At 43.4% G+C, this 288358-nt stretch overlaps 3 protein-coding genes and 1 long non-coding RNA gene across 9 annotated transcripts; 3 read left to right on the top strand and 1 right to left on the bottom strand.

Annotated features, from left to right (window-relative positions):
• The first annotated feature begins 27963 nt into the window (after positions 1–27963).
• CDADC1 (cytidine and dCMP deaminase domain containing 1) lies at positions 27964–55328 on the top strand. 4 transcript variants are annotated; one of them, XM_030564848.1, is made up of 10 exons: positions 27964–28223; positions 35873–35967; positions 38850–39027; positions 40045–40623; positions 44745–44794; positions 46392–46558; positions 47088–47277; positions 48505–48556; positions 50840–50937; positions 55158–55328. In XM_030564848.1, the coding sequence occupies exons 1-9, from the start codon at positions 28094–28096 to the stop codon at positions 50911–50913; spliced, it is 1515 nt and encodes a 504-aa protein (XP_030420708.1). In that variant the 5' UTR covers positions 27964–28093; the 3' UTR covers positions 50914–50937; positions 55158–55328. The 4 variants fall into 4 exon arrangements, with proteins under 4 accessions (XP_030420708.1, XP_030420719.1, XP_030420698.1 ...); XM_030564868.1 differs by lacking the exon at positions 55158–55328 and adding an exon at positions 33929–33976 and having other exon boundaries at positions 28101–28181; positions 50840–54871; XM_030564859.1 differs by lacking the exon at positions 55158–55328 and having other exon boundaries at positions 27964–28181; positions 50840–54871.
• Positions 55329–67654: 12326 nt separating this feature from the next.
• CAB39L (calcium binding protein 39 like) lies at positions 67655–181269 on the bottom strand. 3 transcript variants are annotated; one of them, XM_030564806.1, is made up of 10 exons: positions 181142–181269; positions 136217–136436; positions 126519–126665; positions 107344–107508; positions 102248–102366; positions 93362–93530; positions 84180–84239; positions 77215–77280; positions 76559–76702; positions 67655–69763 (listed from the first exon to the last, which is right to left on the bottom strand). In XM_030564806.1, exons 3-10 carry the CDS (start codon positions 126618–126620, stop codon positions 69584–69586), a joined length of 1005 nt encoding a protein of 334 aa, XP_030420666.1. In that variant the 5' UTR covers positions 126621–126665; positions 136217–136436; positions 181142–181269; the 3' UTR covers positions 67655–69583. The 3 variants fall into 3 exon arrangements, with proteins under 3 accessions (XP_030420666.1, XP_030420675.1, XP_030420681.1); XM_030564815.1 differs by lacking the exon at positions 181142–181269 and adding an exon at positions 136539–136625; XM_030564821.1 differs by lacking the exons at positions 136217–136436; positions 181142–181269 and adding an exon at positions 136491–136635.
• A 261-nt stretch (positions 181270–181530) lies between these two features.
• Positions 181531–273512, top strand: LOC115641366 (histone-lysine N-methyltransferase SETDB2-like). The gene is made up of 27 exons (XM_030544485.1): positions 181531–181685; positions 183311–183666; positions 184566–184643; positions 187172–187294; positions 200636–200701; positions 203153–203243; positions 203881–204444; positions 205210–205329; positions 206721–206890; positions 207350–207578; positions 209650–209796; positions 211852–211948; positions 213028–213136; positions 213931–214265; positions 216095–216183; positions 217353–217462; positions 230927–231446; positions 239266–239398; positions 243311–243418; positions 244208–244341; positions 249022–249068; positions 251734–251796; positions 259910–259968; positions 266711–266777; positions 269438–269560; positions 271247–271318; positions 272051–273512. The coding sequence occupies exons 2-27, from the start codon at positions 183651–183653 to the stop codon at positions 272185–272187; spliced, it is 3807 nt and encodes a 1268-aa protein (XP_030400345.1). The 5' UTR covers positions 181531–181685; positions 183311–183650; the 3' UTR covers positions 272188–273512.
• Positions 188758–196774, top strand: LOC115652589. The gene is made up of 3 exons (XR_004000692.1): positions 188758–190817; positions 192359–192456; positions 195267–196774. It is a non-coding gene; the product is annotated as an uncharacterized LOC115652589 (long non-coding RNA).
• Positions 273513–288358: the final 14846 nt, after the last annotated feature.

The raw sequence follows: 288358 nt of genomic DNA, 5'->3' as shown, positions 1-288358 counted from the left end.
ATCTTTAGAGACTGAACTCTGCGTCTCCAGCTACTTTCTACTGGAGTTGAGGGTTTTAGGCATTGAAGGGCAATGAGATGAATTCTAGCCCACCCAAAGGTTACACAGGTACAGGTGTTCTAAGCAAATCAGCCTGAAAAGAGGGCTCAGGCTAGTGACTAAATGTGAGAACATCATATAAGAACAGCCATACTGGGTCAGAGCAAAGGCCAGTCTAGCCCAGTATCCTGTCTTCCGACTGTGGCCAATGCCAGATGCTTCAGAGGGAATGAGGGTAATCATCAAGTGATCCATCCCGTCACCTATTCCCAGCTTCTGGCAAACAGAGGCTAGGGACACCATTCCTGCCCACCCTGGTTAATAGCCATTAATGGACCTATCCTCCATTAACTTATCTAGTTCTTTTTTGAATCCTGTTATAGTCTGGCCTTGACAACATCCTCTGGTCAGGGCTGGCTCCAGGTTTTCTGCCACCCTAAGCAGCCCAAAAAAAAAAAAAAAAAGCCACTTCAGCACGATCGCGCCGCTCCACTCTTCAGTGGCAGTTCAGCTGCAGGTCCTTTGCTCTGAGAGGGACTGAGGGATCCGCCACTGAATTGCCACTGAACACCCGGACATGCCGCCCCAATAGCGGCAGGAATGCTGTCCCTTGGTATTGGCCACCTCAAGCACCTGCTTCTTTAGCTTGTGCCTGGAGCCAGCCCCGCCTGTGGTAAGGAGTTCCACAGGTTGACTGTGTGTTGTGTGAAGAAATACTTCCTTTTTTTCGTTTTTAAACTTGCTGCCTATTAATTTCATTTGGTGACCCCTAGTTCTTGTATTTTGAGAAGGAATAAATAACACTTCCTTATTTACTTTCTCCACACCAGTCATGAGTTTATAGACTTCTATCATATCCTGCCTTAGTCTTCTCTTTTCCAAGCTGAAAAGTCCCAGTCTTATTAATCTCCCCTCTTATGGAAGCCATTCCATACCCATAATCATTTCTGTTGCCCTTTTTTGTACCTTTTCCAATTCCAACATATCTTTTTTGAGATGGGGCGACCACATCTGCATGCAGTATTCAAGGTGTAGGCGTACCATGGATTTATATAGAGGCAATGTGATATTTTCTGTCTTATCTATCCCTTTCTTAATGATTCCCAACATTCTGTTAGCTTTTTTGACTGCCATTGCACTTTGAGTGGATGTTTTCAGAGAACTATCCACAATGATTCCAAATCTTTCTTGAATGGTAACAGCTAATTTAGACCTCATCATTTTTATGTATAGTTGGGATTTTGTTTTTCAATGTACATTACTTTGCATTTATGTACATTGAATTTCATCTGCCATTTTGAGCCCTCAGTGGTGATCAGTTCATGGATCTCATCAGGAAATATAGTAGAAAGAGACACTGCAAAGGACAGACTTTCAGGAAAACTAGATAGTGCTGATTCATATAGCCAGCCACCATCAAAATGATCTAGCAGAATAACTGAAGTAAATAATTACTGTATCAAAGATTAATACTTTGTCAACCTACAAAATACTGCTGTATTTTGTATCAGCGATTTATGAGCCAGGTAACCCACACACTTTTGGAGGAAAGTTATACATGGGTAATTTACAACCAAAAACATCAATGGGGAGATCTAAGTAAATGCTAAGAGAAATGCAGCTCACCTGATGAATTAGACTGAATTCAGAATGGGTTTTCCCAGTACATTTCAACACAGGAAGTTTTAGAAACACACTCTGTAATCCATCAGATCAAAAACTGGAGACAATCACTTTTCTTCTGCTGGGGTGAGAGTACCAGTGGTTGTTTTTAAAAGGGGAAAAAGTGCAAGATATGGGACTGCCATCTGAGATCTTTGGTCATCTGTTCTACTCAGAAACAACAATGAGTCTGGTGGCACCTTAAAGACTAACCAATTTATTTGGGCATAAGCTTTCCTGGGTTAAAAAAACCTCACTTCTTCAGATGGTGCCACTGGACTCCTTGTTGTTTTCGTGGATACAGACTAACATGACTACCCCCTTATACTGGTCTACTCAGCACTCACAGCTGCTGCAAGACAGATGGAGTGGAATCTCAACTCGTTTACAAGTAAGAGAAGTTCCAACTTTCCAAGACTCTCTGAAACAGAATTCACTGTAGGGGTTCTGTTAAGTAAAACAGGTTCCAATGGAGAATATAGGGTTTGGTGATCCATCTATTGGAGTGGTCTCTCAGGGACAAACTGCAGCCCTGAATAGAGTAGTAAGCTTTCTGTAGGACTCCTGCACTGAAGCATATCTAGGGTCAAGACCTAGGAATGGACTTAACTTGCCTTTAAGCAAAGCTGCTGTTTCAGCTATGTGACAACTAGAAGTTTTGTTGGTCAAATGTAGAAGCAGTGAGCTGTAAGTAAAAGGAATAATAACCAAGGTGTGAGTCTATGTATTTCCACAGTACCAATCAAAGTAGAATTTACATTTCTTATACATAAGATTCAGATACATTCTGCCAAAAGAACAATGCCTTCCTCTGCTCCCTTGACTTCATTGTTCTCTGCAGGCTTGTTTTTGATAGCCATCTTCTGGAAGATGTTGCCATAGCATTCTGAAGCATCATTACAGGGACAAACCTTGTGGGGGGAGTTAGCTCAGTGGTTTGAGCAGTGCTAAACCCAGGGTTGTGAGTTCAATGCTTGAGGGGGCCATTTAGGGATCTGGGGCAAAAATCTATCTGGGGATTGGTCCTCCTTCAAGTAGGGGGTTGGACTAGATGATCTCCTGAGGTCCCTTCCAACCCTGATATTCTATGAAATGAGTGTTTAGCTTTATATATTAGAGATGACAATAGTCAGGCTTATCCTGAAGGTTCAGCCAGGGAACCAGCAATTGGAATGCATCTTTTAATCACTTTTTGCTGTGGGACATACTGGAGAAGCAGATAGTGAGTCAGCTTGGTCCTAGCCCCTTGAGGGCTTTCAGATTCAGGACCAGAAAAAACCTGGATCCAGAACTGGATGAGGATGCTGTAAAGAACGGGAGAACACCTATAAAGTAGGCTGTCTCCACTTCATCCTGCTTAGGATCCACGTGTCCTTTTGTGGTGAGGTTTGACTAGCAATGGGCCTTGTGGTCCAAGTCATATAGGCACTTTTGACAATCCCATCCTGTTCCTGTGCTTTAGGACCATAACTGTGGAGACCCAGGTTGGAATATTTTGATTTGGATCAACAAACTAGTAATAGGTATCCATTCCTCATCATGGCTAAAACACTAGATGAACTTAATAGAGCAATATTTTTCATGAGTTTTGATGTGGTTACAAGATATCACTAAAAGATCATACAGAAGATGGACCAGGCATATTTGGTTTACCCTATGCCTGTTTTTAATATATAGCATCTCCCATTTGGTCTTAACACTACACCTTTATAGAGAGTAAACAACCCAGAGGGGTGATGAAGATGTATTTGTTAACCTGAATGATTTTATTTGCATCCATAAAGAGTACCCAGAGCTTTCAGAAATGTTTAGAAAGTAATTTTTATTGTATGCAGAGGAGCTCGTCTTAAAAGGTCTGATAGTATGTGCTGCTTTGCATGGTAGAGAGAGAGGTTTTCGGTAGTGAAGCAGGATTGGAGTTCTAAAGAGAAGAAATATAAGTGTAATGCAGAACTGCAGGAACGCAGCCAGTTCCTACACTGAAATAGATTTTATCTGAAATTCCTAAAAGATTTTGCAGAAATAACTACTTTGATCACATCACCAGAGGGATCTTTGCTTATTCTGCAGCAAATTCTAGTCTTTCAAGAGGTTCAGCTGTGATGCCTTAAATATGCAACTTTAAAACCACAGAGCCAAATAATCCAGTTGTTTCCTTATATGACAATGGTCTTTGTATTTAGACACCAAAAGGGCTTGACAACCTCAGGTGGAAGTAACAAATTAAAAGCAAGAGGCCAAATCCTTACTTCATTCAGTGTTACAATGCCTAGTCCCTAGGAGTTGGACTGCTAAGCACTAGAGTTTTCAGCCCCAGGGTAGGTGTCCAGGCTCCCCATACAATGCAGAGGAAGAGGGGAATGGGAAGAGGAGACGTGCCTAAGTGACTGCTTTGGTGCGCCTCACTTGGGTATCCCACCACTCAGGAACCTCAGTTGTGAATCCTCTCCTAGAGTTAGACTCCTAATCAAGATCAGCTGTTTAGGTAGCCCATGTCCTAGCAACCAAAAATGTCCGTATGTGTCTGTCTCTCTCTGGGAACGTTTACACTACGGGATTATTCCGATTTTACATAAACCGGTTTTGTAAAACAGATTGTATAAAGTTGAGTCAGGGCCGTCCTTAGGATTTATGGGGCCCTAGGCAGTATTATTTAACTGATGCCCCTATGCCAGATGGCAGCCCAAGCTCACAGCCTGGTGGGGGAGGGGGAGGAGGGACTTGACAGCAAAGGATAATGAGATGCCCAGCCTGCCTCATGGTGGCGGAGAGTCACAGTTCCCTGCAGAAACTTCCATGCACTCTCCCTCATGCAGAATGGACATGAAGAAAGTACCTAATTAAAAGCACTAAAATTTGGGAATAAAAAATGTCAGTCACAGGTTTTTTGATATGCCCTGAAGTTTGTCAGAGATTTATTTGCAAAAACTTCATAGTAAGGGTGAGTCAGCTGTCCTGCTGAATACAACATTACATATAATGGAATACATGATGCAGCTCTTCTCTGTTTTATATTTTCTTCATCAGTATTTCTAAGTTGAATTTATATTTTAAATGTACTCAAATCTTAAACCAGCATTCCAGATTACTACATATTTAACTCACTGAAACAAAGACATTCTTTTAAATTAATCAGAGAGATTTAGTGTGTTCATAACAATGTTCATTGCTTTTAGAAAAAGGGAACAGTAATTTACTTTGTGTGATCTCCATAACAGGAGACATGGTTATGAAATTTCACCAACTTTAAAAAAATATGTTTCCAAAGATTTTAGGTATAACAAGGATTTTGTCTTACTAAGGTACTGATTTTGCTGGAGGGTTCTTTTAAAACTAGTTTGTCGGATAGTCAGAAGTAAAGAAAGGGAACTCTTTGTCCAGTTATCTGGAAGGGAAGGACTGTTGTCCCTTTAAGGGCTCTCTTCAGTGGGGAGTGAGGGGAGAGGTGGTGAAGGGATGGACGGAAAGGACAGGAAGACTTGGAAGCACTTTTTTTTTTAACTATAGTAATTAAAATGTGTATTTTAGATAAGGGAGGTCTTTTGAAGGATTTATTTAAAAAACTATGTGTGAAGTTCCACACATTTAAGGCTAAAGATGATTGTGCATCTAAAACTCTATGCAAGCATTTTTTAGAAATGTGATTTTATAATCTTCACCAGCTCACTAATGAAATATTTTTAAAGCAAATTTTAAACTAAGGTCCTGTAGACTGACATGTTCTGTGTAAATATTACATTAATGCACAACTGTTTTTGTCAGTAAAGTCAGAAACTGACAGTATAAAAATTTATTTGGGCATAAGCTTTCGTAGACATCTGATTAAATGGGTCCTATTCCACAAAAGCTTATGCCCAAATAATTTGTTAGTCTTTGCGGTGACACAAGGACTCATCCTTGTTTTTGCTGATACAGACTAACAGGACTACCCCTCTGAAACCTGTCAGTATATACCTTGGGGTTGGCAAATGCCTGTTAAATGACTTTATTACCCCTTGAATATCTCTTTAACAGTTTCAATGTTGTGCTAATAGGTCTGGCAGGCTGGAGGTTTTTTCACTTTTAACTACTAGATTCCCTCCCAAGGAAGACTCACCAGGCTAGAGCAGCCATCTGTGGGAGCCTGCAGGAAGGGTCAAAACAGGGATAGGAAAACAAGTGGGTGGACACTAAGACCCAGTGGTGCCCCAAATTTTCAGGTGCCCTACGCAGCTGCCTATCTTGCCTATGCCTAAGGACGGCCCTAAGTTGAGTGTATGCAGCCACACTAAGCACATTAATTCGGCAGTGTGCGTCCTTGGTCCGAGGCTAGCATCGATTTCCGGAGTGTTGTGCTGTGGGTAGCTATTCTGTAGCTATCCCATAGTTCCCACAGTCTCCCCCGCCCCTTGGAATTCTGGGTTGAGAGCCCATTGCCTGATGGGGCAAAAATCATTGTCGCGGGTGGTTCTGGATAAATGTTGTCACTCATTCCTTCCTCCAGGAAAACAACGGCAGACAATCATTTCGCGCCCTTTTTCCCTGGATTGCCCTGGCAGACACCATAGCATGGCAACCATGGAGCCCATTCAGTTTTTTTTTTACTGTCACAGTATGTGTACTGGATGCCACTAACAGAGGCGTTACTGCAGCGCTACACAGCAGCATTCATATGCTTTTGCATGATAGCAGAGATGGTTATCAGTCATTCTGTACTGCCTGCTACCATTGTAAATTGGCAGTAAGATGACGGTTATTTGTCATTCTGTACTGTCTGCTGCTATCATGGGTGCCCCTGGCTGAGGTCGACCGGGGACACAAAGGCAAAACTGGGAATGATGCCCTGAATTAATCTCTCCTTTATGGTTTCTAAAAATAGTCAATCCTGCCTAGAATATGGGGCAAGTGTACTAGAGAACCAGTGTATCAGAGAGCACAGCTGCTCTGTGTCAGATCCTGCAGAAATGATGAGCTGTGTGCCATTCACAGGGGGTGCCCCTGCAACAACCCCACCTGTTGCTTCCCTCCTCCCTCAACCTTCCTGGGCTACCGTGGCAGTGTCCCCCCCCCAGTTTGTGTCATGAAGTTATAAAGGATGCAGGAATAAGAAACAGTGACTTGTTAGTGAGATAAAATGAGGGGGAGGCAGCCTCCCGCTGCTATGACAGTCCAGGCAGGACATTAAGTGGTGCGGAGGAGAAAAGCCCAGCATCCCGCTGCTATGATAATCCAGGCAGTACAGAATCTTTTCTTTACACAGGAAAGGAAGGGGGCTGATAGAGCTCAGCCCCCAGTTGCTGTGATGAGGATGGTTACCAGCCGTTCTGTACCATCTACTGGGAATGACCAGGAATCATTCCTATTTTTACCCAGGCACCCCCAGCCGACCTCACCTGAGGCCAGCCAGGAGCACTCACAGGCTGCTGGTGACAACAGATATCAGTCATATTGTACCATCTGCCACCAGGAAGGGGAGAAGAGCGGATACTGCTCTTCACTGCTGCAGCATTGCGTCTACCACCAGCATTCAGTAGACATAGGGTGACATTGAAAAAAGTCAAGAAACGATTTCTTTCCCTTTTCTTTCACGTGGTGGGGGAAGGGAGTAAATTGACGAGCTATACCCTGAACCACGCCAGACAATGTGTTTGAACCTACAGGCACTGTGAGCTCAGCCAAGAATGCAAATCGTTTTCGGAGACTGCTGTGGACTGTGGAATAGCTGAAGTCCTCAGTACCCCCTCCCTCCCTCCATGAGCGTCCATTTGATTCTTTGGCTTTCCGTTACACTTGTCACGCAACACTGTGTAGCCTGGAGATTTTTTTCAAAGGTTTTGGCATTTCGTCTTCTGTAACGGAGTTCTGATAGAACAGATTTGTCTCCCCATACAGTGATCAGATCCAGTATCTCCCGTACGGTTCATGCTGGAGCTCTTTTTGGATTTGGGACTGCATCGCCACCCGTGCTGATCACAGCTCCACGCTGGGCAAACAGGAAATGTAATTCAAAAGTTCGCAGGGCTTTTCCTGTTTACTTGGCTGCTGCATCCGAGTTCAGATTGCTGTCCAGAGCGGTCACAGTGGTGCACTGTGGGATACCACCCGGAGGCCAATACCATCGATTTGTGGCCACACTAACCCTAATCCAATATGGTAATACCGATTTTAGCGCTACTCCTCTCATTGGGGAGGAGTACAGAAACCGATTTAAAGAGCCCTTTATCTCAATATAAAGGGCCTCACAGTGTGGACGGGTGCGCCGTTAAATCAGTTTAACGCTGCTAAAATTGGTTTAAACGCGTAGTGTAGACCAGGTCTCTGACTCCTGTTCCAGCTTGATACCTCTCATGCTTTCCCTGCATCTCCCTGTGCTATGCTGTCTCTTGCACAAGCCCTCTGCTGCCACCTACTGGCAGGTAACAGGTATTGGTTGTACTCAGTAGTGCAAGCAGGGTGGTACTGTCCAGGACACAGTACCAGCAAGAGATTTTTCGGGTGTATGGGGTACCGAAAAGACTTGGGGCTAGCTCCCCTGCTCAAGGGGTAGGGTGGGGCGGGGCTTTGCTCTACACAGCTAGGGAGGGCATTCATTCTTTATATGGCTTTAACAGCACAATTTATATGCTAACAAAGCCTTTAATTTTGTTAGCATATGTATTGTGCTGTGAAATTGGCCAGGAGTCCTCAAGAGGGTAGGGATGGGGGACAGAAGGTGTTGAAACAGTGTTTTTTTTATTCTGTTTCTCCCCATTGGTCTGAATTATCCATGACATTCATACTGCATCACATCAAGTCCAAATCATTAGAGGAATGCCTCTGCTTCAACTGACCAGAGGATGTTTGGATTCTGATCTTAGCCCAGTTGTGCAACCTGACAGGAATCCGGTGTTGTGGCCAGTGTACATAAAATTCTTCTTTGCAGCCAGACTAGTCTAACATGCATGTTACTAACTGGAACTGGAGCAGCAAAACAAAGAAAACCAATGCCTCACTTTCCAGATTTGTGGGTGAGCGAGCTCTAAGTGAGGATTACAATGCCTGACACTGATGACCTTAAACCAGCTGCCTCAGGAATCTGCCAAGAACTTTGCTGAAAATATGTTCCTCATCTTAGCAACGGAGCTAAGACTTATCACACATCTGCCCGCCTTTATTCAAATGATGCTCCTTCTGATCTGACAGCTCAGGCATTGTCAGTTTCTTCTAGAACTATTTACAAATTTTGAACCTAATCCTGTAAACCCTTAGGCCTGTTCTACACTACAAGGTTAGATCGAATTTAGCCGCATTAGGTCGATTTTAAAAATGACCACGTCCACAAAACCAACCCCATTCCATCAACCTAAAGGGCTCTTAAAATTGACTTCTGTACTCCTCCCCAGCAAGGGGAGTAGTGCTAAAATCAACCTTGCTGGGTTGAATTTGGGGTAATGGGGATGCAAATTGACGGTATTGGCCTCCGGAAGCTATCCCAGAGTGCTCCATTGTGACCGCTCTGGACAGCACTTTGAACTCCAATGCACTAGCCAGGTACATAGGAAAAGCCCCGGGAACTTTTGAATTTCACTTCCTGTTTGGTCAGCATGGCAAACTCGGCAGCACAGGTGACCATGCAGTCCTAGAATCACAAACAAGCTCCAGCATGGACTGAAAGGGAGACGTTGGATCTGATTGCTGTATGGGAGAAGAATCTGTGCAAGCAGAACTCTGATCCAAAAGAAGAAATGCTAATATATTTGCCAAAATCTCACTAGGCATGTTGGACAGAGGCTACACCAGGGACACACAGCAGTGCTGCATGAAAGTTAAGGAGCTCAGGCAAGCCTACCAAAAGAAAAAGAAGCAAATGGTTGTTCCCGGTCAGAGCCTCATACATGCCGTTTATATGAACAGCGGCATGCCATTTGGGAGGGAGGGGACCCTACCACTATCCCACCACTCCTTGTGGACACCTGCAAGGGGGGAGTCTCATGGAACACAGAGGAAGATTTTGTGGAGGAGGAGGAGAATGCACAACAGGCAAGCGGTGAATCCATTCTCCTCAGTAGCCAGGAACTTTTCATCACCCTGGAGCCAATACCCTCCCAAGGCAGGATCCCCGACCCTGAAGCCAGAGAAGGCACCTCTGGTGAGTGCACATTTGTAACTACAGTACAGGTTTTAAAAGCTATAGTGTTCATGGTCACCTGGTTGAAATAGGGGAATTTTTGTAAGGGAACAGTAAAAAGACCCCATTCATGCTGGGCTGTTTGCACTTGCAACAGAAGGCTGTCATTCAAACAGTTTGATGTTTATTGTAGTCACACTAAAAAATGTGGCCTTGTCCTTCCCTCCTCCCCCACCCTACCCGGGCTACCTTGTCTATTATCTAATTTTTTTTAATAAAGAAAGAATGCATGGTTTCAAAACAATAGCTACTTTATTTTGAAGGTGGGAGGGTGGTTAGCTTACAGGGAATTAAAATCAACAAAGGGGGGTGGGTTTTCATCAAGGAGAAACACACACAATTGTCACACCAAAGCCTGGCCAGTCATGAAACTGGTTTTCAAAGCCTCTCTGATGTGCAGCGCACCTAGCTGTGCTCTTCTAATAGCCCTGGTGTCTGGCTACTCAAAATCAGATCCCAGGTGATTTGCCTCAGCCCCCCACCCCACCATAAACATATCCCCCTTACTCTCACAGATATTATGGAACATGCAACAAGCAGCAATAATAATGGAAACATTGGTTGCGCTGAGGTCTGACCTAGTCAGCAAACAGCACCAGCGAGCTTTTAAATGTCCAAAGGCGCATTCTACCACCATTCTGCGCTTGCTCAGCCTATAGTTGAACTGCTCCTTTCTACTGTCCAGGCTGCCTGTGTAAGGCTTCATGAGCCATGGGAGCAAGGGTTCGGCTGGGTACCCAAGGATAACTATTGGCATTTCAACATCCCCAATGGTAACTTTGTGGTCTGGGAAGTAAGTCCCTTCTTGCAGCTGCTCAAAAAGCCCGGAGTTCCTAAAGATGCAAGCGTTGTGCACTTTTCGCAGCCATCCCAGGTTGATGTTGGTGAAACATCCCTTGTGATCCACCTGTGCTTGCAGCGCTACTGAGAAGTACCCCTTGCGGTTTATGTACTGGTTGGCAAGGTGGTCCGGTGCCAAGATGAGGATATGCGTTCTATCACTCCACAACAGTTAGGGAACCCATTGCAGGAAAGCCATCCGCTATGACCTGCACATTTCCCAGAGTCACTACCCTTGATAACAGAATGTCAATGATTGCATTGCCTACTTGGATCACAGCAGCCCCCACAGTAGACTTGCCCACTCCAAACTGATTCCCGACTGACCGGTAGGAGTCAGGCATTGCAAGCTTCAACAGGGCTATCGCCACTCGCTTCTCAACTGTCAGGGCAATGCTCTTCAGTATGGGTGTTCCTGCGCTTCAGGGTGGGGGAAAGCAACTCGGAGTTCCAGGAAAGTGGCCTTACACAAGCAAAAGTTTCGCAGCAACTGTGAATCATCCCATACCCAAAACACTATGCAGTCCCACCACTCTGTGCTTGTTTGCCTGGCCCAGAATTGGTGTTCCAAATGTATTCACCAGCCCCACTGTCGCCATGATGTCCCAATTGCCACAGCCTGTGCTTTCAGGAACATCTGTGTCCATGTCCTCATCAAAATCCTCCTCATTCTGCCATCTCTTAGTCCAGTTCTGCATATACTCCTGGATAATGTGTAAGGTGTTTACAATGCTCACAACAGCAGCAGTGTAACATTCCAATAAGCCACATATAATACATTAGAGTTTAGAACCACTTCTGCAGCATTAGTCATCAGATGGCAACTGCCTCTTTTAAAGAGGGACAATTTAAAAGTTTAAGATCTATTTAACTGATGTGATAAATAGTGGATAGTTTTAATTTGACACATTACACTTTTTACACTCAACTGCTTACTATCTTTGAGTTGCCTGGAGGGATCAGAACAGTTTCTATAATTAATATAGGGGTGCAGGTTTTCAGTAATACAATTTAATCCCCAGAGTATTTCCTTTTTTCAAGGTAGATAGAGAAATAATAGTTTCACTGACTGCTCCTGTGGATCAATAGGAGCAAGCTCAGACCTTGTTTCTCTCCATCATTGGTAAAGAACTGATGCAGCAATAATGTCAGATGATTTGTTAGCACTAATCGTCATATTTTGCTGCACATTTCCCAAGTGCAGCTACATTTGTCCTAGGAAATTAATTTACCTTTATTTCTCTGATTTGGGCTCTGTCAGTTACTCATGCTACTACTTCAGTAGTTTACTGTGAAGTGTGAAAGTTCAGTATATTTTAAGACCATATTCTCAGCTCAGTACTGGTTTCCATAGTCTCAACTAAGTACTGTTGTTCTTTTATTAAGTAGGTCACATAATGTACAGAGAAGACTGGATTTAAAATTATCTGCCCGGAGAGAGGACCTCTATAAACAAAAACCTCCACCAGGAGTCTCCTGCCCTAAACTAGCAGGCTTAGCCATTTGGCATAGCTAGTCCTCACCTAGAGAGTCCTAAATCATCCATACCACTGAAGTCAATCAGAGTGCAGTCTGGCAGAGAGAAGACTGCATGATCAGCCCTTTATTACCTCTCAAAACAATAGCCAACAATTGTTTCTTATAATTTAGTACTTAACTTATAGTTCCCCCTGGTGGTCCTTCACATCACTACAAAAAACACTTTAAAAGGGACTGGGAGGCGTTTTTTTGTGCCAACATAAAGTAAGCTACAGAAATGTGAGAAGCATAAGCAAAGAAATAAGAAAACTCAGCATGTACTTTTGTTCCCCAAAATTAAAGTGGATTACTAGGCACATATAGTACAAATATTTCTTTTTTTAGACAGTCCATTTAATGTTCCATAGGCCATACTGGTTTAAAAAAAATGTGGTTTTGGTGGAAGTGAAGGTAACTATAACGCATTTTTTAAAATATAACAAATGAAAGAAAGGGGAAGTGGATAGTACTAAATATAAATCAGAAGCTAGGACTTGCAGAAATTTGATAAGGAACCAAAGGGACACAAGGTGAAAACTATGGCCACTAAAGTTAAGGACAATAAGGAGGAGTTTTTTTAAGTATATTAGCAACAAAGAGACCTCTAACAATGGTATTAGTTGATTACTAGATGGAAATGGTAGAATTACCCGTACTGATGCACAAAAAGCATAAGTGTTCAATATATATTTTTGTTTTGTATTTGGGGAAAAAACAGATGATGCAGTCATATCATATGGTAACACACTTTCCATTCCACCTGTGTCTCAGGAGGATATTAAATAGAAGCTACTAAAGTTAAACATTTTAAATCAGCAGGTCCAGATAACTGACATCCAACAGTTTTTAAAGAGCTGGCCGATGAGCTCACTGGACCATTAACTCTCATTTTCAATAAGTCTTTGAACACTGGGGAAGTTCCAGAACATTGGAAGAAAGCTAATATTGTGCCAAACAATATAGAAGTGTAAATGGGATAACCCAGGTAATTATAGGCCTGTCAGTTTGATGCTGATCCTGGCTGGGCAAGATAATGGAGCAACTGATATAGTATTTATAAAGAATTAAAAGGAAGGTAAGATAAATAATGCCAATCAACATGGAAAATAGATCCTGTCAAACTAACTTGATATCTCTTTTTGATTCAATTACAAGTTTGGTTGATAAAGGTAATAGTGTTTATGTAATATGCATAGATTTCTATAAATCATTTAACTTGGTACCACATAACAGTTTAAGTAAAAAACTACAAAGATATAAAATTAACTCAGCACACATTAAATGGATTAAAAGCTGGTTAACTGACAGGTCTCAAAATATAACTGTAAATGGGGTATCATCATTGAATGGGTGTGTTTCTAGTAGGAACCTGTAGGATCAGTTCTTGGCTCTATACTATTTAGCATTTTTATCAATGACGTGGGAGAAAACATAAAATCACTAAGTGTGCACATGACACAAATTAGAGGAGTGCTAAATAATGAAGAGAACAGGTCACTGATTCAGAGCAATCCAGATTGCTTGGTGAACTGAGCTCAAGAAAATATGTATTTTAGTATGGCTAAACATACACATAGGAACAAATAATATAGGCCAAACATAGAATCATAGAATATCAAGGTTGGAAGAGTCCTCAGAAGGTCATCTAGTCCAACCCCCTGCTCAAAGCAGGACCAAGCCCCAACTAAATCATCCCAGCCAAGGCTTTGTCAAGCCTAACCTTAAAAACCTTTAAGGAAGGAGATTCCACCACCTCCCTGCGTAACCCATTCCAGTGCTTCACCAACCTCCTAGTAAAAAAGTTTTTCCTAACATCCAATCTAAATCTCCCTCACTGCAACTTGGGACCATTACTCCTTGTTCTGTCATCTGGCAACACTGAGAACAGTCTAGATCCATCCTTTTTGGAACCCTCTTTCAGGTAGTTGAAAGCAGCTATCGAATACCCCCTCATTCTTCTCTTCTGCAGACTAAACAATCCCAATTCCCTCAGCCTCTCCTCATAAATCATGTACTCCAGCCCCCTAATCATTTTTGTTGCCTTCTGCTGGACTCTTTCCCATATTTCCACATCCTTCCTGTAGTGTGGGGCCCAAAACTGGACACACTACTCCAGATGAGGCCTCACCAATGCCGAATAGAGGGAAATGATCACGTCCCTCAATCTGCTGGCAATGCCCTTACGTATACAGCCAAAAATGCCTTTAACCTTCTTGGCAACAAGGGCACACTCTTGACTCATATCCAGCTTCTTGTCCACTGTAACCCCTAGGTCCTTTTCTGCAGAACTGCCACCTAGCCACTTGGTTCCTAGTCTGTAGCAGTGCATTGGATTCTTCCATCCTTAGTGCAGGACTCTGCACTTGTCCTTGTTGAACCTCATCAGATTTCTTTTGACCCAATCCTCTAATTTGTCTAGGTCCCTCTGTATCCTATCCCTACCCTCCAGCATCTACCACTCCTCCCAGTTTAGTGTTATCTGGAAACTTGCTGAGGGTACAGTCCATGTCATCCTCCAGATCATTAATGAAGATATTGAACAAAACTGGCCCCAGGACTGACCCTTGAGGCACTCCGCTTGATACCAGCTGCCAACTAGACATGGAGCCATTGATCACTACCTGTTGAGACTGATGATCTAGCCAGCTTTCTATACACCTTATAGTCCATTCATCCAGCCCATACTTCTTTAACTTGCTGGCAAAAACACTGTGGAAAACCTTATCAAAAGCTTTGCTAAAGTCAAGGAATAACACATCCACTTCTTTCCCCTCATCCACAGAGCCAGTTATCTCATCACAGAAGACAATTAGATTAGTCAGGCATGACTTGCCGTTGGTGAATCCATGCTGACTTTTCCTGATCACTTTCCTCTCCTCGAAGTGCTTCAGAATAAACATACACAAGAGGGGACTCCTATCTAGGAAGCAGTGACTCTGAAAAAGATTTTGAGGTCATGGTGGGAATCAGCTGAACATGACAGCTCACAGTGACATGCTGTGGCCAAAAGGACTAGTGCATTCTTTGGATTATGTGATGAAGTGTCCACCCCACACAGGACTGGAAGGGGTTAATGTGGGTAGGTAGGCCTATTAACTCCACAGGCTGCACCTGGAGGAAGAGTCAGGGAATAAACATTCATTACAACCAGGTTTAGCTCTGCAGGAATAGACTCATAGACTCATAGACTCTAGGACTGGAAGGGACCTCGAGAGGTCATCGAGTCCAGTCCCCTGCCCTCATGGCAGGACCAAATACTGTCTAGACCATCCTTGATAGACATTTATCTAACCTACTCTTAAATATCTCCAGCGATGGAGATTCCACAACTTCCCTAGGCAATCTATTCCAGTGTTTAACTACCCTGACAGTTAGGAACTTTTTCCTAATGTCCAACCTAAATCTCCCTTGCTGCAGTTTAAGTCCATTGCTTCTTGTTCTACCATTGGAGGCCAAGGTGAACAAGTTTTCTCCCTCCTCCTGATGACACCCTTTTAGATACCTGAAAATGGTATGAGGCTCCCATTAAGCCAGGAAGCTGGCCACAGATGGGGGTTGCTGCTGGGAAAGGGCACTCACTCTTTGGGAGAAGGGAAATGTGTTTGGGGCCTATAAACAGATTTAGCCCATGGTTACTCCCTGGGAGGAGGGAGTAGAGAGGCTGGCAAACCCCCGAGTGGGGGAGTGCTGGGATGGGAAGCAGCCCAGAGAGTAAGCAGTAAGGTTGGGGACTGAGCAGACTTTGGCTGCTCGGTTGAGGGTCCTGGACTGGAACCCAGAGTAGAGAGCGGGCCCAGGTTCCCTTACCCACCACTGGGGAAGTCCTGCCCTGCTGGTGCCAAACTGGAAGACTGTTCAAGTCACTGTGGGAGTGACACAAGATTTGAGAGACTGAACCCCAGAAGTGGGAAACATATAGTAACCGGCCAAAGGGCTGAGTCACTATAACACTGTAGGGAGAGGGGCAGATTGACCTGGGAATGTTGTCTAGTTTTGCTGGGATTGTTTGCATGGGGGATGGGAGAGCAGGGGATGACTCCACTTGAGTGAGGATACCTGAGCTGTGAGGGAGTTGGACCCAGGTGACACCTTTGCCCGAGAAACTGGACAAAGGCGGGGGGGAGGAGCCGGGGGGAGAAGGAGTGAGACTGCTGCAGTTGAGTTTCAGTCTTAGGCTGGCTAGGGAATCATAGGGAACCCCGAGGTTGGGGTGTAAGCTCCCTACTCCCCAGAAGGACCTGACTGAGGGGTCCTGTTTATGCCTACAAGCTCTGTGTTCCTGTCATCTAATAAATCTTCCTGGCTGAGAGTCAGAGTGAATCGCAGGAAGCCAGGGGTCGCAGGGCCTTGTCTCCCCAACTCTGTGACAATTGGTGGCAGAAGTGGGATCTATTGCACCCCATGGACAGCGCTTGCTGCAGTAAGTGACTGGGGAGCAGAAAAATGAAGGGGATTGATGGGGACCAGGCATGCTGAAGAGTCAGTGAGGAATGGTTTCAGGGGGCGGAGGAGCTACACTTAACCCCAAGAGATGGTTACCTGGAGAAGGCCTGGCACACAAGGGTCTCCCTCCGGAAACTGTGGGGAGCAGCGAGCACACAGGCCTGCGAGTGGCAAGGAGATGCATAGCAAGCACCTTAAGAGTGACCTAGTAGACTAGAGCTATGAAAACAGAGGGGACTGCACATTGGGAGGATCACCAAAGAACAGCTGATTGCGCAGCTGGAGGTGGGAGATCACTTGACTGAACCAATCCCTGTCTCTGAGGGCAGCAGCTTGATGGATGCAGTGCAGGCACCAGTGTCTGTTCCAGGTAGGAGTGGTCAGCTGGCTGCTGAGGGCTTCCCAAGACCCCTTCTACCTACGCCTATCGGAAGGCCTGGGAGGAGCCCAGCAAATACTAAGAGCACCAAGACTCCCCTGGCCAGCAGGGGATCTTCCCGGCAGAGCTCCCCATTGCTGGAGTTGAGGTGGCTGGAATGGGAGAAGGAGCTAAAACTGAGAGAGTTGGAGCTGAGGCAGCAGGAACTGCAGGAGGAGTGGGAAGAATAGGAAAAGCAGTGTCATCGTGAACTGGAGGAGGAGAAACAGCATCAGCATGAGCTGGAGGAGAAAGAGAAACAGAAACAGCATGAGCTGGAGTTGGTAAGACTGAGGAGCAGCAAGCCCCTGGCTGCGGTGAGTGATGGGGGACCCAGGACTGCATGGATATTTGATAAGGGCATCCTGGCCTGGTGTAAGGGTACATCTGAAATGGGTGACTAAGGAGGGCCCCAAGAACGTGGGGGTGCACCACCACTTGTCCACTGAAGTGTTGATGGGGGGGGGACCTAGAGGACTGGCCAAGCAACCCCCAGAATGCCCTGGTCATGACCTGTAGCCAGAGCCGGTGAGGGGCACGACACCCTGACCTTCGGGAGGGTACCTTACCTGAGGCGCAGGACCCCAGAGGGGAGGGAGTGCCCAGGGACAAGGCTCAGAGGGGCTACAGCCTCAGACCCAGCCAGCTAGAGGGAGCAGGTTGCCATCCCTTCCCCAGCCACTGAGTTCCAGGCCGAGTTGCAGAAAGATCCCTCCTTGCGGAAGCTAAGGGTCCTGGCCAACCTCAGTGCGGTACAGACCATGGGGAGAGATTTCTGTGGGAGAAGGGGTTCCTATACCAAGAATGAGCTCCCCCAAGGGAAATGAAGTCATGGGGGATCAGGAGGCAGCTGGTGGTCTCCCAGAAGTATCGCCACAAGCTACTGTACCTGGCCCATGACACCCCTATCGCAGGGCAACAGGGAATCCAGTGCACCAGGCAGAGGCTGCTACAGAACTTTTACTGGCCTGGGGTCTTTATTACTGTCCGACAGTACTGCCGATCCTGTGACCCCTGCCAGGGGATGGGGAAGGCCCAGGACAAGGGGAAAGCAGCTTTGAGACTCTTGCCCATCATAGAGGAGACTTTCCAGAAGGTGGCTATGGATATAGTGGGACCTCTCAGAAAGACGACCTGGTCAGGGAAGAAATACATTCTAAGAGTGGTAGATTTCACCACCCGCTACCCCGAGGCAGTGCCCTTAGCTTCCATTGAAGCAGACACTGTTGCAGATGCACTGCTGACCATTTTCAGCCAAGTGGGGTTCCCCAAGGAAGTCTTGACAGACCAAGGGTCCAACTTCATGTCAGCCCTGCTCCGGTGCTTGTGGGAGAAATGTGGGGTCCAGCACAGCTGGGCCTCAGCATATCACCCCCAGTCCAACAGGCTGATGGAGAGGTTTAATGGAACGCTAAAGATGATGCTGAAAACCTTCATGAACCAGCACCTGCAGGAGTGGGACAAGAACTTACCTCACCTGCTGTTTATGTACAGGGAAGTACTCCAGGAATCTACGGGGTTTTTGCCTTTTGAACTGTTATATGGCCAGAGGGTAAGGGGGCCCCTAGATCTGATGAGAGACAAATGGGAGGGGAAGGCCACTTCCGACGGAGAGTCAGTGGTTGAGTATGTCCTGACCTTCCAGGAAAGACTTGCTGAGCTAATGGGCCTGGCCAGGGAGAATCTGGCCAGAGTTCAGAGGAAGCAGAAGGTCTGGTATGACCACACGGCACAGGCCCACGCCTACGCCACTGGGGATCAGGTGATGGTTCTCATCCCCATGAGGAAAAACAAACTACAGGCCACCTAGGAAGGTCCCTTCAAGGTTCTCAATCAACTAAATGAGGTAAACTATATGGTGGAGCTGTTGAACCAGGCACACCACCGCCGGGTGTACCATGTGAATACGATGAAGCCATATTATGACAGGGGGAATGTGGTGTTGGCCATGTGTGGACATTGAGAAGAGCAAGGAGATGACCCTTTAGTAGTTCTATTTCCTGGGACAAGAGCTGGCTCACCCCTGGAAACAATTCCCCTCTCTGATCAGCTCACCGCTGCCCAGCAAGCTGAGATCAGAGGGGTGTTGCATCTGTACCAACAGCTGTTTTCCAACCAGCCTGGATGCACTAATCTGACTGTCCACTGGGTGCAGACAGGATCACACCCACCTATAAAATGCTCCCCCTTCCTAGTCACAGGGAAAACTGCGCAGGACCTGGAAAGAGAGGTCAGTGACATGCTGGCTTTGGGCGTGATCCAGCCATGTTCCAAAGCCCTTGGGCCTCACCGGTAGTGCTGGTCCCCAAAAGGATGGGTCGATCTGGTTCTGTGTGGACTATCAGAAGCTTAATGCCATCACTGTATCTGATGCCTACCCCATGCCCAGGAGTGACGAGCTCCTAGATAAATTGGGAGGAGCTTAGTACCTTACCACCATGGATCTTACAAAGGGCTACTGGCAAGTGCCACTGGATGCAGATGCCAGGCTGAAATCAGCCTTTATCACTCTGAGTTCCTGACCCTGCCTTTCGGCCTCAAAGGAGCGCCTGTTACCTTTCAGCGCCTGGTGGATCAGCTACTAATGAGAGTTTTGCCGTGGCGTATATTGATAACATCTGCGTCTTTAGCCAGACCTGGGAGGACCATCTGTCCCAGGTTAGACAAGTGCTGGATCAACTCCAGGAAGCTGGGCTGACCGTAAAAGCTGAAAAGTGCAAGGGGGGGATGGCTGAAGAATCTTACCAGTAGGAACAAAGCATAACATAAGAGAAAAAGGATTTTTAAAAGTCTACAGTAATGTCTCTCTTTCTGAGAATTTTCGGCAGATGTATCTTATCCCAAACCTCCACCTGGTAGGAGTCAAAAGTCTCAAAAAACTTCTCTCTTTGGAGCAAAGAATCCTGTGGCACCTTATAGACTAACAGACGTTTTGGAGCATGAGCTTTCGTGAGTGAATACCCACTTCGTCAGATGCATGTTGTGGAAATATCCAGGGGCAGGTATATATATGCAGGCAAGCTAGAGATAATGAGGTTAGTTCAATCAGGGAGGATGAGGCCCTGTTCTAGCAGTTGAGGTGTGAAAACCAAGGGAGGAGAAACTGGTTTTGTAGTTAAACAAAGACTGTGAATGGCTTGCCAACTACAAAACCAGTTTCTCCTCCCTTGGTTTTCACACCTCAACTGCTAGAACACGGCCTCATCCTCCCTGATTGAACTAACCTCATTATCTCTAGCTTGCCTGCATATATATACCTGCCCCTGGATATTTCCACTACATGCATCTGACGAAGTGGGTATTCACTCACGAAAGCTCATGCTCCAAAACGTCTGTTAGTCTATAAGGTGCCACAGGATTCTTTGCTGCTTTTACAGATCCAGACTAACACGGCTACCCCTCTGATACTTCTCTCTTTGGGTGTCTCTTTAAATCCACCCAGATCCTTTGATTTCCTCCTCCCCCTCACCACATGGATTGAATCATTCCTGGGAAGCTTGTCTGGCAGGCCCAGCAGGGGACCAAGTCAGGATATCAGAGTGAATGCCTTTGTGTGGTCCCTCAAGTGTTTGCTGAGAAGTATACATCAGGATCCATCTTGCCCTTTCTGGGTACATATACAAAATTGTGTCCCTCAAATGGATAATTTTCATACATACTAGTACCACACACAGATTTTGTACCTGTATTCATAAACTGCCTAAAACTTTCTAAGTCTATCACTCCCCATCCATATATAGTCACAATACATTGCTTTACAAGTCTAACTTTATACTGCACAATACTGTACCTATGAATTTTTTTTATTTTCCCACTAGGTAAAACAGTTTCCAATTTCCAAAAGACATTTCTGCAGCACTTCTCTTACACCATTGCACAGTAGAATTCTGACTTCCAACTGGCCCTACACGTATACACTTACTTAGGAAGGATAGCTGTCTGCAGGAAGCACACAGGGGTTCTCGGAAATAGTGCAGAGGAACTTATCTCTTCAAATAATCCAGCCCTCCATGGATATCTTGAGATCTGAAGGATTTGTTTGTGGATCTCAGTATATTTGCAGGTTTGGAGGGTCTATTTCTGCCTACCCAAGCTGACAGAAAAAATACAACAGAACCTCTGTGAGATAGTGTCTTAACCCCTCAGTTTTCCCATCTCTGATACAACTTTGGATACAGTCTTTAGCCCAAATATAGGTTAATAGATTCCAAAGCTGGAACAATAATGAGGAGTCCTTGTGGCACCCTAGAGACTAACAAATTCATTTAGGCATAAGTTTTCGTGGGCTATAACCCACTTTATCAGATGCATGGAATGAAAAATACAATAGGCAGGTATAAATATACAGCACATGAAAAGGTAGGAGTTGCCTTACTAAGAGGAGGGGTCAGTGCTAACAAGGCCAATTCAAGCAGGGTGGATGTGGCCCATTCCCAACAGTTGACAAAAAAGTGTGAGTATCAACAGAGAGAAAATTACTTTTTGCAGTGACTCAGCCACTCCCAGTCTTTATTCAGGCCTAATTTGATGGTGTCAAGTTTGCAAATTAATTCCAGTTCCGCAGTTTCTCACTGAATTCTGTTTTTGAAGGGGTTTTTTTGTTGAAGAATGGCCACTTTTAAGTCTGTTATTGAGCGTCCAGGGAGACTGACGTGCTCTCCTACTGGTTTTTGAATGTTACAATTCCTGATGTTTGATTTGTGTCCATTTGTTCTGTTGCATCGAGACTGTCCGGTCTGGCCAATGTACATAGTAGAGGGGCATTGCTGGCCCATGGTGCCATATATCACATAGGTAGATGTGCAGGTGAACAAGCCCCCAATAGTGTGGCTGATATAGTTATGATGGTGTCCCTTGACTAGATATGCAGACAGAGTGGCAACAGGATTTGTTGCAGAGATTGGTTCCTGGGTTAGTGTTTCGGTTGTGTGGTGTGTAGTTGCTGGTGAGTATTTGCTTCAGGTTGGGAGGCTGTCTGTAAGCGAGGACTGGCCAGTCTCCCAAAGTCTGTGAGAGTGAGGGATCATCCTCCATGATAGGTTGTAGATGCGCTGGAGAGGTTTTAGTTGGGGGGCTGTAGGTGATGGCTAGTGGCATTCTGTTTCTTTGTTGGGCATGTCCTGTAGTAGGTGACTTCTGGGTACCCTTCTGGCTCTGTAAATCTGTTTCTTCACTTCCCCAGGTGGGTACTGTAGTTCTAAGAAGGCTTGATAGAGATTCTGTAGGTGTTTGTCTCTGTCTGAGGGATTGGAACAAATGCGGTTGTATTTTAGGGCTTGGCTGTAGACAATGGATCGTGTGATGTGCTCTGGATGAAAGCTGGAGGCATGTAGGTAAGTATAGTGGTCAGTAGGTTTCCGGTATGGGGTGGAGTTTATGTGACCATTGCTTATTTGCACTGTAGTGTTTAGGAAGTGGATCTCTTGTGTGGACTGGTCCAGGCTGAGGTTGATGGTGGGATAGAAATTGTTGAAATCCTGGTGGAATTCCTCCAGTGCCTCCTTCCCATGGGTCCAAGTAGAGTAGGGGCGCTAGGGAATGAGAGCTGAGGAAGCGTTGCTCTAAGTCAGCCATAAAAAGTTGGCATACTGTGAGGCCATGCGGGAACCCATAGCAGTGCTGCTGACTTGAAGGTATAAATCGTCCCCAAATCTGAAACAGTTGTGAGTGAGGACAAAGTCACAAAGCTCACCCACCAGGTCTGCCATGACATTATCAGGGATACTGTTCCTGACAGCTTGTAGTCCATCTTTGTGTGGAATGTTGGTGTAGAGAGCTTCTCCATCCATAGTGGCTAGGATGGTGTTTTCTGGAAGATCACCAATGGATTGTAGTCTCCTCAGGAAGTCAATGGTGTCTCGAAGATAACTGGGAATGCTGGTAGCGTAGGGCCTGAGGAGAGAGTCCACATAGCCAGACAATCCTGCTGTCAGAGTGCCAATGCCTAAGATGGGGCATCCAGGATTCCCAGGTTTATGGATCTTGGGTAGCAGATAGAATACCCCTGGCCAGGGCTCTAGGGGTGTCTGTGTAGATTTGTTCCTGTGCTTCTTCAGGGACAGATGGTTTCTTTTGGTACCCCTCAGTGAGATCAAAGGGTAATGGCCTGTAGAATGTGTCAGAGAATTGCCTAGCAGCCTCTCGTTCATACTCTGACCTATTCATGATGACTACTACACCTCCTTTGTCAGCCTTTTTTATTAAAATGTAAGAATTGATTCTGAGGCTGTGGATGGCATTGTGTTTTGCACAGCTGAGGTTATGGGACAAGTGATACCGCTTTTCCACAATTTCAGCCCATGCACATCGGCAGAAGCACTCTATGTAGAAGTCCAGTCTGTTGTTTCAACTGTCAGGAGTCAATGCAGTATCTTTCTTCTTGTAGCGTTGGTAGGAAGGTTTCTGTGGATTAGTGTGCTGTTCAGTGGTGTGGTGGAAATATTCCTTGAGCTGGATACAGCGAAAGTAGGATCCCATCCATCTATACTCTTAGCCCGGCAGAAGAGTCTGTCCTATCTCAGAGTCTCTCCTTCTGCCCCCCACCTTCATGAACATGATACAGTTCTGTGGTGACCTGGAATCTTACTTTTGCCAGGAAGCTGAGTTTGAACAGCCAGAGACCAGGGCTATTAGAGAGGTGCAGTACAGAGGCATAAGAATGAGGGATGCCTTAAGGCAGCAATTTGAAGCTGAAAGCCACTAATATTTATTGTTATGCTTGGGAGTGCAGTGCTTGTAATGCTAGGAGGTGCTTGATTGGTGCAGACAATGCAATATGAAGGTTTAACATAATTATCTGTTGCTTTGCCAGGCTCTATTTGCTTTCAATTAATGGAATAAAGATAGCTTTCAAACAAACACAATTCTTTTATTAAAAAACAACCACCGGAGGAGAGAGTGAAACAAAAAAGCCCATCAGCACTGAGGGGGATGGGGGAAGAGAAGGTCGCAGGACGAGATGGGGTCCCAGACAGCTAAAGATTTGTGTATGTCCAGGGATCATATCCAATCTTCTCCTTTGGACTACACTGCAGTAGACACTGTAGTTCAGCAGGGCCAAACTGCAGAAGGTTGAATGTTGAGTGCAGTGGGTAGTGTGACTCTGCAGTGCTGGACTATGACAGGAAAGGAGTGGAATGCCGCAGGTACAGACTGGAGCAAGGAGGTTGATAAGAGTGTGTTGGCAGTATCTTGGGAGCATGGGAGTTTTGTGACAGCCGTTGGAGGGGAAGGCGGGTGTACAACTGCTCGGTTTGCAGTGCTAGTATTGCCTGGAGCATGTTCGCTTGGTGCTCCATAACATTTAAGAGCCACTCCGTGGCTTCACTCTGGCGTGCCGCATTGTCCTTTTGGTCCCTCTTCTCGCTGTCGCACCACTCCTTCAATTCCTGTTTCTTGGCCCTGGAGCGCATCATAATATCATGCAGAAAGTCCTCCTTACTTCTTCGTGGTTGCTTTCTAATTCTGCGCAGCCATTCAGCCACCAATAACAAAGAGGGAGGCTGGGCTCCCAAGGTCATCTCTGTGAAGTTTAAAAGCAACATTTTACAGAAACAGTATTGTTTGCAACACACAGAACACTGATTCAGCGATTTAAAACACAGCCAGTATTCACACACCTGTCACTAACTGGCTGACTCCAGGCAAGCACCCATGAGCCACAAGACCTCCAAAATGGTGAGTAGCCACAGAGGCAGGGTAAATCAGTCTTCCCTGACCCTGCTGCTCACTGGGCACTTGGCTCTTGGGGCAAGCCAGCACTGTAGGGGGTGCCTGATAATCCTGTCTCCTCATTTTCCATAGGATGTGATCATTATGGAAGATATCTTGCTGCTGAAGTTGAGCAGAGAATCAAAGGAGGGTCTTCTCCAAGACTGCGGCTTCCACCCTGGCCCTTATGCAGCTTGCCTGTGTGGTTTCCTCTTCCCCCTCCCCATCCCCCTGTGATGGCACAGTGGCATGGGAAAGTTACCGTTAATGGGGCAAGAAACAAAGCAGCTCTGCCAAAGAACCTGCGGCAGTGGATTGCCCAGTATCTCCATAAGAGTTTCCTGGAGATCTCTGAGGCAGATTCCCGTGAAGTGAGGGAGTGAATCAACAGCCTGTTCTGCCGCTCAGACTAGGCAGGTGGTGGGACATGCATTATACAGAGACAAGCCTGCTTTCCGAAACCCTCCTGCCCACAACTCGCTTCAGTGATTCCCAAAATCAAATCCACTTACCAGGGGCCTCCTCTCCTGTTTTTTGAGCTTCATCAACATCCAACAGCTGTGACTGGCTTGCCTCCTACAGGGTACAAAAGAGCTCCTGGCTTCACGCATCTCTGACCTCCGAGTCATTCTCTGCGTCTGGATCCCCCTCCCCCGCCCCATCCAAGGTATCCTCCCCCTGGCTGAGTCCACTCTCAACTGGCACGCAAGCCACCACAGTATTCGCAGTGGAGGTGGAGTCACCACCGAGTATTGCACCCAGCTCTTTGAAGAACCGTCAGTTCATGGGCGCAGCACCGGAGCAGCAGTTTGCTTCCCATGCCTTGTGGTAGACATTCTGCAGCTCCTTCACTTTGACCCTGCACTGCAGTGTGTCCTAGTCATGGCCCCTTTCTGTCATGCATCGTGAAATCTGTCTGTAGGCATCATAATTCCTGTCTGGAGCGCAGCCTCCTCTCCTCAAATGCTGATGAGGCCCAGCAGTTCAGCATAGCTCCAAGCAGGGTATCGCCTGGTGCATGGAGCAGGCATGGGCACCTGGAAAGATGTGCTGAGACCTCTGTACACATCACTGAGCAATCAGGAAGGGGACTTTCAAATTCCAATGGAATTTATGGGGTGGGGATGACGGTTGATCACCTGTAGGCAGGGCAGTGGAGTTCAAACTGATGACCAGAGAGGTGAGAACAGGCATTGCGGGACACCTCCCAGAGGCCAATCACAGTGCTGTAATCAACCACAGTGTCTACACTGGCACCGCAGTGCTGTACCCCGGCACAGAAAGCTGTATGCCTCTCATGGGGGTGGTGTTGTTTTTTTTCACAGCGCTACAACTGCGCACTAAGTAGGTTGTCAGTGTGTACACCTCGGGACTTACAATGCAGAAAGCAGCTTTATTGCACAGAAACTTGCCACAGTAGACAGGGCCAATAATGATGCCCCAGGCAAGGAGCATCTTTGACATCTCCCTCTCATTTGTTAAACTTTTGACTACCTTATTTTTTTGCAGTTGTAGCCCATTTCACCACTTTGATGCATGATTTGCATGCGTGATTTATCTGTCATATACGATGATAAACGTGCACATTAGGATCTGTAAATCTGTGATCCCAGTGCCTCCCTAAGCCTGGCACTCTAGGCAGTTGCCTGGATCACCTGCCCTTAAATCCAGTCCTGTCCATTTGTCAAGCCCTGTGCAGATACAAAAATGTGGATCCACATCCAATAGGATCAACTCATGATCAGACCTGTGATCCACTAGCTGTCCTCTACCCAGGGCCTGCTCCAGGGTTTTTGCCGCCCCAAGTGGAGGGGAAGAAAAAAAAACCTGCGATTGTGATCAGCAGCAGCTCCACCGCGCCACTTTTTTCTTCGGCAGCGGGTCCTTCCCTCCAAGAGGGACCCACCGCCGAATAGCCTGACGTGCCGCCCCTTCCCCTTAGCTGCCCCAAGCACCTGCTTGCTCGGCTGGTGCCTGGAGCCACCCCACCTCTACCTGTATCTGCATCTGCAGCAGCAAGCCCTCTCACAAGGGCTGGCACGGGGGAGGGGGGATTTGCAAGGAAGAAGGGGGAATAAGGGGCAGCAGAGGCGGGTCTCAATGAGGAGTGGCACAGAAGGGGGACTGGTGGAAGTGGCATCACACTGCGTGCTGCTCCCGGGGGCTCGTGAGCAATGGCACATGGCAACAGCAGTGTGTTGTATCACAGTGGGTGGGGCACTAGGGCCCCACCTGCTTCAATCCCTGTGGCCAGGATGGGCCCTGCTGCCCAGGAGCTGGCAGACCGGGGCTGGAAGTGCAGCCAGTGCTGCCGGGATAGGCATGGTGGGGATGGTGGTGCTGCCCAAAGGGCCCGAGCAGCTGGCCAGAAAGCAGTGCAGCGATCAGATGCTGGACAGCCCCAACTCTGACCTGCTGCCCAGCCCCTGGCCCCAAGTGTGTTGCGCCACCTGTGCTGCCTGAGCCAGATGCTGCAGGCCAGGCGTTGCCGGGAGTAGCACGCAGCATAGTTGTATCTCCATCCCATCCACTATCTGCAAAAATGGTCCATGGCTGTGAAGCGGGCATCTGCGGATTTGCAGGGCTCTAGCAGCCATTGGAGAGTTCTGTGCCTCGAACAGCGCAGGTGGCACACGAGCCTGGGGCCACACGTCCCAGGCTCCCTAAAAACAAACCCTCTGAGTGAAAAGTAAATACTGTCCTGACCCCCAGGGCGAGGTCAGAGCTCCTGGGGCTGCTTCTCCCCCCCTGCCCCAGCAGTGCTGCTTCCAGCCCGACTCCCCGATATGCCCGGGGGCCGGGCCCTCCAACGGCTCAGGACAGCCGTTATATGCCCGCAAAAGGGTCGAGTTTACGCAGAAAACCATCGCACCGCAAACTGCGCATCCCGCCCAGCCAGCGCGGCGCCAAAACTTCCCTGCGTGGCCGGTGCGCGAGTAGTTCGGCTCGCCGGGCCCACGCGCCCTCGCTGAAGGGAGCATGAGAAACCGCCAACCGCCCACTTCCCACAGCAGCCCGCTCCGCTCCGCTCCCTCATGCCCCGCCCCACACTGAGCCAACCAACCGACGCTCATCGGAGTGACCTGACCTGACCTCCCCCTCCCCCTCCCCCTCCCCCTCCCAAGCGCCTGAACCAGCCGGCCACGCCCCTTCGCCGTTAAGGCAGTAGCTCCGTGATGACGTAAAGATGCTGACGCAAGAGCTCGCGCCGCGCTAGCTAGTTGACGGGGGTTTGTTGCCACAGCAGTTATGTGGGGCGGAGCTGAGTCGCCGGAGCCGCTCGAGCCGCTAACGGGCGGGTGAGGCCAGCGAGACCGATGCAAAGTGCGGAGGGTCCGGGCGATGGACAAGTGGCGGCCGGGCGGAGAGTCAGCACCGCGGGCACCCAGACCGACAGCGTGTCAGGTGAGCGCCCCTCCCCCACCCCCGAGACCGACAGCGTGTCGGGTGAGCGCCCCTCCCCCACCCCACGACCGGCAGCGTGTCGGGTGAGCGCCCACCCCCCAGACCGGCAGCGTGCCGGGTGAGCGCCCCTCCCCCCCCCCCACGACCGGCAGCGTGCCGGGTGAGCGCCCCTCCCCCACCCCCCACGACCGGCAGCGTGCCGGGTGAGCGCCCCTCCCCCACCCCCCACGACCGGCAGCGTGCCGGGTGAGCGCCCCTCCCCCACCCCCCACGACCGGCAGCGTGCCGGGTGAGCGCCCCTCCCCCACCCCCAGACCGGCAGCGTGCCGGGTGAGCGCCCCTCAGTGTCCTTTCTTCTGGGACTGCCCCACCCCTAGTCCCAGACCGACAGCATGTGAGGTGAGAGCTTCTCTGTTCTGTATCCCCAGAGGACAGCCCGCCCCCGATATCCAGGTTGACAGATAAGTGGGATCTTTCCATGCCTCCAGGACTGAGCCTGGCAGCAGATCCGGCAAGAGTCCCCTTCTGTCCCACTTGCCTGCCCTCCCCAAATTGGAACCTACTCCGCAGCTCCTTGGTGTCCTCCATCACTAGAAGTGGATCAGCTAGGGTTGTGTGCCTTTCTAACAGATGTGCTGAAGTCAGTGGTGAAAGTAAAGCGGTATGGTCTGATGTGCCGTACTGGTAAAAAGTGGCTGCCGGTACTGGCCCCTGCCCCTGACACCTTCCTTTAAGGGTGCTGCCACTTTTGCGTCCCCACCCCCTGTCATTGACACTTCCAAGTCCCTAGCTGCAGCGTTTTATCGTCCTTGCTGCTTTTATCCCCCCCCCCCCCCCCGGCTGCCAATGTGGGGGGAAAAAGGAGCAGCTGCCCCAGAGCCAGCAATTTAAAAGGCCCCTGAGCTCCGGCTGCTGCTGCAGTAGTGGCAGCAACATGTGGAGCCCTGGGCCTTTTAAATCACCGCTGGAGCCCTGGGTGGCATGGGCCAGGCAGCCTGGGAAGGGTTGTCTAGGGGATGCTGACCCTCAGCCCTTATGGGGGGGCAGAGCCGACCCCACCCCTTCTGGGGCCCCCATACTGGTAAGTTTTTCAATTTTACTTTTACCCCTGGCTGTAGTTCAAACAGCAGTTTTAGGCTTGGTGGAGAAATCATTGGGTGAGGTTCTTGGCTTGTGTTAAGCAGGTCACTCTAGTGGTCCTTAAAATCTGTGACTACAGTGGAGGAGGCTCCCCCAGCTGGGACATGGACAGCATGTTAACTGAGTCCCATTTTCAAAAAGCTTACCGTTCAATATGTAAATACGTAGAAGACAGAAGAATACCCTGGAAAACAAGATCTGTGGATGACTGTGTTCTCTCTTTCCCTCCGCTCCCTTATCTCTTTGCCATCTTTTCTAATTATAATCTCATTTTAGTTTACACTATGGTAAAATCTTTTCTAGGTAACTGGTCCTAATTTGCTATTGCAAGATCTTTAAGTGTAGGAGTATATATTCTCACATATGTTAGCGGATCTTCCTTTGTAGTTCTTTTTTTACATGATAAATACACTTAAATTATTTTTTGATTAGAAATGTCACTTAGCCATCTATTGTCTTTTGAGACACTCATTAGGGAGTTTGTAAGTCTATTTCTGCCTGCTGATTGCTCCTCTGGCAGGATGGCTCAGAGATTTTTCCCATCATTCTTCTTGAAGTTTTCCTAGCATTACTAACAATGGGTGTTTCCCACTAAATGTTATTTATATGGTTTCCTGCTAAGCCAGTACTACTTACTTGAGTTTGGAATCTAGTTTTATTTTTTTCCTTGTATTGTATGTCTTAACTGGGTTTTATAGCCAGTGTACTTAATTATGAAGTGTTCCTTTTCTTAAAAGTAACACTGTTGGAATTATTATTAATACAGGATATTACCATGACACCAATTCAATCATAAATGCCTTTATTAAATCCAAAGACCAAATGATACCTGAACACTTACTCTAACCATGTGTAAAAATCTAAATATGCCTTTATATGCCTACAGGCATGATTCACCTATAACAGGGCCTAAATAGAGGTTTTGCAAAATAATCTTGCAAGAGTATTATGAAATTCTAACTGAAACTAATTTTGATTGGCTTCAAATTTTCCCTTACAGTGTTTGTGACCCAAATGTAGCAGGGGGAATAAGGTGTATATGCAGACTGCCCATGAATACCACACTAACGCTGCCTGAGCACCATGGGAGATAAAGATGGTGCTGCTAAAGCTCTGCTTAAGAAGAGAACCAGTCTGCCTTCTGCTTGAATTCCTCCCAGAAACCCAGTCTTTATGATGGGTACAGATGGGAAGAAAACTTTCTGTCCATCCTTGGTTCTCTTTCTGCTAGTGTAATCCCTGGGAATTAAATAACAAGCATTTGTTTTCCCTGCTGTTGAGTGATACGGAAATGAAGGATAGTGTTACTTCCTGGATGTCATTTTATGTGACTCAGAGCTTGGCTCCTATCATTCCTAAAACTAATATTCTAGCCAGGAATTGCCCTTTGACACTGCTTTTGCTGAATCTTGTAGTGGGGATGAGATCAGCATCCTCAGGATTATTTGGGAGGATGATGGTGCTTTGATACACCTACAAAGTTCTCTTTCAATAAATATACATTGGCAGCAGTTACAAAAAAAAAAAAGTGGTTTGATTTTTCAAAGGTTCTGAACTCTTGCAAAAAAGGAAGAAGGAGGATCCGGGGAACTACAGGCTAGTCAGCCTTACCTCAGTCCCTGGGAAAATCATGCAGCAGGTCCTCAAGGAATCAATTTTGAAGCACTTCGAGGAGAGGAAAGTGATTAGGAACAGTCAGCATGGATTCACCAAGGGCAAGCCATGCCTAACTAATCTAATTGCCTTCTATGATGAGATAACTGACTCTGTGGATGAGGAGAAAGCAGTGGGCATGTTATTCCTTGATTTTAGCAAAGTTTTTGATACGGTCTCCCACAGTATTCTTGTCAGCAAGTTAAAGTAGTATGGGCTGGATGAACAGATTATAAAATGGATAGAAAGCTGGCTAGATCATCAGGCTCAGTAGGTAGTGATCAATGACTCCATGTTTAGTTGGCAGCTGGTATCAAGCGGAGTGCCCCAAGAGTCAGACTTGGGGCTGGTTTTGTTCAATATCTTCATTAACGATCTGGAGGATGGTGTGGACTGCACCCTCAGCAAGTTTCCAGATGATACTAAACTGGGAGGAGTGGTAAACGCTGGAGGGTAGGGATAGCATACAGAGGAACCTAGACAAATTAGAGGATTGGGCCAAAAGAAATCTGATGAGGTTCAACAAGTGCAGCGTCCTACACTTAGGATGGAAGAATCTCATGCACTGCTACAGACCATGGACTGAGTGGCTAGGCGGCAGTTCTGCAGAAAAGGACCTAGGGGTTATAGTGGCCAAGAAGCTGGATATAAGTCAAGAGTGTGCCCTTGTTGCCAAGAAGACTAACAGCATTTTGGGCTGTATAAGTAGGGGCGTTGCCAACAGATTGAGGGACATGATCATTCCCTTCTATTCGGCATTGGTGAGGCCTCATCTGGAGTAGTGTGTCCAGTTTTGGGCCCCACACTACAAGAAAGATGTGGAAAAATTGGAAAGAGTCCAGTGGAAGGCAACAACAATGATTGGGGGCTGGAGCACATGACTTATGAGGAGAGGCTGAGGGAACTGGGATTATTTAGTCTACAGAAGAGAAGAATGAGGGGGAATTTGATAGCTGCTTTCAACTACCTGAAAGGGGGTTCCAAAGAGGATGGATCTAGACTGTTCTCAGTGGTAGCAGATGACAGAACAAGGAGTAATGGTCTCAAGTTGCAGTGGGGGAGGTTTAGGTTGAATATTAGGAAAAACTTTTTCACTAGAAGGGTGGTGAAGCTCTGGAATGGGTTACCTAAGGTGGTGATAGAATCTCCTTCCTTAAAGGTTTTTAAGTTCAAGCTTGACAAAGCCCTGGCTGGGATGATTTAGTTGGAGATTGGTCCTGCCTTGTGCAGGGGGTTGGACTAGATGACCTCCTGAGGTCCCTTTCATCTCTGATATTCTATGATTCTAACTGACATTAACTTAGGTGGGTTGCAAGTGTTCAGCACCTCTGAAAATCAGGTCACAATATGTTTAAGGTGCCTTTCAAACATGTAATACAAGCTATCCATTGTGCTACACAGTTTTGTTTACCATCTGTACGGAATATATATAATCTGGCCACAAGAGGGCTCTGAAATTCATAAATGCAATAGAAATATCGATTAATGGGATAAACTCTACAAGCCAAAATTACATAAAGAGTAGACCTATTGTACTGTTTTGTTTTTCTTTAGAAAATGTGAGAACAGGAATTTCCTCACACTTGTTATACATTTCATAACAATTGGGGTCCCTCAGGGATCAGTTCTGGGTCCAGTTCTGTTAAATATTTTTAATGATTTAGATAATGGCATAGAGAGTATGCTTATAAAGTTTGTGTATGATACCACCTGGGAGAGGTTACAAATACTTTGGAGGATAGGATTAAAATCCAAAATGATCTGGAGAAACGGTCTGAAGTAAATAGGATAAAATTCAATAAGGACCAATGCAAAGTACTCCATTTAGGAAGGAACAATCAGTTGCACACATACAAAATGGGAAATGACTACCTAGGATGAAGTACTGCAGAAAGGGATCTGGAGGTCATAGTGGATCACAGGCTAAATATGAGTCAACAATGTAACACTGTTGCCAAAAAAGTGAACGTTATTCTGGGATGTATTAGCAGGAGTATTGTAAGCAAGACATGAGAAGGAAGTAATTCTGCTCTACTCTGCGCTGATTAGGCCTCAACTGGAGTATTGTATCCAGTTGTGGGCACCACATTTCATGAGAGATTTGGACAAATTGGAGAGAGTCCAGAGAAGAGCAACAAAAATGATTAAAGGTCTAGAAAACATGACCTGTGAGGGAAGATTGAAAAAATGGGGTTAGTTTAGTCTGGAAAAGAGAAGACTGAGAGGGGACATGATAACAATTTTCAAGTACGTAAAAGGTTATCACGAGGAGGAGGGAGAAAAATTGTTCTTTTGAACCTCTGAGGATAGGACAAGAAGCAATGGGCTTAAATTGCAGTAAGGGCAGGTTAGGTTGGACATTAGGAGAAACTTACTAACTGTCAGGGTGGTTAAGCACTGAAATAAATTGCCTGGGAAGGTTGTGGACTCTCCATTATTGGGGCTTTTTAAGAACAGATTAGACAAACACCTGTCAGCAATGGGTAGATTATATAGTCCTGTCATGAATGCAGGGACTAGACTAAATGACCTCTCGAGGTCCCTTCCAGTCCTGTGATTCTGTGATTGTTGCTGTAAGTAACATATTACTTGTGTTTGCATTGATTCTAATTAGCTGTGATGCAATTTGTGATTCTTCTATGGAGAGAACTCTAAAAATAAACTGTTGTTTAAAAGGTCAGTTACATTGGATTGTATGCAAACACATTTCTTTACCTACTTGTCTCTCTATCTAGATTCACATAACAGCACCTATCGCTACAATATCCAAATGCCCACATTCCTCTTCTCTCCTCCCCCCAACCCCCGAAATAATCAACATAAAAATAGGCCACTGGTCTAATTGTTCTTCCTACTTTCCCTGAGACAGTTAGGGCTGTTTTTAAAATAAATACATACAAATTCCCTTTTCTATCCCTTCTTGCTTTCATTTTTTTTCACCTTCCTTCCTGTAGGTGTTAAAAAAGATGGGAGAAAGGATTGAGCATTGTGGGACTTCACAGGTGACTGCTCTGAAGCGTAGAGGAGCATTTACTCATCACAGCTCTCCAAGCATCCTTAAAGGAGGGAATGGAAGCATATCAGTTATTGTTTCTGAGGCAAAATAGTAGTATTCTGTGCCAACTGCATAAATGCTATAGACCAGGAGTTGGCAACCTATGGCACACATGACGAAGACAGAACGCGAGCTGATTTTCAGTGGCACTCACACTGTCCAGGTCCTGGCCACTGGTCTGGAGCCCTCTGCATTTTAATTTAATTTTAAATGAAGTGTCTTAAACATTAAAAACCTTATTTACTTTACATACAACTATAGTTTAGTTATAGATTATAGACTTCTAGAAAGAGACCTTCTAAAAACATTATAATGCATCACTGACACGCAAAACCTTCTATTAGAGTGCATAAATGAAGACTCGGCACGCCACTTCTGAAATGTTGCCAACTCCTGCTATAGACAGTCCCAAGACATCCTCCTGTCTGTGTATAGGGGGAGGTCATCCATCAGCACTACCAGAACTGTATGTTCCAAGACCAGGTCTGGATACTGAATAGAGGGAGTCCCAGATATTGGTGGTGGATAGGTGTGTTTGAGGGTGACTCTTTCCTAATTTCATGGTTATCTTGATCAGAAATTGAATATTCCACACCAGGCTGTAGTTTGTAAGATCTGCTAGACCCAAAAATGATTTCTTGAGAATTGGCCAAGCTGTGTGGTACATTTTATTAGTTTCATTGGTGGTGGTGATGATGGTAACAGTCTGTTACCCAAGAGCACCTAGCAACTTCGCTATGTTTCACCACTTGTTAAAGGCATGTGTCTGACTCACAGGAGGTGACTTGGATTTCTTTCAGCACATTAAATGTGCATTTCTCCGTGAATGTGCCAAATATAGTGGGACTCAATGTGTGGTTGCTGCTTTCCCCCCACAAGTGGGATGACTTCTGTGAAAAGTATGTTACCAGTTCCTCACATTATACACAGCTGGGTAGACAATGCAATTTGTGTTCCAGAAAAGTTCTGTGTAGTGGGATTTACCACAGCAATAGTAGAAGCAAAAGATCCGCTAGGCTCTGCCATGGCTGGTGTAGAATTTCTAGGAAATCTTTGTAGTTTATTTGCATCTGATCATATTTTCTGCCAAAATTTGTTTCATTTCCTCCTTGCTTCATTTGATGGAAATACCAGAAAAACATGGTGATCTGTGGGGCTGGTGTTGGGGAGAGATGAATGTAGGCACTAATATTACTATTGGCCATCGTGTGGTTATAATGCCTCACTAGCTCTTCCATTGCTTGGTCTACAGGACTAGGGAAAGTTTTTTCATGGTAGATGCTTAAAGTAACGTTTAGGTCATTGAAAGTGTGAAGGAATTCTTGATTTTGAAAACAAAAGTCACAATTTTTGCTTGTTCTTTTCTTTTCAGTTTTGGTAATAAAATTAGGGGAAATCACTGATTTTGTTTTCACTTTCAAGATCATACTGTTGCAGTGTTTGAATTTTAAATTCTGCATATTTATTTTACTATTTTTACTTATATTAATGGAACTGTTTCTTTGTATTTATTACGCTTTATGTAAATACACATTTGCATTTGAATTACATGTGTGTAAATTTAGAAAAATTATATATTGAGTACATGCTAGTGTAAAACAACTTACTACATTTTCTGTAGAGGAAACATCAATATTAGTCATTTGGCTTTATAAATGCTTGTTTTTACAAAATTTAATTTAGGGGCCAAATTAAGCTACACTACCGTCCAGTGTGTATTAAGCAAGGTATTCCATCTTTTTCTACCTACACTACAGAACACCAGTTATGAGTCTTAGTCATTAAAGCAATACATGATTTTTATCAGTTAATATTTATCTTTCATCTTTTTTTCTGATAACAGGTCAAACACCAAGGCTTTCCAAAGTCAATCTTTTCACTTTGTTCAGTCTCCTGATGGAACTATTTCCCCCAGTTGAACAGCAAAAGAAATCGCAGGTAAAATATATTGCTTGCAGTTTTGTTGTCCTTCCTGAACAAGATGCTAACACTTTGTGAATACACTTAACCAGACTATTGTGTGTTATCATTTACACATATAATAAATACTTTCCAGGTACTTTTTAAAAGTACAAAAATTGTATTGATTGTATTTCTGACCATTTTTTCTTCTGTAATAAATGGCAGGAGGAATAAAAGCAGAACCTGAGAGCAAAAATTTAAGAATGCTATCTATTTACCATCTAAACTTAAATGTAGTTACATACTTTTGTTTATATCCAAACCTTGTTCAAACAATAGGATTATTGTAAATGCTCTTCGGTCTAAGGTACTATAAATGGTATAGCAGAAAAGAATTGAGATGTCCTATATACTACAATAGATAAGTAATTCCAGTCAGCAACATTAACTTTGGTCGTATGATCTCAAAAGAGGCTTGGTATTTGCTGACATATTAAATTACAAAGATAGGAATGCAGTTATAAATGTGACAGAATGATGGCCCAGATCTAAAAAATTGGGCTGAAATGCTAAAGAATCTCTTGAGACTGGTGGCTTCCTGTATTTTCAGCACATGTTCTGATGTGTTGCCATGTGACGATTTCTTGAACTGTCTATACCTTACTCAGATGGTAAGAGGGTGTATGCTGATGTAGTGCTATGGAAAACATTATGGTTTTGTTTTGGAGTCTACATCCATGGATTTTCCTGTAGTCCACCAAGTTGGCCAGTGGTTCACACAACTGGGGCTTAAAAACATGGATCCTATCGACAGAGCAGACTCTTCTTTAAAACACAAACCTTCTTGTATAGTTATAGGAAACTGTCATTTAAAAACCAAACTCTTGAGTGAATAGTAGGTGCATGGAGCCATTTGAAATGTCCATTGCACCTTTTTAAGGCTAGAATATCTGGGTGTTAGTGAAAAGGGTATTTATCTGTGTCAGCTGGTCTCCTGGATAACTGAAAGACAGTGATGCTTCAAATTTGAGGTGTTTTTTGTAAGCACCTTGTTACAGGGTTCTCTCTAAGTGATCCCTTTGGGATCAAGGACTTTGTTACTCTTCTTTAAAAATAATTAACTTTTTATACATTGCATACCTATATACCACCTGATGGAGTCTAAGATAAATCTTAATGTACTCCTCTAGTCTAGTGCCAATACTTTCACACAAGTGTAAATGTTGTTTCTTCATTTAAACTGCTTGAAGGGGAAACGGCAATACAGCTCATGTATAAATTAGAACAAGAAAAGGAGGGTAAAATAAAAATTGGTGGTAATTAGAAATCTGACCCAAGCCTCAAAGATAGGTTCCAAATTTAACTAACTTGTTGTTCTAGGGTATTCAAACCCACTCTTCTGATTCTGCCTATGATGGAGATATGGGCTCCTTCCTTATGAAGTTTGAACCCAAAGTCAAACTTAGACAAAGTGGCTAGGAGAGAGCAGGTGGTAGGCAGCTACATGGGGCTATACAAAAATCCCAGATACATAACTATCACTAACAATGGAATTTCTTCATAAATCTTAAGCAACTGTAGTCTTTCAGTTCTCACTCTTAGTAGCTGTAAAACCATGATGGCCATTATTAGAAAAATTTCATTGGGCTAGGCTGTGTCCTATTTTTCCACAAACACAGATGATCCAGATGTAGCAAATGTTGCCTGCAATGTACAAAGGGAGGATTTGTCTTCCTGATTCCCCAGGAAGCCTCTATGGAGATTAGCCTGTACAAATGAGGAGAGGCAGAACTAGTGCTGGAAGCTCAGATGTTCTCTAGCATAACTTCATCCTCAGTCCTGGGAGAGTGAATAAGTGTGTTGAACTCTTCAACATTCTTACATGGAGGGTTCACTGTGCAACAGAGAGGATTCAAGAATGTAGGCAATGACTAGGATTGGAGGCTGTACCCTGGCCTTTCCATACACATCCCTTGAGCCATGGTTTTAGCTTCTGTGGCTGGAAGGGAAGGAGATGAACCTCACTCAGATGGAATGATTCAGAAGATACTGACTGGAAATTTGTGGGATGTCCCATCCTCTGTGGATTTTCAGGGGATAATCTGCCCCAGAAAAAAAGACAGTAAGATTTCATGTGTTTTGACTGGAAGTTTGTTACAGGATCTGTAGATGAGTAGAATGACTAAAAAAGATTAGCATGTACTTCCAAGACCCATAATGAACGGCACTGCCTAAAGGAAATGTAACCAAGAGATGTATCTGCTGATTAATCTCTGAGAGACAAGGTGGGTGAGGTACTATCTTTTATTGGACCAACTTCTGTTGGTGAAAGAGACAAACTGTCAAGCTGCACAGCGTCACAGCTAAATACAAGATGGAACAGATTGTTTAGCATAAGTAGTCTTCCTTGTATTTCATAGACAATCATAGAATATCAGGGTTGGAAGGGACCTCAGGAGATCATCTAGTCCAACCCCCTGCTCAAAGCAGGACAAATCTCCAGGTTTTTTTGTTGTTGTGTGTTTTTGTTTTTTTTTAACCCCAGTTCCCTAAGTGGCCCCCTCAAGGATTGAATTCACAACCCTGGGTTTAGAAGGCCAATGCTCAAACCACTGAGCTATACTTCCCCCCGTGACACTCTGCATATCTTTCCTAGACCTGAAGAAGAGCTCTGTGCAGCTCAAAAGCTTGTCTCTTTCATCAGTGGAGTTTGGTCTGATAAATCCACTTTCTCTCTCCAATATCCTGGGATCATGAAACATGTTTTGACCATCACTGCACTATCATAGCCCAAAATGCAAAGAAGTGCAATGCTGTGTGTAGTTAAGTCCGTGCTTTGTGGAACACTCTGAGTGAGCTATGGCATCATTATGAACTTTTAATTTGTAACAAAAATTAATAATGTACTTTTTATATAGGTAAAGAAGACTGGCCTGGTCGTAGTGAAAAATATAAAAATGGTTGGTCTACATTGCTCCAGTGCAGACTTACATGCTGGTCAAATTGCTCTGATTAAACATGGATCAAGGCTTAAAAACTGTGATCTTTATTTTTCCAGAAAACCATGTTCAACTTGTTTAAAAATGATTGTAAATGGTAAGTTACAGACTGTAGTATGGAAAGGGTAAACATGTTAATTTCGATGTTTTGCTGCTTATGACTGACAGTATACAGAAAACTCATACTCCCTGGGGATTGCCCCAGTTCTGTATGTAAATGTTTACCTCATTGGTTTGCATAGTAAGCCTTGATATTTTCAATAGGGAAAACCAGTATTAAATGTCTCTATTCTGCAGCTGGTGATTCGGGAAGTGGGACTCTTTTCACTGAGCCAGTAGCCACTCAGTGTCTCGGGTACTGTTAGGTGGCAGTACTGTGTTCATTGCTTGAACATAAAACTGAGGCCTTTGACCACTGTCATTCTCATGACACTTTGCAAGGGTAGCAGTGTTAACCTGGGAGTCCTGGTTAGTTTTATCCCAGGTAGTTACATTCTGCTTGCCTACCTGTAATTTTCCCAGAAGATCCAATTGCATGCTAAGTATTAACTGCAGCAAAGAGGAATGTGAGTTGGTGTGGAATTCAGATGCAGTTCTTTGAAATTCCTTTTCCATTTAAGATGAAGACCAAGTGCATTTCACAGGTCATATTCTTCGTCTTTGTGTGGTGTGGACTGACTGCACTGTTCTTCAGCAACCCTTGCTTTTCACTATCTAGGGCACCAGTATAAGAATCTGTTTTTTGTTATGCAGTGGCAATGTGGTCAGGTGGTACAAGACATAAAAGTAAGGAGTCCCTGCCCTGACAAGCTTTCAATCTAGAAAACAATTAGCTTCAGTGTATTGGAGATGGTGCATCTTGGCCTTTTGGTTGCCAGAAATGTAAAAGCATAATAGAAGCGAAACTAGCTAATTTAAGACACAATAACCCCTTGATGCTGATATTTGCCAGCACATATGATGCTCAAATGCAGTTTGAAGAACACCCACTCCTTGTTGTTAAGAGTCAAAATGCAATATTCTATGATAATGTTTTAAAGTTAAGGTTATGAAAAATGTTTTTAACACCAGTGTTTGCACACTTCCTGTTAACCATGTGTATCTTCTGTTTCAGCTGGAGTGAACAGAATTTCTTATTGGCCTGCAGATCCTGAAATAAGTTTGCAGAATGAAGCTTCCAACCCTACCAGTACTGAAGATGCAAAGCTAGATGCCAAAGCAGTAGAAAGATTGAAATCAAATAGTCGAGCTCGTGTGTGTCTCTTGCTTCAGCCTTTAGTGTGTGATATGGTGCAGTTTGTAGAGGAAACCACCTACAAGTGTGATTTCATTCAAAAAATTGCAAAAACTCTGTCTGGGTGTAACACTGACTTTTATACTGAGTGTAGACAAGAAAGAATAAAGGAGTATGAAAGTTTATTCCTAATTTCAAATGAAGAAATGCACAAGCAAATATTGATGACTATGGGTCTGGAGAACCTCTGCGAAAATCCGTATTTTAGCAATCTTAGGCAAAATATGAAAGATCTCATCCTGCTTTTGGCCACAGTAGCTGCCAGTGTCCCTACCTTCGGCCATTTTGGATTTTATTGTAATGGATCACAACAAACAAATGACATGCACCATCAAAGCTTGCCCCAAGAAATTGCAAGGCACTGTATGATACAAGCCAGGTTACTGGCGTACCGAACTGGTGAGTTTCATGTGAATAGGAGAAAAGCCAGTCTTGTGGTGATCATGGGACTGGAAGTCAGGAGCCCTGGTTAAATTCCTGGCAGTGCCAAACACTTCCCATCTGACCTTGAGCAAGGTACTTACCTGCTCTGTGCGTCAGTTCCTACATGTGTAAAGTGGGGGTACCACTTAGAGTACCTCACAAGGGGCCTTCATTAATGTTTGTAAGGGGTTTTGAGCTCTTCAGATGGAAGGAGCTTTCACAGTACAATTATTCTACACTGGCAAAGCCTCAGCCAGCATGTGCACCCCCTATCTGAAAGATTACAGCATTATTTAATTTATTGGAGCCCCTGCAAGATCTTTTATATAAGAACACTAGGTGTCACTTGTTGACAAAAAGGTGATCAGTTGGCATTGTGGTAAGCATGGTATACACGCTTAAATAGAAAATAATAAACAGAAATAGAGGTGCTCTTCCATATCTGTTCATTACCCACTAGCAGAATACTAGTTAGTTTCGTGTAACAGCATTTTCCTATTCCCATTGTTTAGTAGCGATAGTCACTACACACTTGACAACTGACCATTCGACTTGAAAAGATTCTGGAGTTTTGAAGAACAAGATAACTTTTTTTTTTTTTTTAGTAGAGGACAGAGGCTATGAATTGACTTTGGCCTACTTTTGATACCAATGATTTCTAATCCCCTTATTCTCTAGCTAATTAAATAATGGCAGACTTGTGCAAATTGCCCAATTAGAGACTAAAATTCTTTGCAATATTATTCAGGACTCAGAAAAAATATATACTCTACGTTATAACCCTTAGGAAGCTTAAAATTAACAATACTTTACTTACTCATTTTTTGCTTCCTCCATGTTGGTTAGTTACTATGTTTGCCAGTGTTATTTTTTTATTTTTTCATTAATAAATAGTAAAGCATTTGTTTGAAAAATCCATCCAAAATTGGTTAGATTGATTTTTTTTCAACTACTTTAAAATAGGTCAAATATAAATTGTTCTGTCGAAAAGGGATGTAAATATATCCCTTATATTAATATATCCTTTTCCTTGGCCTGCACATTTAAAGTATTGTATGTGTCACGTCCCCTAGGACATACCTGGCAATAAGAAACTTTTACATCTTGTGTTTTGTGAAGAGATCTCATCGCATTTAGAATTCTTTCTCTGACACCTATCACATCATTAGTCCCCATGAGTCACTGATGTGATTAAGAAAATCAGTTTGACTGACTCAGATGTTTGGTTTTCTGGAGCAAAGTATGGTTGGTTTTTTGTTTTTTCTTTTTTTCCTTCCATCTTTTTTTCTATAGGACAAGGGGGGAAAATAACAAATGGCAGTAGGGTAACTTCTAGAGAGAGCCAAGTACCTAGAGAGCTGCACACTTTAGGGTTATTTCATAGTGTGTATGAGTGCATAGTGTGCATTGGTACTAGATAGCCTAAGTGTCTCCTAGGACTTAGAGAATGTTTGTTGGACAAAGGGCGCAGGAAAACTTTCTTATATTAAGTCATACCACCTTTAACCTGTGGATCTTTCATCCAGCCTCCTGTTCCTTGCCATTTCTAAGTTTGCTTAGTGTGCAAGAGACCTTGGCATAAGTCTTTGGGTTTTTACATAAGATTGGCTTCAAGAAGCACAAACTATTTATTCTTCATGGTATCATACACCATAAGCCCCTAAACCCTCTACATCCTGCCACCTGCACAGTTGAGAGCCACAAAACATACAGTTTATGCATTAATGTATTTGTGAAAGTCCTGGAAATGGTGTAACCATCAGAGGTCTTGATAATGTCATAATTAAAGTGTTATATTAAATAAATGACATGCAAACCACAGGAAGATCAGTGGAGAAGGACGTAGATGCCCTGGCTGGCACTATATAATTTTTACGGGAAGGGTAGTTCCCATACTTCCTTCTGCAGGTAAACCACTGCTCCCCAAAACCAAATGCAGCACTGACATAAGCTAGTGTAACCTCCATCTAAGTTATTGGGCACTCCACCCATGTACAGGTGGGCAAAATTTGGTTCATTATTCCAGCCTCTCTTCCAGGGAATCTGAGGTAGATTTCTGGTATTTGCATGTAATTGGGCACAGGAAGGTTTAGAAAGTTCTTTTGTCTAGTTCCTAATTATCCTCAAGGCTTTTGTGCCTCCAGAACAGCAGGAGGAATTCCTTCCGGAAATCTGTCTTTTCTTTCAAATGACTCTGGTGGCACTTATGCAAAAGCAAAGGAATTCCATTCAATTCGGATTGGTAAATCAACTCTTCCTACACTTCCAGCACCAATTTTTGAATTGATGAGTGATGAACATATAGTGGTTTGGGCTTGGGATGCTGTTCAGGTCTGGCATCCGTCTGCATGTTCCTCAATAACCATAAAATAGGAAAATATCTGAGAATGATAGGTATTGGCTAACAGGAACTCTCCATCCCTATGCCCACAGCATATGTGGCACCCATGTGTCTTGTATCCTTTCAACCTGCTCTAGAGCCGTAATGAAGAATTTTCTTTAAATTACATATTTTTAAAACTCCTACTCTAGCTCTCTTGCCTCTCTCTGAAAAATTTTATTTGTTTAAAGTTCCAGTTCTGCCCTCAGTTACAGTTGCAACTTTAAGTCAAAAGAAGCTGCTGGGTGCTAAGCACTTTGAAAACCGCACCATTTATTTAGATGCCTAAACATAGGTTTTCTAGCCTGGCTTTATGCTTTTCTGCAAATTGTGCCCTTTGACAGAATACTCATTTTGGAAAGTTAGGAGGCAGGGTTGGCACAGAATCGAGAGAGAAAAGGATCAAAGTAGGGAGCACATGCCAGGATAAGTTGAGGCAACTCCCTGTAACCTGGTGATGACTCAAGCCTGGGCTGCATAGCCCTTTGGACTCAGTTTTAGACCACAATATGATAACTATCTTATAAACCAGAGAACATCATCCAAATTATCTAAACAAAGAACACTGATTGATTCAGGTAAGGGGGGATATAAAACTTGAGGAAGAAGGTTTACAGCCACAAATCGTTCTTCTGTTTTACCTTTATTAACTGCAGATATTTGTCTGGATAAGTGTTTATGTCCAACCCAGCTTGTCCTATTTAGGCCTGCAGTGACATCCTAATCCTGTGTTAACTGATATTGAAATAGACCTGTAGCATTAGTTATACCATGTGGTAAAAAGGGGATAAAAGGAAGGAGAACAATTCATGCTGGCTAATATATAGGAATAACTGAGAAAAACATGTCAATAATTTGTAAGACCTGGTAAAAACATTTCTTTGGCAGGAAAGTCCCCCTGTAAGTGCTGAATTCTGCATGGCACCAAGAATGCTGGGAGATAGTTAATTGAAACAGCACTGGTTGAAGCGTTGTGTACTGAAAGCCATATTGTTCTTTACCACCATAGCACACTCCATTTTTAACCAGTTAAAATGCCTCCCATCAGAAATAGCTTGGAAGACTTTTAAATAACTTAAATGAAAGTTCTGTTCAAACTCCTGCATAGTGTGTAAGAGAGAGCCTACAAAACTCTACTGTACTTGAGCTTGATTCTGTATGTGGCTATTTAAAAAGTTTGTCTTTTAAATAAATTTTGATTAATTCTTTTTTCTTTTTTAAGTTTCCAAGTGATCTTCTGCCATCCATTAAACTCCTTGGTGCTATGAGCTAGATTCCCAGCACAAAGTCCTTTGCTTTGTGTAGGGTGGCCAAAGCCAATAATCACAAAGCACCTAGTGTTTCTAGGTAGCTATCTTCTTAGCACACTTTGCCTTAGTAGTATCTAATAACTGTCAAAAGAGACCCAATGCTTATATCTCTCCACACTGTAAAGTAATTACATTATTTAGTCAGCTAAGGTGTTGGGGAAAAGACACAGGCCTGAGTCAGGAGGGCTGCATTCTGTTCTTGTCTTTGTCATAGATTTGCAAACCTTTGGTAAGTTTCTTAATCTTTCTGTGCCTCATTTTCCCTATCAGCAAAGTGGAGCTAATACGTCTCAATGTGCCATGAGGTGTCATTCATTAATTGTTAGGTAATGCTGTCAGATTTCCAAATGGAAGTTTTCTACAAAAGTGCCTATTACTTATTACTTCTTATACATTCTATATTTTAGAGGATCACAAAACAGGTGTTGGAGCTGTTATTTGGGCAGAAGGAAAATCTGTGAGTATGGAAAAATTGTCACTTTGTCTCACACTGGCAGTTTGTACTTCAATTTTGCTCAGCATTGACTATATTACTTTGCAAAAGAGAGGTGTTTATGCATTATGTTACTAAAAACTGCATTTTTTTATTCTCTGGTAACTAAATTAACTTTTGGTTGATAATTAGGCTGTCAGAATGGATTAGTATGATTGAGTTGGTAAATGCCACAATGTTTGTGCCTCGCTTCTCATCTGTTAGACTCCATGGTAACAGAATTACGGTCATTCCAAGTGTCCCAGCTACAAAGCTTTGCCAGTACTACTAATCCAGCAACATGTGCTGTTCAACAATGTCACCATTCAGTTCTTCTCCCCTAGAGAAGTCAAAGGGCAACAGTTTACCTGACAAATCCTTGTTTGATGCAACTGTAGTGTTATGCCACACTGGGCTTTTTGCAGCAAATGTCTGGGGAGCGTACCTTCTTTGGCTCAGAGTAGGGTTTGAGAGAATGGAAAAATGCCAAAACAAGGCATATGCTAATGTGCAGCATTGACTCACAAATGGTAAACCTAGACAAAATGCATTCGTGTACTGAACTATACTGTTGTGATGCAACAACAAATAACTCTAGCAGTGCTGGAAGTATCAGAAATGACAGGTTATTTTACTTCTGTGGAAAAGGATCTTAACTAATCGTAGATATGTCTCTCTGCTGTTTCTCCTGCTTCAGTTTGCTTTCTTGGTTCTAGCTGCTCTTCAGTGGAGCAGTACTTTTTGAGAACCCCATCTATTTAGTGACTAATTAATTTGCAGAGCAAAATAAGGACTGGAGCCTCAACTTGAGTCACAGAACTTTAGCCTCAGATTTTATGCCTTGGTTCCTCACATGGCACTAGAAAGATAAATGTAGAATGTTATTACTCTCCTTTTCTTTTCATGCCCAGGCATAAACTTCCTTGTGCTAGAGCTCATTTCATAGGTCTTTTCCATTTTTGATTATTCTTACTCTATTAAAAGAGGTAGTGAGTCCTCCTGCAAGTACAAGATTATTCCATGATGTATTTTCTAGCACTCAGTTTGGATTATTTCGTTCTGGTCATCAGTTGTACCACAAACTATTCTAATTTCAGCCGTAACTTCTTTACTATTATCAACATGTTTGCCATCTGATAGATCTCCATGTAATGGCCAAATAAAGGCTTTTGCATCTCGAGCTCATCCTGTAGCTGCTCTTTCCTGCTCTTACATATTGGCTTAATGACTTAGTCATTCATACTTTTTGTTGCCTCTATCAGTGCTGCTTACAAGAAGTAGCCAATGAGGGTAACTTGCATTTTTTATTTTGTTTGTGTTATAATGTGACCATCCAGTGCCATGGATGGATATGGAGATAGATGGCACTGGATGGTCACATTATAACACAAACAGAAAAATTATATATGAACCCCCACCAGTACACACGCACAATATACTGCTAGTGAAAGCCCAGCTTTAACTCATAGTTTCTACAACTCAGAATTTGAACACTGAATTAAATATAGGTATATTGGGCAGCCCCCTGCAGATGTTCAAATAGACTGAATATTAAATCAATCTTGATGGTTCACTTTTGCAGAGCTGTGATGGAACAGGAGCCATGTATTTTGTGGGCTGTGGTTATAATGCCTTTCCTGTTGGATCTGAATATGCTGATTTTCCACACATGGATGATAAACAAAAAGACAGAGAAATCAGAAAGTTCAGATACATCATACATGCTGAACAGAACGCCTTGACGTTCAGGTATATGAATCTATTATTTTAATATCAGAAAAGAAAAAAGCAGTTCAGAGATGAACAACTGATAGATGCAGACATGATGTGATTATGAAAGGTGCTATGTACAATCAAACTACACATTTAAACATAATGTAAAATTTGAACATTCACAGATAAAGTAAGTTCTGTGAATTCTTCAAAACTGTGAAAGACTTGGCTTAATTGTTCATTCTTGTGTTGTGTGATGGGTACCATTAAATCTCAACAGTCACCATCTCTGCCACCTGTCATAACCACGTTGTCCTGAAATGAAACACTGAAGAATGGTAAATACTGAGTCTTTAACAGTGCTGTGTTTGTCATTCAGATAGCAAATCCTAACCAAATGTGTCCTCTTGTTCCCATGTGGTTTGGTAGGAATAACAATCCTGCTCCGAAGAGCAGATTATAATATGATTAACAGAATTTCTTTGCTCGCCCACATAAGCCTAAATCACCACCATTCAGAATGGTCGAGTTTTTAATTTCAGAATCTTTTTCTGACTACTTGTAGGTGTCAAGAAATAAAACCAGAAGAGAGAAGCATGATTTTTGTGACAAAATGTCCCTGTGATGAATGTGTGCCTTTAATCAAAGGTGCTGGCATCAAGCAAATCTATGTAGGAGATGTAGATGTTGGAAAGAAGAAAGCAGACATATCATACATGAAGTTTCGTGAACTTGAAGGCGTTAGCAAATTTACGGTAAATGATAGAACCTACAGAATTTTTAAAAAAAAATCTTCAAGTGTACAGGAATGTTAGGAGAGCTGTGAAGACAAGATGCAGAAGTTCTACCATCATGTTGCCTAATCCTGCTTGGAGAAGGGTTCAAAGAGATGGGAGTAAAAATGCCTGCATTCTGTCTACACTGGTATTTGCAACATTTCTGTGCTAGTGTGAGACCCGTGATGGGAAAAGTGCTAGTGTAGACAAGCCTTCCGATACAGTTTTTTCAATAGGAGCATTTTGCTATTAATAGGCCATTTTTAAAAACTCTCCTGCCACTTGACCAGATTCAACAAGCTCAGACAGAATCCTCTCCTGCCTTCGGTAGCTTGGAAGATCAGTTTCCAATGTAAATGCTTCCAGGTGCTTCTGGGAGATTAAAATGGGACCTTCCTAACTATATAAAGTCCTGTCTTCAACCCTCCCCACAAAATCTGGGTTTTTGGTAACAGGCTGGGAGCTGAGGAAAATATATATGACACACTCTCCCCAAGATTCTAATCTTCAGTATTTCGTTATGAGTGCAACTGTCCCCTCTGCTACCATGTGGGGAGGCCAGGGCATATGCACACAGAGTAGATGTAGAGAAGAAAGAGAAGGGCTCTATGGCATACTCCCCTGATCCTTTGGAAGCCCATCTAAAGGGACAGTATATGGTGCATACCCTGCAAAGTGAAAAGGGGCAGACCAAAGACAGAGCTGGGAGTATCTCCATGGTATCTCCCTACAAAGTTTTCCCTTAAATAAGATTGCTAACTCAGCTGGTATTTTTGTATGAAGTGACCTCCTCCAAACCCTCCTCTTCATATACTGGGGTGGGGTTGGAGGTATCCACTGGAAGGGCCCATTTGAGAACATAGTTCTTGGAGGAGTCACAGTGCATAGCATGGAAGGTGGATCTAGGCGCCTGTTCTGAGGCACTGGGTCTTGTAGGTGTTCAAGATCATGGATGTTGGTGCAACTCTCCCATTCTGGCAGGCAATTCCACCTCATAAGTGGAAGTTGTGGCCATACGGTTTTAACAGAGCAATAGTTTTTTCCTTCAAAAGGTGACGTGTGAAAAGAAAGCAAACCTTGTTTGTAGTTTTATAGTGTCAGAGGAGCTCACTTCCTTAAAATGAAGTAATATCCCAAACGTCCTCTTCCTCCCATTCTTTGTTTTTGTCCTCTAAAATAAATGAAACTTTTTTTTCTTTTTCACAGTGGCAACTAAGCCCATCCCACATTGATGTTCATGAGCCCACAGCCAGAGAAAGTAAGTGTTTGTAGTAACAGATTGTAAGTAATTACATACAATTACATACAAGCAATAAATACAACAGATTTTGAAAACAAACCCTGAATACTTGCAAGGTTATAGCTCACTTTTCAAATTCTGACAGAGACAACATGCCTATATAAACTTTCAGCTAGATACTAGTGATGAGTATAAAACTTCTGTATTCATTAAAAAAAACCAAACCTGGTACCCACCACGCAACATAAATATCCAGTAGTGCTTTATTCAGGTATGTAAGTTATCCATAGTATCCTAGTTTTTGCACTGATGAATCCATCCTATTGGGAGAGTGTTTGGAAAGCCTTCAAGTGACTTGGAGCACAAGTACCAATGACTTTCAGTGAGATGTGGGCTCTGAAGTCACTTTATGCTTTCAAAACTTCAAACCACTGTCCACGCTTTATAAATAAAAAAATGCACCAATACTTTTAATCACTTTTTCTCAGGCAACTCTCATTTCCATTGCATTTAATGGCAGTTGGTCCCCCGATCACTGAATATGAGCTGTTTCCCACTCCTTCAACCCCAAGCAAGTGTATGTGCCAAGCGAGCTGTCACTTTCCAAAGACAAGAATTAAGTCAGTGTAATGCTAAGGCCTTTTCTGCGCTAGGGGAAATGATTCACTGCAACAAACTAGCATCAACTGTTAGCCCTTGGAATGCCTCTGAATCAGGTTTGGAAATGGTGTAAACAGAGCCAAAATACTTGTAACACACAATGCAGAAGGCATGCTAGATATCTTGTTCCAGCAGGTAACTGGGATCACCTTGACTTAAAGTGCTGAGTCTGCATACTATATACACAGTTAGGAGTTTCACTGTTTGTTTCTGGTCTGTGAGAGGCCACAGAGCACTGACTAAACTCCAGCATGCAGTGAGGTCTATGTGAAATTTGAGATCGATTCTCAGGGGCACTCTCTTCTTCAGTTGTTTGATCAGGAATTCTGAGGGTATTTCATCAGATATTACATGGGTGTTTGCTAACCACTGCAGAATTCCAATAACTAAACCAGGAGTAGGCAACCTATGGCACGCGTGCCGAAGGCAGCACACAAGATGATTTTCAGTGGCACTCATACTGCCTGGGTCCTGGCCACTGGTCCAGGGGGCTCTGCATTTTAATTTAATTTTAAATGAAGCTTATTTACTTGACATACAACAATAGTTTAGTTATATATTATAGACTTCTAGAAAGAGACCTTCTAAAAACATTAAAATGTATTACTGGCACACGAAACCTTAAATTAGAGTGAATAAATGAAGACTCGGCACACCACTTCTGAAAGGTTGCTGACCCCTAAACTAAACTATTTTCAACCCTAGCTGAGGAGGTGCATAAGGTCCCAGTGCTTGACAGCTGTTGTCAACAGGTCATTTTCCAAATATTAATTCCTTTAATGTGGTGCCCTTGAGTTTTTAACCATCTACATTCTGGGCCACTCAGTATACTTACCTCCAGAGCTTTGGAGCAGAGCCCGGAGCTGGAGCACGGACCAGTAGGTTTTTGCCCGGAGCTGGAGCGGAGCAGTTCAAAAATTTGATTGCTCCAAATCCCTGCTTACCTCACAATGGCTGTGCTTAAGTGGAGTAAGCTCCTCCATCTGGGGAAAGGTGCTCCCTTATCCTTGCTGAAACTGAATGTGCTATCTCTGTTTTCAGCCCAAGGTATGAGAATCCTAAAATGCTGTGTGCACACACAATGCTGTGCCTGCGTAGAGTGTCTGTCTATCCTAAAGTAGATTAAATATTTTAATTAATGGATTGCAGTTTTAAACCCACTCTAATCTGTGAACAAGTATTCATAGTTGGGAATGTGGCATTGACCTGTGCCTTCCCTGGGAACTTGGAGTACATATGAAAGAAGAAGATCTGTGTAGGTCCTGGATCCAGACTCAGACCCATGTGTTATAGCAAATAAAAAAGGATTGACTTTGATCTAGAGCTCTCAACTCCCATCACTGTGTGCTAATGACTATACGAACAGCATGTGCTGGCATGTCACCAGCATTCTTTCAGTGGACCAATAGCTGCATAATTCTCAGTTGCCTGATACTTTATATAGGTATCTCTTAGGGCTTGAGTCTGCTTAATTATCCCCAGAAAGAAGGGGATGAACTAATATCTGTTATTGGACCCACTTCACCATCTTTTCTCTCTAATATACTGAGACCAACATGGCACAAAAGCACTGATATGGTCACAATACATTTGAGTGTTTAATGTATATTTAATATTCTTTTAAAACATCTTGTGTTTTAGATGGCATACAGAAAACACAATCACTAGATGAACAGCAGCACCAGAGCAAGAAGCTCTGCCTTGGAAACCATTGAGCAACTAAGTACGAAACAAGCAAGGTCTCTGCAGATTCTCCATAGCACTTTTATGATCCAGCCTGTTTGTGCTAGCAAATAAGGTTGGGTTCTATTTATTGATTGCTTGAAAAGAGATTTTTTAGAATAAGTTTATTTATGATGTCTTAAATGTTTTATAGCATTTTTAATTTAGATGTTTATGAAAAGAATTTCTGGAAAAATGCTGCTTATATCATATACAAAATGAATTTGGTGGCCACCACTAAGATTGCTTTGCTGGCTGGTCATTGTTAATAAAAATTCAGATCAGAGGACTGGAAACTAGCTCATTGCTCATAGGACAGAAGAATTTTGGGGGAAAATAGCAAATGGCATCTGCGTGGCTTGCAGGAATGGATTGCCATGCTTCAGGCAGTCAGAACACAGCTTTGCAGAAATGATAAGGCCTGATTGTTCACGTGTTCTGCTTGTGGAAATACCACAGCATACATGGTTTGTAGACAGTAACTGTAATTGTGTTGCACTAAAGTAGGTTTAATTTTGATTTTCAATCCTCTGGTATGAGGGCTATAAAGTCACTGAATGTCCTCACTAGATAAATGACTCCCAGATAAACCTTAGTGTTTTTCATAAATTTCTCTCTACAATAGTAGTAGGAGTTGCTATTCTGTGACAGCATTCTCTTGCATTGAATTTATTTGTTATGGATGCTTTTAAAAATGGACTTCAGTTGAATACTCCTGTATGGGGATCAGTTAGTCACTCTTTTAAAAACTGGAGCTAGCTGACTTCAAATGTGACACACTCTTTACCTTGTGTACAACACACAGGGATGCTTGGCTTTTAGATCACATAGGAAGAATTTTTTAAGACATCATTAACAATATCTTAGAACAGTCATTGTCCTATAGGAAACTCACTGGCTAAATTACCAGATTTCCTTATGTCCCTTGTTAGACAGGAAGACATGGACCAGTGAGACAGAATGGTTTCTCATAGAGACCAATACTATACTGATAATTAAAACAGGAGAATGGAAAGTGTATTAGAAACCAGACTGAACTTACAAACCCATCTCATTAATGGCTCTGAGGTGGCACTGTGTACAGTTACCAAGTGACAGGTGTTTGTACTCTGTCAAAATACAAGGGCATCCTCAATTTTTTTGGTCAGAGGTTAATTCCACCACCCATCCAAGCTACATTTGCTGGTTTTGAACATGACTTGACTGACAGTTGATCCAGATGTCCCAGGAATCCTTCTCCCTTCACTCCCCCATGCCAAGCTCCCAAGTGTAAACTCCTAAAACCTCTCCCTCCTCTATTGCTAGCAAGGTATACATTTTGGCAGAAGCCACTTGTAACAGCAATTCACTAACTAGTAGCTCCTCTTCCTCCTCGTTCTCCTGCAAACCCAGCAGGAGGGCAGGTTCCCAGGCTGGGAATCCAAATTTGAGTCTGTCTCCCCCATGATGATGCTGATCATGACTAGACCCTGGGGGCAGCCAAGGCTTTTAGAAAAAATGTAATACTGGAAACATAGGTGCTTGTTAACAGAGAATTTTCTCGCCCAGCAGTAGCACTACAATCTCCACTATAACTACACACATTACACCTGATAAAAACCATGGTATGCTTTTAAATAGCAGTGAAACTGCAAAGCAGAGCAAGGCATGCCAGTAATTTCAATACTGTCTGTATCTGCTCTTTTCTGTTACTCGTTTCCAGCTGCCCTGGTGAACTGTAGAATATACAGGACCTTCAGCTTTCATTTTTCCTACAATGGCAGCCATATATGGAGTCTCAAATTCTTGGTCTTTCTAAAAAGTTAGCATGCTGGTAGACAGGGCTCACCAGACAGTAGGTTGTTTAGCAGACATCTGTCATGTAACATATCTTTTACTGAGAGGCTTTTGTGTCATTGTTACATGGTTTGGCAGAGGGTCTCAAGTCTTAATCTTCATGGTCTCTGGTTAAAGTCTCTAGGTTCTGGTTCTAGATGCGCAGAGTTGCTGCCTGTGTATTCCTGAGATGCAACATGTTGCTGTGATTCTTATGGGCTTGTGGTGCCTGCTTACTCCTAAATGCTTGGGACCTATGGTCTGGGTAGCTGGTACAGAGCCTTTACAGGAGCTTTTATTCCCTTGAGTCACAATGTAGCCCTCAGTGGAATAGCAGGAGCTGCTGTTTCCCTTCAGCCTGTTTAAATTTCTTTAAAAAAATATTCTGGAAACTGTCTGATGCCAGATGATGTAAGTGTGTTTTGGGTGGAGAACATTCTGCCACTAACATCTGTGTGTTGAGTAATGTCCATGTGATGCTGCAAGTGTTAGTGCATTTCAGGATTAAGATGTTTACAGCTTCATTTCATCGGGCCAGACTCTTGGCAAGTGATCCTATTGAAGCCAACTTCATTGTAAATAATGGTGGCAGAATCTAGGGCTTAATGAGAACTTTGTTGTACTAGCTCCTTAGCATGGTTTCAGTGACGCAGAAGGAAGTCCATGACCTGAAATAACTTGCCTGTCATTGTGCCACTAACTATGTGCACTTTCATGCACTAGGTAAAACAGAGGCCTTGCTCTTGTACCTGGATCGCACAGATGGATCTCTGTGCCTGCGTCTAGCCCCTTTGGCTTCAGGGGCCTGCACAGATCCAGTTGCAGCATTAGAGCTAAATGAAGACAGCAGAATGTGACCCAAACTGTTAAGCCATCTTTAAAGCATACAATGCTGTACTAAAATATTCTGAGAGCAGTAGCAGGCCAGTATTCCAGTGAAAATAGATTCTCTTTTAAACCATGGGTAGTCAATTTTAAATTAGTCTTGGGACATTCTTTCCCCTTTTGACATTTATTAAATTAATCTTAAGTATCCTTATGTATTAAAGGGACACTGTCAAGGTTAATACAGTAAACAAAGAAATTTGAACCACCCTTTTCCCTAATCTATTTGCAAACTTCATGTAATTCTTTACATGCATTTTTTTCTGTAGCTAACGGTCTGATGTTCCTTCAGGTTTTCTACAGACTGCACAAGTAGCTGAGGATTTATTAGTAACCCTACAATAATAAACTAGTATGTTTATCGGATGACTTATATATTTTTGTAAGTAAACAGATTTTGTGTCTACCATTGAAGCGGCTGTTATAAACTGTAAGGAACAAGGGTCTGATAGTTATCACAATAGAGGCAAAGAGAAAATGCATGAGAAGATACGTTCTTTGACAGTTCTTTTAAAATAAAACTTCAAAGTCTGAATCATGGTGGAGGTTTGTACTTCAGTTCTTTTAAATTTGAAACCTTTATTTTTGTAAAAATTGCTTTTAAAAAGGGGAATTATTTTGGATTATTTGTACAGATTTTGTTGTGCAGAGGTTGATGGTGACATTTTATAATTGCTTTTAACACAGAGTGTGTGGGGTCTGCATTTCTACAGAGTTCTATCATATTATTGCTACAGCTCAGACTCACCTTCTGAAACTCTCAAAGTTTTGAAGAGTCTGGTCTTGCACATGTAACTCCATTAAAGTTCTGTGCATAGGACTGGACCCTTACCTTAGCTTGTAGCTACATTGTGTCCCCAGGTCACTGTGCCTCTCAAATCATGGCCAATTTAGATGCTGCTGTGTGCTTTATCCATTGAAAGATGCAAGGAACACGTCCATGTTTTCTACAGCATTTATTTGAGCATGTGTGTGAAGAATTTTCTGTCATCCTATGTAAAGATACCACTTTAGCACACCTGCTCTTTAAATTTAAAAAAATGTTATTTTACATTTTATATTAAAGTGTCAAATTTCTACATATGGGGGTTTTGTTTGGTCTGTTCAGCTCATGTGAGAACAAGTATATCGGAAATGGTAAATATCAGTAACTTGTCTCTGATGTGATAAGAATTACAGAAATGATCATTCTTGGTGTCTGTCTTATAGCAATACATGTTTTTTGGTAATAAATTACTCTAAAGATAAGTACTGAAGTGTTTTCAAGTGGCTTTGGCTTATTAAGAGTAGTATTAATGTTTTGAAATACATGCACTTCTTCATTTGCTAAATATAAAGCTACATTGGTGAAATATTGTTCATCCACAAAACCTGGCTCTAGTGCCATCTTGTGGTATGAGTGAGGCATTTATCACATCATAATGACATTGGGTTGCTGACACAACTTAGTGGTTCAGCTCTGTGTGTGTGTGTGCGCATATTTTATACACCGATGCCTCCACCTCCCGAGATGTTAACATTCTCCATTTCATTCTAGACATCACACTGGAGAGCTTAAAATTCTTTCCTCTGTTCCGTCCGTTCTGACCAAGTGGGGTGACCTCCCTTGTTCAGCATGTGAAGTCCACAGCTGTGATGAAGAGCAAAATAATAGAAGCAGCATTGGCTTGATTGCAGAAGTGTGATTTAATCCCAGTATAATGACATTTTAAATTTAAAAAATACACTTGTATAACAAAAGCCAGAAAGAACAAACCAAGAGGCAATTTCATTTTTAAATAAACATATTGATATAGTCGGGGAGACTGTTGGTAAAAGACGGATTCTCACACTAAGGCTCATTTGCTTCACTTTGGCAACAGAAAGAGGCCTTGAAGTGAATGTAAATGTAATGACACTGACTCTTTACACTACCAGAGTCGGAGTCTCATTTACATTAACTTTTTTGAAAATACAGGTTCTGATGCTGCTCTTGTTCACACGGATGCAACTCAAGAGTCTAAAAGCAGTGAAATCTGTGGGGATACACAGGTGTGAGAACAGAATCAGGTCACTGAGGAAGTCTATTTTGCCCTTTGCACATATAAGCTGAAGAAAATCAAACGTGTGCGATTTCACAGAGGGATACAAACATGGGGAGAGCACAGGCACTGCAGTCTGTTCCTTCCCTGCCCCCCAGAATTCCACAGAAATCCCTTCCAGGTGGTTTGAGGGGAAGGGGTAAAGGTGGTGCACCTAGGAAGCAGCTGTCCTCTTTCCCTGCAAGCAAGAGTCCTTCTGCATCTCTTCAGCTGTTATTGTTCATCACTTGGTTGAAAAGGGAGCCTGGCGCTTCCAGATAGCACCACAGTCGGCAGTGCAGCAAGGCTAAGGCAGACTCCCAGTCTGCCCCAGCTCTGCACAGCTCCTGGAAGCGGCAGCATGTCCCCTTTCTGGCTTCTAGGCACAGGGGCCAGGGGGCGCTGCGTACTGCCCCCGCCCCAAGTGCCGGCTTCGCAGCTCCCATTGGCTGGGAACTGTGGCCAATGAGAGTTGTAAGGGTGGCGCCTGTCAGGGCGGGCAGCACGCAGAGCTAGGAGCCAGCCATGTCGGCCGCTTCTGGGAGTCACATGAAGTAAGCGTTGCCCAGAGCCCAAACCAACTCCTGCACCCCACCCTCCTGCCCCAGGTTGGAAGCACCTCCCACACTCTAACTCCCTCCCAGAGTGCACACATCCCCTCCTGCACCTAGCCCTGAACCCACTCCTGCAACCTAACTCCCTCCCAGAGCCCACACCCCCTCCTACACCCCAACTCTGTGCCCCAGCCCTGAGCCCACTCCCAGGGCCGGCTTTATGAACTGAGGGGCCCAATTCAAATACCTGGCAGTGGTGCAGGGATTTGGCGGCACTTCGGCGGCGGGGGGGGGTCTGCTCCGGGTCTTCCACGGCACCGAAGGACCCCCTGCTGCCGAAATGCTGCCAAAGACCCGGAGTGGACCCCCCAACCGAGCTCCCAGCCACTGAAATGGCGCCGAAGACCCAGACCCGCCCCCCGCGGGTGCTGGATGAGTAAAAAAAAAACCTTTAAAACGCCTAAGGCGTGGGGCCCTTTTAGGCACAGGGCCAAATTCCCGGGAATTGGCCTAAAGCTGGCGCTGACCACTCCTGCAACCTAACTCTCTCCCAGAGGCCCTGCCTGAACCTGTGCCCCAGCCCGGAGCCCCCTCCTGCACCCTAAACCCCTCATTTCCGCCCTCACCCCAGAGCTCTCACCCTCAGCCAGAACCCACACCCCCAGCCCAGTGAAAGTGAATGGGGGTGGGGGAGTGTGAGTGATGGAGGGAGGGGTGATGGAGTCACCTGGGGGACAGGAGCAGGGCAAGGATGTTTGTTTTTATGTGATTAGAAAGTTGGCAACCCTAATTGTGCACCACGCAGGAGGCAGCCAATGGCAGGCTAGATTTTTTTAGGAACAATGGGGAGCTGGCAGTACTGGCTTCTGTGAGTATTGAAATGGCATATGGGATGTGAACTCTTCTCTATATAAGAAACAATAACCAAACCAGGAAGAAGAAGACGTAGATGAGGCTTTTATAAACTAACAAAGTCATCCAAAGCACAGGACTTGGTGGTGATGAGGCACTGCAACTACCCAGACAGCTGCTGGGAAATAATACAGCAGTACATGTTATCCAACAAATTCTTAGAATACACTGGAGACAATTTTTTATTTCAGAAGGTGGAAAAAGCCGTTGGGGAGAAGCTATTCTAGATTTGATTTTGATAACTAGAGAAAACTGGTTGATATTTGAAAGTGGTAGCTTACGTAAAAGTGATCATGAAACGGTAGAGTTCAGGATTCTAAGGAATGATAGGAGGTAAAACAGCACAGTAAAGAAAATGGGTTTCAAGAAGGCAGACATTAGCAAACTCAGGGAGGTGGGAGGTAAGAGCTCTTGAGAAGCAAGTCTAAGGGGAAAAACAGTTAAAGTGAGTTGACAGTTTTTCAGAGAGTCATTATTAATGGCACAAGAGCAAATTATCCCCCTGTGTAAGAAAGATAGGAAGTATGGCAAGAGACCACTCTGGCTTAACCAGGAGATCTTCAGTGATCTGAAACTCAAAAAAGAGTCCTACAAAAAGTGGAAACTAGGTCAAATTACTAAGGATGAATATAAATAAATAACACAAGTATATAGGGAAGAGAAAGGCCAAGGCACAAGGCCAGGATTAAGCTAGCTAGAGCCATTAAAGAGTAACAAGAAAGCATTCTATAAATACATTAGAAGCAAGAGAAAGACCAAGGACAGGGTAGGCCCATTACTCAATGGGGGCCGGAGAGGGGGAACAATTACAGAAAATGTGGAAATGGCAGAAGTGCTAAATGACTTTTTTCTTTCAGTTTTCACCAAAAAGTTTAGTAGCATTTGAACAGCTACCTTAAATGAATGCCAGTGAAAATGAGGTAGGATCAGAGGCTAAAATAGGAAAAGAACAAGTGAAAAATCACTTAGACAAGTTAGATATCTTGAAGTCACCAGGACCTGATGTAATACATCCTAGAATACTCAAGGAGCTGACTGAGGAGATATCTGAGCCATTAGCGATTAGCCTTGAAAAGTCATGGACAATGAGTGAGCTTCCAAAAGACTGGAAAAGGGCAAATATTTTGCCCATCTACAAAAAGGGAACTAAGGACAACCTGGAGAATTACAGCCCAGTCAGCTTAACTTCTGTACCCAGAAAGATAATGTAGCAAATAATTAAGCAATCAATTTGCAAACACCTAGAAGATAATGCAGTGATAAGTAACAGTCAGCATGGATTTGTCAAGAACAAATCGTGTCAAACCAACCTGATAACTTTTTTTTTACAAGATAACGAGCTTTGTGGATGGGGGGAGAGGGGGAGCAGTAGACATGGTATATCTTGACTTGCATAAGGCTTTTGATATTGTGTGGCATGACCTCATAAACAAACTAGGGAAATGCAACTTAGATGGAGCTATGATAAGGTGGGTGCATAACTGATTGGGAAACCGTAATTATCAGTGGTTCACAGTGGTTAAACTGGAAGGGCATATCAAGTGGGGTCCTGCAGGGATTAGTTCTGGGTCCAGTTCTGTTCAATATCTTCATCAATTATTTAGATAATGGCCCAGAGAGTACACTTATAACATTTGTGGACATTCCCAAACTGGGAGGGGTTGCAAGTGCTTTAGAGGATAGGATTAAAATTCAAAATGATCTGAACAAACTGGAGAAATGGTCTGAAGTAAAGAGGATGGAATTCAATGAGGCCAAATGCAAAATACTCCACTTAGGAAGTAGTTGGTAGCACAAAACCTAGGTGTGCTAGGGAAGACAGCCCTGAAAAGTAAAATGCCAGTTTGATAACGTGGTTGCAAGTGTGATTGATTTATTTATTGGTACAGGTCTAGCCTCAAGTTGGCTAAAGCCTAGCATCTTCCTGTAATCTTGTCTGACTAGCTGCCATGTGATGGTAAACTAGATCCCCGCTTCTGTAATACAGGTGTAGACAGCAGTAATAACACAGATAGTGCTATGCCTGGGTAGGGCCCTAGTGAGAGGCCCACAAGCAAGTAGCCACATGATTGAAGTGCAAAAGTCTGACCCTGGCTTGCACAGTAGTTGCTTGGTTTAGGCTGCAGGCAGTCAGAGTATCATCCAGGGGACAGCAGGATTATTGGGTATATAAATGCACAGATTTGATGCTGTACAAGGGGGGGCAGGGAGAGGCAGAGAAATGCTTGGTGATGCTTACAGCTACATGGCTGGTTGAGTGAGTGCAAATCTGCTAAGGAACTTTAGGCATCTTTACTGCAAACTGATGCCTTCATGTCGTAGCAGGCACAAAAGGCCGCACGTGTTAATTAGCCGACTCACCAAAAGGCTGAATGCAAAGCTGCATGCTGCTATTTGGCATGGCCACCAGAGGGCAGTGTTACCAGATCATTAAGTTGCTGGTTGCTAAACTTCACTCGATTCACAGCAAGCGTGTCTGGTGAAGCATTTTCCCCAAGCCCTGTGGCCTTGCGTTCTCATGTGTGGTTTCTCTGCACGGGGAGTGCACACATGCATATTGCAGCAGCAGGTCTCTAGCAATATGGCAGCTAGATAGAAAATTCCACTGCAGCAGACTGTGAAGGACAAAGTGATGGCTGACAAATGCCACAACAGTTGAGCCAGCACAAACTAATAACCATGGAGGGTAATGAATGACCCTAGCCTGAATGTAATGTAGGGGCCAGGCTCTCCTTGAATTCCCCAAGCACAGCCAGCACTGTGTCTGGGCGCTGAGCAGCAGGCTTCTGAGTGCTAGTTACTTTTTAGTATAAAATTGTGTTTTCTTTACTGTGCCCATCTTAAAATCCATTTAACTTGGGCAAGCCCTGGCCTTCCTGCTCTCTCCCCTTTTGCAGCTCATGAATTGTCTGGCTCATATTTGATGGCTTGTGCAGCGTGTGGCCACATTTTCCCACCATTACCACTGAACCGGCTGAGTCATTTAAAACCCAGGGATTATGATTAGGGCTGCGAGTCTGTCACAGAGGTCTCGGAAGTCATGGATTCCATGACTTTCTGGGGCCTCCATGACTTCTGCAGCTGGCAGATGTGACTGACTCCAGGGTCGCCAAAGCAGCTAAGGAGGCTCCAGGGCCAGCTGCACCGTCCCCCCACCCCAGCAAGGGCAGCAGCAATCCCAGGCCGCCCCCCCCCCCGCCAGCAGCAGAAGTAGCGGCGGCCCCAGGTCACCTCCCCAACCCACAGCAGTGGCAGCAGTCCCAGCGTGTCTCCCCACCCCCACCCCCCAGCAGCAGCAGTCCTGGGCCGCCCCTCCACCAGCAGCAGTGGCAGCACTTCCAGGCTGTTTCCCCCCTACCTCCCCCTGCAGCAGCAACAGCAGTCCCAGGTCACCCACCCCCCCATCTCTACCAGCCGCAGTGGCAGCAGTCCCAGGCCTCTCCCCACCGCCACCCGCCAGCAGTAGCAGCGGCAGTCCTGGGCTGCCCACACCAGCAGCGGTGGCAGCAGTCCCAGCCAGCAGCAGCAGTGGCGGCGGTCCTGGCCCCCCCAGCAGCAGCGGCGGTGGCAGTCTTGGGCCAGCAGAGCTGTCCCCCACCAGCAGCAGGGGTCCCAGGCTGCCCCTTGCCAGCAGTGGTAGGAGCAGTCCTGGGCCACCCCCATCCCAAGCACCAGCGGGCACCCAGGAGCCTCCCCCGACTACCAGCAGGTGCCCTGGCTGCCCCCCCCAAGAGCCTACCAGAGCACTCATCATTTATATATAGTACATGTCATGGACAGGTCACAGGGATGTGAATTTTTGTTTATTGCCTGTGACCTGTCCATGACTTTTACTAAAAATACCCATGACTAAATTGTAGCCTTAATTATGATGCTGAACTAACAATTTCTGAACGGAATTTGGTGAATTGTCAGCAGAACTGGGTGACTTAACTTAAAAGGAATTTTTTTAAGGGTGGGAGGACTTATGCCCTGCTTTTCTTTCTGAAGTTTAAAGGTGACCTGAGACATGTGACAGCCTCTCCCCCTCCCACTCCATGAGAACACCAGAAAAAGGACTCGCTCTTCCTTTTTTTTAAATCAGATATTAGCAATGGGGGGAGAGAGAGAGTCAACTTTTGCCGTTTTAATTTAAAAAAGGGGTGGAGGGGCTCATTTTTCTACAGTGTGTTTTGTGAACCATGTGCCACTTTTCTTCAGCCAGCTCAGTCAGGAGCCTAATGTCTGGTTTTGCTGGCAGGGCATGGCCTGCTACTCTGCGCTGAATATTGAAAACTCTTCCACTGGCACTGACCGGGTAGGGACTGGTGAAGGTGAAGCCAGGCTGGCTGCAGACTGTCAGGCAGTGATGGTAAACAGCTGGTAACAGATGAAAACCCGGCTGACTAAACTTCCTTCCACCTCAGTGACTTAGCTCGCTCCTGCCTCTTGGGACACGGCGTGGCCAGTTTGGTCAGTAGGTGCTTTGGGACGGGGTGGGCTGGCCTACAGAAGGGAGCACGGCCTATAGCTTTGGCAGAGAAGACAGGTGCGGAGATGGCAGCCGGTTCCTTAGGTAGGGGAGGGAGAGGTACTGAAAAAGGGCGACACTAAGGGCTTGGAGTTAAAATTTGGCATAACTGTGGCTGTGTGTGTAGTGTTTGGCCAGACCTAGTGACCGTGCTCTGGGCCTGAGTGTTGGAGTGCAGCTGACGAGGGCTAAACAAACCCGCCGTTCGTCTCACTGAGAAGTGTAAGCACAGTGCTGCAGCAGTTCCTTTTCCAGCCAGCACAACCCAACAAAGTTGCAGAGAAAAAAATCCCCCATCTGATGGCAGAGATGGGGGGGGGAGGGCAGCCACCACCTCCTCCCTGACCTGAGCTGAACAGTAGGCCAGGCCTGAGGCTTTAAAGAAGCTCATCATCAGGCACCATGGCTAAGTAGCCAGCATCACTGCCGCATTGATTTTCAATGTGCTATCAAGGCCCCGTGGCACAAGAGCACTAGACAGACACCCTCTCCCATGTGTGTTTGTGCAGCCTGTACTTGGCACCACGGCCCCATACCCAAATGGGCAACATAGTCCCTTCTGGTAATGCGTGACCCCATGGGAATGTACAGCAGGCTGAGAGAGAAGGATCATTATAATGTGGACTCCGGAGTCTCAGACAGGCTGATTGGATCGCTCCGTAGCTCCGAGCTACTCACAGGCTGCTTACCTGTCAATTGCTTGCATTACACCTAGAAAAACCCGCTGCTTTCCTTTTTGTCTTTAATGAATGTGCCAGGATTTATACTGGTCCCTTTCTCAGCAGGGATTTTTCTTGTTCTTGGCTCCCCCCATGCAATGTTGCATTACTGTGCCTGGCCCCAACCCACAGTAAAGGGTGAGATTGTGCATCAGCGGGGTCACACCGAGGTTCGGCTACACACAGTCCTATTCTAAAGCTAGCTCTGACAGTGACCTTACGCAAATCACCAATCTTCTTTCCGTAAGTTTCTCCATGCGCAGCTTTAAAATGGGAAGACAGTTGGTTCTGCTACCTTTCCTATCTTTGTGGGGGTAGTGCAAGAACATACAAACAGCATTTTGCCTTTGCTGTGCCCGCTTGCAGGCATATGCATATGTGTACACGTGGCCAGGTCGCCATCCTGCCATGTGCATCAGCAAATGGCTGGCGTGTGTTGGTTCGCTGGATATTTGCATATGAAAACCAGGTGCGTGCAGCAATGCAGCTAAGTGTGCCTCATGGTAAAAGACTGGCTCCAATTAGTTCATGTTTGCCCAAAACTTTGAACAAATGCAAAGTGCTAGGGCCTGATAAGTATTTTTGTTAAGCAAGTTCAAAGCCTTGTCAAGGCAGCTGTTCTCAAAGTGAGTTCAAGGTCACTGTTACAGTTGTCACAACTACATGAATATAGATAAGGTCCCCACTAGTTTGCAAAGAATGGGCCTTCGTCATAAATGGTGTAAAGGTCAGTTCCATGTAAATGTCAGAGTCTCCAGCACGCAAATGTGCCAATCTGTCTTCTTTCCGAGAAGGAAGAACCAAGTCATTAATTGATTAGCCTCTTTCCTCACCAGAATGAGTTTTTTTAATTCTACAAAGCAGAGATTGCATAAAGAGTCCATGACTGTGGCACTGAACAGACAATGCTAGACGTGGGAGAAGATCTAGCTGAAGGGTTTCTATAGCACCCACCTCTTTAGGAGTCAAGTGCTTGGCACTGGCCAGTTATTTATGTATTAAATGTGCAAGTGTCCACTAACATGTCATCTCAGTGTGATTAAAATAGTAAAATAAGTGGCAGCATGGTCCTCTGGAGGAGATGGACTGGTGCGTCTTTGCTCTCTACTCTCTTGGCTGCTGAGACTGCTCCTGTTCTACTCTTGGTTGGTTGTTTCTGCTGGGTTTAAATCAGTCCTGACTCATGCCCACAGGAAATTCTTCCCATTCGCATCCCTGGAAGAAGCCCAGCAGGAAGGAGGGGGATGCAGTTAAGGCACAGGACTGCTAGTCAGGAGAGCTGTGTGATCTTGGGCAAGTCATTTCCCTGGGAGCTGCATAGCACAATGATGAGCACAACAGACTCCTGACAATGACTCCCGAATGTTTAGCAACACATTGCCTTTTGCGTAATATAGCATATGTCTACACAGCACCTGGGAGCAAGGCTCCCAGCCCGGGGCCACAGAGTCACATTAGCGCTCTAAAAATAGCTAGGTAGGCAATGTTTTTACATTGTGTAGCTCAGGCTGTAGCCTGGGCTCTCACACTAACCCTGCTCCCTAGGACTGAGCACCTGGGCATAACAGGAAAGCACTGTCTACATAACTGTTTAGAGCAATACGTGAGCCCTGCCAGCGTGACTCTGGGGACTTGGGCTGAGCACTCTCTGATGCTCCGTAGACACACCCACAGAGAAGGTGCAGGCACATGCCATTCCTTGCTTTCAAGGGGAGCTGCTGGTAATGTGAGAAGGGGAGACAGGAACATGCCCAGCTTTCCTGACCATGGATGAACCTCAAGGAGAAATCCTTAGAATACACAGAATGTTTCTCGTCATTTTGTGCACTGTAGCCTGTGCACATAAAAATATTTGACGTGTCTTGCTTCCTTAGGTTGATCTCACATTTGCTACTCAGAAAATTTCATCCCTTACTTGTGTATGTGGCATCAGAGAGACATGCTGTCCCTAGGAAAACACTATAGCACTTCAAAACTACAGTAGAACCTCAGAGTTACAAACACCTCAGGAATGGAGGTTGTCCGTAACTCTAAAATGATGGTAACGAAACGTTATGGTTCTTCTTTCAAAAGTTTACAAATGAACATGGACTTAATACAGCTTCGTAACTTTACTGTGCAGAAGAAAAATGCTGGTTTCCCTTTATATTTTAGTAGTTTATATTGAACACAGCACTGTATTGTATTTGCTTCTTTTTTGTCTCTGCTGCTGCCTGATCACATACTTCTGGTTCCAAGTGAGGTGTATGGTTGACTGGTCAGTTCGGAACTCTGAGGTTTTATTGTAATCACAACTGGGCACTAAAGGTCTGGTCATGCTCCCAGTGACCTCAGTAGCAAACCCCTCACTGACTTGAATAGAAGCAGTTTCAGAGCCGCTGTGCTGATGGAGGCTGCCTTGTTCTTGACAAAGCAGAGTTCAGGATACCAGAGATTCAGGAACCAGCATGCTTTCCTTTAAGTCCATGCGGAACCATTAGTAGGGATATCCTACTACCATTCCTCCCTACATGCTTTGTGAAGTGAGAAGGGTCTGGGGGACTTACCCACACCCCCTTTCAACTCCAAAAGGAAGGCAGAGATTTGAAATCCTGACTCACTGAAGTGTATTCAGATGTGTATGACAAGTAATGGGCCAGTAACATTCCCCAGGGCACACCAACCTTGTATATAAAACACAGATACACAAGCTTAAGTCATCAGCTATTTCAAAATACACCCCTCCTAGCTACTCATCATGGACTCCAAGGTAGAGTGGCTAAAGTCAGTGATGCGCACAGCAGCCTTCCAAATGGTTTGACTTGGGTTCAATTGCCAGCCTGAATATTTCAGACGTGGTACAGTCTAGCAGACAGGGTCCTTGACTGCAAATCAGGGGCTTTGGCTTCTAGATCCTGGGTTCTACTGGTCTGCTGTGTGACCGTGAACAAGTCACTTCACCTTTCTCTGCTAGTGTCTTCTCCCACTTTGTCCATCTTGTGAGCCCATGGGGGCGGGGCTGTCATGTGTTTGTACAGAGTATGTGGCCTGGAGCTCAACTGGTGTCACTAGGTGCTATTGTAATATAAATATTCAGTAATAAATATTGATCTATCATTTAAGTGCTATCAGCAATAGATTAGGGGTGGAATCCTGGCCCCACAAGTTTTGCCATTTACTCCAGTGGAGCCAGGATGTCACCCTAGATGAACGTCATTTTGATGGGTAGCGAAGACTTGTGGTTTAGTGTTGAAATTACTTAAGGCATGTGGAATCATGGTGCCAGTCTCTCTCTCTCATAGTTGGCTTTAATTACTGTATGAAGCATCTAGATACTACAGAGAAGACTGCTTTCCAAATATACTTGATGGGTGTAGGGCAAACTGAGCAGAACTGTTTACTGTAACACTCAGATGGAAACAGAGTGCCAAATTCTATAATTAGTGAAGGCTCAAGTTCCCCATCAGACAACTTTCCCCATTTGTTGAAGTAGATTGAGGATGGATAGCTCATCATTTTTCATTACAGAGGAAGGACTGTGATACCTGTTTTAGTCAAATTCTTCATATTTGAATAAACTGTCTAAAAACTCAGTTAAATGGGTTGGTTTGTAATTTCCAGGCACTTGTCTGTATGAAAGGTTTCTATGTACAGATGTAACAGCATTCTGCAAGTTGCCACAAACCAAGTCTCTACATCCAAACATCCCTTGACCTTTGGGTGGGATTTGGAATCTGGATTCTGCAGCTCAAGCCTCATTTCTTTTTTCCTCCTCCCTACAAGTGTTCTTTTCACCTCTCGCACTGATAAATTGCATCTTGGAATCACACAGCTCCCACTGATATTAATTTTAGTCCCTGGGAGAAATTGCGATTTCCTGTCCGGAGCTGTTTCTGAGACAAAACAGGAGCCCTGGTTGAAGCACAAAAGGAAATTAAAAAGTCTATCTTTACTCCAGGATGAATCAGAGAAGACCTCATCTTTCAACTAATTAGAAATGTGTCCCCCAGCCTGCTGTGAAATATTATTATGAAGCCTAATGGGCTCCTCAAGCTTAATTTAATCACTATCATTTCTGGTGCTCTCTCCTTTTACAAATGCGAAACAAGTTTGGGAAAGATTTTGAATTGCCCTCAGTGTGCTGGAAATAACTTCATACTAGACTGAAAACACTGAGCCAGCCCTATGTGCAATAAACTGGAAGGAGGTGGATGGGTCTGGCTCTGTACAGGGCCACGTTAACAGTCTGGAATTCTTGGCACACCAGTGCATGGGTCCCCTTAGCCCTGATCCCAGCCCCATGCTGTGGTCCCATTTCTGCTTGTGGTGGCAGTGGCCACCCTTATAAGAACTGGCTTCTGGAGTGCTCAGCTTCACTTTTTGGGTCAGTCTGGGGCCTCTCTGCTCTTTGCACCACTTTGGGCAGGCTGGGGTATGTTCAAGATGACAGATGATGCAGCTCCACTTACTCCGATGCAGGCATGGGATTCTCTGTATGGGTCCCTCTTCCCCTCTGGAGCCACAATGCGGGAGAACAGCTAGACCATCTGCCCACACTGAGTCTTCTGCTGGGGCCCCTCAGAGCAGTGGGTTTCAGAGTTAACAACCCACTAAGATGGAGGAGGCTGTTCACACCTTTCAGAGCTACTGTTTCTGGCTGCCTGCAGCCTAAGGCAGGCATCACTGCATTGGTTATACCTGGCTCGCTTCACAAACATGAGAGCTAGAACATTTTTTGTAGATGAAAGCTGAGATTCTGACGTTATCACGACTCCAGGAGCTGAGGCCCTATGCTGCCTATGTGTTAATGCAGTCCCTGATATGGGCCCCACCTAGGAGGTCCTGAGCACATCTTGAGGTATTGAATGCCCCAACTCCCACTGGTTTCAGCAGCTTGCAGGAGACTTTCCACAGCTCAGAGGATCAGACCCTTTAGTGAATAGCTCTGAAGCTTTTCCATACAAAAAAGCCCCTCACTACTCTAGAAAGGCTCCCTTATCAGCAGTGAAGCACAGTGTGTCAGTGCCAGCCATGTGGCATGGCACTGAAGGTCACAGGAAGGCCAAATTGGATTGTGGCCTGGGACTGTCAGGCCCCGTGCCAGCGAAGGCTGCAAATGTGATGTTTGCAAAGCACATTGGCTCTGAAGGAAGTGATCATCTGTCCTCCTCCATCTGTGGAAGTTGTGGCTGGTGGAGGAGAGAGAGAATTTAGGAATGAAAAGATTCTAAGTGAAGGTGTTTTTTGAGAAGGTGGGGGAGGGGAAGTGAGGGAAGGAAATAAACAGTGATTAAAAAGCGTAAATTAGTAACCATGCCTTTAATAACTTGTAAATATAATTTTAAAATTTCAAGCAGCTAAGATATACATTTTTTGTCTATGCCTGACACCTTCAACGTAAACCAAGTGTTGATGACCTATTTGTTTCGGTTCACCCCTTTTCTAAAGCATACAAATTAAATTCTCAATCACCTTAATATACAACAGTTTTATGGACAAAAATCTCACCTGATTTCTATCCTTTCACTGAAGTATTTGCTATGCAATTATAGCTGGAGAACAATGTTTCATTCAACAAACAGAAAAACTCAGATTTAAGCTAACAGAAGAAATACTTCAAGATATTCTCTCCCCACTCTCAAACTCCTCCACCAAACAAAATACCCAGAATCACAGTGCTTATTTCCAAGAAAAGAAAAAGAAGAAAAAATGGCAATAATGTCTAGGCAACTCTTTTTGGACCCAAGGCTTTATTTATCTTAAACATCACAGTGCAATGATTTCCACTTCCACGATGTTCAGCCTCTAACAAAGAAACTGCATTCACATCTGAACAAATCAAATGGAACATGCTAACCCTGCGAGCCCAAAGTTACATTCCTAGAACCATGTTCAAGCTTCTACAAGAAGTGGCTTGATTTTCAGAGGGGCTGAGCCTCTGCAGGTCCCATTGACTCCAGGGGAGCTGGTGTTGCTCAGCTGCTCGGAGTTAGGCCATTTCTATTTAGATGCCTAAATAAGAATTTCAGAGTCTGATTTAGGTCCCCAGGTTTGAATGTTTTGGGCATGATGTTCCCAGCACAGGCAAGTATGAAGGAGCAGTAACTGAACCATTACAGAATCCACATCAGAGGGTTCCCAACCATGGCACAGGTACTGTATTGGCACAGGTATTGGTACTTTAGGCTTGTATCACTGATACTCTACCTGGGCTTCCCTTAGGACTCAGCTTAGGGTTCACTTCTGTGAAGTGCTGAGTACCCCCACTGACACTGAAGCCAATGGGAGATGCACGCTTCAGGACTGTGCCCAGAATAAGAAGTGCTGAATAAGGCCCAATTCTGTTTCCACTGAAGTTAATGATAAAATTTCTACTTATTTCAATGGGAGCAGGAGCAGGTCCTTAGCCATGCACCTCTGCCCTTAGCCCTGATGTATTGCCTGGCTCCCATTCAAAGTGCATGTTCTAATTCCCAGTGGAGCTAGGACTTCTCCTGATCAGTCTTATTACAAAGACTGGGGTCTGGGGCAGCCTTGGCTGCATTGTAGGGTTAGATCAGATATAGAGGGATGGGAGGCAGTGGGCACTGGCTGCCCCACCCAAAGTATTAGCCTAGTTCCCAGGTTCAGTTGGCCAAACTGGTGGGAAAGCTCTGAGCTTGAGTGAAATCAAAAAGACTGAAGGAAGGAACGAACATAAAAATAAAGTGAAAATGTGAACCTTATTTTTTCAAATCTATCTCCCACTGCTTTAGCTAACAAATCTACTACCTAAGTGCAGATAAGTCAGTCGCCCAAAACCCTCTTTCACAGTCCTCATGTGCACGCAGAACTAAAACAAATTCACAACTACAAGTGCAAAGAAAAAGATAAAGTTACAATCTTCCGAGCTCCTACTTTGTGCATTTATGGGGAGCTCAAGTTTGCTGATAAAAGCAAGAGCAAAGAGGTTCATTCTCCTGGAGTGCACATATGAAAATCTACCTTACCAGCTTCTAATACAGAGGGTGTCTAAACTGACATAAATAATCACAGACTTGATTAGAAATAATATATTATTCTAGACTTTTTTTTTTTTAGTTTTCATGTAAGACCTTTATACTCTTGACATCTATGTGAACAAAGAATCAAACAGGCACTTCTCAAGCGCTATTGTGTTGTTAAATGACACATGGGAGGAACTGAACAAATATGATTTAATGCCTACGATGGGAAATTAGGGGAGATCTTCATGGTGTTGGCTTTTTCAAGTCTCGGATCTGTTTAATCAAGTAGTTCTTCTCATCGGTGAACTGTTCATCATCTGTCCTCTCTTTCTGGAAATTGCTCAGAAACTCAATTAGCTTGGGTTGGTTTTTCAATAGAATCTCCACGATAGGCTGCGTTTTGTTTGGACTGGCCACAAATACCTAATATGCAAACAAAACCACACACACACACACACACACAGAAAGAGAGGGATGAACAATCAGAGTCATGATACTGCCCATCATCATTCTCTGTTGAGGCAACTGAATGCTGGTGGCCACATTCTCTGGTGCCTACTCTGTATCCACTGAGCACAGTATCCAGTGAGGGGGAGAGGGAAGGGGCTGCATATTTGTTGGTTGCAGCTACCTGACCCTCTGGCCAGTTCTACACTGACCTCAGGCCCAGCATACTTTATAGTAGCCTCTAAGATCCTTTCGTCTAAAGTATGACAGCTGGCTATGGCTCCCAAGAGGTTGTCTGCCAGCTGGGGATTAGTGCAGTTGCACTCTGACCATGACCCTTCCATTTCTGACAAGCATCTGTGTCTCCGGAGCTGCAGGGAAGGCATAGGAACAGACTGTGCTAGCCACATATTAGCTGGGAAGATCCAACAGCTTTCCTGGCCCTTTAGTGGCACAAAGCAGCCAAAACAAGAAAGAAAATCTATCCCTGTATCTTAAACATATGTTAAAGCTTCCCATAATCTTGCTCATTAGCAGCTGGAAGTGAAGTTACACTTGACCTTATCATCACTCTCCCTTATTCTGTTCCTTTTATTGACGGATGGTTTGATTGTAATGCTGAAAGTTGGCTATAAATCCCTGATCGCTTCCACATATGCAGCCCTCCAACATGAAATGTCTTAGAACCATATTTATTGGGAGAACAGGCGAGTCTTGTGTTGGTGATAGAATTTCCATAATAAATTGAAATAGCCTAAAATTAGACCAAGAGAATTGTTTTGATTTGTGAACTTAAGTCACATCCTCCACTTCGCCCTAGTCCATTTTAGCAAGCAGTCTGTGAATGGAAATTTACAGGAGCAGGCTCCACAGACATTTCAATCTGTTTGCTAAGCTCACAAGGACACAGCAGTGAGGCAGAGCAGAAAGATAGTGTAACACGCTTACATACGCAGCTCACTGCCAGCCCAGTGCCTTGGAGGTGCTGTCTGTGGGTCACCCAAGTGAGAAGCTGGGATCTTCCCTTTGTAGCAATCCCGCACTTGGGAGGCACTTGCCTTTTGTCCTCCCTGTAACTCTCTTTTGGCTCCTCGTTAGTCTGAATGTGAGGGCTTCTCCTGCTTACAGCTGCAGCCTCCTTCAAAGTGAGGTTCCGCAGCAGGAAGCTGTAGCCTGAGTAGTACTATAGCCTGTAGCACTGATGCCTGAGCACGTCTCCCCAGCCTAGATCTCAGCCCCTGTGCAGATTCCCACATCCTAGGGAGGACAAGGCCACTGAAGCAGCTCCTCCACCATACCACAAGGTGCAGATTTGCACCCACAGGTGTCCTCTTTTCAACAATCTGACCCTTTGTTCAGAACTTTTAAAGTCATGGACTTCTTTTAATTCCTGGTGACCTCTAGATGTCCACAAGCAATGGCAACTGACTCAGTAGCGCAAGACTTCACCACGACCCCTATAGAGCAACCTCCTTGCCAGATGCTTCAAGTTCTCAAAAAGTGGCATCAGTTATTAGAGGCACATTCCTTGTTCTGAGAGGTAGTCAGCTCATGGCCCTCTTGAGTGCACTGAGAGGTACAGATAATTTGTTCAGCCACTGCTTTGACCATTTAATCATTTTAAAAACATTCCTTCCATTACAAATAACCCTATTATACAAACTGCATGTTGTTTCCCACAGTTCAAATAAATAAAAATTGTTTGTGAGAGCACAATGCAAATATATTTGCAATGTCTTGATTTTCAGAAGTATCTAGTGATTTGGGTGCCCAATCCGAGACAGCTTAAAGGAACCTGACATGCAAAAAGCACCCATCCACAGAAAATCAGGCCCTGTTAAGATGTCTCAAATAGGCCACCCAAAAATTAAAGCACCAAAAATGATTAATCAATTTGAACATTTAGACCACCACTGTAGCTACACAGTGTGAAAGGAACAGCCTGTGAACATTCTTGAAAGGATTTAATTTTAACACTGGCTCTAGCCTAAAATATGCATTAGCATAGCAAATGATTAAAAGTGAGATGATGTCTCCTATTAGACTGAATTCTTTAGCTTCTTGTCTGATTGCTTATAGGTTATAATCCTCCCCCTGAAAAACGGGCATAAAAGATAGAAAACTCAAATGTAAATCATCTTTTGACTACTAGACCTACTGCAGGACTCAATTTCAACTCACAAATACTTTTTTCAAACCCTGGGATCATAAAAGGATTATAAAACTGAATGACCAGCTCCCTCAATCAACTACAGTAGCACAATGTCACAGTATTGAAACAAAGAAACTTTACACATATCTACAACAAAGAATCTTTATACCTTGAGGCTAGATACAGTATGAGGTTTTATTTTTTAAAGTCTCCTGCTAATGCTTCGCTTGAAGACAATTGAAAAAAAAAGATATATCCCTGCAAACAACATCAGTATTCCAGCTAGTTGGAATATTTCTGAAAAAATAATTTTGTGGAGATATATTGGTTTCAACGACATATCTGTCAGGAAGGGTTTTGTGACTGAGAGTTCTCTGGTCACCTCTGAGGAGTTTCGACACAACTCCACTTTGTGAAAATGTTTGAAAGGTTGTTTTTTTTTCATTCCAACACGGAATGAAAACAAATGTCAAAACTCAAAAGTTGCCATGAAATAGAACTGTTGTCCTCTAGCTGGCTTTAAATCGGTATTGTCCATCCAAATTGATAAACTGTACACTCCCTATCCACTCATAAAGTATTTGATCAGAGTGTTCTGGAATCTGACCTTGGTTCTCACAATAAATGACAACACGTCATCATCATCCCAAGGAAACACAACAGGGATAAAGATACTAAAATGGTCTGATACTCGATGCGTCATTGTGTGGTCACTGATAATCTTTGCTTTTTTTAAGCACGGAGGCCAAGGCTACTGAATGTCACAGGATCTTGATGAGAATAGTTCACTGTAACCTCTGACCTACTTTTAAATGTTTAGAGATTATGGTCCAAATCCGGTATGCATAACTCTATACATCAACCGGCCAATTGACCCACCAGGGCTGAAACTGGCCCCAAGATTTTCTCATATGCATCGCAGGGGGATTACCACCTTGCTGGAAGTGCATGAAAGCTCACGTAGCTGCACCTACAACATCCCCCACAGACCAAAGTATTATCAAGTCTATAGCTCAGAAATAACACTGTGGGCGTGTAAACACAAACTCGGCTTCTGCCCCATGCTGAGTGGAAACTGTCAGTATTGTCAAGTTATGCAGAACCATTTGCAGAGTGAGCGACAGGAGGTAGCTTTCTGATGTGCATGAAAGAGAATGGAAAAATGAAGCTAAGGTCAATCTATTTTTAGATTTAAACACTCAAACCTATCTTGCTACATCTCTGCTTAAGAAAAACGTTATATTATCCTGAACCACCACTGTGGGGTGAGTTCACAAAGTAACTGAATTGTTTAACATGATAGTCAAAAGAGGCTGATACTATTCTATATTTGTATGTGCATTGAGTGCAATATACTGCAGTGTGCTTTACTTTTGATTGCCTGCAAGAGAACAAAGAAGCAAAAATCACATACTTGGATGGACGAATAATGGTAACAAATATATTTGTCAAAAGAAAACACATGAGTATTCAGAAAGACCTTTCAAACCAGATATTGATTCTGCTGCTGGAACGGAGAGGAAGAAAAGGTGTGGGTGGGGGGAGGATTTATTAACACTTAAGATACTCACTAATCCCCTTGTTTTTGTTACCTGGGGGCTACCTATATTCCCCAGGCTTTTAGGTGGCCATGAGTGGGTGACTGGTTGCGTAGGGTGGAGGCGAAGGGTTGAGATCTCATTTTGTTCGAGCAAGGGTAAGGGAGGGAGCAGGGATGATGAGGGAGGCAGAGGTCATGCTGGTGAGGGAACAGTTAGATGGGAGGAAGTACTGAAAATAAGACCTCGTTACTTATCTTCTGTATCTCTGGGCAGAGTGCTCTGGATGAGTACCACAGGCCTCAGTGCTTGAAGAGTTAATTGCATTTTTAATTACCATCAAATTTAACTGTAAAATATTTAGAATTATAGATGCTCATGGTTCTAGTTAAAATATTGCAGCTTCAAACTCTTTAATAATCAGATACTGCCTCAAGGAGCTGAGAGTCATATGCCTTCTTCAGGGTCAACTGGGGCATGGGAGAGCTGGAATCTGGATACTTACTTAACAAGCACTTTTTTCAGTTCAAATGTGCCTAGCTGCAAAAACATCTAAGTCAGGTAATTTAAACCCAAATCTTTTGGCAGCTCGCAGTAAGTAGCAAGTATCAGCCACTTGGCAAATCTTTGATTTCATATCGGTATTGGCAATCTGTGGTAATTTAAAACAGGACTAACTGGATACTTTCAGCACAGTTTGAAGTTATGGGAAAATAAAGACAGAGAGACCGACTTCCTCCCCACCCTCGGTTACACCAGCATACAGCTAGAGTAACCAGGGGGAGAATCAGGCCCAAGGACTCTGCACCCAGAGCAGCAAGGCACATCACTGCCTTTCGCCTGCCAGAAAGGGCGTTGGGACAGGGCAGTAGTTGTTTTTCTATGAAGCGTACATTCTCTTTCATGTTTAGGGATTTCCTGGATTGGTTCCCATCATCAGCATAGAATGTATTAATAAAGGAAAACTCAGGACAAAATGCTCAGTGCCCTTCCCCCCTGCGTATTCTAAACTTGTTCTGCACATGTGGAACAAGAACTGAATATATGAGAGCGCGCTATACTGTGGACTGGAGAGGGGGATTTTGCTGCAACTATGGGCTACATCATGCTCTCAGTTAGAAATGTGCAACTTCCACTGGATGAGATTCTGCTTTGAATTACACGGTGCAACTCCCATAGAAAACTGTAGGATGAATACTGTGCATACTACATTCATGTCTAACTGCTGCCATATGATATTATCATAAAAATATTATTGAGTCTCATGGAAGCTGGAAGAATTTGGCCCACTGACATCAACGAGGGTTGCAATATCATTCACTATTTGTTTCACATCATGCCAAAAGTCCCAATCAGGATCAGGGCCCCATGGCATTAGGCACTGCACAGAATACATGGGTAGGCACTGTCCCTGCACTGAACAACCTACGAACTGGATACTCCAGGCATGAGAAACAAAAGCACGGTGGACACTGGGAGGGAGGATGAGGGTGACAGTAATGATATCATATGGTTACATAGATACCTATGATTACAAATCACTCCAAATCCTCAAATTTCTATTTTAAACAAAATAGATAAATAAAATCATCTATTCACCACTGTCTGATTTCTTGGAACAGCCCAGCAGAACTGGGTGCTTAAGAGGAATCTGAAACAATAGATGGTAGTGGCTTATGGATTAATTCAGGGACTGCATTTCATGCATAAAAGTTCCATGCATAAGAACGTGACCATTAGCAACTATGAAAAAGTAGCTAACAGAGACCAATTCTCTCTCTCCTCTTCCCTCCCCTGACATTTGAGCTCTTAAAGATTGCAAGTATTTGGGATTTGCTCTCCCCAACTTATGTTTGAGCTGCATACCTCCTGATAAGGGGTAAGAGCAGAAGCTACTCACAGTAGTTTGGCTGTCAAGAATAAGTCAGAGGCTTACACAAGTAATTAAGTGCATCACTGAGGCTTATTATGCAGGAAGCAAAATACTGAAATATGTTGGGAATCCCTGTGGTTACTTTACGTAGATGAAAGATTGTATGGAGCAGCCATACCATCCTTCAAGCCGCATGCTAGAGATGTGAACGCCTGCTGAAAGATCTTTTGCACAATAGAAATGGCAGAATCAAAGACCTCAAAAAGTCTTTTTGCACATTCTGAGGGTGATGTAATTTTTTAAAATACTTGCCATTTGGTGCAATGTGGTCTGTTTTATAAATATCTCCCAGAGAAGGACATTTCCCCCCCCCATAGGTTTTAATCCCTCTTCTCTGCAAATTAATCTGTTCAAACTATGAAAAATACAGCCATACATATTTATGAGTTAATTTTGCATTATAGTAGCTCTGCATAATAATAATTCTACTCATCTTCTTGCTCAGGGCAAAAAACGTTTTTGATGGGTAAATAAAATTTAAAAAAATTAATCAAATCATGATGATAAAAGAAAGCAGTGTATGTGCCTGGGCTGATAATATTTTTATGACAATTTTGTACAGCTGCATTAGTGATCAGTGCAAAACAGAACCAGAAAGAGGCAGATTAAGCATATGCTGGTCTCAAACTTATTAAAGGCAAATCTCTTAAAATAATATAAAAATTCTCACTTGCTTCTGCCTCACCCAGAGAGCCAACACTGTCTGTCTGTTTAGGTTCTTACCCAGCACTGTAATATCTGATTGGTGGGTGCCATCCATATCAAATATTTTGGAATCACATGACTCCCCCAATTCTCACCCAGAGTCACTATGACATGACCTAAGGAGGCTGAGGAGAGCACCATCGACCCCAGCAAGTACTTAGTCTGCAGCAATCAGCCAGGCAATTTGTCACCCCTTGCTAATAATGCATTGCTGTAACAAGGGCCCCTTAGATCATTAGGCCCAGATCCAAATGACCCTGCCTTAGACATCACCTAGAGAGGGCAAGCAAGCAAGCGAGAGAACTGACTGTCAGGGAGAAATTTCTTATTAAAACATTTTCAAATGTTTGAAATGGTTTGTAAAACCCCACATTTTTCTGTGTTCTCCTCCCTCCCATAGTGAAAGAGAGGCTCCTTTGTCTCTGAAGGCCACGCTGAGTTACCTTAAAAACATGGAATGCCTCAAACTGAATGTTGGGGCTTTTATCTCGCAGCAGGTTCATCATTAGCTTCAAGTTTTCTGGTTTGCTGATGTATTTTGTCATGATGGCAAAGTTGTGTCGGTCCAGAATCAGTTCACCCAGCAGCTACAGGAACATTTACAAAAACAAAGGCCTTGTGACTCATCATAGAATGTATGACTCAGATGAAAGCACCATATTTTTATCTTCATCCCCAGAGGGTTCAATAGAGTCTTATCTTGGGCCAAGATGGCTTCAAAAACGGAGGGCCTTTAAAAAAATTGAGGTAAATTTGCTGTACCTGTAAGTGAGATAACTGTCCAATAGCACTGATCATGCAAATAGTGCAGAGCTAGATACCATATTAAGGCACAGAGTAACAGTTGTATTGAGCCAGATAAAATAAAAGCAAGTACAACCACCCCACATTGTTCTGCTAATTCACCTCAGTCCTTACATGCCCCACACTTTCCTGTTCTAGTCATGAGGAGACTGCAGATATTATCAAATTGCTTGGTGCATGGAAAAATGGGGACTACAACGAACCTACCAAACTCACTCCCACTCTGTGACAGTTGTTTAATAGTCCGAGCATGTTATGGCTATTAAAAGAAAGGTGTTCAGGAATTTTACATTACCTTTAAAGACTGTCTCTTTGTGACATAATTCTCAGAATGAAGCAGTTTTTCATAGTCCTCAAAGATCTAAGGGTACAAGAAAAAAATCAGTGTAGCCATATTCTTCCTTCTCCCCATCCCCCTGTGCTGGTCCTTCCTGTACTAAGCTTTGCAGTGGCAGCAGCACAGCGCTGGCACTTCTTTATGATGCCAGAGCTCAGCCCAGACTGACCACTGATTAGCAACGTCCAATCAGTGTTTGCTTGCACATGTGAATCCACCAGAGAATCAGGAACGTAGTGCCTTTGTGATTCACACCTTATGCCATCATCTTATACAAGATTATGAATTTGCTGCCAAAATAGAGCACACAAATATAACATTAGTAACCAGAGACCATCTGAGGTAACTCTTATAGCAACATAGGGTTATATAAGTAGAGTGCCACCTATGTCCCTGGAAAGACAGACAGAGGAGGCTGGTGGAAGTCTGGCTTGTTAGAGTGACATTGCTATTTTTAAGTGGGTTTCTACGCATGCATCTAACTTGCCCATTTTCCTTTTTGCTTCACTTCAGTTATCCTCATTGTCATTACTATTCGCTATACCTTGGAGGCTTAAAGATCAAAATGAAGGCACTGCAAACACAGCATGGGGCAGTGACACAGAGAAATGTAATGGAGTCATGCAATGTTTATAATGCCTCTTCTTAATGTTACAGTTTCTGGGCCTCACTAGGTTCTGAGGACTTTGAAAGTCCCATTGACTTAGTGGGAGTTGAGGGCTGCTCAGCACCATCCAGGAACAGATCTCTTGTGCTACGACATTTTGCAGTTCTTGTTCATTAAATGTAGACAGAGCCATAGGGGGGCATGGTGATTTACAAACAGATACTCAGTGCTGAAAAAAAATATGAATTTGGAAAGAGACAACATGTTATCCCAACTGGTTAGAATGGGAGGAAAAGGTAATGAGACTACTATTTTGTGTAGTGCTTGCATAGTTTCATTTTATTTTATAAAAAATGTAATGGGCCAAATCTTAACAAACACTAAAATCAATGTAGCTCCGTTTATTCATCAGTATAGCTCCATTGGCATATGACCCAAAGACCGGGTAAAATGGGGCAAGACTCAGGGCCAGAAACCTGAGGCCAAGGGTTTTAATGATTGTGGGAAGCAAGAGCCAATCACTCAGGCAGCTAGACTGTGCCACTGTCTATGCTGCCAGGCCATACTGCTATTTTTAGCAAACTAGCTCACGCAGAGCTAGCGTGTGTAAGGCTGCCTGTGGTGAGAAGCAGACACTCAGCTGCGATGTAGATGTACTCTAAGACTCCAGTCCTGCACTGAGTACCAGATGGGTGGAGCTCTGTGTTTGCACAGAGCCCCGGGGAGTCAGGGCTCCATGCAGGGATTGGCTCATACGATTCATATGTTTGTTCAAATGAAAAGGAGCTGTGTCAATGAACCAGTCCCTGGCTGTCTCATCATTCAAAGAGTGAACACGGAGTGACACTTACCTCCCATCTCACTACATGTCAATGGTGGGCATTTGTCAGCATTGCCACAAACCTCATTCTCAAAGCCAAATCTGCCCTCAGATGTATATATTCAACACACCCTGATTTCAGTGGGAGTTGTTCATTTGTATCTCAGGGCACAATTTGTCCTTTATTGTTTAGGATATAATGGGAACGTCTATACAGCAAAGAAAACCCTGCAGCAGCGAGTCTCAGAATCCAGGTCAACTGACATGGGTTGTGATATAGGGCTAAAAATGGCAGTATATACTCCTGAGGGAATTCTGTGCCAAAATATTAAAAATTCTAGAAGTTTTATTTGTCAATAAATAAATGCAGAGGCTCCAGCATGGCAGTGGGGCGCACAGGCCACTGGCTGCATGAAGGTGAGAGATCACCCTGTAACTTCCTCACTCTCCACCCCCAGGACACAGACTCAGTGGTAAGGCTGCACCTGACCCTGAAACAGCACAAGGCCTGGGCCTGCCCTAGAAATACCCTAGGGCTCTGCCCCTTTATGCCAGGCGCACCATGTGTGGGGCAAGCAGGCTCAACCAGGCAGGATCCAAGTGTGGAGGGGTTTAGTGGGGGGAGATCCAGGTATGGGGTGAAAAGAGTCTGTGTGGGACAATCTGGGTGCAGGCAGCTCAGTGGGGGGGTCTAAGTGTGGGAGGATCTGGATGCACAGAGGCTCATTGGGAGGGTTCCAGGTGCAGGGGCAAAGCGACTCTGCAGGGGCTTCCAGGTGAAAGTGGTTGGGGCTCAGAGGAGGAGTCTTGGTGTGGGGGTCTCAGCTGGGGGGTCTGGGTGCTGGGAGAATAGGGCTTGTTTGGGTGGGGGTCTGGGTACAGCTAGCTGGGAGTCAGTGGGAGTTTGGTGCAGCTAGTTGGGGGATGGTGGCATGGGGGTCTGGATGTGGAGGCTCAGGGTGGTGGGGCTCATCAGGGTGCGGGTTTGAGTGCAGGGAGCTCCATGGGGGGTGGTCTGGGTGCAGGGGTCCGGAGGCAAGGGGTCTGGATGCAGGGAGTGAGGCTTGACAGAGGTATCTGGGTATAGGTGGCCCAGATGCATGGGGGTTGGGAGGATGGAGGAGCAGGTCCTTGTACAGTGACCCCTCCTCCTGCATCTGGGGAGCAACGGGGGCAGGAAGCAGGGGAGGATGTTGAGCTTCCTGCCGCTGGGGGCGGTTTCTGGGGGCGGGTCAGACACAGCCCCAGCCACTTCTTGCAGGGGAATGGGAAATCCTGTTCTCTCCTGCCTCCAGCCCAGCTGGGACTAGCTGATCCCAGCTCAGGGTAGGAGCCACTGGCTGGGGTGTCCACAGCTCTGTGGTGATTTACCTCTCTGCCAGCTGCTCCAAGTGCCTGAAATGGTGTACCTGCGCAGCTAGGGAGTGGTGTCTGGCTGCTCTTGCAGGTCCCCTTTGCTTCCCTGTCAGAAAGTCATTTTTCTGCAGGGAAGCATGCACAGTATTCCTCGAGGAGTAAATACAGATGTTCCGGCTTGGGCTGGATCCTGGGCTCTGAAACCTGGGAAGGATAACAGAGCCAAGGCTCCAGCACAAGCCAGAATACACTGCTATTTTAGCCACAGCAAGCCTGAGTCAGTTGACCCAGGCTCTGAGACTCACTTCTGCGAGAGTTTTTTTCCCCCTTGCGGTGTAGACATACCCAATGTCTCCATTTGCTGGGGAAAAAAAGAGTGAGCCCAATCTTGCAAAGTGGTGTGGGTGCCTCCTGCAAGGTGCTGCGTGACCCCAGCTCCACTGGCTTCAACACACCTCACAGGCTCAGGCCAAACAGGAACAGATTATGCTTTGAGTCTCCAGGTCTCTTATTCTTATGGGGGAATTCAATCACCCTAACATCTGCTGGGAGAACAATACAGTAGTGCACAGACAATCCAGGAAGTTTTTAGAGAGTGTTGGGGACAACTTGCTGGGGCAAGTGCTAGAGGAACCAACTAGGAGCTATGCTCCTCTTAACCTGCTCTCACAAAACAGGGAAGAATTGGTAGGGGAAGTAGAAGTGGTGACCTGGGCAGCAGTGACCATGAGATGGTCGAGTTCAGGATCCTGACAAAAGGAAGAAAGGAGAGCAGCAGAATATGGATCCTGGATGGCAGAAAAGCAGACTAAGACTCCCTCAGGGAACTGATGGGCGGGATACCCTGGGAGACTAACATGAGGGGAAAAGGAGTCCAGGAGATCTGGCTGTATTTTAAAAAAGCCTTATTGAAGGTGCAGGAACAACCCATCCCGATATGCAGAAAGAATAGCAAATATGGCAGCTGATCAGCTTGGCTTACCAGAGAAATCTTCGGTGAGCTTAAACACAAACAGGAAGCTTACAAGAAGTGGAAACTTGGACAGATGACTAGGGAGGAGTATAAAATTGTATTGCTCAAGCATGCAGGGGTGTAATCAGGAAGGCCAAAGCACAATTGGAGTTGCAGCTAGCAAGGGATGTGAAGGTAACAAGAAGGGTTTCTACAGGTATGTTAGCAACAAGAAGGTGGTCTGGGAAAGTGTGGGAGCCTTACTGAATGGGCGAGGCAACCTAGTGATAGATGATGTGGAAAAAGCTGAAGCACTCAATGCTTTTTTTGGCCTCAGTCTTCACAGACAGACAAAGTTGCTCCCAGACTGCTGCACTAGTCAGCACAGTATGGGAAGGAGATGAGCAGCCCTCAGTGGCGAAATAGTTTAAGGACTATTTAGAAAAGCTGGACATGCACAAGTCCCTGGGTCCGGATCTAATGCATCCGAGGGTGCTGAGGGAGTTGGATGATGTAACTGCAAAGCCATTGGCCATTATCTTTGAAAACTTGTGGTGATCAGGGGAGGTCCCGGACGATTGGAAAAAGGCAAATATAGTGTCCATCTTTAAAAAAGGAAAGAAGAATCTGGGGAACTAGAGACCAAATCAGCCTCACCTCAGTCCCTGGAAAAATCATGAAGCAGGTCCTCAAGAAATCCATTTTGAAGCACTTGGAGGAGAGGAAGGTGATCAGAAACAGTCAACATGGATTCACCAAGGGCAAAGGATGCCTGACCAACCCATGACTGCCTTCTACAATGAGATAACTGGCTCTTCAGATATAGGGAAAGTGTGGACGTGATACATCTTGACTTTAGCAAAGCTTTTGATACCGTCTCCCACAGTAGTCTTGCCAGCAAGTTAAAAAAGTATGGCTGGATGAATGGACTATAAGATGGATAGAAAGCTGCCTAGATCGTCAGTTCAACAGGTAGTGATCAACGGTTCCATGTCCAGTTGGCAGCTGGTATCAAGCAGAGTACCCCAGAGGTCAGTCCTGGGGCCGGTTTTGTTCAACATCATCATTAATGATCTGGATGATGGGATGGATTGCACCCTCAGCAAGTTCGTGGATGACACTAAGCTGGGGAGAGAGGTAGATATACTTGAGGGTAGCAGTAGGGTCCAGAGTGACCTAGACAAATTGGAAGATTGGGCCAAAAGAAATCTGATGAGGCTCAACAAGGACAAGTGCAGAGTCCTGCACTTAGGACAGAAGAATCCCATGCACTGCTACAGGCTGGGGATTGACTGGCTAAGCAGCATTTCTGCAGAAAAAGACTTGGGGATTACAGTGGATGAGAAGCTGGATATGAGTTAACTGTGCGCCCTTGTTGCCAAGAAAGCTAACGGCATACTGGGCTGCATTAGTAGGAGCATTGCCAGCACAGCGAGGGAAGTCATTATTCCTCTCTATTAGACAGTGGTGAGGCCACATCTGGAGTATTGTGTCTAGTTTTGGGGCCCCCACTACAGAAAGGATGTGGACAAATTGGAGCAAGTCCAGCACAGGGCAACAAAAATTATTAGGGGGCTGGGGCACATGATTTACGAGGAGAGGCTAAAGGAACTTGGCTTATTTAGTTTGCCGAAGAGAAGAGTGAGGGGCGATTTGATAGCAGCCTTCAACTACCTGAAGGGGAGTTCCAAAGAGGATGGAGCTAGGCTGCTGTCAGTAATGGCAGATGACAGAACAAGCAGCAATGGTCTCAAGTTGCAGTAGGGGAGGTCTAGATTGGATATTAGGAAAACCTATTTCACTAGGAGGGTGGTGAAGCACTGGAATGAGTTACCTGGGAGTTGGTGGAATCTCCATCTCTAGAGGTTTTTAAGGTCAGGCTTGACAAAGCCCTGACCAGGACGATTTAGTTGGGGTTGATCCTGCTTTGAGCAGGGGGCTGGACTAGATGACCTCCTGAGGTTCTCTTCCAACCTTAATCTTCTATGATTCTACGATTCAAAGAGGTACCAGTGATAGTTTTGAACATGTAGCAGTCTGTCTAGCTGATAAAACAGATTTCTGTTTGTTGATTGGGAGTCCTTTAAAGAACATTATTCTCCACTACATGAACTTCGAGCATTAGTGCTACACAAACTCAAGACAGTCATTTTATCACAGTCCTTTAGTACAGAGATATAGAGAGTAAGTGAAGATATACAAATTGCCTGAGTCACACTGCATTTGTGACTCAGCAGCATGCAAGCTTGAAGGTAACATGACCACTTAAATCTTCTGTCAAATTCCACCACCCATGTCAGCCCAATTTCAGTTGATTCCAACAGAATTTTTCTGACCTACACTTGATTTTCAGAGACAAAGGGCAATATACCAATAGACTAACTAACTTAGGATGATAACAAGTATATTCACATCTCAAAATCCCTTGGGATTTACAGAGACAATTTCCAGTAACACTAAAATAAGGTTTTGTAACTCTTGTCCTCTATCCTGAAGCATTAATGGGGCATGAATGACCAATAGCTATTCCCTAACACTGACCAGGTGGCACCAAACTGTAGCAAAAGGTAAATATTTTAAAAATAAAATTGGTCTAATATCTGTACACACGTGTAGCTCCCACTAGTGTTAATGTAGTTATGTTGTGTGCAATGAAGCGAGAATAGATTCTTCCACATCCTAAACAAGATTTGCTTTTGGCATGGAGTTGTACTAGAAATCTGGAAGCCTGTAAACAGGATATAAGCATTATTTCTACAGATGGCTAAGAAGGGTTCTCCCTTGGTAAAACTAATTATTTTGGCTTATAGGGTGCGATGCTTGGTTCTAAGTAAAAGTTTTAGGTGGGACATGTAGCCCTCAGCTGCACATGCTCTGTTTATGAGCAGATTAGAAAGTAGGATTCAAATAGCTGCTGAAAAATAGGCATCTTCCCTGAAGTCCCACTGCTGCTATCCCAATTGGATCCCTCGCCTGGGAAGTGGAGGAACTGTGCTGTTGAACGAACAGTTCTGATTGACACAAAGAATCAAGAAGATCCACCCATTTTTAATGTTTTTTTTCTGAGTGGAGCCGAAATGCCTCTACAAAAGGTTTCCAGTTCAGATCCATGTGAGGGTGGACTCCTCAAAATAACGTTTGCAGGAACATGTATGAAACTGTTAAGGCTGGAAATTATTTGTACTTACTGTGTCATAATTTTGTTCTAGGAAATCTGCTACCAACAATTTGTGTCTCGTTAGCAGGTCCTGGAAAAGAAACAACCAGGGGAAAAAAATCACTATCTGAAGCATTTCAAACTCAGCCAGCTTTTTCCCCCCCACTAGTTTGATCATCCCTTTAATCTTCAGTTGTAATGGCTTGGGGAACATTTTAAGCAGCTCTTCTCCTTAAAAATAATTTCCAGCATTATCTCAATAACAGAATATGTAAAAAGAGTGACAGTGCACCATTTAATAATCAGTTGCTGAATCATGATTACTAGTTCAGTGAATAAAAACAAAACATATTATATTTAGAAAATATGTATATTTATAGATTTTTGCGCCTATCATATAATCTGTGGGCACATGTGCATATATTAATTTTTAACATACCAATTGTAAGTTGGAGCTATTTTACCTTTATAGAAACTACCTTTCAGAATACAGTGTATAGCTCAGGGACAGCCAGAGATTGTGGCCTGAAGTCCAAATGTGACCCATGAAACCTAAAACATGCCCCACAGATGCTCACTGTCACTCTCCTTCTGTAGCTGCAAAGTGATGACAACGTTAATCAACTCCAGTTTTTATGGTTTATGGAGGCAAATAGGCAATTTCAATTAATTGATCACAGCAAAAACAATTACCAATCGCCCTATCTCAAAAAAGATGTATTGGAATTGGAAAAGGTTCAGAAAAGAGCAACAAAAATGATTAGGGGTATGAAATGGCTTCTGTATGAGGAGAGATTAGTAAGACTGGAACTTTTCAACTTGGAAAAAGAGACGACTAAGGGGAGCTATGATTAAGGTCTATAAAATCATGACCGGTGTAGAGAAAGTAGATAAGGAAGTGCTGTTTACTACTTCTGATAACACAAGAACTAGGGGTCACCAAATGAAATTAATAGGCAGCAGGTTTAAAACAAACAAAAAGGAAATATTTTTTCACACAACGCACAGTCAACCTGTGGAACTTTTTGCCAGAGGATGTTGTGAAGGCCAAGACCATAACAGGGTTCAAAAAAGAACTAGATAAATTCCTGGAGGACAGGCCCCTCAATGGCTATTAGCCAGGATGGGCAGGGATGGTGTCCCTAGCCTCTGTTTTCCAGAAGCTGGGAATGAGTGACAGAGGATGGAACACTTGATGATTACCTGTTCTGTTCATTCTCTCTGGGGCACCTGGTACTGGCTACTGTCGGAAGACTGGCTACTGGGCTAGATGGACCTTTGGTCTGACCCAGTAGGGCCATTCTTATGTTCTAATAAATATTGGGGTTGCCTACATTTATTTATTTAAAAATAAATTTCTATTTGAAGGAGTTTGAACCTGAGAGGTTTTAAGTGCCACAATTCCTATTTGGAGTTAAGAGAAGACCAGGACCATAGATTTCACTGAAAGTTTATGTTGCTGAACATCTCTTTGGCTCAAGAGTAGCCCTCTGGCTCCTGGCAAATGCTAGTGTGGCCCTTGGCATCATAGAGTTTGGGCCCCTGGGACCTGACTCTCCTCTCAGGCTGTTTTAAATAAATAGTGTAACTCTATTGCCTTCAAAAGGGTTACTTTCCATAGGAGTAAAACAGGAGTGAGAAGAGAATCAAACTCCTCATCTAGTAAATTGACCTAAGCCAATTTTTTCAAATGTGGGTGCCTAAAAGTTAGCCACTTAAATCCATATTTAGATACCTAAAGGGAAAAAAATGGCCTGATTTCCATACAGACTGAGCACCCACCTTCCCTATTGAAGTGTATGGGAGCTGCAGGTACTTGGCACCTCTGAAAATCAGGTCACTTATTTAGGAGTCTAAATATGGATTTATGTGGCTAATTTGAGGCATCCAAATTTGAAAAAAAATTTGTTCTACTGCTCTCTTGGACTCGAACAGAAAGGGCTTTGAATCAGGCCCTGTATCTTTTTCTTTAAAAGATCTCTCTTCTTTTAACAGCTTTGTTACTCACTGTCAGAAGCTGAGGCACATGCAATTGTCTTTACACAGACGTGTTCTCAATAGCTCCAAAAATATATTTCATCTGATGGTTCTTCAGTTTTTAAATTTGATTTACAATGAATTATATTGAAAGGATTAGTATTTAAAGGATTTGTATTTATCAGCTATTGAGAAGGGGGAAGAAGAGGTCCTCATAAACATAGTTGCTATAAAAACTAGTATACTATATAGTTAGTATATTCTTTTGTTCAGCAGGCATGTGACGAATTCAGGTTAATTTCTGAGTGGGCTTCAGCTACTTCATATGCAGGGCACTTAAGCAACCAAGCACAGCATTTTTCATTGTGTCCAACAAACTGCATATAGTCCAAAAATTAGTTTTGTTTTTATTCATAGAAAATCACAGGACAGAGTGATGCAGCAACATTTGACCAGCATTCTTCCCACCTCCTAGCTCCTCCTGGTACGTCCAGAGCAGATTAGGTCTCTAAATACAAGTCCATTTTCCCTGTTCCCCTTGCATTGCTTGGCAGCTCAATCACCCTCTGCCATGCACCTGGCTGAATTTAATTAAAAAGTATATCTTAATATCAAAAATTCCAATATTTCCCTACTATAAATATCCTTAGATATAAATGCAAATTTAATTAAGCCCTTTTCTGGGCCCCTGCAACAGACAAGTCTTTCTTCTCTGCACCAAACACCCATGTGATTACATTATACAACCCAACAAGGGGGTGGCAAAACCCAGATCAACAGGTGCAGTAATCCACCGAATGAAAAACTGCAATACTTGTTTTTGCAGTCTTAGTAGTCAAGATATAGCTATATGTTTTACAATTCCTGTTGCTTTCTCATCACTTATTGCTATTCCAACATAACAGTGATACCAGGATCAACCAACGTTTATCTAGGCCAATACCAGATGCTTCAGAAAAAGGGGCCAAAAAACCAAAAACAACAACAACAACAAAAACCAACAACCCATAATGGACAATTATGGAGCAAACTGCTCACAGAGGAAAAGTTTCTCTTAACTTCAGGCAGCTAGTAGCTAACTTATGCCCTGAGCCATGAGGGTTTATGTTCTTTATAATTTTTTTGTCTATTTAATGTATCTACGGATGTTACTATTCATACAGATATATAATTCTATTTTTAAATCCTACCATGCTCTCAGCTGGTGGGTCCCCATGACTATATAGGTCCATTGGTTATACATGGCAGGGTCCAGCAGTCTGCAGTCCTTAATACAGCTCAAAAGTGCTTTGTTCCATGCCCTGCCTTGTGGCTGGGTGAAAAGGAGATTGTTACCCACCTCCACCCATATTTTTCCCTTTCTTAAAGCCTGATTACTCTGATATTGTGCAAAAGATATGAATTTCTTCCAAAGTAAATTAATGGCAGAGCTGGAAATAGAATCCAGGAAATCTTACTCCCATCCCCATGCCTGATCAAAGGACAATACTTCCTCTTTGAATACAGAGAGGGTCATTGACCATCAAAAACGTGAGTCACGTGTACATCTTTATAAAATAATATTGCTGTACATATTTTAACTTGGAATTCTCTATATTTATGTATTAGTTCAAGTATCACGATATTTAGCTGGAGATAACAAAGATGGATAGCAACTTCAAGTCTTCTTTATTGTTTAACAGAGCTGGTTTGTACTGGAAATCTGGTGTCACTGACCACTTAGGAACAAGAGGTTACTCCCATTAAGCAAATCTTTACTCCACTCAATATTTCAAGGATGACAGTAAAAATTAAGACCAGGTTTCGCAATGTGCCTTACACTGGTGAGCTGAATTTTCTATTAGACTTCTAATTATATCTGAGGTTTCTCTCATCATGTTTCTAATTAGCTTTTCAAGAGGAAAGAAATAACTTGTTTCTATGACAGCAAAAACCTACTGACAAGAAAAAGAAAAAAAAAGAGCCATATCTATATTTAGAAGAATCTCTTGTTGCGAAGATTTTTCCCCAGCTTTTTTAGGTGGTTTTTACAGAGAATAATCAAACTGTTCCTACGCATTAAACCTAACAGGCAAACAATTTTTGCTCAACGACTACACTGGCTATTATTGCAAGTCACATATACATTACAGTCACATATACATTGCATAAAGTAAAGCACATTGCAGCCAACATCCTCTTTAATATGGAGATATGGCCTGTGGAGACTGTAGGTACCATCATGCAGTGCTGCAACAGGAGCTGAGCAGCAACCACAGACCATAGAAGTTAATTCTGCATCTTGCATTTGGTCCACCTTAGCCCTCCCATTAGAGGAAGATTTAACAGGGAGATAGCAGAGCAAATCCCAGTCATGCCCTTCTTCTTGCTTTGAGGGACATGTAAATAAAAAGGTTGCAGTGCTTCAGTTAGTGCTGAAATGGTTTGATCTAACCTGTTGCTCTCCCATCTCTCTCCCCTTGGCCTACCTCTCCAATTTCTCAGTACTGCTATCCCCCAAATTCCCAAAATAATGAAAATTGGCATAAAAGGTCATACCATTTTCTAAAAACAACAGATTCGGGATTCTTTTTAGCTGCCTTTTGAGCCCTTAAGGTGTGATCAAGTCATGTTTTCAAGCTTTTTCCTGCAACCACAATGGCTAGATACTTCAAAAAAATGAAAGCAGAAATTCTAACAATCACATGAAATCAGGAGCTGAGACTTTAAAAAACTAAAACTATCACAGGACTCTCAATAACATTGTGAGAGTTAGCAACACTGGTTTCCACTTGTCACAGTGGTTGCTTCAGCTGACCTTCATGTTGCCTCTCCAGCTCCACATCACCCTTCTCCTGACCCGAGTGCCATTAGGAACAAATCAGTTGCACACACAGAAAATGGGAAATGACTGCCTAGGAAGGAGTACTGAGGAAAGGGATCCGGGGGTCATAGTGGATCACAAGCTAAATATGAGTCAACAGTGTAACACTGTTGCAAAAAAAGCAAACATAATTCGGGGATGTATTAGCAGGAATATTGTAAGCAAGACACGAGAAGTAATTCTTCCACTCTACTCTGCGCTGATTAGGCCTCAATGGAGTATTGTGTCCAGTTCTGGGTGCCACATTTCAGGAAAGATGTGGACAAATTGGAGAAAGCCCAGAGAAGAGCAACAAAAATGATTAAAGGTCTAGAAAACATGACCTATGAGGGAAGACTGAAAAAAATGGGGTTTGTTCAGTCTGGAGAAGAGAAGACTTGAGAGGGGACATGATAACAGTTTTCAAATACATAAAAGGTTGTTATAAGGAGGAGGGAGAAAAATTGTTGTTCTTAACTTCTGAGGATAAGACAAGAAGCAATGGGCTTCCATTGCTTAAACTGCAAGGGCACTTTAGGTTGGACATCAGGAAAAACCTCCTAACTGTCAGAGTGGTTAAGCACTGGAATAAATTGCCTAGGAAGTTGTGGAATCTCCATCACTGGGGATTTTTAAGAGCAGGTTGGATGAACACCTGTCAGGGATGGTCTAGATAATACTTAGTCCTGCCTTGAGTGCAGGAGACTGAACTAGATGACCTCTTGAGGTCCCTTCCAGTTCTATGATTACCATCTAGCCTTGCCTGTCACTGCTCTATTCCCACATCCATACTCACTGTGGCTCTACTCCCCCCACATCTAAATCCATCTAGAGACTTACCATTACTTCCCTACTGAGTTCATCTGCCAACTTGACCTTTATCCTAAAACCTTCATGTAATGTAAGATGCAGCACTAGTCCCATTTCCAGAATTATGGGAAGAGATTTTTTTATGCACTGCTACAAATGTGCATTGTGAAGTATCATTAAACACTGAGGAAAAGGGATGAAAAAATACTGAGGTAAAATGAGACTGAAATTACACCTACGATTTTGCATGAATTTCTCTATTTTACAACCCTCACCTAACATACAAAGTAAATATAGACCTACATGGTAAGTACTGTGTAATCACAGGGTAATTATTTTCACCAGCTTATTTCTCTATTCTAAACTAGTCTCATGAACTACAAGTTTACAGAGCCATCAGTTAAAATTTGCCGCATTGCTGTACTGCAGTCCTAGGACCGTATGACCAGTACAGGTGCATGTGGCGCCTTTGATCCAGTCAGGGTGTATTGGAAATGTTTTCAAGTTACATGGATCTGCTGGTTACACACTGGAGGCAAAGCAGCCTGCAGTCCCTAATACAGCTCAAAGGTGCTTTGTTGCGTTGTCTGGCACCAACTCCATGATCACAGTGCTGGGGCTGGGAACAGCAGTAATGCAATTAGTCATTCTTCTTTTTAAATGATTGGAATACTATTAAGGAAGTAGGAACAAAGGGAACCTTTTGTGGACAAAGCAGCGGAGGAAATAAGCATGGGAAACCCCTATTATGGGGTGAGAGACACGTGATTGCAGCTGGCACCCTCTTCAGGGATTCTTATATTTCTTCTAATGATATACTAAATGGGCATTGGCTATAAGTTTGCAGACTCCTACATGGTATTGCTGGATCTACCAGTTGTTTTTTTGTTTAAAAAGGACTACACTGACCCAAGTACTCTCTTGTCCATAGTACACATTATAGCAACTTATGCAAGTTCTCCATCCTTTTAAGATGGCAACATACATAAGGACTAATCTCTGAATTACTTGTCAGCCAAAATTCTTACATTATCTATTAGTGGACAGTACAAAGCCAGACCTGAAGTGGAGCTCTGTGTAGCTTGAAAGCTTGTCCCCCTCACCAACAGAAGTTGGTCCAATAAAAGACATTACCTCACAGGCTCTCTCTCTCTAAACTGAGTAACAGGCAGCATGGTAAAATAACACAGCATTTCCTACTTCACAACCATTCCATGGACATGGAGATGCCAGGCCTGTCAAAGCCAGCGACAACCTTGTTTAGGAAGGTCCAAAAAAATACCTAGTGGAGAAGGCATTGCTTTCCAGTGAGTCTTCCTAATGCTATCAGAGTTCACAACTGACATTGCAAAACCAAGACAAGCTGTGGGAGGCAGCACCCCAGAATTGCTTAGAAGAAAGATTTAGGCAAAGGTGGTCAGACGAAATAGCTGACTGATTGGAAATTATTAGTACATGGTACCATACTGATCTGATGAAAAGCTGATATTAAGCCAAGTGGCAGAGATGTCAATCAGAGGGGAGATGTTTCAAGTCCTCCCTCTTGTTTGTTCTTATTCTCACTTGTGCAGTGTCTAAAATTGACAATTTAAAGTCCTTAGGGCAATGACCTTGTTCAACTACTCATGCTACCAATCTCCTAGCTCATCTTTAAAAGTGGTATTAATAATCACGTCAGCCTTTTGTCCAGGATGGTTAAGCAAAAAAAGAGGTTTTTTTGTTTGGTTAATTATGTGTTTAGCATGTCACTCACTTCAGGCATGGAATGAGTGCATTTTGTTTGGGCTGACGCTGGCAAAATCTGCTTTATTATGGGATTGGTATTATTTTTCTGCACAAGTGTCTGTAATCCTGTTGCAGTCACAGAGCCAGGTTTGAAGGTGTCTGGCAGTCACTCTTTCAGTCTGTTTTTACTGATGTTTCAAATATGTGGTGATGTCTTTTCTATTGATTAAGATTTACATTACTCATCTCGGCAGAAGCATAAGTTCACAAGGACTAAGTGAGGATAAACTTCCACGTATAATGTCAGCACTCAGTTCCCTGAAACAATAATGAACTCAACTGTGCCATTTAAACACAGCCTACGGTAGAAAGTGGTGTGTGGCCACACCTGCCCATGGAGACCACTGGGAGATATTCTGTGTCATGGAGGCAGAATACCTCTTTGAACGATGCAGTACATAGAGGACTCAAAACCACTACTACACTCCTTTCAGCAGTGTGCCTTGCCAGCTTTTTCTTCTGTGTGTGCCAGACCCACTCCATGGAATGGCGCCGAGAAGCAGAACAGTCTTGATTCCATCTCCCTGCTCCTCCAAGATATGGAAGCAGTGCAGATACAGCAGTTACATCTGGCACTTACATAGGCCTCCCAAGGTGGGGAAGGTCCTTGCCCCTTCTCAGTTTGTAGAATGTCTGTGCACCGATTAAGGAAGTCATATATTTTATTCATTCATCAAAATTATTCAAGAAAACTTTCAATAATTTTGTTGACTCTGTAGCTTGCTATTTGAATTGTGTTATTGCATTGTGATTGATCACATCAATCATATGATTTACATCTGTTCTGTGATTGGATCAATGTAACAACCAATTTGCAAACGTACTCCAAAAAGCATGCTGATGTTTTGGTTTTGTGATTATTTTAAATTTAGCACCTAGAGCCCAGACAGGATTTCTTGTAAGTTGTACTTAGATCTGGATACAAACAAAATAAAGAATTGTGAATACTGTGAAAGGTAGTTCATGTAACTATTCACACATATATTCATGGAATTTATTTTAAATATTTGCCTAACTCTGCTTCTGAAGAATAAAAACCTAAAGGCTGCTGCATTCTCTTTGTTTTAAATTACCTAAGAACAAGACACCTGAGTCTGCACAGCAATTATTCTCTTAGGACATAATCCTGAAATTCATTGTATGTTCCAGACTGCTGCACCCATGCAAAGGCCCAGTGACTTCATTAGGGTTCTGTGTAGGTGTAGTAGCATGTCTTCATGCAAGAAATTGCAGTGATCAAGGCCTTAAAATCTGACCCTGCTTGGTCCTCCAAGGCCACAGATCCCCAGGAAGAAGGCCATATAGGACTGGACTGTATAACTGCCAATATTTTAAGATGAATCTATGAGAAAAGCTTAGCCACAGTTATAGATAGGACAAGCAGCGTGGTGTGTAAGGACCAAATTCAGAGCAGTAAGATGAAGTAATGAACATTGTGAATGACTAAAATGATTCATCCCAAATATTATTTTTAAGGGATTATATGTGATACATGGCTAATTTTAGTTTTAAATGGTTATACAAAATGTCTTGGAACATCAGGATGCAGGACATCAAAGAAACAGAAATCTGGATTAAATTAAAGACTCGACTGACAGTATCCCTGCTGTAAATCCAGTCACAATCAGACCAGAGATGAATTTAGTCCTCTCTGTCTAACAGTTAAAAAAGCAGTCTACTAGAAAAAAACCCCCCAATCCCTGTGTACTATACAGCATCCAACAGTCTAAAGCCAGTGAGGGAGGAGTGCTGTTTTAAACACAACATTGTAAAGTTCCCATGGACATCAAATAATTTACCTTAAATGTAGCAAAGGCATCAGAAGCGATGTCAAACGTTGACATTTCCACATATTTGAAAAAGTCTCTGAACTGTTCTGAGAAAAGGATGATTTTGGCAAGTGGCTCATGCCGGATACATTCTCTCAGCATAATTCCACAGCGTAAGGCAATATGTGGTGCTTCGTACCTAGAGTATGAAAAAGCACCAAAGAGGGTTATTTTAAGCATAAATGGGCAATTGCCTACCACGTATAAGATGCATCTATCAACAGAAACACATACTAGAAGGCCCTAATACAGAACACTGGATCCAACCTTCATGGCTTGGACCCATACTTCAGAAACATCAGCTGTATCAGTGGGTCTCAAATTTTTTTTTTTTTTTACTGGTGACCCCTTTCACATCACAAGCCTCTGAGTGTGACCCCCCCTCATAAATTAAACACACTTTTTAATATATTTAACATCATTATAAATGCTGGAGGCAAGCGGGTTTTGAGGTGGAGGCTGACAGTTCAGGACTCCCCATGTAATGGCCTCAGGACACCCTGAGGGGTCCCGACCCCCAGTTTGAGAACCCTGAGTTATATAATTAAGGTTGCTAATAGTACAAAAAAAAAGGAGGGGAGTGGAATGAAAATTAAAATTTCTGAAATACTTACATTTCCATTGAAATTTTTATGCTTGGTCTCTGCTGGTGATTTTGGGGTGTTTTTGAAAATTTTGACCAGAATTCCTTCACCATTTTGGAATTGAGAGGGTAAATCAAATACAGTATATTCCAATCTCCTTTTATATTAATTCTGAGACCCTTAACTTTTATAAGTAAAATATATACCGCCTCATAAACCATGTTTTTTCCCCTTTCCACTCTGCAATAAGAAAAGACTCCACTGGAACACTAATCTCTAACAAGCAAGAGAGGAAGAGTTTATCCATGCAGCCTCTTTAGTGTCTGTCTCTCTGCAGTTCTGATGACCTATTCTGTAGCCTGGGAGTTTGGGCAGAATTTTGTTCATCTCAGTCTCTGTGGAGATTTGTTCAGAAGACCAGCATCTGGCCCTCAAGTTGTAACCACCTTATGGCAAACATACTGTATTGTACAGCAGCAAGCACACTTGACTTCCCTCCCTCCCATCCCTCAGGGTTTACATCTCTCTCTAATTCCTATGTAACACATTGCATCTCCTTTAAGTCAAAGTGCATACTGAGATAAATCATGCAAGGTTTGAAGAAAAAAATAGATGCGATTTAGCCAATCAAAAATACCAAACCTCCTCCCCCTGCAACATTTAAATTACTACGCAATGAACATGCTTTAACAACGTTCATTTAGCTGAAAGTGACAGGGCCCAAATGAATAGAGAGGAAACTCTGCTTCAATAGGTTGACTACAGTCTATCAAAACTGCCTGTTAGCCAAAGCTTATTTGCCTTATTGTTTCTCTGCACAATTAATTTCTACTGTCAGGCTAAAATATAAGACAGACTGCCATCTGTGCTATGAGTGAGTAGGCCTTTCAAATTCACCACCAGCTTCCACGTTAAAAGAATGGTAGTGTTTCCAGAGCATACTAAGGCTGCATATTTCCACATGATGACTACAATAGCTGGCCTAGTGAAAAATAAACCACTGATTCAAAAGTCAAATGAAGGTCCTCTTGCCTCAAACGAAAATAAATCCCAAGCAGCTGATGACAATCAAGCATCTCTCTATCATTTGGGGGGCCATTTGCAACTAAACATCTGACTCTTTATATAGTAAATGTCCACAGATGTTTTCTGTTAAGAGTTTCCTCTTCTCTACTGCATCAGGTCACATTAGTACAAATGCACCTTTTCAAACAGAAGAGGCAGTCACTTCTAGGAGTGTGGCCAGGAAATGTTTAATGGGTGGGCTAGGGAACATTTTAGGAGGAATATAAATAAATTATATTTTTACCAACACAATACACTTCCAAAACCACAAGTATCATTGTAAGTAAATGCAGCAGAACCCTTAAGTCAAACGCTTCATTATTCAGAATTTGGTATGTCACTGGAGCTACATAAGTAAGGCAAGTTGTACTTGGCTCCTGAAATGTACCTGAAAGAAGATTACCAGCTGTCTGGCCATAATTAGCACTTTGTCTGCATCAGCAGTTCCATTCAGAGCCACTGAAAATTTAACAGAGAACCAGGAGGGAAAGTAATCCATTACCAGATGCTAATACAGCATTGTTAGTGATAATTATTAGTTATTATTAGCTGATAATGTGCTCAGTGGTGTAAAGACACAAAATGGAGATCCTACCTGCTCTGAAGAACTTACAACCTAAAAGTTAGACACTGAACACAGGATGCACTGGGAAACTCAGAAGAAGAAATCACTTTAATATTTAAAACTCATTTTTGTGGACACTGTGAAATCAGCAAGTCAAACAGAGACTTGCAGGAGAATAGAAGTCACTTGGAATGGGGGGCGGGGGCAGGAGAGAAAAAGGACAGAAATCAAGGCGGAAGAAGGAGACAAGCAGGGCTGGACTGGAGGGGCACAAGAAGAGACTTCTTGACAAATTGCAACATCCCCCTCAGCTTCTTAGGCCTGATCCTACATCACTAAAGTCAATGAGAGTTTTGCTACTAACTTTAATGAGCACAGGATCAAGCCTTTAGTGATGCTCTAATAGTATAGATATTATCCCTGTTCAGAAAGGAGGCAGCAGTGGAATACAGCACAGAAACACAGCATGGCAAGGTGGCCCATGGAGATTTTGAACTCTGATTTCTTTCATGCACAGAACGCCATCCTAGCATCTGAACTGAAGTCTGCTGTAATTTTCTCTGGTACAAAGTTATATATTATTTTACATCACAGGGGACTGAATTCATCCCTAGACTAACACCATCAAATGCAATGGATTCCAGTGGACATCAGGGATTAATTTATCCCAAGGATATCTGCTAATTTATATACCAAAAGCTACATTCATTTGAAGTCCTATTTGCACTCTGCAAATCATACTGAGCCTCCATAAAGGGAAAATAAAAGACCATTAAAGTTAGTCCCCTTGGCAGCACATACGTCAATTATCCTATTATCTTTACATTACATTACATTACACACACACACACACACACACCATTTCCAGAGTGTTTTTGTGAAACTGACAATTTGGGAGGGATTAACTGAGAAGTAAAATGAGGACGGAAAAGAATAGTTATCTCAAGCTGGCAGTGACACTGCAGTATTACACAGGAAACGCTGAGAAATTTCGGGAATCTTCCCACTTAACAACAGAGCTCACATTATGCAGTGAAAATAGTGACCTTTTGTTGTTGCTGCTGGGAACTGACTGTCAGGTGGCAATGGAAATTTTTCATTCAATACTATGCAAACAATGACTTGCCTTCATGACAGTTCTGTGCTGTTTTTTCTACAATTGTGTGTAAAACATACATCCTGATTGACTTATTTTTTAAATAAAATGTATGTCAGAGACAGCATCCTATAATTTTACAACAGAGATGCAGGGAGAGATTACTTGTAGCATTACTTCGGGTTTAGTTTTTCTTCCTTTTTTAAATGAATTTTATAATGAAATATATTATTATATTCACAAGAAAATACATAATCAATAAAAAAAAGTAAACAAAGGAAATACAGGGCTAAGTTAAGCACATAGACCCAATCTTGCAATTTATGGCACATGAGCACAGAAGACTGGTCACCTGCTACAAACTGTATGATTGGGGCCCTGCCCCTACGTTAGGCACTTATAATAAGTTGTGGAAGTTGGAACTCAACCCTGAAGTTGGATCCATGCAGACAGGTGCCCCTGTGTTTGCTCAAATGTATTACAGGCTCAAGGCACCTTATTAAGATCCCTTGTATAAAAAAGTTCTATCAATCAAGAGAGAGCACAAAGAGTTCTATAAAGGAACAGAAAGCTGTGTTGGAGTCAAAGGCAGATACATGGTATGGTTTCCTATCTCCATGGGAGTTCAACAGGGCTGCATTCTGTCACTGTCTTTGTTCAATACTGGTATTGATTGGTTGATAGATAATCATAGAATATCAGGGTTGGAGGGAACCTCAGGAGGCCATCTAGTCCAATCCCCTGCTCAAAGCAGAACCAATTCCCAACAAAATCATCTCAGCCAGGGCTTTGTCAAGCCTGACCTTAAAAACCTCTAAGGAAGGAGATTCCACCACCTCCCTAGGTAACCCATTCCAGTGCTTCACCACCCTCCTAGTGAAAAAGTTTTTCCTAATATCCAACCTAAACCTCCCCCACTGCAACTTGAGACTGTTACTCCTTGTTCTGTCAAGGAGGCAGTCATCGGTGGCATTGAACTGAACGCTATTCTGCTTCGAGATCTTGAATACACCAATAACATTGTCTTGTTGGCTTAGTGTGGTGAATTACTGCAGCTAACGGCTGATCTGGTCGGGAAAGAAGCAGTGCATGTTGATCTGGTAATTAATCTGGATAAAACTAAGACTCTGGCCATTCCCATCAAGCAGCTCCCAGATCCAGATTACAACCAGCTCAGTAAAAATCTGTCCAGGTAGCAACTGTCAAATACTTGGGCAGTGTCAGACAGCACTGGAGAATACTCAAAAGATGTAGATACTTGGATAGGTGCTGACTGGAGCACCCATGGAGAAAAATTAGCAGGTGCTTAGCACCCAGCGGGAGCCAAGCTCCCCCCCCCCCACTCCCGCCTGCTGGTGGCCCAAGCTGATCATCTCCTCCCCTTCCCAACACCTCTTGCACACTATGGCTTGCAAGCTTGGGGGAGGGAGCGGAAAGAGGTGGGGAAGAAACCAGTGGGGTGAGGCCTTGGGGGAGGGGGTGGAATGGAGGCATGACCGGGGGTGGAGTGGGGACAGGAAGAAGCTGGGTGGAGTGGGGGTGGATCCTGGGGCTGAGTGGGGGTTGAGCACCCTCGGGGAAAATGAGAAGCCAGCGCCCGTGGATGCTTGTATGGCAGCAGCTGCTGTCATGTTTCATGCCGTTCAGCAGCCTCTGAGGGGACATCAAGCTTGCTATGAAGCTGTGGATCTATGGAACCATGACTACATCAGCTCCATTGTATGGAAGTGGTGCTGAGGAAGGCTGAAGAACATCAGATTAATGTTTTTGACTGTCATCATCTTTGTCAGTTGTTCCATATTAAGTGGCAGGGCAAGATCAGAAATGAGGATCTTCAGAGCCAATAAACCCAGCAGCCACCTCCATCAGCAATGGTTCAGTTTCAGCTGCTTTCTTGGTATGGACATGTTATAAGAATTGAAGACCAATGAATTCTGAAGTGTGTATACTACTCCACGGCCAGTGATCACATGGATGCCACAAACTTCAGTGGTGTAAGAAGATTGCTAATGAGGGCCATAAGCTGAATGTGCAGCTAGACCACATTAAGCACCTTGACAGAGATCAATTCAGGTGGTGCTTGATTTACAAGGGGGCCATGTACCTTTGGGATTTCCCACAATGATGATGAATATATAAAAGTTACATTCAGCATTCAGCAGCAATCCCCAAATATTGCTGTAATATTGTAAAAGTGAGAGTTTTGGACCATTCCAGTAGAATTCTTTAGTTCTTTCTTATAAGGTTCTCCAGGACTGACATCCATTAATATTTTGGCACAGTTAATAGTGCTACTCCCACTGATGCTACAATATACATTATAAGCTTCCATATTACTTTTTTTTTTTCCTATTTATTTCCAGAGAGTCCCAAGAATACATGGGACACGATCCAAAAATATTTTACAGAATTGCACCACACTGTATAAAACCAGGCAATGTGCCAAAGAAAATTGGAAGGGGAAGGAAAGAAGAATCCAAAAGAGAAAGCTAGTAAAAAGTGGTAAAAAAATGGTTTAAAAAACTGACTTGAAGATTATACAAATATTTATTTTTTACTTAATCAACAGAAAATTTTATGAAATTTACCTAAGCAGTGATTAAAGGAGCTATTATCACTGTCACATGACAAGGCAAAAGGGTCACAGAGAATTGTTTTCCTCTAACTCTGAACAAGAAATTTAATCAGCATAAGAAAAACATTATTTCTTCAGCTATTCTGCCTTTCTGCCTTTCTCTACTTCATTGTCAAGTTTCTGCATGGAACCTTGCCTAGCCCCTCCTACCTGGATTCCTGCTAGAAATTTAAAGGAACAGCGTACATATCTTCACAGCCATTTGAAGCTGCGCTGCAAAACGGTAGATTGAAGAAATCCTTAGCCCCAGAAGCTGTTTACAGACAACTACTACTGATGCTATATCTACACTTAAAAACGCTGCTGCAGCTGTGTTGCTGTAGCACTTCAGTGTAGACATTCACTACAGCACCATGTGGAGTTCTCTTATTGCGGTAATTAATACATTTCCCTGAGAGGCGGTAGCTAGGTTGATGGAAGAATACTTCCATTAACCTAGTGCTGTTTACACCCGTGGTTAGGTCAGCATAGTTACATCTCTTGAGACATACCTATGCCAATGTACCTTTTCAATGTAGACCTGCCTGAAGTATTCGAGATTGGGGAGCAGCAGAGATGGTCTTCAAATGCCCCTTTCTGTAGGATTTGACCCATGCAAATCCATGCTGAGCACAAATTACATTTGTAGGAGATACTCACTTTCTTACTGCCTATGTTCTCCTGAGACCTGCCAGAGAAGTCACATCTACAGCCAGCAGAGAAAAACAGAAATCCTTCACACAAATCTCCGCAGACTAGTCTCAATGCAACAAAAATGTAGCTTTTCATTTGAGCAATGTATTCACAGGCAGGGCACTTCAGGATTTGACCACATATACATTAAATAGGCAGTACTTTGAATGTATCAAAATGACGCAACTATATAAGTGAGCTGTAAAGTATTTCCTTCGGGAATTTTGTTTAACTTATTAGCAACCAACTCACTTCGTAGTTGATGCCCAAAATCTGTGTGCATTTTTGCACACCTTTTGTATATGCAATCATTACAACTAGACATGAAAAGTCACATGCAAATGCCAAATTTGTGCCGACAAATGCGTTCTTGATACAAATAAGTGAATGGACCTCATACCTTGCTTTATTAAAATTTGCTATATATATATATATTAAATTTTTTTAAATGCTAATATTTTATAGAGAAACAAATTGGCATAATCATTAAGACTAGTTTTCTGAAATAGAGTATTCACCCAATACATAATCCGTAGCTTGACATTAATTAATTAAAATTCAGCAACAACAAAAATCCATATAGCTGGCTAGCTGGCATCCTTTTGAGAATTTGCTGCCTCCGTGACTTAGAAAAACAGACATAAAACAAATCTGAGCTTCAAGGTTAAGGATAAATTAAAGTTAAACTATTAAATCCGATGATATCTTAAGACCAATGAGTGGCTCAGTTTCTGTATTTATCCCGCAAATTTATCAAAAATGGTGGGCTCAATCCTGCCCCCATTGAAGTCAACCAGAATTTTGCCACCAATTTCAACAGGAGCAGGCTCCTAATTTGGAAAATCAGGAAAAAAAATCCCAACTAGTAATACAGTCAAAGTCCAATTATTATTATTATTTTTTAAATCATTACCAGAGCTGTGAGCATTTTGCCAGCTCTTGTGATTTCATTGTGAGCCCCGCAATGTTTGCGATTTTTCTTTAAATCCCAGCCCATGGAGCTATGTTGTTATATGAAAATCCCAGAGTGCATTTTTTGTAAACAGTAAGTTGCTATTCATGGTTGCAGAGAAAAGCTTGAAAATTAAAACTGTAAAGGCTCAAAAAAGGTAATTAAAGATCCCCAGATGTATTTTTTTAATCTCAATTTTGGGGGCCCATCTCATGATTTTTGAATGCCTGGGTTTAACAGTACTGCTATTTTATGGTTAAGCAAGATATTATACTGGTTATATTTATTAACTGATCAATATAACATCTTATGTTTACACAGTAACTTTCATCCAAAACAATCCTAAAGCTCTTTATAAACAATGGCCTATATTCACCCTCCCCCAGAAAAAAAAAAATGAAAGAGTGATAAGAAAATAGCTGCTTTCAAATGATGGAAAAGCTAAGATTCTCAATATAAGGGCAGGGAGAACAGAAGCCTCAGAGAAGTTTGGTCTCACTCATGCATTCCCATGCATCAATGCAGTTAACATCTCCTCTGTGCAGCTGCCTAGCCTCCTTTCATGGCAGCATAGCTCATCTTAGAGACCTCTGAGCTGAGCACTAATTATGAGACAGAAACCAGAGGGAGAATTCATGCTGAAAAGAGCAGCGTTAACTTCTGCATTGATCTGCACTTGGAAATATGCTGGCTGTTGAGGGGAACATGTTCCCTGATTCCATCCCCCTTTCTGACGTCAGTCCAAAACTCACAGAGCCCCAACCGTGCAAAGTCCATGTGGTCACGAGGGGTTGTAGAACATGTCTTTCAGACACCACTACCTTTCTTGTAGTCATTTGTTTCTCTACACAACATGCAACAGTCCAGAATTTGGCCAAATATTTATAGGAATCATTTTGCTCACTACCAAAATGCAGTCACCTGTGAAAGGAACTCAGCAGTTACTTAGCTGTACCCATCAATCCTACACAACAGTTTAGGGCAGGAACGGAAGACAGTATCTCATGGAAAATAGAGGTGGAAAGCAGTCAGAATATAATTACCCCAATATGGAGTTTGGCCAAGAAATCATGGCCAAATAAATAATGCAGGTAAAGTCCTGAAATGTGTACAAGTGTCCACTTAAGTAGTAGCAAGTCAACAGAAGCCAAGAAATCTGAAATTAAGGCTGAAATTTCATCCACTTTTTTTAAAAACCATCATATAAGGTAGATCAAATGTAATATAAGCATTCGCCAGACAATCATGCTTAATGGAAATCAAACTCAGATCAAAATGAACACCCACCCTTTTAGAAGCATAAATAGGATATGTGGATGGGCACTAATATATTCCACAGTAGGGCTTCGAGTGCCAATCTGTCTTCTCAAGATGTTGTTAAATATCTGGGACACATCCTTTTTGCCCTATTAAAGAAACAAAACATAGTTGCAAGTGTGAAAACATGAAAGAATTTGATTATTCATTAGCATCTTTATTTACAATGGGAAAAGAAACCCAAAACAGAACAAGTCAACACCAACTTGCCCTAGCTGTCTTTCTTTGCTGTTGATTCCCCCACATCTTATTGCTCGAAAGATGGGTGCATCTCCAATGGCTCAACAGGATCCTGTGGTTCCCCCATCTATTTGTTCTGGACAATACCAATTCCACCATTTGCATTTTCTTTTGCCAAAAGTGAAGACAAAAACCAAATCTTTTGTTCTGTTAATTAGCAACATGTCTCGCCAGTGACGCACAGCTGCTCCCTTAGCCCCCAATTTCTGAGTCTTCACAGCAGCACTCAAATCGAGCTCCCAATGGGGCAGTGCAATGCATGGTTTTGACCCACTTGGTCGGACTAGACATTTTTCCTTTTATTACTATCACAATCAAAATAATAGCTCAAACTCAGCTAACTCTTGTTCTTAAAAACTCCTAATATACAGCAACGTGCCTGGTGTACTGAAGGACAGGACTACCATTCCTCTTATAATCTTTATGTTAACCTTAAGTATAAGACAAATGTTATTGTCATTATCTGTGCTCTGGTTTTTTGTTGTTGTTGACTCTGCTTTATTCCCCCAAAACTGGATGAGATTGGTCCCTAACTTCACTGAAGCCCTGAGGAACCCTCCCATTTTCTCCTGCTGTTACCCCCCACATATACATCTTCTGAATCTTGTACCGCATTAGTCGTCATCATTCCAGTTAAAGACTTCTGAGAAGGCTCTTCTGAGCCATTTTATAATCACCCAGAGAGGTTGCTGTTGCAAAAGTGGAGAGAGTTGCATTAAAGGTCTTGCAGCAGACAAATATTGGGTCATAACACTTTCCTATGGTTTGCACTGTCCATTATTTATAATCTGTATAATATTCATAGAAGCATTACAAGAAGACAAACACATTCCTTGGCTGGGAAATTAATGAAGGTCTCAAGGCAAAGGGCAGATAGTTTCACACAGAGGAGAATTTTCCTAGCTTCATCCTTGCAAATAAATCACTCTCGAGAAGGACTGAATATTCTGCCTTCCTAGTTGTTCCAGCCCAGCTGGCCTGGAGAGTAAGAGACTAAGAAAGGGAATCAAATCAGTAGGATGGCCCATCTGCTGTTATTTGAGATATTCTTGACACTTGGACATTCCTGTAATTAAGCCAACTTCTTTTTTAAAATTTTCCCTTTTAAACTGTAACACTCTCCACATAAATCCAGAATGCTGCACAATTAAATCCGTAAGTCATGAGACACGTTCCCAGGAGTTCCAAAAGTAAGTACACAATGAAAATAATCCAGAAAAGAAGAGCTGTTGAAAAGGGGAGACAACATTGGCCAGAAATGTAAATGATCTTAGCTGCATAAGCACAGGATTTGGGGAGAGATTTCACAGACCCTTGGGACTGCCTCTCGAGTGTCTGGACTCCCAGTGACATCAGTGAACACTGAAAAGACTACAGAAGAAAACAGATATGAGGCTTGTCCCAAAGACGACACATCCTGAGCCCCACCAGCATCCAGATTCCAGCTGAGTGCAGGATATTATTTTCTTGATTTAAAATAAATCTATTATGTTCAAATGTCAGACAGAAACCCATGTATGATGGTGGTAGTGGGGGAGGTCGCCTGAAAGAAAAACCTCATACTTTTAAATTTCCCATTGTAGGTAGGTAAGTGCCAAAACAAAAAGGCCTTACACAAAGTCCTGAAGTCAGCCTCAGAGGGACTCTGGAAGACTCATTTAGCAAAAAGAATTTTCATATAGAATAGGGGGTCCTGAACAGACAAAGCAATGGCACTATCCAGTCTGAACTTCAGGAAAGTCAGCAAGGACAGGCTGGTCAATCACAACTGCTTTATGGGCTCACAGCAGAGGAATAATCACTCAAGTTCCTTAGGCCTAAATTATTAAGGGCTTTACAAATATCAGCCACATAGTTTACCACACTCTCATTTTAAATTTTGGCATCACCACCACCTCTGGCCAAGAAAGAGGAAGGAGTGCCAAAAACATCATATTAAGTTTTAAACACTAGGTGCACTACAATTATGTGTTTTAAAATGGCACATCCCCTAGAGGCTAAAGGCAGGCACCCATCAAAAACGTATGCAAGAATTATGTGATTTTGCAATGCTTCCTTTATGTGGAATTTGCAATGCAAGTTCTCTTTACAATGAAAAATGCAAAATATAATAGAAGCAGAGTAGAGGAGGGGCAAAACTGTAGCCAAAGCACAGTGACTAGATATGAGCAAGGGATAATAAGCTCATTCTGTGGATAATAATTTACCAGATTCCTCCACCATAAAACAACCCAAGCCAATATGATATTTTAAAGGAATCACAAACAAGAAAATGAATGTAGGATCTCTGTAATGTAGCAGTTTTATGTTATAATTTGTTCTGGGCTACTGGCTATTTCTCACCCCCCCTTTATTAGCCAACTAAGAGAGTTTTTTATAGCTACTGGCCCTAGTTATAAAGTTCAGATATGAATTCAAATTAGAACCTCCCAAAGTTCAATTCTGTTTGGGTTCATGATTCCTGCTCAGGGCCATCTCCACTGTTTTATAACAGCATCAATCCTCAAAAAAAAAAGCCAGATTTTAACATGATTTATAATGGTACAAATGGAGATTAAACACAGAAAACGCATTTGCATGCTGACAAGTAATGAATTGCACAGACAATCAATCAGTTATATGTGGGTAACAACTGGAAGACAGCAAAATAAGGGTCAAATGCGGTCAGGAAAGTTTAGAAGCTCAAAAAATTATGTGAACCTGAAGACACAGTGGGCATACACTGTTACCAAACTCCTTTTCAATTACATTTTACTGATGCAGTATATGTTTCATCCGCTTGATTTGTCTAAACAGTAACACCTGTGGCAAAGCAGAGAGTTTTGATGTGTGATTATATAACTTGGTCATGGATGAGGCTAATTTCACAGGTGAAGTATTTAGAGTTCTGTTCACAGTAATAATAAATACCACATAGTTGCTGGTGCACAGTTGACACACCAGACAGAGTCCTGGCTTGAAAGACTGTACTCTGGAGAAATATGCCAAGGAATATTTCCTACTTGATATAAACTATACAGAATACCATGTTTTTAAAGCAGTAGTTATCCCATGATTTGAGATGTCATATGATGATGGTGCCTTTTATTTTTTTACAGTTTTCAAACTATGGGATTATTTTTCTGATTTTAAAGAAAACATTTAGAGACTGACACACTTAGCAATTGCAAGAGAACAACAAACAACTGAAGAAAGTCTATGATCAAAAAACCTCTCAGTTCAAGAATAGAGGGAGAGGAAGGAACTTGTGTTGACAATGAAATTTTTATATTAAAAAGTAAATGAAAATAATCTATCCCTAGAACTTAAATCTCCCAAGGCTATGCCATTTAATACTGCAAAATGAACATTAAGTCTCACTGAAATGCCATGAGAAGGAGCATATTTTTCATACTTTCCAGTGAAATACCACAAGTATTTTTTTCTTACAGCATTTCAGTGAAAGTCACTGTTACAGCTCTAAAGGACTTCAGGTTTCACACACTGGAAAATGTTCCTCCTTTTGATTCATTTTCAAAGGAGGCAGAAAGTAACAGCACTACAAATGGTTCTTTCCATTAAATGGGGGACAGTTCCCCACAGGAACGCTCACAAAAGGTGACTCCCACAGGATTGCAGAGAGTCACCCCTGGGAAACAAGATAAAAGGATGATGCTCCCTGGAAGCTGGTTTTAATTAGGTTCCCCATACAACACATTCAGTTAGTGCCCCTACTTCAAACTGTGGCTAACGGGAGGCATTGTGTAAGCATCCTGTAGGACTGAAAGTACAGAATTCCTGAGTTCTAGCCCTGCACCGACATACTGAATTATTTGTGATGATTCATCCGAGCAACTGGGAACACAGGAATTTCCATACTGGATCTGACCAGTAGCCTCTCTAGTCCAGGATCTTGTCTTTGACAGCACCTTCATAGGCAGTGCAAGAAATGCTGTAGTGAAGTTCTAGAATAACCTCCCTGTGGGGAAGTTTCTTCCCAACCTGCGTCAGTCAGAGATTGGTTATGAGAGTTTATATGCATCCTAAATTATTTTTAATAATTTCTAATGTAAATGGAGATATTCTCATTGTCCATATGAATGTTTAATCCTTTTCTGAATTATTCCCAGTTCTTTGCCTTAACGTTATACTATGGCATAGATTTCCCGAGGCTAATTATGAGTTACGTATTCCCTTATTTTACCAATATTTAGTTTGCTGCCTTGCCATTTTATTTAATGTCCCCTTAGTCTTTTACCCTGAGAAATGAAAACAGGATTGGTCCAATTTATCAAGCCATTCATTATTTTGTATACCTCTATCAATTAAGCTGTCCCAATCCCCTCAGTCTCTTTTCATAAAGAAATGTTTCTATGGCTCCAGTCATTTTCATTCTGTCTCCAAATCCACTGTATCTTTTCAGAGATAGTGTGACCAGATTTTAACCTGCTCAGGGTGAGGGTGCGCCACTGAAGTATATAACAGCATTATAATGTTTTCAATTGTATTTTGCATCCCATTGCCTTGCACATCTGAACAGTCTATCTTTTAGTTATTCTGATACTCCATAGTTATGCCAAGAAAGAATCTAATACACAGAGGCCCTCTCTGCCTTAATTAAACATGATGCATCAGCATATTGATCACTAAACAACAACAGAGGAATGCTCTATTGAAAAAAGCCCCCATCTTTCAGCATGTCTAGAAGTTTATAGTGAAAGTGAGTGTTGGGAAGACCTAGCTACACACAAATCAGTTAAACTTTAGGAAACTACAACTAAGCTAAATGACAATATCAGGATAAAAAAGATGGAATTCTTCCTTTCAGAGAACTAATATTGACCTACCTCGAAATCTATCAGCTGCAAGTTGGCTATAAGTGTCACTAGCAGGCCACTGTTGTATAATTCTTGTGCCAGTTGAGCCACTGTTTCCGTTGGCGGCTCCTTGTCACTAGTACCACACAGAATTTCCTTCATTGCTTGCAGTGATTTTGACACTTCTTCTGATGCCTGGTAATGAAAGAGGACATTAACAGTTGAAGAACAAACTAATCTCAATGTAAATAAAATTGGTAACAGAAAAAAACTGTTCAAACAAAGCTTCAGACAGATTCCAGTACAAAAAATGGTTAATGGTATTAAATGGTTTACTAGATTTTTGCATACACTGGGGCAGGAACATTCACGCTGGATCCTGCAGCCCTTACTCAGGCAAAACCATACACGAATTCAGCTGTCGTTGAACTTAAATGCAACATACCATATATTCATGTGTGTAACAATGCATAAAATGGGGTCAGATTCTGGGGTAAAGTTATAAGATACACCTCTCTGTGTTAGCAAGGCCCCTTTATGTTTCAGGAGGCATTCGCTCCAAATTAAGGCAGGGGATGCTTCAGCTGCCACCCTTCCTCAAGTTTCCAGCAAAGGACTCCACAAGAACTCCGCAGGGACACACTAAGGGTATGTCTATACTACCCGCCGGATCGGCAAGTAGTGTTCGATGTATCAGGGATCAATTTATTGCGTCTCGTCTGGACGTGATAAATCAATCCGCTAACCGATGCCCGTACTCCAGGAGGAGTAAGCAGAGTCGATGGGGGAGCCGTGACAGTCGACTCGCCACCGTGAGGATGGCCATGTAAGTCGAACTAAGTATTTCGACTTCAGAAGTTGCGTATCTTAGTTCAAACTCCCACCCCGCTAGCCCAGGCCTGAATCAGCACACTCCCCAGCTGCCTTGGATATATACCTTTTCTGTCCAAAGCCCCCTACTTTTGGGGCTGCACTGGCCCCACTACAGTTGACCAAGTAACTTCTTACAGACAGTGTCAGCTTTGCACTGCTGCAATCTACTCTTCCCATAACAGTGTTTTTGCCACTTAGACCCTAAACCTGGGGTTCCCAAACTGGGGATTGGGACTCCTCAGGGAGTCACCAGGTTACTACATGAGGTGTCGCGAGCTGTCAGCCTCCACCCCAAGCCCTGTTTTTCCTCCAGCATTTTATAAAGGTGTTAAATATATAAAAATGTGTTTTTACTTTATAAGGGGAGTCGCACTCAGAGGCTTGCTATGTGAAAGGGGTCACCAGCAGAAAAGTGTGAGAACCACTGCCTTGAACCAACCAGCAAGCCTGGCCCATTACCTTTAACTAGAAAGGTATTGATGGAGTGTACAGATATCTAGATTGCAGGTTAAGGTAAACAACCTAACCTGCTTCCACTAAAACAAAACAATTGTCACTAAGAAAAACCAAAGTCAAATATCCTTCATCCTCCACTCCTTCACGGTTTACTTTAAAACACTTTTGATGAGCACAACTTTTCAGGTGAATTAACCATGCATGCAAGATACAAAACCTGGATGATGCTTCAGATCCACTAGAAGGTATTTGAATCCAGGGTTTTGGTTTGGCCAAGATGACAAACAGGAGCTATTTGTAAAGTCCAAACCAGGTTAAGATTTTGAACATCTCAAATTTTGGTGGATATTCATAGAATCCAAAGCCAGAAGGGAGCACTGTGATCATCTTATCTGACCTCCTGTATAACACAAGCCATAGAACTTCCCCAAAATAATTTCTAGAGCATATCTTTTAGTAGAACATCCAGTCTTCAAACATTCAGATCTAGGCTTCTGGTTTGAGCTTATCCCTAGTTTTACTCCTGAGGGCATTCTGCGCCAAAAAATTTAAATTTCTGCATACAATATTTTAAAATTCTGCAAATTTTATTTATTTGTCAAATAAACGTGAAGGCTCCAAGCATGGCATTGGGGAGCAGAGGCCACTGGTGGCACGGAGGTGGGAGATCGCTGTGCATCCTGCCCTCCCCTCCAGGTCACTGACTCAGTGGTGAGACTGCACCCAACCCTGACACAGTGCAAGGACCGGGCCTGCCCCATAAACACTGCAGGGCCCTGCCCCTCAATATCAGGTGCACCAGATGTGGGCAGGCTCAGCAAGACAGGATTCAAGTGTGGAGGGACTTAGTGTGTGGGGACTCAAGTGTGGGTTGAGAGGGTTCTGTGTTGAGCAATCTGGGTGTGAGCAGCTCAGTGGGGAAATCTGTGCTGGGGGGGGGAGATCTGGATGCACAGAGACTTGTTGGGGGTTGTGGGTGCAATGGTAACGGGACTCTGCAGGGGGTCCAGGTGAAGGTAGTTGCTGCTCAGCAGGGAGAGGTCTGGGTGTGGGGGTGATAGAGCTCAGCAGGGGGATCTGAGTGTGGAGAGCTCAGTGGAGCAGTGAGCCATGTGCAGCTGGTTGGGGCTTGGTAGGGTGGGGATTCGGGTGTGGATGGCTCACTGGAGTGATCGAGGTGCAGGGGGAGTGGGGCTCATTGAAGGGGGTTCTGGGTGCGGGGGTGGGTGAGGCTCGACAGGAGGGTCTGGATGCGTGGGCACTGGGCAGATTGGGGAGCAGCTCCCTGTACAGGGATCCCTGTCCCTGCAGCTGAGGAGCGAAGGGTGCAAGAAGCATGGGTGGTGCTGGCAGAGTTTGCAGAACTTTCTACAGAGGAGGGGGTGGGTCTGACACAGCCCTGGATGCTGTGCAGGGGAAGAGTCAGCACAGGTAGGAGCCACCAGCCAGGTCTTCCCCAGTCCCCCCCTCTACCCCATAGTGATTCACCTCTCTGCTGGCTGCCCTGGGCACCCAAAACATACTGCTGGTGAAGGTCACACGACTGCTCTCATGGCTTCCCTTTGCTTCTCCATCAGAAAATCATTGTTCTGTGTGGAAGCAAAGATATCTGCAGGGGAAATAAATTCTGCACATGTGCAGTGGTACAGATTTCCCCCAGGAGTATAGCTTCTACTGAATGAAAAATCTTTTAATGTTTGAAAGAACAAGAGGATAACACTACATAAATAATCCCCACCGCATGCTAGAGAAAAACCACACGATATATAGATTGTAAGCACTTCAAGGTAGAAACTGAGATGGGTCTGATCTCACCCCACAATTACACTGATACAACTCTAGTAACTCCAATGGAATTAACCCAAATTTACAGGAGACACAGACTGGAATCAGCTTCCCCCTCCCTGATTTCATACCTCACTGCAAAGCTTCCAGCATGCACTTCGCACTATATAAAACAACAAATATTATTTACCAACTAATTGTACCAGGTTTGCAGTTGCCCACTAATTTGCATAGGTCAACGTGCAATGAGATTAATCTACATTCCCTTCCCAATGGCCACAATAGAAGGCTCTCTTTCCTCAAAGATTTCTCATGGTCACCGTCTTTGATTAAGACAGCTCACTCTAAAAACATGCCTATTTCTAACCATCAGATGTTAATGGCACATCACTAGAACTATCAAACAGAGTACAAAACTGCTAAGGAACAGGGATGTTATCGTGTGAATTGAAAATGTAAGTCCTTACGAAAGCTGTGCAAATATTTTCATATCCAAAAAAAAAACCCAAAAACCCTGTACATTTTTGGCTTTTCACCAGTTCTGGTTGGCTGGGTGTGAAATTTTCTGGCATTTTGCATTAACACACAAAACAAACAAATCACCACCCTGCTTTTCTCTCTAAACACAAATAGTCCTTTCTGCCAGGCAGAAAATTTCTGAAAGATTCAGACTTCAGTTGTAGCCTCATAGAGCTATAGATAGGAAAGTAAATAATTTAAAGGAAAAATAAACAAAAAACCTGGGAGTTATACAGCATCTTGACTCAAATTCTGTCTTCATCTACCTCACATCCCTCCTCTCTTTCACCTCTAAACTCCTTGTACATGTGGTCTATACTGATGACTTCAACATCTTCTTTTATCTCCTCTTGGACATGCTGCAATTTGGCTTTCACATACTATCCTCCTGCAAAAGGATAAGTGTTCTTATCATGGTCAACTATAGCCTAGGAAGACCAGGCAGCAAGTGTGAAAAATCGGGACAGGGGTTGGGGGATGTAATAGGCGCCTACATAAGAAAAAGCCCCAAATATTGGGACTGTCCCTATAAAACAGAGACACCCTACAATAGCTTATTCCTGGCCAAGTTTAAGGCCCTCTTCTTTAGGCTTAACCCTCATAATCTATGTGCAGGGAGACCCTGAAGCCTCAAATGCACAGCCTTAAATTAAAGATCACTTCTAGCCTCTATTTTGCCACTTGTATTTAAGCTTCATAGTTCTTTATAATAGTTCCCATTGCTGAAGTACACAAGCACTTTGTTCCTTGGAGGGAATCCCACTCCAGCCTTATATGCAGAAGACATTCCATTCCATGAACAAAAAGTATCTGAGTACATTCATATGATCCAAGAAGCAAAGGACAAGAGAAACCTATAAAACCTAGTAGCTATAGACTGTGGATTTTGGAACTGTGCCTTTAAATTGTTTAGCTTCCCAAACTGGAAGTCTGGGATAGAGGTGCAGCAGAGATCCATGTTCTGTGATGCAGAGACAGTTGGGGAACTGTGTCACTAACCAAATAGGCTCTCTTTCAAGCATCTTGGGCCTAAATTGATTATTGAATATCAAGATGAAAATCAATAACGACAAGTGCAAAGTACTTCACTTAGGAAGGAAAAATCAAATGCACAACTACAAAATGTGGCAGTACTGCTGAAAAGGATCTGGCCAGACAGTTGACCAGAAACTGAGTATGAGTCGTCAATGTGATGCAGCTGCACAGAAAGTTGATATGATTCTGGGGTTTATTAACAAGAGTGTTGTATGAAAAGACACCCAAGGAAATTGTCCCATTGGGCAAAGCATTGATGAGGCCCCAGCTGGAGTACTGTGCCCGATTCTGGGCACCACAACTTAGGAAAGATGTGAACAACTGGAAAGAGTCACAAGGAGAGCTACAAAAATGATAAAAGGTTTTTAGAAAACCTGACCTATGAGGAAAGGTTAAAAAATTTGACATGTTTAGTCTTGAGAGATGATGATCTGGGAGGCAGGGGACACCTGATAATAGTTTTCCAATATGTGAAGGGCTGTTATAAAGAGGACAGTGATCAGTTGTTCTCCGTGTCTACTGAAGGCACTAACAGGCTTAATCTGCAGGAAGGGAGAGTTAAATTAGATATTAGGATAGTAGTAGTAGTAGTAAGGGTAGTTAAACTCTGGAATAGGCTTCCAAGGGAGATTGTGGAGTCCCCATTATTGGAAGTTTTTAAAAACAAGTGGGACAGACACCTTTCACGGATGGTCTAGGTTTATCTGGTCCTGCCACAGCACAGGGGGCTGGACTTGATGACTTCTCTAAGTCCCTTCCAGCCCTACATTTCTTTGATTCTATGTTGCACTAGGAGTAAATAGAAATGAGAGAAAATAATCTGAGTGGAAGAATGAGCAGATAAAAGCCTTGTTCTTTAGAGAAGCACACTTCCAAATTTCTTGAAAAATGCAATAGTCTGCCCAATCCTCAAGAAGTCAACACTTGACCCTGAAGATCTCTTCTACTTCCCGTTCCTCGAGGAAATAACTGAGAAATTAATAGCCATCAAGCTTCAACAAGACATCAGCCAACACTGGGAATGCTTCACAATCAGGATTCAGACTACAGCACAGCACAAAAACAGCTCTAGTGGCACTAAATGTGCCAACATTTTATGGCCAGGCACAAAAGTAAGATCCAGCAGTGTGAGCAGGGAAACGTCTCTGCAGCCTTTACCTCAGTGGAAAACAAGGTACTGCTCACTAAAGCTGGGCCAAATTTTTCAATTCAATAGCAAATTTGCTAAAAAACACAATTTCAGGATGACCAGAACTAATTTACTAAATTTGGTAAATTTTGGCTGAATAAAATATGAAGGGAAAATTAAAAAAAAAAGTCAAAATGAACCATTTTGTCATTAAATGTCATTTCAAAATGATGTTCAAAAAAATTTTGTTCAAACTCCTCCCCACCACCACAAAAAAAAAAAAAGAGCTTTGGTTTGTCATTTCAGCAAGAAAAACAAAAACAAAAAACAAACCAACCAGTTTTAGTTCAAAATTAATTTTCTTTAATTAATTTTTTGCTTTGGTTCCCAAACCATACTCCCCACCCCCACCAATTATTTGCCCAGCTCTACTGCTAATCCACCTACAGGACATAACAGGAGTACATGGCCCAGAACTATAGAGGTTTCAGTTGTTCCTCTCCAGCAGAACTCAGTGAGTGGTGACGGGTAACTGCTCCTCCTCTTCAAAGGCCTCATATGTGAGGTCCCACAGGGATCCATACTATACCTACTTCTCTTCAGTATCTAGATTGAGACACCCGGGAGAGACAGTGAGAAGCCATAAGGTGTGCGGCCAACAGAACACCTAACACTCAACTATATATCTCATTCTCTACTAATGCAACCACAACCATGTTAGAATGTTTACAGGAAATTAGCCCCTGATTAAAGAGCAGCTGGTTCAAACTAAATCCAAGCCAGATTCTGATCAGCACCACTTCAAAAAGGAAATGCTTTGAAAAGATGGCCAAGATGTTGTCTCCACCACCTTCCACTAAAGGCACACAGCCACCCTTTGTCAAAGTTGTGAAAAGTCTCTGGTTCCTGTCTGACTCCTCGCTAAGCTTGAAGGACAAGACAGAATCAGTTTCCAACAGTGCTTTCTTTCACTTCCAGCTTATTCGGAAACTTTGTCCTTTCCAACTGGACAACAACCTGGACACAGTAATCCCTACATTTGTTGCCACCCAGGCTGGATTACTGTAACTCATTGTATCTGAAGTTGAATGTGAAGATGATGCACAGGCTCTAGCTGGTAAAGAATGTAGCTGCCCAATTTCACCATGCCTGAGGCTACCATAAGCATATCAGGCCTGTGTTAAAAACAGACCACTGGCTCCTAGTCAATTTGCAAAGCCAACACACGGTCGGTCGTGGACCTAATTTGCAAAGCAATTTGCTTTCAAAGCAAAACCAGAAACCCCAGGAAGTCCACCAGGGACTTTGCTATTACTGCTGTTGATGCAACTAGATACTATGGTGCTGGATGGTAGCATAAAACTTTACTCCTGAGAGCATTCTGTGCTCAAAAACTAAAAAATTCTATCCCAAAAAATTAAAAGTTCTGTGCACAATATTATTTGTCAAATAAATGTGGAGATTCCAGCATGGCAATGGGGATCACAGGCCACTGACTGCATAGAGTTGCGCAGCTCTCCCCCAGGACACAGACTCAGGGGTGAGGCTGCACCCAACCCTGCCACAGCGCAAGGACTAGCTCTGCCCCAGAAACACCCCAGGGTCTTGACCGTCCGTGCAAGGTGCACCAGGTGTGGGCAGGCTCAGTAAGGCAAGATCCAACAGTGGAGGGGCTTAGTGTGCGAGGGGATCCAGGTGTGGGTTGAGAGGGCTCTGTGTGGGGCAATCTGAGTGCGGGCAGCTCAGTGGGGGGAATCCAGGTGCTGGGGGGGATGGGATCTAGATGCACAGGGGTTTCTTGGGGGTTCTGCTCGATAACATTCCAAAGCAGAGTGGACTGATGCATATTCATTTTCATCATCTGAGTCAGATGCCACCATCAGAAGGCTGATTTTCTTTTTTGGTGGTTCGAGTTCTGTAGTTTCTCATGAGAGTGTTGCTCTGTTAAGACTTCTGAAAGCATTCTCCACATCTCGTCCCTCTCAGATTTTGGAAGGCACTTCAGATTCTTAAACCTTGGGTTGAGTGCTGTATCTATCCTTAGAAATCTCACATTGATACTTTCTTTGCATTTTGTCAAATCTGCTGTGAAAGCGTTCTTAAAATGAACATGTGCTGGTTCATCATCTGAGACTGCTATAACATGAAATATATGGCAGAATCCAGGTAAAATAGAAGAGGAGACATACAATTCTCCCCTAAGGAGTTCAGTCACAAATTTAATCAATGCATTTTTTTTTTAAATGAGCATCATCAACATGGAAGCATGTCCTCTGGAATGGTGGCCGAAGCATGAAGGGGCGTATTAATGTTTAGCATATCTGGCATGTAAATACCTTGCAACACCGGCTACAAAAGTGCCATGTGAATGTCTGTTCTCACTTTCAGATGACATTGCAAATAAGAAGCAGTCAGCAATATCTGTTTGCCTTAGAAATTGGCTGATCAAGAAGTAAGACTGAGTGGACTTCTAGGCTCTTAAGTTTTACATTGTTTTATTTTTGAGTGCAATTATGTAACAAAAAAATCTACATTTGTAAGTTGCAATCTCTATCATTAAAGTGTACTACAGTACTTGTATGAGGTGAATTGAAAAAATAATTTTAAAATAATTTTTACAGTGCAAATATTGGTAATAAAACTAATAATATAAAGTGAGCACTGTATATTTTATATTCTGTGTTGTAATAGAAATCAAAATATTAGAAAATGTAGAAAAAATCAAAAAATATTCAATAAATTTCAATTGGTATTCTATTGTTTAACAGCGCGATTAATCACAGTTAATTTTTTTTTAGTTAATCACGTGAGTTAACGGCGATTAATCGATAGCCCTAATTTTAACTCTTCTTTTACAGTCTTTACATCAGCTTCTTTACCTCCTCTGCAATTTTACTGCACACAATTTAGTCACTAGAAATTACCACAGTATAGTCTCAAATGAAAACTAAATAAAAGTATTTTTATCATAATTTCAGAGGTTTATTTTCTGCATGGTTCTGACATAACAAACAACCTGCTCGTCCACAAAGTGTAATTCATAATTAATGAGCATCATGGATAGCAGCTTCACTTCTGCTGATTATAGAGTACTAAATTCTCTGTTGCAAATGCAGAATTACAACAATCTTTGAAGCACGCTACCAAACTGACTAGATCACCTAACTAGTGTAAGATGTCCCTTTGTGGTTGCAGCATGTACACAGGTCTATTATCTCCTCTGTGAATAAAGTGACATAACTCCTCTAATTTAAGGAAAGTTATGCATGCCTCTGCATGCTTCTGCTTAGAAAAAGGTTGTTTTCTGGTAGTAACGTCTTCATATTTTTTGACAAATTAAACAGTGAAAGTTGAGACTAATGCTTTGTGCAACTTATTTTAAAAAATACCCAGATTTGGTTCCCTCACAAGTGAAAATCAAATTATTGTAAATTTACTTGATAGGATCATAACAGAAACAGGAAAGACCTTTTCGATTATAATGTCTTTGCAAGTGCAAAATATAGTCACCAGAAGATGCATTAGACACAAAATTGATATTATACTTGATCTTAGCTAGACTGTAAACTCTCTGAGACAAGGATTTTTTATTAAATTATTAATTATTAATATTACTGTGTGTTTGCAGAGTGCAGTGCAATTGGGCCACAATCTTTGATTGGGGCCTTTAAGTGCTACTGCAATACAAATAATATTAAAAGGCCATTTAGACTCAAAGCAATATGACAAAGAGTCTTCCTCTGAGTTTTGTTCCTCGACAAGCAGTACACGGTTTATATTTAATTTAACAAATAATAAATAAGAATTTATCAGTTTTAGGATGGGGGAAGTAACTCTATGATTGGGAAATAGGCACTATTTTTCTGTTCTCCTCCTAGTTTCCCTTTATTATACTTAAAGTGGTTTGGATTGCTTATGACCTTGTATTGCTAAGAGGTGGGGCAGAGTTTTAAAAATAGTCTCCTTTGCTTCTGACAACCAGCTATTTGAAGAAGCTCTTCGCTGAAATGCCTCAGGATCCAGTCATAGCCTTGCCCCCGACCCAGACAGTAACAGAATTATAATTGCACACCTGGTTGCTGGGACACAAAGGCCCTGTCCATATTACAGATTTCACACTGTTTAAGCTGGCTTCGTAAATATATTGGTGCCCCTGCTGTGTTATAAAACACTGTTCGGTCATGCCTGTGGCATGAGACAAACTGCGACATCAATTCTAACAAATGATGCTCAAGTTCACAGTGTTCTGCCCAGAATAGGGCATGATAATATGGCTTGGTCCGGTCTGTACAGACAACATAAAGGTATGCTTTAACACTGTTAGGGTACTAATCACGCAATGGTTGAGCACTAAGGATGTGTCTACACTTAAAACCAAAGATAACTCATGCCTGCTGATGGGGGTGGGGGAAGTAGGGGGATGACACAATGTAAAGGGGGGCCACATGACCACCTCATGTGTCGCCTCTGGGAGGAACCTTCAGCCCCACCTCCTTGGGCCAGGACAGCCAATCCTGCTGGCTCCTAGTGAGGAGCACATGCCTCTTGGCCGGGCTGGGGAGACTCACAGCACCAATGTCTCCACAGAGCATCTGTGCCCTGACGGACACCTCAGCAAGGGGGAGGGGCGTGGGCAGTGCCCCTATCTCCGCCTGAGCAGAGGGACCCTGCTCCCAGCACCTTCCCCAGTGGCCCCCTACACACACCTTGTGCCCAGCAGCACCACACTCTGCCTGCCAGAATTTCCAGCTGGCTCAGTCCCTGTCCCTGGCAGGGAGCAGGAGAGAGCCACTTCTCATGTTGGCTGAGGGTGGCTGCTTCGGGTCACTGCCTCTGGGCAGTGCAGCAGCTGTTTGAGCCCAGTTGGGGAGGACACAGCAGCCTGCCCCCTCTGCTTCCCACCCGGGCCTGGCTGCTTGGGGATAGGGGCCAAGAGAGCTGGAAGTGCCGAGGGAGAGGCACAGCAGAAGGACAAAACCTCCTTCTCATGGTGGCAGGCTAAGCAGAGCAAGCCCTTCAGGGGCAGCTCAGCATTCACAGAAATCTGGGGGGCACTTAATCCCACATGCACCCCTCCCCACATTGCCTCTGCTTAAAATGCTACAGCAGCACAACTGCACCGCTTCAGTGTATACACTTACCTATGCCAATGGGTGGACTTCTCCTACTTGGGTAGATAACACCTCTTAGGGAGGTGGATTAACTAGGTTAAAGGAACAATTCTTCTGTTGACCTAGTGCTGTCTACACCGGGGGTTAGGTTGGTACAGTAGCACCTATTAGATGTGTGGATTTTTCACACCCTTGAGAGGCGTAGCTATACTGACGTAAATTCCTAGTGTAGAGCAGGCCTATAACTCTGTCAGAGCTTTTTTTTTTTTTTTTTTTTTTTTTTTAAACAAAACATTATAGACACGGCCAAAATCAGGAAGTATTATCGTGAAGTGGGTTTATTTTTTTTACCCACGAAAGCTTATGCCCAAATAAATCTGTTAGTCTTTAAGGTGCCACCGGACTCCTCACTGTTTTTGTAAATACAGACTAACACGGCTACCCCTCCGATACTTAATATTAGATACATACTATATCAAGGGACTGTATCTTGCACTTGTAGGGAACTGAACTCATTGATCCAACAAGTCTTTTGATCATTCACTACTATGATCCTATACACTAAATTAAGGGAAGTTTCGTGTTCTTGTAAATGTATTCTCATTTCATATGGAGCCAAGTCAGGAAGCAACATGTAAAAGGTTAAAACGACACACCTGTCTAATCTGTTGTTCACTCAGACGATTGATTTTTCCCCATAAATACATTAGATACACTTTTGTACACCAACAGAAGCTGAGCTCCCTCCTCTGCAACATCACCTGCCTGTCTGCAGTAGGAGGAAAAAAACACTGACTACAAAAACTGCCCGTCTGATTCAGAAACATAACCAAGTACAGACAGCTTTTGCAGCGTCACATGGAATATCAGTGATATGTTTATTACAACCAGTGAAATGGTGTAAATTGAGTTCCTGGCTTCAGCAGCCTTGTGCTAATTTCACAATGACCCTTACGTGCAATCTCAGATAGCAACAACAAGAACCTATCATCACCCTTATATTGCTGATAGTATTTACAGCAGAAGCAAATGGATCTCCACTACTTCAGGTGTATCTGGATTTTCCTTTTTGATGTTAACTATAAACATACAAAATCATTAGGACAAAATGTCAGACCTTGAGGAACTGACACCCATGAGAACTCCTAGGCCTAAACTTCAACTTTCCTACCTCTTTAATGAGTTGACTCCATTTTACCTCTGTCCCAGCTGACAGTATCACTAGCAGGAAGACATACAACTATACTCAAGGTTGGGAAGACCTGCTCTCATTTTACCCCCCAGCAGGCTGCAGGAGCTACCACAGTGCCAGCTGGTGAGGAACTGAGACAAGGATCCATTCCCCCATCTGATCCCTCCACAGGGGCGGGGCCCCTTCACACCCAGATACCTCTCTGGGGCAGCGCCCCTTCATGCACCTGCTTGTATTCTAAGCAGAAGCGGTACAGGCTACTATGCTGACTAGAGTGAGGACAGATCCCAATCTCCTGCCAAACCTGCCAGGAACCACGGTGGAGCAGGGCCAAGCTCCAAATCATTGCATTGTCAGCTCCACCCCCAATCCTCAGCAGCTGGACAGGAAGTAACAACAGTGCATGGGCCGGAGCAAGCCAGCACCATGGCCGGCACCTTGTGGTCACACTCCCTCCCTAGGACAGAACTGGCCTGCCACCTCCCTGCTCCTCTCTGGGATGGGTCCAGCTCACTAACCTCCCACAAAACCACAGCCTCACGGTACTGGGCTAATGTAATGATTTCCATGCAGTCTGTGAAATCATGATCTATCCAGGGCCTTACACATAGCAAACTAGACATTCCCAGCTGTGCACAAAAAAATCTGGAAAAGAGGATTTGATAGCCAGTTTCAATCTGAACCTCTGGAATATTTCCAGTATGGTCTATATAAATATGGGTTTTTTTTAAGTTACTGCTTCTCAACCTTGAAACCTACCCACTGCTTGACACAAACCACTGAAATGTGGCCAGTGACCAAAGTATGGAACACGGGTGTTTGTTGCACATCATGGCAGAATTGATGGAGTATAAAGCTTTTAGCTACAGAATCTACTTTTAAGGGCATTCTCTCACTGGGGGAATTAAATCAACCAATTTTTTTCAAGAAAACTGGAAAAACATATTCCATCATGTGCAGTCACAACAACCTCCACGAGCCATCAGCAAGGTTTGAATGCAGGATTTTCAGAACCCTAGCACAGCCCTGTGCTCATGAAGGAGTATGTGAATCAGTCACTGGTGGGGGGATATGATAAGCACTCTGCCAGCAGGTTACACAGCTCTTTGCTCGACAGCAGAAGAATGTTTAAGGTCAGGATTCGTGAGTTGTTCCTGGCTTTGGGAGAAGAATGTGGCCTAGTTCTCCGAGCAGTAGTTAGCAATAGGATAGCCAAGCACACAGATTTGGAACACCCATTCTGAAAGGCAGCGTGACTAGGTGGAAGAGACTTGAGTCTGCCATACAAAGATCTGAATTTGATTTCCATTTCTACAAGTGTCCTTGTGCAACCTGTTAGGGATCTTACTTGCAAAATGAAGGGAATTACACTTAACTGTCTCCTAGGCGTGCAATGCCTTGATCAATAATAAGAATTGTAAAGCATACAGAAATATAAAAAAGCAGTCAAAAGAGGGGAGACTAGAACTCCTGGTCTCCTGGCTTCCAACTGAGTTACAATCCCTACCACTAAAGGATACTTGAAGTCTCACTCACCTCCAGTGCAACTGCCTCACTTGGCACTAGAGCAGAAGAGACTGAAATGTGAAACTTCCCACAAAATCCAGTACCTCTGAGAGCTTTTGCAGCAGCAGACATGACAAGGGGCCAAGTCCTTACCTTACTTACACAGGACCAGATTATACACCACTGAATTCAAAGGGAATTTTGCAACTGACTTCAGCAGTTGTGGGATCATGCCCACAGACAGTCCTATTAGAGTCAATGATAATCTCATAATGATTCCAATATGCAAGTGTATGTTTCATTCTTCATACGTTGCTCATATTATTTACACAAGGAATCCCTCTGACTTTATTAGGGCCAGACGTGAGAGTGAGATGAACAGGATTTAGGCACGGTTTCTTTAGCACTGCATAAAAGAGCAGGTGTAGCTGGGTGGTTTGGTCAGTCATTAGGCTTAGTGGCCTAGTCTCCGATTCCAATCTTTCTATCAGTTCAGGGCATTGTAGTGCTCTGGATGTGATCTTAGCTAGACTGTCTTCTTCGCTGGTAACCCCTTCTTTGCTGCTGCCCTCAATGGGGACAGGAGCCATAGCTCTTGGGTGGACAGGGGGACCAAGGCCCTCCCTCTCCACCAAGTCCTAGCCCATGGCCCTGAAGGTTGCAGCAGTGGGAATGGCTTAGGTCAGTAGTTCTCAAACTTTTGTACTGGTGATCCTTTTTACATACGAAGCCTCTAAGTGCAACCCCTCTTCTAAATTAAAAACACTTTTTTATATATTTAACATCATTATAAATGCAGGAGGCAAAGCAGGGTTTGGAGTGGAGGCTGACAGCTCACGACCCCCCATGTAATACCCTGGTGACCCTCTGAAGGGTCCTGCCCCCCAATTTGAGAACCCCTGGCCTAGGTTCAGCATTCCCCAAGGCCACTTCCTACCACATTCTGCATCGCAGTTTCTGATGTGGCCATATTTGACAATGTTTTTACTTCAGCCAAAGGCTGATGCCTGCAGCCCTTTTGTGCCCCTTGTTAATGGTTCTCCCTCTCTTTTGGGGAGTGTCAGGGAGAGGGCAGGGACTCACAGTTGGATCCCATGCTTCTTCTCCTGCTGCTGCCGCCGAGTAGTGCTCCTATATGAACTGGCCTCTCTTTCCTCCTTTGCTTAGAGTTGCTGAACTGAGCTTCCTTTATATTGATCTTTGCCCCAGCATCATGCTTGGCAGTGGCCAAGGAATTAAACCCAGTACTGCCCCGATCCTCTTCCCCTGCCTAAGTCTAGTGTAGGATTCGTAAACCCCATCACAGCAGAACTGGGTTTTGGTTTCTAAATATAAATGCCTGATCAGGAAAAATCTTTATGACTACAAGAAATGCTGCTAAAAATACAGCACTCCAGATTCTTATGAACAGTTGTGAACCTCTACTACAGCACACGGAAGTGAAATGTGAAGACATGCCACACTGACCTACCTACATGAATTTGCCTAATTAAGTAAGTTTAAATGTAAAGGGGAAGGACAGAGAAAAAAAAAAAGTTTCAAATGAATTTTTACCTAGTTGATACAGTGTTTTTGAACAGTGAATGGATCCCTGAGGGGAAAACAAAAAGGGTGAGTTTACTATAACCTCAAGTTTGTCTTGCTGGCTGGCAGAACCATAATTATTCATAATAAAAGTACTTATTTACAACTTGCCTGATTTCAGATTCCTTTACAAATCTAAAACTTTGGTCAGCTTTGTACACTCAAGCCAAACGCAGAAGGAACTTGGGGCAACTTTCAAATTATTAATGATCAGTTTATAATTTTCATCCAAAATCTTGTAAAACTTGATGGATTTCCTTGCAGGTCTGGTTCAGAAATGTTGCCAAACCTGTAGCTGCAGGGAGCCTGAGTCATCAAAGCCCAACCCCACCAAGGATAGGTGAAAAATACAGGTGGGATGTTTATTGTTCATGCTTCAGTGCTGTATGGCATGCAATACGTCCTCTGGACAGTGCTTTGTGGTTGTGATCTTGAGGCCTTTAGGGAGTCAGGATGTTACCCTTTCTATTGTGGGCTGGATTGAGAAGCTCTTGTTTATTTTGTTTAACAAACCTCCCACCCACTATTCCTCTAACTTCTTCCAAAGACATATGGTATCACCACTATGGGACTGAACTCACCCTACCTGTCTGGCTTGGCACAGGAACTTGTGGTAGGTGGAGGAGAGTGGGGTGGGAATATAAGGGCATGCAGGGATTTTGGGTCTTCCAGCGAGGTGGTCCAGGCAAATGCTTTGCAGGAGGCTCTAGACTGGTTGGGTTTTACCCCTAACCCAGGCAAAAACTGGCAGTTTCCAATTAATTTTGCATTGAAATTCAAGGCAAAACTGAAGTGGTGTGAATCATACCAAAAAACAAAAACAAAAACAAGAACACCAAGCCCAAACCAAAAAACCACAAGGTTAAGTGCCAAGTCTACACAACTCCAAACTATATCTGATATATCCATGCACAGGCATCTTGAAAAATAAGCTAGTCCAATTTTACCTGATGTATAATTACATCAAGTACAATTCTTAATTATTTGTTTGACTCCATGCTTATCACTCCTGGTTAATGCGGAGTGCCAATGCTGGAGTTAAATCAGGGGCACAGTTTGCTCTGTAGTAGTACTAATAATTTTTGCATTATTTAACAATAGCATGCAATACAGATCATGCACTTCAAGTGTGCTAATAAAATTTCACGTTTTTCAAATTCTCTTCCATCTGACTTCATATCATTTCAGGGTTGCTTAACACCACTTCCTTGTAGTTTTGTATCTTTCAGAACTGCTACAGAGCTGGAAAAGAAATTCTTCTCTGGGTTGGTAGCCTCTAGGCCAGGGGATCCAGCCCCCTGCTTAATTTCATCCAGGTGACTCTAGGCGCAGGGGTGATCAAGAAAGCTCTGAGTCTGCGTATGCCTAACCCCACCCTCAGGCGCGGCCCCCATAGCTCCCATTGGCCAGGAACCGCAGCCAGGGCAAGAGCTTGCCTTAGCTCTGCTGCTGACCAGGAGCCACCTGAGGTAAGCAGTGCCCGACCTGAGCCCACACCCCCCACCCTCTCCCACAACACAATCTCCTGCTCCAGTCCTGAGCAACCTCCTGCATCTCAACACCCTCCCAGAGCCTGCACCACCACCCCGAACCTTCTGCCCAAGGTCTGAACCCCCCCGGCACCCCCACCCCAACCCCGCTCCCTGAACCCCTCATTTCTGGCCTCACACCGGAGCCTAGGGGAAGCCCCGAGCCTCTGCATCCCCTACCCCCCCGGTGCTGTGTGTGGCCTGTGACTGACTTTCTGTGGGTCAGCGGCCCCCAATAGAAAGAAGGTTCCCCACCCCTGCTCTAGGCACTGGTGCTATATCAGCCACTTTCAACTGTCCCAAACATGCATTTCCAACTACATATCCACACTACAGTTACAGCCGTGTAAATAACTGCAGGATAAACCTTTAGGGCTTTTGACTTTGAAGTTAATACTAGCTGGAATCTACTTTGCTAGCAAGGAATACTGTATGTTTAGCCAAGAAAAGGCTTTTAGCCACATGAAAAATGGGTATTGAATGTGAAAGTTAGACAAGACAATGTTTTAATTAGCCTCATGAAAGTGAAAGATGTGGTGTTTTTGCACTGAATTTCTCACTAGAGTAATAATTAGTTTTCAAACTTTCTCAGCCCAGCAGAATAGCTGAAAGTTGCACACAGATCACCCTCCACCCATCCCATGAATGCTCAAAAACACATGAATGGCAAAGATACTGAATAAATGCAGATCAACGAGGACCCCAAAGTTTTGAATGTGCAGTAGCAGACATCAGGGTTTGGTTTTTTTTTTTAAATATTAGTTTTTAAGAGAGACTTTTTTCCTCCAGATTTCCGATACAGCTTTGTTTTAGCCCTAAGAATCTCCCCACTATGATTTACTCCCCCAACATCAAATATTCAGAACATTTTCCTTACTGGGTGTGACTCTCTTCAGAGCAGTTCAGTACAACTCTTGAATGAAGGGGACATCTATTGTGTGACATGAGGTATTTTCCTCTGACCCCAAGGGGATAAGGACTCAGCCTGCTCGGCAATCCAGATCAGAGAGTTAGACCCCAGTTCAACAAAGCACTTAGTCATGTGCTTAAGTACTGTCCTGAATAGTGATGCCTTCTTGAATTGTGCCTGAAAGAACAGAACTAGGAACAAACTACTTTCTCTTGTAGAGTGGTTTAACTGGAACTAGACATGTGAGTAAATCTGCAGGATTGGGGTCACAGATATTTAATATCAAATAGCTAAATGATTTAATATTCAGTTAAAATGTAATTTTCAAATTTGTAAATTATTTCCATACTGACAAACTGGATGAAATTTTCCACATCTATAACCCTTTTATCTTGTGAGAAAAAAAGTATACCAACAGTTCAGACTTTTTAGAAAGTCGAAAAACTGCCAAAGTTCTCATAAAATGTCAGAATTCCTTTTAATTCTCCATCTCCAGGGTACGCCCCGCCCCACCCCAAAAGCATAGCTCAACTAGTGATTTTAAAGTTGAACTGCAAAGCAAAAACAAAAATTTATTTAAACTCAGATTTCTACATTGAATGTCCCCATTAATTAGGCTATGGGGACACATTTAGCACAAAATTAATCTTCTATATATTCTTTTTCTTTCTTTCCCCTCCCTGAAATTATTTTGATCCTTCACAATTAACTGAAGGTATCCCAAAAAGTGAGACATCAAATACCGGAAGTTTCATTGAGATCCATGTTACAGAAATAACACATTCGGAGGTATTGTCTGTGAACCCAAAGTACCAAGAGGATTCCACTGCGAAGGAAAAGGTGCTTACCTTTTTATTTTTGGTTCACTTCTAATATGTAATCGTATTGAGGAAAAGCACAATAACATTTGCAGTCAAATGACAGAATTGCGTAAGTGTTTTAATATTACCTAACAATTATTTCTATTTTAATTTTATTTTTAGTCTCATCCACATTTCTACTATTGGATTGTACCCATGACAATTCTTTCAGAGAATCTGAAAGTCTCTGGTACAATTAAATGGACTTAAACAGGTCTGTGATAATACATAAGTGCACACACAACCACCCACTCTAATACGGTGACAGATACATAATTATATTTAGGGTGTATATAGTACAATGAACATTGCTGTATTTTTATATAATGTTGTTGCATGCGCGCGCGTACACATACACACACTTGTAGTTTTTCAGCCTACAAAAACAGTAAACCCTAGCCTAGGGTACTTTTAAAATGGTCTCATCTTATTTTGTTACATGCTTGAGTAACTGAAAAAAAAATACAAACCACTTATTTTTTGGATTAGCCTGTTGGATACAGGAATATTAATTTTTTTGTTACCCAATTCTGGTTAACTTTACTCAGATGAGTAGTCTCATTGACTGCTCATTATACATAAAGTAACTCGCATGCATAAGTGCTTGCAAGATCACAGGTTTGGTGAACAGAGTAATTTCAATTTCTTCAAACTGTTGTTCCCCCGAGTACAAATAAATGCCTTATCACTAGTCTTTTAAAAACAGGATCTCATACCTTGTCTGTTTTTTTATCTTGCTTTTCCAATATGGCCATGCTTTCTTTCAGAGTTTTTACAATCTCAGCAGGATTTTTGTGCGATTTACTGAACAAAGGCATGATTTTCTTCACCTGAATTTCTTCTTCTGCTATAGCTGAGGATTGCTTTAAATCAAAAAGGACAAAAAACAAAAAGCAAAAATTAGCTTTTAAGGTTTTGTTTGCAGCTATGAGTCAAATACAGCATGCTTTATGTATAAATTATACTGCAAGCTCAGACTAAGAGCACTTTGAGCTCCAGTTGCTCACGTCTACTGAAAATTCCAGTAAACTCCACTAGATCCTTCAACTGGTCTACAGGCCTTTTAAGTTTTGATTGGAAAACCAGTAGCTCCAAGGAACATTGGCCAGCTAAACCCAGGATTGAGAGTTCAATCCTTGAGGGGGCCATTTCTGGGGCAAAAATCTGTCAGGGACAGTACTTCGTCCTGCTGCAAAGGCAGGGTATTGGACTCGATAACCTTTCAAAGTCCCTTCCAGTTCTAGGAGACAGGTATATCTCCATTTAAAAAAAAAAAAAAGAACCAGCAGACAAATATATCTGTTGCTTAGATCATTGCAGGATTGGGCCTCAACTTTTCAGTCATTGCTTAAATTTTATTTCATTTCTCTCTATTTACCTTTTTAGTTAAGAGGATGTCAATACTGAATAATTTAAGCCTCCCCAAAAAGGGAGCTTGCCAAACCTTGAGGGGCCTGCATTCCTTGTGACTCACTTCTGACTCATTTAAGTCTGGGGGAGTTTAGATGAGAAAGGAATATAAAATGAGGCCTAATATAAATACAAATGCTTACATTAAATTAAAACATTTAAACAAAAACACTTTACTTAGACATTCCTCCCTATTCTGTTGGAAACCCAAATACCAATCAGTGTACTAGTGCATGAGAACCAGAAAGAGAAAGCGACCAGTTTAGTTTTAATGTGTCAGCAGGACCTGAGCCTGGAAGGTGCCGCATGTCCTCAACTCCCATTGGCTTTAATGGGAGTTGAAGACTCTTAGGGGCCAATACAAAGTCTAATGAAGTCAATGGAAAGACTCACATTGACTTGTATGGACTTTGGATCAGGCCCATGTCACTTTAAAGTGGGTGCATAGCACTTTGCAGGATAGGTCACCAAGCTGAAGAACATGCAAACAGTAAAAACACACTGGTAAGAAGTAAATTAGACTGGGGGGCGGGGGGGAAATCACTCCAATTTTCATATATGCTATGGTCTCATACAAATAAGAAATGTTATAACAGAAATTAAGAGGGGAGGAACGAAAACAGATTAAAATATACATATGTAAAATACTCTCTCTAACACTCACACTTACCTCAAAATCTAACGGTCTTATAGAATACACTTTTCCTCCATGTACACATATGATACTAATTATTACATATCTTATATGATTAATAAAAATAATAGCTATAGTTTTTACTTAAACACCCTTATGGGTATTTGAGATAATTATTTGAAAACGTATGTGATGTTTTATAAAATAAGACAGATCCTATGCTACAAAGCTTTTAAGTGAAACATCTTAAAGCACTTAGAGAGAAGTTGTGTAATTTATCTGTGACGTAAGGAAAGATTATTTGAAGAGTGTAATATTTCAGTTAAAAGTTCCTAGAGTAGGAAATAGTATCAAAAGTAAATTAATTTGTATATAGTTTTCCATTAATGATTTGTTGCTAGGCTGGTTCTACAGAAATATTTTCACATTCAAATTCTGGAAATTCAAGTCACTGTGTCTCTTCAATATTCAAGCTCCTTAGGGCATTGTTCAAACTACATTTTTATTTCTGCGGTTTTGGCTGTGTAAGCCTGAATACTTGGCTCAGATCTCAACTAGGAAGCCAAAAACAGTGCTCAGCGTGCTCCCATGGAACTCAGGCCATAGTTTTTGGCAACACCCTCTGACTAGCACAGAGCAGAGTCAGATCTCTCAATTTGCCAATACACTACACTGAAGATGGGGGTATACTGACTAACTCATCCAGGAATGTTCAGCGATATTCACATACCAGGAAAGAAGGGGCCTCTCGCTGGCTGACTTGCATCATCCCCACAATTTTGCTAAACTTAAAGGGTAATGCAATAACGTGTCTGCCTGCATGATGCTAATAAGCACTTGCGACTCCACAACCACATGGTTAATGACTCAATATTACAGGGAAAAGAACATTTTTAAAAATTAAAACACTGGAAATAGAAAAGGGTCAGGACCTGCAGGCTTCCTCTAACCTCTGAAGACACGACATGAGGGGTGGGAGTTGGGTTTGAATTCTATTTAAAAAAAACTAAGAAAGGATATTTTAAAAAACAAAACATCACATTCAGGCGGGTCAGGGCAACTTTGATTATTCCAATTTTTAAATAAATGAACCACTTGGGTAGCAGGTTTCCTCTTTTTGGGGGGAGTAAGAGGAAGAAGTAATAATTTTTTAATATGTTAGCTTCAAGGATCACAAGGCTTATTATCTACCTTTTCCCAAAAGGAATTAACCTATATACATCTTCTGAACATAGCCTCTGTACTACATAGTCACTATTTTCACTACAATTCCAACAGGATTTTGTATCACTGGACAGATAAACTTTTTTTCCCATCCTAGACGGAGTCCATTGAATTCTAAAAGTAAAAGCCAATATTTATAACAATAGGAGGTATTTTGGTTACCTTGATTTTCAAATGCCTAATCTGAGGTATCCCAAAGTACTGGTGTGACGTTGCACCCCATAATGCTTTATAGAAATATGCTTATGAGCGTAAATATGACATAACTGGAGTATGTTTTATGCTAGATATGCCATGTAACATATCTCTGCAAAGGTTATGATCTACTGAATATATTCATCCTATTAGTATGCATGTATCTTTTTTTTATTTGAAGTTACGAATATTGGCTATGTACTTGTTTGATTTTAAGTAGCCTCAGTGAAGCATTTGATCAGCTTCTTGAGAAAAGACTGTTCTCTGTAAGTGCCAATCAAGAAACAATTAAGCTGACAATGAACTTTGAGAGACATCAGTCCACATCTGAGCTTTCCTGGGAATGTGGCGTCGGCCTGTAAAGTTTTGAGTCATGCATGGACGTGTGATTTGCCCATATGACTCCAAAACTCCATCTTGCGGCTGGATTCTGTATAGGGTACGAGAAGGGGTTTCCACCCACAAGAGAAAGTCTATTGAACCCCCTCCATTTTGTCTTCAGCTGGCACAAAAGATAGGCATATCCTTGGGGTGGAGAGGCTGAAAGAAACTGAAACAAAGGATAGTAACTACAGGGGTGTGAGTGATTGCTGGACCCAGAGTAGGAAGAAGTCTAGCCTGTAAAAGAGGCTTATGGGAACATCTCTGAGGGTGAGATTTACCTGCATTTGGTTTTTACTGTATTAGGCTTAGGCTTGCATGTTTTATTTTGCTTGGTAATTTACTTTGTCCCATCTGTTATTACTTGGAACCACTTAAATCCTACTTTTTATATTTAATAAAATCACTTTTTACTTATTAATGAACCCAGACTATGTATTAATACCCGGGGGGCAGGGGGAAGCAAACAGCTGTGCATCTCTCTCCATCAGTGTTACAGAGGGCAAACAATTTATGAGTTTACCCAATATAAGCTTTATATAGGGTAAAATTGATTTATTTGGGGTTTGGACCCCACTGGGAGCTGCGCATCTGAGTGCTGGAGACAGGAGCACTTCTTAAGCTGTTTTCAGTTAAGCCTGCAGCTCGTGGGGGACGTGGTTCAGACTTGGATCTGTGTTTGCAGCAGGCAAGCGTCAGGCTCAAACTGGAGTCCCAAGCTGGCAGGGAAAACAGGCTCAGAAGTAGTCCCAGCACATCAAGTGGCAGTCCCAAGGGGGTTTCTATGATCCAACCCTTCACAAGTGGCACTTTTGAAAATTTGGAACCCAATTTTTTCTGCATCAACTACACCTTTGATGAGGGTCTGTCTTTAATTCAGGGCTACTTGTAAAAACTGAAGGACGTGAGACACTAGCACTTCCAGAGTAGATGGGAAACCTTAGGAAATTTCTTTGTAGTGCTATTACACACAAGCTTACCGCTACAGCATCTTAATGGCACAAAGAAACTTCCCAGGGACAAGGGGAGTGCCATTACTCTTCACTTCACTCTCTATCGTTGACTGTAGCAGGGCAACAAATTCATTCTCTTCTCTGCTCCTGCCTTCACCTACTACATCCTCCACACAAAAAGCAAGCCATGGGTAGAGTGCAAATTACACATTTTAAAATCTCTGTTGGACTCTCTCTTTCCTGGTACCATTTGTTCCCAATACCAGTCTTTTTGGGAGACATGTCCATGTCAGACCTATGGTCTCCTTTGCCTCCACTATTCAGTGATTTTCTTTGGACACATACTATTCTCAATCACACAAGATAAAGGAAGCAAATTGTGGCAAAAACTTTGAATGTAGAACAGGCTGGTGATGACTGAAAACTACCACTATCTGAGGGCTCTTTGATGACCATGGTTTGGTGGTCTCCCGCAAGTTCCTTATGAGGAGGGGTCAACTTCGTAAACAGCACCACTACAGCTGTCACTAATTTATCAGTAAGTCTCATAGACTTACTAGCAGTTTATGAGATCGGGGGAAAAACAGATCTTTAAACCAAATAACTTTCAGCCTTGGAGGTGGTTTCTCCAGTATAGGAATGAGAGACATTGCAGGGCTGCATGGGAAATAATGTACTTCCACTTCCTGAGGCTGTAACCTGTAGATAAACAGAACATCTCAGTCTCCACAGCTAGAAATAAATTCACAAAAATATTTCAGTGACAAGTGTCAGTTCTGGCAGTGTTCAGCTAGGGTTTGGTGAAAGAACATGCTTACTTTTGTTTTATTTTAGGGGGGAAAGTGGCAAAAATAGTGAAAAGCAGTTTTTAAAGCAACCTTTTCTAGATGTTTGGCTGGACCTGTTAAAATTAGAAAGAAAAGCTTCCTTATGACAGGCAGTAGGCGTGGGCAGGGCAGGTGTGTTTCATTCTTGGTGAGAAATTCTTCTGCTCTCTTATATTTCACCAGGTTATTTTGTCATTCCCTTGACATCCTCAAGATCATACACACACACAAAAGACAAAAACTTAATACTCAAGCTAAAGCATTCATGAAGTCCAGAGACTAATAAGATCAGCAGTGTGCAGGTACTAGGAATAGTCAAAGGAATGGCTGAGATTGCAAAGTGATATGCACTCACAGTGCATGCCTTCCCCGCGAGCTCAAAGACTTTTACAAACATTAATGAAGCCTGACATCATACTAGTAAGGCACGTAAGTACAACGATCTCCACTTTTACAATGCGGGAACTGAGGCACAGAAAGATTAAATGACTTGTCAAAGGTCACATAAGAATCTAATGGGAAAGTCAGGAATAAAACCAAGATTTCTTGGCTTCCAATTCTGTGCTTTATTAATCACAAAACCAAATCTATTAGTTTTGCAGATTACCACAGGCCTATCAGCAAACATTTATCAACCAAGACTTGGGGGTGGTATAGAATGCCAATCAATAGGAACAAGAGCCTAAACTAAAGGTTCCTCTTCCCCTCTTCCTCCCCAGCCCCATCCAGGATTCTGAGACATAGACAACTAGATCTCTGGTAATTTTGGGAATATGCAACATGGTGAAATCTGTTTTTCGTCTCAGGAAATCTGTGGGATAAAGTTTAACAGACTGATTTTCATGTGAATCTGAAGGGGGGGGGCAAGGGAAGAAGATCTGACTGACTATTTACACAGATCTGAGTTTATGTTCCTAGAGCTCGGAAAAGATGATGATGGGCCATTGCTAATCCAATTAATCTAAAATAGCATTTAATAAAAACCAACTAACCCACATCCACCAAATAACAAAGCCCAACAGCTTCAATGGGAAGCTTGGAGTTAGCTTGTCAGGTGGGAATGCTAAAGTGAGGTAAAGAAAGAACACTGATACGCCACCACTCTTTTTCAGCTCTTGCTTGAAGATACTATTATAATGGGCCAAAACAAATGCTTTCAGCCCAGATGAGCTTCCAGTGACTAATTTGGCAGATACAGAAACCTGTTCAGCCAGCTTACATGTTCACCAGCGTGACATATGGAAATGTTTAAATTTATATTTGTATTAAACAGTTCTAGTCACACTAATCAGATTTCTTTTCATACACTTTATAGGCTCCCTCCCTGAGCTCTCCTTTATTTCTTGATCACAGTCTTCCTTAAAAGACCCCAGTATATCAAAACTTATAAACACAATAAAGGAGGGAGGAAAAATGTGGGTGAGGTAATATCTTTTAGTGGACTAACTTCACTATTGGTGAAAGTGACAAGCCTGAAGAAGAGCTCTGTTTATCTTGAAAGCTTGACTCTTTCATAAATAGAAGTTGGTCCAATAAAAGTTATTACCTCACATACCTAGTCTCTCTAATACCCTGGGACCAATATGGCTACAATAACACTGCAAACAAAGGAGGCATGCAGACAGCAATATTACTTCAGTCATCAGCAGATCCCATCATTATACAGTAACTCAGCGTACGTCTTCACTACCCACCGTATCGGCGGGTAGCAATCGATTGCTCGGGGATCAATATATCGCGTCTCATCTAGACACGATATATATCGCGTCTCATCTAGACACGATATATCGATCCCTGAACGCGCTTATATTGATTCCGTAACTCCACCAACCCGAACGGAGTTGCGGAATCAACAGGGGGAGCCGTGGACATCGATCCCGTTCTGTGAGGACGGTGAGTAATTCGATCTTAGATACTTCGACTTCAGGTTGCGTATCTAAGATTGATTTTCCCCCGTAGTGTAGACCAGCCCTCAGTTAAGCAGTTCAGTAACAAATATTTCCTCCTCCTTCCCAAAAACACAAGAATGACAGCATGCGATTCATTCAGCCCATTCTTCTTACATGTTACTTGAGATAAAGCAGTTTGGTACTGAAAGTGAATGATTGTATAACATTTTACACAAATTCAGGCAAGAAAACTTTGTATGTTTTCTTATCCTTTTAGGTATACAGTATCTCCCTGTGTACCAGAATCACAACATTTACCCTGGGATGAGTTATTTTTTAATAGGTAAATAAAATATCTTCATTTCCTCCCACCCCATCACTGTGTTAAAAAGCATTGATGGTGTGTAGATTGTGTGCTGGGGCTGGTAAATTTTTCACTATCATTTTGCAGGTTAATTATGTATCATTGCATCCCCCCTCCAAAAAAAAAAACGTTAAAAGGACAATTAAGGTTATAAACTCAATAAATCACTTAGATTAGGAAATGCCAGAATTCAGGCTGCCCATGCAATGTTAATTCATCCCTTTTATATATATGCGTTACATTTATACTCTTTAATTACATGATTACATACTATTTTTCCACAGGAAAAGGCACTGAATGGACAGTGTTCTAGAGATGAATCAGGGGTGTGCACGAAATGAGACTGTTATTTGGATCCCTACCTCGTTTGTTGCAGAATTGGTAAATTACATGGTGAATGAAGCAAGAGATTACAGGAAAACTAAGGACTGTCCCATAGTTAAAAGCAGCTGTATGATGCCCTAGAGAACTAGATTCTATCCTGCCTCTGCCACAGGGTTCCTATATTATGTTGGACAAACCACAAACCAAAATGTTCACATTTGCGTATTAATTGCGTGTTCCAATTTTCTGGGTACTCAGTGTGAGATACATGGGGTCAGATATGCAGGTGTGCTTGAGCACTCACAATGGCACTCTTTAAAAAAAAAAAAAAAAAAATCAATCTCCAGGCATCTCAAATAGGGCACCTAGAACTATTGGGCACTTTTGACCTTGATCTCTCTGTGCCTCAATTCCCCACCTGGAAAATGGAGATAATACTGTTTAATCTCACAGGAATATTCTGAAGATAAATGCATTAATGTTTGTGAAGCACCCAGATACTATGGTGGGAACACTAAAGAAAGGACACAGGAGGAAATTAATAATTTTGTATTCAATGTAGGCTTTTGATTGTGTGCATTAAATAAGGCCTGTGAGCAATGAGGAGAATAAAAAAAGAAATATAGAATAATTCCCATTCACTTAATGAATCAGGGGTCCTGCGGAAAAAATAGTACATAGTCTATCTCATAATGCAAACACAAAGCAGAAGGGAGAGTGAATTAAGCTTGCACAGGTACCTTCATTCTGGCATTTCCTAACTTTTCAGTGCTTGACTTTGCAACCTTAACAATGCTCTTTTAATATAGTTTTTTTGGTTGTAATTTCCTAGGCTTTTAAAAAAGAAAATAGAGACAAATTCTATCACATGGAACTATCCTGACACTCACATAGATCATCAGCAGGATTGGAATCTTTAGACCCACCACATAGACCTCTGCCATTTGAGCTAATGTAGTTACTGACAACAGTAGTATTTTATCTTCTTTAGGGACTAGTCCTAGAAAGTGATGAGAAACGCAACTTGCAAGTAGGTTTCACAGATACCCTTCTGCTGCTGTCAGCAAGTAACACTCAGGAGTCTTTGGAATCTCTACCTATAGCATGGCAACAGTGATGTTTGTGAAACATAAGCAAAGCCCAATCCTGCCCATTGAAGTTCACAGCAAAATTCAACGTGTCCAATCATGCAGGATCAGGTCCCTTAAATTAATATTTGGGAGATTAAAGCCATTATTTAGAGGTTATTATTTACTTATATACAAAGGGAATTTTGGCCTAATTTCCATTTAGATTAGTAGTAATAATTGTGGAAGCAAGAGAAACTGGTAACAGAACCCAAATTAAAAAAAAAAAAATTGAGACAGCAGCCAAGTGGGAAAACAATAACACCCTTGATCCAGCAGTTCAAACATTAATATAAGTATTTATTCTTCTTTGCTTTATATTAGCCATTATTGGAAAGTGATCCATACCACCTCCATTCACTTGGTCATTTCTTTGAAAAGAGTCATATCACTTCCTGTGACACCGTGACGCATTAAATAATTTGGCACTGCAATGGGTTTATTACCACTAAAAATGGGCCAAGTTCTAAAGCCCTTACTCAGGTAAAACTCCCCAGAGACTTAAATGAACATTTTGCCTGAAAAAGGACTTTCAGACTGGCCCATTACTTCAGAGAAACCTAGAAGCTAGAGATGGAAGAGACCTATTAGATCATCCTTCATCTCTTTATTTATAATGATATATGCAGTTACATGTGACAATTCAAGTATATAAAATTTGAGTATATATTCGAACAATAGTTTCTGAATTTCTTACGTTAAGTGACTATGCTCATTTCTCTGTATCTCAAGAGCAAAGCTGCATCTGCAAGTACCTCATTAGAGAGAAGCAAGAGAAGTGATATATTGCAGCTATTTTATTTTTGGAATCCACACTGTAAATAAAACCCATTTCCAAAGATATACCATGGATACAGAATATTTGCTAACAGAGCCAATGCCTTATGTAACAGAAGTAGTACTGTTCAGGACTGCTTTAACATACAAAAACACGAACACCACATTAGTTTACAATGCTACAAAAAGGTAACAAGAAGTAAGTGAGAATTTCATTACTAAAAAGCTATTGATAACCCAAAAAAGGAAGTTTTAATTCATTACCTAATTTTATTTAATTCAGACTAGGTAATCTTAGCTGATACTCACTGTGTACAGAAATGTCCAGGCTTGTCTAAACAACAAAAAGCAGATGCATGATGAGGTGCTGAAGACAGCGCTCTGCCAGACCCAAACCAGCAGCAAGTTGGAGGACCCTTTACTTATCTTCCATTTAATATAAGTTCTTGCTTATTATTGACACGTGGCAGAGAAAACAAATTCCAGAATTCAGTCTCAACTTGCTTGCTGAAGACAGAGTAACTGTTACCTTTTGGAAAAAATGTTAACAGAGATGATCACTAAAACACACACACTCACTTACAGCAGCTGTAAATTTCCACTCTCCTTTTCCTGGACTCAGATTCCAAACCTCATTTGTCTCTCTAATCTGCCAGGGGCAGTTCTGTTTCTGGTCAGACTAGCTCTGTGTATGTGCGTCTTCCCTCCCTTCCCGGCTTCCTCTCTCACATACGCCACACACACCCTCCCTCTGTAAACTGAGCTCCACGTCAGAGGAATGTGAGTAAAGCAAAAGACAAAGTAATGACTCTGCCAACAGAATTTTCTAGGGTTAAAGTCACAAATGCAACAAATCTACAGTGAATGGTTTATGGTTACAAGATAGTAAAGTCAACATGCTACCACAAGAGCTCTTTGAGCAGAGGGGATCTACCCATAGGCTGGTGTTTCCTGCTTGAAAAAAAATATTTTCTTTACTCAATATTTCAGTGTAAAATTCAGTTTATTCTGAGCGAAATAAAATCTAATAGACATAAAAGGTGTTTCTCAAGCTAAGTGTATTTTAATTTTATGACAATGTCAGTATAAGACAGGAAGGAGAACTTCACATAATAAAAATCTACTGAAACAACATATACTATCAACTATTATCAGTTATGGGAAAATATAGCAAACTGCAATTAACTTGAAGGATCTTCTTGGACAGGTGGGGGAAATAGAAAGAGAATGTGTGTGCGTGCACAATTCTGTGTGTTATTTTAAAGCTTCATTTTTCTCTAACACTGGTGATTCTTCTGGCTGTTTCACATATGTCCAGAGGGAATTACATATGCTTTTTCCCTATAGCTAATGTCTAATGTACATTAAAGACCATAGAAAGAAAATTGTTTTACTAATGATTGCTACCAATGCTGTGTTTTAAATTCCTTCCTCATCTTATTTCTGCTCTGTTTTAGCATTATGATGAGCCTTTGCATGATGAGTGATGATATATACACATGTGCTGAAATCAACAGTTCAGGGCGTAGCTTGGGGCTGAATTCTGTATCTCAGCGTTTTGTCAAGTTCATTATCACCTCACATTTTTTAAAAAGCTTGTGTGCACATAGCAGATTTATTTTAGAACCTCTCTCTGTGTCCACCACATGTTAGTGCTGCCTTCCCATGTCCTGTCATGTCTCAATTTAGGACTCAGTCATGGTAGTTAACCACAGCCTTATAGTGGAGGCAGTGCAGAGGTTTACCACCCCACTGGGAACTCTGGGAGCAGTGACGTAGCCAGGTTTTAAGTGTAGGGGGAGCAAACATAAAAAAGGCACACCCTTGGCTCCTCCCGTGGCCACGGCCCCTTGGCTCCTCCTATTTCCCCCCCAGATTAACCCCGGGGCCGGCTCAGGACTCCTGCGGGCTTCCTGGATGTGCGGATACCCCCCCATCCCCGGGAGAGTCTCTCCTGCCCACTGTGCTCTGCAGGTGTCCCCCGCCGGGTTGTGCAGCCTGGCCCCACTCGCGGGGTCCCGGCCCCTCCACCCCAGGCTCCAGGCTCCTGCACCGCGCCAGGGCCCCCTGTGCAGACAGCACAGCTTGCGCCCCTGCCCTGCGGGCCTAGGGAGCCCCCTGCCTAGACCCCCCAATGCAAGGCACGAGACCCCCCGCTCACCTTCCACCCTGCGCTGCTGCCTGTCCCCAGCCTGCTCCCGGCGCTCGGTGTGCGCCACGCGGGACTCACCAGCCAGGTGGCCTTAAAGGCGCAGGGGCCCTTTCGCCTCCCCCCGCCGCATTAGCAAGGGGCGGGGAGCACTTGGTTGCCAAGCCCTGAGCCGCTGCTGCAGAAGGTGGCTGCAGCGATGTTGGGGCCGCGCTGAGTGTGGGGCACAATGGCCGAGGAGCCAGCCCCCTCGCTCCTCCGGCCGCGCCTGCCGCACCCCCCATGGCTCCTCCGGCCGTGCTGCTGCCAGATCTGGCCCGGCAGGCACCGCTTCCATGCCAGCCCACGCACCGAAGGCTCCTCCGGCTGTGCTGCCGCCAGCGCCGGCCCGGCAGGTACCACTTTTTGAAAACGTGCTGAGGGGAAGCGGCTGCTTCCCCTGAACTCCACTAGCTACGCTACTGTCTGAGAGGCACTGAGACTAGAGATCTGAGGAATGCAGGTGCAACACCACCCTTTTAAAAAGAGTGCAGCTTCCGTGTACAGTCACCAAGCTCAGCTGGCCAGGGCAGAGACAGGGTTGGGAGAGAGACTCACTTTGGAAGAACCTAGCATCAACAATCTTTAGTCACTGCACTCAAAGGAGAACAAGGACTAAAATATATATATGACCCTGCTCCTGGCACTGTCTCTCATCCTTACGCATCCACACAGGAGGCACTACTTTGTTCTCAGAAAGATCTTTGTTTACTTGCTTGTAAAGCAGCACACACATTTATGCTTAAAATAATAAAGCATCACTGAGGCACCTAGGCCCCAGGGTTTTAGAACCACATGTTGAGATGGTGCTGAAACCATGGTTAAAGCCAGCTTCTGATGTGAAATGTGGGCTCACCCACACCCAAAAGCAACTGCAGGAAGAGGCACTGGTGATTCAGCAGGTGGCACTCTTAGCTCCAAGTCAGTTCTGACGCAGCTCCCCAGCATGTTATGGGGCACTGTGCTGCTGGAGGGTCCATCTTTTGAATAAGACTGAAAACAAATCTAACAACAACATATAGTAAAAGATGCAATTGCTCTTTTTGTAAGGGTGGAGGCATTAACTGTTATGTCCCAGTGAAACGCTGTCTAGCATAATTATGTCCTCCCACATCACTTCCATTGATGTTTCAGATGGAAAAAGGTGCTCCTTCCTGTCCTAAACTGAAATACAATGGAGGTGTGCACTATGGAATGTTTGCTGAGTTTCACCACAGAGAAAAAGCCGCATTTCAGTGGTAGGTTAAGTAAGCCTACTAGGTGGTTTGTATATCATTACATTTGTAGAAGCATTTGTGGTATATACAGAATAAGAAATGCTATATAAACATAAGATTATCATAGAATCATCTAGTCCAGTCCCCTGTGCTGAGACAGGACCAAGTAAGCCTAGACCACCTCTGACAGGGATTCGTCCAACCTGTTCTTAAAAATATCCTATGATAGGGATTCCACAACCTCCACTGAAAGCCTATTCCAGAACCTAACTACCATTAGCCCCGGTCTACACTACGAGGATAGGTCAAATTTAGCCGTGTTAAGTCAATTTTATAAGCAATACATCTACACAACCAACACCATTCTATCTACCTAAATGGCTCTTAAAATTAACTACTGTACTCCTCCCCAGTGAGGGGAGTAGCACTAAAATCGACCTTGCTGGGTCAAATTTGGGGTAGTACAGATGCAATTCAACAGAACTGGCCCCTGGGAGCTATCCCAAAGTGCTCCAATGTGACTGCTCTGGACAGCACTTTCAACACTGATGCACTAGCCAGCAGGGTGACCAGATGTCCTGATTTTATAGGAACAGTCCTGATTTTTGGGTCTCTCTTATACAGGCTCCTATTACCCCCAACTCCCATCCCGATTTTTCCACACTTGCTGTCTGGTCACCCTACTAGCCAGGTACACAGGAAAAGCCCTGGGAAATTTGAATTTCATTTCCTGTTTGGACAGCGTGGCAAGCTCAGCAGCACACGTGACCATGCAGTCCCAGAATAGGAAACAAGCTCCAGCACAGACCGAACAGGAAACACTGGATCTGATTGCTGTATGGGGAGAAGAACCTGTGCAGGCAGAACTCCGATCAGAAAGAAGAAATGCTAAATATATATGCCAAAATCGCACAGGCCATGATGGAGAGAGGCTACAACAGGGACACACAGCAGTACCATGTGAAAGTAAAGGAGCTCAGGCAAGCCTACCAAAAGACAAAGGAGGCAAACAATCGCTCTGGGTCAGAGCCCCATACAAGCCGCTTCTATGATCAGCTGCATGGCATTCTAGGGGGGGACCCTACCACTACCCCACTGCTGTCCTTGGACACCTGCAAGGGGGAGTCTCACAAAACAAGGAGGAAGATTTTGTGGAGGAGGAAGAGGAGGAGGAGGAAGAGAATGCGCAGCAGGCAAGCAGTGAATCAGTTCTCCCCGGAAGCAAGGACCTTTTCATCACCTTGGAGCCAATACCCTCCCAAGGCAGGTTCCTGGATGCTGAAGCCGGAGAAGGCACCTCTGGTGAGTGCACATTTGTAACTACGCTACAGGATTTAAAAGCAATTGTGTTTAATATTTGATTTACCCTGAAGAATTGGGATGCATTCGTGGTCAGTACAGCTACTAGAAAAGTCTGTTAACGTATCTGGGGATGGAGTGGGAATCCTTCAGGAACATCTCCATGAAGCACTCCTGGAAGTACTCTGAAAGCCGTTTCTGGGGAGGGCTGCCTTATTTCGTCCTCCATGGTAGGACACTTTACCACGCCAAGCAGTAGCAAATAGTCTGGAATCCCTGTAGCACAAAGCATGGCAGCGAATGGTCCTAGGTTTTGGTCACATTCAAGCAACATTCAGTCTATCTTTCTGTGTTAGCCTCAGGAGAGTGATATCATTCATGGTCACCTGGTTGAAATAGGGGAATTTTTGTAAGAAAACAACAAAAGGACCCCGTTTATGCTGGGCTGTTTGCACTTGGATAAAAGGGATCAACCCAAAGAATAGCCACGAAGTGGGGTAGAGGGAGGACTGTGCTGCACATCCACCCAAAACTGTAGCCTCTCCTTTTAAATGGCAGACCTAACCACCATTGCTTGCTATGGGAAAGGAGGGTGCTGTAGTTTGAAACTGTTCCCACATGTGATGAAGGTGGAAAAAGCCAACCCCGCGTACCCTTTGGCTTACCATGGCTGCCTGGAAACCAAATTCTGTTGCCCAGCCGCATGTGATGTGTCACAATACCAGTAGGCGCTCAATATAAAAGGCAAAATGCAACCTTGTAACTAAAGCACTGTGCTGTCTACTGTGAATTACTTGATTCACTGTGAAAGGAGTCTCCCTTTTGTTTTCAGAAATGTAGCATCTTAAATTTTACTCTCCCTTTTTATCCTCGTGCAGGAGCAAATGTTTCTATGCTCTCCCTATCATCTCCGTCCCTGAGGTTATTGCAGATTAGAAGGCCAAAAAAAAAAAAAAAATGCTCTCGCAATGACATGTTTACCGAGCTTATGCAGTCCTCCTGCACTGATAGGGCATAGCTGAATGGAGGCATTCAGTGACAGAGGCAAGGAAAGCATTAAGTGAGCACGATCAGACGATGCAGGAGGCGATGCCAAGGCTAATGGGGGAGCAAACAGACATGATCAGGAATCTGGTGGTGCTGCAGGAAAGGCAACAAGAGCACAGACCACCACTGCATCCACTGTATAATCGCCTGCCCTCCTTCCCCAAGTTCCACTTCCTCCTCACACAGATGCCCAAGAACGGGGGGGAGGGGGAGAGAGGGGAGGCTCTGGGCATCCAGCCACTCCACTCCAGAGGATGGCTAAAGTAATAGAAGGCTGTCATTTAAATAATTTTGATTTGTAGTGTGGCTACAATAAGCAATGTGGCCTTGTCCTTCCCTCCTCCCCTATCCCACCTGGGCTACCTTGCCAGGTATCTAACTTGAAAGACAGACAGACAGACAGACAGAAAGCATGGTTTCAAAACAATAGCGACTATTTCCTTTGCCAGCTGTGATCGAAAGGGGCGGGGGACGTTGGCTTACAGGGAATTAAAAATCAACAAAGGGCACAGGTTTGCATCAAGGAAAAACACAAACAATTGTCACACCGTAGCCTGGCCAGTCATTAAACTGGTTTTCAAAGCCTCTCTGATGCACAGCGCGCCTAGCTATGTTCTTCCAATCACCCTGGTGTCTGGCTGCTCAAAATCAGCCGCCAGCCGATTTGCCTCAACCTCCCCCCCCGCCATAAATATCTCCCCCCTACTCTCACAGATATTATGGAGCATACAGCAAGCAGCAATAACAATGGGAATATTTGTTGCACTCAGGTCTAACCTAGTCAGCAAATAGCACCAGCGAGCTTTGAAACATCCAAAGGCACATTCTACCACCATTCTGCACTTGCTCAGCCTATAGTCGAACTGCTCCTTACTACTGTCCAGGCTGCCTGTGTATAGCTTCATGAGCCATGGGAGCAAGGATAACTATTGTCATTTCAACATCCCCAACGTAATTTTCTGGTCTGGGAAGTAAGTCCCTTCTTACAGCTGCTCCAACAGCCCGGAGTTCCTAAAGATGTGAGCATCATGCACCTTTCCTGGCCATCCCACGTTGATATTGGTGAAACGGCCCTTGTGATCCACCTGTGCTTGCAGCACTACTGAGAAGTACCCCTTGCGGTTTATGTACTGGTTGGCAAGGTGGTCCGGTGCCAAGATAAAGATATGCATTCCATCTATCGCCCCCCTCCTGCCCCCGCACAGTTAGGGAACCCCATTGCAGCAAAGCCATCCACTATGACCTGCACATTTCCCAGAGTCACTACCCTTGTTAGCAGAAGGTCAGTGAATGCATTGGCTATTTGGATCACAGAAGCCCCCACAGTAGATTTGTCCACTCCAAATTGATTCCCGATTGACCGGTAGCAGTCAGCCATTGCAAGCTTCCACAGGGCTATTGCTACTTGCTTCTCAACTGTTAGGGCAGTTCTCATCTTGGTATTCCTGTACTTCAGGGTGGGGGAAAGCAACTCTCAACATTCCAGAAAAGTGGCCTTATGCATGCGAAAGTTTCGCAGCCACTGGGAATCATCCCATACCTGCAACACTATGCAGTCCCACCAGTCTGTGCTTGTTTGTCGGCCCAGAATCAGCATTCCACTGTATCAACCTGCCCCACTGCCACCACGATGTCCCAATTCTACACAGACATTCCTGAAAGCATGGGACGTGGCATGCCCTCCTCACAATCATCCTTGTGCTGGCGGCTCCTAGCTAGGATCTGCACATACTGCAGGATAATGCGCAAGGTATTTACAATGCTTACAACAGCAGTGCTGAGCTGAGTGGGCTCCATGCTTGCCGTGCTAAGGCGTCTGCATGGGTAACTCTGTCTGTCGTTGCTTTCACGGAGAGAGAAAGACGGAGGGAGGGGAGACTGACAACATGTACCCAAAATGACCCGCTACAATGTTTTTGCCCCATAAGGCATGGGGAGCTTAATCCAGAATTCGAATGGGCAGTGGAGACTGTGGGATAGTTACCCATAGTGCACTGCTCCTTGAGTCGATGCTAGCCACAGTATTGAGGACGCACTCCACTGATCATGCACTTAGTGGGGACATACACAATCAACTGTATAAAATTGCTTTCTAAAGATCAACTTCTATATAATCGACTTAATTTCATAGTGTAGATATACCCTTATCGTTAAAAAGGTATATCTAGGGACTGTGATATATATTAAGCTCTGTTTAATTATTTGGTCTGGTTGTTTTCATTTAGAATTTAGATATGTTTTGGGGACTTGTAATTATAGACACTACGGGCTGTGATTCTGTGTACACTCAAGTGGGGCACCATAGTGTATGTCTTTTGCCTAGAGAAATTCCCTTTAACAGGAATTCTATGCATGTACATCACACAGAAATGAGTCTTTATTCTGAGGGGCTGCATGTAGTTGCTCAATCTTCACCCCGATTAGTACACAGAGAAATACTGAAGATTTTTTTTTTTTTTTTACTCTATGTACCATCTTTCTAATGTGGAATTTTGTCTGGAAAAGCTTGTGTAGAGAGTTGAGACCTTTACAGTAGTTGATCTTCAGATAACAGCGAAGGCCCTGAGTCAACATACCCCACCATGGTATATTTATCCAGCTGCTGTTACCTCTACCTCTGGGCTGCTGCTAAGTAGTTAACTATTTCTTTTGACAAGGGCTTCTTTCGATAATTTAGTTTTATTTCAGTATATAATTTGTGCTCATCTCAACTCCTGAATTAGTTAATAATGAATAGCCAACAATTTTTAAAGTCTTGTCAAAATAAACTGAATGTGTATGCACATGCTAAAGAACTCTGACTTCTACATATTTGAGTCCCTTTACATTTTTTCCTCCTTTATGAATGCAGATCTCAGGCTGAAGGCATTTGAAAGAAATGACTGTATTTTCTTAACTTAAAAATCTCTCCATCTATTACATCAAAGAAATAAAATACACATTACCACATTTGTTTTTTATTTTCTACAACGCTAAAGGAAAGCTAAAAAGCTTTGAACCATATGTGGTAGTGATAAATTTATTTCCTGACTTTGCAATTTATAAATCTAAACTACATTCATGTTCAACATCTAATCATCACATGTAAAGTAGTTTCAATAAAATATTTCTAGAAACTATTTCTAAAATTAATTTTCTTTGTTAAAATGTGTGGGTAGACAGAACACAGCATGATGTAGTATAAGTAGGCTTGGCAGAATCTGTTGGTTTTTTTTATAATTTTGATGGATAATATCAATGCTTATTGTTAAGAATTTTTATTGATTTAGATTTTCACAATGTGCAAAATTATGGCCGCGGTCAGACAATTATATAATGACAGTAGATGTTGAGATTCAAAGAGTTGAAGCTTTATAACCATTAAAACACAATTGTTAATATCACATCAAAATATACAAAGTAAATATCCTTAAACTAAATTAAGTTCTCAAACAGTATCTCTTACTTTGTCTAGCTGTAAATTTTGATAATCATTTATAGAAATATTTTTTCATCCATTTGTGTGTCTATGCTGAAACTGATATTTACCAACAAAAATCTAGTCCTTCGAAGTCTAGATATAAATGTTTTTAATCGGCATTATTAAGGATGGCCTTAAAAAAAACAAACCACCACTCAATATGGCCATCCCAAATTCATGTCAATAAAATCTTTCTACTCCCTCCATCGCATTCTTTCTGACCCTATAATTTTCATTTTTATATATAACCTCCGAGGGGAAGTGTGGATATGTACATTATGTAAATTGTACACACACAAAAATCCTGTGAAAATATATCTTAGAGTGAAAGTCAATCTAGTGGTCTGCTGTTCACCAAGGTAAAGATGGACTCTGCAGATAAATCTATGCAGCAAAGAATAATCCATGGCACCAAGATTCAGAGCCCAGGTCAACTGCCTTAACCTCATGCTGTAGGGTTAAAAATAGCAGTGTAGATGGTCACACTTGGGCTGGAGCCCGGGTTCTGAAATCTGGGGCTCTCAGAGACCAGGCTCCAGCCTGAGAGGGAACAGAAACACTGCTATTTTTAGCCCAGCAGCCCAAGCCTTGCAAGCCGGAGGCAATTGACCCAGCTTCTCAGACTAGGCACTGGGTTTCTGTAGAGAGAGATTTCAGAGTGGTAGCCGTATTAGTCTGTATCAGTTCGTCTCCTCGTTTTTGTTGAGAGAGGGGCTCCATCCTCGCCTGCACCCAACTGGAAGGAAAAGAGGAAGGAGCAGAGCTTCCCATCTCTCTGAAGAACAGAAAACTGGTATCCATCTTTACTGGCTCCTAGTGCTGGAGTCAGGGATGTTGCCTCTGTGATTGCTGTAGCTGAGTTGCTGCTATTATATTTTGGCTAAAGCTGAGAGCAGGATTGAAATAGATTCTTCATATAAACTATTTTTTAAAAATGTAAACAAATCATCATGATCATGATCATGTTATTCTTTCTCCCTCCCCTCAGCTCCCTCTAGTGCTCCCTAGCATGGACTGCATTCTTTCCTGATCTATTCAGTTTGCATTAAAATGTAACTGCAGAGGAGAAGAAAGGCAACGTTGATCTTTCTAAAAAGAGTTCCAATTCCTGGTATGAATCCAGAGCTCGCTCCGTCAGTTGGGTTCCTCTTCATTTCTGCAGCAGTCCCGTACTTACATGAGCAGTGTGAACACCATTGGCTCAAAGAAAACTTAAAAAAAGCCACCCCACAATCAGAAACACTGTACTAAAACATGACATTTGTTGCGAATCTCTCTTCGGGGGAGAGAACACACACAACAGATGATAGTCATGTTGCTTAATGCACTACCGGAGGGTGCTCAGATACTATAGAGATTAATATGGTATAAGATTAATATAGAATAAAACAGAGACTGGTCTAGGCAACAGTAGCTGGAGGGAGACATGATCAACAGCCTTGTCTCAGGGCTTTAAACAGTGCTGGGGAAGGGGCCAGAGGCGATATGGAGTCCTGTCCCCAACCACCAGTAGTCTTCTTGGAGCACATCATCCACACTGATTTCAGTCCCAACCCCCACTCACCTTCACTGAGCCTTTTCTCCACATAAGTGCAGTACTATCATACTGTATATAAAATAATAAAAGCTTCTAAAAAATTCAACTAAACAACTCCTTCCCCACCTCCCCCATCCCCACAGTAAAAATGAGAGGTAAAGCAAGCAGAACTTTTTCCTCTAATAAAAATGTTTTAATAATATCTTGTACTTCAAAACTAAGTCCAGCACATGAAATAGAAATACAGGATTAAAACTTAATCATATCTGCTCTGAAAAAATTCACTTACAAGATACACTGGGACTCAGAGAGAATGTAATAACTTCTACTTGGCTTCTCAATACCATTATAATCATAACTCTACTTCCCATTTTATGAGTGGAGTGAAAGATTAGATTGAGGAATACACGAACATAATTCTACAACATGAACTTTTATCTGGAGACTTATTTGAAAAGAATGGCAGTAAAATCAGCAACATGCCAAAGAGATGAATAGGTATATTTTTACATTTCAGCATCTCAACCTGTTCAGACTGCACCTGACCCAAGTCCATACTTCAAACCACTAACTGAACACCAGTTTCCTAAAAATATCTTGTCATACTACTCAGAACATTCAAAAAGAAACGTGAAGAGGGAGGCCAAAAAGTGAAAGAAAAGAGCAGTTTAAAAGGGGCTTTGTTGAAAATCTAAAATGTAAGCTATCTTGACAGATGCCCTCTAACACAGGTCAGAAACTACTGTATTTCAACAATGGGAAAAAAAAATACAAAGAGAAAAGCATTGCCCAGTGTGCTGAAAGATAATCCTAGGTAACAGTATTAACAATGATGATTATACAGTGCATAGTGACATTATTCTCTAATATCCCATATTTGGAAACAGGCAAAGAATGTAAATAGTGTCTGGTTTCTTCAAAATTAGTTGCTTGTCCCTAGTTTCAGCAGAACGTTGATGATTATTTTATTAATATCAGACACATGAGTAAAGTGCTTATGTCATCAGAAGTGTATGAATATTTGTTTTCATCTGGTTATGACTGTTTTGAGCCCAAATGCAATATTCTCTCTGAGCAATTTCCATTCTAAGAGTCTTTACACAGTGCTTTAAAAAAAAAAAAAAAAAAAAGTTGTGGAAAATGGACGAAACCTCCCCTCCCCCAACACACACACAGAATCAGACTCTTTCATACAGAATGCCCTGTGTTTCTACTATGCCTTCCATCACACGATCAAGATATTTTACAAACAGAACAAAATTAAGTCTCACAAAATTCCTGTGAGATAAATATTATTACATCCATTTTACAAGAAAACTGAGACAGAGAGAACACACACACACACACACACCCTTCCACCAAGGTCTGATGACAACAGGAAATACGGGTACTTCAATATCTGTAAAAATGAAGCCCTAGTATCTCAAGTTGCCCACCTAAAAAACAATGGCCATTTTTAAAAACTGACTTGCTCAAAGTCAAACAGAAAACCTGTGACAAAAACAGAACCTACATCTGCTGATTCTGAGCCCTGTCCTTTATTCACTAGAGTCTTATGATCAAAAAGGACTAAATTAAGCTATTTAATCTGTATAGTGTTCAAAGAACCTCAAAAACTTGCAAGTAGTGTCAAAATTTCCCTAGGAAGATGGTCTTACTGTAATGATTAATGTAGATAGGACCTTGACCAATAGATGGTACTGTAAATTTATTTCAAGGTTAAGTTGTTCTCATCTTGTCAGATTCAACAATGTAACATACTTGGGGGAGAGGGGTTAGCAGCCAGGAAATTCAGTCCTGACTGTGTGTGCTGGAGTGTTCCAATAAACCCCATGATTCCACAACAGTATTACAATTGGTAGCAGCAGCTTCAAGATAGTAAAAGCACTTTTGCCTAGGGAGGAATTTACCGGTCATACAGATGCAACTGGAATTCTGTGAGAACTTGAAAGACTTTAAGCTATTGCTCTCTACGAATGAACGGACTGATGAGAAAGCAGCATGGTACCTACCAGTGCTTTTCAGTGGTGATGTCAAATCACTTTGCCAGCAGCATCCCAGCATGGATCGTGGTTCTTATAGACAATTATGCAGAAATACCAGAAGGAATGGCAAGTCATTACATTGTAACCTTACACCTCCATTACTGCTGGAAGTGAGGCTGGTGCATAACCTGTTTTGTGTGCAGCACAGTGCAAGAGCCCTGCTAATAAAAGAATATTAACTCCTACTTCTGTATATCTGGATTTAATTTCCTAAGAGACTACATAATTCTTGATTTTGTCACAGAATACAGCGCTTTATTTACAGATAGTGGCAATACAACCTTACCTATCTATGTGCCTCAGTCTTGTTATGAGAGGATCATTTCAGAAGATTCACCTCTGCTTACAGTCCCACTACTTACACAGTGTTTTTCTTGATGTGGACATTTGCCATTAGGAACTAGACTAAGATCACCAAATCAATTTCACATTGGCCCCTGAGCCATCAGATGGAAACAACTATTAAATCACTACTAAATTAATTCAGATTCAACTTGGGACCTTAAGGCAAAAAGATTTGTATTCCATTATCTAGACTCCAAAATATCAAGTCCCCTCCCTGCTGTCAATTGGTCATGTGTGTGTGTTCTGGTAATTATAACCAAAACATTTTTGTAGCTGTGATATCACAAACATAGGCAACAACTGCTGACAGAAGAACAGTGGTTTGAAAGCCGGCACAATCTGGCTAGATCACAACATGAGAGCAAGATTACTGTTAGACACTCCTTGTAACTTATCAAGGCAAAACAGAAAGACAGGGATGCAGAAAGGAACCAGAGTGGATAAAAAAAAATATCAATGATTTAAAAACAAAACCGATTTTTTTTTTAATAAAATGCTTTTAAATGGAAAAAATCTAAAAATATTCTAGATAAGATACATTATAGCTCAAAGATATCTCATCATGGAATAGGGATTATAAATCTAATTCTATAGTATGAGACAACATATTCATGTAATGTTTAAGAAAAGTTCATGGATCAGAGACCCAATCTTATGAGGCTCCAGGGACTTCTGCATAGATTATTTAGGTTAATCTTTCTATCTATACAATGGGACTCAGTGCTCAGTCCAGAAGATACCATCAGAAATGCTTAGTTTTGCAGTTCTCTAACTGCGGATTTGTGTCTCCAGAGATAACATGCTTGTTAACAGCAAAAATGTTTTTACATAAACAAACAAACAACATATAGAGGTGAGAAATAACAGACCTCAAACCTACTGTCCCTCTGCAAATTTGTGTACACAGAGTCAATCCCTTAGCTCTCTCTAAAGTGTAAAGTTCAATGAATAGAAGATTGTTGGGGGCAGAACAGATCTGGACAAGGAGAAAAGTCTGGAGATAAATATGAGAAGGGAGGGACAGGCAGTAGAAACAAAAAAGTGAAACTGTTTGAGCAGCATATTCCAGAAGTCTTGAGGTCTTTTTGCAAGTAGCCTTCACTGATTTGAGATCTGTCATACCATTCTCTCACTAGAAGGGAAAACCTATAAAGGCAGCAGGCTGTAAAAGAGACCCAGTTTGGGAAAATTTTAATGAAGTTCCTCTACCTGTGGGTAAGACAGGCATGCATGCAAAATGCAAACAGTGCAACAAAGAATGAATGCCCTGAATGAAACAACATCATGAGAAGTATTCCTTCTCAAGAGGCAGCTGCGTGGAAGATGATGAAAGGAGTATGTCTGAACATGCAGGAACTTCAGGTTGGTAAACTTTTTTATTTCATACTTCTTTCTTAAGGACTGTTTGTCTTCCTTCTGGACTAGCCTTGAATTCTCAAGTTTGAGCAAAACATACAGTTGTTACTCTATGGTACTATCATTTTAGATGCAGTTGTGATAAAAAATAAATATCTGAAATAGGCAAATCTTCCTTTTACAATTTCACCTTTCAAGTGGTATTCAGTGTCAGTGAATGCAACGAGTAATACTAAATGAGCAGTATGGTAATAATAATAATAAAATAACTGCATTAGAAGCAGATTACAAAGAGAGGTAACTGATGACAAAATTGCCCGGTTTGTTTATGCAACAAACTCTCCGTATGATTGAAAACCCATACTTCATTAATTTGGTTCAGTCATTAAGACCAGGATACAGTCTACCCAACATAGCAGATGTCACAGGCAAATTGCTGGATAAAGTGTATGAGAGAGAAATTTAGCAGTGTGCGAAAAGTCTACAGGGTGAAATTGTTAACCTGAGTCTTGATGGGTGGACCAAAGTCCACAATGATCCTGTTGTATGTGCTTGTGTGACAACAGAGGAAGGGACTATCTTCCTTACAGAAACATTTGATACATCAGGAAATGCACACACAGCAGAATACTTACAAGAAGTAGCAGCAAAAGCTATAACAAACTGTGAAAAATTCAAATGTCTAGTATGCAGCTTGGTCACAGACAATGGTGCAAATGTATCCAAGATTAGAAGAAATTTAGAAGAAGAATCCCAAGCTAATAACATACAGTTGCAGTGCTCATTTGATACATCTCCTAGCCAAAGACTTCGGTGTTCCAGAAATAAAGGCAAATGTTGTTATGGAAGTATTTTGCAATTTCAAGAACCACTTTGCAGCAGCTGCTCTGAAAAAAGTGGGAGTAACCAAGCTAACTCTCCCACAAAATGTGCAATGGAACTCAGTAGTGGGCTGTTTTGAGCACTATATCAGGAACTGGCCTAATCTGATGACAGTTTGTGAACAAAAATAATGAAAAAAAAAACTGATGGCACTGTCACAGCCAAGTTCTCAACATTGGACTTAAGAGATGTGTTGAACATGTGCCGAGTATCCTGAAGCCTATTTCTCTAGCCTTGAACAAAATGCAGGGAAATAGCTGTTTTATTGCTGACGCCATTGAAATTTGGAAGGAACTGAGTGAGATCTTAAAAAGAAGAGAAATATGCAATGAGAGTTAAATTACAAATATTAAAAAACGAATGGGACAAGCACTCTCTCTTTTTCTTGCAAATATTCTCAATACTTGGTACCACGGTCAAAACCTTAACTGCTGAAGAAGAGGAGTTGGCTATGACATGGACATCCAGCAATCATCCCTCCATAATGCCAACTATAATAAACTTCAGAGCTAAGGGTGAACCATTCAAGAAATGTGTGTTTGCTGGTGATGTTTTAAAGAAAGTCACTTAGGCACTTGGATTCAGAGGCTGTTGAATTGATAATCTCACTTTTGGCAGCAGTAGCTTCTTCTGCCAGTGTTGAAAGAATATATTCTTCCTTTGGACAAATTCATTCCAAACTGAGAAATCGTTTGGGACCTGAAAACGCAAGAGAGCTTGTTTTTCTTTTCCAGATTATGAACAAACAGGAAAATGAAGATGAAGATGACTGAGTTAACTGCAGAAGCCAATATTTTAAGTTTCTCATGTTGACCTGGCTGACATAGTCAGTTTAATTTGTTGTTTTTTTTTAAATATTTCATTTAATTATTTTAATTAAAAACAGGTTTGCTTTTGTTAAAATTGATTTTAAAAAACTTGAATGTTTAACTAAATTCAAATGCTTGTTTTGTTAAGATATTATATGTTTGTTGTTGAAGAAAAAAATCCAGAATACATAATGTTGTTTTAGTTAAATAAAACAATTTAAATGTTTGTCTGGTGATGTTCTCCTCCTAATACAACATGGCAAGAAAATTCTCCAAATATTAATGATTAATCTGTTGAATTGGAGATAGTTCACCTCCCAATGACTTCATAAATATCTGCTTCAATTACCTTTGGTAAATTAAATAACCAAACAATCATTCATTTTCTGATATAGCTGTAAAACTAAATCAGAAAAAAGTTTTCAAAATAAATCACTTAAAAACGTATAGTGTGTACCTTCTAAAAATGAAACCTACCTCTATCTCTGAGTTGTGAAGAATATGTATTAAAGGTTATAATAACCAACAAGAATGCACTTTTATGTAGAAATCCATGATTAAATTGAGTCTTCCTGACTAGTGATTTAACAAATCTACCCTGAAAGGAACAATGTGCACATAGTGCACCTATGCATAATTTGAATGAAATATCAGTGTTTGACCATCTTTAGATATAGTAGCAACACTTTCTAATAGTATTATCTTATCTGAAAATTGAGGTAAAATACATAGGTGGCTTTAAAACCAATTATTGTTAATTTTTTCCTACATAGAAAAATTTTTATGTATTCATTACCATTAGAAGAATTACTTAATAAAAAGGCCAGAAAAAAATTATAATTCTCTAGTCCGACTCATGCAGATCACAAGCCATCCAGGCAGAAATTAACGCATCAAGCCCAACAACTTGTGGAACTAGAGCATCTCTTTTTAAAAGACATCCAATCCAGACTTAAAGACTTCAAGTGATGAAGAAGTTAGTTTATCAAGGGATAATGTATTCCAACAGTTAATTACCTTCACTATTAAACATCTGTGCCTTACTTCCTGTTTGAATTTTTCAAGCTTCAACTTCCAGACATTGGATCTTATTATGCCTTTGCCAGTTAAACTGGAGAGCCCTAAAATATCAGACATCTTATGCTTGCATAGATACTTCTAGATTGTGATCAAGTCACCTCAATCATCTCTTCAAGAAGCTAAATACATCAACTTCCTTAAATCTTTCATTGCCAGATGCATTTTCCAGATCTCAAATCAGAAACCCCTTCAATTTTTCAAGCATGTCCACCAAAACAAGACACCGTGTTCCAGTAGTAGTCTCACCAATGTTTTAAACAAAGATAGTAACCCTCCCTGCTTCTACTAGATATTCCAGTTTACACATCCAATGACAACATTATTGAGCTGAGAACCAACCTCTGCAGAATCCCACTCATTGATGGTTCTCCAATGACATTTTCAGAACTATCAGCAAGTTTTTCATTCATTTGCGTTTTTATTTTTTAAATCACAATGCCCTGTACTACTAAGTCAGAACCTTTACAGGAGTCTAAGTATATTACATCGCAGTTGGCTTTATTAACCAAACCTGTGATCTCAAAGACAATCAAATTCATTTGATGAGACCTATAGTCTATGAAATCACGTTGAATGACACTTATATTTCCATCCCTTAATTCTTTGATAGAAATATTTAATAAAACACTTCTGCCTTTAGTGCATCATTGACAATTTTAGTGTCTTCGTCTAGTGATGAATCTATACTATTGGTAGGGTTTCTTTTGTTCTTGAGATTTTAAAATTCCTTACTGGCCTTACTCCTACTGAAAATAAAATTTCATTGGTACCTTTATCCTTCCTTATCAATTGTATGCTTTTTTTTTTTTTTTTTTTTTTTTTTTTTAAGGTTCTGATGTATATTCATCGCCATATATTGATGGCTACTTTCAAGTCCCTTCTTAATCAGAATGGAATTATTTTGTTTTGCTTAAGCAGCTTTTGGTAGTATTCAGTTTCATACTGTTTTATGAAGTCATTTAGTCCTTTAAAAAACCATCAGGCACTGATGAGTTCCACCAAAAGTCTCGTGGTGATATGACAATGAGTTGTGCAGAAGTTAAGGATTGATTCAGTTCTTCATGCTTTCGGCCATCAGAAGAGGGGAAACAACATGTCACTCTCATTAAATCTTTTCCAGACATCCTAAAAGTTGTGCCAATGGACTCTGGAGGGTACCGTAACCAGCCCTCTTTAGCTTAGAGGACAACCAACCCCAATAAGGGACAACAGAATAAGTAAAAATGGGAAAGAATCTATCACCGCCTAAGAGACTCTTCATATAACCTCTTAGTATTTAACTGCTTCTCAGGTATATTAGATCTGCCCACAGATGTTCCCAATGGACTTCATAGAGTTTTCTGCTTTTCTCCTTGCCCTGGTAAAGGAGATTCTGTTACCATATGCATGCTTTTATTGATCATCTCTTCCCTCTTTCATCAATCATTCTAGTTTTAGAAGGAAAGCTTTTCAGAGAGCATGCCCTAAAAGTGATCTCATTCTAGGTTAGCCTGACTTCTAGGAAATCATTCTGTAGCCTAACCTCTTTGACCAAAATGTGTTATCTTCTGTCACACATTTTACCCTGGACTGTGTGAGATGCTTCGTCCTAGAAGAGTGCAAGTCTCTCAGTTGGCCACATCTGCAATTGTATTTAGAGTCATGACCTATTTTTAATGGCTGCGGGGGGGGGGGGAGGGGGATGGAGGCGTCAAATAATTTAACACACAATTTGTGAGATAGATTTTCATTCACAGACCATCCTGGCCACTATGGCTGTGGAAGCCCTCTACACCAATATTCCACACAAAGATGGATTACAAGCCATCAAGAATAGCATCCCCGATAACATCACAGCTAACCTAGTGGCTGAGCTTTGTGACTTTGTCCTCACCCACAACTATTTCACATTTGGGGACAATATATATCTTCAAGCCAGTGGCACTGCTATGGGTACCAGCATGGCCCCACAGTATGCCAACATCTTTATGGCTGACTTAAAACAACGCTTCCTTTGCTCTCGTTCCCTAACGCCCCTACTCTACTTGCGCTACATTGATGACATCTTCATCATCTGGACTCATGGAAAAGAAGCCCTTGAGGAATTCCACTGTGATTTTAACAATTTCCATCTCACCCTCAACCTCAGCCTAGATCAATCCACACAAGCGGTCCATTTCCTAGACACTACTGTGCTAATAAGCGATAGTCACATAAACACCACCCTATACCAGAAACCTACTGACCGCTATACTTACCTACATGCCTCCAGCTTCCATCCAGGACTCACCACACGATCCATTGTCTACAGCCAAGCTCTAAGGTACAACCGTATTTGCTCCAATCCCTCAGACAGAGATAAACACCTACAAGATCTCTATCAAGCATTCTTAAAACTACAATACCCACCTGCTGAAGTAAAAACACAGATTGACAGAGCCAGAAGAGTACCCAGAAGCCACCTACTACAGGACAGGCCCAACAAAGAAAATAACAGAATGCCACTAGCCATCACCTACAGCCCCCAACTAAAACCTCTCCAGCGCATCATCAAAGATCTACAACCTATCCTTAAAGATGATCCTTCACTCTCACAGATCCTGGGAGACAGGCCAGTCCTCGCTTATAGACAGCCTCCCAACCTGAAAAAAAAATATTCACCAGCAGCCGGACACCATACAACATAAACACTAACCCAGGAACCTATCCTTGCAACAAAGCCTGATGCCAGCTCTGTCCACATATCGATTCAAGTGACACCATCATAGGACCTAATCACATCAGCCACGCCATCAAGGGTTTGTTCACCGGCACATCTACCAACGTGATGTATGCCATCATGTGCCAGCAATGCCCCTCTGCCATGTACATTGGTCAAACCGGACAGTCTCTTCGCAAAAGAATAACTGGACACAAATCTGACATCAGAAATCATAACATTCAAAAACCAGTGGGAGAACACTTCAACCTCTCTAACCACTCAGTGACAGACTTGAAGGTGGCAGTTTTGCAACAAAAAAACTTCAGAAACAGACTCCAAAGAGAGACTGCTGAACTCGAATTAATATGCAAATTGGACACAATTAACTCAGGCCTTAACAGAGACTGGGAATGGCTGGGTCATTACACTAATTGAATCTATTTCCCTAGGTTAAGTTCTCCTCACACCTTCTATGGGTCATCTTAATTATCACTTCAAAAGTTTTTTTTCCCCTGCTGATGACAGCTCATCTCAATTGATTAGACTCTTCCTGTTGGTATGCGTACTTCCATCTTTCCTGTTCTCTGTATGTATAAATATCTCCTGTCTGTGTGTTCCATTCTGTGCATCTGAAGAAGTGAGCTGTAGCTCACGAAAGCTCATGCTGAAATAAATTTGTTAGTCTCTAAGGCTATGTCTACACTACGGGATAATTTCGAATTAACAGAAACCGGTTGTATAAAACAGATATTATAAAGTCGATTGCACACGGCCACACTAGGCACATTAATTCGCCGGTGTCCGTTCATGGTCCGAGGCTAGCATCAATTTCCGGAGCGCTACACTGTGGGTAGCTATTCCGTAGCTATCCCATAGTTCCCGCAGTCTCCCCTGCCCCTTGGAATTCTGGGTTGAGATCCCAGTGCCTGATGGGGCAAAAATCATTGTCGCGGGTGGTTCTGGGTACAGCCTCACCCCTCCCTTCGTGAAAGCAACAGACAACCATTTCACGCCTTTTTTCCTGGGTGAACTGAGCAAACGCCATAGCACAGCAAGCATGGACCCTGCTCAGATCAATAGCGCAATCATGGACGTTGTAAACAGCTCGCGCATTCTCGTGCTGTCTATGGTGAACCATGAAGTACAAAGGCAGGCGAGGAGGAGGCAGCTATGGCAGCGTGGCGATGAGAGTGATGAGGACATGGACACTGAATTCTCCCTAACTGCGGGCCCCTGCGCTTTGGAGCTCCTGCTGGTAATGGGGGAGGTTCTACCCATTGAACGCTGATTTTGGGCCTGGGACACAAGCACAGACTGGTGGGACCACATAGTTTTGCGGGTGTGAGACGATTCACAGTGGCTGCGAAACTTTCGCATGTGTAAGAGCACTTTCTTTGAACTTTGTGACTTGATATCTCCTGCCCTGAAACACCAGAATACCAAGATGAGAGCAGCCCTCACAGTGAAGAAGCGAGTGGCAATAGCCCTCCGGAAGCTTGCAACGCCAGACAGCTACCGGTCAGTCGGGAATCAATCTGGAGTGGGCAAATCTACTGCAGGGGCTGCTGTGATGCAAGTAGCCAAAGCAATCATTAAGCTGTTGCTACGAAAGGTTGTGACTCTGGGAAATGTGCAGGTCATAGTGGATGGCTTTGCTGCAATGGGATTCCCTACCTGTGGGGGGGGCGATAGATGGAACCCTGTCATAAACAGATAGCTAAGGGTTAATGTCTCTTTCACCTGAAACACCTGACCAGAAAACCAATCAGGAAACCGGATTTTTTCAACTTTGGGTGGAGGGAAGTGGGTGTCTGAGTCTTTTGTCTGTCTGCCTGTTTCCTCTGAGCTTTGGAGAAGTACTCTCTACTTTCTAGTCTTCTGTTTCTAAGTGTAAGGACAAAGAGATCAGATAGTAAGTTCTATGGTTTCTTTTCTTTGGTATTTGCATGAATATAAGTGCTGGGTGCTTTGATTTGTATTCTTTTTGAATAAGGCTGTTTATTCAATATTCTTTTAAGCAATTGACCCTGTGTTGTATCATCTTAATACAGAGAGAACATTTGTATTTTTTCTTTCTTTTTTATATAAAGTTTTCTTTTAAGACCTGTTGGAGTTTTTCTTTACTTCAGGGAAATTAAGTCTGTACTCACCAGGGAATTGGTGGGAGGAAGAAATCAGGGGAAAGCTGTGTGTTGGATTGCTAGCCTGATTTTGCATTTCCTCTGGGTGAAGAGGAAAGTGCTTTTGTTCCAGGATTGGGAACGGAGAGGGGGACTCACTCTGCGTAGTTTCACAGAGCTTGTGTCTGTGTATCTCTCCAGGAGCACCTGGAGGGGGGAAGGGAATCAGGATTATTTCCCTTTGTTGTGAGACTCAAGGGATTTGGGTCTTGTGGTCCCCGGGGAAGGTTTTTCAGGGGGACCAGAGTGCCCCAAAACACTCTAATTTTTTGGGTGGTGGCAGCAGTACCAGGTCCAAGCTGGTAACTAAGCTTGGAGGTTTTCATGCTAACCCCCAAATTTTGGACGCTAAGGTCCAGAATCTGGGAATAAGGTTATGTCATGGTGTAGCAGCGGCGGGATAGACACAGAATCCAGAAGCCAGTAGGAATATTATATTTTTCTTTTCTCTGCTAAGGGTTTTTTAGCAGAGAGAAACAGTTTGGTTTTAAAAGGGAACCAGAGAGAATTTTTTTTTTTTCTGCTCTCTCTAGCAGTTTGTGGCTTGCATAGTAAGCAAGAAGCCATTAGCAGACTATTGACAGTCTATTGTCACACAATAGCACTCCCATTGAGAGTCATACCAGCACTCTATATGCATGCAAATAAAGTGGTTTTTCTGGTTTCCCTTCATTGAACATTAGCTAGAGAGAGAAAAGGAAAAAAGCACTGTTGCTAGGCAGACTTCAGGAGGCAACAGAGAGCCTGCAGTTCAGAAAATAAACACCGGAGGGCACCCCAACACAAGAAAACAGGAACCATGACTTCTAAGGCAAAGATTGACGCCGAAGAACAAATCAAAGACGCTGAACACAGGCGACAGATGGAGATGAAAGAAAAGGAAGAAAGCCTCAAACTGGCAGCCTTCCAAAGAGAACAGGCAGCCCAAGAGGCAGCACACAAAAGAAAACTAGAAGAAGAAGAGGTGGCCTACCGAAGGAAACAAGCAGAAGATGAGGCAGCCCACCGCCGAGAAATGGAAAAGCACCAAAAAGAAATGGAAAAGCACCAAAAAGAAATGGAAAAACAACAAAAAGAAATGGAAAAACAACAAAAAGAGAATGAAGAGAAGGAAAAACAGAGAAAACATGAACTGGAGATGGCAAAAGCTGGGCTGCATGTGCCAGCCAACCCTAACAACCCGGCGCCAATTATTGCTCCCCAGCACAGGAAATTTCCCACCTACAAGGCAGGTGATGACACCGAGGCCTTCTTGGAAAATTTTGAAAGAGCCTGTCTTGGGTACAGCATCCCCGAAGACCAGTACATGGTAGAATTAAGGCCACACCTCAGTGGACCTTTAGCAGAGGTGGCAGCTGAAATGCCCAAGCCGCAAATGAATGACTATAAACTTTTTCAAACCAAGGCCAGATACAGGATGGGGATAACCCCAGATCATGCCCGTCGGCGCTTCAGAACCCAAAAATGGAAACCAGAGGTGTCATTTCCCAAACACGCCTACTACATTGCAAAAAACTATGAGGCCTGGTTAACAGGAAACAACATTCAAACCTTGGAAGAAGTGAACCTCCTCATACAAATGGAGCAGTTCTTGGATGGTGTTCCTGAAGACATCACACGGTACATACAAGATAGAAATCCCAAAACTATCGCTGAGGCGGGGGAGATTGGAGCCAAATGGATGGAACTGGCAGAAAGCAAAAAAGCTACTGTCAAGGGGAACGATTACCCCAGGGGGCACACAGACCATAAACCCTACAACCGAGGACAGCCAAAGACCCTCCATACCACCCAAGTAAAGCCACAGATACCCTACTCTTCAACCTCACCAGTCTCCAGTAACTCACCTCGGCCCAGTGACCCATCAGATGGAAGATGCTTTAAGTGTAATGAACTGGGACATATCAAGGCCAACTGTCCCAAGAACACCATGCGAGTGCAATTCATTACACCACCATCACCCCAAAGATCCCCAGGCCCAGATGCCTCTCAAATACCCTTGGAGCGAAGGGAAAATTTGAGAGTGGGCGGAAAGAAGGTTACTGCGTGGAGAGACACGGGGGCACAAGTGTCAGCTATCCACCAATCCTTCGTTGACCCCAAATTCATCAACCCAAAGGCCAAAGTTACAATTTACCCCTTCATGTCACAAGCTGTAGACTTGCCTACAGCTCAACTGCCTGTCCAGTACAAAGGCTGGTCAGGAAGGTGGACTTTTGCAGTCTATGACAATTATCCTATCCCCATGCTACTGGGGGAAGACTTGGCCAACCAGGTGAGGCGGGCCAAGAGAGTGGGAATGGTTACCCGTAGCCAAACCAGGCAAGCTTCCAGACCCATTCCTGTTCCTGAGCCGTCCACAGAAGCCCCGTCTGTGTTACCAGAGACCCAGACAGAGGCAGTGGACCCGGATTCCATGCCTACCACTGAAACAGCCACCGCATCTCCAGTCCCAGGCCCGGAACTGGAACAGCAACCAGCACCAGCAAGTGCAACCACATCTTCAAACTCAACGCCAGAGGGCGCCAGCAAGCCAGAACTGGCAGAAGCGAAAGACAGCCATACCCAAAAGGCTCAGCCAGAGCCTGAAATACCCTCAGGTGCACCAGCGGAGAGCGGTTCACCAGCAACGAAAACAACCCCATCACCTACATCGCTTCCAGAGGGACCAAGCCCAAGTCCACAGTCTGAGGAAGAACTGGTGACCCCAGCCTCAAGGGAACGGTTCCAGGCTGAGCAGGAAGCAGATGACAGCCTTCAGAAAGCGTGGGCGGCGGCACGGAGCACCCAACCGCCTCTCAGCTCTTCTAATCGATCCCGGTTTGTTATAGACCAAGGACTTTTATACAAGGAAATTCTTTCTGGTGGACACCGGGAAGAATGGCAGCCGCAAAAACAGTTGGTGGTCCCAACTAAGTACCGGGAGAAGCTCTTAAGCTTAGCCCATGATCATCCCAGTGGCCATGCTGGGGTGAACAGAACCAAGGACCGGTTGGGGAAGTCCTTCCACTGGGAGGGGATGGGCAAGGACGTTGCCAAGTATGTCCGGTCTTGTGAGGTATGCCAAAGAGTAGGTAAGCCTCAAGACCAGGTCAAGGCCCCTCTCCAGCCACTCCCCATAATTGAGGTCCCATTTCAGCGAGTAGCTGTGGATATTCTGGGCCCTTTCCCAAAAAAGACGCCCAGAGGAAAGCAGTATGTACTGACTTTAGTGGACTTTGCTACCCGATGGCCAGAAGCAGTAGCTCTAGGCAACACCAGGGCTAACACTGTATGCCTGGCCCTAACAGACATCTTTGCCAGGGTAGGTTGGCCCTCCGACATCCTTACAGATTCAGGGTCTAATTTCCTGGCAGGGACCATGGAAAAACTGTGGGAAACTCATGGGGTAAATCACTTGGTTGCCACCCCGTACCACCATCAAACCAATGGCCTGGTGGAAAGGTTCAATGGAACTTTGGGGGCCATGATAAGAAAATTCATCAACGAATTCTCCAATAATTGGGACCTAGTGTTGCAGCAGTTGCTGTTTGCCTACAGGGCTGTACCACATCCCAGTTTAGGGTTTTCACCATTTGAACTTGTGTATGGTCACGAGGTTAAGGGGCCATTACAGTTGGTGAAGCAGCAATGGGAGGGGTTTACGCCTTCTCCAGGAACTAACATTCTGGACTTTGTAAGCAACCTACAAAGCACCCTCCGACACTCTTTAGCCCTTGCTAGAGAGAACCTAAAGGATGCTCAAGAAGAGCAAAAGGCCTGGTATGACAGACATGCCAGAGAACGTTCCTTCAAGGTAGGAGACCAGGTTATGGTCTTGAAGGCGCAACAGGCCCATAAGATGGAAGCATCATGGGAAGGGCCATTCACGGTCCAAGAGCGCCTGGGAGCTGTAAACTACCTCATAGCATTTCCCAATTCCTCACTAAAGCCTAAAGTGTACCATGTTAATTCTCTCAAGCCTTTCTATTCCAGAGACTTACAGGTTTGTCAGTTTACAGTCCAGGGAGATGATGCTGAGTGGCCTGACGGTGTCTACTACGACGGGAAAAAAGACGGTGGCGTGGAAGAGGTGAACCTCTCAACCACCCTGGAACGTCTGCAGCGGCAACAAATCAAGGAGCTGTGCACTAGCTTCGCCCCATTGTTCTCAGCCACCCCAGGACGGACTGAACGGGCATACCACTCCATTGATACAGGTAATGCTCACCCAATCAGAACCCCACCCTACCGGGTGTCTCCTCATGCCCAAGCTGCTATAGAACGGGAGATCCAGAACATGCTACAGATGGGTATAATCCGCTCATCTACCAGTGCATGGGCATCTCCAGTGGTTCTGGTACCCAAACCAGATGGGGAAATACGCTTTTGCGTGGACTACCGTAAGCTAAATGCGGTAACTCGTCCGGACAACTATCCAATGCCACGCACTGATGAGCTATTGGAAAAGTTGGGACGTGCCCAGTTCATCTCTACAATAGACTTAACCAAGGGGTACTGGCAAGTACCGCTAGATGAACCCGCCAAGGAGAGGTCAGCATTCGTCACCCATGCGGGGGTGTATGAATTCAATGTCCTTCCTTTCGGCCTTCGAAATGCACCCGCCACCTTCCAGAGGCTGGTAGATGGTCTACTAGCTGGACTGGGAGAATTCGCAGTTGCCTACCTCGATGATGTGGCCATTTTTTCAGACTCCTGGCCAGAACACCTACTACACCTGGAAAAGGTCTTTGAGCGCATCAGGCAGGCAGGACTAACTGTTAAGGCCAAAAAGTGTCAAATAGGCCAAAACAGAGTGACTTACCTGGGGCACCAGGTGGGTCGAGGAACCATAAACCCCCTACAGGCCAAGGTGGATGCTATCCAAAAGTGGCCTGTCCCAAGGTCAAAAAAACAGGTCCAATCCTTCTTAGGCTTGGCCGGATACTACAGGCGATTTGTACCACACTACAGCCAAATCGCTGCCCCATTGACCGACCTAACCAAAAAGACCCAGCCAAATGCCGTTAAGTGGACTAATGAGTGTCAAAAAGCCTTTACCCAGCTTAAGGCAACGCTCATGTCTGACCCTGTACTCAGGGCCCCGGATTTTGACAAACCATTCCTAGTAACCACAGATGCATCTGAGCGTGGTATAGGAGCAGTGCTCATGCAGGAAGCAACAGATCACAACTTCCATCCTGTCGTGTTTCTCAGCAAGAAACTGTCTGAGAGGGAAAGTCACTGGTCAGTCAGTGAAAAGGAATGCTATGCCATTGTGTACGCCCTGGAAAAGCTACGCCCATATGTTTGGGGACGGCGGTTCCAACTACAAACTGACCATGCTGCACTAAAGTGGCTTCATACTGCCAAGGGGAACAACAAGAAACTTCTTCGGTGGAGTTTAGCTCTCCAAGATTTTGATTTTGAAATTCAACACATCACAGGAGCTTCTAACAAAGTTGCTGATGCACTCTCCCGTGAGAGTTTCCCAGAATCCAGTAGTTAAGAAGTGTTCTTAAAATGTAAAAGTCTGTTAGTTATATACTTAGTAGTATATGTAAAGGTGCATGTGTTGTATTAATCTGTTTATTTTCAAGTTCTAGAAGGAAATTGCCGCCAGTGAGCTTCCCCACTGTCTGCAATTTGGGGGGCGTGTCATAAACAGATAGCTAAGGGTTAATGTCTCTTTCACCTGAAACACCTGACCAGAAAACCAATCAGGAAACCGGATTTTTTCAACTTTGGGTGGAGGGAAGTGGGTGTCTGAGTCTTTTGTCTGTCTGCCTGTTTCCTCTGAGCTTTGGAGAAGTACTCTCTACTTTCTAGTCTTCTGTTTCTAAGTGTAAGGACAAAGAGATCAGATAGTAAGTTCTGTGGTTTCTTTTCTTTGGTATTTGCATGAATATAAGTGCTGAGTGCTTTGATTTGTATTCTTTTTGAATAAGGCTGTTTATTCAATATTCTTTTAAGCAATTGACCCTGTGTTGTATCATCTTAATACAGAGAGAACATTTGTATTTTTTCTTTCTTTTTTATATAAAGTTTTCTTTTAAGACCTGTTGGAGTTTTTCTTTACTTCAGGGAAATTAAGTCTGTACTCACCAGGGAATTGGTGGGAGGAAGAAATCAGGGGAAAGCTGTGTGTTGGATTGCTAGCCTGATTTTGCATTTCCTCTGGGTGAAGAGGAAAGTGCTTTTGTTCCAGGATTGGGAACGGAGAGGGGGACTCACTCTGCGTAGTTTCACAGAGCTTGTGTCTGTGTATCTCTCCAGGAGCACCTGGAGGGGGGAAGGGAATCAGGATTATTTCCCTTTGTTGTGAGACTCAAGGGATTTGGGTCTTGTGGTCCCCAGGGAAGGTTTTTCAGGGGGACCAGAGTGCCCCAAAACACTCTAATTTTTTGGGTGGTGGCAGCAGTACCAGGTCCAAGCTGGTAACTAAGCTTGGAGGTTTTCATGCTAACCCCCAAATTTTGGACGCTAAGGTCCAGAATCTGGGAATAAGGTTATGTCAAACCCATATCCCTATCTTGGCACCAGAGCACCAGGGCTCCCAGTACATAAACCGCAAGGGGTACTTTTCAATGGTGCTGCAAGCACTGGTGGATCACGAGGGATGTTTCACCAACATCCACGTGGGATGGCCAGGAAGGGTTCATGACGCTCACGTCTTCAGAAGCACTACTCTGTTTAAACGGCTGCAGCAAGGGACTTACTTCCCAGACCAGAAAATAACAGTTGGGAATGTTGAAATGCCTGTCGTTATCCTGGGTGACCCAGCCTACCCCTTGATGCCATGGCTCATGAAGCCATACACAGGCAGCCTGGACAGTGGTCAGGAGCTGTTCAACTACAGGCTGAGCAAGTGCAGGATGGTGGTAGAATGTGCATTTGGCCGTTTAAAGGCTCGCTGGCGCACATTACTGACTCGCTCAGACCTCAGCCAAACCAATGTCCCCTTTGTTATTGCTGCTTGTTGTGTGCTCCACAATCTCTGTGAGAGTAAGGGGGAGACCTTTATGGCAGGGTAGTAGGCTGAGGCAAATCACCTGGCCGCTGATTACGCGCAGCCAGACACCAGGGCGATTAGAAGAGCACACCAGGAAGCGGTGCACATCAGAGAAGTCTTGAAAATGAGTTTCATCAAGGGCCAGGGTACGGTGTGACTGCTGTGTTTGTTTCCCCTTCATGAACCCCCCCACTTTATTGACTCCCTCCCTGTAAACAACCCACCCTCCCCCTTCGATTACAGCTTGCTTAAGGAAATAAAGTCACTATTGTTTAAAAAGCATGTATTCTTTATTAAAAAGTAACTATAAAAAGAGGCAGAGAATTAACAAGGTATCCCGGGTGTGGTTTGGGAGGAGGATAGGAGGGAAGGAAAAGGCCATTAAGCACATTTCAATGTAATGACAGCCTTTTGGTTGGACTGTTCATGGGGGTGGCGTGGGCAGGTGCACGAAGCCTTCCCCCACGCGTTCTTACACGGCTGGGTGAGGAAGATATGGAACTTGGTGAGGGTGGTTACACAGGGGCTGCAGCGGCACTCTGTGACCCCGCTGCTCTTCGTGAAGATCCACCAGACGTCAGAGGATATCAGTTTGATCACGCAGCAGCTCCAGCGTTGCATCCCGCCACCGCTGATCTTCCTGCCTACACCTCTCATCTCGAGCCTCTCTCCTATCCTCACATTCACTGGCATCTTTCCTGTACTTTGCTACCACGTCCTTCCACTCCTTCAGATGAGCTCTTTCATTGCGGGTTATTTCCATGATTTCAGAGAACATTTCATCTCGCGTCCTCTTCTTCCTCCGCCTTATCTGAGCTAGCCTTCGGGATGGAGTAAGGAGGCTTGAAAAATGTGCAGCTGCATGAGGGAGGGAAAAAAAGGGAGAGAAGTATTTAAAAAAAGATACATTTTACAGAACAATGGTTATACTCTTTCACAGTGAACAACACTATTCACCTTACATAGCACATATGATTTCACTACAAGGTTGCATTTTGCATCTTTTAATATTGAGTGCCTGCGGCTCTGGTGTTACAGATCTCACAGACGCAGGTCCGGGAATCACAATTCAGCTTGCATGCGTCCATAGTAAGCCACTGTCTTTCAGCTTCTCCAGCCTTCATATACACAGTGCCCTCTGATGCTTCTTTCCTGTTAACAAGCAGCAGCAGACGCCAACCCCTCCCCTCCCCAATCCAATTCTCTAGGATTGCTTTACCCCTCCCCCCACCGCATGGTTGGTATCATGGAAGATCACTGCTAATCACCTCCCTTTCCCTCCCCCCCCCCCCACCGCGTGGCTGCAGCTGGGAAGATTCCTGCTGGCCAAACGCTAAAAAGCTCAGCGCTATCCTTCCTCCCTTCCCCCCGCTTTGCTACGTGCAAGGACGGATTTCTTTTAAGCAACAGCCCAGTAGGAAAATGCCCATCTCTGTCCCCTTAATTAAATTCCTTAATTTCAACCAGGTTACCATGAACGATATCACTCTGCTGAGGATAACAGAGTGAGATAAAGAACGGATGTTTCTTGAATGCTAGCAATCACCGGGACCATACGCAGCTAGGCTTTGTCATGCAATGATACCCGATTACTTGCTACATGCATGGCATGGTAAAGTGTCCTACCATGGTGGACGGAACAAGGCTGCCTTGCCCAGAAACCTTCTGCAAAGGCTTTTGGAGTACCTCAAGGAGCGCTTCATGGAGATGTCCCTGGAGGATTTCCGCTCCATCCCCAGACATGTTAAACTTTTCCAGTAACTTTATGGCTAAGAATGCATCCCAAGCCCTCATGGCAAATCAATCATTAAAAAACGCTTGCTTTTAAACCATGTTTTATATTTACAAAGGTACACTCACCAGAGGTCGCTTCCATGGCTTCACTGTCTGGGCTAGCAGCTTGGGAGGGCTGGGAGGGTAATTCCGTCTGGGTCACAAAAAGCTCCTGGCTGTTGGGGCTAATGGAGTGCTGTGTGCTCGCTGCAAGGTCATCCTCCTCCTCCTCCTCATCTTCCCCCTCCGCTGAATCCTCAGCAATGGTTGAGATTATAACCCCCACCTCAGAATCCACGGACAAGGGGGGGGAGTAGTGGTGGCGTAGTCCCCTAAAATTGCATGCAGCTCAGCGTAGAAGCGGCATGTTTTCGGCCCTGACCCGGATCTTCCGTTTGCTGCTTTGGTTTTCTGGTAGGCTTGTCTGAGCTCTTTAACTTTCACTCTGCACTGCACTGAGTCCCTGGTGCAGCCTTTTCCCATCATGGCCTTGGAAATTTTTTCAAATATTTTTTCATTTCGTCTTTTGGAACGGAGTTCTGTTAGCACTGAATCCTCTCCTCATATAGCGATAAGATCCAGTACCTCCGTGCGGTCCATGCTGGTGCTCTTTTTCTATTCTCAGGAGACTGCATTGTTACCTGTGTTGATGAGCTCTGCGTGGTCACCTGGGCTGATGAGAGCTCCACGTTGGCCAAACAGAAAATGCAATTCAAAAGTTCACGGGGCTTTTCCTGTATACCTGGCCAGTGCCTCTGAGTTCAGATTGCTGTCCAGAGCGGTCACAGTGGTGCACTGTGGGATACCACCCGGAGGCCAATAACGTCGATTTGAAGCCACACTAACCCTAAACCGATATGTTAATATCGATTTTAGCGTTACTCCTCTCGTTGGGGAGGAGTACAGAAACTGATTTAAAGAGCCCTTTAAATCCATATAAAGTGCATTGTAGTGTGGACGGGTACAGCTTTAAATCAATTTAACGCTGTTAAAATCGGTTTAACTGCGTAGTGTAGACCAGGCCTAAGGTGCCACAAGTACTCCTGTTTTTTTTTGTGGATACAGACTAACACTGCTGCTACTCTGAAACCATTCACAGACCTGAATCTTACTTAATTCATTTGCTAGAAAGTTGACACTGACCAGAGAAAGATATTACATAATACATGATGTATACATCTACCATTTGCTATTTAATCAAAATAATCTGTATATACGATTACAAGACCACAATCACCACCTACTAAATACAATTTAGTACCTAGTTACCACTACAAATAGAGCAAACACCAGATATGCCAGAGAACTTTCCCTGTACCCCAAAACAATAATAATCAGCCAGTTAACGACTGACATTGTTGGCTACCATCTTGCTTTTTCTTACTTGCAGAAGAACAGCAATAGAGGCTTGACTTTGACACCAGAACTGTAGAAAAGGAAGGTATGTGATGATTAAGTGTGCGGCAGCAGATCAAAGCAGCACAGCTATGCTTACTGCCAAAAAAGATAACAACAATTCAGAAGTAAGGGCTAGAAAATAGCATGTTACATGTCATTCGGGATATTGGAGCTGCTGAAAACATAGTGAACTCCCCATCCGTAATCTTTCTATCTTCAATAATCTTGAACTTTAAGAAAAAGAATTACAATTATTTGTTTAAAAGACTTAAGAGCCTCCACACAAAGGGTACTGAATTGTTTTTAATGTTGCATGACAGATGAGTTGACAATTTTCTAATTGCACAAAACCAAACACCCCTACCCCACCCCTTCACCAAGACCTCGACCCTGCTCGCTCCATTCCCCCTCCCCCTTTCACTCACTCTCACTGGGCTGGGGCAGGTGTTTGGGGTACGAGAGGGGTAAGGGCTCCAGCTGGGGGTGTGAGCTCTGGGGTGGGGCCAGGAACGAGGGGTTTGGGGTGTGGGAGGGGACTCCAGGCAGGAGTTTGGGTGCAGAAGGGAACTCTGGATTGTAGTAGGGGGTTGGGGTGTATGAGGGGGTTCAGGCTCCCAGGAAGCGGCAGGCACTGCTCCTGCAGCTCCCATTAGTTGCAGTTTCCGGCTAACGGGATCTGCGGAGCCGTCACAGTGCACAGAGCCTTGCTGACCACTCGTGCGCGTAGGGGCTGCAGGGACCTGGCGGCAGCTTCCAGGAGTTGCACAGAAACAGGGCAGGTAGGGAGCCTGCATTAGCCCCAGGCTCCTGCCAACCGGAGCCACCAGGATCCTTTTTCAACCGGGCGTTCTGATGGAAAACTGGACACCTGGAAACCCTAATGATGGAGTCAATCTCTAATGCCAGTTTAGTAAAATAGCAACTGGTGGGAGGGAGGGGATCTTCAAAATCTGCCTTTGAAGACTGTCAAGAAGGGTATTTCACACACCAAGCTTAACACTCCAAAATTCCAGTTAGGAAGCGTTGTGTCTTAGCTGTAGTTTGAGAAATGCAATGACTTATCCCTTAATTTAACACTCCTACTCATCCAATACTTTTCCTCATTCTAATTCATTATCTCTAGGAACTGGAAGACCAAGAGACAAATTCATCTGAAATATTTTTCAACCAAAACCATGAAAAAAAGAAGTCAAAAAATTTATTCCAGTTTAACAACATATCCAGAACCACGTGTTGAATTAATTTTCTCTATGTATACCTATATATTTATTAAGTACTGCTTCTGAGTCAGCTGGAGAGGACACTGTTTTCCTATCATCGAGCACTACTGATTAATTCTTAATTACATAACAATTTTCTTGCATCTGCAAACTCCTACATTCTTACCATTACTACAGAACTGCACTATAGCAAGAATTACTGTCAGAAAACTACTATCACAAGCCTGTAAAACTACAACTTTCAGGCAGGAGCAATGAAAACAGTTCTGACAAGAAGCGGGACTTTGATAGCAGGAAAAAAGAAAAAAAAAGATCTGCAAAGGTTTAAGGAGTTGAGAAGCAGACCAGAAAATGTCATGTTTTTAAAAATAAGTTTGAAGCCATCTCTCTAAGAAAGCTGAAAAAATTATTAAATTGGTACAAAATAAAAGCTTTCTTGTACAGTCTAATTTAGGGAAAAAAAGTCAATAAGAGCAACTCAAAAGTACCGGTAAATGACTTTCAACCTATTTAACATTAAACTTAGCTTTTTTGTCAAATGTGCTAGAAGCTGTTTTGCCAGAATCTACCAGGTCTATTGTTTAACATCACATAGGGCTTTTGAAATTAATTTTTGTACTGTACAACTGAAAATAGTATCAAGAATTGTACTATACCTCTACCCTGCTATAATGCGACCCGATATAACACGGGTTTGTGTATAGCATGGTAGCAGCGGGGCTCCAGCTGCTGCGGGGAGCCCCAGGCCCTTTAAATCCCGCTGGAGCCTTGCCGCTGCTACCCTGGGGCTATGGCAGTAGGGCTCGCCAGTGATTTAAAGGGCCCAGGCTCCCCCCAGTGGCTGGAGCTTGGAGCTCTTTAAATCATCGCCAGAGCCCTGCTGCCCCTACACTGATATAACGGGGTTTCAGCTATAATGCAGTAGAGATTTTTGGCTCCCCATGACCACATTATAGCAGGGTAGAGGTATACTACTTAAATTACTTAAAGCGAATATATTTACAGTATCACTATTTTAATTTGTTGTCAGTCATTTCAATTACAGCCACAGAATTTATTTGTAAAAAGCAACAAAGAGTCTTATTTGGTTTATTTATTTGGAAATGTATTTGGTTTATTTGGGACTTTGAAAGAAACCTTGCAGTGTTGTCAGTTTAAGGTGTGTTATTTTGTGAGCTGTTTCAGCTCTGTTCAGTATTTAGGTTAGCAGACCTTGATAGAACTGCCTGGAAAGACCACAGACTTAACTTGGTGGCAAAGGCACTCGGCCAGTTTTATTGTTGACGAAACACAATGCTAACGCCCCGGCTCAATGGTTACAGGTACACGAACACATGAATGCCCATTACATGGGAGCAGCTTAGTCGGTAATGGGACTTTTTCCTGCCCTCTAGGACAGACAAAGGGTTAAGGTGAGTTATTTTAATATTTATAGACAAACAAAACAATTTATATACTACCTTACTTGTTTTATGATGTTTATTGCTTTTTTGTACCGTTTTTGATCTTTTAGATAAAACATTTTTATTTACCACTTGTTTTGTCTAAAACATCGGAAGTACACAGCCTTTTATTATTTTTGTTAAATTATTTTATTTTGTGCTAGGTTAGGATGTACTTGTGCTAGCCTGCTGGAATGTGTTTACATATTCACTGTGTAATATTAATGTTAGTGATACCTTTGCCAAGTTTATGTACTGGACACTGAACATATAAGCATTTGCTTTAATACATGGCTTGAATTTGGTTTACAGCCTTTGGTTTAGGCTTCACAGCTCGTACCAGGTTTAATGCTTTAGGCTCACTGATATGTTCAGGATAGGAAGGTTTCTATGCATTCACTATCTATAGGTGTTAAGTACAAAAGGAGGCTCACTCTGAAACCTCATAGGACAGCTGATGACTGGAAGAAGAAATTGTTCTGTACTTCAAAACACTATCAAATCCTCCTTGTTCAAGAAACCTTTTGCTGGCTTGTTTAATATTTGTTATAAGATTTGTTTCTCATGTGCTCCCCCAGAAATGTAAACTCTGAATCGAAAATGTATTAATAAAGTTTATATAATCAGTTGTTGCTCAAGCATCATACTGGAGTTCAGTTGCTTGACTGTAAGGTTGATAATCCATCTGCATACTGATTTAAGCCAGAGAACCATAAAAAACTGTCCTCTCAGATCCAGCACCATTCAGTCCTACCCAATCACAAGTAGTCATTTAAATCTGCTAAAATTTTTTAGAACACTTCGTAATTAGACATATTAAGTAACATGTATTTTATTTTATTGTAAAACAGGTACAGGCCTTTGATCTTTTATGATGATTTTACCTGAAATCAATGCAAGTGACCAGCACCCCTCTGGAAAACCTGTGGGACTTCTCACATATGAATGAACCTAAATCTGCAGTCCTTAGTTCTTCTCATACACACCCTGCTGCTCAGTTGCTGTCTCTCAATGGATAATTTCCAGACATGCTCTCTTCAGTTCCAGTCACTCAGTATCTTATATCAAACAACTCAGGTCTCCTGACTCAGTCCCAAACAACTTAATGTGATTGTATAATCACAAGGTGAAAGGACTATCTAGAAACAATGGAGGATGAAGGGCTGCTTAGGCTTTATGACAGAAGGATGACTAAAAAGGGGATCTGCAAGGACAACGTGTGTGTAAAAACTCCATATTATCAATTGCCAATTTCAGAGATAGTAAGATATTCTGGCTACTGGAGGGTTAAAAGAGTTCCAGCACATTTGGCATCCAAGATAGTTGGTAATTAACAGATATCTAGGTCCTCCACCTGAAAGAAGTTTGTTGTTTACACAATGACACAAATTGTTGTTTTCCTTTGGATAAAAAAAATTAGGTTTTTTTGCTTTAAAGTTCTTCTAAGAATTTTGACATCCCACAATTAGAGGCTCCACTTCTCAAAAAAGAAAAGCAAGCTGTTTGTGTTCTCTGCAAATACTTGTCAAACATTCTAAGGTTATGGGTATACAGTAGCATTTCACAATCTGAAAGTAACTTCGTAGAAGTATCATGAGCCTACATTAGTCTTCCCCTCCCCCTTCCTTAGATTAAAAACAACTAGCAAAATTAAAGTCCAAAATTTAAACAAAATACTAGGGTAGCCCTTTAGAGCCTAGGGGTGTCTACTCAGTCAGTACTGTAAGAATTGACTTTGCAGATTCCTTAACATATGATTCTTTTACATTTCTACTATAGAAGAACTCCGCTTAAGTCTCAGTGAACAGATGCTTGAATAAGAAAATCCATCACCACAACCAGCCCTTTTGTCATCACTCTCAGCAGAGGTGCTAAAGAACTATCCTCACACCTTTGCATTCATTCTACTCTAGAATTGGTTCCTCCCTGTAAGGGTGGTGGGACATTGGTGGGATACTGCTAGGAAGCTTACTTTGCTGTTAGCTTAGTTCTGTGAATAGAGGAATTCAGTTTAGTGGAGGCTAGTCTACTTATTACCGTTTAAGCTGATATAATTTACATTGCTCAGGAATGTGAAAAAGACACACCCCTGAGCGACTTAAGTTATATCGACCTAAATACTGTCTACACAGGCACTGTGTTGGCAGGAGACACTCTCCCATTGGCATAGTGCATCTTCAGCAGACATGCTACAGTGGTGCTGATGTAACACTTGAGTGTAGACTTGCCCTGAGATGTCTGTCCAACATCTATAACTGGCCTTCGAGGTATTCGGAGGTATCCCAGAATGCCTGTTCAGCCACTCTGCTGTTTTGTTGTGAACTCCGGGCTCCCAGAGCTGCTTCTAAAAAACAACACAGCTCGTTTGCTCGAGCAGAGGCAGGCAGGGGAATTTCTTTGGAATGTTCACAGATGTGCATCTTCCAGTCCTTAGAACTTGCAAGGCAGGGAGCTGACAGTGTCACCTCCAAAAATCCACTCTGTCTCCCCCACGCTCCGTCACACTCCACCCCACCCCCCTCTTTTGAAAAGCACGTTGCAGCCACATGAACGCTGGGATAGCTGCCCATAATACACCACTCCCAACAGCGCTGCAAATGCTGCAAATGTGGCCACACTGCAGCGCTTTCCCTACACAGCTGTACGAAGACAGCTGTAACTCCCAGCGCTGTACAGCTGTAAGTGTAGCCATGGCCACAAATTTTAAAAGAAAAACTTCATATGATCTGCAGTAAAATGCTGATGTAGAGTGTACTTATCTTGGTACTATATATTCCCACATTTCCTCCTCCTTTACTCTAATCTTCATTTTTTTTAATTAGAAAACTTTTTGCCCTCCATTTCAATATGAAAGCCAAATCTTATTACCAACCCCTCTTTAGTTTCAGATAGGCATTCAGTCATGCATCTTCAGCCATTTACTTCCATTGTCTTGCTGACAAAAGCCCTAGGGTGTTATGCCTGGCACAGAATACTGCAGTGTCACAGTTGTGCATTTCCTGTATCCATCCCATTTTCATTTTTAAAATACCAAGAACTAGTCTGTTCTCAATTACATAGAAATAATGCAGATTTTACACTGCTGTAGAAGTAGAATCTGGTTCAAAGTCCTCCATAAACTGGTTGTTTTCTCAGTGAAAACTTTAAGATGACTTAACATAATTTTAAGTCTTTTTAATTTATTGCTGTTGCCACTCCTACTAGCCTATTCACCTCCAGGCCTGGTCTACCCTGGGGGGCGGGGGGAAATCGACCTAAAATACACAACTTCAGCTATGAGAATAGCATAGCTGAAGTCCATGTATCTTAGTTTGACTTACCTCGCATCCTCACAGAGCGGGGTCAACTGCTGCAGCTTCCTCGTCGACTTTGCTTCCGCCTCTCATGGAAGAGCAATTGGGGATCGATTTATCACATCTACACTACACACAATAAATCGATCCCCGATAGATCGATTGCTACCCGCTGATCCGGTGGCTAGTGTAGATGTACCCCCATATTCCCTCTTTTGGGGCTAGCGCTGACTGATTATCCAATGTTACATCCAGCAATGCTGATTTATCTAGTGAGGCAACTAGTTGGTGTTGCTTTTTGTAAATCAATTAGACTACTCGTGCAGTATAGTTATACTCCACAACAAAGTTACCCAAGTCAGGGTTACTGTGTCAGACAAAGCAGAGTAGACAGTTTTGGCTGATGGAACAAGCTCAGGGTGGATGGCTCAGGCACTGTGAGCACATGGAACACTGTACTTGTATGAAAACGCCATTAACTCCCCTTATATGATCATCAGAAAAATGTGGATGTTAATTGGGAATTGTTGAAGAACATTTAACTAGATGCCCCAAATGCCACAATTGTAGAATTGAGGAAGAAAGCCATATTTGTTAAAAATCTGACCTGATTTAGAGGGGAAGTGAAGGTAGCTATAAAAAATAAAATATGCCAAATGGAAGGACGATGCAGATAGCAATGAACATAAATCAGACACTAGAAATTCTGGAAAATTGATAAGGGAAGCAAAGGGGCACAAAGAAAAATCTATGGCCTGCACAGATAAGGATAATAAGGAGCAGTCTCCTTCCATTCCACTAGTATTTCTGGAGGATGTTAAACAGCAGCTACTAAAGTGAGAAATTTTAAAATCAGGTTTAAATAACTTGAATTCAAGAGTTTTAAAAGAGCTGGGTTGAGAAGTTCATTGGACTGAATTTTCAGTAAGTCTTAGAATACTAAGGAATTTTCAAGAGACTAGAAGAAAGCTAATTTTGTGAAATCACTTTAAAAGGGTAAATGAGGATGACTATGTAATTATAGGTCTGTCTGACACTTAACCTGGACAAGATAATGGAGCACTGATACAGGACTCACTTAAGAAAGAATTAAAGAGGATAATGTAATTAATGCATATCAACATAGTTTGACAGGATCTGTTTTCTGTAAACCTAACTTTTAATTTCAAATGAGATTACAGGTGTGGTTGATAAAGGCAACAATATTGATATAAGACACTTCTGTAAGGTATTAGACTTGGTAAGACATGACTGATTATAAACTTGAAATATATAAAATTAACATGGCATATTAAACAGATTAAAAGCTGGCTGATAGGTCATAAGATATAATTGTAAATGGGGAATCATCATTGAACAGGTGTGTTTCTAATGGGGTCCTGCAAGGATGTTCTTAGCTGTACGGTATTTAACATTTTTATTAATGACCTGGAAGAAAACAAAATAACTACTAATAAAGACTGCAGATAAGAAAAATTGTGGGAGCGGTAAATAATGAACAAGACAGCTCATTGATACAAAGCGATCTGGATTGCTTGATAAGCTGGCTGCAAGTGAATGTGTTTTAATATGACTACATATACACCTGGGAACTAAGAATGTAAGCCCTACTTAAAGGATGAGGGATTCTACCCTGGGAAGCAGTGACTCTGAAAAATATTTAGAGGTTGTGGTGGATAATCAACTACAGATGAGCTCCCATCACAATGCTGTGGCCAAAAGGGCTAATGCAATCCTTCAATGCATAAGCAGGGGAGTCTCAGGCCTGGTCTACACTACGTGTTTATACCGAATTTAGCAGCGTTATACCTATTTAACCCTGCACCCGTCCACACAACGGATCCCTTTATTTCGATATAAAGGGCTCATAATATCAATATCTGTACTCCTCCCTGATGAGGAGAGTAGCGCTCAAATCGCTATTGCCATTTCGAATAAGGGTTAGTGTAGCCACAACTAGATGGTATTGGCCTCCGGGGGCTATCCCACAATGCACCATTGTGATCGCTCTGGACAGCCATCTGAACTCGGATGCACTGACCAGGTAGACAGGAAAAGCCCCGCGAACTTTTGAATTTCATTTCCTCTTTGCCCAGCATGGAGCGCTGATCAGCATGGGTGGCCATGCAGTCCCATATCCAAAAAGAGCTCCAGCATGGACCCTACAGGAGATACTGGATCTGATCGCTGTGTGGGGAGACAAATCTGTTCTATCAGAGCTCCGTTCCAGAAGACGAAATGCCAGAGCATTTGAAAAAATTTCCAGGCTATGATAGACAGAGGCCACAGCAGGGACTCAACACAGTGCTGCGTGACAAGCGTAACGGAAAGCCAAAGAATCAAATGGAAACTCATGGAGGGAGGGAGGGGGGGACAGAGGACTCAAACTATCCCACAGTTCCTGCTGTCTCTGAAAAGCATTTGCATTCTTGGCTGAGCTCCCAATGCCTGAAGGGTCAAACACATTGTTGCCAGTGGTTCAGGGTATATGTCGTCAATTTACCCACTGCCCCCCATCAAAGAAAAGGGAAAAAAATAGTTTCTCGCATCTTTTCAATGTCACTGTATGTCTACTGGATGCTCCTGGTAGACGGGATGCTGCAGCGCTAAACAGCAGCATCCCCTCCCCTCCACGATGGCAGACGGTGCAATATGAGTGATAGCTATCCTCATCATCATCCCATGAGTGCTCCTGGCTGGCCTCGGTGAGGTCGGCCAGGGGCGCCTGGGCAAAAATGGGAATGATTCCCAGTCATTCCCTTCTTTAAGCTTTGTCTCCTGGAGATTCAGTCCTGGAAGACGGTACAATAGGGCTGGTAACTGTCCTCATCATAGCAGCTGGAGGCTGAGCTCCTCCCCACCCCCTTTCATGTCTAATGGAGATACTGGACTATCATAACAGCAGGGGAAGTTCTATGGTCTATTATACAGGACGTCAGACTAGACGATAACAATGGTCTCATCATATTTGGATTCCTAATATGTTTCAGCAAACTTTGCACCGCTGAAGAGCAGCTCAGGCTCATTTTGCTGTTTACAGCCATGAAACAGATCAACACTAAACCATTATACAGACACAAATTCTTCTTAACCTAATCAGATGCACAGACAGTGAAAATATAACGCTAGTACGTAGGAACGTGAGAATTATTTATTTCTCCATTTTTTCCCTATATTAAACAAATACACCTCCACCTCGATATAACGTGACCCGATATAACACGAATTTGGATATAACACTGTAAAGCAGTGCTCGGGGGGGGGCGGGGCTGCACACTCCAGTGGATCAAAGCAAGTTCAATATAAGGTGGCTTTCACTTATAACGCGGTAAGATTTTTTGGCTCCTGAGGACAGCGTTATATCGAGGTAGAGGTGTATTCTAGGTAGCATCATATAGAACAAATACAAAAATACTTAAAATCAAATATAAAAAAATACGTTTACACAATGCTTGGATTTTCATGAAATAACCACAATATTCTCAGTATGCAGATTTTTATGGCACAGCATGATATAAAAAGTATAAGCAACGAATATATTTATGTGGTTAGTTTTATGTCTTGTTAAATACTCAAGCCTGGTAGTGATGATTACTTAGCTTCCAAATTATATAAAATTTAGGGAGACATTTCTATAATGCAAGCCAAAGTTGTCTTACAAAGAAATCATGTTTAATAAATACCCAAAACCTAGCATTAACATTGTCCTTTGACATTAGACTTTGGTGCAGTTAGTGACTTAACTGCAAATGCGTTTCATAGCATCCAGTAACTGTTCCCTAGAATTTGTATTTGCTTATCTATACAGTGGCTTATGTTAAAAGGAAATACTTTGTCTCATTTCACTATCATCAGCTCACAACATTATTTTCCTGCTCCTGAGAATACAATCAATACTGTGATGACAGAAGTTTTTTTTAAATGTAAGCTACTATTTTTAACGTAGAGATTTGTCATCACAATATTTGGCCCAGTCCTGCTCCTGGTAACATCAATATTAACAGCCTCACTTCTCCCTGAACATGTCAATTACTTAAAATCATCCACTACTCATGAACTAACCAGTGAACTTCAAACAAGGTTATATAAATTTTAAACAATCAATATGAAGTGGCAGATACATGACATCAAATTCTTCCGGAGTATCCTGTTTTTGACAGGTCTTCAACAGAATGATGATAATTTATTTCATGCTCAAGAAAACATGACATTTCCCTCCCTCCCTCGCAAAAAAAGTTAATACTCTCTTAATAGTCACAAGGCTGGGAGTACCCAGGCTATTATTTGTCAGATTTCTCTCTAGAATATAAAATGGTTCTGAAACATCACACGAATTGTTGTTATGTTCCATTAAAGTATGATATAGGTGCTATAAAAAAATCTATTTGTGAAAAGTATTTTTGTTTTCAAAAAGTATCTTGTAAACTTCAAATGTATATGCTTTTTAAAGATTTTTTTTTTAATGTCAGATTTTAAAGCTGGCATAAAACCTATAGTAACAATAAATTAACTTTTTAAATAATCTAAGTTATTGTAAGAATTTGTATTTGCACACAACTGCAATCTCTAACCATTAAGTCACAGGTGACAGCCTGAGAGGAGAATTGAAGTGTCATATATACTCGTTCATTAGCCCATTCATTTATAAGTCAACCTCCCAAAATGGAGAGATAAAAAGAGCAAAAACTGTATGACCCTTTCATTAGCCAACCCTGTATTTCAAGGGTTGGAAAACTTTGGGTTCCTGCAGCTCCCATTGACCATTACGCTTCGGGTAAACAAAGCGACAATGTATTAGATATTCAATTCAATGATTCCATACCGACCCCCACTCTTTGATGTGTCATTTTTACCAAGAATATCCAGCTTATGAATGAGTATATACAATTCGTTTTCTGTGCTCATTTATTTGTCTGACAGCTAATATTTATAAGAGTCTGTCGCTTATTTACATTTGGTAGCTGACAGGAGTGACCATGCAAACAAATAAGTCTCTCAATGGATGACACCTGAGTCCTGAAACTTACTTGACAGTAGTTTATTTTTAATTAGGTTAAGTTTAAGAAACTTTTTAGACCTTCATAGGTTCAATTCTGCAAATGAGACTACTTGCTTTAAGTAGGACGTCTAGGTATCTGACCCCAAGCGATCACAGACATGGAAAAGCTTCCCTGTATCTGAACATAATAATGGCCATACTGGGTGACATCAAAGGTCCATCTAGCCCAGTATCCTGTCGTCCAACAGTGGCCAATGCCAGGTTCCCCAGATGGAATGAATAGAACACGTAATCATCAAGTGATCCACCCCGTCACCCATACCCAGCTTCCGGCAAACAGAGGCTAGGGACACCATCCCTGCCCATCCTGGATAATAGCCATTGATGGACCTATCCTCCATGAACGTATCTAGTTCTTTTTTTAACCCTGTTATAGTCTTGGTCTTCACAACATCCCCTGGCAAGGAGTTCCACAGATTGACTGTGTTGTGTGAAAAAATACTTGTTTGTTTTAAACCTGCTGCCTATTAATTTCATTTGGTGAACCCTAATTCTTGTGTTTACTTATTTACTTTCTCCACACCAGTCATGATTTTATAGGCCGCTATCATATCCACCCTTAGTCATCTCCTTTCCTAGCTGAAAAGTCCCAGTTTCATTAATCTCTCCTCATACAGAAGCCATTCCGTACCCATAATCATTTTTGTTGCCCTTTTCTGAATCTTTTCCAATTCCAATATAGCTTTTTTGAGATGGGGCGACCACATCTGCATGTAGTATTCAAGATGTGGGCATACCATTGATTTCTGTAGAGGCATTATAATGTTTTCTGCTTTATTATCTATCCCTTTCTTAATGACGCCCAAGATTCTGTTCACTTTTTTGACTGCCGCTGCACATTGAGCGAATGTTTTTAGAGAACTATCCATGACTCCAAGATCTTTCTTAAGCGATAAGCTAATTTAGACCCCCATCTGCAATTCTAATACACGTTAAGTACTGCTTGCAATCTTACCCTGCAGACTACAAGACTAAGATAGGCCAAAACACAACTGTAAAACAAAACTGGTCAAAAGTACGAAACATAAGGTGAGGGAAAAATCTGAGTTCCTCCTCAGTCTGAAGCAGGGCTCAGCTGCCAACCCTGGAAATAGGTCTTCTGAGTAACCACCAACTTGCAATGCCATCTCTCTCCACTACACCTCTTTAGGAGATTCATCCCCTCCTACTGTTTCCAACCTACAAAAAGGCAGTGTTATTTCACTCTTTAATTTTACTACAGTAACAGAAATCAGAACTTTACGATCTGGAAGCCAGGATATCTGAACACACTACACAGATTAAAGGAAAAACACACAACTCTCAAGCTAATCCTGCTGTATCACAATTAGTATCAAACACAATAGAAAGGCCAGCGTCACGTGTATGGGAGTTTAGTGTGAAAGGGACCCAGGCTGCGCAACAACGGGCACGGTACAAACAACTACTGTATATAAAACGGACTAGAGGGGTGGTAGGCTTAGGGCACTCCCCATCTCCTGGGGTACGTCAGAGCAATAGCGGGAAGAGCAGAAACCCGCATTCCTTCTCTATACGGCGGCCATTCCACCCCACGGGAACTATGATAACGGAATAATCCGAATCTTTGAAAGAAAACAAACAAACCCCTTGAATAAAAAAATCAGCCCCGTGCCCGGGGTGAGCCCGCCTCGGCCCCAAATCCTCCCTCTCCCGGATTAACCCTCCTCGTCCTCAAAACGCTCCCCCCCCTTCGCCATCGTTGGGGTTAACCCGCCTCTGCGCCAAATCCTCCTCCCCTCCGGTTACCCCCCATGCCCGCAAAACACCGCCCCCATCCCCGGGGTTATGCTGCCCCCCACGTTAACCCATCTACCCACCGAAAAAAAGCCCCCCGCCCCAGCGCCCGCCTGATCAAACTCCGCCCGAGTTAGCTCCACCCCTTCACCTCACCCAACATGGCGGACAGACCTACCTTAGCCACCGCCGCTCCTCCGACTCTAGTCCGGATGGCCCGATTTCATTGGCCACCGTAAGGCAACATGAGAGGTCAGTCGCAGCCAATGAAAGGCGAGGATGGCGCAAGAACCGCGAGACCCGTCCGGCTGCCCTTCCCACTAGCCATTGGCTCACTTTGCTCCACCCCATTGCGCGCGCGCCGGCTACTCTGCGCACGCGCCGCCAGCTGGTTGTGTCCAATCCGCTCATGGCTTTCTACCAACAGCGGGTTCAAACCTCGCCTCCTGCCCGGCCAGGTGTGGTTGTGGCGCTAACTGAGGAGCCTACGCCGGGCGGGCACGTGCGCCCAGCGGACCGGAGGGATCGAACGCCGGGATGGCGAAGTTCCGCTAGCTCGGGGTGAGCCTGGCCACGCCCACGAAGGGGTGTGGCCGTGCGGGTGGCTGCTGGGCAGAGCGAAGGGCTAATGTCTCCCTGCTGCCCTGGGAGGTTCCTCCCGCCGAGGCCGTCCCGAGCCCGCTATTGCAGGCGCGCGCATCAGCCCGGGCTCGCCCGCTAAGGTACCGTGCCCAGCGCTGGGGATGCTGCATGCGCCTCGCTGCCGAGCCTGTGTGGTTTGGTAGCTGATGCGTTTCGGTGGGCCCCGCTCGCGGAGAGGCGAGTGGTGCGGTGTGTTCGCCACTGCGGGGTGTCGTTAGCAAGGCAGCGGGGTCTGGCCTGCCCCGGGCCAGGCTGCTGGTGGCGGGCTGGAGTTGGAAGGACCCGGCTAGTGGCAGGGAAGTTCCTGTCTCCCCAGTTAACAGCTGCTGTGCTTTCCTAATGTAATTTGTTGCTAACCCCTCCCCGCCCCCCGGGAAAATGCAGTTGAGGGCAGGGATCAGATCTAGCTGTAATTCTTGAAGTTCTCTTCTCCTTTTTTCATTGCCTAGGTTGCAAATAGTTAAAAACGTCTCTGTGTGCGATCTTTTGGAGAAGTTCTTATTAAAGAACCTTCCCCCAGAAGTTTACAAATGACTGGTAACCAACCACTCCAACACTCCAGTGTCCCTATTTAGATCCTGCACAATGTGCAAAAACAGTCCAAAAAAAAATCCTAACAGAATATTAGGAACTATTAGGAAAAGTATAAATAAGACACAAACGATCATAATAGCATGATATAAATCTATGATATACTTATACCTTCAATACTGCATGCAGTTTTGGTTGACTCATCTCCAAAAAGATATATTAGAGTTGGAAAAGATGCAGAGAAGGGCAACAAAAATGATTAAGGGTAAGGAACAGCTTACATATCAGGAGAGATTAAAAAAGACTCAGACCATTCATCTTTAAAAAAGAGATAACTGAGGGGATATGATAGAGGTCTATAAAATCATCAGTGGTATGGAGAAAGAGCGTAAGGAAGTACACATGCATAAGTGAGAGTTCTCACATGGATACAATCAAGTCAATGTGCATACAGTTAAGCATGTTTACAATTGGTTGCAGGATTGGGTCCTCATGTTGCTGGATATTCTGGTTTAATGGCAAGAATGCATCCACAAATGTGCACCTAGAAAAATTTACACAGTGAAATAAAAACTTACACAAGCAACTTTAACAAAAATCAGATCTCTGTGTGTTGCATCTACTGTTATTACAAGTAACTCCCAGATCACTAAAGCTAAAAGATTTTGAGGAAATAAGCCAGTTTCACTGTTTTTCCCTGTATAGTCTGACCCTTTCCAGCAAGGGAACGAAGAACATTCTTTTTAAAAAGTGCTACTGGTAGGAGAAAATATATAGGACTCCAGGACAGATGTAGTTCCTGAAGCTTCTTTAAATATGTTTTTTGATGCTGACTAGATTTTTAAATTGAGTACATAAAATGTCATCAGTTATATGTTAGATTATTACATAACCTCATCAAGGTTCTTTTCTGGGGAACTTGGCTGTACAATGCAGAGAGGAGGTTGTTGCCTTTCTGTCCTCACTCTCTTTCCTTGGTTGCCAGTACAAAAGGAAGAAGGAGGTGGATCTTTGATAATATCGCATTTAAGTAAACTGTAAAGCTGTTCAATTTTAGCAGAAGTTTACTCATATTACTTTCATATTTCTGGTCTGTCTGTGGTGGAAAGTAATGCCTGATCTTGAAAACAGTCACTGTACATTACTTCAAACATTTATTTTCTTTAATTTACAGAGGAATGGAATTTTCTTGGCCCAAAGGAGAATGAAAAGTGGTTTTATGAGACCAAAAGAAGTACTGAGGATTTTGGAGAGATCACATTGTAACAATAAAGAGTTGCTGGCAACTGAAGATTCGTTTCATGTTTCTTAAATATTGGTGGTTGTTGGAAATTTAATTGTGCCCCTAATTCAGCATGGAATCTGGCACTTCCCCCAAGAACAATGTAATAAATTGGGGAATGCACTTCTAGGACAGCAAGTTCATAATGTTCTATTCTAGCCTCGATTTACTGCAATTAAGGTTCTAATTGTTTTTTGAAGCATAACATACATGCATTCAACTACTTCAAAGAATGGAAGAAGAAAAAAGTAAGTTTTTATTAAAAATAAAGCATTTTTTATAATCCATTAGGCAGATCTTTTGAGGGAATTTTTTGTAACTAAACAGGATAGGATTGGCCAACTTTCATTTGAAAACAAGACCCCAACCTAACTAAATTAGAGTGATTAAAGCTGCTAACGTAACACAGTTTGACTAAAGCCACCGAGTTTGTGCTGATTTTTTAAAAAAGAATTTATATATCATAGTGGACTGGAAGCAATTTACTTTTCTCTGGCACTTTTGGTTCTATATGTGTAGCACACACCTTGTATTCTTTAGATTATTCAGCACTCTCTGTGTCCTCCAATAGCACTTGCCAGAAATACTGTATCCTTCCTATGGAGAAAGTGTGCCATCTTATGTGTGTCTATAACCTGTTACTCAAGCAGAAGTACTTTACTTTGATGGTGCATCTCCTTGGGGCAGAATTCAGGGTTTTTTCTGAAGTCTATAGGTCTGCCACTGTTTCTGGAGAAGTTTACTTTCAATGAAATTGGCATTTGGCTTAACAGAAAAAAGAGGGTCATACACAAAAAAGAAGCAGAAAATGGACATGCCTCGCTGACTACTACAGAAAATATTGCTGGTCTTGCAACACTTGGTCACTTTTGGGCTGGTAGAAGATGATTCTTGTATAAAAATGAATACAACCTCACAGACTCCATTTCAACTTGCTGTTTTTAGTGGCAGCTTGCCAAGGCCGCATCCCTAATGTGTAGTCTTGACAGTGGGATGGTTTTCTTTTTCCCCTGTAAGTATGTTTTCAGGCAGTGCTCTCTCAAATGTCTACTGTAGGTAAAGCTAGCTGAATGAAAGTTGTTTGGAGAAACTTGGTAAGAAGCAAGAAGCTGCCAGCATATAATCTCTCTCTAATCTTTTTATCTAGCTGTTTATACTGTGCCTGTCACCTCTGAATGCCTGGATGTGGAGACCCTTAGCAATGTCAGTGGCGAGAGAGGTGAAGGTGATGTCATCTATGTTTTTTCATTATGGGGGCCAGAGGGGACGTGGTGATAAATGAGTAGTGCTTGTGGAAATTATGGTGGGAATGACAACCTGAAGGCTGAATTAATGTCTACCACAGGGTAAATATAACAGGCATCCACAGTGCAAGTTTCCCATCCTCAGCTAGAGCAAGACTACCTTGAGAGCTAAGAGAATGATTACATCTCCATGGCCATTCAGTCCTTGGCCTCTCTGCTGGGACTGCCAAGAAAGATGCCAAATGTGAGGTGACATTAGTAATGTGGATACCTGTCCACTGAGAATTGGATTGAGACTGAATTTGTTTCACATAAGTGCATCAAGCAGCCATGATTCTTTCTAAATAATTATACCAAACTTATTGTCCTGGGATGTTAGCACAATAGGTAAAATATGTGAAGTGCTTTGAAGAGAAAAAGCACTAATTGTAATAACAGTCATTTTTACTCACTGTTGATCCTGGGTTGGAGTTGAACTGCTGACCCAGAGATGAAAGGCTCTGTGTACCATTGCCAATCCTTTGAGGTATCTAGTTCATCATTGGTATCTAGCCATAACAATTGTTGAAAAAGCTGAAAAGAGATAAATCAGTATAGGGTTGTAATATTGTTCTGGTGAAACCTGCTATTGAATTTGCTAATACGTAACATAACTTTATTTTTAAAATAACCTTTTTTTCCAATTTTTTTAACAAAAATCCCTCAATGAATAAAAGCACTTCTAGTAGTGCAGGGATGTCTCCTCAGGATTTGTTGGCTGTTGGAGCTCTGACGTGGGATTCCACCTGACCAGTTCGTGTGTTTTCAAGGGTGGATATTGGTCTTCGTTGTGTTAGCTCTCTCTGTGAATACAAGGGTTAGGGAGAAGGTATTGGCAGATGGCAAGTACCCTCCCCATCCAATCAGCTTAATGGAAAAAAGCACTCTCCAGATCTTGCCCCTTAATATTGAAGGTGAGCCCACTGCTGATCTTGCACTCATGAGAGCTTTGTGTTCCCCTTCTCCCTCCAGAAACCAGCTTCCTTTACATTACTCAACAGTTGCCATATTTGGTAAACAGAAACCATCCTGTCTAAGGAAACTATACCAGCTGTGAAAATATTTATTCATAACCTTCCAAGTACCCAAACATGTTATCCTGTGACTTCTTAGATAGAAGATAATATGCATAGCCATTTTATGTCTGAAGATATTTACCCATCCAAATTAGCAGTCTGAGACAAGAACATAAAAATTCTTCTCTAAATATGATAAAGTTATTTAGAAATTAGTTAAGTGATAAAACAGATCTAGTTCTTCTGGATTCCTTCATAGGCAAAGAAGGAGCATCTTAATACTAATAATACATTTCCTTGTCCTGACTGATTTTTGTGACACATTGAAGCAATACACTTTTTATTAGAGACCTTTCCAGTTAAAATATTGGCAGCACTAGGCGTTCCCACAAAAGACTTCCCTATTTAGATTGTAGACTGCAGACTCGTGCTTTGCAAGAGGGAGGAAGAGTGTGAGGCCAGGAAATCTTATTAATTGGTTTTTCCGTTTTAAAAAAAAAATGCTTTTTGTGACCATACCCAAAGAGGAAGGTATGCCTCTGGGTGTGGTATAAGTTAATAAAACTAACACCACTTGACAAACAAACGTGTTAAGCTGCACTTGCCTGAAAATGTTTACAGTTTTTTTTCTGGTAAATATACTGAGTATATTCTTAGGATAGCGCAGTTATCAACTTGTGGGGATGTGAAAAACGTGTAAAAGCTTCGTAAAAATACTATTGTGTGATGCAATCCAGTCAGCTAAAAATGTTCTTCTTAATTATTTTTATGAGCCTCAGTGATAATTCATCTCTAGCAGAAATAACTTAACAGTACCCAGAAAGAGGAAGAAGATTCTAAACTTCCTTCCTGTTTGATCGTACTAGAATTTTAACAAGGGACACTTCTGAGCATAGGTGCTGACTCTGCGGGTGCTCAGGGGCTCAAGCACTCAAAGAGAAAAAATAGAGGTTGCTCAGCACCCATGGGACTGGCTGAGGCTGCTGCTGTAGCGCCCTTGGGGCTGTCCTGACTCCTGTCCATCTGCTGTTGAGCAGGAGCTGCTTTGCCATTCACTCCTCTCTGCCCCCCGACACTGCCCTGTTAAGGCAGTAGGGGGCAGAAAGGAGCCAGCAGGAGGCGCTTGGGAGGGAGCGGAGCAGGGGTGAGGCCCTGGGGGAGGGAGAGGGGAGCTGGTCTGCAAAACCAAAAGTCATCGCCTATGCCTGAGTCTCCAGAAAGCCCCTCAAGCACATTACTAGATTACATTTTCATTTTCAGTTTATATTTAGGGCCAGATTTTTTAAAGTATTTAGGTGGCTAAAAATGTAAAGAGGGGTTTGGTGGGATTTTTAAAAGGAGCCTTTGAAAATCTTAGTGTGTCCCTATCTGCATGTTTAGGCACGTAAATGCTTTTTAAAATCTGGGCACTAGAAACTGTATGCTCTTGTTGTAAACAGCAATGTGCATTTCAGGTGATGCACAGATGTTTTGGAGGCAAATGGAAGATGAAAGAGTGGACTTCATATTTGAGCAGGTGCAAAATGTATTGCTGTCTCTGAAACAAAAGATCAAGGATGGAACTGCAACAAATGAAGGTTTGAAACCCTTATAATAGTTATGCATGACTAGAATCAAATCTTGGGCCAGCCTTACCTGAAGCTGTTGGATAACTTGCCAGACCTTAATTGTAAGTTTAAAAAATATAGATATATTGTGCCCAAGGATGGTGGTATTATTACTTATTATTCATATTATCATAGCACCCAGGAGCCCCAGTCTATTTATCAGGACCCCATTGTGCTAGATGCTGTACAAACATGGAACAAAAAAAGACAGACCCTGCCCCAGAGAACTTGCAGTCTAGGGGTTCATCTGCACTAGCGACTGTACACGTCAATGCATGTCCATAAGCCCCCTACCATCCACACTTAAACTCCAGAAGCACGTGTCTGAAGGTGAGTAGAGGGCTTGTAAGCTGAGGAGTGTGGGCAAGTACATGTATGGCCCTAAACCCGGGCCAGTTTGCAGTGTTGACAGGCATAAAGGGGCATGTATCATGTCTCAAGTTTCACTAGTCCTCCATCCCCATTCCCACAATGCACTGAACTTGTTTCTGCCTCACCCTCCTTACCGAATCTATGAAGGTCTCTGTGTCATCTGTCTGTCCTCCCCTGTCTTCACCAGTAGTAGCAAGCTGCACTGACTACATCAAACAACTTTCCCCTGCACTGTTTAGCTCAATATAGGTGAATGTGAATCCTGCTCCTAGAGCGGCCGCCCAGCCGACCAGCCACATTCATGTGCCAATCAATGTGTGCTCAGAGTACTACTTGCCTGGAATGGCAGGAACAAATATCTGTACCAAGACATTTCACGGAGGCTGGAGTTCAGGGGACTCTGTCCTCATACTGGGAACACATCAAGCACTTGAGGATCCTGGACAGAAAAGCAAAAGACTCCAGCAGTAGCTCTGGGAAGGCTCGTCGTACCTGCCCCTTTCATGATGGTCAGAATGGGGTGCTGCTGAGGACTCCCAGTACAAAGCCTGAAGTGGCTCATGCTCCCTTCCTCAAGTCCCCCAGCCTCAATGTCCGACAGGAGGCCAGTGCGGGCCAAGGTGAGGAGGCAGCAGGGTCTGCAGAGGATGTCTGGAAGACCGAGAGGACAAAGAGTAGGTGATTCTCCACCACTACCTAGAGGAGTTGGTTAAGTAACGCCTCTCCACTGATGAAACTGAGGAGGACCCCACGCTGTGGCAGGGGCCAGAACTGAAGGCTGGTAAGTTATAGTGGACCCCCATACACACTCGCCTCGCCAATATCCCCTCTTACTCTGGTTCTGTACTCCTGATTTTAAAATTCAGGGCATAGTACTTGTGCACTGACTTTTCCTCCTTGGATAATATGCCATGCATTGCTGTGTCTGAGTTTGAACTGAAATGCTGTTCAAACACCCTGTCCTCTTACCAGATTCCTTCAATTCCACCGACCTCCATGCAGCCCCTGCTCTGCTCCAGCCCAAAATGGCCCCTCCCCAAGAAAGATACTGCTGTAAGTCAATGATTTTATTGATTTCCAATCAACAACTATTATGCATTTAGCTAAAGAGGTGTCTTACAAACAGATTATTAACGAAAAATCATTGTGCATTTCTCAGCCAGCAGTCTGACAGCAATAGTCCCAGAGCCACCTGGTGTGGGGGAAAGGAAGAAGCAAGTTAGAAAGCTCCCGGCTGGGGATGGGACAGTTGTAGAAAACATATGGTTGTTTGTGTGAAGTTAGTGACAGCTGTCTTTCGTCACTTAGAAGATTACACCCCCCCCCGATCTTACTGTCCCTTTACAAATGGGAGTGGCACAGAACAGGGATGGTGGGAGTGATGTTGAGGGGCAGTGGGATTAGGTCCAGGCTAGGGAAGGGAACAGAACACAGTTATAGAATGCTTTGGTGGTTTGGGGAAAAGTTACTCGCTGGAGTCCTTTTTCCCATTGAAGATTACAACATTTTTACCACCTACATTCCTGGTGTCTGGCCTCTCCCTGCATTGAGCCATGGTGCACAAGCCAGCGGAAATCGGGGGAAGAAGAATCAAGTCTGGTGTTAGGATAAACCCAGTGCTGTGTTCCTTTGCAGTGGAGAGCTTGTAGTGGTTACCTGAAACCACACAGAAACAGAGTTGCAATGTGGCTCTTTTTTTTCCATCACCGTTTCATCATTGTTAGGCAGGCACTGTCAGTGACTTCAAAATTGGCAGTCATGCCTATTGGTTAGAACAGGAGTTTGTAGTCAGAAATCCGAGCCAAAGTCAGGAATCGGAGCTGAGAGTCAGGACCAGGTTTCTTGGAGTGAGCTAAGGCTGCATCGAAGGCTGAAGCAGGGCTCGGTCAAGGCAGGAGCAGGCTGGGAACAGGTATGCACAGGAGCTGTTGCAGCTGTGGGCGAATACTTTGAGCAGCCATTGAGCTGCTGCTTCTGGGCTTAAAAGCCAGTCTGCTGACTCTTGCCACCAGTCAGGAGATGTAGCCAATCAGGTAGCCTACTACAGGACTGCTGGGCTCATTAGGTTATCCAGAGACTGCAGGCCCTGCTTCCTGACAGTATCCCCTGGTGCCTCCTTGGGGCCTGGTTTCTTGGGGAACTTATGATGGAACTCTTGCAATAGGTGCGGAGTGTGGATGTTCTCTAGCAGTTCCCAGGATGTCTCCTCCAGACTGTAGCATTTCCAGTCCACCAGGTATTGGAGCCTTTCCCTAACTCACCAAGAGTTGAGGATTTTATTAATCAATCTCTCCTCCTGTCTGCAAACTGTTGTGTGGCGCTGGCATGTTGAAGCGATTTAGGTATGGGTCATCAGTGCAGGGCTTTAAAAGTGAGATATGAAAGACGGGATTGATCTCAAGGACTTGGGATGCTGTAACCTGAAAGCCACTGGCTTTACCTGTTCTATAATCTTGAAGGGGCCCAGGTATTGGTAACTTAGTTTGGTGTCTGGGCAGGTCAATTTAAGATTCTGGGCAGAGAGCCACACGTGGGCACCTGTAGCCAGATTGGGGGGCAGCCTGGTAGTCTTGGGGTGCATGATATTTATAGACTTCTTTGGAGAGACTGCAAGTATTCCTTGAGCTCTTGGTGCCTCTGGTGTAGGTGGGAAGCTAAATCTGCAGCAGCTGGTACTGGAGAGCTGAAGGTGAAAGCCATAGTTTGCAAAGTGGGCTACTTTGGATTGAGGTGTGGACTGCATTGTTATATGCAGAGTCGGCACAGCATAGCAGGGAAAGCCAGACATTCTGGTGGCAACTCAAAAGCAGCAAAGATATTGCTCCTGGATTTGATTGACTCTCTGCCCATTAGTCTGCGGGTGATTGGCATCGAGCCCATCACATCCTCCACCTAAGAGTCTGAGAAATTCCCACCAGAATCAGGAAATGAACTGGGGACCCCAGCCCAATACAGTGCCCGTCAGTAACCCATGATTGCGGAAGCCATCTTCCAAGAAGGGCTGATGAAGCATCTCATCTTTGTTAGGAGGTTGACGACAACCAAGATTGTTGAGTGTCCCTAGGAGCGTGGCAGTTCTACAATGAAGTCCATTGATATATAGTAGACCATGGCTGTAGAGGTAAGGGAAGAGGCTGGAAGAGGCCTTTGGGGGGTTGATTGTGGGTTTTTGGTAGAGGCACAGAGATCGCAGGGCTTTATATAGTCCTTGATGTAATCTTATAGGCCTGGCCATCAGAAGCTCCTCAAGACCAGATTCCAGGTCTTGAACTGGCCAAAATTCACCCTCCCTCAGGGAATCATGGCACAGTGGGATAGCTCAGTGGTTTGAGCATTGGCCTGGTAAACCCAGGGTTGTGAGTTAAGTCCTTGAGGGGGCCACTTAGGGGATTTGGGGCAAAAATCAATACTTGATCCTGCTAGTGAAGGCAGGGGGCTGGACTCAATGACCTTTCGAGGTCCCTTCCAGTTCTAGGAGATTGGTATATCTCCGATTATTATTTAACTGAAGCCTAGGTTGTTCCTCTGGAACATAGATACAACCCTGGCAACAAAGGAGGCTATTCTGTAGTCTGATCCCTGAGTTGAGTTGTGTATCCACGTTGTTCAGAGCCTGGCAGATATGGATTATGAACAGGTCATCAAAAAGAAGGGAGTGGATGGAGGACGTTGGACTGTTGTCGATTGTCCCATTAACAAAGTTGGACACCTTGAGCATGGTGGCAGAGGGCTCTTCACCACGTTTGAGAGATTCATCTTTACGGGATAGCACAACAGCCTTCCCTTTTCTCTTCCCTGGGCGATAGGTCACAGCAAAGTTGAAGTGAGTGAAAAAGAGGGACCAGTGGATCTGGTGTTGGTTAAGGTGTCTAGCAGGCCATAGATACTCCAGGTTTTTGTGATCATGGGAATTGGGCTCCTTTTAGAGCTTCTTGAAAGCTGCCTTAATAGCCAGTAGCTCCGTGTCCCAAAGATGGTAATTTTCTTCTATCAGCATTAGTTTCTGAGAGTAAAAGGCACAGGGATAGAGTAGATTGTGGGGGCCTACATGTTGAGTTAATACTGCAACTGTGGTGTCGGCCTCAGTCCTAAAGGATTTAGTGAGATCTGGGTGAATCATGATTGGTACTGAGGTGAATGCCTTCTTCTGTCAATCAAAAGCCTACTGAGCCTCCGTGGACCAGGAGAACCAGGCTGCTACTTGTAGGAGCACTCTTATAGGGACAGCCAGGCTAGAGAATCCTTTAATAGATGGCCTGTCAAAATTGGCGAACCCCAGGGATCACTGGATCCTGCATATATCCTTGGGCACAGCCCGGTCAGATATTGCTGCCCCGTCTGTGGGTCCATGGTGAGATGATATATTTCAAGAATTCCACTGTGTCCTTATCAAACTCACATTTCTCAAGCTTCGTATAGAGGTGGTTTTGGCAGAATCTCTCCAAGACAATGTGTGCATGATGATTGTGGAGATCCTGACTTTTGGAGAAAATGAGGATGTTGTTCAAGTAATTGACAATAAATTGGTCCAGCAGTCTGTAAAGATGTCGTGTTTGAAATGGTGGAAGGTCACAGGACTTTGCATTACCCAAATGGTATGACCAAATATTCCAAGTAGCCATCCCTGATACAGAAGGCACTCTTCCATTTGTCTCTTTCCAGGAGCCTCACCAAGTTCTAAGTTCCACAGAGGTCCAATTTTGTGAAGACCCCTTGGTGAAGCAGAGTCTTTTGAGCAGCTTGTTAAATAAGTGGTAAAGGTAAAGGGATACTGGTTTCAGACTGTAATTTTGTTCAGAGCTCAGCAGTGCACACAAGGCTGGAGGGAGTCATCTTTCTTTGCCACAGAGAAGCTCCGGGGATGCTCTTCTGCAGGTTTTCCTCAAGATAGGCCCAGAGTACCTGTAGTTTGGGTTTGGAGTGCACGTAAAAGCACATGAAGGGATACTCTGCTCCCAGCTGGAGGTCGATGGGGCAGTCATGACTCCAAGGGAGGGGTAAGATGTCAGATTTCTTTTTGTCGAACTTGTTGGCAGAGTGTGGATATTTAACAGGAATCCCTGGAGTCATTTGGGAGTTGCAGGGGTTGCTTTTGAATCCTCCCTTTGCATCTCTGAATTCCTTGGAGGACCAAGTGTGCCACAAAGGGTTGCTGGTCCCAGATCGTCTCTCATGAAACAAGTTTGTCGTCAAGATGGAAAATCAAAGCATACTGTGCCTGACTGCCAGTGGATGCGAGGGTCGTGGGTGATGAGACAGGGGATGTCAAGGAAAGCTGATGAATGTGGTGCACAAATCTGTGCAAACTGGAGAATTTCTTGGTGGCCTCAAAGGGTAGTTACCTCTAAGGGAGCTGTCTGGTGGGTGATTGGTTCGGATGGAAGGGGTGACCCATCTGTGGACTCCGCTAACTCAGATCTTTGTTACTGTGTGGTCAGGTGAACTCCAGGTCTGTGAGGCACCTAAGTCCACCAGTGCCTCTTGGTTGATACCAGGCATCTCGGGGTGCTGGAAAGGGAGTTGGATTAGCCATCCCCAGGGTACCGGAGGATGAAAGTTGGTGTAGGCTGCTGGGAGAGGGGAAAGGCACCTACCCAGCCTGGAGCCTCTTGTCAAGGTTGGGGTTTGGTGTTTCTCAACCAAGGTGTAGGTTGGACCCTGGCAAGACAGCTTGATGCAAAGTGTGCAGTATAGGTCTGAGGCCTGGCATCAATTCTGTAGCCAGGCCTGATTGACTTGCATGGGTTCGGGCAGTGGAGAGAAGACTAGTGATGGAGAGGACGGGGCAGGACTGGTGGGAGCCAGGAGGACCACCTTTTTTCTTGGTGGTGTTCAGTCAGGCAGTTGTTGATCTTGATGCATAGGTTGACTAAGGTATCCAGACCAGAGGGGGAGTCTGCATGTGCCAGTTCATCCTTTAGGCCAAGCCAGAAACGATAACACGACATTAATATTGTCATTTAGGCTAAGAAATAATAGCACTGGGTGGCCTTCTTCCACTTGAGGTCTACTACCCAGTTCTAGAACTCTGCTGTATATATATAGTAACTGGCCAGCACCCCTCTCACAGCACAGCAGTTTTGGCCGGATGCTTGGAATTTGGGCCAGCGAAGATCACTGCCATAGCTTGAATGAAGTCCTTAAATTGTCCCAGAAGCAAGCTTGATTTTTTTTTTTCCAGCAGTAGAGATGCCCAAGGCAGGGCCTCCCCAGTTACCAGGCTAACAATCAGTCCCACTCAGGCTTGGTCAGTGGGGTACAACTGTGAGTGTAGCAGAAGTAGGAGCTTGAGCTTGTTTGGGTGGGGGACTGACAGTGGTGCAGCTTGGGCTTGCAGTACTACATTCTGCACCTGGGGGGTGACAGCCTTGGCCTGAAAGGTCTGTATGGCTCCTGCTGTGTGCTGGAGAGAGATTGGCCTTTGTAGAATCCATGCTCATCATATCAGTTCTCGTTCCCTTAGTGTTTGTGCTGGGGCTGCTGAAACTGTCAGTGGCTGGGGCGTGGGTGGTCATGCGTAGTGGTGACGGGAGTCATGTCTATTGGTTAGAGCAGGAGTTGGTGGTCACAGACTTGAGCCCAGGGTCCAAGCAGGAGCCAGAAACCAGAGGTCAGAAATTGGAGCTGAGGGTCAGGACCTGGTTATCTGGAGTGAGGCAAGGCTGGGTCCAAGGCAGTATAAGGGCTGGAAACAAGTAGGCATAGGAACTATCACAGCTGTGGGTGAATGCTTTTAGCAGCTGCCAAACTGCTGCTGCTTAAGAATCAGTCTGCTGACTTTTCCAACCAATCAGGCTATGTAGCTAATCAAGCAGCCTAACTACAGGCCAGCTGTGTTCATTAGGGTGCCTGGAGACTGGCTCTGCTGCAGGCCCTGGTTCCTGACAGACGCAGGGCAGGATTATCTGGTGAGGCTGAGACAGGTGGGGGATGTTTGTGGTTTGCCTCTCTGCACAAAAATCCTGTACACTACCTGAGAATAGCATCACTTCTGAGATGAATTGCTTCCCAGTCCTGTAAGCGTATTTCAGCAAATTTCTAGTGCAACTCCAGCTGGGTCTTGAGGTTCAATGGCAGTGCAAATCTGCTTGGTCCACCTTCATAGCTGACCAACACCCTCCATTATGTAGGGGGAGGACCAGTAGCAGAAAGATCTCGATGGCACTGCTTGCCCAATCTCCTCCAGAGGACTGGAAAGCCACTTCTGTTTTCAATTTTGGTACCTTGAAAACTGCCTGTGTTCTCCAGATGTTAGCCATCCTTTAAAGAAGAAATTGCAAACTGATAATATAGCCCCTGGAAGGAACTGCCCCCTCCTCATCCCTCAAGCCCCTTAAGCCACTGTGAACATTAGTACATTTTTCTTAGCATTGTTAGCCTCTGTTCCTTCCTCATGGGCTGCAAAAATCGTCTGACAATCCTGAATAGTCCAACAGTTGCATTTCTGAAACCCTGAGAAGTATCAAAATTGTAGCCTTTTACAGCAAAGTTGTGTCATGGGGTGGGATTTCTTGGCTTCTTCCAAAAGAAGAAACAATTTATAATGCTGCCCTTTTTTTCTACTTGGCAGGACCTTTGGTGCCCAAGAGGTAAGCCATTCCACCAGGAGTGTAGGAGCAGTAACCCAGAGATGGTAGAGGCAGACAGAGAAGGACCAGGGGAAGAGCTACTCATAGAGATGGACAGGAGGAACCAGGAACAGTTTAAATTCCTCAGAGCACAGGAGGATTGGGCTCTTCAGCAGAAGGAGACATTGATGAGCCAGTTCCTGCAACTGGAGGCACTTCATAGGGAATGGGAGCATTCCCTAATGGAAAGACTCTTTGTACTGGTGGCCAAATGAGTTCAGGGTCTGCCTGCTGCTGAAGCCACTGAACCTCCAGCTATCGCCACCACCTCTTCCTCTGGCTGCAGCTAGAGGATCCTCTTTTAAGGACCTCCCTGAGTGATTGGGTAGAGAGCCTGCAGGACTCCTGGGACCTCCCCCTCGCTCAAAACCCTTTTTAGGGAGACCTCTTGTTCTCTTCCTGGGCGGTGAGCCTATGGGAGTCCTAAAGCCCCACCAAGTGCCACCCCAAACCCCATGCAGGAGACCTCTCCTGTTTTCCCCAAGAGAGATTTTCCCATCGTTCCCCCTTGTCGGGAGGAGAGCAAGGAGAAAGGTGCAGAGATTGCAAAGTTTAGTCGGTGCTCACAAATTCATTCCTTTAATGTTTTAAAGATCGTTAGCTGACCTTTCTTTTTTTAAATATTTTAATTACATGTTCCACATAGTACTTTTTAGTAACTGTTATTGTTTCCTCGACTTGCATGTGGCCCCTCTCTCTTGATTTTAAATATAATCAACAGAAGATGTTTTCAGGTTCGGGATTAGGCCCCACAATTCACAGCACTTGAAATTGAATGATGTATTACTCTGTTGCCATGATATTGCAAATACTTTTCTGTCTGTCCCAAACCACACGACCTACTCCGGTTCAGAAATGTCCCAAAGATAGTCAGGAGGGATGGGGAAAGTGTAGTACATAACACTCATTTACAGAAAGCACTATTGGTTTAACAACACAGTAGAACTCTAGATAAACATCTGTATGGCTTAGTTCACATGCAGAAATCAAAATTCCAGTAACAATACAGCAATGACAGCATCTGCCACTACCCTATCCATAAATGGCTCCTCCCTTTGCCCCCAAAACCTTGACCAGTTGCAGTCATTAGCACCATTAACAGCAAATAATTAAAAGAAGAGAATGGCTGCATATTCCACTCCTCCTCCCCCCAGGCCTTACAAATGTTGATAGGGTCATTAACAGAGATTGAGTGCTCTTGATAACAGAAATTTGTAAACAAGTGTGACTAGTGAAGACAAAAACATTTTACAATGACTGCATTACAACTTGGCCATAGCACAGCACAGATCCAACCCTAAGGTGAGGTGGAGGTGCCCTGTTGCAATTATCATTAATGTGTGCAATGTCACAGTAATGAGCGGCTAAAATGGGGTTCTCACAACAAATATTTTGGTGGCCTCAGAGTGTGGCCACCAATTTTTGCTGGTGGTCGCTCTGACAATTTTTCCTAAAATGCTTAATTAACTTTAGGAAAAACAAATAAATATGCACATATCCATGTCCAAATCATTGTAATTTATTTATAAAGGTTTTTTTGCAAACTCAATAAAAATAATGTACAGTTGTCTCTGTTCTTTACTGGACCTACACAGAATGGAAACACAGATAAGGTGCTTTGCATGTTCTTGTCTTTTGTTTGTTTGCTTTGCCTTTTAGGTTGCCTTTTTTTAGACTTGCTAGCTGGTAAGTCTGCTGCTGTGAAAAGTAATATTTGTACATTTGTCAACATCACTTTTCACGGAAGCAGACATTTTGCTTGCTAGGAGGCAGTGAAAAGTGATATTAACCAACATACAAATATAACTTTTCACAGCAAATATACTCAGCCCCTGCAAGCTAGGGGACAGATTAAGCCCTGGATGAGGAGGTGGGTAGGGAGTCAGCAAGGGCCAGGGGTGAGGGAGGAGTGGTGAGCCCGGGGCTGGCACCTGCTGCAGCGTGGCTGGGGCTGGAGCCGAAGGCCCATGGCCGGAGCCTGCTGCCCACCACCCCAGCCAGAAGCTGGAGCCCCATCACCCTCCGGAATGTGAGGAACTCACACTGGCTGCCTGCTCCTTGGGCGTTTATGGCTTCAGAGGAAGGCAGGGCCCAACCACTGCTGGTGGCCCTGCGGGAGGGATTGCTGCTGTCCCCCATCACCACCCAGGAGGCTGTGGCCACAAGAAAAGCTCCTGAGGGCTGTGTTTGAGAAACGAATGGCAAGCAATTGGAGGGGACAGGGGAACCCTCACAAAGTTATGTAGCCCTACAAGTATGTACCAATGTTATGTATTTGTCCCACAGCTGCATAGGGTGTCAGGGTGTCCTTTTGAAGGAACTGATGTCATCCTCTGCCTCAACCGTGTGATCCCACCACACTGTGCCAGTTCTTCATCTTCCACTGTGCAAGATGTGTGCATGTACGGCATCCCCTGATTTCTTTTGGCTGCTGGGAACCAGGACCAGTGTGCACATGCATGGGATCCAGCTGTCTGTGCAGAGCCTGTAAACCAGACTTGTCCTGAGCCCACTCAGGATGGAAGCAATCCCCTTCACCCTCACAAAAGCTATACAGTGGATGGCATGCTACGGCATTTGCCATACTGACATCCAGACGGATGCATAGGCTACACCCATGGGATTTGAGTCTACCAAATACACGCTCCATGATCATTCTGCAGCTCTACTGAGTTTGTAACTGAATTCCCATTTTCCAGGATAATTGATGTCAAAATATGGTTTCATGAGCCAAGTATGGAACAGGTATGCAGGGTTCCCCAAAATAACAGCACAGATAGACCGTACAGAACAATATAATTTCTGGGGAATAAAATCTCTTCTTCCTTCTTTCAGTGTTTCCCAAGTTTGTATTCATGAATCTATCTCTGAGGTTCACAGAGCTTTGCAGAATGAGTTAATAGCAATTTTTTTGCTTCATATACCCCTTGTGGTGGGCAAAGTATTGGGATATGGGTGTCATAGATGGCCCCTGCACAGTTTGGAAACCTCATCCTCGGAAATCTTGTTATTTCTGGAACTTTTCTTATGACAACCACCCATGGGTAGCTCACAGTGTTACTTGCCTCACAGACCTGCACAACCACAATCCTAACATTGGACTTTCCAACCCCAAAGTGATTTGCAATGGATCGATGGCTATCTGGTGTGGCCAGCTTCCACAGGATAATAGTCACCCTCTTTTACACCAGCATGGCTTCTCTGAATCAAGAGTTCTGGCGCTGGAGGTTTGGTGCATGCTCCTCAGATGACTTCAGGAAGGTCTGTTTCCTCATTGGGAAGTTCTGAAGCCACTGCTGGTCATCTCTGCTTTCTGAAACGATGTGATCCCACCACACTTTGCCGGTTCTTCTTCACCAGAAGCTACTGTCCACCCAAGAGCATACGGTGGCAATACCGGCATTTACCATATCTGTACCACGTGAGCTGAATGAATTGTCATTGACCCTCAGGGTCAGTCGCCTTCAACATATCAAAGTTCTGCTCAGATTCCTCTGAGCATTTCACCGATCACCTACTCCACTGCATAAATGTTTGTTTCGCAGTAAGGAGCAGGAGCAGAACCAGATCGTCGTTCCGTTGTTCCAAGTCTTCCACCTAACTCATCAGGAATAACAGTGAGGAGCGACGTGATCAGGAACTGCCATTGGCAACTGTATGGGAGAAGGTATCAACAACACACAGCAAACTGGTTCCTAGAGCATTTCCCTGTCTGCACAGAACCCTGGGACACCATCCCTGAATTGGTAGCACTAACATCGCCTAACAGCAGCAGCAGCAGTGTGGATGTGAGTGTATATGTTTACACTGCATTACACCCATGTCCAGCACAGCATAATGTGGACATTTGGCGTGCTGTGGGGAGCATGCATGAGCACGTACATGGTCCAGTACTTGAGTCTGCGTGCAAAAGCATCCCCATTAGGTTGGGAGCTCCAGACCTAAATCCAGGCCTGAATGAGTAAATGGGAAGGGAGCCATGATCAGCAAAAAATTCCTTGCTGCCTCCAAAGGGTTCTTAGTTTGATTTAATATGCGTTTTGACAAGCTCGCTTGAAAACCTGTTTTTCTGCTTTTATTAATGTAATTTGCCAACAACTAATCCTCGGCTTTTTATGTATATGGAGCTGCGATTGTTTATGCATGAGAAATAACTCTGGAGCCTTGTGTATTCATTTCTCTTTAGCGTGTTTTGCACTAGAAGCTGAATTCCCCAGTTAATTGAATGGGTTGTAATTATGATCTCCTGAGAGTCTTTAACTATGGACACTCCATTTTAACTTTAGATTTCAGTAGGAAAAACTTTATAATGGAAGAACTTGGGGAGCCCATTACAAGATCTCTTTGATGGCATTAAGAGGTAGATTTCTTAGGCCTGGTCTACTCACAGTGTTTGTATGGGTTTAACATTTCGGTTAGGACAGTACATTTTTTACCAAAATAGTTATATCAGTACAACTACTAGTGTAGATGGCAGTTATACTACTAGTATAGCTTATTCCCCTTCTATGAGAACAGCTATACTTACAGAAAGTGCCTTTATACTGGTATAACTGCGTTCCACTCTGGGAGGACTGTCCTGCTTAAATGACAACTTAAAAGCAACTAGTATTGTTAAAGTGGTACAACTTTCGTGTATACAAGCCCTCAGTGTCGGTATTATGCAGCATTACAGCAGCACAGTGTTGAACAAGTAAACTTAAACTCCTGTGCTGATGCAATAAAAATTCTCATGCTGCTGATCTATAAAATCCTTGTTATGTTATCACCATGAAATACCAGTGCAAGCTTTTACTGCCATTTAACTGCTGGTATAGTGGTAGTACAATAAGTTACTACATGGCAAACTGGAGTTTGAGACTGACTTTCTCTCTTACTTCCTTGCATTATCCATGCTCTTTAATAAACATTCTAGCTAATTTGAAAATGGCGTTAATTGGCTTTGGAAGAAACAGCATCCAGCCCTCTCAGCAAGAAGATGGTTAGGTAGGAGAGAGGGTGTAAAGACATTAAACTATATTAAAATGTATTAGACTTCTGAAATGCCAATCAGAAAAAAAACCCTCCACAAATTCCCCAAAGTCCAGGGAATTCTCAGTTCTGAGTTACAGCTATCAGGACCAGCTGTAACATTATTGTAGCAAATGTAGGCCTCTATCGGGGATGTGTTGCAGTGCTTAGATTCTAGTGTAGCAGGGATAGAAGTTACTGTGGGAGGCTTATGCTCTGAATTTCCTGTTATTTGTCAATCATTCCTTTTAATTACACATTGTTATTTAGAAACAATATATGTGTTTTGTTTTGTAAACAGAATGCTTCCAAGCTTTGATACTGGTGGATAGAGCTGATGGAAGCAATCTCTTAGCATTGACAGATGGTATGTGTGCAACTCAACTCCATTTATTCTACACTCTCCAATACTTTATCTTGATTTAATCAACAGGAGCATAAAGTTGAATACAATAAGCCTGAAAAATCAACTACTATTGCATGTAGACCAACTGTAGTGTTAGTCTAATCAGGCCCTACTGTGTTTTCTTTTCCTTGGTTTTCACAGCTGTAGTATGTATGTATAGTTCCCTTCAAGTGAAGATGTGATATTTTAAATTAGAAGCATCATGTTTTCTGGCATAGCAATTAGGGAGAGAAGAAAGGTTGAGCTCTTGATGTATTTCCTTGTCAAGCCATAAAACGTGGTGATAGATGTGAGTAGCTTATTTCTTTTGGAAGTAAACAAAGGGTTTTGGAAATGGGTCAGGGAATTCATAATGGAAATGACTAAATTTTTTTGGCTTATCACTTTAGTAATTCCTAAAAGAGCAGAAGAGGAAGAGGAAAAGCTTGGTGCAGACAGTAACGCACTGACAAACAGCTCATTCATGGCCTGATCCTACTTCAGGGTTTGTCAAACTTCATTGCACCACAACCCCCTTCTGTTACAAAATTTATTGCATGACCCTGGGAAGGGGAACTGAAGATCAAGCCCCTCTGCCCTGGGCAGGAGGGCCAAAGCTGAAGCCTGAGCCCTGACCCCCCAGGGGCGGAGGGTGAAGCTGAAACTTGAGCGCTTCCGTCCTGGGTGGGGGGGGGGGGCTGTAACCTGAGCAGAACCACACAGGGCTGAAGCCCTCAGGCTTCAGCTCCAGCGTTGGGTGCTGGGGCTCAGACTTTTGGCTTCAGCCCCATGCCCCAGCAAGTCTAACACCAGCTCTGGCAACGCTATTAAAACAGGGTCGCGACCCACAGTTTGAGAACCGCTGTCCTAGTTGCTCGAGTTTCCCATTGATATTAAGTGAGGGTTGCAGGATCAGGATGTTTATCTGCATCAAATCTCAGGCTGAGTCTACACGACAGATCTTACAGCAGCACAACCACTATAAAGTCTCCTGTGTAGCTGCTCTCCTATCAGCATGATTAAACTATCCACAAGGAGCAGCGATAACTGTGTCAGTGGGAGAGCATCCAATGCCAACATAGCGCTGTCCATGCTGGCGCTTTTGTCAGTGAAACTTTTTTGTCGGTCGGGGGTATGAAAAAAACACTCCTATGACCAACAAAAATTTTACTGACAAAAGTGCTAGTGTAGCCGTAGCCTGAGTCTTGTATTAGCACCTAAATTAAAAGAATGTTGTTCACCTGGTTTAGGTCCACAATGTGATTTTCTCTTTAGTCTAATGATCTGGAGGGCATGTCCATTCACAAACTGGTGAATTTAAACCACTGTAGAAGTGATGAATATTCTCTCTTCCTGTCTGCAACCTATTGAAACCCACCATTTGTCAAACAGAAATTATAAATATCAGACTTCTCTCTTGCCCCACCCTCTGCCCCATACTTTACTATTTCTGTAAGGCCTCAAGAAAAAATGTAGTGATTTGCCTTAGAAGAGGAAGCATTAGTTAACCAATCCTATTCCCAGTGCTGACAATATTAATGATGCAGGTTTGTAGGGTTTAAATTATTGTATTAATTGAGGGCGATGCAGGTGTGCAGGGTTTAAAATTACTGCATATTAAGAGAAGTTATTTATTTTTTGCCTTTGAGTAAAACTTTTATAAGATCCCTTTAAATCTGATGTTTTATTTCATTATACTTTTCATCTGTCATTAGTTAATTCTATCTAAAATATAGCATTGCGTCATGTGGTGTAGAGGAGATGATAAATCCAGACGCTTGTGTATGTGAATAAATGCTCTGTAGAGTATTTCAGTAAAGCAGTTACTGAGATGATGCAGTCAGTCTCCTAACATAAAAATTAAGGGCCAAACTGTGTCCTTATTTGCATCCCATAAAACTCTACACACTACACTGGGATTGCATAATATGTGAGTCAGTTCACAATGTGGCTCAGACTATGCAAACTCTGGGTTATATTTTATGTCAGTTTTTTAATAAACCAATATCTCTGCTGTCGCTCTGTGTATGTATATTTTCTATATATAGTATCTATATGAACTTCCAGGGTTGCCACTTGATCAAACTTGGATTTAGGGCAGATGCAGTTCAATATTCTGAACCTTGGGGGCAAGTGGGAGGTAGTAGCCCATTTCTCCGCAAATTTATCGAAGTCCTGTAAGCGGCATAATGAAATCTGTTCCGCTGGAGATTCTCTCTTTAGTAAGGTTTATCTACGTTCTCCAGTGTAGTTTGTTTTTATTAAACTGTTTCATTAGCACACACTCTCTCTTTTTCTTTTTGGCTAGTGTAATTCACAAAAGTGAAGTGTCTTTAATGTATTTTGGTATCTGATAATGTGGTGGCTTGTTGTAAGTTTAATTGTAAAAATGTAATGTGGATTGCTGAAGTCTTTGTATTTTAATTTTTAAAGTAAACGATGTGACTACTGAAGATGAGATGCAAAGAAGCAAACCTAGCTTACAGCCTTCTGTATCAAATGAAAATACAACAGGTTCTCCTTTGTGAGTATACAGGTTACATTTCATTTCAGTTTACTATAGCCAGTTCTTTTAAATATTCTTTGTCTTGCACAAGAGACTTTGGCATTCACACTATAAAATTAACTGTTTAAACACAACTTTGAATCATGGTTATGATCGAAATCTCAACCTGATCTGTGTGGAAGACTTGAATGTCCTCCAAGTTACAACAGGAGGGTGTGTTTTTGCCTGTAGGGAAGGGCTAGAGTGATACAGTTTCGCTATGTATGAAGGTGTGCAGTTAAAGCCATGGATAGTTAAGGTACTGGTCTGGGACTCGAGATTTGAGTTCAGTTCCCAGCTCTGCCACAGTGTGCAGGACCTTGGGTAAGTCACTTAAACTCTGTACAGTTCAGCTGCTGTTCAGTAAAGTGGGGTTTATAATATTTCCTTTATCTTGTCTATGTAAAGTGTAAGTTTTTTGGGACAGAAGCATGATGGCTCATACAGTGCCCAGCAAAGAGGCCGTGATTGCCGTTGAAACAGTGGACTTCATGATTGGGATCAAGAGTTGTTTTCTCCCCCAACTGAAGAAGTTTGAATAATTAAAAACTGAATCTTTGATTGGTAATTCAAGGCACGGTTCAAATTATTATTTATTTTTTTGTGATTCTAACAGAAGGGAGGCGAAAGAAACCTCACACTCGGGGAATGAAGACGTATGTCGTGAAACAAGGGAGTTACCTTTAAAGCTGCGTTACCAGAATCATGCCTGCTCTAGTGTATGTCTTGCCAACAGACCACTGAACTCATACAAGGGGGAAAACCCTCTTAAAATACCAATCCTGTGTCATTTCCAGAGACGACATGCAAAAGCAAATTCGCTTTCAAAGTCACTTGATGTGAATTATAAGGCCCCCTGTGGGAGGAGTCTGAGAAACTTTCAAGATGTGCAGAATTACCTGTTTGAAACAGAGTGCAACTTCTTATTTGTCGATCACTTTTCTTTCAACACATACGTACAGCTGGGCAGAAACACTCTGAACCGAGAAGCACTTGTATTTGATTTTGATATCAGCAATGGAGCTGAGTCTGTGCCCATTTCCTTCTGTAATGAAGTTGACAGTACAAGATTACCTTATTTTAAATATAGGAAGGCCTCATGGCCACGTGGGTACTATCTGAACAACTTCTCCAGCATGTTTCTTGACTCATGTGACTGTGCAGATGGCTGCACAGATAGGTAAGTAGAAAAAGTTGACCTCTATCTAAAGCCAAGTCATACAGGTGGCCTGAATAACATGAAAGGAGACTGTCAAATTTACTGTGTGCATTTAGTAATATAGTCACTTTGTCTAATAACACACAGGATAACAAAAGCCTTCGATGTCCAAATTAAAAGCTCTAGCTCTGCTGTACGTGCAGAAGAGTGGGGAGGAGCAGATCTATTGCCTGCTCCTCTCATCCACTTGCAGGCTCTTTTTCCACAGGAGTTGAGACTTTCTGGTTATGTAGGGAGTTGGGCCAGAGCCAGCCAGGCGTTGTTCACAACAAACTTTTGCGGCGATAAGAGTGTAAGATAATAGTGACAGAGTCAGTGTTATCCTCTGTCGCTCCCCAATCTGCATTGTGAACTCTAGTCATTTTCTGATCGGGGGAGGGAGATGGTGAAGCAGTGGCAGGTACCAATGCCATCATAGTACAGATTTTGTTCCGTTTGTTTATTTTGTGTATTAGATAGTATTTTATGTAGTCAATTTCGCTGTGTCCCCCAGTGTAGTTAGTCCCCATCCTGCCTGTTGTTGTTTGGGCCTTCTACAGGACACAGTCAAAAGCAAAATTCTTGAAGTGGGCAAATGTGATTGTAGACTGAAAAAAATGGTGGTGGTTTGGGGGGGCTGAAAGTACTTAGGAAAACATAGGTTTCAAATTGATCAGATTTAAAGTTAGTTTTGTCCCTTTAATCACATCCTTATTTTCACATGACATTTTACTGTTGCCCTTCTAGGTCAAAATGTGCATGCCTACAGCTGACTGCAAAAGGCTGCTTTGAAAATTCTGCCTCACCAAGTAACAGAGCATCTTGTGGTTACAGGTATAAAAGACTGGATGGACCTGTCCCCAGTGGGTAAGACACCTAGAGTTTACACTGGTATTTTATCCACATACAGTTATAGTATAGCTTTGAGCAGGGGATTGGACTAGATGACCTCCCGAGATCCCTTCCAACCCTGATATTCTATGATTCAGGCCACGCTTAAATAGCTTTTGGTTAGCCAGCATCTTGGGGATGGCATTATAGTGGTTGTATTGAATGATCATGGTGAAATGGGGAAAGTACTTTTGTTTTGGAAGCCACAGCATGGGTTTTGTATTACAGGAACTATTTTTTTATACTTAGTTCAGCTTGCAAGACTAGCATGATAGATCTCAAAGCACTTTACAAAGGAGATCACTATCTATCACTATCACTATCAGACAGAGAAGCTGAGGTACAGACAGGTGAAGTGATTTGTTCAACATCACCAGTAGGCCAGCGTCAGTGCTAGGAATAGAGCCCAGGTTTCTTGGGTTCCAGTCCAGTGCTCTGTCCACAAGGCATACCCCCCCCCACTGATGGTATGTCTACAACTGCAATTAGACACCTGTGGCTGGCTTGTGCCAGTTGACTCGGGCTAAGGGGCTGTTTAATTGCAGTGTAGACATTCAAGCTGGAGCCTGGGCTCTAGGACATGCCCACGTTGTAGGGGCCTAGAGCCTAGGCTCCAACTCAAGCATGTACAGTTAGACAGCCTCTTAGGCTGAGTCCTGCAAGCCTGAGGCAGATGGCATGGGCTACCTGCAGGTTTTTAACTGCAGTGTAGGCATACCCATAGTGCATGTACTGTGGTAACATGGCATTGAACCTGGGAGCTGCCAGATCACAGCTGGCTCTTGTATGACTCCTTACGGAATGAAAGCCCTCACTGAAGTTGTTCCAACGTTTTGACAAACATCTCCACCCCAAAATGTCCCAAGCTGGGGATATTTTAAAAATCAGAAAAATCCAAGAGTCCCTGACAGCCATGACAAAGTCCATCCAGGTTGATTGATTGCTCTTTTACACTTTTAAATATGTTCCAAGGGTAAAAGGGGGCGCTTCATTAAATCACTTGTCAAGGCTGCAGAATCTATGTTGCATAGCTCAACTTAGGTAATATAACTATGGTATATATTTCTCACTCATCCCTGAGGGTGACCAGCTGTCCCGTTTTTAAACGGACAGTCCCATTTTTGGGGACTTTTTCTTATATAGGCGCCTATTACCCCTAACCCCCGTCCCGTGTTTTCACAGTTGCTATCTGGTAACTCTATCATCCCTGAAAATCTGATGGACTCTTGTAAGTGTTCAATCAGGAATGGTGAAGGCTAAACTCTAGAAGTGCAGTGATTTGCCCATTCTTTTCTAACCAGGTGTCTTTGTCTTTTCAGTGAGCTGCTCTTTTATTTGCTTTTATTTCATTTTTCTTTTTCTGGCAGAATTTACGAATGCAACTTATCGTGCAAGTGTGACAGAATGAGGTGTCAGAACAGAGTAGCACAGCATGGCATCCAAGTTCGGTTGCAGGTGATCAACACGGACCGGAAGGGCTGGGGCGTCCGCTGTCTAGACGATATTGACAAAGGAACGTTTGTTTGCACTTATTCAGGTAACATAAAACAATGTCTGAAAGATTCTAGCACCGTCATTCTCAAGCTGTACTTTGTGGAGCCCTTCCTAGAGGTCTGCAAACTGCAGCATTTTAAGAACCAAGCAGTGAGCGGGATATGCTGGGTTGGGAGGCCAGATATGTCCATAAAATCTCCTTTTCACTGTGCACTAAATAATAGAAAAAAGCTTAGAAAACAACTGCAATTTAGTGGTGCTAGCCAAGCACTCAGACCATTCCAAGGTTAGATTTCTGAGACTACTATCTCAAAGGTACTATCCCTTGCCCCAAAAGCTTGTCTGTTCTGTGCTAGATTCCACAAGGACAGCTCCCTTGCTGAATGAATGGTGTTTGCATTTCACACTCACAAATAGTGGACTTGCCCCTGCTGAAAATATAACTGCAAGGTGGGTCAGAGTGAACATGGACTAAACTAAAAACCTTCTGCTTTTCTTCTAGGCAGGTTGATGAGCAGAGCTGAGCCTCAGGAAACCAGAGATGTAAATTATGAGGCTGAAAAGAAGGATGCTGTGAATGACACAAGCCTCAGCTCACTTTCAGTAAAGAGAAAACTGGACACTGCTTGTTCAGATTCTGAGATCGAACTTATCCAGACTGGTAAAGATAGCATTAACAGGAGGTGTGAAACTTTATCTCAGCCTGTGGATGATGAATATAAACCAGTTGTGTAAGTTGTAGTAGCAGATTTAACGTAAAGATGACGGTATGCTACTATTATAGACTATTCAAAAAAGAACTAGATAAGTTCATGGAGGATAGGTCCATCAATGGCTGTTAGCCAGGATGGGCAGGGACGGTGTACCTAGTCTTTGTTTACCAGAAGCTGGGAGTGGACATCAGGGAATGCATCACTTGATGATTACTTGTTTTGTTCATTCCCTCTGGGGCACCTAGCATTGGCCAATGTCAGAAGACAGGATACTGGGCTAGATGAGCAATTGGTCTGATCCAGTATGGCCGTTCTTATCCCAGAGCAATACCCACAGTGGAGCTTGAGTGTGTTCAATTGAGCAGCCTTTTTCATATTTTTTTTTAACTTATTTTTTCTGATATTTCTTCAGATAGGACTCAATTGTTTCTATGAATTAAGTTTATTCCCAACCCATCTGGAACTTTCTTGGCATTTTCCAGGAATCACATAAGTCTCCTGAATGAATACATGTTTGTACTTGAGCTTTCATGGTTATAGTTCATTATGTTAATTTGAAAAGGGAGCTATGACTTTCATAATTTTCTCCAACCATGCAGTATTTTAAATTAATCACTAATTGTTCTCCCAACCCTTCACTTCTCACCATTTTGAACTTTGTAGCAACAGACTAAGGTCTGGTCTACACTACAGGGTTAGTTCAGTGCAAGGCAGCTTACGTTGACCTAACTATGGAAGTGTCTGTGCTTAAATTTCACTCCCACCAAAGTAATAACTCCATGTCCACGAGCGGCATAGAGTCCAGGTCAATACAGTTAAGTCACCATAACACAATTTAGACACTGCCTTGCTTACATCAACTGTAACTGGCTTTCAGGAGGTGTCCCACAATGCCCCACACTGACGGTACAATCGATACAAGTGCTCCTAGTGAGGATGTGCACTGCCATTACAAGGAACACCATGTAGACATGTAAAAGCGATGTCATTACTGTGATGACTGAATGCCGATGTCAGTTGATTTAATTCTGTAGTGTATACATGGCATACGGCCCCAATCTTGCAGTCAGTTTCATGGAAACGCAATAGTGTGTTCAGTGAGGGGAGCTCATCTTGGGAGCCTTCGTAGCCAGTGAGAATTTCCAAAAACAAACGATGGCTTGTCTGTAAAGTAAACTTGTTACTTTGGCAGCATGGGTGGCCGGTGAAGCTTCTCCTGGAGGAGGCTAGCTCCCTGCCCCACCTGTTCTGCCTGCGGCCCCACACACACTCTACCCCTGCTCCATCCTGGCCCTGCCCTCTCCCCTCTTGCAGTGTCCTGTCATGAGACAACTGCCCGCAAAACCCTGTCCCTCCTCACTCCACCTCCACCCAGTCCCTCACCAGATCACCTACCCACTGCATTTCTCCTCACCCCTCCTGCCGCTCACCTCCTCGCCTACCCGCTGCGAGAACCCCCTGCCACCTGCGTCTTCACCACCCCGCTCCCCATGTCCCTCCTCCACCTCCCTCCCCCGCCAAGGTGGAGGGGTGAGGAGAGGAGAGATGCTGCAGCCGGTGGGGACCTCTGGAGAGGGGGGCATGGAGTGGAGGAAGACTTACCAGGCAGCAGCAGGTGGTGGGGACCTTAAGAAAAAGGTGGAACAGGGAGAGGGAGGGGAAGGGTTGGAGCCACAATGGCCCAGGTATCCAGCGGCAGGTCAATGGTGGCTGTGTCAGGGAAGGTTTAACCTTCCCTGTCCTATTATACCCACCACCCATGTTTAGCAGGCAGCATGATGTAGTATTTACAGGAAAAAGCCAAAAGTCAGATCTTGTGAATTCTATTCCTTGCCTGCCATGTGACCTCTGAAACTTTCTCCCTCAGTTTACCCCTCCATATAGTGGGTGCAAATCTTTATTACCTCATGATAGAGATTTATTGTGAGGCTCCATAAAGCACTTTGAGATCCTCAGATAACCAGCTCTTTAAAACAGCTACCAGTATTTTGTATGGAATCTTCCCTGAACACTGTCTCTCAAAACACTTGGGTCAGGCAGTAAACCAGGAATTGTGGGCAAGGCAGTGACTGCATGTGTATATTTTCAGTCGTGAGATGAAAGGTGGTGAAAAGCTACGGGAAGGAGGATGGCTGGTCCCAAACTGCAGGAGCTGTAGGAGAGAAGGCTTTTGCAGTAACATGGTCAAGACTGCGTGGAGAGTCAGAGAGGGAAGTAGAGAGAGAAGGTCTGTGAGGTAGGCTGGAGCAAATCACAAATGATTCAGAGACATAATATTTGTATTCACAAACTATAACAACTATGAAATTGATAGCAAAGCTAACACACGCCAATTCCATAAACCAAGCCAGTTGTCCATATTCAGACTTGCATTTTCAACACCACGACACAATCCAGTTTGGAATGAATCACTGTATAAATTATACAGTTATCAGTGATTAGCCAAATTTGACTACTATTATATATATTAAAAGGTACAGGAAACACCATTTTTAAGCTACATTTACTGCACCACTATACTAGATTTTACTTGATTATTTCCAGTATTTAGAATAAGAAAGATTCAAACTCCTGTGTTAAATTCCTACCGGCAGGGAGCACTTTCTTTTCTTTTCTTTTCTTTTCTTTTCTTTTTTTATCTTTCAAAAATAAAAAAAAAAGCCATCAGACCAGGGATCATGAGAGACCGTTAGCATGATTGGCATAGGGGTCATGAATACAGGTTGTGTTGTTCAGGACAAATAGACTGTAATCCACATACTACTGCATATGTTGTATCACTTCAGCTTCTGAACTTAATATAGGTCCCACAGTCTTAAAGAAATCTAAAAGGATAATATTTGTTTGCTTCCATCTGTAGCACGGGAAAAATCGTGACCTCTGTATAAGGAGTAGGGTTATATTAATTTGGTAAAATTATAAGATTTCTGTAGCAGGGACTGTCACTTACTGTATGATCCTACAGGTGACTAGCACAACACAACTGCATCCTAGTTGATGCCTGTAGATGCTGCTGCAGTGTAAATGGCTCATAATATTAAACCAAAGCTGACTGTGAATAAAAAGTTTAATTTCTAAGGGTCATATCCTGTCTCCCTACCTTTCCCTGCTGTTAAGGCAGTGTGCCGGGGTGCTCCACTCACTGCTAGGATGTCTCCTCCTGGTCATTCTGGGGAATAGCTGATCAGGTCAGCGCCCTTTCCCATGGTTGCTAGCCGTCCCTCTGTGTGTCTCTGCCAGTTTGCAGCCCCTGTCTCACTCCACCTCTTTGTGACTTGACCCTCCGACCAGATCACCGAATGGTTTCCCCTTCTGGGGTTGGAAAGTCTTTCCTTGCCAGCAGGCCTCGGCAGTTGTCCCATTCACTGCCTCGTAGTGCTTCTCCCTCAGTGGCTAGCCGGGGAACCCGGGCCCACCTTCTACTCTGGGTTCCAGTTCAGGGACCCTCTAGCCAGCAGCCAAGGTCTGTTCCCTTCTAGACCTTACTGCCTTTCCCTGAGCCCTGTCCTAACTTCCTGGCCTCCTCCCTCTGTGGGTTGGCCAGGCCAAACGCAACTCCCCTTCTCCCAGGAGTGACTGCAGACTTTCTCAGCAGTCCCTTTCTGCTGCCAATTTCCAGACTGCCTTTATAGCCCCAACCCAGCTCCTTTCTCCTCAGCTGGGCTCCCTCACTCAGGGGATTACTTGGCCACCTGACTCCTCTCAGCTATGGCCTGTTGGGTTAACCAGCCCCCTTCTTAGTCTGCATTAACCCTTTCAGGGCAAGTGTGGGGTGAACACCCCATCACAGGGAGTTACAGTTCTTTTAGGGTTTGTAGGATTTTGTTTGTTTCAGTAGTATGTTTACAGTCTCTCTCCTTGCAAATTGAGGTATTAACAGCTGTAACAGGGAAAACCTAGAACCCTGAATGTAGATACTTTTAGTTCAGTGATGAGCATGGTACAAGAACCTAGATGGATGAATAGATAGAATTTGGTTCTTGAGAGGAACATTAAGAAAGAACTGATTCGGTTTGTTTTTAAAATGTCTGTGGGATATATAAGCAACTCTCAGTCTCCTTTAACAATAAACATGAGCAGTGTATGATGGACTGCCTTTTAAGAACATCAGTGAGGCCAAAACCTGCAGTCTCTGCTGGGGCAAAACTGCCACAAGATTTCTACTGAGTATCGACTGCAGGCTTTGCAGTCTGTTCTTTACAAATTGGAAAATATTAGTGAAGTAGGTATTGCAAGAGTTCTTTTATCGGTCTTTAGTTTTGCATAAAATCCTTTTCTCATCTCTGTGCAGGGTTCAGAACTATGGATATAATCCAAGGAATCTGAGAAGTCCAGCCATTAGGCCTAAAACCAGAACTGCTATTCTTCAGACTCGCCGGCTAAAGATGGTAAAAATGCGGAATAACAGATTGTATTCAGAATTATACATATTCAGTGAGGTGGGAAGGCAGTTATTTATGACCTTATATCAGTACACCTGGCAAGATTTTTTTTTAAACAGCCTTTCTTACTTGCATCTACCATGGGACTTCTGCAATACAGCCCTGTCTGCTGCTGGCACTGGCCCCGTCCCTTTCCCCATGTCCCTGCCAACATGTGCACAGTATGTATTCTTTGAGCTGTCTCTGAGACTAGCACTAAATACTCTCACAGCCTCCTCACTTTCCTTTCCTGCACATGTACGCAGCCCCCAGGACTGTCTCCAGGAAACAACCCTCCCTTGAACTGTAAGCAACTGTCTCTCCTCCCAGCAACTGCAACATCTTCCATGTACCTCCTAACTAATGAAACAGGAGAGGAAAAGATAAACACTGTTGGGAACCAAACTCAAAGCTGTAGCATCCCTTGCTTCACTAGTGGTCAGGGTCTTATGCTCTGCTGCTACGGCAGACTGGAGAATTTGATCTGCCACATGATCTAATATAGAGAGGCAGGAAGTATCCGCTCAGGACATGTGCACAAGAGGAGGTGCTGGTCGCACTTGAATTGGCCGTGCTAGTATCAGTGAGTGATAGCTTCACAGCTGATTCAAGCAACGTGTATGAGAGCTTCATACTAGGAACAGACAGTATTGGAAGTCCCATGATTAGTGACTGGTTTGTAGTGAAAGGGGAGGAATCTTGCTGACCCAGTCCATTTCAGTTAGCTCTGCATACAGAGCTAGCGTAGGCCCTGATTCAGCAAAACACTTAAGCATGTGTTTCAATCCTATTGAAATCAGTGGGAGTTAAAGTGAAACCCATGCTTAAGTGTTTTGCTGAATTGGGGCCTACGTTCTGGAAGGCTTGTGTGAATAATTCTGAATTATGATGTCTAGGCTTGGAATTTAACCTGCTAAAACTCGATCAAAACAACAGATTACAGTAGATTTGAAACTTTAACTCCAGGGCCTTAATGCCCGGTTGTCTTTGGCTCTTGATGCAGAGATACATAGAACACAGTACCTCACAACCTTATTTCTTTTAAGGGAATTGCTACACTGGTGCATGATGCCAGCTCAGATGAAGATGATAGTTGTCAGCCCCAGCAGTCAACCAAAACGAAACTAACCATTGGAACCAAGAAAGGAAAGGAAAGTAGGTTTGCATAGTTATAAATATTACATTGGTTAGCACACTTGTGCCCAGTCAGGTGATACAGTTGCACTGTAAAAAAACAATCTTTGAATGTGTGCAAATAAGCCAATAAGCCTTAGCAGCCACTCAGTTTTACTTATTACACCATAGACGTGGATAGTGCTTAAAGACTCAGAATTTAAAGATAAATAAAAGTTTCCTGCCCTGAGTAGTCTACAGTGTAATGGCCTGATCCTGTAAGATCTGAGCACTCCTGGAGAGGTAGTAAGCATCCTGTATTTTGCTGCCTCCAGTGGAAGTTTGGGGGGCGAAGGGCAGAATCGAGCTATTTATTAGGCATGACACAGCAATGGTTAGCAGTAAGCAAAGAGGGGCAGGGAGATATGGGAGAAAGAAGAGCACAGCTGTAAAAGATCCTGGGAAACATTTGCTGTTGAATATGCATCTTGTTAGCGTCTTATTAAAATGTGGGATGCTGTGCAGAATGCAGGTGTAGGTTTGCAATAAAATACCAGCTGGAAGAAGTGAGTTCTGAGAGAAGATTTGAAACAGGGATGCGGGGGAGACTGGATCATGCACAGGGTTTGGGGGCGCTGTTCAAGGCACTGAGGGGGAAGTAGGCATTTATGGGAAATGACATGGGAAACAAGAAATTGAGCAGGTGGGTATTCAGGGGCAAATAAGCCAAACGCATTTAAGTTTGCAATGTTACCCTTAGTATCATTGCTGTGTCATTTTCAGTTGATGGAAACAAATAACATGTTCTTCTGATCTCTTGAAATTTCTGTTGACAGAACCCAACCTGCAGCAAAAGGTAGGAGAACATGAGGAGGCCATGCAGTATGAGTCAAGCACCACAGATACTGCAAAATCTAAAGAAAAAAGGCCATCTCCAGAAGATGCTAGAGGTGGTAAATCAGCCAGGCTAGATGATGCACATGTTATGAAACAGTCCATGGGCCTACTCCAAAGAGATTACTTCAAAGAGGAAAAAAATAGGAGATCCAAACAAGATCCTCTTTGTAATGAGGAGGCAGGTGGTGATGACACACCTCTGAAGAATTCTAATAAAGACAATATTTATCTATTGGATGCCACAAAAGAAGGAAATGTGGGACGATTTCTTAATGTAAGTAAAAATGGTAAATGTGTGTGCTGGTAAATCACTTTAATTTTTTTTTTAATTGCTTATTTGCACAAACAATAGGTATTAATGAGTTTTGCAAAATTCTACTCTTTTCTTTTCCCAGGATGGGCAGTGTGTATTTTTATTTTGGGGCAGGAAATTAAATAGCCCTAGATGATGAGGATTCTCTGTTTCCTTGCTGCATGTTGGATGGCCTTGCCACTGGGTGCTACACTGGATCAGAGCATGGGCTGGATGCTTGACTACATTGCGGGTCTCCTTTCAGCCCCATCCATGTTCCGAGGCTGTTGTAAACTGTCGGTTGTGTCAATTCAGGGATATGTTACATAATGCTGTGTGAAATCTCCATCCTTACTCCTGACCTGTACAGATGTAAAAACTCTCTACTAAAGAATCCTTCCCAGGTTTCACACTTAACCTAGTGCATGCTGAGAGGGGACCTGGCTGTTCTAGGCAGTGCTGTGTAGCTATCCACATTGTCCAGGTATATACCCAATAACTCTGCCAATTGATTTAATTCAATTGATTGAATTTTCAAAATACTCCCAGCAAAATGAGTACTACAAACTTTCATCTGCACACGCATAGCACTGGCTTTGTTTTTTCCCATGGGCATTTATAGGTATGTCAAGCCAAAATCCGCACAAACATAGAAATTATGCTTCTTAATATAGAACAGAGACAATGATAACCTGTCACATGACTGTTCATGTGCACACACCTGTGTGTGTCTCTAACTGGGCTTCACTGAATTTGAGCTTTATTTTTTTGTAATTTTGACGATTATCAATTTTTATTTAAGCTTTTTTCAATTTTTAACCATTTTAATTTTCAGTTGTGAGAAATTAAGGGGGGTTAGGGTTAGTGTAGTGCTGATAGCAGGGCTGCAGGGGGCTCCCTGTGCAGGTGAGGGGCCTGAGACGTCCAGGCGCAAGGGTTGCTATGGTCCTGGCCCAGCCCCAGGCCAGGGCTGCAAGGAGCAGAATGAGTGAGTGAATGGGACCATGGTAGCTAAGCTGAAGAGGGCACCCAGCACAGCTGAAAGCCAATGACACCTGACCCCTGCAGGTGCAGGCTGTGGTCTTGCTGGGGCAGAGCAAAGACCCCTGGCCTGGGTTGCGAGGAGGCCTCCCTGCTGCTGAAAGGCTCCTGCCTGAGGATGGCCCTGTACTCTGGGCTGTGACAGTAGAGATGCAGACGGCTCCCTGTATGGCCGTGGGGCCAGTGACACTGGATCCCTGCAGGCACTGAGCTTGAGAAAGGCAGCCATTGACAGATGTTTTTTCGTCCGTTTCTGTGTGTTACATGAAATCAATATTTACTGGTACCTAAATATGTAAATAGAATCCTGCCTACCCTCCCTAACTGTAAGCACACCTCACGTCTGCCTGGCAATTTCCACATGCTTGGAATTGTTTTGTTCATGCATGTGCTCCCAAAGATTGCTCTCTTATCTGACAGCGTAGCATTTTTTATTTATTATTGATGGTGATGACTTTTGTTCCTGTGTCAGATAAAGAGAGAAGAATCTCACCATAAACTATTTAAGTGCAGATTGACAAAAATTGTGATTTTTCTAGACAAAATTGTTTTTTTAGAAATGCTGGAGATATTCCTTCCCTCAAAGTGACCTAATTATAGCGAAAACTTCTGCATGCTAAATGTGGGTGATGAAAGAGTGGCAGTGGGGATGTCTTTTCTCTTTTTTTAAGCATGTTACAAATGTTTATGGGGGGGAACATGCAAACATTCTACAGTCAGAGACTGAGCATCCTACTGATTAATTTTAAATCAATTATTTTGTTTCACAGCATAGCTGCTGGCCAAATCTCTTTGTGCAGAGTGTCTTTGTAGAGACGCACAACAGAAATTTCCCTTGGGTGGCATTCTTCACAAACAGGTTGGAACTATCCTTTTTTTTTTTTAATGTTCATTCAAAGCAAAACTGTTAGAAAAGTATTGCATTATTTTCCAGTAGACAAATGTCCCGATGACAAAAACCACATTCTTATTGGTGATGTCATCAGAGACCAAGGCCTGAATGGGTGAGGGAACTAAACTACATAGTCACCACAAGAGAGATGTTTCTCTAGTGCTGTGTGGGGAAAGCTTGCCCTGCGGCTTCCAGTGCTGTACCCGTTCTGTGGAAATCTGGGACTTGTCTTCGGAACTGTCAATTGGCAACCATTTATAAGCATTCTGTTCACTGCACAAAAAATAATTGTTCCTTTTAATATATTTTCCTAGTGGTTGGCTCAGAGAGACAGCATGAGGAACTTGTCATTACCCTAGGTTTTGCAGTCCTTAGACAGAATCATTCCAAAGAGCTAATGTGGTTCCATTAAAACCTATCCTTCAGGAGTTCTTGCAGGTCACAAAGGCTATGTTTACACAGCAAAGAAAAATCCACGGCAGGCCCGTGCCAGCCGACTTGGGCTTGCAGGGCTCAGGCTGTGCGGCTGTTTCATTGCTGTGTATACTAACAGGCATGGGGTGGGAGGGTCCCAGGGGTCAGGATTCCACTCGAGCCTGGAAATCTACCCAGCAATGAAACAGCCCTTCAAGCCTGAGTCGGCTGGCATGGACCAGCCACGGATTTCTCTTTGCCATGTAGACTTGACGATCTCCATATCCAGTGTATGATATTCCAGGGTTTGATTGATGATACACTGTAGTTAGTGAGACTAGACTACTTCTACTGCCATTCAGACACTTTATACGGATTTTTAGTTGAATTTACATAGACATCAGAGAAAGTTGTGTTTGACCTCTGCAACCCAGATCCTAGGACCTGATAAGTCTTAGCACATCCTAGATTTTTCTAATAGAACATTCACAAGGGGGTTGCATACACTGTTGCTTCTAAGGCAGAGCACATTGTACACAGTAGGGATTCCTGGTTGCATCCCTTCATTTCCCACCTGCACCCCTCACAGCTCTCTGTGCCACCCTCCCTTCACCCCACTATTTCAGGAACTCCCTGCAAGTAGTTGGTGGCAAATTGCAAACACAGCACAGAAGTAGATTCAGTTAACTAATATATTAACTGACAGTGGTTTTGTTTCCTAGGCATGTGAAAGCTGGAACCGAACTCACGTGGGATTATGGTTATGAAGCTGGAAGCATGCCAGAGACCGAGATCTCCTGTCAGTGTGGGGTTCAGAAGTGTAGGAAAAAAATATTATAGACAAATGTTTACAACTACCACCATGTCCATGTAAATTTGAAATTCACTTGCAAGAAAGGACTATACTGTGTGCAGCAGAATTACAATTCTCCAATGGACTCATACAAGCCCGTGCACTAGACTAATTTAATCCCTTCCAAGTAAAGGGCCTGTGCTGATGAGATGTGTGAATCTGATTATTTTTAAATGCGCCACTGCTTGCTTTTTCGTATGTAGCAGAAGAAATGGGAAACGTGTTTGTCATAAGCAAAAGCATAAAACTGTATCTAGGCTATTTCTTTGCTTTGGGCTTGTTTTTTCATATTCAAAAATGGAAGTGAGTGGCATGGTATCTAATAAGACACAAAGCAATGTTTATACAACAGCCTCAGTCATTTGGGTTTTTTTTATTTTTCATTGACTGGAACTTCTGGAGAAAATATGGAAAGGTCTGCTGTGTTTGACTGCTTGTAGCATCTTCTACAACTTATTTAGTACACGTTGTAGTCTATTATGAGTCATAAGTATGAAACAAGCCAGGTCTATGCGCCTTCCCTTCGGCATTGAGGTATTTTGTGAGTGAATAGCTTATGGTCTGAGCACTTTAGCTCTGAGTCAACTCTCAGCACTGTATGCCTTTGAGCCAAAATTGCTTTTTTCTGTAGAGCTAAACAATATATTTAATAATTTTCAACTAATGACTTGCTGGAAGCTGTTCCTGGTCCAGGGGAAGTTCAGGGATTTCAGTGTTGTATGAATTCTTGTCACAGTGTGTTCTTAAACTGTGCACAAAAAATGTTATAAGAATCTAGTGATTTAAAAATGGGTCATTTGTGGGATTTGCTCTATCTTGGTAGTCCCTTGACTGAATGACCCCAAATTTGCATCACACATTGTACCCCTTCTCCTGATACTGCACATACTTTTTCAAGGTAGCCTGCCTAAGCCATCTGGATTTTACAGCAAATTGAAAACGCAGCTGTAAATGGAAACTCCATTGCAACTTTAATTATTGTGTGGCTAGGTGCCATTCCTTAACACTACAGTGAACAGTCGTGCATTGGCTGTGCTGCTCAGGAAGGGAAGAGAGGTTCTTTTGGAAACCATTGTGCCTAAATTTGAAATAGAATGTTTTTCAAAAGTTATAGTTACAGCACTGAGACACGTTACTATAGTACGTAAAGTAAAACTCAGTGGGGTATCAAGACCTGCATAGTTTCAGAAGATGAGAAAAAAATAAATCCCCTAATTACAGCTATCCTATGAGGAATAGTCTAACAGAAAATCCTGTAATGGAAAAAGGCATCTTCAAAGATAACTTTCCTAAGAGGGATATTTGCCTATAGACTTGTAAAAAAGCTCCTTTCAAGTTGAAAGGGACAACTTTACCACCAGTCATAAGATGTTGCTAATACTAAGCCAAAGTGGACAGTATTTAGGTAAAGACAGCTGCGACTAATAAAGCAGCTAGAACATCATGAGGCCCTTACAAGTGGAGAATAAAGATTCCTCTGTTTCTGCTAGTAGGTGGTAGAACAAGATGATGCCTCACAGCCAGTCCACTATACAAGAAAAATGCTACGAGGAGTAAAAACCTCACTTCTTCAGATGCAGCTGAAGAAGTGGGTTTTTTAACTCTCAAAAGTTTATGCCCAAATAAATCTGTTAGTCTTTAACGTGCCACCGGACTCCTCATTGTTTTTGTGGATACAGACTAACACGGCTGCCCCTCTGATTAAAAAAAAAATGCTGTTTGATTTCCTGCCTATGGTGTAAAGAATGCAGAAGGCTGGCACAGGAGCAGACAATATGACACAGATTAGATTAATGAATGTGGAGTGAAGTCATTTAAATTAAAATGGTGGGGAATGGGTATGTTTGGACAGTATGTGTAATGGACAGTAGGTGTCATGGACAGTTCTTTTGTGAGTGCTTTGTGATATTCACCAAGCTATACAGGAGGGAGGCTAGGTTTGTCCTCTCCCTCAATCTATTTACATAAGGCTGCATATGTTAGAATAAACTATGGCCTACTTAACTCTAGAATGCCAAGCAACTTTCAGCTATCAGTTTTGTGTACACAGGAGAACACAAATCACTGATTAGTCTCTATGCCATGACTGAAAAGTTCACCGATATGTGTGCAAGTGAAACTGCAGTATAAGGCCCTGGAAATACAAATGATAAAATTATTGTAGAAGAAATGCCAGCTTTCTGTTTGTTTTTGCTGGAGCAAAAGGAAATGTTTATTATTTGTTCGTTTACAAATTATTTTGTACAAAATAGATTTAGGGCCAAATTCTTCCCTCCTGTGATAAAACTTGATGGATATTGACTGAGCTGAAGCAACTTCAGTGGTTCACCTTGTAGAATTTCTGCCAAATAGTCCCTCAGGAATGAGGATTGGGGTGTGGGAGCATTTGCTATATGGAGCTCTCATGACAATGGTAAGGATAGCCATGCCACTGAATGGGGCCAGGACATTCCTAGATGGGTTTCAGGTGTGGGTGGGCAGATGGAGCCTGGCTCTCTAGGGGGTTTTGGGAAGGCATCTCTTTTCTCTGGCTGTCAAGTATCAGAGGGGTAGCCGTGTTAGTCTGGAACTGTAAAAGCAGCAAAGAATCCTGTGTCACCTTATAGACTAACAGACGTTTTGGAGCATGAGCTTTCGTGGGTAAATACCCACTTCGTCATATCCATGTAGTGGAAATTTCCAGGGGCAGGTTATCATAACCTTAGTCCCAGATTTGGACCTTAGCGTCCAAAATATGGGGGTTAGCATGAAAACCTCCAAGCTTAGTTACCAGCTTGGACCTGATACTTGCTGCCACCACCCAAAAAATTAGAGTGTTTTGGGGCACTCTGGTCCCCCTGAAAAACCTTCCCTGGGGACCCCAAGACCCAAATCCCTTGAGTCTCACAACAAAGGGAAATAATCCTTTTTCCCTTCCCCCCTCCAGGTGCTCCTGGAGAGATACACAGACACAAGCTCTGTGAATCCAAACAGAGTGACTCCCCCTCTCCGTTTCCAGTCCTGGAAACAAAAAGGACTTTCCTATTCCCCCAGAGGGAATGCAAAATCAGGCTAGCCAATTCAACACACACCAATCTCCCCTGATTTCTTCCTCCCACCAATTCCCTGGTGAGTACAGACTCAATTTCCCTGAAGTAAAGAAAAACTCCAACAGGTCTTAAAAGAAAGCTTTATATAAAAAAGAAAGAAAAAATACAAATGGTCTCTCTGTATTAAGATGACACAACACAGGGTCGATTGCTTAAAAGAATATTGAATAAACAGCCTTATTCAAAAAGAATACAAATTAAAGCACTCCAGCACTTATATTCATGCAAATACCAAAGAAAAGAAACCATATAACTTACTATCTGATCTCTTTGTCCTTACACTTAGAAACAGAAGATTAGAAAACAGAACTACTTCTCCAAAGCTCAGAGAAAGCAGGCAGCCAGAAAACAAAGACCTCAGACACACAATTCCCTCCACCCAAAGTTGAAAAAATCCGGTTTCCTGATTGGTCCTCTGGTCAGGTGCTCCAGGTGAAAGAGACATTAACCCTTAGCTATCTGTTTATGACACAGGTATATATATGCAGGCAAGCTAGAGATAATGAGGTTAGTTCAGTCAGGGAGGATGAGGCCCTGTTCTAGCAGTTGAGGTGTGAAAACCAAGGGAGGAGAAACTGGTTTTGTAGTTGGCAAGCCATTCACAGTCTTTGTTTAATCCTGAGCTGATGGTGTCAAATTTGCAGATGAACTGAAGCTCAGCAGTTTCTCTTTGAAGTCTGGTCCTGAAGTTTTTTTGCTGCAGGATGGCCACCTTAAGGTCTGCTATAGCATGGCCAGGGAGGTTGAAGTGTTCTCCTACAGGTTTTTTTATATTGCCATTCCTAATATCTGATTTGTGTTCGTTTATCCTTTTCCGTAGCGACTGTCCAGTTTGGCCGATGTACATAGCAGATGGGCATTGCTGGCATATGATGGCGTATGTTACATTGATGGACGTGCAGGTGAATGAACCGGTGATGGTGTGGCTGATCTGGTTAGGTCCTGTGATGGTGTTGCTGGTGTAGATATGTGGGCAGAGTTGGCATCGAGGTTTGTTGCATGGATTGGTTCCTGAGCTAGAGTTACTATGGTGCGGTGTGCATAGCTACAGGAAATGATACAGACAGCTCTGTCGGAGAACACTGTGGCCAACATTTCAACTTACTTAACCACATCCTGCAGCCCTCTGAGAACACTGCATACTGAGAGCACCCCTCCACTTCCTCAGCTACTATACACAAGCCCTTCCTTCATCATGCTACATGACATTAAGAACAGTCACAACCCCCCCACCTACACATTTGTGACATGGTTGCACTCAGTACTTCAGGCATGTGTGCCGCAGTTCCACTGTTTTAAGTATGTACTCTGTGTTCAATGAAGTTTTTTATTATTTACAACTAAGTTTATTATTTATTCGTAACTTGGCTGAAAAATTGCTTTAAAGCATTGCCCAAAGCATAATTGAGGAAAGCACTCAAGGAGGACAGGTGAGGTCCCAGAGTACTGGAGAAGGGCAAACATGGTACCTATATTTAAACAAGGGAACAAGGAGGACCCAGGGAATTACAGACCAGTCACAACCGACTTTCCATACCTGGAACAAATGATTAAATAATCAATTTGTAAGTACCTAGAGAATAATAGGCTGATAAGTAATAGCCAACATGGATTTTTCCAAGAACAAATCATGCCAAACCAACCTAATTTCCTTCTTTTGACAGGGTTACTGACCTGGTGGATAGAGCGAAAGCAGATATGATTTTATCTAGATTTTAGTAAAGCTTTTGACCCAGTCCCACATGACATTCTTGTAAACAAACTGGTGAAATATGATCTAAATTAAATTACTCTAAAGTGGGTACAAACCTGGTTGAAAAACCATACTCAAGGAGTATATATCAATAGTTCACTATCAAATTATGAGGATGTACCTAGAGGGATCACATGGGGATCCATCCTGGGTCCAGTACTATTCAATATTTTAATTAATGACTTGGATAAGCATGTATACTTATAACATTTGCAGGTGAAACCAATTGGGAGGGGTTGCAAGCATGTTGGAGGACAGAGTTAGAATTCGAAAAGCCCTTGATCAATTGGAGAACTGGTCTGAAATCAACAAGATGAAATTCAGTAGAGACAAGTGCAAAGTGCTACACTTAAAGAAAAATCAAGTGCACATATACAAAATGGGAATAACTGGCTAGGTGTTGAGGGAGCTGGGGGTTATAGTGGATCACAAATTGAATATATAGAACCAATTATGTGATGCAGTTGCAAAACAGGCTAAGATCATTCTGGGTGGTTCCACATTAGTGATGATGAGACGTCAGAGCAACTGACTCCTGAAGAAGAGGCTGAGGAGACAGAGGCTTGGGCCAAACCACTTAGCCAGCTGTGGCAGAATCACCCTCAGAATTTTGAGGCAGAAAAAGAATATAATCAGACCATGGCTCAGCAGCCCCCTCACTGTGCTGTATGCAGGTTCTTCCAGACATACCAGGTAGGCATCCTGGACTTCTCCCAGAGCTGTTCTTTGTATGGCAGAAGCTGAGGGAGAAGGCAGCTGCCACATTCCTCCGGATTTTGTAAACTAGTAGGTTGTGAATTTATTTGAAACAACATTATTCTAAATCTGTTGCTAAATAAGATCCAGTAAATAGTATTGCTGTCCCCTTTACCAACTCAGGTTGAATCAAACCTGCATATATTTTGATACTTCCCTCCTTAGCTCTGGCTGAACTCAAACTTGTTAAATTTCTATCAAAGTTATGTGCACAGCACCTCGCTTTCAAATTAATTCTTTCTTGAAAACTAAATTTTAGAGACTCATCTTAACCCTGCTTTCTGATGGTAGGGATGGGGAAAGAAGCTTTCCATATTTAATATAAAGGAAGAGAACTGGATATAACGGGTAGGCAACCTATGGCATGTGTGTTGAAGGTGGCACACAAGCTGATTTTCAGTGGCACTCACACTGCCCAGGCCCTGGCCACTGCTCTGGGGGGGGGGCTCTGCATTTTAATTTAATTTTAAATGATGCTTCTTAAACATTTTGAAACCTTATTTACTTTACATACAACAATAGTTTAGTTATATATTATAGACTTATAGAAAGAGACCTTTTAAAAAGATTAAAATGTATTACTGGCACATGTAACCATAAATTAGAGTGAATAAATGAAGACTCGGCACACCATGTCTGAAAGGTTGCTGACCCCTGGGATATAACCTGATGGCTGTCTAAGTACATGCAAAAGCAGAAGCTCTCTTCTCTCATGCATTTAGGGTGAAGGAGGACTGATGGGCTAAACCTATAATGGTTTTTGGAACCACCATGATTGTGTTAGATCTAGAAATTAATATGTTCTCTTCTATATCGGAAAGGAAAATGAAATGTTTTGGGCAGGTCTTTATTGAGGTTATGCATCCTAGGATGATCACTCTTGAGTTTTGTGACAAGCATATAGAGCACTGCATTCAGAGGGTTAAAATGTAAAGGAAAGAATGAACAGTCTCTAAGTTCTGCCTTAGAGAAGTTGGTGGCCCCAGGTTGGGTGCGAGGAGACTGTATTTGGCTCTTGCATGTGTTTTGATAACTCTAGACAACAAAATGCCCAGGGATTTTGTTAACTCCTGCAACACATACAATCACCCATCTTGGTGGAACCTCCAAATTGTCAAAGTTAGACTCAGAACTCACAGTTTGTCAGACCACTCTGTTTTATTAGCACAGCGCTCTGCTAATAACATCCAGATAATGTGAGCACCATGCAAGACACAAACTATCTTATTTATACAGATAAAAGAGCAGGAATTAGACAAAGGGACAAAGAAAGCAAAACAGTAAAATTCACCTGGGGCACAGCATGCATATCCTACTTCCTTACTAATTCTTATCGATCTAAGGCAAATACTTCACCAATTGCCCTTAAACGGTGCAATTGTTCTATGTTAATGTCTGTATTCCTGACACCTGGATTGCAGCATTCCAACAATTTTGCTTAAGGGTACAGACAGCATTTCTTTAATCCTTTCTATTTTCGCAGTATAATTCATTCTACTTTCACAAGGGCTACTATAAAGAGAACAGCAACCAATTGTTCTCTATGTCCACTGAAGATAGGACCATAAGTAATTGGCTTAATCTGCAGCAAGGGAGATTTAGGTTACATATTAGGAAAAGCTTTCTATCTATAAAGATAGTTAAGCTCTGGAATAGCATACCAGGGGAGGCTGTGGAATCCCCATTATTGGAGGCTTTTAAGAACAAGTTATGTAAACACCTGTCAGAGATGGTCTTGTAGAACTGATAAATGAAATTGTTTTCAATTGTTCACTTTATTAATGTAACTTCTGTTCACCATTCACTACACTTGCCTATACTGTAACTTCTGTTCCATATTGTAATTCAAACCCCATTTTAAAACTCACTCCATTTTGTAAAAGCTTCCTCCAACCTTCATTTTTGCAAACCCTGCTGTAATCTTATTAGTTTAGTTTAGATGTGTGAATGAGGTATGTATGAATGATGGAATCAACCTCCAGCCCCAGCCTGTCCTGATGAGATAAAGTTCAAATACCAACGGCTGAAGACCTAGACAACAGCCCTAAACAAAGTAAGAAGCATCCACCCTAAAAAGAAAAGGACAACAGAAGGAAGATCAAAGCCAGGTCCAAGGCTGAAAGTCACGCCTGCAATTGATGGGTGATCAATCTAACCCAGAGGCAGCGTGACACAGCAAGACCTATAGACTTTGAATCCAAACTAAAAGCCTATAAAAAAGAAGGGTGAGATGAGAGACTCTGGGTAACATTCTGCTGCCAACATGGAAGGACATCAGTGCCTGCCCAACAGAGATCCAGCTTGTCCTTGTGCCCGGCTTTCCTGGCCAGTTAGCCGCCACAAGCTACGAACCCAAGCTACAAAACCAAGCTATGAACTTAAGCTATCTTCAGGACTGGTAACTATGCAGCAGCTGCAGAACAACTGATGAATGTGGGTGTGTGTGTGTGAATGTGTGTGTGTGTGTGTGTGTGTGTATAGGTAATAGGTATAATGTGTGTGTATAAGAATTAAGATATTAGTTATTAGTCATAAATTGTTATCATAATAAATGGCATCTTTGTCTTGTCCCCTTTAAAAAGATCCTGCTGGTTTTTTTTACTGGTCTAATGTAATTGGTATAACAGTCTAGGTCTACATGTTCCTGCCTCAATGCGGGGGGGGGTGGACTACATGACTTCTCAAGGTCTCTTTCAGCCCTACATTTCTGTGGTTCTGTAATAAAATCCTTCCATAAAGGCGTATATATTTTCACCACTAAATCATAGCCTCAAAGCAGCAGCACAATGTATCTCTGACCCTATATTCCTGACCAGATGCAGCATTTAGCAGAGACTTTGCTGGCTGTTCATAATGTCCATAAGTGATGCTCTCTCCATTGCTGTCAGATGTTGAACAAAACACAGCAAGCAGCTATCACACAAGGCAGATCGTGTTCAGCAACTCCCAACCTCCTCATGCAGCAGCTCCATTTTCCCTTCAGTCTTCCAAATGCACATTCCACTAACATCCTTCAGCTACTTACAGTATATGTAAATAGCTCCTTTCTCCTACCCAAGTGTCCAGGAAAAGCCTTCACAATCCAGGGAAACAATGCTAAGTTGGGTCTCCCAGAAGGAAGGTAGGAATCAAAAGACCATTAGGTTCATTGCAGTCTTATGGGAGCAAATTTCCACTTCTCAGTGCAGAAAATAAGCCTGAATTTCTAAAGATCCCAGAAACATGGACCTTTCCAGATCACGCCACATCAATATTGCTGAAACTTCCACTTTTATCAACCAGACCTTGTAGCATCATGGAAAAATACATCTTTCTGTTGATGAATTCCAAGGCCTGTTGTAAGGGGCAAAGAATAGGCATTTGGATCTCATCATTGGCCTCCACGGGTGGCAAGTTTGTGGAAATTTTGGTGGTGCCCAGAACCTGCCCCCCAACTCCACCCCCCAACTCCGCCCCCACCTGCCTAAGGCTCTGGGAGGGGGTTTGGGGGGGGTGTCTGGGGTGCAGATCCTGGGCTGGGGATTAGGGTGCAGGCTTAGGGATGGAGTTTGGGTGCCGGGTGCAAGCTCCAGGCTGGGACAGGGGGTGGGTGTGCAGGAGGGGGTGAGGGGTGCAGGCTTTGGGATGGAGTTTGGGTGCAGGCTCTGGGCTGGGGGCATAGGAAGGGGTGAGGGGTGCAGGCTCTGGGAGGGAGTTTGGGGGTGGGAAGGGGTGTGTGGGAAAGGGGAGGGGATGCACCCTCTGGGAGGGAGTTTGGCTATAGGAGGGAGTGCAGGGGTGAGGGCTGTAGGGCTGAGGATGAGGGATTCATGATGCAGGAGAGGGCTCAGGGCTGGGGCTGAGGATTAGGGTGCAGGGGGATGAGGGCTCTGGCTGATGCTGAGGGGTTCATGATGCAGGAGGGGGCTCAGGGCAGAGGGTTGGGGTGAGGGCTGTGGGGCTGAGGATAAGGGGTTCATGATGTGGGGGGCTCAGGGCTGGGACAGAAGATTAGGGTGCAAGGGAATGAGGGTTGTGGCTGGGGCTGAGGATGAGGGGTTCATGGTGCGGGGGCGGCTCAGGGCTGGGGCTGAGCATTAGGGTGTTGGGAGATGAGGATTAGGGTGCAGGGGGATGAGGGCTCTGGCTGGGGATGAGCGTTTGGGGCGTTGGAGATGGCGAGACTCAGGGCTAGGGCAGGGTAAGGGCAGCCTGCCTTGCCATTTGTGGAGGGCAGACACTAGGACCCTGGGGAAGCAGACAGCAGTTCTGCCGGGAATCGCTCTACTCCTGCAGCAGGAGCAGGCAGGGGAGAGGCGCGTGCTGCTTTTTGTCAGGCAGGGACGCGGCGCGGCGGAGGGGGACATACGGGGGAGGGGTGGCAGGCAGGGGCTGGTACCTGCTTCAGGCAGGGACGCGGCGGGGGGAGGCCCACGGGGGTCGGGGCCGATCCAAGCAGGGCCAGGGGAGAGACCCAGCTCCAAATATTGCTGGAACAGGGCACCCGGCCCTGAATATTCCTGGAGCCCGAGCACCGCAAGTGTATATAACCGGCCGCCTATGTTGGCCTCAATACAGTTCAGGAACCCCAGCCACGCAAATCCATCAATATCCTTCTGTGCATTGCCAAGCTTTCTGACCCGGATTAGCAGAACATACCTCCATGACAACTTCCTCGATAGCTGACCTGCCAACACCAAACTGGTTAGCTACTGACCAGTAGTAATCAGGAATGGTGAGCTTCCAGACAGCAATGACTACAGGCTTCTCCATATGGATGGGGAGCTTTCATATTGGTGTACCACCCCTGCAGCTCCAGCGTGAGTGCTGCACAGATTTCAAGGAAAGTGGCCTTTGTCAGCCTGAACTTCTGCTGCCAATGCTTGTCATCCCGGTTGTACATCACTATCCTATTCCAACAATCAGTGCTAGTTGACCAAGCCCAGAAGAGGTAGTCTACTGAGTAAAGCCCTCCAGGAAAAATTCATGCAAAAGTAACTACTAGATTTTGTCTTCCTCATCCTATATCACTCTGGCACTGCCATAGCTATTTCTCAAGTCATTCAAAGCCATCTGGCTGCACAACTTCTATGTGTATTTATAACCATCAGGATAGTGCTGCTCAGCATTATTCCCTCCACACTGCCTGACAGCAGTTTGAAAATGGCACTGGCTTGCAAAAACTAGATGAATTATGGGATGACAGGAGAGGAATTACAGGAATTTTTGTTTGACCTGTTCTGGTAATTGGGTCTACAAATTTACCCTAACTGTGAGTTCAATGATAACAAGTGAGTATAAGATCATAATGTGTCACAGTAACCTAAAATAAAAATGTTATTGGGAACAGGTGCAAGAAAACCAGACTGAAAAACTGAATTAGTCCAACAAAGAAGTCTACTGCTATAACCGAAGGACTGTGCTGAGATCATCCTTGGTAAACAAATTGTGGGTCTAGAAATTAATGAACTGGTGTGTTGGAAACTAGATCTAATTATAGACAAATAAATGAGGGCATGGACTGTACTGCCCACCACTCCCTTTTTGGGTCCTTAAAGAAAGAGACTTGAGGTGGAAGGGACAATAAGAACAGACGGAGAATACTGAAGGAAGCCTCACCATCTCCAGGGACCCTGGGCCTTTGTCATTCTGCTCCTGAGAGATGTCCTGACTAGACTGGGCCAGAGAGGGACCCAGATGACATCACCACCTCTATCAGCTCCAGCTGATCCCCAGACACCACTTGGCATGAAATGGGATTGGACTTTAACAAGAGTAACAACAACAGTTCCAGCCCAACACCCATGGGCGGTGGTTATAATACCCGCCACCAGACACCTGGGCTGCGATGGCTTCGCCCCTTCTCTGAGGACCTCACTGCCTGCTGCTGCTGCCTGTGCCTGCCAGGTCTCCTCCGCTCCACTGCCATCACTGGAGGTTCCTACTGCTCACTGTGTCCCTCCTCCTTGGGGACAGGGGAATGAGGAGGGACGCGGAGACCCAGCAGCAGGCAGGGGAGTGGCTTGGCCAGGGGAGGGCCTTCAAGGGCGGTGGGGCTGGTGGCACGGCCTGGCACTGGGAGGGCCAGTGGCTTGGTTGGAGGGAGTCCTCGGGGTGAGCGGCAACTCAGCCTGGTGCTGGGGCTGGGCCAGCACTTGGGGGGATTGGTGGCTTGGCCCAGTGGTTTGGCCCAGCACTGGTGAGGGGAGGGGGAAACTGACCTGAGGGGGCTGTCAGTGGTTGGGGGCTCAGCCTGCCTCTGGCAGAGGGGGCTGAGGGGGACAGACAGGCACTGGGGCCGGCCTAGCACTTGGGGGAGTGGGAGGTGTGCTGGCAGCTTGGCCTGGCACTCCAGGTGGAGGTATCGGGGGACCACCAGCTGGGCCCAGTGTAGCTGGGGTGGGGCGGGCAGGCTGGGGCTCCTCCAGTCACAGGGGGACCCCTTAGGTCTCCTCCTGTTTGGGGGGTGGGGTTTCAGGGCTCTGGAGTGTGTGCGTGGGAGGCCTTGGGCAGAAGGGCCAGAGCCAGCAGGTTAGTCTCCCCAAAGTGGGGTTTCACCCACTGCCTATGTGAACAAGGCTAGTACTGCAGTATTTTAGGAGCTGCAAAACAGAGAGTGATGCCTGCCCTGTGGTCTGCCATTCAAGATTGCTGCTGGCATTCACAAAAGAATTTTAAAAATCCCCAGGCCTTCAAACAGAGGAGGGGTGCATACCTGTGTACCTTCAGGTCAGTGGAGTTCAAACTGCGGACCAAAGTGGTCATGATGGGCATTGTGGGACACCTCCAGGAGGCCAATTAAGGCAACACAACTTAGTGAGGTGTCTACATTGACACTGTGTCGCAAAAAGCTCTGTGCCGCTGGTCAAGGTGGTTTTATTATGTCGGCATAGCAGAGTAGTTACATTGGTAGGAGGAGCATTTCAGTGTGTACACCTCCACTGTTTTGTTGACAAAATTTGACTTTTGTTGACAAAACTGTGTAGTGTAGACAAGGCCTTAGTCTACCATGAAGGCAAACAGACAACAGAGGCAGCAAAGGGGCAGCACATTCAAAATGAGTTTGCTGCTTGGTACAGGTACATACAGAATTCACAGATCATATAGCGGTCCCCAAGTTGTCAAAATGTCGCCTTCATACATTCCAGTGTGCATGGCTGAACTACTTAATGGTCTGACTCCTTAATTTGTCTAATTTAAATTTGAAGTTCCTGCTAATTTTTATCAGGATTATTACTGAATATGAGCCATAGTCTTGGGTGGGGGCGGATGGGCTTTTCTTGGGCATCAAGCAGCATCAGCTCCAGCCTCTCCCCAGGCAGGGTCCATGGATGCCTGTAATGCAAAGACGCAAACACCAGCCAGCCGTTCTGCCACTGAAAAGCCACATTGTCCTTATTCCTGTAGCCAGGCTGTAATGCACTGGAGCCACCTGACCACCCTAATGTATCACTCTCACAATGTTATTACATGTCTTGTGATTCATGGTGTGTTTCTTTAAAGCCCCAGGTCCTCAAATCAAGAGATTGAATGAGACTCTGCTTTCAGTTAGAAAAGAAAGAAGAAATATGTTTCAGTCATTCAGGGCTACAGAGAATAGCTTGAAAACGTGAACAAGGACAGCCCAGCTTAGCGCCCAGAAGGCAGCCAAAAAGAACCCAAAAACGTATATTAAAAAAAGCCCAAAACCCTCATGATTGTCTGAGCCTGAGGTTTTCACATCGGCTTCCACCAGAGGCCCCGAGCAGGGCGCAATCTTCCAGTCAGGTGACTCCTGCAACAGGTGAGCGGGGCCCCTCGCACGTGATTTCACCGGCAAGGTGAAGGCGAGAGATTGGCCAGATCCGCCTCCTCTAGCCCACTAAGGCGAGGATTTCCCGTGCGCTCCCAGCCCCGCCGGGGCCAGCGGCAGCGTCCGCGGATCCAGCCCCTGGCAAGCTCGCCTCAGCCTGGAAACAGCACGCCACGCATCAGCTTACAGCCTAGGCGGCCGCGACCTTTGCCGGACCCCCCCGCCCCCATCGCAGCTGGCGCCAGGCGGGATTCGAACCGGGCTCTCAGAACTAGCCCAGTCCGCGAGGATTGGAAGCCGGTGCAGCCTCACCCCGCCCCTCCATTTCACGTGGGGAGTGAGGGCACCGTCCGCTTCAGCAGCTTCGGCGGCAGCTAGTGAGCATGCGCACTTGCGCAGATCGCTGGCACATGCTCAGTCCCAGGGAGCGAGCCGGGTCCTTCCAACACTCTCTCAGCCAGGCACGCCCATTTTCTGGCCCCTCCTCCTCCGCCCCACCCCTTCGGGAGTTTCTAGCATCCTGCCGTGTGTTGAGGCAGCAGCAGCAGCAGCAGCTCAGGCGGCGAATGATTCTCTCTCCCCGTCCCCCCGGTGGTAAGTACCATTGGGGGGGGGCGGGATTCGGGCTGTGCCCTCCTGCGCCCCGCGTTGTGCACCCTCGGTAATGACTGATTCCCATCCCCCCCACGGCTGCAGTGAATGGGCCGTTCCGCCCTGCCTGCCGGTGAGCGGTGGGGCTGGCAGGGGAGGGACCTCTAACATGGGGCAGGCTGGGCGCGCTGGCCCTCAGGTGGGGCGGGGATGTGCTGACTGACCGGGGAGCCTGGGCCAAGCAGGTCTCCTCCCACCGGCCGTTATACCCACCACAGTGCCTCTCCACCCAGCCTGGCGGGGACTCAGCGTGGAGGGAGCTTGCCAGGGTGGTGCCCGTGCCACAACACGCCCCTCGCACCTCTAACCCCTGCCATGTGCCGTGATGCAGCCCTCACCGTGCACCATAACGCACCCCTTGCCATGCTTCACGTCTCACGGAGTGCCACAAAGCGCCCCGCTCACTGGGCACCATAACACACCCCTAGCACCTCTTGCTGTGCTCTAACGCCCCTCGCACCCTTCGCTGGGTGCCACAATTTCCATGATGCCTGCCACGTTGGGGTGTCAAAGCGCTTGGCACACAGCAGCTTGGAAATCCTGCTATGGACCTAGGTATCAAATGCACTCCCCCACTCTTACTGCGATGATGGGGCTTATATTTTACACACCTGTTTAAAGCAAATCAGGAATTTTCACATCTGCAGCATGGAGACACAGTCAGTTCAAAACCACAGCAAAGTCTAGAAGATACTGACTCACTGCAATTACAAATGACAGAGAAATTAACCAGAACTGGAAGAGATCAGAAAAAAACAACTGTTCTCTTTTTGGTTTTTTCCCCTCATTTGCTTGTCTTGTGCAGCCAATAGCAGGTGGGACAGAGACAGTTTCACTTTTGTTGATAATCAGTTTCATTTCCTCTTTCTGACTAGAAGTGATGATGTTATCCTCATGCTCTGAGTGGAGTTGATAGGCATCCCTTTCCCCCAGGTTCTGAAATATGCCATTTAAAAGTCCCATAACAACAGGGAGCTGCTGATGTTTTGATGTCTACATAGCAGTATTTCAGAAATTTGAAGTAGTAAATAAATAGAGGATGCTGTGTTAGTGTGATAGCCAGAATCTTGGCCAACACACGGTATTGAACTGAGGAATTTCAGAGCTAACAGCATAGGTTTTTGGTCTTCTCCTTGCTCAAAGAGGGACCAGACTCAGGTACAGACTGGCTAGAGTAGCCAGGCAAGGATTCAACTACAGATGCTCCCTGGGTTACACAAGATCCAATTTACGCAAATCTGCACTTATGGAAAAAGTTCTGTAAGCTAGAAATAGGAGGCGGGGTTTGTTTTTTTTTGCATAATAGTCTGAGATATGTTTCGGATTTATGCAAAATTTGAGTTATGCAAGGCATTCTGGAACAGAACACTTGAGTAAGTCCGGGAGCATCTGTAATAGCAAAAGAGGAGAGTAAAAAGAGGGGAGATATGAGCTCTTAGAACAAAAATTTAGATGCTGAGAACAAAATTAATCAAAGAAACAAAGGACACAATGAGAAGAAATTCTTGAATTGCGTATCCACCAATGCTAGGAGCCTGGGTAACAAACGAGGAATTGGAATTGCTCATTTGTAAGCATAAATTCAGTTGGTACTACTGAAACTTGGTGGGATGAGTCGCATGATTGGAATGTTAAAATCAGTGTTCATAATCCATTTTGGAAGGATTGAGTGGGCAGAAGGGGAACGACAATCTGTATAAAAAATGGTATTACCTATTTCTGAATCACTCTTAACTCAGAAGAAAGTGATGTCCTAACACGTAATGCACAAGATGGGGTATTGGTGTCTGCTAAAGACCACTAAGTCACAATAAGGTACAGGATGATCACCTCTTTATGCACCTATCTATAATGTGTAGGGGGAAAAATACGTGATCATGGGGTATCCTTAGAATTTCTGAACATTATATATGACAATTTTATAACATAAAAAGTGCTGGAGCCTGTATGGGGGAATTCTTTATTAGACCTTGTCCTAACAATTAAAGAGGAACTGTTCACAGAAGTAAAACTTAATGGTAGCTTAGGTACTACTGAACATGACTTGATCACATTTATAATATACAAGCAGAATAAAGTCTAGACCAGTAATATATATATACTTGGTGCTTTTATAAGGCCAGTTTCACAAAGCTAAAATAATTAGAAGCCAGATCAGTTGGGAGGAAGAATTTAATCAGATAAATGTGAATGATAATTGGGAATCATTTAAGAACACCTTACTAGATGCCCAAAAAGCCACAATCCAACAACTGAGCAAGAAGGTTGTGCTGGTTAAAAAAACAACTTGGTTTAGAGGATAAGTGAAAGCAGCTATAACATAGATAAACAAATAAAAGACAGGGAAAGTTGATACTTATGAATATAAATCAGAAATTAGGAATTGTAGAAAATCAATATGGGAAGCAAAGGGACATAAGGAGAAATCTATGGCCAGCAAAGATAAGAACAATAACACACAGTTTTTAAAAATATATTAGGAACAAAAAGAATCCTGACAATGGTATTGGTCCATTACTAGATGGAAATAGTAGAGTTTTCAATAATAATGCATAAAAGGAAGAAGTGTCCAATAAATACTTTTGTTCTGTATATGAGGAAAAAAACATGATATAGACTCATCAAATTGTGATGATAACACTCTTTCCACTAGTATCTCTGTAGAATGTTATATAGAGTTTGATATTTTAAAATTAGCATGTCTGAATAATCTGCATCTAAGAGTTTTAAAAGAGCTGATGGAGGAGCTCACTGGACTGTTAATGTTGATTTTCAGTAAGTTTTGGAGTACTGGGGAAGGTCCAGAAGACTGGCCTAAAGCTAATGTGACAATACTTTAAAAGTGTAAAAAAGATGTTATAAATCAGTCAGCCTGACATCAATCTTGGGCAAGGTAATGGAGTGGCTGATACGGGACTTGATTAATAAAGAATTAAAGGAGGGTAACATAATTAAATCAACATGGGTATATGGTTAACAGATCCTGTCAAACTAACTTGCTACTGTATCTCTTTAGGATGAGATATAGTGTGGTTGAGAAAGGTAATAGAGTTGACATAATACACTTAGACTTCTGTAAGGCTTTTGACTTGGCATCACAACATTTTGATTAAAAAGCTGTAATGATATAAAATTAACATGGCACACATTAAATGGATTAAAAACTGGGTAACTGATAGATCTCAAAATTATTTAATGGGAAATGAGAAATCATTTCCAGTGGGGTCGTGCAGGGATCTGTTCTTGGTCCTATACTGTTTAACATTTTTATCGATGATCTGGAAGAAAATATAAAATAAAATTTGTAGATGACACAAAAATTAGGGGATCGCTAAATAATAGGACAGGTCACTGTTTCAGAGTGAACTGGATCGGTGGTTCTCAACCGGGGGTCCGTGGCCCCCTGGGGGTTCGTGAGCCCTTTCAGTGGGGCTGCAGGGCCCCATGGCTGAAACCCGGAGCCCAAAGCCCCGGTGCTGAAGCGGCCCCCCCAAAGCCAGGAGTGGTGCAGGGCTGAAGCTGGTGCCCCCAGCCCTCCGAAGCTGAGAGCGGCGTAGGGCTGACACCGGTGTACCAGAGTAGTTTGTGCCACTACGTTGGCACCCCCCAATGCCAGCAAACCTGACCCCGCCCCCAAGCCAGGAGCAGCAGGGGTCTGAAGCTGGGAGCCTCTTTGGGAGCTCCCTCTGCCCACAGACAGCCCCTAGCTACCCCCTCCCTACACCCTGAGCTACTCCCCTCACTTTGCACAGCCCCTAGCTACTCCCTCCCTACACCCTGAGCTACTCCCCTCACTTCGCACAGCCCCTAGCTACTCTCTCCCCGCACCCTGAGCTACACCCCTCACTTTGCACAGCCCCTAGCTACCCCCTCGCTACACCCTGAGCTACTCCCCTCACTTCGCACAGCCCTTAGCTACCCGCTCCCCACACCCTGAGCTACTCCCCTCACTTCTCACAGCCCCTAGCTGCGCCATCCCTGCACCCTGAGGGGTTTTCAGACTTTTTGAACTGAATCCCCCCTTTGAGTTATATTTTTTGGTTGTGTACCCCCATAACCCAGATAGGCTGGGAGACCTCCTGATTGAGTCGGGGTGGAGGTGGTGCTCCCTCTCTGGACCCCACTGTGTGGAGCTGGATTGAGCCCTGTCAGCCCTTGCCCCCCCACCCCGAAATAGAAGTAAAACTATGCCCATGCCCAAGGCTGGGCACCCCAGGCCAGGCGCACCAGCCGCTGCCGGGGCAGGCGTGGGCCCACCCCCAGCAGCAGGAGTTTGTGCGTGGGGGGACTCAGGGCTGGGGATTGGGTTATGGGGCAGTGCTTACCTGAGGGGGCTCCCTGGAAGGGTGACAAGAACTCCCCTCCTTCAGCTCCTAGCTCCATGTGCTGCCTTCTCCCGCAGGCACCTCCCTCGCAGCTCCCATTGGCTGCAGTTCCCTGTCAATGGGAGCTGCAGAACCAGGGCTTGGGGCAGTGCAGAGGCAGCACATGGAGCTAGGAGCTGGAGGTCGCTGCTTCCCAGGAACTTGGTAGAGAACCTGCCCCAGCCCCACCAATCCTGCACCCAGTACCTGCTGTGCCTCCTCGAGCTGCACACCCCCGAGTACCCATGATGCCCCCCAGCACCTGTGGCATCCTCTGGCTGCCCCACAGCATCCATGCCACGCCCCCAGCTACCTCGTCCCCAAGTTTTACTCAGGGGTATATAATAAAAGTGAATTTTTGTTTACTTCCCCAGACCTGTTCATGACTTTTACTAAAATTACCTGTGACTGAAACATAGCTTTAAACTTGAGCTCCCAATGCAACACTGTGGCCAAAAGAGCTAATGCAATCCTGGGATGTATAAATAGGGGAATCTGGAGTAGGAGTAAAGACATTATTTTACCTCTGTATTTGGCATTGGTGCAACTACTGCTAGAATACTGGGTCCATTTCTGGTGCCTACAATTCAAGAAGGATGTTGATAAATTGGAGAGGATTCAGAGAAGAGCCAGGAGGATGAATAAAGGATTAGAAAACATGCCTCATAGTAATTTTCTAAAAGATGTGCTTTAGGAATTATTTTGGGGAAACTCTTTGGCCTGTGTTTTACAGAAGGTTAGACTAGAATGATCACAGTGGTTCTTTCTGGCCTTGGAATCTATTAAGTAACTTGCAATTGAGCTAAAGAGTCAAGTTGTGAAGCTGAGAATTGAAACAGACTCTCATCCCCTGGGGATCAGGCACAGAGGACACACCCTCTCTCTCATCAGTAGATTTCATTACTATTTTTCATTTAGTAAAATAAAATTTTTAACATACAAATGTAGTGGTTTGCCTGTTAAAATATATCAGTCTGATAGCAGGTGGGAGGCAAGCAGAGGAATGATCAGCAAATTGTCTTCAGACAGCCTGTACTGAGCCATGTAAGTTGTCTTCCACTCTAAACGGAGCTTAGAGGAACAGCAAGGACTGTTACTTCCACCCTCAGTCATAGGCGCTGACTTCTGCTCCCACTGGTGGATGCTCGACCCCCTCGGCCCCCGGCCCTACCCCCACTCCACCCCTTCCCCCAAGTCCTCAGCCCTGCCCTGCCTTTTCCCACCTCTGGTCCGCCTCCTCCCCACCCTCATTCCACCCTCTTCCCCAAGTCCCTGCCTCTCCTCTTCCCTGCCTCCTCCCTTGAGCACACTGTGTCCCCTCTCTTCCCTCCTCCCCGCACCCCCCCGAGCATCGCCAAACAGCTGAAGTGCTGGGAGGTAGGCGGAGGAGCTAGGATGTGGTGCACTCAAGGGAGGAAGGAGGGGGAGCTTGGCTGCCAGTGGGTGAGGAGCACCCCCTAATTTTCCCCCCTATGCCCTCAGGCCCTTCGTTGTGACTGTGTGGACTGGAGATCCTTAACCCATGTATAGAGCAGCAAGGATAGTTCAGGCTGGAAACCCTTCAAAAGCCATACACAAGGGGAGCAGCAGCTGGAGTTTCCCTCCACAAGGTAGAGAAGAAACAGCCAGAGCCAAGAATTATCACTTGCCTCTAGTGCAGGGGTAGGCAACCTATGGCACACATGCCAAAGGTGGCACACAAGCTGATTCTGAGTGGCACTCACACTGCCCAGGTCCTGGCCACTGGTCGGGAGGGCTCTGCATTTTAATTTAATTTTAAATAAAGCTCCTTACACATTTTAAAAACCTTATTTACTTTACATACAACAATAGTTTAGTTATATATTATAGACTTACAGAAAGAGACCTTCTAAAAACGTTAAAATATATTATCGGCATGTGAAACCTTAAATTAGAGTAAATAAATGAAGGCTCAGCACACCACTTCTGAAAGGTTGCCGACCCCTGCTTTAGTGCTTCCATTGCATGTGTGTTCCTCCCATTCACATACTCTGACACCAACTTCTGTACCTGCATGCACACTCCTGTTTGGGTTTTTTTGATAGTAACAGAAAAAAGCATCAAAAATAGGAACAACTGGTTTAAAAAAGTAAAGAAGAAATATTTTTGCAAAGGAACTTGGGGATAGTACAGAGCTGCTTTACTTCCTTTTGCTGAAATTGACCTATTTCAGTTTGATGATGTCCCTTAATGAATTGACCCTGACTGTACCCCTTCAGTACCAGACTTCAAAGAGAAACTGCTGAGCTTCAGTTCCTCTGCAAAATTGACACCATCAGCTCAGGATTAAACAGAGACTGTGAATGGCTTGCCAACTACAAAACCAGTTTCTCCTCCCTTGGTTTTCACACCTCAACTGCTTTGCATGACAACAGAAAAAGTGAAGTTTATATTTCTGGTGTGTTGAATGAACATCTTACCTCGGTCCTTGGGGATACTGGACGCATTGTACTGAAAGAGTTTGAATTATGACTTTTATTTGCAGATGGCCTTAAAAAATTATTGCAGCTGCCAGATAAGAAAAATGAGATAATGTGGGAAGGCAAAGAAGGATGAGAAGGAAAACCTTGGAAGGATAAGAACAGAAAAGGAGAATAGAGATTCACTATAACAAGGCTAGGAGGTTAAAAAATGGGTATTGGCTAGGGTGGTGCTGGCCTTGACAATGTTTTAGTGTCAGTGGTTGCAGACCTCTAACTTCCATCTGTTATTGAGGAACAATCTAATTTCATCTTCCTGTCTTTTCCTTTCCACTTTTTACTTGCAAATCTCTTTCTATAATCCCATTATGTTAAAGAAACAACATTCCCTCCTTCTTTCCTGTGAACTCAGGTAGGATATTTGTGGGAGTTGGCAGTACTACGTTGCTTATTTAAACTGTGACAGATACTTTAGTGCAGCTGCAGTTAGATGTCTGAAAGAACAAGTTTGAGGTGCTGATGGCAGCAGACTAATATCTTCTGAACTAAAGGTGCTACACATCATATGACGTGACTCTCAAGCCCATGCAAGGTTGTTGGTATCTGCATGAAATGTTCTTCACTGAGCCATGTATTGCTGAGCAAGGTTGGAAGTTTTCATATTGATCCCTGCCCCCACCAGTGGCTTTCCAAGAAAAAATCCTAGTTCTCATTCCTCCAATCCCAATTGCTAGAGCCCCTAGCAGCTAACTTCTATTCTGTTTTTATCTTAGCAAGTCAAGTTTTATTCATGCCTGTCAATCACGGCTAGAGTGGCTGGGCACAAAGTCTACTGGGATGCAAGTGGAATAGAAGCTAGATCTGGAAATGCTATGAGCCCTCACCAGCTACACTCTCCATATTCCTCCCAGCTGGTATAGGGTGGTTGCATTAACCGTTTTATGTTTCGTTCAACAGTCTCTCTCCAGGTGACTTCCAGATAATGGAGAAGATGGTGAAAAGGAAGTGTGCATTTTGTCCAGCAGATGAAGAGTGTGCTATAATGTACATTGCAGAAAAGCAAAATCTTGCAGTTCATCAAGATTGTTTGGTGAGAGTTTTTCTTAACATATGAATAATATTAAAGGAATCAAGAAGGACCAAAAGGAAAAATTTCAAAGACAACATGGACATTGGTACATAATTGTCTACTTTAGAACAGTGGTTCTTAACTGAGGGTATGTGTACGCCGGGGGTATGTGTATGCCAGGAGTATGCAGAGGTCTTCAGGGAGTACATCAACTCATCTAGATCAGGGGTGGGCAAACTTTTTCGCCTGAAGGCCACATCTGGGTGGGGAAATTGCATGCAGGGCCATGAATGTAGGGCTGGGGCAGGGGATTGGGATGCTGGAGGGAGTGCAGGGTGTGGGAGGGGGTGCAGTGTGCAGGAAGGGGCTCAGGGCACGGGTTTGGGGTGCAGGGTGCAGGAGGGGACCAAGGTGCAGGCTCCGGCCCAGCGCTGCTTACCTGGAGCGGCTCTGGGGTGGCAGCAGCGCACAGCGGGGCTAAGGCAGGTTCCCTGGCTGTCCTGGCTCCATGCTGCTCCCGGAAGTGGCCAGCACCACGTCCCTGTGGCCCCTGGGGGAGGAAGGGACAGAGGGCTCTGTTCGCTGCCCACGCCTGTGGGCACCTCCCCTGAAGCTCCCATTGGCCGCGGTTCCCCATTCCCAGCCAACGGTGCCTGCAGGTGAGGGCAGCACATAGAGCCCTCTGCCCTCACCTCCCCCAGGGGCTGCAGGGACGTGGTGCCAGCGGCTTCCGGGAGTGGCACAGGAGCCACGGCACCGTGGGGGTGTCAATCCCTTGGGGGGCTGGATCCGGCTCGCGGGCCATAGTTTGCCCATCCCTGTTCTAGATATTTGCCTAGTTTTACATCAGGCTGCATAAAAAGAGCTAGTGAAGTCAGTGCAAACTACAATTTCATACAATGACTTGTTTATACTGCTCTATATACTATACATGTATTTCATTTGTATTCAGATTGATTTACTTTATAATTATATGGTAAAAATGAGAAAGTCAGCACTTTTTCAGTAACAGTGTGCTGTGACACTACATCTGATTTTGTAAGCAAGTAGTTTTTAAGTGAGGTGGAACTTTAGGGTACACAAGACAAATCAGATTCCTGAAAGGGGTACAGTAGTCTGGAAAGGTTGAGAGCCAGTGCTCTAGAAGAAAAGAGAACTCTTTCCCTCTCTGTTTCAGAAGGCAGTGAATGATCTACAATTTCATGGTCTTCTGGAGTTCCAGTGATTAGAGCTTCAAACAGTTACATTTTTTTTTACTTGCCAAATGGTTGGCGCATTGAGGTGGAGGGGAATAAGAAGAGTAATGCAGGAGTCGAGATGGAATGTAGAAAGAGTAAAAATTAGCCCAATTCATCATTGCCTTGCTCTTTGTATAGTCATTTTACACCAGTGCAAAGTGACTTTAAAGTGTTGCTAAATGAGAATAGTAGCATTTTACATCCAATTTTCACTGATATAACAAGCTACTTAAGTTACAGGACAATGCTGAATAGGGCCCAGGGGTCTGGGTAGGCAGTAGAAGAAAGGACAACAAAAAAGCAGGACTGAAAATATCTGTTTTGTCACTTAAAAGAAAACCCTAGCTGTCACAGGATTTCAGAGTTAAGACAAGTTCAATATTTTGGTTAGCCATTGTTAAATTTAGAAACTATAGAAAGTGCCTTAACATTAACATTAGGTGAGAATTCAGAACAAAAATGAACTTGTTTCGCAACAACTTTCAAACCCTTTTACTTCCAATGATTTTGAATGGCAAAGCAGTCTTTCAGTCCCTGGCCCGATCCTGCAACAACAACAACTGTGGAGAAAGTGGATAAGGAAAAGTTATTTACTTATTCCCATAATACAAGAACTAGGGGTCACCAAATGAAATTAATAGGTAGCAGGTTTAAAAGGTTTAAAACACATAAAAGGAAGTTCTTCTTCACACAGCGCACAGTCAACTTGTGGAACTCCTTACCTGAGGAAGTTGTGAAGGCTGAGACTATAACAATGTTTAAAAGGGAACTGGATAAATTCATGGTGGCTGAGTCCATAAATAGCTATTAGCCAGGAAGGGTAAGGAATGGTGTCCCTAGCCTCTATTCACCAGAGGATGGAGATGGATGGCAGGAGAGAGATCACTTGATCATTGCCTGTTAGCTTCACTCCCTCTGGGGCACCTGGCATTGGCCACTGTCGGTAGACAGATGCTGGGCTAGATGCACCTTTGGTCTGACCCGGTACGGCCGTTCTTATGTTCTTATGTTCTTAACTTATGCATGTGCTAAATTTGATATAATGTGAGTAGTCTCAACTGAGGTAATTGAATCAGACTCCTTACAGTGCAAAAAGGTAAACATGTCCCCAGTCTTTGCAGGAACAAGGCCATAATTTGCATGATCAAAGTGGCAAGATGGCAGCTTCTTGCATTTGTCTTAAATATAAGGAATAATGAAGTGTGGTTTTAATTTAAGAATTGGCTATGAAAAAATGTCCTTGTGAGGTTCTAGGTTTATTGTGGTTCTAGAACAAATTTACTCAGTTTGCAAATAAAATCGGTCTTCTATCTGCTAGCCCTGTACTCTTACCCTTGGATATTTCCTCCTTTCACATCAGCACCAGTAATAAAGATTCTGGACATCATATTCTGCCCTCAGCTAGGCGTAACTAAGGGCAGAATTTGGCTCCGCCATTGGAACTTAGTTAACTAACCTGTATACTTTTATGAGAGCCCTCTTCCTAAATTTGTTTGTTCCACTATAGTATCAGGAGAAAAGTAACATGAAAAAATCGTCATTAAATATGCAGGTATGTTTTTAAACTCACAGAGAACAGATCTTTTAAGTTAAAAGGGGCCATCTTTGCTATAACCACACCTATACCTTGATATTTTAGTGTGTAGGATACCTATTACATTAAACTGGGGCTTTTTTTTTGTTTTGGATATCATACGTCACAAATCCTTTGCTCCACTTTTATTTCTTCCCCTTATAGATCAGCTATCTATTGTTCTTGCTACAGTGTGTTTATATCTTTATTAATTTTATTACTTTTATTTTTCATTTTACAGTGTTATATGTTTCAAACAAACATTCAGATTCTTGAAAGCAAACCAGTATTGGTTTAGCAACATTGTTACAGCTTTACTAGTGTCTCTAAACCCGTAATAACATGTGCTAAGTGGTTTCTTATCTCTAAGTTTATGTTCTTATTCCTTTAGCTGACCAAGCTTTGTGTCTTCTTGTAAATTTATCATGTATTTTAAGTAACAATTTTGGTGCTGCTGGGTTTTGTTTCAGTATGATCATTTGTTTTCTTATAATCAAATGTAGTTATTAATTAATTATCCCTTCTAATTTGTTGTCATAGTCCAGTACATCAGCAGGTATTCATGCATACATTTCTGCTATATTTTTCCAGCCACTGTTCAACCTATTTAAGTTGCTTCTCCAACAATTCACTGCCAGTCTTTGCCTGGTATCGCATTGCCAGTGTTAATTCTGTTGTCACTTCCAACTGAGTCCCTCCCGAAAGATCCTGAGCTCTGTCAAACCTGCTGGGCTAACTGGCAAAAGAGGACATAGATAGGATGATGGCCTCCTTGATGAGCCCTGTAAAAATGCCATGTTCCCTTCATGTGAAACCTCCTTTAACAGCTGGTGGAATCTAGTATCACTGGTCCTGTCTTGTAGGAGGGTGGAAAAGCTAAGCAGTGCTCCCCCACTCAATATGGGACAGTGTTGGTTAAAAACAAAGAAATAAAAATTTGCCCCTTTAGGGGGCTTTGTGGGGTGAATAAAAATGCAGAATTTTTTTAAAGTGCACAGTTCTCATGTCTGACACTGAACTGAAACCCCGTCTACTTTCTATCATTCCTTATTGATACACATCAGAGTATCTTGCTGGCTGAGTCACTGTATTAATTACTGCTGTCTTTTGTTTTGTTTGTAGTTATATTCCTCAGGATTTGTAGAATCTGAAGAGCATAACCCAGAGAATCAGGATACAAGGTTTGATGTGGCCTCAGTTCAGAGTGAAATCAGGAGAGGAAAGCGGCTGGTAAGGCAGCTTCTTTCAAATATTTTCTTGTTTATAATTTATCGTAAGAACAGCAGCACGTTAGATCGTGAAGTCTGTTTGTGACATTTTTATGACCTTGTGACATAGAAGCTTGAATAAAATGCAGACAAGAACCCAGTCATTCTGACTTACCAAAGATCAGAGTAATTAAGATCAGAAACATTAGTCTGATTCTGCACTTAGTGGAACCTAAAGTGTATAGCCACTTTTGTCTGGCAGTAGAAGTTAAAACTGTTTTGGTTCCTTTCTAAGAAAAGGCACTTTTTGGCATAAGGCAGATTTTGGGTCCTGCTAAGCTTACACATAAGTAACCTCCTGATTTGTGGGAACTAGAAAAGGAAAGGATTTCTTATTAAGTGAGAGCTAAGTTTCTAGTCCTTTTGCTTTTGAAGTCACTTTTGAAAGTGGAGCTTGGGCATTTTTGAAAATTGTTCCAAACATCTCTATACTTGTAAACTGAGCAAATTGAATGTGAAATATTTACAGATGTAAAGCCCAACACTGTCACTATCATTGAGTTACTTCTAAGAATATTAACTGATTTTAATATAATTGTGTAAGAGCAGAGAGAATAATAGAAAGTTGGTTGAAAAATGAGCTGAGTTGGAGTTTGGAGGAGTGAGTTTGTATGATGAACAGGAAGAGAGAGGCTGAGAGTTAAAGATTTAAACACATTCAGTGATGAAGCTATTTACTCTCAAGTATAATATTTTAGTTACTAATTATAAAATGTCTATATCTGCTAACAACTCAACTCCTTCGCTGTAGATGTGCAATTTCTGTCGCAAGAAAGGAGCCACTGTGGGATGTGAGATAAAAACCTGCCGGAGGAGTTATCACTACTTTTGTGCACTGTGTGATGATGCAGCATTAGAAACTGACGGAGGGCAAGGAATTTACCGGTATTTAACAAACCATTTTCTAATTTTTTGTAGGTTGTGGTGGCATTGTCAAAAAAGAGGTTAATTTTTTTTTAAATGCAGAAAACATTGATGTGTATGTCCCCCTAAAAGGTCCTTTGCAACCCAGCCATGTTTGAAACTCTGTGTGTTTGAGAGCAGTAGAAAAAATGTTTCTATCTAGCACTGCAATGGAAAAAAACTCCATTTAATGACAGGAATGTATAGATGGTTCCACTCACTGCAGTAACGTACGCTGGTGTCAGGTTGTGGTGCATTAGGAGTCATTGTCTCTAACACCATTGACCATAACATCTTTGGCCCCGTTGATGTTTTGTCTCTATTTGTCTTCCACAGCCCAGCCTTCTGGCCAGGTCATATTTAAGTTCTGTCTCCATCTGGGGCAGGGGTAGGCAACCTGTGGCATGAGTGCCAAAGGCGGCACGCGAGCTGATTTTCAGTGGCACTCACACTGCCCAGGTCCTGGCCACCAGTCTGGTGGGTGCTGCATTTTAATTTAATTTTAAATGAAGCTTCTTAAACATTTTAAAAACCTTATTTACTTTACATACAACAATAGTTTAGTTATATATTATAGACTTCTAGAAAGAGACCTTCTAAAAATGTTAAAATGTGTTACTGGCATGTGAAACCTTAAATTAGAGTGAATTAATGAAGACTTGGCACACCATGTCTGAAAGGTTGCCAACCCCTGATATAGGGTAACAAAAGTCCAGCTAAAGAATGCAAATAAACCTCCAGACAATGATCTTTCAGCCCCTTCACACTACGTTGAAGTTTCCTGCTCTGCATCCCTTACTCCTGAGCACTGCAGAGTTCCTTCTTTGCACCTTAGGCTGAGCACTGCCTCCCAGGGCTTATTCTCTGGAGGCCCTTCTTAGCAGGTTTCCCCACTGCTTTCCCTCTCTAGGGACTCTTGCAGCTTCTCTCAGGGACCTCCCTGCTTCTTACAGGCCCTATCTCAGGACTTCCCACGGGAGCTAACCACCTTCCTGGGATTCTCTCCAGCCTGCCTCCACAAGGCCCTTCCCAGAAAGAGAAGATTCCCCCTGCTTTTCTTTCCTGGGTCTTCACCCTTTAAAGGGCCAGCTACCCTGTGACAATATCCGTGAATCTGACAGAATCCCGAAAGACTGTGGAGCTAAAATTGAGACGCAGTTTTCATTAGCCATCTGGTCAGTAAAAACAAAGTTTTCTGCCCCACAAGGTGGAATACTGGTTTCACCCAAATTCAGGTTAACTCCGGGTTCACATGTTTCAGTGAATAGTCTCAGTACGAGGACGTTGCCGCCCTCTCTAAGACCATCTACCTTAGATAACTCTGGTAGTTTCCCCTCTGGTTCAGCACCTGGAACGCTAGTGGAAAACTTTGTGTCCCCGTACAAAAGAACTTCTCATGTTTCATATGTGGTCCCAATACCAGCAGAATTGAACTAGCTTTGAGCAAGTCTTCTAAATGCCTTCCAAACGCACTGTAATGGTGGTATACACATATACTAAAATTTTATAACATTACAGCCAGAGATGGTGCTGTTTGTTCAAAGAAAAGAGATTCTCCCTCATTATTCTAAATGTTGAGATTGCAGCTGTCTGTGGAGATTGCTGATATATTTTGATAAAGTTTGGAGTGCCCAGAATCCACAGCGTCTTTTTCTGTGTTAGGGAATGATCACAGTTGAAACTTACTGTATCATTGAGGGTGTGGACTTTATTATTGTTACCTCTTCCAGGAATAGGCAAGGCACTACAAACAGTATGGGTGTTCACATGACAAAATACATGCACCACTGGGTTATTTGGTAGGGCGGTCAATCTGGCATGTTTCACAAGCACAAAAATAGTCCTTTCCCACTGATTCCAGTAGCAGTTTAACTGTCCCAGCTCTGCCACTGGGTTGGTATGTGATGCTAAACAAGTGACAAGCTCTGTGAGTCTTAGTTTCCCCAACTGTAAAATGGGGATGATGTGACATTTAACTTGTTAACTTACTAATGTTTGTAAAGCGCTCTGCAGACCTCAGTTCAGAATCTCTGAGGCTGACGAAGGAGAGTAGCCTAAAAGAGAAACTTTCTGGGAGCAGAAGACAAAGCATGGCTGATGTAGGATGGCTTTAGAAGCTGTGGAAAAAATAGTTTGGCCCAAAATAGACTCCAGGATTCAATTTCTGCATCCTGAAAGCCTGTCATTGAACAGCCGTTAAGAAATTAATCAAATACTTTCAGATTTATAAAGAGGTGGTTGTGCTTAGAATATGATTAATTTCTGCAAGGCGATGTGACAATGAAAACTATTAAATGTGAAGCATAACTGATGAGGGCTTTAATACTTAGTATGTTATTACATTAAACACTCATTAAGTGGAGGGGCATAGCATTGGTACCAGATTTCTAAATCTGTGGCTGAAAGGCCAAGAATGATACATTGATACAGATTAGATAGGAGTACAGTGAGGGGGAAAATATGGGGATTAGATCCAAAAATTTTTTTTGCATTATACATAGGGCCTTATCAAAGTCATGGCTATGAAAAATGAATCACGGACCATGAAATCTGATCTCCCCCGTGAAATCTGGCATGCAGCCTGGAGCTCCTACCCTGCACAGGGCTCCAGCTGCTAGTCCCAGCTGGGGATGGGGAGGGATGAGATTTCCTATTCCCCTTTGGGGCCACTCCTGGGGTGGGTCAGACTCACCTCCAGGATCTCCCCTGGCTACAAGAAACTGGCGGCTCCAGCTGCCGCCGCCCCATGCGGATAGGCTTCGGGTCCAGCTGTCAGCGCCCCACTTAGGCAGGAGACTGCAGAGAAAACCATAACTGCTGTGGTAGCACACACCCACACACACACACCTCCCATACCCTGTGACCCTCACTTCTGCACTGTTGCACTGCTGATGGTGGCACTGGCTTTAGAGATGGGCGCCTGGCCAGCAGCTTTCCTCTCTGGCTGCCCAGCTCTGAATGCAGTGCCCCTGGCAGCAGCAGGGCAGAAGTAAGGGAGGCAATCCCACAACTCCCCTACAATAGCCTTGCAACCCTCCCACTCTGACCCCCTTTTGGGCTGGGATCCCCACGGTTACAACACAATGAAATTTCAGATGTAAAAGTCTGAAAATGTGAACTTGACTAATTAAAAATCCCCTGACTGTGAAATTGACCAAAAGGGACTATGAATTTGGCAGGGCCCTAATTATACATCAGTGATACACATAAAGGCACATGCAGTAGTGTGCACAAGTTTGAAGCTAAGCTAGCAAACCTAGGAGGGCCAGCCACTGCCCAGGAGTGGAGAAATTAGAGACAAGAAAAACTGTGGGCATGCAGGTGTGCATGGAAAAATGTAAAGTAATGAGTATTGTATCAAAACGGATAATGTCTTAAGTGAATATGCCTCTGATGGGGACTGATATTTTAAAACAACCAGCATGATGACTAGTGTGAGTAGGAAAGCAAATGAAATAGAGCAAAAATGAAAAGTGGTCATTATGGCACTATATAAAGAAAACAGCTGCAGAATTTAGCATAACGTGGGGCGCTCATTTGTAGAAATAGTACTGGAGCACTGGAAATGCTCCAGAAGAGGGTAACCAGGATTATAAAGGGTGGAGGGATTATAAATATGTGAATTAGTGAAAATGTGTTAATTCTATTTTAAAACATGTTAATTAGGAAAGAACCAGATAGGGCGGTGGGCTATTAAAAAAAAATAAAAATGTTGTGGTAGAAATAGGGCAAATTTATTTTTAATGTGCAGTTCCATACCTCGCTTTCTGGATTTAATTATTGAGTGTGCATATGCCTGGTATTTGTGTGACACAATGAATAGTTGCCGTCGTTGCACATACAAAAGTAAGCCTCATTTTTATAAAAGAACAAAATGTGGATCTTTAAAATTAGGGCTGTTTTAAAAAAAATTAGAAAATGCACAGTACATGACTACACCTCTGGTTTTGACAATTTCTTCAAAACATTTCAGTGCTAGTTTCTGAAAATAGGCCATCTCTGCCATAGAACCAGCATTGTAATACAGTTTGAAAAGTGCATTGGGGTCCTTCTGGAAGAAAGGTGTTCTATAAATGGTGGGCAGTTTTGTGTTCTTCAGGAAAGCAACTGTTATATATTCTTCACCTTCTGGTAAATACAATTATTATTTACTATACCTGTCCTTGGTCTCTTATAATAGATCTATGTTGCCCTCCAAAAATCTGCAACAACTGAGGATAGCAGGGGGATTTTTTGCCCCCTTTACTGAATTCTCTAAGTCAGGTAAAAAGGAATTAATGGAATAAGCAACTGTTGGCCACTCTGCCTTAGCAATGGGTAAGAGTATGTCACAAGAGAACATGGTGGTTTAACAGTTAGTTCAAAACTGTACCATAACAGCATTTGAATCTAGTCAAGCTTTACAAATAAAGTTACAGGAGCGTGTATTATGAAAGTTCCTGCAGGAAGGCTTAACATGGTCAGATTTCATAGCTGAGGAAGATAATGCTCAAATTTTAGTTTTAAACAGGTTCAGATTTGTGTTCAGATTTTATTGTATCATTAGTATAGGATCTGGGGAAAAGAGGGAAGATATCTTGAAAAACAAAAAGTTATTATAACATTGTTTACATATTAATTAATACTGTTTCTCTCTCTTTTAAAATTGAACCAATGTTTTAGAGTGTTCTGTCCAAAACATGACCCAGGCAAAAGGACCAATCATTATGGTGAGTTTCTTTAATAGTTTGGTTGATTTCATTTATTTTTTAAATCTGCATTCTACATTATTTGCAGTGGGTCACCAATTCATATGAACAAAGTCAGTGTCACTCCACTCCCCTATAGAATTGTGGGCTTTGTAAAAAGTTACAACCGTGTTTCTAATCTTGCAGTAATGGTTCGGCTGAGATCCATGTATTTGCATAGAAAACTCAAAGCATTTTACTTAAGAAGTATTTTATATTTAAGAGTTGCCCTGAGCTTTTCCAGATAAACGTTAAAACTATAAAATAGAAACACTGTGGACCAGATTCTCAATAGAACTACATTGATTTGCACGAGCTAAGAATCTGGCCCTGTATTTAACATTATAGCTTCTTTCTATAGCTCCTATACCGACAGGGTCACATTCTAGAAAGTTGGCTGGCACCAACATTTGACTTAAGTATTTTGTTTTAAAATACATTCCATAGTTTCACAAGCGCTTCTTACCGCTTGCACTCTGAGATTGCTGGGCTGAGCAAAATGACTTGTTAAACATGAGCACAGTACTAAGATGCACAAATTAACACTTGATTTTGCTAAAAGAGAGCTGTTACAATACTAGTCACTTGGGATTCTTATCTGTACTTATATTAAACCTTTTCAAATTAGCATTTTTCACATTCAAAATACTTTATAGTAGTGCCTTTCATTCTGCAGGATCCCAAAGAGCTTTATAAACGTAACACTGATATATAAACTACGTATAAGGATCACTTCCTCTACCACTGAAACGCAGCCAGTTTGAGCATGAAACACCTCAGCTTTCTAACACATTACAGCCATTCAGAGTAGAAAGTGAAGAACCTGTAATAAGAACTGGGGAGAAATGCCATGGAATTTGTAATGACCACAAGAAGGCAGGGCCAATTTCATATCTCTTCCAAAAACATGGCCTCTTCAGCACCATAGTGTCATCTAATATCATTCTAGGACAGTAATATAATGAACACTTGTACAGCTGAGTACTGCTCACTGAGCTGGCAACACAAATTTCTGCCATACGGAAGATTTAATAAACCTCAGAGTTAGGACAGGCTTAATTAATGTCTGTAAAATGCTGTTTAATTACTTTTAGGAGCTGGGTGAAACCTTGTTACGGTTTGAATTAAAACCTCATTCAGAGTGGTAGGTGTGAACTCAACCTTCAATTAACATAACTGTAAGCATAAACCCTCACCTAAAATAAAAGGAGGGTGAACCCACTCAGAAGCTTTTGGTGGAGTATTATTTTGGGTAGGGAATATGTGTGTTTGTGTGAAGGCAGAAGAGACAAAAGATTGAAAAAGACAAGAACAGAGAGAGAGGCAGAGGCAAAAAACAAGAAAGCCAAGCAATAGCCTGAACACAGTGTGACCCTGGAAAAAACTAGAGAACACTGTTGGGTTGGTTGGCTAAAGAGGCTTGGGGTTGTAAAATAAGAAATTGATCCTCCTGTTCTTGATTCCTCCTGCATATGGGGAACAAGGAGTTTGTACATGCATCAAAAAGAATTCCAAACTCCGTCAGTTTCTACTTCCAGCTGGAACAACCCCAAGGCCCTGAAATGTGACTAGCTGCTCAGATTGAGAAGTGGCAACATTGATTTCAGGAGCAAGATCTAATGTCCAAGGAGAGAGATTGTTAGCTCCCATAAATCAAAACTGGCCACTGGGATTTAAAACAAGTCCTGAAACAGGAGTTGAAGGCTCCACAAAATAATTTAAAACAAGAGATGGAGGCTTCTCAAAAAGAACTAAACCATCATCTGGAGGATTCCCAGAAAGGACTGTGGGTTGACATGCAGGCAGAGGTCAAGTCTCTACAAAGAGCCCAGACAGGTTGGGAAGCCCAGTTGCAAAGTTCCCAGACTGGAATGGGAAGACAGATCAAACAGGTGACCAGTAACCTGACTGCCACAAACCAGAAGTTTTTTTCCATGAAATAGTGGAGACCAGGCAAGCGTTAGCTTGCTTGGAACTTGCTAACAGAGATGAGCAGCTGCGATGACTCAAGCATCGGAAAATTAAGCTCCAGAAGGAAATCAAAGAGATCACAGTGGAACACAACCACCTGGATGAGGGACTGAGCTGCCAGAAGACAAGTTTTCTATCTCATTTGTAACCTACAGAGGCCCAAAAGGGAGCGCTTGGGCTGTCCCAGCTCCAGTGATTCAAAATCCTATTATATCTTTGAGGGAAAAACTCCCTGGGAGGTTTATTTGGCTCAGTCCAACAACATAGCTTATGGGGAAGATGGTCAGAAAGGGGGGTTACTAGTAGTCAATTTGGGTAGCCCAGAACTAACGGTGCTGCAGAATTTAACTCCATCTCTTTTCTGGGGTATCTAGACCTGGTACAAGCCTTTGACATGTAGTTTGGAGCTGGCCATCAATCTGAGCTGGCCAGTGCACAGCTAAGACTTAGAAGGAGAGGGAAAGAAGAGACTCCACCTGAACTGGAAGAGGACCTGCAAGAGGCTTGTGTTCCTGGCATATCCTGGTGCCACCAAGGTATAGATTAGCAATGGACCAATTTATAGATGCTCAGCTGACTTGGACTTGCAGATCAAGATCACTGAAAACAAGTCAAAGGCACATTCTGAGAGGCTGTGGAATTTGCCACAGAACTTACTGTAAATTTTTTCTTGTAGCAGTTCATCAGAAGAGGAAGTGGCTGCCAGTGAGGAAGATGGAAACTCACTGTCATAAGCCCTGTAAGTATGGCTCTGTGTCTAACGTGTGATGAAAGAGGGGATTTTAATCTGGTTCATGACTATATTGAACAATTAGAACAAATGATAAATTTGGTTTGCAAAACAAAGGAAATTGGCAACAATGCAAAAAATAAAGGAGACGGTTTCAGTTAAATGCTGGTACTGTTACAAAACTGGCCACAAAAAGGATTGTTATAAATTTAAGATGGGCCAGTACAGACTGGCACAAGTGTCTAGTGAAAGCCTTTCTCCTAGTAGGAGAAATGGGGGGACACAAGCTGAAGGGGCAAAGCTTGCAATTACAAGGATCAACCCCAGTACACCCACAATCTGATGGGTTGGTGGGGAGGTTCAACAGGAGTCTGGGGCTTCAGCTGGCTACATTTGTAGAACAGTACCAAAAGGACTGGGACTAGCATATCCCATTTCTTCTAATGGCTTATAGAGCAGCAGTCGAAGAGAGTACAAAATGTACTGCAGCACTTATGTTTGGACATGATCTAAGGACCCCAGCAAACCTCTTGTGTGGAGTTCCTGAAAGGTAACAAAGGGAGTTAAACTATGTGGAAACCCTACAATCCAAAAACTGAAAAAGTTCATACCTTTAGAAGGTAGCCTCTGACAAAATGGAAAGGCTGTATGATGTAAGAGGAAATTTTTAAAAGAGGACACCCTGTCTGGTTCTACAGTCCTAGAAAGAAGAGTAGGAGCCCTAAATTGGACGAACCTTGACAAGGACCCTATACAGTACTGACCCAAATCAATGAAGTGGTGTACAAGAACAGAATTGGGGGCCAGAACTAAACCAAACGTTTTCCATAAGGACCATTTGAGAAGATATCAGAGGGACAGAATTTCACTTTGGCTGCCCTCTGAATCTGAGAATGTTGCTGTGAAAGTTGAGTCTTGAAAAGTTGTTACAGAAGTGAATTCACCATTATAATAAAATGAGTAAGGTCTGCCTCAGCCAACAAATTCCACAGAAACAGTAGATGTCCCTCAGAGGCTGAAAGGAAATCCATGGAGAGAAAAGCCCCAAAGAGGTTTGGGTGGGAGTAAAATTAATTTGGACTGGTAACATGAAAAACATCTTGATAGAAAGACACTGTACATATGTGAATAGTTATCTTGTATAATTTTTAATTTGTTAAATTATTGATTTCTCTTTGGTCTGATTGATGAGTGACACCATTTTAAGCCTCATCAGGATGATGGACAAAGCTGAGATAGGAAGAGATGTTGTGAGGTAGGTGGGTTGAGTTAAAACCCTATTCAGATTGATAGGTGTGTGTACATGGCTCCTTGCACTGTGCATACTCACCAGGAGTGCTTGTGTGGATGCACGTTCTGTTGCATCAAGGTAGGAATTCCATTGGGCAACTTGCCATCATCTGGCACACTGTCTGTTGGGAAACTTTGGTGATGCACGATGTGGCAGAAACTAGTCGTGCAGGGATGACTGGAAGCAAGGGGTTAAGTTCCCATCATGCGACTTTCTCCATCCCATAATGCCATCCATATCCCATAATTTTTGCACCTTTTTTAAAACCCTCACAAAACTGCATAGCACTTCTCATTGTCTGTCTTCTCTGACAGAAACATGGAGCCTTCACAGCTCTGCACTATTGTCATGAGTGTTGCAAACACAGGATGAAGAATCCTTCAGTATTTGCAGAGCCGCAGGAAGAACCACAACAATGGGGGACGTGATGATTTTGTGGAAGACAGATTGCTTTGGGACATAGTGAAAACCAGTTCAAGATTGTTAGAGACATTCATGGAGCAGCTGCAGATGGTGCAGTGCTGCTTCTGGGCCTAAGAAACAAATGCCAACTGATGAGATTGCATCGTAATGCAGGATTGGGACGATGAGAAGTGGCTGCAGAAGGCCACGTTTGTGGATCTGTGGGCTGAGCTTGCACCAGCCCTTCAGTGCAGGGACACCAGAATGAGAGCTGCACTGACAGTTGAGAAGCAAGTGGTGTTTTCTCTGTGATAGCTCAGCATACAGGATTGCCACCATTCAGTGGGAAATCATTTTGGAGTTGGAAAATGCCAGTCATGCAACTGTATAGGACCATTAATTGTCTAGTGCTGCATAGGACTGTGACTCTTGGTAATGTGCAAGACCTAGAATATCAGGGTTGGAAGGGACCTCAGGAGGTCATCTAGTTCAACCCCCTGCTCAAAGCAGGACCAGTCCCCAACTGTCTCCCTCAAGGACTGAACTCACAACCCTGTGTTTAGCAGGCCAATGCTCAAACCACTGAGCTATCCCTGCCTCCCACCCAATTCATATTAGATGAATTTGCAGCAATGGGGTTCCAAAACTGCATTGGGGCAATAGATGGCACGCACATCCATATTTTGGCACCAGAGTACATCAACAGAAATGGCTACTTTTCTATGGTTACGCAAGCATTGTTGGATCACCAGGGATGCTTCACCGATATCAGTGTTGGCTGGTCAGGGAAGGTGCATGACATTCACATCTTTAAGATCACAGGACTGTTCAGAAAGCTACAAGCAGGGACATTTTTTCCCAACCAGCGGATTACCATTGACAACGTTGAAATGCCAGTAAAGATCCTAGAGGACCCAACCTATCCCTTTTTCCCCTGGCTTATGAAGTCTTACACTAGCCACCTCAACAACGCTAAGGAAAGAGTCAATTACCAGCTTAGGAGGTGCAGAATGACAGTTGAATGTGCTTTTAGTAGACTGAAGGGACGCTGGTGTGTTTATGCAATAGATTGGATCTCAGTGAGAAAAATATCCCAATGGATATAGCTGCCTGTTCTGTCCTGCATAATATCTGTGAGGCATAGGCGGGAAAGTTGCTGCCAGGAGGGAAGTGGTGGAGTGGCTATCTGCTGAGTTGGAATAACCAGACACACAGGCTAGTAGAAGAGCTCAATGCAGAGCTATGCGGCTGAGGGAAGCCTTGAAAGAGCACTTAACAGTCAGGCACAGCAGTGTGGCATGGCAGATTGCTGTGCTCTACCTGACCCTGAAGTTTTGGTGGCTATTAAGAATTGTGTGGTGCTTGGTGTACATTTATGAAGATAACACTGTCTGTTAGTGCACCTATTAATTCTGCAGTGCTTGCTGTACAATTATAATTAGTATGCTGTTTGTCACTGATCCTGAGTTCTGTCACTCTGTACAAGAACAAGTATTGGGTGCTTTGAGAAGCAATAGGCATTCTGCAGCATGTGCTGTTAAGTAATAAAAATGAATTATTTACCAAAATATAGATGTTTCTTGCATACCAAAAGCAGTGCAAAAAACCAATGTGCAATTAAAAAACAAGCAGAATAAAAATGTCTGAAATAAATGAACAGAATAGGGGAAAGAACGTTCCTGGCCATTTTCATTCATTTTGGCTACACATACAGCAATCGTAGCTCTCACTGGTGAGCGTATGTGAAGCTGTGGTTCCCCTTATTGTCCCCCAGCATGTAAAGGTAGGCTTAGGGATGAAGCCCTTGATGCCACGTGGAATGTTGAGGGGTGTGGAGCAGGTGCTAGAATGGAGTTCTCCACTGACTGTGAAGGGAGGGAGACTGTGACTGTTGGACCTGTAGGTCAGTAAGAGTCTGCAGCATTCGCGTTTGCTGTCAGAGAAGCCCCATTTTGTCCTGATGCATCATCTTCTGCTCCAGGGCCTCTCTCCATACTGTCTGCAACATTAACCCTTCAAGCCCAGTGCAGCACTGTCTTGCAGGATCTCACTAGAACAGACCTGGGCAAACTACGAGCCCGTGGGACCGTCTGACTGGCCCCTGAGCTCCCGGCTGGGGAGCCTAGTCCCTGGTCCCTCCCCCACTTCCCCCCTCCCCTGCAGTCACGCCGCTGCACAGGCCATGCTCTGGCTGTTGCTCTCACTGGGCAGCATGGGGAGCGCAGCTGGCTCTGCCCAGGTGTCACGGCTGTGAGCTCCTGCTGCTGGTAAGGGGGTGGAGAGCAGGGGTGGGCTGGGTAAGGGATCAGGTGATCCTGGGGAGCAGTCAGGGAGGAGGGGGCGGTTGGATGGAGTGGAGGTTTGGGAGGGGCAGTCAAGGGATGGGAAACAGGGTTTGGGAGTGGGAGTCTTGGGGGGGCCTGACGGGGAAGTGGGGTGGATAGGGGTCAGGAGGACAGTCGGGACAGGGAGTGGCGGGGTAGATAAGGGGGTGGGATCCTGGGGGTCCTAGGAGGTGGTCAGGGGATGAGGAACAGAGGTCGGTTGGATAGGGGGGTGGGAGTCCCTGGAGGGGGCGGTCAGGGGACAAGGAGCAGGGGTGTTGGATAGGTTGGGGGCTCTGAGGGGGGCAATCGTGGATGGGAAGTGGGAGGGGACAGATAGGGGGCAGTGCCAGACTGTTTCCGGAGGCACAGTCTTCCCTACCCAGCCCTCCAAACATTGTGCAACTCCGACATGGCCCTCGGGCCAAAAAGTTTGCTCGCCACTGCACTAGAATATATCCGCCTGTTTCCTCTTCTTTCTCCTTATTATGGTCAGTCATTCTGTGGGGGTGGAGGGGCAGCAGCAGTTACAGATGGAACACCCAGAGGTATCATTGTATTTAGAGTCACAATGGGAGGTGAAAGTTAAGTTTCAGCACTCTTTTCCTTTGTTCTGCCAAAGTTTTAAACAAGACATGCTTATTGACACTTCAGCCCTAGTGCGGGTCTGCATAGTCGCCCTCCAGCGTGAGTGAAGGTGCTGTGTGGCCCAGTGAGGGAAGGCCTGGCCATGAGGAAGGAATCGTTCTGTTGCATGAAACAATAAAATTTCAGCCCAGATTTCTATAATGGCACCGAGCACTGGTGCTACTTTCCATAGGCGGTGGTGATTCTAGCTGATATCTCACTCATGAGGGCAACAAAGACACAGAGAGCACAGCTGCTGGTGGTGTCCCTAAGCTATCCAGGCCCATACATTGCTAGTCTGTTTACTGGAATTGTGATTGCCAAAGTCATTGTGGAGTGGCACGGGAAAGAGTCCTACTATGGAGGAAGAAATAAGGCAGCCATCCCTAGAACCCTTTGGGAGACGATTGCAGAGTTCTTCCATGAAAGTTTCATTGTGACCTCTCAGCAGGATTCAAGGGACATCCCTGTGTGTACACACAAACTGCTCTGTATGTGCCCTTCTCTCCTCCTTCCCAACTAAGTCTACAGGGGAATGAAAAGCAGATAACAACTCTACCTCTGTTTGTTGTATAGCTTCCTCTTCTAGTGTGAGCAAATTACTGAAAAGTCAATACTTGTATCCTGCTACACTGGGGTTGGGTAGCATCTGCACATTTAAACATTGTAATGGGACATGCATTCACATACTTACCTGAGGTTCCTTCCCCGACATCGGGCTCACCCATGGATTGACTAGACTGCAGTGGAGCCTCGGAAAGATGCTCACTTGTGGCATAGTTGGACCCCCAGGTTGCATGTCCCTCATCCTCCTTGCTGGTGGAACACAGCAGAGGTCTGTGTCTGGGGCTCCTTGGAGGTATCCAAACTGCTCTGTGTGTGTGGTGGTGTGGGGGGTGTCTGTGTCTGCCAAATATGGCATGCAACTCATTAAAAAAGCAGCAGGTCTGCAGCTCAGCACCAGATTCATGTTGGCCTACCACAGATCCTTCACTTTCACACAGCACCACCGCTGAGCCCTGTCGTACCCCTTCACCAGCATCCCCCATGCAATCTGCTCGTAGAGGTCAATGTTTGTACAATTGCTCCCACGGGCCCAAGAGAGCCAATACCTCCTGTCTACTCCAGGCAAGAGCACATCGCCAGCATGGTCAGTTGAGCAGCTGCACACAACAAAGGAGAGCTGCAAGGTGTGCTCCCCAAGCTGGGCAATAAAGAAAAGTAATTTAAAAAATATGTAGGGTCTTAAAGGGGGTAGTGACTTCTGGTCTCTATGCCCCCTGGACAGTGGAGTTCACAACTATGACCAGAGTGGTCTGTGTCAGGCATTGTGGGACAGCTGCTGGAGGGCTGTTAAGGGTGGACATAGGTTACATGGTGTCTACACTTGCACTGCATTGACCACAGTAGGTCAGCCATGACGCAATGCTGTTTGGGGAGATGGTGTTACTGCATCCCCGTAAGGGGGCACTTATGTTGGCAGGACACAAATTTGAGCAGACACATGCACACAAATAGGTTGATGCAAGATGACTTAGGTCAAGCTAACTTCATAGAGTGTAGACCAACCCTAAGGAATTGCTCCTTTTTTTTTCTTGGCTTCTCCTGCATTTAGAGAAGGATTTTGTTCATTCCTTGCAAGTAAACAAGATTACATCAAAGACAATGCCAAACGCCATCAGTTTCTACTTCCAATGGGAACATCCTCAGGGACCCAAAATTTACTAGCCACTCAGGTCAAAAAAGTGCAATAGTACCATTTGTTTGCCTGAGAACAGCCTCTTTCCCAATGCAACACTGGTGCAGCTGATATCAGCAAAGGTGTTTAAGCTGAAGGCCTTCAATTTAAAAGGGGACGGAGGTGGAGCGTTGTCCATGAGGGAGTCTTTGAAGCATATTTCTTCCATCACATTGGTCTTAGATAGTTTGGAGCAATTGACCTGCAAAGAATGCTGAAAATTCTATCTATTTTCATTTGGAGAATGCAGTGAGAGTCATGTTTCCGGACAAGGGGAAGTGCTCTTATTTTTTTATTGGGGGTGGCTCTGCTGATTTCTTGTTTTATGAAATGTGTTTTTAATTGATGCCATGGGTGCTTTTATATTGTGTTCTAAACCCAAATGAATATTCACCAAGTACTCATCTTGCTTAATTTGTAAGAGCGGAGGGGATCATAGCACAAGACGGTATGGCTACAGGTCAATGAGGCATTCTTAGACAGTGGAGCACTCTTAGTGAACAGTACTTTATGTGCATGAATGAACATTTTCAAACTTGGGTGACTAAAGTTAAGTGCCTAAATAAATGATATAATTATTTTTAAACAGTTCTGAGTGCCCACAATTCCTTTTGAATCAATGGAAGCTGTGGGTGCTCAGCACCAATGAGAATTGGGTCACTTAATTATGTACCTAACTTTAGGCTCTCAGGTTTGAAGATTTGGCCCCACTTATCATGAATGGACCGAGTAGTTCCTCCCAAAAGAATGATATATACTAGTAATACCTTCACACATTTGACCACACAGGAGGCAGTTGATTCTAAAAATAAAGAGGGACTATATAGCCTCTTTTTCATTTCTCTTTCCAGTTGGTGGGTTGGTTTGTTTTGTTTTAGTTACTAGGGATATTTACATGAAAACAGGATCTTTGTTTCTCAATACTTCACATGCTCTTCCTGCTTATTCCTTGCCAGAAGTTATTATTATCTGTTTTTGATGGTGGAATCACTTCCGGGGGAGCTAGCATGATATCTAAGAAAGTCTGACACATTTTGGCAGCAAATACGAAGTGGGAGCAGGTGAACTTTCAAGACTAAAGATCTTATTTTCATGTAAACGTTATTAAACACTTTACAAACAAACAAAAATCTGCCACACAAGTAAAATGGTTTCTGTATAGGATTTTTTTCTGAGTTTTTCAGGAGCTTGGTTAAAGTTTGAAAGACCACTGTATATGAGGTGATATACGCTACATTTCTCAGTAAATTTACATGCACAAAATAGTTCTAGTCATGAGTTGTATTAAAATAAACATGGGTTCATTTGTAGATTAAAACTGCTTTCTGAAATATTTATAACAACTCTGATTTGAAGTTTTGTTTTGTTTTTTAAATAAATCTTTTTACTTTCTTCTGTTAGCCCTAGCTTGGGAGGGGTAATTTACTTTGCAGTGCAGAGTTAAAAGTCTGAAGTTCGCTTTATAATCAAATTAGGTGGAAGGAAATTCTAGAGGAAATGTACAAAGATTTACATGTCTTTTTAGGCAGCTCTAGTGATTAGGCAATATTTTAGATTTCATGGAAATGTATATCCAGCTGAAATGTCAGAAAGTCAAGAAAGCTAAAATATACTGTGACTATTATCCAGAGTGTCTATCTTTATAGTCTTCAGAAATAGAGATGTTAAAATTAAGTGTGAAATTATCTATCTTTTGTCTAAGAACATTACATTCTTACAGAATTGTCTCTTGATTTCTAGATGCAGACAATAAGAGGAACAGGCATGGAATTAAATCTTCCACCTTCATGGAAAAAAGGGTAATTTGAATCCAAGCAGTTTTATTTAAAACCTAAAGACATGGAGGAATCCACTTTGTGTTGTTACAAGTTTAGCTAGACTTCTGCAAGAGATTGTGTTAGCATATTCCAAAAATGGGAAGTCAGGAGCAGCCGCATTTCCTAAATAGCAACTTCTCATTCTCTGCTTCAGTCTTATAATTCCCTTGAAGCAATATATTTCACATTCACAGTTACTTTGGGTGGAGCTAATTCCACCTCAGTGTCATCATCTGGTGCAACAGCACTGAAATTGGGGCCACTTAAACCAAGGTTGATTTTGGCCCTGTGACTGTGATCTTGGCTTATACAGAAAGTTTTTTTTCTCCTGAGTTGCATTTCTTCTGTAAAGTACCAGGATACAAGAGAACACATGAGATGCCATGACACCATTGGCTGATATGACAGTCGGCCATACCAGAGCACTAGGATAGGGGAAAATGGATTTTTCCTTAAACACAGAGGTCTTGCATGGCCGAATAGCACATAGTTACATCTCTTTATTTTTAATAAGTCACATTGATTTCAACTAGCACTGCTTCATTTGAGAAACTACAACTATATGTGCAGATTTTAATTCTTAACATGAAGGTTCTCTCAAACTTAGACATTAAGACTGCATCTGGACTCTCATGAACAGGGCTACTGTGGAAGGGGGGCAAGTGGGGCAATTTTCCCCAGGCCCCACAGGGACCCCCCATGAGAATATAGTATTCTATACTATTGCAATTTTTTTTTTTATGGAAGGGGCCCCCGAAATTGCTTTGTCTCAGGCCCCCTGAATCCTCTGGGCAGCCCTGCTCATGAAGGCCATAGGCCAAATCATGCCTGCATTTTTTGTAGCTCTTGTAAAGCAGACTTCTAATTCCAGTTTATTTAGGGTACGTCTACACTACAGGATTCCGATTTTACATAAACCGGTTTTATAAAACAGATTGTATAAAGTCGAGTGCACCCGGCCACACTAAGCACATTAATTCGGCGGTGTGCGTCCATGGTCCGAGGCTAGCGTCAATTTCCGGAGCGTTGCACTGTGGGTAGATATTCCATAGCTATCCCATAGTTCCCGCAGTCTCCCCCCGCCCCTTAGAATTCTGGGTTGAGAGCCCAGTGGCTGATGGGGCAAAAATCATTGTCGCAGGTGGTTCTGGGTAAATGTCGTCAGTCATTCCTTCCTCCGGGAAAGCAATGGCAGACCATCATTTTGCACCCTTTTTCCCTGGATTGCCCTGGCAGACGCCATAGCACGGCAACCATAGAGTCTGTTCAGCTTTTTTTTTACTGTCACTGTATGTGTACTGGATGCCGCGGATAGAGGCGATACTCCAGCGCTACACAGCAGCATTCATTTGCTTTGGCATGATAGCAGAGACGGTTACCAGTTGTTCTGCACTGTCTGCTGCCAGTGTAAATTGCCAATGAGATGACGGTTATCTGTCTTTCTGTACTGTCCGCTGCTATCATGGGTGCCCCTGGCTGAGATCGGCCGGGGGCGCAAAAGCAAAACTGGGAATGACTCCCCGAGTCAATCCCTCCTTTATGGTTTCTAAAAATAGAGTCAGTCCTGCCTAGAATATAGAGCAAGTGTACTAGAGAACCAGTGTATCAGAGAGCACAGCTGCTCTGTGTCAGATCCCGCAGAAATGATGAGCTATATGCCATTCACGGGGGGCGTGCCCCTGCAGCAACACCACCCGTTGCTTCCCTCCTCCCCCAACCTTCCTGGGCTACCATGGCAGTGTCCCCATTTGTGTCATGAAGTTATAAAGAATGCAGGAATAAGAAACAGTGACTTGTTAGTGAGATAAAATGAGGAGGAGGCAGCCTTCTGGTGCTATGACAGTCCAGGCAGGACATTAAGCGGTGCGGGGGAGAGGAGCCCAGCATCCCACTGCTATGATAGTCCAGGCAGTACAGAATCTTTTCTTTACACAGGAAAGGGAGGGGGCTGATGGAGCTCAGCCCCCAGTTGCTATGATGAGGACGGTTACCAGCCATTCTGTCCCATCTACCAGGAATGAGCAGGAATCATTCCTATTTTTACCCAGGCGCCCCCAGCCAACCTCACCTGAGGCAAGCCAGGAGCACTCACGGGCTGATGGTGACAACGGATATCAGTCATATTGTACCGTCTGCCACCAGGGAGGGGAGAAGAGCGGATACTGCTCTTCACTGCTGCAGCATCGCGTCTACCAGCAGCATTCAGTAGACATAGGGTGACATTGAAAGAAGTCAAGAAATGATTTCTTTCGCTTTTCTTTCACGTGTGTGGGGGGGGGGGGGAGTAAATTGACGAGCTATTCCCTGAACACGCCGGACAATGTGTTTGAACTTACAGGCATTGGGAGCTCAGCCAAGAATGCAAATACTTTTCGGAGACTGCTGTGGACTGGGGGATAGCTGGAGTCCTCAGTACCCCCTCCCTCCCTCCATGAGCTTCCGTTTGAGTCTCTGGCTTCCCGTTACGCTTGTCACGCAGCACTGTGTAGCCTGGAGATTTTTTTTTTCAAACGCTTTGGCATTTCATCTTCTGTAACGGAGCTCTGATAGAACAGATTTGTTTCCCCATACAGCGATCAGATTCAGTATCTCCCGTACGGTCCATGCTGGAGCTCTTTTTGGATTTGGGACTGCATCGCCACCCGTGCTGATCAGAGCTCCATGCTGGGCAAACAGGAAATGAAAATCAAAATTTCGCGGGGCTTTTCCTGTTTACCTGGCCACTGCATCCGAGTTCAGATCGCTGTCCAGAGCGGTCACAGTGGTGCACTGTGGGATACCGCCCAGAGGCCAATACCGTCGATTTGCGGCCACACTATAACCCTAATCCGATATGGTAATACCGATTTTAGTGCTACTCCTCTTGTTGGGGAGGAGTACAGAAACCGATTTAAAGAGCCCTTTATATTGATATAAAGAGCCTCGTAGTGTGGACAGGTACAGCGTTAAATCGGTTTAACATTGCTAAAATCTGTTCAAACGCGTAGTGTAGACCAGGCCTTAGACTCTCAAGGTGATATCCTGGCTCCATTAAAGTCCACATCAAAACTCCCATTGACTTCAGTGGGGCCAAGATTCCACCCGAGTGCACTACAAATATACATATATATGGGTCTATGGTTATAAAAAGCTGAAGGGAGCGTCCAGCATCCTGAGTTGCACCCATGATTATGAAAATATTTAAAATGACAGGCCATGCAGACTCATGTCTTGATAAATTCTAAACATGAAAAACGTGGTGCTGGCACAGGAGTCTCATTGGATGCAGTGCACTGCCACACCGAGGTCAGTGTTCAGGACAAAATCATAGCTCAGTCTTCTGGCTCTCAGCTAGAGAGCAGCACGCTGACTTCTAGAGAGCAGGATGCTCTGTGCATGGTGACATCCCCTCTAGCAGACAGGTGGAGAGTTACTGACTGTTTCCAGGGAAGCCATATCAAGCTTTCCTCAGCAGACGAATAGTTGCTGCAACTCCAAGACCGAAATCTCTGACGCCTTTTTAGCCTCCACAATGCATAGCATAATCCTTCTAGCAATGGAGGACTTGGAAGCTCTGAGTCCTTAGCATTTCAGATGGGAAGATATGAATAGGGAGTCTGATCTTCTTGTGTAGTCTACTACTACTTTTAGATCCACCAGGTGTATTCTGTGGGCTCTTTCCTCCAGGCTCCAGATGCCTTGAGCTGTTTGGGTTCCCATGTGTGCTTCCCAGCACTCCAGGCTGGTGTCAATTGTGAGAATCAGAGGATCTGGAAGGCATATGGGCATACCTTTGTGGACATTGCCCTGGGCTGACCACAATTTCAGAAGCTGAGCACCAACGTCGGGATCTTTATTTGATCCTTCCAGTGTTATGGGGAGCGGTCGCACGCCTTTAAGATGAAGCTGTGAAGGTGCCTGATATGTGATTGTTCCCATAGAGTGACCTCTCTGCATGACACTAGGAGGCCTCACAGTTGAAGGCCCAGTGCTCTGGTGGGCCTCTTGCAGCTCCAGAATAATGTGGAAAGCGCTGTCTCTAGTGATGGGTAGATCTTTGTTATTAAAATCTCTGTGTACACTTCCAGGTGACTTAGTTTTGTGGACAGAGTCAAGGAGCTTTTCTTGACATTGATAAAGTGTTGTGCTTGCAGGGTATTCAGCATCAGGGACATGGCCCTGTTGCCAGAGATGGAGCTTTGTTCAAGATGTGGTCCAGGAGAGGAAACTTGTAGACACTCTGTGACCTGAGTCTGGCTATGATTATCACCACCTTCTTTGTAAGGATCCTGGGGGTCAAGGACAGGCCGAATGGGAATGCCAGTATTGATAATGCTACCTGCCATAAGCAAACCTTAGAAATCTGTGGTGACGCAGTTTGATAGGAATATGGAGATATGCATCCACCAGATCCATTGAAGTCAGAAGATCCGTCTGGAACATGGATGACACAGTAGAGGCCAGGGTTGCCATCCAAAACTTCATTTTCTTCATCCACTTGTTGCCTTTTGAGGTTGAAAATGGCTTTGATTGCCCCTGTCGAACAATGAAGAAGATGGACTAATAGAACCCTGAGAATCTTTCTTCTGAGGAGATGCTCTCTATCATGCCCATGTCTAAAAGATGAGAAATCTCTTTCTGGATCAGACTGTGCTTTCCAGGGTTGTTGGAGATGGAGGACTGGATAGGGAACAGATGAGGTAGAGCCCATAGCTCAAGGGAATATCCCTAACTCACTTGTCTGTGATTGATGTAAACCATTCCTCCAGGAAATGGGAAATTCTACCTCCTAGATTCAGTGCTGAGCAGAGGCCTATGCAGTCTTTACCATAAAGAAGCTTTGAGAGGGGTGGGATTCCCCCTGACCTTTCACCTCAAACCTCGGTTCTGTGGCTTTCCTTTGGAGAACCTGCTTTCCCTTTGTTGGTATTTCTGTGAGGATGAAGGCTAAAAGGAGCATCTCTGTCTGAGGGCCAGTCTATACTCTTTCCTGAAGCCATTACGTGTCATCAGGAGAGACTGGATTTTGCCACACTGTCTGCCACTACTTCATCTAGCTTTTCTCAAAAAAGAAGGAAGTCTGTAAACTTGGCAGGTCACAGAAACCTGCTTTGAGTGGGTATCAACCTTCCAGGGTCAGAGCCATAGCTGGCACCTGGTTACTGAGCATGGCTCTGGCTGAGAATCTCATTGCATCCATTGAGGTGTCACCTACAAATGCTGTTGCTGGGAAAACTCTTCAAAATAGAGTCAAAGTCAGGGTGATCTCTACCCTTACGGGTCCTGAGATCTTCCAACCAGGAGAGCGATGCCCTTGCAAAGCAGGTGGCTGGTAGGGAAGCCTTGAGGGGGCTGAGGCCTCAAAGTCTATTTTGAGAGTGGCCTCCATCTTTCTATCCATGGGGTTCTAATGACTGGACTCCCCTTCTGAGGGGGTAACCATATCTTTGACTTGGGATGCTATAGAGGTGTCAACCTTTGGTATTTCTGAATTAGGGTCCTTTGGTTCCTGAATCTTATAGAACCTGAGGTAATTTTTGTTAATGTGAATGCCCTCATTGGGTTTCTCCCATTCATCTCTGATCACTTCCTCAAAGGAAGAGTGTAGGGGAATCGCAGCTCCAGGGACGATTTTGAGGGAAGAAATTTATTCTGAGGCTTACTTGTAGGAGTCTGTTTGGGTTGAATCTCAATAGTGGAGACAACCTTGCTGCATATGGCCTCACATTTTGCAAGGGGGGTGGGAGGAGATCCATCTCCATGAGCTGCACAGAGGCGGGCAGCAGCCCAGACATTCAGAAATGTAGGAGACGCTGGGCTACAAAACAGTGGAATTACTCCAGGGATGAATTTGTCCCAATATGCATGCAGCACTGCTTCCACAGTTCTCCCACATTAGAGTACGTCCTAAATGAATACAGATATAGGAGATAAGACGTAGAAGGGCTCCATATGTATTTAGTTAATTCAACATAAATCACTTGTCACAGGACTAACCAGAAACACCTCCATGAGCTGGAATAGTCCAAAGTGTAAAAAATTTTCCAACAGCTTTGTGCCTTTCTAACACCTTCTCCACTTATATGGATGTGAGAATTAAATGTTAGAATGGCACATCTATTATACCAGCACAGCACATTATAAATTCACGTACAGCTCATATCAATATGGGTTTATTTTGGTTATTCAGAGAGAACAGAACACTAAAAATAAAAAAAGGTGGTGGTCAGTTTAGTGAGGGTGTTTTTTAGTCAGATTATTTTTGTTGCTCTTCTTTAGTTGTTCACTTTTTAATTGATTGTAAACAAACAGAATGAATGACTTTTTGAAAAACTGGGTATAACTATTTTAGTATTGACCGTTTTTCTCTCAGGCTTTGTGTACACTAGCACTGTTGTTGGCAAACCTTTTGTCGGCCCAGGGTGTGAAAAAAAAACCCACCCTGACCAATATAAGTTTCACCAACAAAAGTGCTGGTGTGGACAGTGCTATGTCGTCGGGAGACGTGCTCCTGCCAGCTACTGCTGCTTGTTGGAGGTGGTTTGGGGAGAGCTCTCTCCTGCCGGCACAGAGTGGCTACACAGGAGATCTTACAGCAGCGCAGCTGCAACGGTACAGCTGTGCCACTGTAGGTCGGTTGTGTAGCTGTGGCCTTAGTAAATGTGGAAATAGTTGCTTTCTTTCCTCTAAGCAGTAAACGTCCCTACTGGTATAAACGTACAGTGTTTTGTTTTGTTTTCAACAGAGCACAGAAGAGACAGCAGCAGAAAATAGTTTACGACTTTTAAGGAAAAAACGTAACACACACAAAGGTTTGACAAATAATTAATATTATTACCACGATTTGATGCTATAATAAATTGTACTGAAATGGCCAGTGTGAGGTCAGGTCACCTCCGAGCAGCTGAATCACAGCTATACATTTCCTTTTTTTCTCCGTTGGCTAATTCTCTGCACGCTGGCAAGGGAGTGGAGTTCTGATTTGCAGAACAGCTGTGTGATTTCAAAATAATTGTGCAGGAAGCAAATCCCACTGCTTTGGCTGAGGGCCATTATTATCCAATAAGAGTCAATTATTCCCCAGTGGTTATATAATCCCTTTACCCTGAGTGGCTGCTGGGTTCAGAACTCATCAGTAGGCCCACAGCAAACATGGATGGCTCAGCTTCTGCCCACTCCCCTCCCTTCAGATATGAAAGGAGATTACATTTAGAAAGGAAAATTACTCTTAGCTGGAAAATTAACATTAGCCTCCTTTAAAGGGGAAGGAGGAACAGGCAGTAGAGTTATTGAGAAGGCTGGTGTGACGTGTTAATGGGGCCAGAAGTTGAGGTGACCATTAGGGGATAGTCATAAGTTATAGAACAGATGCTTAATTCTGCATTTGTAAGAGTGTTACAAAGGGGTAGGTGGGTCTTGAAAGTCACCAACAAAATGTGTTATCTAATTTGTGAACATCCCCTTAGTTGTGGCTAGCAAGATGTGGAGATGAAGCCAGTTAAGAGTACAGGTGAGACAATGTCAAGCCCATTTCCGTACAAAAACTATTCAAAGACATTTCCAGTTATTGCTGGTTGATAACCAGCCCCTCAAAATGTTTTAGGCCACCATGCAGTCATTACCTCAAAAGAAAGCACGGTCTTTGAATAGTGGATGTACACTGTATTATAAAATGTATTGTAACGTGTGTTTTATTTTGATTTAGCTCTTGTAATTGCATCTTTCTGTAGTAAAGCAAGTGGTCGAGCAGCCTGCTTAGTAGGTAGCGTTCCTTTCCAATGTTTTATACTGCACAAAAAGCACTGTTGTAATTACCCATTGGGATTACTCTTCCAAATAATGAGAGAGTTTGTATTAAAGAGGCAAAAGTGGCATTTACCTACGGTATATGATAGCTAAATTCAGTGTGCTTGAAATACATTACCATGTTTTGTTTTGTTTTTAAAATATGCCACTCTGTATTACTGCTACAACTGTACTTCAACAAGCAGAAGACCCTCATCGAAAATGCTGGAACATTTTATTTATGTATTATAGGATATCTGGTATAAGCAGAGCTGTTCGTTCTTTCTTTCTCTCAATGTCCCACCAATAACAAAATTATATATAAAGCAGTTTTTTAACTCTGACATTTGCTCCTGTAATTTATTCTTCACCTGAAGTCCTAATCCTTAGAGCTGCATCTTCATAATCCTCTTCACAATAACTAACTGATGTCAAAACCTAAGATCCTGATTTGAAGTGGGGAAAAAACCTGCAAGAGCAAATAATCCTGTAAAAACATCTGTTTTCATGAAAATGTCCTGCGAAAGAAACAAACACAGAGTGAACAGTAATTTGTTGGTTTTGGCATGTTTTCCAAAGTTGCCAGGCGTGCTCAGCAGCTCTTTTTCATGAGGACCCATGCTTTAATAATGGGATTTGTTATACTTTCTCCTGAGGTCTTTACTCAAACCCTTCAAATAAAGAGACAGTTTATCTTTTTTCAAAACAAAGGAGGTGCACACTTTAATACAAAGTGTACACATGTTCCTCCTTTCAAACAGCCCATTTATTTTAGCATAATTGATGACTGTCCTCAGACAGACTGAGTTAAAAACGGGAACATATATTTTCCTAGTTTTCCAGCAGCTGCAAAGTTGCCATATAAAGTGGACCTGCAATAAGGCAAGTGAATTGCTGTGTCATTTGGGAGATCTATGTTCAGGTACGGATGCTATTCGTCAGCCAAATCCTGTTCAAAGTATTCCTTATTAGAACTATTTCTCCCCATTCCTGTTCAAACCATGCAGCAGCATTAAGAGAGAATGTAGTGAAAGCTATCTGATTTACAAGACTGAGAGATGCATGGAGGAATATGAATCTAATGAAGGATTGTGGTGATACACTTTGCCTGCCTGGAATTGAGAGGGGTTTATTCCTGGCACTGTGCCTATTGGCTTCTGACCCTTTCAGTGTCTCATCTGAAAGGGTTAAGGAGGTAGCATTAGAACCATTAGTTTAGCCATGTTCAGTCACATCCAGAAGAGTGCGAACAGGAGCTGCTGCAATTAGTGTAAAGCAGTGCTTCTGAAAGCCGGACCGCTGCTTGTTCAGGGAAAGCCCCTGGTGGTCCTGGCTGGTTTGTTTACCTGCCGCGTCCACAGGTTTGGCCGATCGCAGCTCTCACTGGCCGCAGTTTGCTGCTCCAGGCCAATGGGGGAAGGGCAGCCAGCACATCCCTCGGCCTGTGCCGCTTCCCACAGCTCCCATTGGCCTGGAGCGGCGAACCACAGCCAGTGGGAGCCATGATCGGCTGAACCTGCAGCCGTGGCAGGTAAACAAACAGGGCCAGACTGCCAGGGGCTTTCCCTGAACAAGCAGCAGACCGGCTTTCAGAAGCACTGGTGTAAAGGACTTTGAGATACAATGAACTACAGTAACTGTGCTCAGACACAATTTCAGTAGAACTATGTGTTCTGTATTTTAACAGGAAGAATAGACTTTCTTAGGAAGTGCAAACAGGCTGGACTTCTGGATGGCATATTTAAAGAAATGCTAGACACACTTCACCTTGCAAAGGAAAAACTGATGGATGACAACACTTCAGAAACAGGTACTGTGACCAAATAGGAACTCTGCTTTGGACAGATTCTGAGTTGAGCCATTTAATTCTTGGTACTTTAACTCAGGGTCACGTTCACCTTTTTAGAGCCCTGAATGGTTTGAGTGTTGGTTACCTAAGAGACCATCTCTCGCTTCCTCTGCTATCCTACTTGAGTGGGGTGTTAGTGGCATGGGGGCAAGGAACTGCCAAGAATTCATTATCTGGAATTTGTTAAACAAGCCCCTTCCCCAAACATACACACACAGCTTAGTCTGCCAGATCCCAGGGATGCTGCAAGATGTATCAAGCATTTTCAGAAAAGGGTGTTTGAAAGGTTGTGAAGATTTTATCTGGACTGGGGTTGTGTCTTATTTCATCACAGAGGGATAAGCAATCTTTGTTAAAGATTGTTACAGCATATGAAAAAAATTGCATAAGAATGCATTGTCTTGTAATAGATTATTTAGATTAACATAAATTTAAAATATATTGGGGGTTCAGATATAGCTACAGTACTTGTACGAAACACTGTTCTTGAAGCAGTCAACCCAGCTTAACAATCTTATGGACAAAGCAACGTTAAAGAGAAGTTCAGATTTCACTTTATGGGGATTAGCCTTCTCAGGGTATGTCTACCCTGCCCACTGGATCGGTGGGCAGCGATTGATCCAGCGGGAATCAATTTATCTTGTCTAGTCATGATAAATTGTGCTCCACTGCCGCGAGAGGCACAGGCAGAGTCCATGGGGGAGCAGCAGCAGTCGACTCACTGCAGTGAAGACACCGCGGTGAGTAGGTCTAAGTATGTCAACTTCAGCTACGTTATTCAGATAGCTGAAGTTGCATAACTTAGATGGATTCCCCCTACAGTGTAGACCAGGCCTTAGTTTTCAGAATAGTCTACTGCTATATCCTTTTGAGGATGAAGGATATTAATGTAGTCGACACTGTTAAGGAAAGAGAAATAACCCAATTAACTAAATCTCCCTCATAAAAGAAGAGGTTTTTGCATAGCAAAAGTTGCCAGAAGTAATTAAAAAAATACTTATTCACATCTTAGAATCTCACAGCACCTTATAAACATGAATTAAGTAATCCTCTGAACACCCATGTGAGGTGTGTAAGCATTATCTGTGTTTTACTGAGGGAAAACCTGGCACTAAAGCTTAATTTAATGATATTATGTTAATAAACACTATTTAAGGATGCTTCAAAGTCACTTCATGCATTTAGAAATGTAAACAATGTATTAGCGTCTTCAACTGGGCACTTTCATATCATGTGATTTGCAAATAGCAGTTAAATTGGCTTCCAGCCACTTCTATCATGTGGCACATGGTCCCAGAGATGTTGCAATAACTAGATTTTAAAACTTAAATACATTACATGAACTTGGGTACCAGACGAACAGCTCTTATTTAAATGGATCCCTATTAAAGGGGTGCAGATTGTATTTATATCTTATTTTCCATAGGAAATTAGTGAAGTAAAATTGTGAAATTGACACTTCTTCCTTGGTATAAAATGACAGAAGGGCAATTAGTGTCTTTCCCAGCATTCTAGCTTTCTGAGCTTAAAAGCCTCATAATTAAAACAATTGGTGTAGTGTACAGATCGGTAGTTACCACTGTGCAATTTTTAAGTTCCTCTATGTTGACATGTAACAGTAAATCAACTTTTTTTTTCAACCCCTAGAATACGAGGAAACAGTAATATCACTTTTTGACTGTAGCCTGTTTGAAAATATACTTACAAATGTTCATTCAGGTATGTAAATATATATGTATATGCTACTATATAAAGTAACACTCCCAAAGGAGTAGTTATTAGAATTAAGGTTATTCTTCTGATGGTTATGGTATAGTATCAGTTTAAAATCAAAGCTTTCTTATGTTGTATGAACGCCTAAGTGAAATCATTGGCATCACTATCCTTAGAAACGTAATATTGTACAAGTTTGTCTGTCTTATTTGAATCAGGACAAGAGGGTTTTCCATAGTTTTAACTATTTGAGTATCAAGAACCTCATCTGACTTCTTGACTCAGTGGACCCTGCCTCTCTCCTACATGATGTGCTGATATCACTGGATTTCCGAATGCATTGTTTCTTCTCCTATATGTCTCCAAGGCCCCCACTCAGTCATTTATTTTAGACAGAACTTGTGTCTTTCAGGCTGACAGTTTAAACATGCCCTTCTCCTTCCCCGATTGCAATAGGTCAGAGATCGGCAACCTTTGGCAAACGGTTCGCCAGGGTAAGCACCCTGGTGGGCTGGGCCAGTTTGTTTACCTGCCGCGTCCGCAGGTTCAGCTGATCGCGGCTCCCACTGGCCACGGTTCGCCGTTCCAGGCCAATGGGGGTGGCGGGAAGTGGCAGTTATTCTCAGGTACAGTGTTAGCAACTTGAAATGTTCGTAACCTAAAAAACACACTGTTTTTAAACCTGGCCTGATTTATTGTGAAAAATGTTTTTTTGTTTTTGTTTTTTTCTTACTATAGGAACAGAGGAAAAACTTCAGGAGCTTCTGGAAACTCGGAAAAGACTGGATACTCAGATTGAGCTACTGCAAGATTTAAAAGTAGTAATTCCTTTCCAGGAAAATATAGCTAGTGCATCTAGTTCAGTGTCTGAATAACCAATACTTCTCTTGATATCAACTTCCATATTAGAGATTTTCTACTGACAGAAACTGCATCTGGTCAGTGTATTAAAGTGACTTTCAGAGATAGGGGTGCACAGAAAAACAATTGGGTGTTTTACTCATATTTTATACCTCACTTTTGCAATAAATTTGTCCTTTTCCTTTTTAATTTTTACTGTGGTTCAAGGAGTGATAAACACTTAAATTTAAATACTGTCTGTACAAGCTTTTTTTAAATACTCCATAAGCCACTTTTTAAAATCACTTCAGTTACAGCAGCCCCCTGTCATGTGATGTGTCTGTGATTCAATGTCTGCTTATAGCAGACAAAATCATTATTAAAAATTAAGGCTTTCCAAAGAGGAATTTAACTAGACTTGCACTTGAAGCAGAAGGGTTTTTTATGACATTTTCTCAATTTATGGTTGTTAATGTTTAAGTACTTCTGTTTTAACTGCAATGGTGAGAGGTGGTGTCCATTAATTGCTTGTAAACACCTGAGGCTGGCTGGTGATCATCCTCTGAAAAATCATTCTATGTAAAATAGTTACGGAATCAAATACTGCAGTAAGAACATTTATGGCTTCCATGTGTTATTTTGTCTTATTATATTAAAATTGTTCGACTACAGAAAAACAGTACATTTAGTTACAAAATTGCAAGTTAGTGACAAATCTGACAATAAAATGTTTTTGTAAAGAAAGTTGTGTATTGAAGAAAACTAGTGACAAAATCCGTTTACGCACCAAAATACTGTTCACAGTACAACCTTGTAGGTTCTCACTGCTAATCCACAGCCTTGCTGATTCTCACAAAACCCCTGGTTTCATCATACTTCATAGCTCAGCTCTAACAGAAGAAACAGTACAACAGGATATTCATATTAAGATTTTATTATTCTTAAATATACTAAAGAACCTTTGCTGCTGTACTATGAAATAAATGAAATTAAACTACACTTAAATGCACTAAAATATACTTAGTTTTTCACACTGCATTCATTGTTAACTATGTAAAATAGTAAGTGAACTCTGTCATTAGTGTAAATCAATAGTTCTATTGCATAGCTCTATTTGTTGCCTGTAGACAGCCAAAATATGTCACAGGAGTCCTAAATTCAGGGATTGATAGATGGAACTATTTGAAGATGTTACTTCCAAGGACAAAAGCAAGTTACCAACATTCCAACAAGTCTTTCATCTCTCCCTTCTGTGGAAAAGCAGCTAGACGGAGAAGCGCTAGAACAGGAGTCGGCAACCTTTCAGAAGTGCTGTGCTGTGCCGAGTCTTCGTTTATTCACTCTACTTTAAGGTTTTGCATGCCAGTAATACAGTTTAATGTTTTTAGAAGGTCTCTTTCTAGAAGTCTATAATATATAACTATATTATTGTTGTATGTAAAGTTAATAAGGTTTCAAAATGTTTAAGAAGCTTCATTTAAAATTAAATTAAAATGCAGAGGTCCCCAGACCCATGGCCAGGATCTGGGCAGCGTGAGTGCCACTGAAAATCATCTTGCGCGCTGCCTTCAGCACCTGTGCCATAGGTTGCCTGCCCCGGTGCTAGAATACTAGTATGTCAAACAAATGTACATAACACCCTATGTATGTTCATAGCTCTAATTTTACTTGTGCTAGCCTTGTTCTCCTGTTGCAGTGATTGGCTTTCAAATCTACATCTGAGGGTTTTGTCAGCACTGGAGCTGGAGGTGTAATTTCCAGCACGAGTAGACATGCACACTAGCTTTGATCAAATTAGCTAAAAAATAGCAGTGTAGCTATGGCAGCACTGGCAGCATGCAGGCTAATCACCCAAATACCCTGGATCTTGGGTGGGATGTATGTATTCCAGCAGTTTCCCAGTGCTGCTGCAGCTAGCTAGAGCAAAGCTAGCACCTATAAATTTGCATGAGCTAGAAATTCCACATCCAGCTCCAGGCTAGATGTAATCACAGTAGTAAGAACTTGGATAATGATACTGAGCAGCATTTTCAAAATTGTCGATGTAGTTTAAGAGTATAAGGCTACTGAACTTCAGGAGAACTTAGGCTCCGTAGCAACTTTTGAAAACAGAATTTTGATAATTTTATCCAGTGTGACTCACACCGCAGCCAACTCTTGTCTTCTCAGTTTCCCCACTTGTGTTCACTCACCACAGCCTAACAGCCACTCAGTTCACAGGGACAGGATGCCTTGTCTATGGCTCTTACCCTGGGTGGAGGGGAGAGGGTCATGGGAGGTGGTATGTTCCAGAAACTCTGCTTTTCAGTGCCTCTCCTTAGAGGTTCCTGGGTTTTATTGTCTTTGGTGACACCTCTGTGAAATTACCCATACAAATTTTAACAAATACAAGATTTTAACCAAAACTGGTTTGCTTAACATCCAGATTTACACTTAGCTGAACTCAATAAAGCATTCCCAGCTGGGGGGGGGGGGGGAAGAGGGGAGTGGCTTTTTCAACCCTTCTTTCTGAGCACTCTGGTCTGCCTGTCAGTGACAGTTGCTGTCCAGATAGTAGCCACCCTTGTGCTGTGACTAGGGCTTGCTTTTCAAGTCCCTATCACAGGGTCAGCTTGTATGTTCAGACATGCCTCTCCCTGGGTGTCCCTCGTGTCCGTACACAGCAAGGCAAGATTTAATTAACTACAATTAACTTTGGTCAGGATTGCCATTTAGGTGGCAAAAAACCCAAGAACAATGATTAATGGCGGCCTTTCAAAGGCTTAATTAATTTCCCCGCTGCCGGAGCCTTTTGCTGCAGGGGGAATGGCTCCAGTAGCAGGACACTACACTGCTAAAAGTAGCAATGTAGATGGGAGAAGCACGGCTGGGCAGAGAGAGGCATGTAGGGTTTATACCCTAGGGTTCAGGCATGTAGAGCACTCTATTCACCTAAGCTGTGCCTCCCCGTCTACACTGCTATTTATACCTAGGAACTGACCAATTTCACAGCCACGAAAAACATGTCACAGACTGAAATCTGGTCTCCCCCTTTTGTGTGTTTTTACCCTATTACACACAGACTTCACAGGGGAGGCCAACATTTCTCAAATTGAGGGGTCCCAACCCAACAGGGAGTTGCGGGGGGGGGTCACAAGGTTATTTTAGGGAGGTCGCAGTATTGCTACCCTTCTGCGCTGCCTTCAAAGCTGGGCTGCTGGAGAGCGACAGCTGTTGGCCAGATGCCCAACTCTGAAGGCAGCGCCCAGCCTGCAGCAGCACAGAAGTAAGGGTGGCAATACCACACCCTCCCCCTACAATAACCTTGTGACCCCTCCCCCTCCCACAACTTCTTTTTGAGTCAGGACCCTTATAATTACAACACTGTGAAATTTCAGCTTTAAATAGCTGAAATCATGAATTTTACAATTTTAAAAATCTTATGACCATGAAATTGACCAAAATGGACCATGAATTTGGTAGAGCCCTATTTATAGGCATGCTAGCTGGGCATGCAGTGGCTACATGCCGCTATAAGTGTAGACATACGATTAGTAAACACCCCTAAGCAGGGTTTGTCATCATGAACTACAAATTGTGGACAGAGGGCCCAGACCCTCCATCTCAGGAATAAAATGATTTCTCACTGTAGGCAACTCTTAAGGAAGCAGTCAATTACTCCTGATTCCAACAATGGAGAGTAACTAGCCATAATCACAGTTTATTACATAAGAACGGCCACACTGGATCAGATCAAAGGTCCATCTAGCCCAGTATCCTGGACAGGGGTCAATACCAGGTGCCCCAGAGGGAATGAGCAGAACAGGTAATCATCAAATGATCCACCCCCTGTCACCCATTCCCAGCTTCTGGCAAAGAGAGGCTAGGGACACCATCCCTGCCCCTCCTGGCTAATAGCCATTGATGGACCAATCCTCCAAGAATTTATCTAGTTTGTTTTTGAACCCTGTTATAGTCTGGGCTTTCACAACATCCTCTGGCAAGGAGTTCCACAGGTTGACTGCGTTGTGAGAAAAAATACTTCCTTTTGTTTTAAACCTGCTGCCTATTAATTTCATTTGGTGACCCCTAGTTCTTGTGTTATGAGAAGTAAATAACTTTCTCCACACCAGTCATGATTTTATAGACCTCAATCACATTCCCCCTTAGTCGTCTTTTCCAAGCTGAAAAGTCCCTGTTTTATTAATCTCTCCTCTTACAGAAGCCGTTCCATACCCCTAATAATTTTTGTTGCCCTTTTCTGAACCTTTTCCAATTCCAATATCTTTTTTGGAATGGGGCACACAGTATTCAAGACATGGGCATACCATGAATTTATATAAAGGCAATATGATATTTTTTGCCTTACTATCTAACCCTTTCTTAATGATTCCCAACATTCTGTTTGCTTTTTTGTCTGCCACTGCACATTGAGTGGATGCTTTCAGAGACTATCCACAATGACTCCAAGATCTCTCTCTCAAGTGGTAACAGTTAATTTAGACCCCATCATTTTATATGTATAGTTGGGATTATATTTTCCAATGTGCATTACTTTGCATTTATCAACACTGAATTTCATCTGCCATTTTGTTGCCCAGTCACCCAGTTTTGTGAGATCCTTTTGTATCTCTTCACAGTTTGCCTGGGACTTAACTATCTTGAGTAGTTTTGTATCATCTGCAAATTTTGCCACCTCACTGTTTACCCCTTTTTCCAGATCAATTATGAATATGTTGGAAAGGTAAGGTCCCAATACAGACCCCTGGGGAACACCACTATTTACCTTTCTCCATTCTGAAAATTGACCATTTATTCCTACCTTTTGTTTCTATCTTTTAACTAGTTACCAATCCATGGGAGGACCTTTCTTATCCCATGACTGCTTATATTGCTTAAAAGCCTTTAGTGAGCAACCTTGTCAAAGGCTTTCTGAAAATCTAAGTACATTATATCCACTGTATCCCCCTTGTCCACAATCTGCACTTGTTGACCTCCTCAAATAATTCTAGCAGATTGGTGAGACATGACTTCCCTTTAGAAAAAACATGTTGACCCTTCCCCAACAAATTATGATCATCTGTGTGTCAATTTTGTTCTTGACTACAGTTTCAACCAGTTTGCCTGGTACTGAAGTCAGGCTTACTGGCCTGTAATTGCCGGGATCACCTCTGGAGCCTTTTTAAAAATTGGCATCATATTAGCTATCTTCTAGTCATTTGGTACAGAAGCTGATTTAAATGATAGGTTACAGACTACAGTTAGTAGTTCTGCAATTTCACATTTGAGTTCCTTCAGAATTCTTGGGTGAATACCATCTGGTCCTGGTGACTTATTGCTGTTGAGTTCATCAATTTGTTCCCAAACCTCCTTTAATGACACCTCAATCTGGGACAGTTCATCAGATTTGTCACCTAAAAAGAATGGCTCAGGTTTGGGAATCTCCCTCACATCTTCAGCTGTAAAGACCGATGCAAAGAATTTATTTTCTCCGCAATGGCCTTATTGTCCTTGAGTGCTCCTTTAGCATCTCAATCGTCCATTGGCCCCCACTGTTTGTTTAGGCGGCTTCCTGCTTCTGATGTACTTAATTTTTTTGCTATTACTTTTTGAGTCTTTGGCTAGCTGTTCAAAATCTTTTTTGGTCTTCCTAATTATATTTTTACACTTCATTTGTCAGAGTTTATGCTCCTTTCTATATTCCTCACTAGAATTTAACTTCCACTTTTTAAAGGATGCCTTTTTACCTCTCACTGCTTCTTCTACTTTGTTGTTTAACCCTGGTGGCTCTATTCTGGTTCTCTTACAATGTTTTTTAGTACACATTTAAGTTGGGCCTCTACTATGGTGTTTTTGAAAAGATTTTACTTTTGGTGCTGTATCTTTTAATTTCTATTTCACTAACCTCCTCATTTTTGCATAGTTCCCCTTTCTGAAATTAAATGCTACAGTGTTGGGCTGCTATGGTATTTTCCCTGCCTCAGGGATGTTAAATTTAATTATATTATGGTCACTATTACCAAGCGGTCCGGCTATATTCATCTCTTGGACCATATCCTGTGCTCCACATAGGACTAAATGAAGAATTGCCTATCCTCTTGTGGGTTCCAGGACTAGCTGCTCCAAGAAGCAGTCATTTAAGGTATCAAGAAACTTATCTCTGCATCCTGTCCTGTGGTGATATGTACCCAGTCAATATGGGGATAGTTGAAATCCCCCATTATTAATTATTACTATTAGAGTATTTCATTTACAGCCTCTCTAATCTCCCTGAGCATTTCACAGTCACTATTACCATGCTGGTCATTAAGATATCCCTACTGCTATATTCTTATTATTAGAGCATGGAATTATTACCCATAGAGATTCTGTGATACAGTTTGGTTCATTTAAGATTTTTACTTCATTTCATTCTACACTTTCTTCTGTCCTGCGGATATATTTTGTACCTTAGTATTACTCTGTCCCATTGATTATCCTCATTCCAACAAGTTTCTGTGATGTCTATTATATCAATATCCTCATTTAATACAAGGTACTCTAGTTCACCCATCTTATTATTTAGACTTCTAGCATTGGCATATAAGCACTTTAAAAATTTGTCACTTTTTAGCTGTCTGCCATTACATGATGTAATTGAATGGGACTTTTTTTCATTTGACTGTTTCTCATCAGATCCTATCTGTATTTTATCATCTTCCATCCTTTCCTCCTCCTTGGGACATAGAGAATCTCCATTAATAGATCCTCCCCTAAGGGATGTCTCTGTCTGAACCACATGCTCCTCTGTACCTGTTGGCTTTCCCTCACCCTTAAAAACTGCTCTACGACCTTTTTAATGTTAAGTGCCAGCAATCTGGTTCCATTTTGGTTTAGGTGGAGCCCATCCTTCCTGTACAGGCTCCTCCTTTCCCAAAAGTTTCCCCAGTTCTTAATAAATCTAAATCTCTCCTCCCTACACCATCGTCTCATCCACACATTGAGACCCTGCACTTCTGCCTGTCTAACTGGCCCTGCGCATGGAACTGGAAGCATTTCAGAGGATGTTACTATGGAGGTCCTGCACTTCAATCTCTTACCTTGCAGCCAAAATCTGGCCTCCAGGAAGTTTCTCCTACCCTTCCCTATGTCATTGGTACCTACATGTACCACGACCACTGGTTTCTCCCCAGCACTTCAGAGAAGTCTATCTAAATGCCTGGAGAGATTCACAACCTTCGCACCAGGCAGGCAAGTCACCATGTGGTTCTCCCACTCATCGCAAACCCAGCTATCTATGTTTCTAATGATCGAATCACCCATTACTAATACTTGTCCCTTCCTAATATTCTACCATCATCAAATATTCCTTATTGACACTAACAACTAGCTTGTACTTGAATAGTCAGGTGTAAATATGTGATTTTTTTTTTTTTTTTTTAAGAACAGGTTTTTCAGTATCTGTGCTCTCCAGGTGGGCCTGCCTGTTCCCCAGGCCCTGGCTTCTGCAATATTGTCCAGGCAGCTCAGTTCAGAATCTCCTTTCTGGTAGGAGTATTGGACAACAATAAGGCCAGAATAAGACAGACAGACAGACACACTTTAAAGGAAAGCTGAGATTCTGGAGCCTAGTTTCTGGCTGCACTATACAGAGGACCTGGCTCATAACACTGGCAGCAAAAATGGTTACTAACCTTCTGTAACCGTTGTTCTCGAGATGTGTTGCTCCTTTCCATTCCAATGTAGGTGTGCGCTCTCCTGGAGCACCACTGCTGGAAAGTTTTTCCCTCAGTAGTATCCGTCAGGTCAGCTCTAGTGCCCACTGGAGTCACACGGGTATGTAGGCCTTGCCAATCCCTCTGTTCCTTCTTGCCAGCTAACTCTGACAAAGAGATGGGGGAAGAGGGGGGTTGGAATGGACACGAACACATCATCTCTAAGAACAACAGTTATGGGAGGTTACTAACCATTTTTTCTTCTTCGAGTGCTTGCTCATGTCCATTCTCATGTAGGTAACTCACAAGCAGATGTAGCGGGAGGGTTCAGAGTTCACTGACAAGCAGATTGTAGCATCGCTCTGCAAAACCCAGCATTGTCTCTAGCCTGTTGAATGATGGTGTAATGAAATTCGAAAGTGTGGACTGAAGATCATGTTGCTGCTTTACAGATGTCCTGGATAGGGACCTGTGCCACAAATGCAGCTGAAAATGTTTGTGCCCTTGTAGAGTGTGCCGTCAAGGCCAGAGCAGGGACCTTCGCCAGGTCATAGCACGTGCAGATACAGAACGTGATCCACGATGAAATTCTCTGGGCTGAGTCTGGAAGACCCTTCATCCTGCCTGCAACAGCCACAAAAAGTTGAGTCATTTTCCGAAACAATTTAGTTCTATGTAGAAGGCCAATGCATGTCTGACATCTAATGAGTGATGTCTCTGCTCTTGTTTGTTGGCATGCAGTTCTGGATAGAAGACCTGAAGGAATATGTCCTGGTTACTATGGAATTGTGAAACCATGTTTGGGAGGAAGGCTGGGTGAGGATGTAGCTGGACCCTGTCCTTGAAGAATACCATGTATGGAGGTCCTGAAGTAAGGGCCCTAATCTCTGAAACCCTTCTGGCTGAAGTAATGGCCACCAGGAAGGCCACCTTCCAGGACAAGTAAAGAACATGTTGCCAATGGATCAAAATGGGAACCCATGAGCCTGGACAATGGCAGGTTGAGATCACAGGGCAGAATTGGTTGACGTACCTAGGGTACAGCCTGTCAAGTCCCTTGAGAAACTGACTGCAGATCAAGTTTGCAAAGACTGGCCATTCACCCACGGGAGAAACACTGAAACTGAAGCAAGGTGGACTCTAATAGAGGACACCAATAGTCCCTGCTGCTTCAGGTGTAGCAAGTAGTCCAGAATGAATGGCACTGATGCCTTTGTGGGTGAGACACCTTTCTGTGCTGGCCAGATCGAGAACCTTTTCCACTTTCCACATACGTTGCTCTAGTGGACAGCTTTCTGCTCCCTAAAAGAACTTCTTGAACCATCCCGAAGCATGCTAGCTCAGAGGGTTTCAGCCATGGAGCTTCCAGGCTGTGAGATGAAGGGACTCAAGGTTCAGGTGACACAGGTGACCATGGTCCTGGGATATCAGGTCTGGAACTTGAGGTAGTCGGACTGGTATTTCTACTGATGGGTTCAAAAGCATTGTGAACCAGTGCTGGCGAGGCCAGGCTGAAGCTATCAGGATGACTCGCACTCTGTCCCGTCTGATCCTTGGCAAGACCTTGTGTATGAGATAAATGGGTGGGAATGCATAGAACAGATGAACCATCCAGAGCAAGAGGAAGGCATCTGTCAGAGATCCTGGACTGTGGCCCAGGAAAGAGCAGAATTGAAGACATTTCCTGTTTTGCCTTGTTACAAATAGATCTATTTGGGAAGTTACCCACTTCTGGAAAATGACTTAGGATCTCTGGGCAGATAGACTACTTGTGGTGGTTGGAGAAATCCTTGCTAAGATGATCTGCTAGTTTGTTCTGAAAACCCAGCAGATAGGAGGCCTCGAGGTGAATCACTTGGGCTATGCAAAATTCCCATAAGCGAAGTACCTCATGGCACTGGTGAGAGGAGCGTGCTTTGCCCTGTCTGTTGAAATAGAACATGGCTGTTGTGTTGTCTGTAAGGACTCGCTACGTGGGGCTGGAATGCATGGCAGGCCAGGCGAACTGCCTTGAGCTTTCTGACATTGATGTGCAACAAGAGCTCTTCTGGAGATCCGAGGCCCTGAGTCCTGAAGGACCCCAAGTGAGCTCCCCATCGCATTGCCAAAGCATCTGTGATGAGAGACACTGAAGGTTGGGGGCTTGAGAAAGGGACTCCTGCATACACCACTAGCAGATCGGCCGCTTGGGTGTTCACAAAATGTATGACAGTCATTGCAGCCTTCCTGAGGAGACAAGGGGTTCAGATATCCATACCTCAGCGATTGGCTGATCCAAGGTCAGTCCAGACTTCAAGGAAGTAATCACCAATGGAGGATTTGTAATGACTGAGTCTAGATGATGTTGACTTGGTGAGTATACTGACATCAGCCACCCCTAGAGAGAACTGAGCATTTATGAGCAGACCTATGTTTTGGAAGGTCTCACATCTGCCTCTACCTGAAGTCTGGACTGACCTTGGATCAGCCAATCGCTGAGGTATGGACATCTGAACCCCTTGTCTCCTCAGGAAGGCTGCAATGACTGTCATACATTTTGTGAACACCCAAGCGGCCGCCGAAAGACTGAACAGGAGCACTGTAAATTGGTAGTGCACATGGTTCACGACAAATCTGAGGAACCTTCTTGTCCCTGAAAGACAGCAATGTGGAAATACACATCTTTTAAGTTGAGGGCAGTGTACCAGTCCCCAGGATCTAAGGATGGAATGATGAAGGCCAAGGAGACCATGCGGAACTTCAGTTTCTTCATGAATTTGTTGAGGTTTCGCAGGTCCAGAATCGGTCTCAGACCACTGTTGGCTTTCCAGATTAGGAAATAGCCCTTAGCTCTGGTGGAACCTCCTCCACTGCTCCCATCCTTAGGAGCAATTGCACCTCTTGGGCTAGATGTTGCTCGTGAAAAGAGTCCCTGAAGAGATGTGGGAAGGAGAGGGAACAACGAAACTGAAGGATGTATCCCAGTGCTATTGTGCGTAGCACCCATTGCTCCAAGGTGATATGGGCCCATGCCCAATAGAAGTGGGATAACCGGTCCATAAAAAATGGGGAATTTGGATCCATAAACTGTCCTGGTACATCATCCCTGGGCTTCCCATCAAAAAGCCTGTTGTGACCTTGCCAAGTGTCTGGGGGGTGCAGGTGCACATACAAATAAAGGCTGTGTGGGGAGGTTTCCTCCTATAGCCCCTGCTCCTCCTCCTGCTATAGTCCTGTTGAACCAGCGGGGGGAAGAAGCGAGCTGTCTGCTGTGGCCTAGAGTGCCTTCGTCATTGGGGCTGCAGTATGAAGGCCCAAGGACTTAAAACTTCACATTTTAAAGATCCACAGTGAAGTCCGTCTGATCAGAAAAGAGTGACATGCCCTCAAACAGCAGGTCGTGCAAAGTTTGTTGGACCTTGTGCGGCAGGCCCGACCTTCTCCGCATAGCCACAACCAAAGCCATGGATTAGGCTACAGAATCTACCTCATCCAGGGCTGCCTGCAGTGACGCCTTTGCCACAGACTTGCCTTCCTCTACGAGAGCTGCAAACTCTCATCTTGACTCCTGAGACAGCAACTCCTTACATTTCAGCATAGAGTCCCAGAAGTTGCAATGGTACCTGCTCAGGAGCCCCTGCTGATTGGCGATCCTGAGCTGGAGACCCCGTCAAATAGACCTTCCTCCCAAAAAGGTCTCACTTTTTTGCATCCTTTAGTCTTAGGTGCCAGTTCCTGTTGGCCCTGCCTTTTCCATTTATCAGCTGCCACACCACCAAAGAGCCCAGGGGTGGGTGCGTGTATAGGAACTTGAACCCCTTTGCCAGGACAAAGTACTTTTTCAGCCTTTTTTGTCATCAGCTGCAGGGATGCCGGGATCTGCCACAATGCCCTGATGGTGTCTATGATGGCATCATTCATGGGCAATGCCACTCTCGCAGGGCCTGTTGCTGTCAGGATGTCCACCAGGGAGTGGGAGGACTCTCTAATGTCCTCCACCTGGATCCCCAGAATCTGAGCTACTCTCCATAGAGGCTCTTGATGTGCTTTATAATCCTCCTGTGGGGGCACAATATCAGTTCCCGTGGCAGCCTCATCAGGGGAAGAGAAGGAAGATGCCTGAACCAGCCCTGGGCCCTGCTCCCCTCCCTCGGCACCAGCAGGGCTTAAAATCCCTACAGATCTTGCACCGCTCCCACACGTGAGCTTCCCCCAGACACCTGAGACAGCTGGAATGGGGGTCATGCACAGGCATAGGCTTGTGACAAGATTCCCAAGGCTTAAAACCCACAGACTGAGGAATGCCTCCGTGCTGGAGGTTAACCCCATTTAGTTATTTAGTTTGTTAGGAACCTCATTAGTAATTAAGTTTCTGTTAATTACAATCAACTACATACAATAATTTTTCTCTACTCGACTGAGGAGTACTTGCAACAACAAGAATGAGTCATAGTTCCAGCAACAATCTCAGATGATAAGAAGGAACTGAGGTATCGGCAGGGTCTTTCATACTGGTGCTATGAGCACATGACTCAAGGGGACACCAGAACCAACATAATAGATACCACTGAGGGGAAAGCTTTCTGGTGGCGGTGCTCGGGGCGAGCACACCCCTACACTGGAATGGACATAAGCACGCCCTCGAAGAAGAATGTCTTTGTTCTGTGGTCATGCAGAGATCAGAGAAAGCATCCCAAGTAACGTGGCACCTGGCTTCAGTAGAGGTTTTCTAGTGCTCTAGCAGTTTCTGCTCCCATTGAAGATGATGGCAACACTTCAGTGGCAGTAAGATGGGCTCAGACCTCACAGGGAAAAGAGGAAGTTAATGAGAGCTTCAGCTAATCAAAGTATATATAAAATTTGGTGGAGAAGAAGTCTTCTTTGCCAACACCTCACCCTCAAACATCTATTGGTGCCTAAACCTGGGCACAATAATTGAACTGAAATCACTCCTTATACAAACATTGATTTTCACGGTCAGAGTTTCCCTTAAGATTAGAATTTTGGCCTTACCATTTCAGTCTAGAAACCCACCTTTTCTCCTGTTTCTTTTACAGGCTAAGTAGGGGCATTTCCAAGTGATTACAGCACATCCCAGATAGCCTAGCGTCCTCTCTTCCTAACTGGGCAGTTGACCTCAGACAACTCACTAAACCTCATTGTGTCTCAGTTTTCCTATCTGAAAAATAATTTTTAGTTTACCTCCCTTATGCTGTAATACACAGAGTAGTTCATGGGTTGTAAAGCACTTCTGAGATCGTGGTGTGAAAAGGACACATGGGGTGAACGGGGTTATTACATTCACTTTTAAGACATTTCTTTGTGGCTCTTTACATCAAGTGAAGTACTGAAGTTTGAAAGTATGGTGAGAATCCACTGGATATGGGAGTAGGGAGTTCCTACCAGCCAAACAGATGCAATTCAGACTATAGAGAACAAACTCAAATTGTTCCAACAGCTGTATTACAATTCTAATCTTAATATTCTTTTGCTCAATTTCATGTTAATGTATTCATTGTTTTTTTGCAATCAGAAGTGCTAGGAAGGAAGAATGAAATGGGATCAGGTTAGTTTGAGCTAGTGATAATCCTGTAGTCCTTGCATTTTCTTTGTCTATGATGCATCATCTACCATTTCCATAGCTAATCCTAATGCTCAATTTCTTTTGGGCAGTCTAGATTAGAGATTCTTTAGTAGAATAGAGAATCCCCAGGTACAATACTGCAACCAAGTGGAATGTGTTGAACTGAGTCAGCTCCCAGCAACCTATGTGAATCATCATGAATGGCAATGGCTCTTGCTTAAGACGATACTGGCGTAAATTTTGCTTAAGGGACATACAGAGCCAGGACTGTAGGACTGGAAGGGACCTCAGTAGGTCAGCTGGTCCAGTCCCCTAAAATGAGGCAGGATTAAATATTATCTAAATCATCCCTGACAGGTGTTTAACCTGTTCATAAAACCCTTTAATGACAGAGATTCCTCCACTTTCCTAATTTGTTCCAGTGCTTAACTACCATGATAGTTAGGAAGTTTCCCCTCATGTCTAACCTAAATATCCCTTGCTGCAATTTAAATCCATTACTTTTTGTCCTGTCCTCAGTGGATAAGGAGAATTTATCATCCTCTTATTAACCACTTTTCATGTACTTGAAGACTATTAAATCACCCCTCAGTCTCTTCTCCAGACTAAACAACCCAAGGTTTCTTTTTAAATCTCTTCTCATGATTTATGGTTTAGAAAACATAATTTATTTTTTGTTGCTCTCCTCTGGACTTTCTCCAATTTGTCCACATCTTTCCTGAAGTGTAGTGCCCAGAACTGGACACAATACTCCACCAGAAGCCTTATTAGTGCTCAATAGAGTGGAAGAATTACTACTTGTGTCTTGCTTACAATGTTCCTGCTAATACATCTCAGAATGATGTTCACGTTTTGTGCAAATTGTTGACTTATAGTTTGTGATCGACTATAGCCCTCATATCCTTTTCTGCAGTGCTTCTTCCTAGGCCGTCATTTCCCATTTTGTATGTGTGCAACTGATTATCCCTTCCCAAGTATAGTACTTTGCATTTGTCCTTATTGAATTTCATCCTATTTACTCCAGACCATTTCTCCAGTTTGTCAAAATCATTTAGAATTCTAATTCTGTACTCCAATATACTTAAAATACCTCCTAGCTTGGTATCAGCCACGAAGTGTATTGATGCCATTATAGTCATTTATGAAGATACTGTATAGAACTGGATGCAAGTCAGATCCCTGCAGGACCCCACTTGATCTGCCCTTCCAACTTGACCGTGAACCGTAATTACTCTGAGCACCGTTTTCCAAACAGTTGTGCACCCACCTTATAGAAGATTCATCGAGCCTGTACTTCCCTGGTTTGTTTAAGAGAAGATCATGTGAAATAGTATCAATTTCCTTACAAAAGTCAAGATATCACATCTACTGCCCCCAACCCCCATCCACAAGATTGTTTCTTATCAACTTATTACTTTCTATGTGCTTATAAAGCAATTGTTTGATTATTTACTCCATTATTTTTCAGGGTACTGAAGTTAGGCTGACTAGTCTAATTCCCTGAATTGTCCTTATTCCCCTTTTTTATAGATAGGTATATGTTTGCCCTCCTCCAGTCCTCTGGGATCTCTCCTGTCCTCCATGAGTTTTCAGAGATAATGGCTCAGATCTTTTCAGCCAGTTCCTTAGATGTTCTAGGATGTATTTCATCAGGTCCTGCTCACTTGAAGACATCTAACTTGTCAAAGTAATCCTTAACTAATTTCTCCTATTGTAGCCTATATCCTACCCCATGTACATTGATGTTCACTATATCAGACATCCAATTAGTAGTAAACTTTGAAAAACAAAAAAAGGCACTGAACATTTCAGCCATTGATGCATTTATTGTTATAGACTTTCCCTTCCCATTGTGTAATCAGCCTACCATGGTCCTGGGTCTTTCTTTTGTAAAATATTTTCTTGTTACCCTTTATGGCACTAGCTAATTTATTTTGTGCCTTGGCCTTCCTAATTTTGTCCCTACATATTTGTGGGTTTTTTTTTTTTCATATCCATCTTTTGTAATTTATCTAGTTTCTGTGTGACTTTTTTGAATTTCAGGTCTTTGAAGATCTCCTGGTTAAGGCAGGGTGGCCTCTTACCATACTTCCTATCTTTCCCATGCATTAGGAGAGTTTGCTCCTGTGCCTGTAATAAATCATCTCTTTAAAAAACTACCAACTTTCCTGAACTTTTTGCCTTTACCTTAGATGCAAAACTAAGATCTAGTCTGTTAATCTAGAAGCTAGCCACCCTCCCTCCCCCAACTAAAAGCAGTTAAAACTAAAGATGTGGCAGCTCTGACTGGTTGCCTTTATTCAGGAGGCAGCAGAGACAAGCCAATTACCCCTCTTCCCAAAGACTGACTGGTTTTCCCCATTGATCCATAGGAGGATCACAATACCCAGAGGTGGGCTGTCACCAGGGCTTGAACCCAGGATCCACTAGATCTAAAAGCATGAGCCTCTATTGCTTGAACTAAAGGACTTACACACTTTTGGCAGAAACAGATTCAAACTTTCTATGCAGAATAGCCACTAGAGTGGGAAGAAAGACCCAAACTCTTAATGGGATACACATTTGTCCTATAGGGAATAAAACTAAGACAAAGCCACAACTGATCTAAATAAAATGGAATCTTAGGGCAGGTCTGCACTACAAATGTACAGCGGCACAGCTGTGGTGCTAGTGTAATTTTGATGAAGACTCTCTAAGCTGCTGGGAGAAAGTTCTTCTGTTAGTTTAGTAATTCCACCTCCACAAGAGGCGGCAGCTATTTCGGTGGGAGAGCTCTTCCTGCTAACAGTGATGTCTACACTGGTGCTTAGGTCAGTATAAGTACGTTGCTTAGGGGTGTGGATTATCCATATGCCTGAGTGACGCTGTTATACTGAAGTAATTTTGTAGCGTAGGCCAGGGCTAAGTCCAATTACAACTCTCGTTCCTGTCTTCCAGCAATAGAAAAATCTACACTATTGACTAATACAT

This window comes from Gopherus evgoodei, chromosome 1 (assembly GCF_007399415.2).
Source record: "Gopherus evgoodei ecotype Sinaloan lineage chromosome 1, rGopEvg1_v1.p, whole genome shotgun sequence".
Classification (NCBI taxonomy): Eukaryota; Metazoa; Chordata; order Testudines; family Testudinidae; genus Gopherus; species Gopherus evgoodei.
The sequence above is the reverse complement of the archived record's forward strand: the minus strand, read 5'-3'. Positions and strand labels throughout refer to the sequence as shown.

Excerpts from the sequence above, each read along its gene's own strand:
- CDADC1 (XM_030564848.1), top strand. The coding sequence starts at position 28,094 with ATGCAAAGTGCGGAGGGTCCGGGCGATGGACAAGTGGCGGCCGGGCGG. Across the intron at positions 44,795-46,391 it reads TTTGGGCAGAAGGAAAATCT|AGCTGTGATGGAACAGGAGC; the intron begins GTGAGTATGGAA and ends TCACTTTTGCAG. Across the intron at positions 48,557-50,839 it reads TGAGCCCACAGCCAGAGAAA|ATGGCATACAGAAAACACAA; the intron begins GTAAGTGTTTGT and ends CTTGTGTTTTAG.
- LOC115641366 (XM_030544485.1), top strand. Across the intron at positions 200,702-203,152 it reads TCTCTTAGCATTGACAGATG|TAAACGATGTGACTACTGAA; the intron begins GTATGTGTGCAA and ends TAATTTTTAAAG. Across the intron at positions 269,561-271,246 it reads TGACAACACTTCAGAAACAG|AATACGAGGAAACAGTAATA; the intron begins GTACTGTGACCA and ends TTCAACCCCTAG.
- CAB39L (XM_030564806.1), bottom strand. The coding sequence starts at position 126,620 with ATGCCTTTGTTCAGTAAATCGCACAAAAATCCTGCTGAGATTGTAAAA. Across the intron at positions 93,531-102,247 it reads CTATTTATGCTTCTAAAAGG|GTACGAAGCACCACATATTG; the intron begins GTGGGTGTTCAT and ends TTCATACTCTAG. Across the intron at positions 69,764-76,558 it reads AGGCATTCCATGTTTTTAAG|GTATTTGTGGCCAGTCCAAA; the intron begins GTAACTCAGCGT and ends TTTGCATATTAG.